Source organism: Tachyglossus aculeatus, chromosome X4 (assembly GCF_015852505.1).
Source record: "Tachyglossus aculeatus isolate mTacAcu1 chromosome X4, mTacAcu1.pri, whole genome shotgun sequence".
NCBI lineage: Eukaryota > Metazoa > Chordata > Mammalia > Monotremata > Tachyglossidae > Tachyglossus > Tachyglossus aculeatus.
This window is the reverse complement of record NC_052098.1, coordinates 59557085-59845442: the sequence shown is the minus strand read 5'-3', so window position 1 is coordinate 59845442 and position 288358 is coordinate 59557085. Positions and strand designations below refer to the sequence as shown.

The window sequence follows — 288358 nt, the reverse complement described above, 5'->3', positions numbered from 1 at the left end:
CTCTCTCTCTCTCTCCCTTTCCTGTCTTCCTTTGCCCAGTAATTTTGGACTTGTCTCTTTGCCCCTGTAAAAGCTCAATTCACTAACACGGTCAAGGTAGTCTGAGGATTTACCACACAATCCGCTCTTAAAAACTGCATCTAAGTTGAAATGTTGTGTCAGAACCAATTTTCTCTTAGGAACAATATTATAAACAGGGAATTGGTCCCTGAACCAAGAATAAATACATTTTTTTTACCAAAATTATCCATAACTGTGCATTCAAATCGAGATAAGAAATAGCGCTACATTATCACCTTTATATTGAATCAGAGAGGTTCCACTATAGGATGTCTCACTTTTACTTCATCTGGAGCGAAACGGAAGGTAGCAGGAAGCGAATGCGACTTTACGGATGGAAATCCTGTTGGGTGCCTTCTCCACGACTGATCATTTTCGAGGTGGCTTTACGAAGTGACTATTCCCTTTCTCAGGCGTACTAAGTTTCAGAGTCAACACTGCTAATGAAAAAGGGGTGGACGTGGGGCAGGAGTCAAGGGGTGGGGGACTCTCTCCGCAGCCAGGAGAAGTCAGAGACGTGTGTCCCACATTTCCTGGGAGAGTTGTTTGCAGCCAGGAAGGAGGGGAAAAGGAGAGGTCCATTTCTCTCTGGAGGGTCTCTCCATGGGGCTGGGGAGGGTACAAAGATGCCCCACAGGAGGGAGAAGTTTACACTGAGGACTGGGTAGGGATTGTCCCTATTTGTTGACAAATTGTCATAACAATAATATTAATTATGGCATTTGTTCAGCGCTTCATTCATTCAATCGCATTTATTGAGCCCTTACTGTGTGCAGAGCACTGTACTAAGCGCTTGGGAAGTACAAGTTGGCGACATATATAGACGGTGCCTACCCAACAGCGGGCTCACAGTCTGGAAGACTATGTGCCAAGCACCGTTCTAAGCGCTGGGGTAGATACAAGGTAATCAGGTCGTCCCACGTGGGGCTCACAGTCTTAATCCCCATTTTCCAGATGAGGGAACTGAGGCACAGAGAAGTGAAGTGACTTGCCCAAGGTCACACAGCAGACAAGTGGCAGAGCCGGGATTAGAACCCACATCCTCTGACTCCCACAGCCGTGCTCCTTCCTCAAAAACCTCCAATGGCTACCGATCAATCTGCGCATCAGGCAGAAACTCCTCACCCTGGGCTTCAAGGCTGTCCATCACCTTGCCCCCTCCTACCTCACCTCCCTTCTCTCCTTCTACAGCCCAGCCCACACCCTCCGCTCCTCTGCCGCTAATCTCCTCACCGTGCCTTGTTCTCGCCTGTCCCGCCGTCGACCCCCGGCCCACGTCATCCCCAGGCCTGGAATGCCCTCCCTCTGCCCACCCGCCAAGCTAGCTCTCTTCCTCCCTTCAAGGCCCTACTGAGAGCTCACCTCCTCCAGGAGGCCTTCCCAGACTGAGCCCCCTCCTTCCTCTCCTCCTCGTCCCCCTCTCCTTCCACCCATCTTACCTCCTTCCCTTCCCCACAGCACCTGTATATATGTATATATGTTTGTACATATTTATTACTCTATTTATTTATTTTACTTATACATATCTATTCTATTTATTTTATTTTGTTAATATGTTTGGTTTTGTTCTCTGTCTCCCCCTTCTAGACTGTGAGACCACTGTTGGGTAGGGACTGTCTCTATATGTTGCCAACTTGTACTTCCCAAGCGCTTAGTACAGTGCTCTGCACACAGTAAGCGCTCAATGAATACGATTGATTGATTGATTGATTGACTAAGCTACGCTGTACTTTCCAAGCGCTTAGTACAGTGCTGTGCACACATTAAGCGCTCAATAAATACGATTGAATGAATGACTCCTGGAAGCAATTGTGACCCATCTCATATGCCCTCTGGGCTGCGTTCAGATTGCTCACCTCTTCATACATTCATTCATTCATTCATTCATTCATTCATTCAATCGTATTTATTGAGCACTTACTGTGTGCAGAACACTGTACTAAGCACTTGGGAAGTACAAGTTTGCCACATATAGAGACGGTCCCTACCCAACAGTGGGCTCATAGTCTAGAAGGGGGAGACAGAGAACAAAACAAAACATATTAGCAAAATAAAATAAATAGAATAAATATGTACAAATAAAATAAATAAATAAATAGAGTAATAAATACATACAAACATATATACATATATACAGGTGCTATGGGGAGGGGAAGGAGGAAAGGCGGGGGGATGGAGAGGGGGAGGAGGGGGAGAGGAAGGAGGGGGCTCAGTCTGGGAAGGCCTCCTGGAGGAGGTGCGCTCTCAGTAGGGCCTTGAAGCGAGGAAGAGAGCTCTTCCCTCCCTGCCTCCCACCGTTTCTGCTTTTGCTATGGAAAAAGTCCTGGGAGACAGAGAACCTGCTACCTTGAGAAGGGAGATACAGCGGGGGCCGTATCCCACGTCCAAAACCAGAGGGGACCGCATCACTGGCACCGGGGGCTCAAAAGACGGAATTTCCCACCAATCAGATTATGGTGAACACTCAAAAAGCAGATTTTTCTCATCGATCAGCTCCTGCCTGGGAAAGCCAATCGGAAGATGGGCCAGGAGGTGGGGTGGGGGGAGATCCTAAACCAATGTTTTAATTGGCACCGTCCTAACGACAAAGGTTTCCTGAAAAACCTTTCATTTGTCGTGGGAGTTGTAGAATAGCAAACCACAAATTTTTCGTGTACCCAAATCGATGTCTCTATCCTCTCTGGCGACTCTGCCTGGAGTTCGTTCACTCATTCATTCATTCCTTCAATCGTACTTATTGAGCACTTACTGCGTGCAGAGCACGTACTAAGCACTTGGAAAGTACAATTTGGCAACAAATTTCCTCCCACCCAGTTCCCCCAGACTCTCCCCGACCACTCTCCCTGTCATCTTCGCAGTTCTCTGTTTCCTCCTCCTCCCACCAGAGCTCTTCAATTTGTTTCCTCATTTTCCTGTGGTCCCCAAGCACCCCTTATCCCCCCCAATACATTCACCCCTGGAGCTAATGCAATAAAGAAGGCTACTGTTGCAAGGCAGAACTAGAGTGTGAATTTAGAAAGTAAGTATCATTCATCTTCACTCAAAACGTATTAAGTGGAGGACTATCTTTGAAAAAAAATTGGTGAATGGAACTATCTTTACCGATGTAATTTCTGTTTGTTCTGTTCAATAATAATGTATTAATCTGTGAATTCTCTTTCAGAGACCGCACAACTACTCCAGGAGGCCTTCCCTGACTAAGCCCCCCTTTCCTCTTCTCCCACTCCCCTCTGCGTCACCCTGACTTGCTCCCTCTTTTCTTACCAGCTATGAGCCCCACAGCACTTATGTACATAACTGTAATATTTGTATATATTTGTCTGTCTCACCACCCCCTGCCATAAGACCATGAGTTCACTGGGAGCGGGGAATGTGTCTGTTTATTGTTGTAGTGTACTCTCCCAAGCGCTCAGTACAGTGCTGCGCTCAAAGTAAGCGCTCAGTATATACAACCGAATGAACGAATGAATGAGACCCTCGTCAGTTAGTCAATGGCACCTTCCAATCGAACCAACCTAAGATTGCCGATAATAGGATTGGGATTTGGGATTGCTTGGCACTCTGGAATCCGCTAATCTCATCATTACTTAGCTCAGAGCAAGGTGCATGAACAGGCTTAATAAATTTCACTTCTAAGTTTGGGGGCAATGCAGTAAAGCTCAAAATTAGACCAAGAAATGCCAACTTTTAACCCTACCTTTAACTTAACATCTTAAAGTAAACGTGAATTTCAGAATTATCCAGTGAGCACTGTTTTTTTGATGCTGGGTGGCAATTTACCCCTAGAACCAGAATCGATCAATCAGTGGTATTTATTCTGTGCTTACTATGTGCAGAACACTGTTCAAAATGCTTGGGAGAGTACACCGCAGGAGAAATTAACATTCCCTGCCCATAATTCATTCATTTATTCATTCAATCATATTTATTGAGCGCTTACTGTGTGCAAAGCACTGTACTAAGAGCTTGGAAAGCTTGGAAAGCGCTTGGGACTAGCAGCGTGGCTTAGCGGAAAGAGCACGGGCTTGGGCGTCAGAGGTCGTGGGTTCCAATCCCGGCTCCGCCACTCGTCAGCTGTGTGACTTTGGGCAAGTCACTTAACTTCTCTGTGCCTCAGTTACCTCATCTGCAAACTGGGGATTAAAACTGTGAGCCCCACGTGGTACAACCTGATTACCTTGTATCTATCCCGGCGTTTAGAGCAGTGCTTGACACATAGCAAGTGCTTAACAAATACTATTATTATTATTATTACAGTACAGCAATAAAGAGAGACAATCCCTGCCCACAACAGGTTTACAGTCTAGAGGGGCGGAGACGGACATCCAAACAAGTGAACAGGCATCAATATAAATAAATAAAATTATAGATCTATACACATATACATAAGTGCTGTGGGGCCGGGAGAAGGGGAGCGAGTCGAGGTGACGCAGAAGCGAGGGGGAGCTGAGGAAAAGGGGGCTTAGTCTGGGAAGGCCTCTTGGAGGAGGTGAGCCTTCGGGAGGGCTTTGAAGGGGGGGAAGAGTGATTGTTTGGCAGATTTGAGAAGGGAAGGCATTCCAGGTCAGAGGTAGGATGTGGACCAGGGGCAAGACAGGTGAGACTGAGGCACAGTGAGAAGGTTGGCCCCAGAGGAGCGGAGTGTGCGGGCTGGGACGTAGAGAGAGAGAAGGGAGGTGAGGTAAGAAGGGGCAAGGTGATGGAAAGCTTACAGTCTAGGGGGGAGACAGACATTAATATGAATAAGTAATTTATAATAATTTAAAGCTATGTACATAAGTACCCTGGGGTTGGGGGGTGGGGAGACTATCATATGTCCAAACCAGAATAACAACTTTTCTCTCTAGCAGCTCTGATAGGGTTTCAGGAAATACTTCCCCCTTCAATCTGAATGCTGTTTTTAGTCAATGGTTTAGGCAAGCAAGAGATTTGCCTTGGAAACATTGAGAAAGGTTTCATGTTACCAGCAAATGACACTGTGGGCAAGTTCAACTGCAGAATCAGCCACATGAAGTGACTAAACAATCCCAGCTGCAGGCAGACACACCAGCCCCAGTTGACCTGAGCGTGGTTACATTTCCAGGTTGGATGGCGAAGCGAATGCATCGGTGCTGCCTGGAAGACGCTTTCTCGGCTATTCTGTCCTATTTAGGCACCGGGAGTTTTTTGGTTTGTTCGGTTCACTGGGACAAAAATCCCCTTTTTAATATTTTCATGTTTTTATTTCGCCAGTACCAAACTTTTGGACTAGGATTCACCACTGTCCAACGTACAGCTAGTGAGTGGTTTGGTTTAGGTACTGGGAAAATCCGGCTCACAAAATGCTAAATCGTATTAGTCTTTCCTATTTTCACAGCTAAGAAAACGGGAGGGATGAAATTCTATGGGCTATAGTCCACCTTATCAGATGCACTTCTTTTATCGAAAAGAAGAGAAGATAATTTCAAAGGAAAAGAAACTGCATTTTACATTACAACTCAAAATTAGACACTTTCTCAGCCTCTGCTATTGTAAACTAGACATTATTGGAAATGGCATAGACTCAGACCATTAGAGAATGATTGAGTATGCTGAAGTGGTAACTTACTAAATAGTGCTTAGGCATTGGGAAATTCTGGCTCCTTAATGCTGGCAATAGGCTATCTGACATCACAGGGCATTGGAATAATTAATGAGATACCATTTGAAAACTGTGGTGACTGTCTTCAAATTAGAATACTATATGCCTCCTAGGTATTATTTGTCCAATTAATCTTAAATTCTCTTCTCATTGACTGCTGTGACATTAGCGATGTAAATCGGTGAAATTCAGGGAAAAAGAATTCTACAGCTTTTTGCCCATCAATAAAAAACAGAATTCCCCCACTAAATCTGTTCCATTTCTAACCCTGAATCATTTTTTTTTTTTAATTTTGCAAGGCAAAGAACTTGGCTTCTTTTTGTTCTGTTAGAATGGCCAGACTATTAGCCTCAAGCCCTAATTTGGGATTTCGTTTTTTAAACCCGACCTTGTCACTGGGGCCTGAGGACCCCCCTAAAACCCTGGGGTTTCATCTCTCCTTGCAGATTCAGAGGTATACCACCCCCCTCACCCCAGAACTCCAAAAAGAAGTGGAGCCTTGCTTCACCTTCTCCCAAATTCTCAGATCCAGTGGAGAATCACTGTGGAGGCCACTGGCCACAGGCACAGCCAATGTTCCCATAAACCCTTCCAGGCACTTATTTCAGGCATTTAGAGAAGCTGTCAAAAGAGCAGGAATAATTTCTAGGCAATCCTACAAAAGTTTCAAAGATAATTTAGTTAGCCTAGCTTCCTCTCCGAAGAGATTCTGCCTGTCACGGCCACTCAATTTATCTACTAGTCGGCTGTTTGCTCAACGTGGTTAGATATCTTGAGCCAGATTTGGTCTGTGTCAATTAATTCCTGAAATTAGGCATTTTAAGCCACTTTCTGACTCCGAGGATACTATTTAGCCCATGGAAACAGTTATTTATTAAATGGCCCCTGGTCTAAAAAAGTTAAAGCAATTTCAGAAGTGAGAAGCAGCGTGGACTAGTGGAAATCAATCAATGGTATTTACTGAGTGCTGACTATGTGCAGAGTACTGTACTAAGCACTTGGGAGAGTACAATACAAACAGAAGTAGCAGAGATCTGCTGTGTGACCTTGGGCAAGTCACTTCACTTCTCTGGGCCTCAGTTACCTCATCTGTAAAATGGGCCCATGAAGGACAGGGACTGTGTCCAACCTGATTAACTTGTATCTGCCCCAGCGCTTAGAGCAGTGCTCGGCATATAGGAAGCGTTTAACAGGTACCGTAATTATCATTATTATTATTATCGTCCCCTGCCCATAATGAGTTTACAGTCTGGAGGGGGAGACAGGCATGGATATGGATAAATACGTAATTTACGATTTAATTTAAAGATATGTACAGGGGGAAGAGCACGGGCCTGGGAGTAAGAGGACCTGGGTTCTAACGCCAGCTCTGCCAATTGCTTGCTCTGTGACCTTGGGCAAGTCATTTAACATCTCTGTGCCTCAGTTGCCTTATCTGTGAAATGGGGATTAAATCTTCCACCCTCTGACTTAGACTGCGAGCCCCACGTAGGAGAGGGACGGTGTCCAACCTGATAAATTTGTATCTACCCCAGTGCTTACAGCAGAAAGCGCTTAACAAATACCATTTTTTTTAAAAAAAAAAAAACAGTGCTTAAATTCCTGGGCAATAACCAATGCTTTGGGAGAGCCTGGTTCCTTGCGTATAAATCACAAAAAATGAACTCAGAATTTTCAGTTCATCAGAAATGCTGACAAGCGGGACTTTTTTTTTTAGAAAGTTATATAGCAAGCACCCGATACTGTAGATAGATAACTCAGGTGACAAAAGTTCTGAATAGCATCCACTTTATTGCCTAGCTGCAGAAGAACTGAGAGAGCAAAGAATGGAGAGGGAGGAGGAACTGGTAGATGAATCCATCTGGCAGTATATCCAAATCTGTGGTATAATAAGCCGCATTATATCAGGCTTTCCCTGTACAGTACTTTAATTAATGGCAAAGCAGCAGACTAAGGGCTCAGGGACTATGAGTTCCGAAACCCTAATTTACTGTTTCAGCTTAGGGGGTCCCTCAGCTTTCTCGCATGTAAAATCAGGAAAACCGTATCAACCAGCTTCGCAGATGTGTTTACGGATAAAGACTGAACAGCCCCTAAGAGTGAACGAAATACTGTTCAAATGATGAATACCGCAAATAATAACAACGATACGAAGCGCAATGCCACCATTTGCTCTGAATAGGAAGCTCCTCTCTTGTTCACCTCTCTCTCAGTCACCCATGCTCTCTCGTTCTTCAGGCCATTTGCGTTGAGAGATATTTCCCCAAAGACTAATATGTTTATGAGTTCTTTTCTGTCCTGAATCCAAGTGTCTCCTTCATATTTTCCAGTAACATCCTGTCCAGCTGCTGCCTCATCCATTATCACCCAAATAGAGTGGAGATCGGATTCTGCATCTGGGCAGACATCCTTACATGGCCTAAAGCGTACGGTGAAAACCCCAAATTCACAAAGATTAGTTGAAATGGCACGCGGGAGCGGACAGTTGTCTGAAAAAAAATGACAGATTTTTAAGTTGCGAGAGCTTCAAAATCTTAAAGAGAAAGGCAATTTAGAGAAAAAGCAGTATACACAGAGCACTTGAATGGTATCAGATAATGAGGATTCAAATGGTAGGATTGAAGGAGCGAGTATATTCTACCCAGAATTTCAATAATTTTCAGGTATTTATTTTTAAAATTACATTGCCTATACAGAATGGTTTTCCAGTTGAGGAACTCAAAGTCATAAAAACCGTCACCACTCTTCTCTCCTTCCTTCCCAGCTCACCAAAAGATTTAATTACCACTTGGGGAAGTTGAAACCATGAATTTAGCCTACAGACCCTGCCCTAAAAGTACAGTTTCCTTTCAGCACCATTAGTTTCCTGCTTCTCCGGAGAGAGACGAGGAGAAGCTGACTCTCCGGAGACAGCATAAATGAATTCAGGAAGAGAAAGAGTAGTTTAATAGGATCTAGATAGCTCTTAATCACGGGAAATCTCGATGTGCATGTCAGCAGAGATGCAGAAAGAGAGGAAAAAAAAGGCATCGGACCTCATGGGACCTTCAGCCTCTCCTCCTGTTCCTGATTTGGAGGAAACGGCTGTGGGAGGGAGAGTCGGGGGGTTTGTAAAGACAGCATTTGTCCTGCCGTGCTCTTGAGGGGAGAATGAGGGAGAGAGAGAAGGAGGAAAATAGTAATAATAATAATGATAATATACCGTCTTCTAGACCGTGAGCCCGTTGTTGGGTAGGGACTGTCTCTGTTGCCGAACTGTACTTTCCAAGTGCTTAGTACAGTGCTCTGCCCACAGTAAGCGCTCAATAGATATGATTGAATGAATAATAATAATAATAGCATTTGTTAAGCTCTTACTATATGCCAAGCACTGTACTAAACTCTGAGGTAGATTCAAGAACCCACATGGGACTCACAGTTTAGGGAGGTATCAAACAGGTATTGAATCCCTATTTGCAGGTGAGAGAACAGAGGCAGAGAGAAGCAAAGTGACTTGTCCAAGGTCACACAGCAGGTAAGCGGCGGAGCTGGGATTAGAACCCGGGTCCTCTGATTCCCAAGCCCAGGCTCTTTCCACTAGGCCACAGTAACTCCTTAAAACGGTCAAGGATTTATTTTGTTGCTGCTAGAGAGTTTGAGAATTCATTCATTCACTGAGCGCCTACTTGGTGCAGAGCACTGTACTAAGCGCTCGGGGGAGTACAACATCACAATCAACAGACGCGTTCCCTCCCCACAACGAGCTTACAGTTTAGAGAATTAACTTACAGATACCTGGTTTCTTCCTCACCGCTGCCTTCACCTGACTCATCAGCTCTCGGTCCCGGTGCACACGGGAGCCAACTGGCATGACGGTTGAACTCACCCCCCGCCCCAGCATTTTCCTGCCCAGTGCTAATCCCACCCATGGCCCCCGTTAAGGCGTCCAGTATGGGGGCTGCAAGGGGGAGACAGCGGAGGACAGACAGGCGAGTGGCGTGTGCGGTTGGGAGGCTTTGTTGTTCAGGGAGAAGTGGAGCGGCCATCTTGTCTCCTCGACCCCTTTGTGACATAAAGGAGCAGGGTGGGCCTGCTACTTCCTATCCAACTTCTTGCACATTTCTTTTTTGTGAGGGCAAAGCTAATGGAATCACCGTCATGGGGCAGAGTCTACAAGCGGGCCTACGCCTGAGAGCCGTATTTCAGTCTGAGAGGAGTCATCCCCAGCTCAGGAGTCAGAGGTTCCCCATCCCTGCCATTGACTATAGTATTATAATATAATTGATACAGTCCTCTGTAGACCATCAGTTCGTCCTTTAGACTGTAAGCTCATTTTTTATGGTATTTGTTAAGCACTTAGTATATGCCAGGCCCCGGGGGTAGATACAAGGTAACCAGATCGGACACGGTCCGAGTCCCACATGGCATTCACGGTCTTAATTCCCCTTTAACAGATGCAGTGACTGAGGCACAGGGAAGTGAAGTGACTTGCCCAAAGTCACACAGCAGACAATAATAATAATAATGATGGCATTTATTAAGCGCTTACTATGTGCAAAGCACTGTTCCAAGCGCTGAAGCGGCATAGCCGGGATTAGAACCCAGGTCCTTTGCTCTATCCACTAGGCCATGCTGCATCCTGTGGGCAGGGAACATGTCAACAACCCTGTTGTTTTGTAATAATAATGATGGTATTTGTTAAGCGCTTACTATGTGCGAAGCACTGTTCTAAGCACGGGAGGTTACAAGGTGATCAGGTTGTCCCCCGGGGGGCTCACAGTTTTAATCCCCATTTTACAGATGAGGGAACTGAGGCACAGAGAAGAGAAGTGACTTGCCCAAAGTCACACAGCTGACAGTTGGCGGAGCCGGGATTTGAACCCATGACCTCTGACTCCAAAGCCCGGGCTCTTTCCATTGAGCCACGCTGCTTCTCCCCTTTTGTACTCTCCCTGCGCTCCCCCTCACAGTAAATGCTCAATAAATACCATGATGCTCAGGGACAATGTCAGAGCAGTCCATTTGGGACAGAGAATCCCAAGTACAAATATTGACGTGATTAGCAAATGGAAGTTTCTCAGAGACACAATCAGGCTACCATGAAAACAGGGATTTGGTGAGGTGGGGAGGAGCGGTTGTCACCTTTCCTCCAAACAAATCACTTCCTTTCAAAGCAAAAACAAGTGTGTACTTTGATGAAACATTTCATTCATTCATTCAATCATATTCATTGAGTGCTTACTGCATGCAAGGCACTGTACTAAGCGCTGGGGAGAGTACAATATAGCAATAAACAAACACTGCCCACAACGAGCTCCTGATAGGAGGAGGAGATGAAATCACTTGGTTTCAGTATTCATTCATTCAATCGTATTTATTGAGCACTTACTGTGTGCAGAGCACTGTACTAAGCGCTTGGGAAGCACAAGTTGGCAACATATAGAGACGGTCCTGAGGAAAATCAATCAATCAATCATATTTATTGAGCGCTTACTATGTGCAGAGCACCGTACTAAGCGCTTGGGAAGCACAAATTGGCAACATATAGAGACAAGTCTGGAGCTTTGTGGGGATTTCTCCACTTTCTTCTCCCCAAGAACTTTCGTTACTTAAAACAATTTGGTTTTTTTTCTTTTGTTAAAAAAAAAGAGCTTCATTGAGAAGCAGGGTGGTCTAGTGGAAAGAACACCAGACTTGAAGTCAGGAGAGCTGGATTCTGGTCCTGAATCCTACGCTTGCCTACCGTGTGGGCAAGTTACTCCTTTGGGCAAGTCACTTGGCTTTTCTGTTCTCCAGTTTCCTCACCTGTGAAATGGGGATTCAATAGCTGTTCTCCCTCCTCCTTTGACTGTGAGCCCCATATGCGACAGGGATTGTATCCGACCCGATGATCTTGTATGGAGCCCGGCGCTTAGTACGGTGCTTGGCACAGAGAATGCGCTTCACAAATACCACTATTATTATTACTCTACCAAGCTCATTACCAAACCACCAAGACAGGTTTGAGGGAAATGATTTCGAGGCTAAAAATTTCTCGTCGCCAGCGAAACGAGAAACGCGTTGACAGTAACTTGCCGTCCCTCACGACCGGGAGAAAACGGAAGCCAACAAAAATCTGACACAAGACAAACAGCTCAAACTAAGAAACATGGTGGGATGCCAAAGCTGAAGAGACCCAGGGCAACTCTGAGCACCACCGAATGAAGGACTTTTATTCATTCAATCGCATTTATTGAGCACTTACTGTGTGCAGAGCACTGTACTAAGCGCTTGGAAAGTACAATTCAGCAACAGAGACAATCCCCTGCCCAAAAATGGGCTCGCGGTCTAGAAGTGGGGAGACAGATATCGAAACAAGTAAACAGGCATCAGTAGAAGAATATGGAACACATCATAAATTTCCAGCCGGAACCACCTTCATCACAGAGAGTGAGGGGATCATCATCATCATCAATCGTATTTATTGAGCGCTTACTATGTGTAGAGAACTGTACTAAGCGCTTGGGAAGTATACAGATGGCAAGAACACTAAAAGAAAACTCCTCAATATGCCTTTCACCATCACAGAGGAAACCCTTGCAGAAACAGAAAACTGGCCAAAATACTGAGCCTTTTTGCCCTGGCTTTTGACAAAGTCACCTTTTGCAAGTCAAAGCCAAGGCAAATGGAAAAGCACTTTCATTCAATCGTATTTATTGGGTGCTTTCTGTGTACAGAGCACCGTAATAGGTGCTTGGAAAATACAATGCAGCAACAGAGACAATCCCTGCCCACAACAGGCTCACAGTCTAGAAGGGGGGGAGACAGTCTGAAGGCATTGCTTGGGTGAAAAGCTCAGGCAGAAGTCGAGTCAAGAAACTGTGAAAAGTCACCACTCCCTGACGCATCTAGGTTCCCAGAGAAGCAGCGTGACTCAGTGGTAAAAGCGTCGGCTTGGGAGTCGGAGGTCATGGGTTCTAATCCCGGCTCCGCCACTTATCAGCTGTGTGACTTTGGGCAAGTCACTTTAACTTCCCTGTGCCTCAGTTACATCATCTGGAAAATGGGGATTAAGACTGTGAGCCCCATGTGGGACAACCTGTTTACCTTGTATCTCCCCCAGTGCTTAGAACAGTGCTCGGCACACAGTAAGCGCTTAACAAATACCACAATTATCATCATCAATCGTATTTATTGAGCGCTTACTATGTGCAGAGCACTGCACTAAGCGCTTGGGAAGTACAAATTGGCAACCTATAGAGACAGTCCCTACCCAACAGTGGGCTCACAGTCTAAAAGGGGGAGACAGAGAACAAAACCAAACATACTAACAAAATAAAATAAATAGAATAGATATGTACAAATAAAATAAATAAATAAATAAATAAATAGAGTAAAAAATATGTACAAACATATATACATATATACAGGTGCTGTGGGGAAGGGAAGGAGGTAAGATGGGGGGATGGAGAGGGGGACGAGGGGGAGAGGAAGGAAGGGGCTCAGTCTGGGAAGGCCTCCTGGAGCTTTTATTATTATTATTATTGTTATTATTATTATTATTATTATTATTATTATTTCCCCCAGGAATGGAGAGCGGTGTCTCTATACTGTGTTCACCGACCTCAAGAAAAGCAGTTGATGTCATCAACAGGCCAGATTTCTGGAAACTGAGGAATTCACCAAGACTGTCTAGGGACTCTAGACAGTCCCTTCTAGACTGTAATATCACTGTGGGTAGGGATGTGTCAGTTTATTGTTGTACTGCGCTCTCCCAAGATTTTAATAGCGTGCTCCACACACAATAAGCGCTTAGTAAATTCATTCATTCATTCAATCGTATTTATTGAGCGCTTACCGTGTGCAGAGCACTGTAGTAAGTGCTTGGGAAGTACAAATTGGCAACGTATAGAGACGGTCCCTACCCGACAATGGGCTCACAGTCTAGAAGAGGGAGAGAGACAACAAAACAAGTAGACAGGTGTCAATACCACCAGAAATGTCTGCTTTGTGACCTTGGGCAAGCCCCTTCACTGTTCTGTAAACAATAAACAATAAACAGGCACATTCCCTGCTCACAGCTCACTTACAGTCTAGCGGGGGAGAGAGACAGAAATATAAATGAATAATAATAAAAATTGTGGTATTTGTTAAGCGCTTACTATGTGGCTGATACTATGGTAATGGTGCAGCGTGGCTCAGTGGAAAGAGCACAGGCTTTGGAGTCAGAGGTCAAATTTATTGAGCGCTTACTGTGTGCAGAGCACTGTGCCTAAGCCCTGGGAAAGTACCATCCAGCGCTTAGAACAGTGCTTTGCACATAGTAAGCGCTTAATAAATGCCATCATTATTATTATATGTATATATATATCCTGTATATATGTATATATGTTTGTACATATTTATTACTCTATTTATTTTACTTGTACATATCTATTCTATTTATTTTATTTTGTTAGTATGTTTGGTTTTGTTCTCTGTCTCCCCCTTTTAGACTGTGAGCCCACTGTTGGGTAGGGACTGTCTCTATATGTTGCCAACTGTACTTCCCAAGCGCTTAGTACAGTGCTCCGCACAGAGTAAGCGCTCAATAAATACGATTGATTGATTGATTGATTGATTCTGTACCTCTGTTCCCTCATCTGTAAAATGGGGATGAAGACTGTGAGCCCCATATGGGACAGGGACTGCTTGAATGAATGAATGAATGAATGAATGAATGAATGACACACTGGTAAGCAGAGTCAGAGAAGAGAGCCTGGCTAACCCTTTCCCCATCACCATCAGAGTGAAGCGGAGGAAAACCTGAGAAGCAGTGTGGCCTAGTGGATAGAGCAGGAGCCTGGGACTCGGAAGGACTTGGATTTTAATCCCGGCTCTGCCTCTTATCCGTTCTGTGACCTCAGGCAAGACACTTCACTCCTCTGTGCCTCAGTTCCCTCATCTGTAAAATGGGGATTAGCACTGTGAGCCCCATTTCTAGACTGTGAGCCTGCTGTTGGGTAGGGACCGTCTCTATATGTTGCCAACTTGTACTTCCCAAGCGCTTAGTACAGTGCTCTGCACACAGTAAGCGCTCTGTAAATACGATTGAATGAATGAATGAATGAACAGGGACTGTGTCCAACCTGATTAGCTTGTATCTACCTCAGCACTTTATACAGTGCCTGGCACAAAGTACGTGCTTAACAAATGCGATTTAAAAAAAAGAGTTTAGACCTGAAAAGCTGCTTTACTCTATAATAATAATAATAATAATGGCATTAATTAAGCGCTTACTATGTGCAAGGCACTGTTCTAAGCGCTGGGGAGGTTACAAGGTGATCAGGTTGTCTCATAGGGGGCTCACAGTCTTCATCCCCATTTTACAGATGAGGGAACTGAGGCACAGAGAAGTCAAGTGACTTGCCCAAAGCCACACAGCTGACAATGACAATGACTCTGCTCACTTCTTAGTTCCTCACATCACCGCCACATTTTGTATGGCTATCGCTTACCCCCCACTTACCCCTAGGGCAACAAGGTAATGATAATTGCGGTATTTGTTAAGCGCTGACTATGTGCCAGGCACCGTACTAAGCACTGGGGTGGATACAGGCAAATCGGGTTGGACACAGTCCCCGTCCCACGTGGGGCTCACAGTCTCAACCCCCATTTGACGGATGAGGTAACTGAGGCCCAGAGAAGTAAAGTGACTTGCGCAAGGTCACGCAACAGACGTGTGGCAGAGCGGGGATTAGAACCCATGAACTTCTCACCCCCGGGCCCCTTCTCTCCGGCCACTTAAACATTTCCCTGACAGCTATGTGTGCTTTTAACCCTCTCCCACCTCCTTCCATTTCCCCACCCCTCACCTCACCTGGCAAGCCAGAATGCCAAAGGGTAGCAGGAGTCTCTCACACTGTATTAAAAGCCCACTAAAAGAGAGCAATGCTCTCCACGCGCTTCCTGGCCTACGCAGTATACAAGAGTCCTCAAACGTTTCCTCCCTGCCTGTCGTTCATCTTACACCCTTCGGCTAAATCAGAATTCTGAATGCACGATCATAGGTATTGAGCCAGAAAAAGCCTACTATTTCATCTAGCATCCATCCCCCTTGGGTCTTAGAGAAGCAATTAAAGCAAAACTATCTCCTCGTTTCACAGTTGAGACTCACAGACATTTTGCTATTTGATTTCCCCCTATAATAATGACTGCCATATTTGTTAAGCGCTTAGTACGCGCCGAGCACTGGGATGGATACAAGATAACCAGGTCGGACACAGTTCTGGTGTCGCGTGGGGCTTACAGTCTGAGCGCGGAGGGAGAACAGGCATTTTAACATTCATTTTACAGAGGAGGAAACTGGGGCACCAAGACGTCGAGTGACTTGCCCAAGGTCACACAGCAGGCAAGTGACAGCAGTGGGGCCTAATGGAAAGAGCACGGCCTGGGAGTGAGAGGACCCGGGTTCTAATCCCGGCTGCATCGCTTGCCCGCTGTGTCTTGGGCAAGTCACTGAATGTCTCCGTGCCTCAGTTTCCTCAACTGCATAGTGGAGATTCAATACCTGTTCTTCCTCCTGCTTAGACCGTGAGCCCCATGCGGGACAGGGACTGTGTCCATCCTGACTGATTTGTATCAACCCCACTGCTTAGAAGAGTGTTTGACACATACTAAGCGCTTAACAAACACCATGAGAGAAAAAAAAGTGGCAGAGCTAGCTTCAGAACCCAGGCCTGTGCTCTTTCCACTAGGCCACTGGGCTTCCCTAATAAAAGGCGTAAACTTCTCCCTAAATCAAATGAGCACACATAGAGATATCCTTCAGGTTTTAAGATAATGCTACTGGTGGTGAGATTTTCGTTGTTGTTGTTCATGAGTGCAGATGTGGCTGAAAAGACCCTTCCCCAACGTAGCCCTTAAAAGGCTGGGCAAGGGAAAATCTGCATCGTACGAAATGGAGAGGAAATGATAGATCGTGTTAATGGTATTTAATAATAGGTTAAAACAAACTGACACTTGCAAAGGTTTGGGGGGAACTGAAAATCATGAATTTCCTTCCTCTCTACCTTTAGCATCTATCTCTGTTCTCTGTCTTATTCTATTCCCTCCCCCTACCCTCCATTACCCCCTGGGGATATGTCAATTTTCATTTCTCCTGTTCTAATCTCCTTTCAGCTGCTTGGGGCTTCCTGGGGGAATGGTCTGGGCTTCTTTTCTCAGCACTCCAATCCCTCTCCCCTCAGTAGCTCTAGGCCTTAGGTCCCCACTGTTGGGTAGGGACTGTCTCTATATGTTGCCAATTTGTACTTCCCAAGCGCTAAGTACAGTGCTCTGCACATAGTAAGCGCTCAATAAATACGATTGATGATGATGATGATCTTTCTCAGTCACTCCGTGTTCCCCTCTCAGCTCTGTTTATGCTGTTTTGGATTCTGTTTTGAGGCCACACACCGAAAGTTTTCCTTCTTCCCTTTTCTGATCTTCTCCACTGTGCCCATATGCTCGGTGAGCGAACCTCACTGCTATGACTGAATAAGGTATTTGTAACTTTATGGTAGCAATCTTAATTCTGTTATAATTATTATTTGCTAACCAGTAAATAGTGCCAAGCTCCCCTCTCAGAGTCGTACCTGGAGAGCTTCCAGTCTTCTACCAGTCTCGGTTACGGGAGGGAGAGGCAAGCAGAGGCCTACCCATTCCATTATTAGCTTGGCCGGTGGAAGGCAATCTGCTACAAATCAAAACTCACCCGTGCCGGGCAGCAGCGGCCTGGGAGAGAGTCGAGGGTGGAGACTCAAGTTTACTACGCGGAAGAAGGCGATGGTAAACCAATTCCGTATTTTTACCAAGAAAACCGTATGGATGCACTACCAGAACGATTGCAGATGGAGAGCGGGCCCTTCTGGGAGAGACGTGTCCGTGGGGTCGCTATGGGTCAGAGACGACTCGACGGCATAAGACAAGACAACCAGTAAATAAGCACGGGGCCAAATACCACCCCTCTTCCTTCCCCCAGGTCTTCTGGCCCTGAAAAGATGGCCATGGGAAAGGTGCCAGAATTTTGAGTTCCAGCACCTTTCCCAGGATAAATCGGGCACTGATGCTAACTGGAGGTGGAGCGGTAGAAGAAACCGAGGACGGGTAAGAAGGGAGCAGGTGGCATTGGTAAATGTGGATGTGATCAGCTTTAATTTTCCAGGCTAACTAGACTCTTTGCAGGTCTAGCCATTTTTGCCAGCTGTTTGCTAGGCTGAATGAACATTTATTAAGCCATTTTTTTCCCCAATTGGGACGCTGCCTTAACTCTTACGAGGTAGCGGGCCTCCGTTCGGAAATTTCCTGCTTCAGCGCCCTAAATGGTCCTCTGGTGACCTGAGCGAATTCTCGTTGCATTCTAGCTTTCTTATAGCCAGCGGATCCTCCCAGACCGAACGGGACCGGGACTTAAATGTGGCTCTTTTCCAGAAGGTTCGCTCTCAGATGAGAGCGAAAGACAAGACGTAAACAGAAGAAGGTGAGGTCTACATCTGTTGGGGGCGGCTGGAATATAAGACTTGTGGAGGATGCTTGGGGGCTAGGCAGAAGCAGCGTGGCTCAGTGGAAAGAGCACGGGCTTTGGAGTCAGAGGTCATGGGTTCAAATCCCGGCTCCGCCAACTGTCAGCTGTGTGACTTTGGGCAAGTCACTTCACTTCTCTGTGCCTCAGTTACCTCATCTGTAAAATGGGGATTAAAACTGTAAGGCCCCCGTGGGACAACCTAATCAACTTGTAACCTCCCCAGCACTTAGAACAGTGCTTTGCACATAGTAAGCGCTTAACAAATACCATTATTATTATTATTCTGTCACAGTAGCTATACTGGGATGCTAGGGCAGGGGAGTGTGGCTCTTTGGGGTTCATCCATTCATTCATTCAAACGTATTTATTGAGGGCTTACTGTGTGCAGAGGACTGTACTAAGCGCTTGGAAAGTACAAGTCGAGACAATCCCTGCCCACAACGGGCTCACAGTCTAGAAAGGGGGAGACTGGCATCAAAACAAGTAAACAGGCATCAATAGCATCAATATAAATAAATAGAAATATAGATATATGCACATCATTAATATAAATAAATAGAATTATAAATATGTACAAGTGCTGTCGGGGGGACAGAGGTAGAGCAAAGGGAGCGAGTCGGGGCGATGGGGAGGGGAGGAGGAGCAGAGGAAAATTGGGGCTTAGTCTGGGAAGGCCTCCTGGAGGAGGTGAGCTTTCAGTAGGGCTTTGAAGGGGGGGAAGTGTGATTGTTTGGCAGATTTGAGGAGGGAGGGCATTCCGGGCCTGAGGTAGGACTTGGGCCAGGGGTTGATGGCGGGACAGGTGAGAACGAGGCACAGTGAGAAGGAGTTCTTTTGCAGGGTACGTTGTCAACAGAGGGCTTTTTTCGGCAACAACGTTTAGGCAACCTGTACTTAGAGAACATTTCCTTCCTGTTGTGAGCACTCTCTGAATGACTAAGAGGCAGAACATGCTTTCAAGAAGGCAGGGTGGATCCCAAGCAATGATTTATCCCATGAGAAGCGACACATCCACCCAGCTGCCTTTGGCTTTTTAGTGTCTGACCTGGATGGTTCTTACCCCACCGACCACAACTCCGGTGAGATTCTTCAACAGACCTGCACATTTCCCCTTTTAATCAAAAAAAAAAAAGCTCTGTTCTTGTGGACCATTCCGGGGGCCACCCAGTGTTGCACCATGGCCTGCAAATTTTTGAAAATATGGGAGAGACTTCTACAGCTCCAGTCTCTGCTGGGTGGGGTAGATTCATCACGCAGAGAAGCAGTGTGGCTCAGTGGAAAGAGCCCGGGCTTTGGAGTCAGAGGTCATGGGTTCAAATCCCGGCTCCGCCAATTGTCAGCTGTGTGACTTTGGGCAACTCACTTAACTTCTCTGTGCCTCAGTTACCTCATCTGTAAAATGGGGTTGCCCCCGTGGGACAACCTGATCACCTTGTAACCTCCCCAGTGCTTTGCACATAGTAAGCGCTTAATAAATGCCATTATTATTATTATTATTATTATTATTATTATTATTTTGTCACTCACAGGCCTTGAGCTCATTGCCCTAGGTTAGGGCACTAATTACAACATTTTAAATTCATGATAAAATGGTTATTTATTGTAAAAATGTTGTACTTTTCTATGAACTTCCTGTAAAATGTAGAAAACCCAACGTCTGTCCTTCTTTTCATCAAGAGTCGATGATGTCGTAGGAGATGGATGAAAATGATTGTGTCACAGCATTGATCTTTCTCTACTGCTTTTCTCGTCGGTAAGATTTCTACGTTGCGCTTCACTCAGCCACTTTCTTCCAACAGGCACTTTTTTAAAAAAGCTCACTTTGTCTCAGATACGCAACTACACTGACGCTGAGGTGAGCCCACTTCTGGGCCACTATGTCCGTGTTGCGCTTGTTGCAGTTTGAGAGACCCAAAGTCTTTGGAAGGCACGGTGTAGGTAAAGCAAACACAAATGGCACAAATGGTAATCGACTGGTTCTCTCAAACACGGCGCTCCAAATGGTGGCGAAACACAAAACCACTTAAACGCACGTGCCCCACTCCTCCACGAGCGTCTAACCGATTGTGTCGTTGTAAGGCTGCGGGAGACAACACTGGCTACACAACCTGTGAGAGAAACATCCACGCTGTCTGACCATCCTCTTGTGGCCAATATAATAGAACGGGCTCTTGACTTACAATCATACTCCGACAGCACGATCTTCAAATCGCATGACCAGTGTTCGAGGATGCCGTATACAACACGGCAGACGGTCCTGGCTTTGCTAAGAGAAAACACCAAGATGGGGTCTAAGAAAGTGATATCAAGGCCAAGCCACCCCTGGAGATCGTGCAAAGTCAGCACTGAGCATGGATTAATGACAGAAACTCCCCTAAGAAAAAAGAGGCCTACAGTACACCAAGCAGCTGATACAAGTCCCACTCTGCCAGATGAAGGAAAAGCGGCAGATGGCGAAAACCGCGGAACTTCAGGCAGCAGCTGACCGCAAATGGAGCGCGACTTTTCTTGAAAATCTCTGTACAGTCTATGGATCGAACTCCAGAGATATGAATCTCTTCCTTAACCCTGATGAGTCCAAACTGCTGATCAATCGTGCTGCTGTCCTGGATAGATGGGCTGAGCACTTCAACCAAGTTCTCAGTTGCCCATTAACGGACTTGGATACTGCCTCCACATGGAACAGAAACTCCTTACCATTGGCTTTAAAGCAGTCGATCAGTTCCCCTCTCCTGCTTTCCCGATCGCCTACGATCCAGCCCGCCCGCTTCGCTCCTTTAATTCAACCTACTCACTGTTCCTGGAACTCGACTATCGCACTGACGACCCCTCGCCCACATCCTCCCTCTGGCCTGGAACTTCCTCCCCCTTCATATACGGAAGACCACCACCTCTCCCCACCTTCTAGAGCTTATAGTCTAGAGGGGCCAGTGGCCCTGGACAGGTGCCATTGCGGTCCGATCTGTCACTCGGCTCCTCAGTCCTTTGAGGACAAATGCGTTGCTTTAGCAAAGGAGCGACGTGTTAGAAGAAAAGCGGTTTCAAGCGCCGCAGAACAACCAGTGCCCACTATCACGCGAACTGTCTGTGGTTGGCCATGGGCCGCTCACCTCGGCCGCCACACACACCTCAGAATAGGCTGGAAGTAACAAGACTGAGGTTCACCCTATTATTCCCGACAAGATTTAGAGACAGACTATGTGTGGATTAAAATGTAGCAAGGAGTCAAAGATGATCCTTAGATTGCAAACCTGAAGATCAGAGAAGATACTGCGGTACTGTTGACTTGTGATGGGAAAGTTAGGAAGACAAAGTGGGGTTAGGAAGGGAAACAAGGATTTTTTTCTTTCCTCTTCCTCCTCTCCCCCATTCTGCTTTCCCATTTCCCCCGTCCTTTTTCCCTTTCTCCATCTCCTCTTTCTATTCTCCCTGGTTCTTTCACTCTTTTCCCTTTTCCCTACCCCTCCTTTCTCCGTCTCTCTTTCCCTTCTTTCTCCATCTCTCTTTCTCCACCTCTAGAATCCATCTTTGTGGCCTCACCCTCAGCCCTCCTAAAGTGACCGGATTTTTGTTCACTTAAAAGTGGTAGAAAGATGAAGCCATTGAGTTCAAAAGAGAGACAGCATGGCCTAGTGGATAGAACACGGGTTTGGGAGTCAGAAGGACCTGGGTTCTAGCCCCGGCTCTGCCACGTGTATGTTGTCAATCAGTCGATCGCATTTATCGAACGCTTCCTGTGTGCAGAGCACTGTACTAAGCGCTTGGGGGAGTATAATATAGCAATATAACAGACACAATCCCTGCCCACACGATCTTACAGTCTCTAAGGGGAGACAGACATCAATATACATGACTAAATTACAGGTATGTACGTAAGTGCTGTGGGGCTGGGATGGAGGGTGAATAAAGGGAGCAGGTCAGGGCGAAGCAGAAGAGGGTTGAAGAAAAGGAAAAGAGGCTTTAGTCAGGGAAGGCCTCCTGGAGGAGATGTGCCTTTAATAAGCTTTGAAGGGGGGGAGAGTAATTGTCTGTAATTCATTCATTCAATCGTATTCATTGAGTGCATACTGTGTGCAGAGCATTGTACTAAGTGCTTGGAAAGTACACTACAGTAATAGAGACAATCCCTGCCCACAACGAGCTCAGAGTCTAGAGGGTGGAGACAGACATCAATACAAGTAACAGGCATCAATATAAATAAATAAAATTACAGATATATACATAAGTACTGTGGCGCGGGAACAGCAAAGGGAGCAAGTGACACGGACACGGTGGTGGATGTGAGATAACAGACACATCAGATATGAGGAGGGAGGGAGTTCCAGGCCAGAGGCAGGATGGGGCGGGGGGGAGATCGGCGGCGAGATAGACGAGATTGAGGTTCAATAGATGGGGTTCTGGGACCTTGGGCAAGTCTCTTAACTTCTTTGTGCCTCATTTACCTCATCTGTAAAATGGGGATTAAGACCGTGAGCGCCACATGGGACACGGACTGTGTCCAACCTGATCGGCTTGTATCTACCCCAGTCCTCAGTACAGTGCCTGGCACGTAGGAAATAATAAATGCCGTAAAAAAAATTTGTTTTTAAATCCAATCGTCCCCCTTGAGTTTGACGCTGTAATTTTAGAGCTTTAGCTTTCCTTCTTCAAAGGAGATTTACCTGGACCTGCTCAATAGAGAGCCTAGCAGCATAACTGTGAGGCTTACATGAACAGCATCGGCAAAGTGTGGGAGATCCAGATTGGAAATATCTGCCCGACACCCATAAGCCTATAAATTTTATCTCACACGGGGTTGAGGATTGCCTGAATCACCAACAACCTCAGGTAATTTGACAACCTGTGCCGCACACTATAGGATCAATTCACTTCAGAGGAGCTGATTGTTTTTCCTCTTTTGTTTAAATAAGGCCCCGTTTCCAAAGATATGAGTAAAGTGTACTGTTCATTTGATTAAAATATATGAATACTATTAGTGAGTCATAACAAAACATTCAGCTAGAACCAAATTTAAAAGCATTCAAGATCAAAGCGTTGTCAGATTTCTTTTTAAAATTTATTAGGGACTTTTGAAAAGCAAAATATTATTGCTGCCACCCCTGAAGTTCTACAAATAATGACAGTATTTAAGCGCTTACTAGGTGCCAAGCACTGTACTAAGCACCCCTGTGCCCTTCTCAGGCTTGCACCTGGAAGTTTCCAGTCCTCTACCAGTCTCGGCTACGGGAGGGAGAGTCAAGCAGAGGCCAACCCATTCCATTCCTAGCTTGGGCAGTGGCTAGCGAGTGGAAGGCCATCTGCTACAAGTCAAAACTCACCTGTGCAGGGCAGCAGCGGCACGGGAGACTCAAGTTTACAGTGCAGAAGAAGGCAGTGGTAAACCACTTCCATATTTTTACCAAGAAAACTCTATAGATACCCTACTAGAACGATTGCAGATGGAGGTGGGGCGTTCTGGAAGAGATCTGTCCATGGAGTCACTATGGGTTGGAGACAACTCGACGGCATAAGATAACACAAGACAAGACAGCCCCGGTCCCACGTGGCTCACAGTTTCCGTAGGAGGGAGGACAGGTATTGAATTTCCATTTCACAGATGAGAAAACTGAGGCACAGTGAAGTTAAGGTCACACCACAGATACCCGGCAGAGCCAGGATTAGAACCCAGGTCCTCCGACTCCCAGGCCGAGGCTCTTTCCACTAGGCCTCTTTCTAGTCCCTCAGAAAGCATTTGGGACACTCTTTTGGGAGGAAAATTGGTCCCCCATTCATGATACTGTTACAGCAGCTCATAGAGAAAGCTCCTTTTAAAGGCAAAAACTGTCATTTGCCAACCTACTGGGAATCTGGATATTTCAAAGGATAGAATCTGCATTCACCCTCTAGACTGTAAGCTCGTTATGGGCAGGGAAGGTGTCTGCCAACTCTGTTGTACTCTCCCAAGCACGCAATACAGTGCTCTGCATATAGAAATATCATTGATTGATTGATCGATTGAGATTGGTTCACCACACAGGTTAGGTGAATACCTGAGTGAAACTACAATCTAAGTCAGGTACTGGATCACCATGGAATCACTAATTGGTTGGCATGGGAAGCTGGCTCGCAGAGCCACTGATTAATTAGCACAGGTGTCTAAAATGAGGAGCCATAGATGCAGTGTTCATTCCCCATACCCCAAAAGACAAGGACACTGGAACAAGTTAACAGGCCGGAGGGGTGGCCTCCTTCCAGATACCATATACCTCCAAGTCCTGCAGGAGAAAAGCGTTAGCTGAAGGGCCGATAAAAGGGCTTCTTATTCCTTCCCATCTTCTGCTGCCGCTAAAGCCCCACCACTGCAGGAGCAGAATTGAGAGTAAAAGGTCACTGGGTGATGAGAGAGAAGGAAGGAGAAAGCAAGAGGGGGAGAAACTGAGGCATAAAAAAGACAGAAAAAGAGGTGAATGGAGAAGGCAAAGGATCGGTGGAGGAGAGGATGGGAATAGAAAACGGTGCAAAGCAGTTTAAGAACAGAAAAAAAAGGATTGTAGGATTATAGAAACAGGGAAAAGAGAAAAACCTAGGATGGGCAAAAAGAAGAATCGAAAGGGGAAGTGTGGCACCAGAAGGGAACAAGGACGGACAGAATAGTGGTTAAGAAGGAGTGCAACATGAGAGAGGAACAGGGAGGTAAGGAGAGAGAGGAGAGAAAGAAAGAAAGAGCAGGGGAGGGAGAGGGAAGAGGAGAAATGCAGGTAAAAACCAATGGTCTGTGGGACATAGAGGAGAGAGGAGGGGGAGGAGGATTACAGGAAGAGAGAAAAAGAAAGGGAATGAGGAGATATAAAGGAAAAGTACAGCCTCTAACCCAGGTGATGATTTGCTATCTAGGCTGATGTTTTTATCAGTCAATCCATAGTATTTATTGGGTGCAGCCCTGTACTAAGAACTTGGCAGAGAACAACAGAGTTAGTAGACATAATCCCTGTCCTTAAGAGGTTTATGATCTAGTGGGGGAGACAGACACTAAAACAATTTACAGATAGGGGAAAGAAGGAAAAAGGTATATGTAGCTGGGTGTTTAAATAACAGGGTATATACAAGAGTGCTACAGGGGTGGTGATAATTGAGGGGATAAAACCGGGGGAGAGGAGAAATTCATCAGGGAAGGCTTCCCAAGCAGAGGATGACATCTCAGAAGGGGGAGGTCAGGGGATATGAAGATGGGGACATTTCAGGCAGGAAGAAGGGAATGAGCAACAGAAGCAGCGCAGCTCAGTGGAAAGAGCACAGGCTTTGGAGTCAGAGGTGATGGGTTCAAATCCTGGCTCCGCCACCTGTCAGCTGGGTGACTTTGGGCAAGTCACTTCACTTCTCTGGGCCTCAGTTACCTCATCTGTCAAATGGAGATGAAGACTGTGAGCCCCCCGTGGGACAACCTGATCACCTTGTAACCTCCCCAGCACTTAGAACAATGCTTTCCACATAGTAAGCACTTAATGAATGCCATCATCATTATTATTATTATTATTAAGAGTCAGAAACAGGGGACCTGAGAATGAGGCCCAGTGAGTAGGTTAGTTTGAGAGGAATGAAGAGTGAGAGCTAGGGCATGTGGAGAGAAGATAATGGATAAGTGAGAAGGAGAGGATTGGCTGAGTGTCTTAAAATCAGTGATAGCTGTAACCTGGAATGCACCGGTACAAGACTCCAGTAAAACAAAAATGAGTGATGTAGCAGCTGGTATGGTTTCGCCGGGATTGCATAAGACTTCACAAACCCGAGAGGGGAATTCAAAGTCCAGGTGGAGATCCTGCAGAAGCCCTGCATGGCTCCAGAACGGGGGCCAGGGTGGTTCGGAGTGGCAACGGACTAAATACCTGGGGAGAGGGGGAGATGCCACCGTGCTGGAGATGTGCCTCGTGAGCCTTTCCAACTTGTGGGGAGAGTCCTACACCTCCAGGAAACCCTGCTGGGAAGGAGCTTGGAGGTAATGGTACTAGCAGTGTATCTGTTAAGCGCTTATTGAGTCAAACACTGTTCTAACCGATGGGGTAGATACAAGTTAATGATGATAATAATAATTATTATGGTATTTTTAAGCGCTTACCTCGTGCCAGGCACTGTCCTAAGCACCGGGGGAGATACAAGCTAATGGGGTCGGACACAGTGGGACAGGGACTGCGTCCAACCCGATTAGCTTGCATCTACCGCGGCGCTTAGTACAGTGCTTAGCATATAGTAAGCACTTAAGAAATACCATAATAAATAAATAAAAATGATAGCGACCGCAGAGTGAAATACAACCTGGAGGACGGAGAGATGGTGGTAGGGAGATCAGCGAACAGGCTGAGTCTGTAGTCAAGCAGGGCTATAACAAGGGTCCGGGCGGGTATTATGGCTGTCCGGATAGAGGGGAAGGGGTGGATCCCGGGAGTGTTGTGGAGGAAAAAACTGACAGAATGTAGCGATTGACTGAATATGAGAGTTGAAAGAGGGGGAGGAGTCAAGGATAATACCAAAGTTTCAGGGCTTTAGAGATGTCACTGTGATGGAAGAGAGATGAAGAAGAGGATTTGGGAGAGAAGATGAGGATTTCAGTCTTAGATTGAGCTTGAGAATGATGGGGGTGGGAACAGTCACTTAGAGATGTCCTGGAGGCAGGAGGAAACGTGAGATTGTTCTATAATGTTCCACGAGGAACTCTCTTCGATCACTTTGGGCCTTTCTTTAAGAACCATGGAAGACTTTGGCAGAAATTTACAAATATCCAGTTATCAGTTGAAGTCACAAAAATCCATTAATAATATTAGGTTTGCCCCTCTCTTTTGTTTACATTTATTTTAATCTCTAAAGTTTCTTGTTTCCAATAGGTCACCAGCTCATTTTCTCTAAAAGTATCCCGAGGGAATTCTACAAAATAACGAAGAACTTCCATTAGAGACCTTTATTGGATCATTTTCACATGCCATATGGGTACAGTTTCTAGGGCCACGTCTGCAGAGCCAAACCAAATTAAGGTTGTCAGTGAGACATCCCTATTAGACCTGCCTTCTACCAGCTTCTTTCCCTCTGACTGAATTCCCTGAGGAGTAAAGAATTCCAAAGAGGCTGATGAGATTACACAACTTGCCAGTACCTTAATATATAAGACAGCCGAAGGGAAACAGACCTATGACGGTGGAAAGATGATTCAGTTACCTCCTATTTCAATAATTATATTTCTGTTACTTCAATCCAGAGTATTAAGGGGTTTCACGATTTAAAAGGAGAACATGAGGTGTAGGTAATATGGAGGGGATCCTGCGTGGGGTCGCAACGGATCATTGTTTGGAGAGCGTCTATTTATACTCCGTGGCCCCTGGACCATGGCAAACGAACAGGGGGGAAAGAGGGAAAATTATGGTTTCTTCTTTATTACATTGAAGGTAATTCATTCTTGGGGTGGGGTGGCAAGTCTCACGGGAAATTCTGAGAATTCACTTATAAAACTTGTTTATCCTGACTTGGCTTTGCTGGAGCAGGGCAGTGCTGATTATTCGCAGGCCACAAGAACGACCTGCCTTTGGGAATGAAAGGGAGTGTGTCGGTGTGTTGGCCTGATTGGAAAATTCAAAGATGGAAACTTTTCCAGAATGCCCATGCTCGCCCGGGAGATTTAGATGTTTTTGTGCTGTACGGCATTTCTGTACATTGGTGTAGCTCCGTGCAAAGAACTTGGAAATATTCAGTGATGAGTGGCATTGTGAAACGAAGGAGAACATAAAGCAGGGAGGGATGCCACGGCAGATCTCGATACAAACTGCTCTTTGTCAAATAAAGTATAAAGGAACCATGCCATCTGTAATTTCCAAACCTTCGATTTTGATTGGCATCTTTTCGTATAGGTGATACAGCAAACGAAAAGGCACTTTTCAAGGAAAAACTCCATCATCAAAAATATCTACATTTTTGAACTGGTCTCACTTGGGCCGGCAGGCTAGAGTAACTGTTAGTGAAACATTTCATCTAGACAGTGAGCCCACTGTGGGCAGAGATTGTCTCTGTTGCTGAACTGTACTTTCCAAGTGCTTAGTACAGTGCTCTGCACACAGTAAGTGCTCAATAAATACAATTGAATACATGAATTTTATGGGTTCCGTTCGTAGATATCTGAGAATGCTAAAGCTGCATGTCTATGAGCCATTTCCTCAATCAATGGTATTTACTGAGCACTTACTGCGTGCGGAGCACTGTACTAAGCGCTTGGGAGAGTATAATGCAACAGAGTTGGTAGACACGTTCTCTGCCCACAGGGAGCTTACAGTCTAGAGAGGGAGATAGACATCAAACGTTCGTAGATATCTGAGAATGCTAAAGCTGCATGTGTATGAGCCATTTTCTCAATCAATGGTATTTACGGAGCACTTACTGCGTGAGGAGCACTGTACTAAGCGCTTGGGAGAGTATAATGCAACCGAGTTGGTAGACACATTCTCTACCCACAGGGAGCTTACAGTCTAGAGAGGGAGATAGACATCAAACGTTCGTAGATATCTGAGAATGCTAAAGCTGCATGTTTATGAGCCATTTCCTCAATCAGTCAATCAATGGTATTTATTGAGCACTTACTGCGTGCGGAGCACTGTACTAAGCGCTTGGGAGAGTATAATGCAACAGAGTTGGTAGACACATTCTCTGCCCACAGGGAGCTTACAGTCTAGAGAGGGAGATAGACATCAAATGTTCGTAGATATCTGAGAATGCTAAAGCTGCATGTTTATGAGCCATTTCCTCAATCAGTCAATCAATGGTATTTATTGAGCACTTACTGCGTGCGGAGCACTGTACTAAGCGCTTGGGAGAGTATAATGCAACAGAGTTGGTAGACACATTCTCTGCCCACAGGGAGCTTACAGTCTAGAGAGGGAGATAGACATCAAATGTTCGTAGATATCTGAGAATGCTAAAGCTGCATGTTTATGAGCCATTTCCTCAATCAATCAATCAATGGCATTTATTGAGCACTTACTGCGTGCGGAGCACCGTACTAAGCGCTTGGGAGAGTTTAATGTAACCGAGTTGGTAGACATGTTCTCTGCCCACAGGGAGCTTACAGTCTAGAGGGGGAGACAGACATCAAAATAAATTATGGATATGTACCTAAGTGTTGTGGGGCTGAGGGAGGGGTAAATACCAAGTGCCCCCAAAATCCAGATCCAAATGCATATTCTCACATGGCATAGGAGAGAGAGCACAGGCCTGGGAGTTAGAAAGTCATGGGTTCTAATCCAGGCTCTGCCACTTGCCTGGGCAAATCACTTAACTTCTCTGTGCCTCTGTTACTGCATCTGTAAAATGGGGATCAAGACTGTGAGCCCCATGTGGGACAGGCACTATATCCAACCCAATTTGCTTGTATGCCCCCCCAGCTCTTACTACAGTGCCTGGCACACAGTAAGCACTTAAATACTGTAATTATTTCTCTAGACTGTGAGCTCGCTGTGGGCAGGGATTGTCTCTCTTCATTGATGTATTGCACTTTCCCAAGTGCTTTGTGTAGTGGTCTGCGCACAGTAAGCGCCCAATAAATATGATTATTGAATGAATGAATATATGTTGGCTACCTTGTATCTACCCCAGCGCTTAGAACAGTGCTTGGCACATAGTAAGCACTTGACAAATACCAACATTATTTGTTATTATACACTTGACAAATACCAACATTATTATTATCATTATTATTATTATTATTATTATTATTATTATTATGAGCAGCAGAAGCAGAAGAGAGAAGCAGCATGGCCTAGTGGCAACAGCAGGGGTTTAGGAGTCAGAGGAAAGTGGGTTCTATTCTCGACTCTGGCACTGGTCTGCTGTGTGACCTTGGGCAAGTCACTTCACTCCTCTGGGCCTCAGTTACCTCATCTGGAAAATGGGGATTAAGACTGTGAGCCCCATGTGGGACAAACTGATTATCTTGTATCTAGCGCTTAGGGCAGGGCTTGGCACATAGTAAGCGCTTAACAAATACCATCATCGTTATTATTAAATGTCATATTTTGCTTTTTTAATTACACTTTAAAGCATAAAGAAATGATTGACATGAATGTTATAAGCAAACTTAAATTGAGTACAATAATGTAGAATAAAAGCTCTCATCCCCCTCTCCATCCCCCATCTCACCTCCTTCCCTTCCCCACAGCACCTATATATATGTATATATGTTTGTACATATTTATTACTCTATTTATTTATTTTACTTGTACATATCTATTCTATTTATTTTATTTTGTTAGTATGTTTGGTTTTGTTCTCTGTCTCCCCCTTTTAGACTGTGAGCCCACTGCTGGGTAGGGACTGTCTCTATATGTTACCAACTTGTACTTCCCAAGCGCTTAGTACAGTGCTCTGCACACAGTAAGTGCTCAATAAATACGATTGATTGATATTAAGCATAGTAAGCACTTAATAAATACCATTATTATTATTATTATTGTAACCCAGAGAACCTTAAAGCATTTTTTTCTCCCCCCGCCAATCATTCTTGTCGTCCCCCCACACCGAGTCAATCAACTAGGTAATCCAGCTTCTGCAATATATTTATTGATATATTTATTTAGAGTTGGTGTGCTTTATAAAGATGTCCATCTGACACTGAATCACTGTATCAAGCCAAGGGCAGAATCATAAGAGGGACAGTGTCATTAATTCCAGGACAGAGCTATGCGTCACATCATCTCCAACCATCTAAAAAGAATCGGTCTATCAGGAACTGTCGGCATCAGCTGAGAGATGGAAGGCACCTTTAATCTGAATCATAAATCGCCCTAGACAGTTCCAAAAGATCAGAGGAAAGGAGAAACACGTGATTGACTGAGGTTTTAGGATCGTACATCATCAATTACTCCTTTTCATGTCACTAATTTAGGAATGCCCATTCATTCGATCGTATTTATTGAGCGCTTACTGTGTGCAGAGCACTGTACTATGTGGTTGGGAGAGTACAATACAACAATAAACAGACACATTCCCTGCCCACAATGGGCTGACCGTCTAGAGGACGAGACAGACATTAACATTAAAAAAAATTACAGAAACGTACATAAGTGCTGTGGGTTCTGAGAGGGGAGGAACAGAGGGAGTAAGTCGGGGTGACGCAGAAGGGAGATGGAGAAGAGGAAAGGGGTGGCTCAGTCAGGGATGACCTCCTGGAGGAGATGTGCCTTCAATAATAATAATAATAATAATAATAATAATAATGGCATTTGTTAAGCGCTTACTATGTGCAAAGCACTGTTCTAAGCGCTGGGGGGATATAACATGATCAGGTTGCCCCACATGGGGCTCACAGTCAATACATATTTATTACTCTATTTATTTATTTATTTATTTTACTTGTACATATCTATCCTATTTATTTTATTTTGTTAGTATGTTTGGTTTTGTTCTCTGTCTCCCCCTTTTAGACTGTGAGCCCACTGTTGGGTAGGGACTGTCTCTATATGTTGCCAATTTGTACTTCCCAAGCGCTTAGTACAGTGCTCTGCACATAGTAAGCGCTCAATAAATGCGATTGATGATGATGATGATGATGATGATCCCCATTTACAGATAAGGCTTTGAAGGGGCACCTGAGAGGATCATTTCTGAAACAATGGCAAACCCCTGCCCTGGGATGCATATGGTGAAAACAACTTTTTCCGCTTTCTGGGCCAAAGGGAATCATAGGTGTTCTTTTACAAATGTTTTCATATGCTAACTGGGGTCGGGATCATTTAGATTTTATTGTTCTTTAAATGAGGATTGAAAGAGAATTAGCTAACACGTAGAACATTTTCCATTCAGGATTTGGCCCTTCATAATTGTTTTGCAAAAAGATCATCGATCCTCTTAAAATGTTACAGCGAGTGGGTTAGCATGGAACATTATCCTCCCGGTTCCCCAACGTTGCTAAAAATCCTTTTCAACAGCTGTCTTCTCCCCATAGCCAAGTCCCTGTTCTAAATTGTTGAGCATGGATTTTCCATTGCGGCTTTTGCCCATCTGTGAAGGCAGAAGCTGCTCTATATTTAATTAAGTGGCTATTTGCTGGTCTTTGTGTTAAGAAAAACACTAAGAAACTAAAGCAATCACAATGACTGTGTTGGCAAGGGAAAAACCATCACTCGATTAAAAAAACCCCAAATCCCCGTGTTGTTGAAGAGTCTAAGCGTTCACAGCTTTGTTTCCAATAATAATTATAATAATAATGATGGCAATTGTTAAGCGCTTACTATGTGCAGAGCACTGTTCTAAGCGCTGGGGAGGATACAAGGTGATCAGGTTGTCCCAAGTGGGGCTCACAGTCTTAATCCCTATTTTACAGATGAGGGAACTGAGGCACAAAGTGACTTACCCAAAGTCACACAGCTGACAAGTGGCGGAGGTGGGATGACCTCTGACTCCAAAGCCCGGGCTCTTTCCACAGAGCCACGCTGCTTCTACCAAATGCCACTGATTGCTATTCAGTCTGTGCCCTCCGCCTCTCCCCGCACCCCACCCTCCGACACACACAGAAGCCACCCTGTACATTTTCCTCCGCAATATCTCCAGGATCAGCCCCACTTCCACCACCCTCTTCCATGGCCTCCTTGCCTGCAGCCTTTCCCCTCTCTGGTCCAGATTTCGTTCTGCTGCCCGGAATGTTCTTCTCAAGTACTGCCCACGTCTCCTCACATCTTTCCCTTTTAAATGGAGACCCCTGACCATTGGTGCTGGGGGCAATCAGCTCTCTTCCTCCTTAGCCATTCTTTTTTCCCCCACTCACCTACTCAATGAGACTCATTCTCTTCCCTCCCATCACTCATCACCATCCCTTGCTTGGGACCTCCTTCCCCTCCTTCATATCTGGCACACCACTATTTTTCCCCATCTTCAAGGCCCTCCTGAAGTTGCATCTCTTCCGGGAGGCCTTTTCCAATTTCTCAAAACCACCTTGTACCTCTCCAACCCTCTGCCCCCTACCAACTGCCGCTTCAGCAATCCCACACCCCCTAATCACGTCTGTTCCCAAAGCATTGACGTATATATCTAACTTACCCTACCTATTATTAAAGCATTGACTAGTGTGCATTTCCTTTTCCTTTCCTCCTCCAATCTGTAATTTGTTTTAGTTCTTGTCGCCCTTACTAGATTGCAAACTCCATGAGAGCAGGGATTACATCTGATTCTGTTGTATTCTCCCAAGCACTTACAAGTGTGATGCGCCGTAGCAGGTACTCACATTACTGATTTGAACCTCATAACACACCACCTTCTTAGACTAGATAAAATAGGATGCTCCTAATGAAAGGCATCTAGGCAATTTATAAAGTTAAATTGAAATCCATTTGTTTGGACCACATTGCCCAGGGTTTTTGGCTGTGAGAGTGTGATCTAATCCCAGCCCTGCCACTTGTCTGCTGTGTGACCTTGGATGAGTCACTTCACTTCTCTGTGCCTCAGTTACCTCTTCTGGAAAATGGGGATTAAGACTGGGAGCCCTACTTGGGACATGGATTGGGTCCAACCAGATTATCTCATATCTACCCCAATGCTTAGTACAGTGCCCGGCACACAGTAAGTGCTTAACAAACACCACAAATATTATTATTATCATTTTTAATAACAATTTTATTGCCTGCTCCCAAATCCTTAGTACAGTGTCAACCATTCCTAATTGGTCTTTCCTGACTAGTTAATATCAATCAATAAATAAGTCATTTATTGAGCACTTACTGCGTGCAGAACACTGTATTAAGTGCTTGGGAGAGTCTGATACAACAGAGTTAGTAAATATGTTCCCTGCCCACAAGATGTTTATAGTCTAGATGTATAACTCTAGATTAATACAACGCTGATTAATGCTATAAAAGGATACTGTTCTTGGAAGACTGTACACACACACACACACACAATACACAAAAGAGAAGCAGCATGGCTCAGCGGAAAAGAGCACAGGCTTTGGAGTCAGAGGTCATGAGTTCAAATTCCAGCTCCGCCAATTGTCAGCTGTGTGACTTTGGGTAAGTCACTTAACTTCTCTGTGCCTCAGTTACCTCATCTGTAAAATGGGGATTAAGACTGTGAGCCGCCCATGGGACAACCTGATCACCTTGTAACCTCCCCAGCGCTTAGAACAGTGCACATAGTAAGCGCGTACAGAGTTATTTTACTTTGGTGGCTTATGCTGCTCAGAGCTGGCTTTGGATTGGGGATTTGGGATGAAGCTGAGCCTAATTCGGATAAAGATTTTTAGGGTCTTCCCTGATTTCTAAACGCCCAACAGTTTAAAAAAAATATTAGAGTTAAATCCCAGATCTCTCCCAAATTACATATTTCAAATTTTATTCTGATTTTTTTTTTCACTACCCAAATGCCCACGGTCGGTTTAAGCTGATTGTAGTGCTTTTGTGGAACGAATTTTGTTGTTCTGGATTGATCTTGGATCCAGTGGGACCCTAAGTAAGCTAAATAAGACCGCCTTAGCATTGCTCTGAGGGCCACCGGCATTGCTACGGACATAGTCAGCGTTCATTTAGCCATTTCATTTCAATTCTTCAAATGCCAGAAAAGTTATATTATCTAAGAAACGCTGGAACTTTCAGCTGTCGTACGTGATTTGAAAAATAAAGGCTAGAATAACAACCCCGATTTTATTTTTTTTTCTTTTTGGAAATTCAAGTCCTCACTGTGCCTCGATCTTGCCTGTCCCACTGTCGACCCCTGGCCCACGTCCTACCTCTGGCCCGGAATGCCCTCCCTCCTCAAATCCACTAAAAGATCACTATTCCCCTCTTCAAAGCCCTACTGAAGGCTCACCACCTCCAAGAGGCCTTCCCAGACTAAGCCCCCTTTTTCCTCAGCTCCCCATCCGCACCATCTCAACTCACTCCTTTTGCTCTTCCCCCATCTCCCCACCCCACAGCACTTATGTATTTATGTATATATGTATAATTCTATTTATTAATATTGATCCTGTATATATGTATATATGTTTGTACATATTTATTACTCTATTTATTTATTCTACTTGTACATATCTATTCTATTTATTTTATTTTGTTAGTATGTTTGGTTTTGTCTCCCCCTTTTAGACTGTGAGCCCACTGTTGGGTAGGGACTGTCTCTATATGTTGCCAATTTGTACTTCCCAAGCGCTTAGTACAGTGCTCTGCACATAGTAAGCGCTCAATAAATACGATTGATGATGATGATGCCTGCATACTTGTTTTGATGTGTACGTATCTATAATTTTATTTATTTATATTGATTCCTGTTTACTTGTTTTGATGTCTGTCTTCCCCCTCTAGACTGTAAGCCCTGTGTGGGCAGGGATTGTCTCTATTGCTGAATTATACTTTCCAAGCGCTTAGTACAGTGCTCTGCACACAGTAAGCACTCGATAAACACGATTGAATGAATGAATGAATGAATAAATGCCATCATCATCATCATTATTATTATTGTATCTCTCCTTTTAAACCATGGGTCCTAAAATGATCAGAAATCCTGGAACTTTCCTTGCAGGAAATTGTTCTTATTTAGCATTTTATAGTCACGAAGAGCTTTACAAACAATCAACAGTTAATGCAATATTTTAATTAGCTAAAATTCAACAACCCTGACCCGGCTGCCTTTCGGGAGGCAGTCTGAACTGCCCCTCCCTTTCCTGCCAAGCTAGTTTTTCTGGGGCAGCTACTTTAGAGTTTGATGCAATTTATTGTGAGGAGTATGAAAAAGAAATGGATGCTAAATGGGAGGCTTTTGCCCCCAATTGGGCTGTTATCCCCAGCACTGTAAAATTTATTTGTAAATAGCATGCTAGACTGCGGTTGCTGCCTGAGCTCTCTCTGGGTAGGGATTGCACCAACCATCTCTGTTGTATTTTTTTTTCATAATGGTATTTGTTAAGCGCTTACTATACGCCAGACACCGTACTAAGCGCTGGGGTAGATACGAGTTAATCAGTCCATGCCCCACATGGGGCTCCCAATCTTAATCCTCATTTTACAGTTGAGGTAACTAAGGCCCAGAGAAGTGAAGTGACTTGTCCAAGGTCATACAGCAGACAAGTGGCGGTGCCGGAATTAGAACCCAGATCCTTCTGGCTTTCAGGACCGTGGTCTATCCCCTAGGCCACGCTGCTTCTCTGTTGCATTGTAACTTAGGTTGTGAGCCCGTCACACAAGGGACTGTGAGCCCACTGTTGGGTAGGGACCGTCTCTATAGGTTGCCAACTTGTACTTCCCAAGCGCTTAGTACAGTGCTCTGCACACAGTAAGCGCTCAATAAATACGATTGAATGAATGAACAGAGACCATGTTTAATTTCCATCTGCATATGATAATAATAATAATAGTGATGGCATTTATTAAGCGCTTACTATGTGCAAAGCACTGTTCTAAGCACTGGGGGGGGGGGGTACAAGGTAATCAGGTTGTCCCACGGCGGGCTCACAGGCTTCATCCCCATTTTACAGATGAGGGAACTGAGACCCGGAGAAGTGAAGTGACTTGCCCGAAGTCACACAGCTGACAACTGGCGGAGCCGGGATTTGAACCCATGACCTGGCTCTTTCCACTGAGCCACGCTCCTTCTCCTGCGTATTCTTTCCCTGTGTTTAGTACAGGCTCTGTGCACAGGTAAGCGCTTAATGAATACTACTACTATTAGTACTTTCCCAAGCGTTTAGTACAGTGCTCTGAACAGAGTGAGCGCTCAATAAATACCGCTGATTGATTGATTAGAAAAAGTAAGCAGGGACTAGGGGCCCACTCACCTTCCCTTAATGAGAGGATTCTAATCCCGGCTCCGCCACTTGTCTGCTTTGTGACCTTGGCCAAGTCACTTCACTTCTCTGGGCCTCACTTACCTCATCTGGAAAATGGGGATTAAGATTGTGAGCCCCAGGTGGGACAGGGACTTTGTCCAACCCGATTTGCTTGTATCCACCCCAGCGATTAGTACAGTGCCTGGCACATAGTAAGTGCTTAACAAATATCATTATTATTATTATTATTATTATTACCGTCCCCACCAACCTGGATGCCTCCTTCTCACCCATTGTTGCTACCCCAAAGGAGAGGGCGCCTAGGTCATCATCAATCGTATTTATTGAGCGCTTACTGTGTGCAGAGCACTGTACTAAGCGCTTGGGAAGTACAAGCTGGCAACACATAGAGACAGTCCCTACCCAACAGTGGGCTCACAGTCTAAAAGAGGGAAAATTCTCTGCCAACCCCACAGCATTTCTAAAACAAAGCTTACAATATGAGTGCTGGTACCACCGAATGTCAGCAATACCTTGATTTGATAGGGCACCTTTATTCCCAAAGTGATTTTTTTCATGGTATTTCTTAGGCGCTTACTATGTGCCGAGCATGGTACTAAGCACCAAGATAGATACAGTTTAATCAGATGGGGCACCATCCCTATCCCACACAGGACTCGCGGTCTCCATCCCCACTTGGTGAGGTAACTAGGCACAGAGAAGTGAAGTGGCTTGCCCAAGGTCACACAGCAGACAAGTGGCAGAGCCGGGATTCGAACCCAGGCCCTTCTGACTCCCAGGCCCAAGCTATATCCACTAGGCCATGCGACTTCTATTTCTTATTTTACATTACTGAATTCTTTTTTGCCCTCAGACCATGCCCGTGAGGTGAGAAGCAGCGTGGCTCAGTGGAGAAGAGCCCGGGCTTTGGAGTCAGAGCTCATGGGTTCAAATCCCGGCTCCGCCAAATGTCAGCTGTGTGACTTTGGGCAAGTCACTCCACTTCTCTAGGCCTCAGTTCCCTCATCTGGAAAATGGGGATGAAGACTGTGAGCCCCATGTGGGCCAACCTGATCACCTTGTAACCTCCCCAGCGCTTAGAACGGTGCTTTGCACATAGTAAGTGCTTAATAAATGCCATCATCATCATTATTATTATTATTAAGAAAAGGCAGGTATCATTGTCCCCTTTCTGAGGATGAGCAAACTGAGTCTATCGACAGGTTAAGTCACAGAGCGAATGACAGAGGGCCTTCCGACTTCGAGATCCTCCCTCAGCAGAGGCGCCAGGGCCGCAGGAGCCCGACTGGCCGCCCGCTTTCACCTGAACAGGGGATGATTTCACCACACTGAGCGAGGCAAAGCCAGGAGAACTCTCGGGGGACATTAGTTTTAGTAGTGGGCTGAGTCTGGCTTCCCCTTGGCTGCCGGGACGATGGGATGGAGAAAGGGGGAAGATGCTCCACAGGTTATCCAGGCCCAACTCCAGCCTTTCTGGAGAGGAGAGGACTTTCTCTGAGGGCCTTGGCTCGTAGGGTGCAGCCCCGAGTCCCCTCAACGACCGACCCTTCCCTAGAGCGCTCTTGGACTCCAACACAATTTTGCCCTCCTCGGATCGATACCGGGGCCATTTTCTGGGCCACAGTAAATGAGCATCGAATTCAGCCACCCCGTACTTAGGGCCACTCAGGGAACACACGGCAGGAGGAATTCCATCCACGATCCAATCGAGAATTCTGCGTAGGCCCCAGCGGCCCCGGCTGAACCAAACTCCCGGACCAGACGGGATCAAAGGCGGAACGTAATTAGTACCACCAAACGGGAAAGGCTACAACAGAAAATACTGAAGCCAAGATGGGCAAGGTGGTATTTACCACCACTGAGGTTTAAGAGCATCGAGGTCAAGCCGAGGGTCTGACTAACGGAAGTAACGTGCCAGGTGGCAGAGAGCTTTTTTTGGGGGGGCGAGGGGGGGAATACTGAGAAACAGGGTTTAGATTAAAGTAACCTAAGGATTAAGTGAATAGCCAAATGAACCCGCTCTAGCTCCCTTTTTACCCCAGGACTAGCAGGGTAGAGTGAAGTAAATTTACCACATGAAGATCCTTCTGGCTGGATTTCAAGAAGAACAGGCAAGAACATGCGGCACAATTCGCAGCCAGCTTCCAATTCAGACACTTCCCTTGGCACGGATCTCGGGAGAGCTCCGCTCCACCCGCCGGGGGGTGGATCTTTACCTTGATTGGCCGAGAAACCAGTGCCCTACTGGTATAGAGCGAGGTGCCCTGGGGATTAGCTGGTAGGAGAGGTAGAGTGGCCCACTTGCTAGACCTGTGACCCGCGAACGCGTGTTCTCTGGTGCCCAATTTCAGGGCTCAGGGCCAGAAGGGGGGCCAGCTGCAGACTCCCATGGGCTCAGGAGTCGGTCCCTGGGGTACAACCAGGCGGACGGGTCTGGGGTTGAGGCCCCAACTGTGTTCCATACCCTCTCTGCGCCCAGCTTCAGGGGCAGGGGCTGAGGCAGAGGTTAGGCTCCTCAACCGGCATTCTGGCTCCCTCCACCTCCTGCCCATCTGTTTCCCCCGACCCATCCGTCCACTTTCACTGCCTCTTTCCTTTGCCACCTGCCACTACCCAGGCCGGTGCCCTGGTAGCCAACTTGATGAGAGCTCCGAATCGAGCCCCATCTTGAATATTCCAAGAGGCAGCCCTCTTGGAAGTGCTCTGCCGCCCCAGCCATGCCCTGAGGTGAGCGCCCTTATCCAAGCTCTTTCCACCACATCAGGTATCCTCTCTGTTATTAATAGTAGATGCTCATATCAATCATTGTTCATTTCAATGCGTCTAATTCCTGGAGTGCATTAAAATGTTGTGAGCCCCCCCGCCCCATGGGACAACCTGATCACTTTGTAGCTTCCCCAGTGCTTAGAACAGTGCTTTGCACATAGTAAGCACTTAATAACTGCCATTATTATTACTATTATATTTAATGGAGTTACAGTAATACTCAGTTCTTCCATACAACAGATGTATTAAACTTCTGAACAACAGAAAATTCCCATTTTTTCCTATTAATTCTTCTCCACCTTCCCCTATTTTCAAGTGTGTCCCTAGCAGATGGAAACGTGGAAGCAGCTGATGAACGGCGCTAAAAAAAAATTATCCTGGTTGTCCCATAACTCACCACTACCTGCTTTGGCCATGGATATATGATTCTGAAAACTCATTTCTACCCCAACTCACCACACCACTGTATCTACTGTACATATATACGTGACACGTTTATGACCAAAACCATACACACACTCAACCCCACACGTAAACCTATAGCAGGCACATACATGTAGAGATCTCACACTTACAAACAAGAAAACCAAAACTTACCCCAAGCCAGATATCAAACGGGCGTAGAAGAGGATATGCAAAGAGACACAGCCCCAAACGCACAGAGGGTGGGACAGAGAGAAGCAGAGGAACGCAAAGTTAGGACAAAGACCGTGACAAGCTAAAACCCTGGGAGAAACAAAAAAAATAAAGCAGAAATGGAGAAAGAGTGAGAAACAGAATGTTAAAACCAGGTTAAAACCATAGATTTTTCAGCTAGTTTCTCAAATAAAATGGGATAGCACCACCTCTTGGTTTCCTGTAATGGACAGGGGAGAAGAGGAGTTTGCACCACTGAAATTCCCCATATCTTATACGTAGATGGTATCGGTCAGTCAGTCAATGATATTTATTGAGCTCTTTGTGCGGAGCCTCGTGCTAAGCACTTGGGATGTAATTCTAGCAAGCAACTTACTCTCTGGATGCAATGGAGAATCTTAAGGAGGACAAGGAAAGGTTTTCCCCTATGCTGGTAGGCCCGATTGCTCATTTGTTTCATTCGGTTCGTTCAATCGCGTTTATCGAGCGCTTTCCGTGTGCAGGGCACTGTACCAAGCGCCTAGCACTGTTATCAGTCGTCATTAGAAAAATCAGTCACAGATATTATGATCCGATGGTGCCGGCACTCTTCCAAGTGCTCTGCACACAGTAAGTGCTGAAAATGACTGTTTGAGTCCTAAAATTATTATCTTCCTGAATGTTTTGCCTCATTACTTGGTATACTTGGTATCTAACTATTCTGCATCGTTCTTTCCTCCTTTTGATCTGGGTCTACCCAGGCAAAGTGGATTAAGGAGAAGAAGCAATTATCCGGATAATTCGGGTAAAAAGCTGGATTGAGAAAAAAGGACCTTTTTTGGTCTGAAATATTTGCAAGGGCTGACTATATAGACCAGCTTTCCTAACCAACTTGTACTTCCCAAGCGCTTAATACAGTGCTCTGCACACAGTAAGCGCTCAATAAATATGACTGATTGATTGATTGATAACTGCTTAGTTCTCCATTTCACTATGACTATGGAGAAAGCCAAACTAATGTGGAATTCAAATCTCTTGCCCGCTGAATCAATCAACCAGTGGTATTTCTTGAGTGTTTATTGGGTGCAGAGCTGTACTAAGTGCTTGGGAGAACAACAGAGTTGGTAAACACATTCCCTGCCCACAAGAAGCTTACAGTCTAGAGGGAGAAACAGACATTGAAATTAATTACGGATACTCTTACTCTCTGGAATTTATTTTAACATCTGTCTCTCCCACTAGTCTGTAAGTTACTTGCGGTTAGGGATCATGTCTACCAACTCTATCAATAGGGGAGAAGTCGTATTTATTGAGTACTTACTGTGTACTGATCATTCATTCAGTCGTATTTACTGAACGCTAACCCTGTGTGGAGCACTGTACTAAGAGTTTGGGAGAGTACAATACAACAATGAACAGACACGCTCCCTGCCCAGAATGAGCTTACAGTCTAGAGGATGCGCTTACACTGTACTAAGCGCTTGGGAGAGTGCAATATAACAACATTACATATGCCCTGCCCACTAGATTACAGTCCAGAGGGGGTGACACATTAATATAAATAAATAAATTACAGATATATACATAAGTGCTGTGAGATTGGGGGTGGGTGGATGGATGAATAAAGCGAGGAAGTCAGGGCGATGCAGAAGGAAGTGGAAGAAAAGGAAAAGGGGGTTAATCAGGGAAGGCCTCTTGGAGGAGAAGTGCCTTCAACAAGGCTTTGACAGGAGACAGAGAAATTGTCTGTTGGATATGAAGAGGGAAGGCATTCAAGGCCAAAGGCAGGACATGGGGCGGCAGTGAGATAGAAGAGATCAAGATAGAGTGAGTGAGTTAACATGAGAGGAGCCAAGTGTGCGGGCTGGGTTGTAGTAGAACAGTAGCAAGGAGAGGTAAGAGGGGGGAAGGTGATCGGCTGAGTGCTTAAAAGCTGATGATACGGAGTTTCCATTTGATGGGGAGGTGGATGGGCAACCACTGGAGGTCCTTGAAGAGTGGGGAAAAATGGACTGAAGATTTTTATAGAAAAACGATCCGGGCGGCAGAGTGAAGTACGGACTGGAGTGGGGAGGGACAGCAGACAGGGAGGTCAGCAAGGAGGCTGATACAGTGATCAAGCCAGAATAGGATAAGTGCTTGGATTAATGTGGTAGCAGTTTGGATGGAGAGGAAAGGGTGGATTTTAGTGATGTGAAGGTTGAGCCGACAGGATTTAGTGATAGATTGAATATGTGGGTTGAATGAGAGAAAGGAGTCGAGGAAAATGCCAAGACTATGGGCTTGCGAGACGGGGAGGGTGGTGGTCCATCTACAGTGATGGGAAAGTCGGGGGAAGGACAGGGTTTGTTTGGGTGGGAAGATAAGGAGTTCTGTTTTGGATGTGTTAAGCTTCAGGTGACGGAGGACATCCAAGCACGGATGTCTTGAAGGCAGGAGGGGATGCGAAACTGGAGAAAAGAGCCCAGGGCTAGAAATGTAGATTTAGGAATCACGTGCCTAGAGGTGGCAGTTGAAGCCATGTAAGTGAATGAGTTCTCCAAGGGAGTGGGGTAGATGGAAAACAGAAGGGGACTTAGAACTTGAAGGACACCCACGGTTAGGGGGTGGGAGGCAGAGGGGGGGCCCGCAAAACAGACTGAGAAGGAGCGGCCAGAGAGATGGGAGAACCAGGAGAGGACAGTTTCAATGAAGCCGAGGTTGGATAATGTTTCCAGGAGAAGGGGGCGGCTGACAGTGTCAAAGGCAGCTGAGACGTCAAGGAGAATTAGGATAGCGTAGAGGCTATTGGAATTGACAAGAAGGAGATCATTTGTGATCTTTGAGAAGGTGGTTTCTGTGGAACTAAAGGGACGGAAGCCAGATTGAAGGGGGTCAAGGAGAGAATTAGAGGCGAGGAACTTGAGACAGAGGGTGAGGACAACTTGCTCAAGGAGTTTGGAAAGGAATGGTAGGAGGGAGGTGGGGCAATAACTGGAGGGAGCTTTGGGGTCAAGGGAGAGGTTTTTAGGATGGGGAGACATGTGCACATTGGAAAGCAGTGGGGAAGAAGTCATTGGAGAGTGATCAGTTGAAGATGGCGGTTAGGGAGGGAAGAAGGGAGGGGGAAGTGTTTTGATAAGGTGCAAATCAGTGGGGTTGGACGTGCAGCTGGAGGAGGTGGATTTTGAAAGAAGGTAGGAGATCTCCTCTTGAGTTGCTGCTGGGAAAGATGGGAGAGTTGAAGAAGGGGCAGGAGGAGGGAGGGACTGGAGAGGTGCAGGGTACGTTTTGCATGGTATGCTCCCAAGTGCTTAGTACAGTGCTCTAAATGATTTATTGGTTGATTAATATGTACATAGGTGCTGTGGGTGGGGTGAATATCAAGTGCTTAGAGGGGACAGATCCAAACGTATAGGTGACACAGAAGAGAGAGGGAATAGGTAAAATGAGGGCTTAGTTGGGGAAGGCCTCTTAGAAAATGATTTCAAAAACTGTCACCTTATTTATTGTTTACTCATTCCCTTTCCATTCCCTGCTGCCCTCACCGTGTATATGAGAAGTTTAAAAACAAGTGTGCATTGCCCACAAATACCAGAGAAATATTAAACATCCAAGAGTGAAAGTAAATATATCCATATGTGTGTGTGTGTGTATTCCCTGTACACCCATGATGTCTCACTTTATGCTGGGTTGGGGAAAAGGCCTGCCCAAAGACCAATGCCACCCCATCCCATCCCTTCCCTTCCCATCCGAATACCTTTGGGAATCCCAGGAAAGGCAGGTTTTAAGGATCCACAAAACAAGGAAGGGGCAGGGATGGTCATGGCAGGACAAGCATAAAAAAAAAAAAAGAAGAAACCCCTCAAAGAATCAATCAATCAATCAATCAATCGTATTTATTGAGCGCTTACTGTGTGCAGAGCACTGTACTAAGCGCTTTGAAGTTCAAGTTGGCAACATATAAAGAAGATTAAATTATGGGTGCGCAGATGGCCTGGATGGCAAGAGGCCCTAAGGAAACCACCAGACCGGAGTTGGGTGCAAGTTCAGTGCTTAGAACAGTACTTCAGTTCTTAGAACAGTGCTTCGCACATAGTAAGCGCATAACAAACACTATTATTATTATTATTATTATTATTATTATTATTATTATTATTATTCAAGGCAAAGGGAAGGGATGGCATGGTGGATCCAGGAGGGAGGAAGGTCTTGCGGGTGGGAAAGGGGGTGAGGAGAGGGTGGAGTGAATAAAGAAAACTGAATCGATGAAAAGAGGATGTGGGCAATAGCAGGACTTGGTATTACCTTTTCTAATATATTTCAAATACGGTTTTTATTATTTAATTTCAAAGTTTAAAAGCCCCATGAAAATGCTCACAGTCCCGTTTTTAAGGCCCTGTTCCTTAAAATCATCAAACACATTGTTGCCCTAGGGCAGGGTCAGAAAGGAGGGAAAAGTAGAGCCTGAGCCAGAGAGAAAGAAAGAGAGAGCCAGACAGCTAGAAGCAGAAAGAAGCAGAAAAAGATGGATACGGAACACACACGCGCGCACATAAACACACACTTATTCCCTCAAGGGAGGTACTCAATGGGATTATGGCAGTGGCTGAGGTAGATGGCCCTGACCTCGGGGCAGGCAAGAGTAGAGACCAGTGGCGGCAGAGAAAGCCCGGCAGCAGTTGAAGGGTTGTCACCTGGAAATGACATAGCCTTCTCAGCTCCTTTCCTGCCACCGCCACGATCTCTGCCGACTGGCTTCCGCCATCGTTTCTTCTGGGTCCATCAACCGCTCCCTGGAGGAGATGACATCGGTCGGCAGGGAAGATGGCGGCGAGGAGGGAAGACTGCAATGCGGCCTCAGCTTTCCCTCAAAGGCTGCTACCGCCGCTCTCTGCTCCTGATTCCTAGATGCTACAGGGACAAGGGCTCTCTCTGCTGCAAACCCCCAAAGAATCACCACCATCCCAGCCAAATGGAGTTCCTTCCGGCTGTAATTTGGGAGTCAGGACGGTGGCCAAAATTTCATGACCAAACTGCCTAACTAATGTGGGACATCTGATCGCTTTCCTCCTGCCAGCAATTAGATCTCCTGATGCTCGCGGGAGACATTCTGTTGCTGGGCAGACCTCATATCTAGCTGTTTCTGTGGGCCGACCAGGGGAACCTTTATATTTTGAGATCTTGAAATGCCTCAGCCTCCACTATCAATCAATCAATCAATCGTATTTATTGAGCGCTTACTATGTGCAGAGCACTGTACTAAGCGCTTGGGAAGTACAAATTGGCAACACATAGAGACAGTCCCTACCCAACAGTGGGCTCACAGTCTAAAAGGGGGAGACAGAGAACAGAACCAAACATACCAACAAAATAAGATAAATAGGATAGAAATGTACAAGTAAAATAAATAAATAAATAAATAAATAGAGTAATAAATATGTACAACCATATATACATATATACAGGTGCTGTGGGGAAGGGAAGGAGGTAAGATGGGGGGAAGGAGAGGGGGACGCGGGGGGAGAGGAAGGAAGGGGCTCAGTCTGGGAAGGCCTCCTGGAGGAGGTGAGCTCTCAGCAGGGCCTTGAAGGGAGGAAGAGAGCTAGCTCGGCGGAGGGGCAGAGGGAGGCCATTCCAGGCCCGATGGATGACGTGGGCCGGGGGTCGACGGCAGGACAGGCGAGAACGAGGTACAGTGAGGAGATTAGCGGCGGAGGAGCGGAGGTTCTGCCATCACTAACATGATGGCAGAACATATAAGTCTAATCATGAAAAAATGGTTTAATTCAGAACCGTGTAGCTACTTGTGTCCTTTTAATTAATTCATTCATTAATTCATATTGAGTGCCTACTGTGCGCAGAGCACTGTACAAAGCGCTTGGGTGAGTACAGTATAACAATAAACGGATACATTCCCTGCCCACGATGAGTTTACAATCTAGAAGGATACAATCTATCCTTCTAGACTGTGAGCCCGTTGTTGCGTAGGGACCGTCTCTATATGTTGCCAACTTGTACTTAGTACAGTGCTCTGCACACAGTAAGTGCTCAATAAGTGCCCTTTTAGACTGTGAGCCCACTGTTGGGTAGGGACTGTCTCTATATGTTGCCAATTTGTACTTCCCAAGCGCTTAGTACAGTGCTCTGCACACAGTAAGTGCTCAATAAATACGATTGATGATGTTGATGATGATGAATAAATACGATTGAATGAATGAATGAATAGAAGGGGAGACAGACAATTAGTATAAATAAATAAATTACGGGTATGTACATAAGTGCTGTGGTGCTATCTTCTTGACAGATGAACATGATAACCTCTAATTTTGTTGTACTGTACTCTCCCAAGTGCTTAGTACAGTGTTCTGCACATAGTAAGCGCTCAAGAAATACCACTGATTGTTTGATTAATAACTAAACAAAGTCCCGTGTAAGGAAAGCCATTCTTAGCTAGCTAAAGAATTCAAGAAATTACCTGCAATACCGAAGTAAAGCATGCACTGCAAGACTCAGCTGGCTTTTTTTTAGATACTCTGCCTAAAACTATTAAGCAACGTAGAGAACATCGCTACAATGCATGACTTCCAGGATCCGTCTGTAATCATGCGCCCTTTCCCTCTCCATTCAAACTGCTACCACACTAATACAATCACTCATCCTATCCCACCTGGATTACTGCATCAACCTCCTTGTTGACCTCCTAGCTTCCTGTCTCTCCCCACTCCAACCCACACTTCACTCAGCCGCCCGGATCGTTTTCCTATAAAAACATTCAGGACGTATTTCCCCACTCCTCAAAAAACTCCAGTGGTTGTCCACCCACCTCCGCATCAAACAAAAACTCCTCGCCATTGGCTTTAAAGCAATCACCTTGCCCCAATTACGTACATTTCTGTAATTTATTTGTTTATATTAATGTCTGTCTCCCTCATCTAGACTATAAGCTCACTGCGGACAGGGACGGCGTCTATTTATTGTTGTAGTGTACTCTCCCAATCCCTTAGTACGGTGCTCGGCACACAATAGGTGCTCAGTAAATACGATTAACTGCATGAATGAGGTCCAGGCTGTGCTTTGGCATATTAGAACTGTGACCTAAATCAACCTGGGGAAGAATGAGGCCAATAATTTGTGATTTGTAACAGTTATGCATCTCAGTTGCGACATACACACTGTTGTAGTTTTCAGAGGCCCTCCTTTACCGGTAGTTTCTTTTGTCCTTGCTGAATTTCAAGAGCTCTTTTCACTGACATTCCGCCTAAATGGCTGAAAATTAACCTCTTTACGATGCTGTAAAATAGAAGCAATAGATCATCGCTCTAAGATATTTTCAGCTGCGGAGAATACCAGCAACATATAATTTTAAGGTACTATTAAGGAAGTGAGGCAATGAGGACAGGATGCAGGATGTGGGCCATTTAAAATACCTTTGTCTTTCTTTCCCGAGGCCTGACAAAGTACTCTCATCTTGGGTCCGGTAGCTATCACTGAAACCTCAGCAGCAGGAGAAGAGCAGAGCAAAATCCACCAAACCCTTCTGGAAGCCACAGGGCTAGGCGCTTGGGGAATATACAGAACACTTCGGAGTCAGGGTTTCTGAACTCAAGGTGCTTGCGATCTCCATTCTTGCTCTCTTACCTATCTCCAAACATGATTGAACATAATCTCATAGAGTTAAAATATTGAGGGTTTTTTTATCCCATCTGGGGTGTAGATTTTTGAAAAATTCCAAGATTCAGAATTAATTCTTCAAATGCTGCTAAAGTATTTGAATCGGAGAGTGGATTCAGTCTCCAGGACAGTTCAGATGCTGATCCGGGGGGTGGGGATGAGAGGAAAACAAAAATTGGATTGCTTAAACAAATCAATTGGAACTACCTTCCTCCCTTGCCTCAGTGCCTTTAGTAAGTTTAAATGTGGCATTTATGGCCCTAACCATAACTACAAGTCTGCTGAAAATGGGTGATTTTTAGCAACTGGATAAACAATAAAAAAGAAACCCACTTCTGAAATTTGGACCAACTAAAGATTTTATGGAAGAATGTCAAAAGACTAATAATAATAATAATAATGGTACTTGCTAAGCGCTTACTATGTGCTGTCCTAAGCGCTGGGGTAGATACAAGGTAATCAGGTTGTCCCACATGGGGCTCACAGTCCTCATCCCCATTTTACAGATGAGGTAACTGAGGCACAGAGAAGTGAAGTGACTTGCCCAAAGTCACACAGCTGACAAGTAAAAGGTATATCTCTTTTTCTGCATTTAATAGTTATGAGTGTTAAAATGGTTTTTGAAAGGAGATTGAGGGAATCCTATATCATGATAGCCATTAGCCTCAGACCCACCCATGGGTGTTCCCTCACGGGTTTCTCTCGCCACAGTTTGAATGTCCACCCTTAATATCCTGTGAACTACTTTGGGCACCAGTATATGGTTTTGAAATACCACTGTCTTTCTTTCATGGCTGTTCATCAACCCTCCACCACTCATTCCAAATCATTCGCCCCATTTACCACCCCAGGGCCTCTCTTCCTTGCATGGTGTTTTGTGCCATTGAGAGCCCATCACAGCGCTCTGCATTTTTCTCACGAATTTACCGGCCTGAATAGGGACTAAGCGAAAAGTGACTAGCTAAAATCACGCGGGGGATAGGGAAAGAGTGGCTGGAAAAGCATATGGGATTCTTGGATCGTTTAGCAGGTGAAGAGAGGTGGCATTATGGTGTGAATGAGTCTGTGGCAAGAGCCATAAAGAAGAGGAAAGATACCCCAGAGTGACCGAAGCCACAGATCTCTTTTTGTGCCGTCTGCACTTGCATGGGTGAAAACAAAGTGAGAAGAAGGGAAGTTGAACCAAGAGAGAAGAGAGATCGAGAAGTGATGTGGCTAGAAAGCCAAGATAATAGCGTGGGGGTTGGCATAATGAGAGGCAAGAAAGAGGTCTGAGGGTGGGAGAGGAAGCCACGAACAGGCAGGATGAGCTTGGGAGGGAAGACGTCTAAGCAGAGAGAAAACAGACGTTGGTGGAGACCGTGAAAGAAAGCCCAGCAAAGAGGGGCAAGAATGAGGAGTTGGGAAGTAGTGTGGCCTACTGGAAAGAACACGTACCTGGGAATCAGAGGACCTGTGTTCTAATCCTGGATCTGCCATTTGTCTGCCGGGTGGCCTCGGGCAAGTCACTTAACTTCCCTGTGCCTCAGCTGCCTCATCTGTAAAATGGGGATTAAGACTGTAAACCCCATGTAGGACGTGGACCGTGTCCGACCTGATTGATTTGTAACTACCCCAGTACTTAGTACGGGGGGTATGTAAGCACTTAACAAATACCTTTTAAAAAAAATGGGCTAAAAGAAAACCAGAAAGAGCTAAAGATAGAAAGCAGAGCCAGGAGGGCAAGAACAAATCGGAATAATAATAATAATTGTGGTCATTATTAAGCCCTTACTATACTTACTCTGGGACAAGCACTGTACTAAACACTGGGGTAGATACCTGCCAATCAGGTCAGACACAATCTTGTCCCACAAGGGGCTCACAGTCTAAGTAAGAGAGAAAACAGGTATTGGACCCCCATTTTAAAGGTGAGGAAACTGAAGCACAAAGAAGTTAAGTGACTTGTCCAGGGTCACATGGCCTAGACTGGGGGCTCATTGTGGGCAGGGATTGTCTCTCTTTATTGCTGTATTGTACTTTCCAAGTGCTTAGTACAGTGCTCTGCACAGAGTAAACGCTCAATAAATATGATTGAGTGAAAGTGGCAGATCCAGGATTAGAACCCACGCCCTCAGACACCCAGGCCTGTGACAGGGACTGTGTTCAACCTGATTGCCTTGTATCTACCCTGGTGCTTAGAACAGTGCTTGGCACATAGTAAGTGCTTAGCAAATACCATTATTATTATTATTATTATCATCATATAGATAGCAAAGAAGCTGAATGGCCTGGAGCAGGGTAGGAAATGAAAGGACACATAAAAGCTCAAAAGCCAGACAGACAGAAGGGGAGAGAGAGAGAGAGAGAATACACCTGGGAAACAGAGTGTAATTAGTTTATTCAACATCAAGAAATCAGTGCTTGGCACATAGTAAGGGCTTAACAAATACCATTATTATTATTATTATTATTATTATTATTAATAAAAGTGAAACAATCTCTGAAAGGCAGAGGGGCTAGCATGGACAGATTTAGGATACCCCTAAATTTTATTTTGATTTCAGCTGTGTGATTCATATTTAACAAAAACCTGAAGTCAGGTAGAGATGATTGGCATAGATATAGTTTCCTTCTCAGCACTCAATAGTTCCTTATTAAGGATAACAGCAAAAGCCGATTTCCCTAAGCCAAAGTAACTACTTTTTCATTTTCATGTACACAGGTTAACACAAAATTTAAATTTGTCAAAACTCACAAGAAAAAGGTCTCTAAAGCTACTCCAGTGGAAGAAGCAGCATGACTTAGCAGATAGAGCATGGGCTTGGGAATCAGAGGTCGGGGGTTCCAATGCCGGCTCTGCCACTTGTCTGCTGTGTGATCTGGGGCAAGTCACTTAACTTCTCTGTGCCTCAGTTACCTCATCTGTAAAATAGGGATTAAGACTGTGAGCCCCACGTGGGACAACCTGATTACCTTGTATCTCACCCAGCGTTTAGAACAGTGCTTGGCACATAGTAAGCGCTTAAATACCATCATCATTATCATCATCATTATTAGTCTCTACAATTGTCATTACTGTTTGCTAGTCTTTAAAAGGTAACAAATACCTGCACACTTTTGAGCATCTTCAGATTTCCTCTTAGCTAAAAATACATTCACCTTCACTGAACAGTTAAAATACATTCTCAGAATGCAAGCAACAAAAGATGACTTCCTTTTCTTTTGAGCAATTTCTAAATTGGTTCTTCCAGGTCACTTTTTATCACTCTCTGCAAATCAGTAGGGGCTGCCAATGAGTAAAAGTTTTAATAAACATTTCATTGTTATTCACTGCAACCTGGCAGAGTCACTGTACAATGTGACTTTTAGGCTAAGATTATTTTTTTTTGTAACCACTCTGAAAGGCTGCATTTTTCTCAGAACCTAAATGCCTGCGGTTTGCCACGGGACCCTTTTATTCTGCCTGGAAAAGATGGCTTCTCTAGCCTAAGTGAAAATTCCCTGGCTATTTGCCCTTTTTTCTCTCTTCAAAATGGCCTAGGAACTGGAAAAGTTCATTTTCACCTAGCTTGCAGAGTTTAGACACAGGCCTGATGAAGTTAAATATAATTATTTCATACCTCCTGCCTCTTGAATGTCGGAATCCTAGTTCCCATGACTTGCTTCTACCTTCATTACCTGCAACCTGCCCACTTCGCCAGGTGTAGAACTAAAACTTTCTGCACTGGTTCCCATGGCTCTTCAAAGCACTTCGAAGTAAGAGACATCCCTAAATTGCCTTCCGGGTTTATGAGGGCCTCCTGGCACCCAGGGAGAACCCAGGAGAAAGAGACTATTCCTTCTAGATGAAGTCTGGAGACAGGAACTGGCAATTATAACAATAATTAACATCTACATAGCAAATAGTCATCATTTATTAGTTCATCCGCACACCAGCCCTGTGAAGTAGGTCAGCATTTACATCCCTATTTCACAGGTGAGGAAATACAGGCGTTGAAGATGCAGGGACTTGCCTGAAAACAGGCGGCAAGTCAGTGGAGGAGGAAGATGGACATCAGTCAATCAATTGTATTTATTGAATCCTTACTGTAATAATCACTGTGGGATGAGAAGCAGCGTGGCTTAGTGGAAAGAGCACGGCTTTGGGAGTCATTAGGATCTGGGTTCTAATCCCAGCTCTGCCACCTGTCTGCTTTGTGACCTTGGGCAAGCCGCTTAATAATAATAATAAAAATGATGATGGCGCTTATTAAGCGCTTACTACATGCAAAGCACTGTTCTAAGCATCAGGGAGGTTACAAGGTGAACAGGTTGTCCCACGGGGGGCTCACAGTCTTAATCCCCATTTTACAGATGAGGGAACTGAAGCCCAGAGAAGTTAAGTGACTTGCCCAAAGTCACACAGCTGACAATTGGCGGAGTCGAGATTTGAACCCATGACCTCTGACTCCAAAGTCCATGCTCTTTCCACTGAGCCACGCTGCTTCTCTACTCTTTGCCTCGGTTACCTCATCTGTAAAACGACTGTGAGCCCCTCGTGGGACAACCTGATTACCTTGTATCTACCCCAGCGCTTAGAACAGGGCTTGGTGCATAGTAAGCGCTTAATAAATACCATAATTATTATTATTGTTGTTTGTTAAGCACCTACTATGTGCCAAGCACTGCGGTAGTCAAGTTCTACTTGGGGCTCACAGTCTAAATAGGGAGGAGAACAGAAATCGAATCCCCATTTGGCAGATGAGTAAACTGAGGCACAGAGAAGTTAAGTGATCTGGCCAGAGTCACAGAGCGGGCATCAGAACCCAGATCCTCTGACTCCCAAGGCCATGTTCTTTCCATTAGGCCACACTGCTTCTCGCTGTTCCTAAGCACTTGAGAGGGTATAATACGACAGAGTTGGTAGAAACAGCCCCTGCCCACTGGGAGCTTACAGTCTAGGGGAGGGGGAGAGACAGCCATTAAAATAAATTATGGTTATGTATGTAACCGGATCCTTCCTTTACACCTGAAAATGACAGAAGAGTAACAATGAAGACATTTGGCTTTTATGAGAGCAAGAGTACAATTATTTATTTATTTGTCTTGTACATATCTATTCTATTTATTTTATTTTGTTAGTATGTTTGGTTTTGTTCGCTGTCTCCCCCTTCTAGACTGTGAGCCCGCTGTTGGGTAGGGACTGGCTCTATGTGTTGCCGACTTGTACTTCCCAAGCGCTTAGTACAGTGCTCTGCACACAGTAAGCGCTCAATAAATACAATTGATTGATTGATTACAATTTGGGCCAGGCGGTCTTTAAAACGCCCAACGGGGCTGATTTCCATTTTGCTGCCGATGTCATCACTGACTGTTAGATTATCTTGTTCTTATCGAACTCCATTTACAATATTTGAATCTGGGTCCTCCTGCAGCAGTGGACTCCACTGAGCAATGTTCTCTGAAGAAATACTTGCTTTCATGTCAGTTAAATTTTCTCTCATTGATTTCAGCCAGTGATCCCTGGCTTTATTAGGGCGGAAATACCAAAAAAAATGAGCTGATCCATTTTTACTGCACAAGACTGAGCTAAATTTTCAATCTCTCTAACGAGACCCTTCTACCTTTCCTAACGTCAAGATTATCCAGTTGTCCTTCAGTTCAAAGATGAAATCAGTGGCAGTGTCTTTGACAAGGAACCTTCTACAGCACTTGCACATGTAGTCTGTGAAAATGGAGCAGTACATCTTTTCTGGTCAGATACCAGTGGTTAAGTCGAGAGAGCTCCTTTTTTTAGGGTATTTGTTAAGCGTTTACTATGCGCCAGGCACTATACTAAGCGCTGGGGTGGGTACAAGCAAATTGGGTTGGGCACAGTCCCTGGCCCACACGGGGCTCACAGTCTCCACCCCCATTTTAAAGATGAGGTAACTGAGGCCCAGAGAAGTGAAGCAACTTGTCCAAGGTCACACAGCAGACAAGTGGCGGAGCCAGGATTAGAACCCACGGCCCGAGTCCCAGGCCCGTGTTCTATCCACTAAGCCACGCTGCTTCCGTCCTTGTGGACGGGTGGCAACTCTACCACCTCTGTCGTACTGTACTCTCCCAAACGCCTCCTACAGTGCTCCGCACCCGGTAAGCGTTCAAAAAGTACGACTGATGGATCGAAAGCCAAGTCGTGCTTGTCTCTGCAGTTGGATCTTCCCCTTCTACTAGGGTCCCCGCTGCTGCCACTCAGCTGTGCTCAGGCCCAGATTCCAAAAGGAAAAAAGACACCGCAGATGAGGATAGGACCGGTAGGAGACTTGAACACTGGCAACAGGCAGTGGGCAGAAAGCAGGGGCCTAGGAATTATTCTTGGCAGTATCCTCAACTCCTCTCCCTCATTCAACCCACATATTCAATCTGTCACCAAACCCTGCCGGTTCCACCTTCACAACATCGTTAACATCCACCCTTTCCTCTCCATCCAAACCGCTACCACGTTCATACGATCAACTCATCCTCTCCCGCCTCCTTGCTGACCTCTCAACCTCCTGTCTCTCCCCGCTCCTGTCCATACTCCGCTCGGCTGGCCAGGTTATTTTTCTACAAAACCATTCGGTCCGTGTTTCTCTAGACTATACGTTCGTTACGGGCGGGGAACGGGGCTGCTAATTCTGTTGTAATGTACTCTCCCGAGCGCTCAGTACGGCACCACTTAGTGAAGACCACTGATTGATTGATTGATTGACTGATCAAGAACCTCCAGTGGTTGCCCATCCACCTCCACATCAAACAGAAACTCAATTACCTTGCCCCCTCTTACCTTACCTGGTCGAATTCCACGCCCTTCGCTCCTCTAATGCCAACCCGTGTTGCCTGTGTTCTCCTTAAACCTTTTTCATTCATTCATTGTCATACTTACTGAGCGCTGAGTGCAGAGCACTGTAGTGAGCGCTTGGGAGACTACAATACTACAATAAACAGATACATTCTCTGCCCACAGAGAGCTTCACCCCACCCTCAATCCCACAGTACTTATGTACATATCTGTCTCCTCTAGACTGTAAGCTCTTTGTGGGCAGGGAATATGTCTACCAACTCTATTGTCCTCCCCCAAGAGCTTAGTGCGGTGCAGAAGCTCACAACAGGTGTTCAGTAAGTACTACATTTTTTAAAAAATCACATGAATGCGTCACGGGTCTCAGCTAGCATAGCATATTATGTGACCATTCCCCAGCCTCCAATGAGAGGAGGAAGGTCAACAAGAATTAGATGACGAGGAAGGCTATTTATGGAGTAAATGAACGACATAAAATCACATGCCGCAGCTCACAGGCTTTCAATTGAGAAATTGACATCAATAACGCAAGACAATCAGAGCCAGAGAGTAATTTGAACACTAACTAATTAGCCTGCTCCTTAATCCAGCAGGCAAAGCCTGTAAGAGGTGACCCATCCCAGAACCAGTCCCGACTTCTTTATGCCGGAGTGGATCATCGCATAGCTCGCTGTGGGCAGGGAAGGTGTCTGTTTGTTATTATACTGTACTCTCCCAAGCTCTTAGTACAGTGCTCTGCACACAGCATGCCCTCAATAGAGACGACTGACTGCCTAGAAGATCTTTCCCTGCCTTTTCCCAGAGGGAATGTTAGTTCTTGATTTACACGGGAAGACACCCACTTGCAGTTCCATTCAAAAAGAGCAATGGGTGATATTTTCCTCAGTCGACTACCAGCTGGGATCTTCCCTTAAGCCAAGGAGTTTAGCGCAAAACAAATCAGTTACACAGGTCTTCAGACAAATGTTACAATTCAGAATTAAGTGATAAAATGACCTCAAGAACCTCGGAAATAGGTCCTTTCTGAAAGGCCTTTGCTGAATCCAATTGTATTGCTCACTCCAGGGCTCCTTTAATGGCAGGGATTGTTTTTTATCACATCTCTATCAAGTTAGAGCCCTTCTTCTGAGCCTCTGACCTGGAAATGGCAGTCATTTGGCTCAATGCCCCTCTGGTAAACATACCCTTCCCGTCTCTTGATGTTGTCTAGGTGAATTGAAGATTTAGGTACCTGGTAAGGGCCTTCTCCCTTCAACGGGTTCTTTCACCCTTTGCTACAATTGACTTTCCCCCTACTTAGTAGACTACCCCTTCCTTGGGTGCACCAGAAGCTGGCGGAGGCTTCCCTGAGACGAGGAGGTATGAGCTAGAGTTGCTAGTCCAGTTCAGGACTTACCCAATGGAGATAATTGATAATTTCCTCAGTGACTGAGGGGGAAAAAATTCTTTTTAAGAAGACTGATGTATGTGGAGTTGCTAACCCGATGTTTCGCCTTTTAGAGATGCTCTACCTCCCTACCTACCCTCGATTACTTTTTCCGGGTTAAGCCGTTAGAAAAGCTTCCGCAGTTGGCCAAGTAGTCCGTTTTCCTGCTACTGAACTTGGTGAATAACGTCCATCAGTTCCTTTCATGGGTTTATTAAGCTTTGAAATAATGGAACGAGGCATACTTCAATCCACTTCTTCGCCACTTTTAGGAGGGAACTAGCTCCCTGACCTCCGGGACGGGACCGGTTTAAGGCCCTGCTGCGTCCTGAGCAGAGGAAGCCAGGGAGTGCTTCCCTAATTGCCCCCAAACCTCCACCCTAGGCCAAATTTTGCCTCCTTCCCAAAGGAGATGGAGGAAGCGGGAGAAGCTTGCTGTTGGATGATGATGATGATGCAGTCTTCCATTGTAAACGATTGACTGAAGGGCTGAGACCCTGTGGGAAGGATTTGATTGCAGTGATAAGGGTTTGCACAGCTTCACTTGTAGCCTCTCAGCCCCGCCAGTCATGTGCTCAGCACACAGTAAGTGCTCAATAAATACAATTGAATGTTCCCTTTTTTATTCATTCATTCATTCAATCGTATTTATTGAGCGCTTACTGTGTGCAGAGCACTGTACTAAGCGCTTGGGAAGTGCAAGTTGGCAACATATAGAGACGGTCCCTACCCAACAGCGGGCTCACAGTCTAGAAGGGGGAGACAGAGAACGAAACAAAACACGTTAGCAAAATAAAATAAGTAGAATAAATACGTACAAGTAAAATAATTAGAGTAATAAATACGTACAAACATATATACATATATCCAGGTGCTGTGGGGAAGGGAAGGAGGTAAGGCCGGGGGGATGGAGGGGGGAGAGGAAGGAGGGGGCTCAGTCTGTAATTTGTTTATGCTAATGCATAAAATTTGTTTATGGTATTTGATGAGCGCTGTGTGTCCAATATTGTGCTAAGCGCTGGGCTAGAGACGAGTAAAGCACGTGAGACACAGTCCCTGTCCGATATGGGGCTCACAGGCCAAGTAGGAGGGAGAACAGGAATTGAATCCCCATTTTACAGATGAGGCAACCGGGGCACTGAGAAGTTAAATGACTTGCCCAGGGCCACACAACAGGCAATTGGGAGAGCTGGGATTAGAACCCAGGTCTTCTGAGTCCCAGGCCCACGCTCTTTCCACGCGCTTCTCCTGCTCCTTCTGGGGCAATGGAAAAGTGGGTGGGGAGACGTGGAGCACAATGTGGAGTGCCCCCAGGAATCCACAATCTTCTGACTCGGCTTTACAGAAGCCACCGAAATTCTAATCCCGGCCTCTGCCACTTGTCTGCTGGGTGACCTTGGGCAAGTCACTTAACGTCTCTGGGCCGCAGTTACTTCTCTGAAAAATGGGGTTAAGACTGTGAGCCCTATGCGGGACAGGGACCGTGTCCGACCCCTGTGCTTAGTACAGTGCCTGGCACATAGTAAGCACTTAACAAATACCATTAAAAAAACCCAAAAACTTCATGCTTCCTTTAGCTGGGACCAACCCTGAACTAGACAACACCCACTTCTTGCTCTGTCATTCCCAAATTGTGGTAGAACAATGTGCCATTCCACCAAATTCGACGCTTAATAATAATGATGGTATTGATTAAGCGCTTACTATGTGCAAAGCACTGTTCTAAGCGCTGGATAATGATGGCATTTATTAAGCGCTTACTATGTGCAAAGCACTGTTCTAAGCGCTGGATAATGATGGCATTTATTAAGTGCTTACTATGTGCAAAGCACTGTTCTAAGCGCTGGGGAGGTTACAGGGTGATCAGGTTGTCCCACGGGGGCGGGGGGGGGGGGGCTCACAGTCTTAATCCCCATTTTACAGATGAGGTAACTGAGGCCCAGAGAAGTGAAGTGACTTGTTCAAAGTCACGCAGCTGACAATTGGCTGAGCCGGGACTTGAACCCATGACCTCTGACTCCAAAGCCCGGGCTCTTCCCACTGAGCCACGCTTGATGGTAAAAACCAAACGCACACATCAAAAAACCTCAACTAAACATCCAACCTCCCTGTCCTATTTGTCTCTTTCCCATTTCTCAGTCTTTTCAAGAGCTAGCTATAAAAGATCCCGGCTCAGAAAGACACTGGAGCTGAGGAGCAGTGTGGTCTAGTGGGTAGAGCAGGGGCCCGGGAGTTAGAAGGATGTGGGTGCTAATCCTGGCTCCATCACTCGTCTGCTGTGTGACCCTGGGTAAGTCACTTCACTTCTCTGTGCTTCAGTTACCTCATCTGTAAAATAAGGATTCAGACTGGGAGCCCCGGGTGGAAACTGGACTGTGGCCAACATGATCAGCTTGTATCTGCCCCAACACTTAGCACAGTGTCGAACACCTCCACATCAAACAAAAACTCCTCACTGTTGGCTTGAAAGCCCTCAATCACCTCACTACTCTCCTACTACAACCCTCCCTCCTAGGCACTTAGTACAGTGCTCCGCACACAGTAAGCGCGCAATAAATACGATTGAATGAATGCGTCGGAAAGATACTTGCCCTCCTCCAGGAAGCCTTCCTTGACTAAGCCCTCCTCTCTGTTTCATTCATTCAGTCAGTTGAGCAGTTACTGTGTGCAGAGCACTGTACTAAGCACTTAGGAGAGTAGAACAGTGCTTTGCACTTAATAAATGCCATTATTATTATTATTATTATTATTACAATGCAACACCAAACACATTCCCTGTCCACAACTAGCTTACGGTCTAGAGCGGGGAGACAGACGTCAATACAAATAAATAAAATTACATATATGTACATAAGTGCTGTGGGGCTGGGAGAGGGGAAGGGCAAAGGGAGCAAGTTCATTCATTCAACTGTATTTATTGAGCGTTTACTATGTGCAAAGCACTCTATTAAGCGCTTAACACTATACTAACCAAGTATTTTCTCACTCCCTTCTGCATCACCCTGACTTGCTCCCTTTATTCATCCTCCCACCCATTCTCACGGCACATATAATAATAATGGCATTTATTAAGCGCTTACTATGTGCAAAGCACTGTTCTAAGCGTATATATCTGTATTTTTTTTTATATTAACGTCTGTCTCCCCCTCTAGACTGTGAGCTCTTTGCAGGCAGGGAATGTGTATGTTTCCTGTTGGACTGTACTCTCCCAAGCAATTAGTAGCGTGGCTCCGTGGAAAGAGCCCGGGCTTTGGAGTCGGCGGTCATCATCATCATCATCATCATCAATCGTATTTATTGAGCACTTACTGTGTGCAGAGCACTGTACTAAGCGCTTGGGAAGTACAAGTTGGCAACATATAGAGACAGTCCCTACCCAACAGTGGGCTCACAGTCTAAAAGGGGGAGACAGAGAACAAAACCAAACATACTACCAAAATAAAATAAATAGAAGAGATATGTACAAGTAAAATAAATAGAGTAATAAATATGTACAAACATATATATGTATAAACAGGTGCTGTGGGGAAGGGAAGGAGGTAAGATGGGGGGGATGGAGAGGGGGACGAGGGGGAGAGGAAGGAAGGGGCTCAGTCTGGGAAGGCCTCATGGGTTCAAATCCCGGCTCCGCCAACTGTCAGCCGTGTGACTTTGGGCAAGTCACCTAACTTCTCTGTGCCTCAGTTACCTCATCTGTAAAATGGGGATTAAAACTAGGAGGCCCCCCCGTGGGACAACCTGATCACCTTGCAACCTCCCCAGCGCTCAGAACAGTGCTTTGCTCATAGTAAGTGCATAACAAATACCATCATCAGTAGTAGTAGTACAGCGCTTTGCACGCAGTAAGCACTCAATAAATACGGTTGAATGAATGAATATAGTAAGTGCTGAACAAATACCATTAAAATAAATTAAAAAATGCTGGATCTGCGATCCTATGGACAGCTGTTTGATTTAAACCGTGACGAAACTTTTCCTGTCACTCTGGCTTCTAAGCACTAATTGCTCCACAGTGATTTAGTAGGTTGCATACTCTGTAAATATATGTGGGGCAGGGCTTTAGGTACAGTATTTAATCACCCTGTGGGCTGCACCAAAGGGAGAATTACCAAATCTTCTTCAGGGACTGCCAAGAAAAAAACAGAACCGGCTCTGACGATCCAACAGTCGATAGTATTTCGTGAGCATCTACCCTGTGCCAAACACTGCACTAAGCAATTGGGAGAGGGCAGCAGCAGAATACACAATCCCCGTCCTCGAAGGGCTTATAATATAGCTGGGAAGACAGACATAAATAATTTACATATAGGAGGAAGGTGCGCTCAAATAGCGTAGTAGTAAAATGAAACAAAAAATAGCAAATAACGCTCTTCGTACTCAATCGATAGTATTTATTGAGTGCCTATTGTGTGCAGAGCACTGCGGTACACGCTCGGGAGTGTACAGTGGAATTGCTTGACATGATCCCTGCTTTTGGAAGCTTACAATTTAGGGGGGAAACTGACACTACAATAAATCACAGAGTCAGTCAGCCAGTCAGTCAATCGTATTTATTGAGCGCTTACTGCGTCAGAGCATCATCAATCGTATTTATTGAGCGCTTACTATGTGCAGAGCACTGTACTGAGCGCTTGGGAAGTACAAATTGGCAACATATAGAGACAGTCCCTACCCAACAGTGGGCTCACAGTCTAAAAGGGGGAGACAGAGAACAAAACCAAACATACCAACAAAATAAAATAAATAGAATAGATATGTACAAATAAATTAAATAAATAAATAGAGTAAAAAAAACATATGTACAAACATATATACATATAGACAGGTGCTGTGGGGAAGGGAGGGAGGTAAGATGGGGGGATGGAGAGGGGGACGAGGGGGAGCACTGTACTAAGCGGTTGGAACGGTACAGCGTAACAATATAATGGACACATTCCCTGCCTGCAATGCACTTACAGTCTAGAGGAAGGATGTAATTGCGGAGGAAGCGATAGAATATAAAGATTATATAAATTTATATGTGCATATAAATATAAATATTTATATTTATATAAGTATATATAAATTTAAATATAAATATAAATTTATATGTTTATATATATATATAAATATAAAGTGCGATGAGCCAGATACTAAGCACCGGGGTAGCTGCAACATAAAAAAAATAAGCCACAGCCCCTGTCCCATATGGGGCTCACATTCTAAGCAGGATGGAGAACAGGTACTGAATCCCCATTTTCCAGATGAGGGAACTGAGGCACGGAGAAGTTAAGTGACTTGCCCGAGGTCACGCAGAAGCCAGAATTAGAACTCAGGCCCTCTGTCACCCAGGCCTGTGCTCTTTCCCCTGGGTCATGCTGCTTCTCAAAGACATGTACTTAAGGTGCTACAGGGATGGGGAATAAGTGGGAGGGAAAGAGCTGATTGAGTGTCGGAAAACTTTGAAGGAGTTTCTGCTTGGTGTGGAGAGAAAGGGGCGGCCTGAGTAGGTTTTGGGGAAGTGTGACTAGTAATTGTGAACCCACTGTTGGGTAGGGACTGTATATGTTGCCAACTTGTACTTCCCAAGCGCTTAGTACAGTGCTCTGCACACAGTAAGCGCTCAATAAATACGATTGATGATGATGATAATTGTGGTATTCCTTAAGCACTTACTTGGTGCCAAACACCGTACTAATCGCCGGAGGTTGATACAACTAATCCAGTCAGACCATTCCCGTTCCACATGGAGTTCACAGTCTAGGGGGGAGGGGAACCCCCCCTCCATTTTACAGATGAGGAAACTGAGGCACAAAGAAGTTAAGCGACATGCCCGGCTAAGTGGCGGAGCTAGGATTAGAACCCAAGTCCCCTGATTCCCAGGTCCAGGCTCTTTCCACTAAGCCCCACTATTTCCCATGCTGAAAAATAGGTATAATAATAATACTGACGGTATTCGTTAAGCGCTTACTATCATCATCATCATCATCAATCGTATTTATTGAGTGCTTACTATGTGCAGAGCACTGTACTAAGCGCTTGGGAAGTACAAATTGGCACTGTTCTAAGCGCTGGGGTAGATACAAGGTAATCAGGTTGTCCCACGTGGGGCTCACAGTCTTAACCCCCATTTTACAGATGAGGTAACTGAGGCACAGAGAAGTTAACTGGCTTGCCCAAGGTCACACAGTTGTAACCGCTATTGTTCATTCATTCATTCAATCGTATTTATTCATTCATTCATTCATTCAATCGTATTTATTGAGCGCTTACTGTTTGCAGAGCACTGTACTAAGCGCTTGGGAAGTACAAGTGGGCAACATATAGAGACGGTCCCTACCCAACAGTGGGCTCACAGTCTAGAAGGGGGAGACAGAGAACAAAACAAAACATATTAACAAAATAAAATAAATAGAATAAACATTTATTGAGCGCTTACTGTGTGCACAGCACTGTACTAAGTGCTTGGGAAGTACAAGTTGGCAACCTAGAGAGACGGCCCCTACCCAACAGTGGGCTCACAGTCTAGAAGGGGGAGACAGAGAACAAAACAAAACATATTAACAAAATAAAATAAATAGAATAAACATTTATTGAGCGCTTACTGTGTGCACAGCACTGTACTAAGCGCTTGGGAAGTACAAGTTGGCAACATAGAGGGATGGTCCCTACCCAACAGTGGGCTCACAGTCTAGAAGGGGGAGACAGAGAACAAAATAAAACATATTAACAAAATAAAATAAATAGAATAAATATGTACAAATAAAATAAATAAATACATAAGAGTAATAAATACGTACAAACATATATACGTATATACAGGTGCTGTGGGGAGGAGGAGGAGAGGAAGGAGGGGGCTCAGTCTGGGAAGGCCTCCTAGAAGATGTGGGTTTTGATCCCAGCTTCGCCACTTGTCTGCTGTGCGACCCTGGGCAAGTCACTTCACTTCTCTGGGCCTCAGTTATCGTACACAGATATCAGAACCCACAGATATTGCTAAAACTCAGTCAGTGGTATTTATTGAGCACTTACTGTGTGCAGAGCATCATCATCAATCGTACTAAGCACTGTACTAAGCGCTTGGGAGAGCACAACAAAATGGGTAGACACGTTCCCCTTGCATTTTTTAAAATTGTATTTATTGAGCACTTACTGTGTGCAAAGCACTGGACTAAGCAGTTAAAAAAACTGCAATGGCAAACAGGCAGGAACAAATGGGATTTCAGTGACTGAGCTACATCCTATTCATTCAATCGTATTTATTGAGAGCTTACTATGTGGCGAGCACTGTACTAAATGCTTGGGAGAATATAAAGTAACAAGCACACCAACATACCCCTCCCCATCCCACCAGCTCCTCTTATCTTCCTTCCCCTTCACCCACTCCTCCTCCCCATCACTAACCCTAGAGAAGCAGCGTGGCTCAGTGGAAAGAGCACGGACTTTGGAGTCGGAGGTCATGGGTTCAAATCCCAGCCCTGCCAATTGTCAGCTGTGCGACTCTGGGCAAGTCACTTCACTTCTCTGGGCCTGTTCCCTCATCTGTAAAAATGGGGATTAAGACTGTGAGCGCCCCCCCCCCCCGTGAGACAAGCTTGTAACCTCCCCAGCGCTTAGAACAGTGCTTGGCACATAGTAAGCGCTTAATAAATGCCATTATTATTATTCCCAAATCCCGGCCCCCTGTTCTGGCAGGGAGGAAACGACTCCATGCAGAAGCAGCGTGGCTTGGTCCGGGCCTAGGGGGCAGAAGGTCCTGGGTTCTGTTATCGACAAGTCGGGGACAAAATAATAAGAGAACCGGCCGCAGGGTTCTCCATGGGATGGGAAAAATGGGAAAATGGGAAGAATGACTCGGAGACGTGAGTTCAGATAGAGCAGTAGGGGTAGGAAAGCTGACCGCTCGCCCGCTCACCTCCCGAGAGATAGAAGGGACGAACAGCCCGGATTCCTGCCACCTCCCTTCCTCCCTTCAAGGCCCTACTGAGAGCTCACCTCCTCCAGGAAGCCTTCCCAGACTGAGCCCCTTCCTTCCTCTCCCCCTCATCTTCCCTCCTTCCCTTCCCCACAGCACCTGGATATATGTTTGTACATATTTATCACTCTATTTTACTTGTACATATCTATTCTATCGATTTTATTTTGTTAGTACGTTTGGTTGTGTTCTCTGTCTCCCCCTTTTATCATCATCATCATCAATCGTATTTATTGAGCGCTTACTATGTGCAGAGCACTGTACTAAGCGCTTGGGAAGTACAAATTGGCAACATCTAGAGACAGTCCCTACCCAACAGCGGGCTCACAGTCTAAAAGGGGGGAGACAGAGAACCAGACCAAACATACTAACAAAATAAAATCAATAGAATAGATATGGACAAGTAAAATAAATAAATAAATAAATAGAGTAATAAATATGAACAAACATATATACATATATACAGGTGTATATATATATATATATATATTTTAGACTGTGAGCCCACTGTTGGGTAGGGACTGTCTCTAGATGTTGCCAACTTGGACTTCCCAAGCGCTTAGTCCAGTGCTCTGCACGCAGTAAGCGCTCAATAAATACGATTGATTGATTGATTGATTCTTCCCTTTTCTTTGGTTCCCCATCGGAGCTACACTAAGGATTCCCACGCTTGCGGGAAACTTTGGCACCCTGTTAACAGGAGATGTGGGCAGGAGACCTCGCCCGCACAAGATGGGGTCGTCTCAGACAGGGCGTAGCCCCTTTGCTCAGTGTCAGTCCTCCTCCATTTACAGAATCTTTAATTCTTCTAATTAATTCCCCTTTTAGACTGTGAGCCCACTGTTGTGTAGGGACTGTCTCTATATGTTGCCAATTTGTACTTCCCAAGCGCTTAGTACAGTGCTCGTCCCCCTCTCCATCCCCCCCATCTTACCTCCTTCCCTTCCCCACAGCACCTGTATATATGTATATATGTCTGTACATATTTATTACTCTATTTATTTATTTTTTTTATTTGTACATATCTATTCTATTTATTTTATTTTGTTAGTATGTTTGGTTTTGTTCTCTGCCTCCCCCTTTTAGACTGTGAGCCCACTGTTGGGTAGGGACTGTCTCTATATGTTGCCAATTTGTACTTCCCAAGCGCTTAGTACAGTGCTCTGCACATAGTAAGCGCTCAATAAATACGATTGATGATGATGATGATAGTAAGCGCTCAATAAATACGATTGATTGATTGATTCCTCCTCCATTTACAGGATCTTTAATTCCTCACACATCCCCTCGTTGAGCCTTGCGTACAATGGAGTCGGTTATGCTAAGCCTTTAGGGAAAATGCAGTCTACGCCGAAGCGGCCAGGGTGGAAAACAGTTCTAATCCCAGCTCCGCCAATCAATCAATCAATCAATCAATCGTATTTATTGAGCGCTTACTGTGTGCAGAGCACTGTACTAAGCGCTTGGGAAGTCCAAGTTGGCAACATCTAGAGACAGTCCCTACCCAACAGCGGGCTCACAGTCTAGAAGGGGGAGACAGACTACAAAACAAAACATATTAACAAAATAAAATAAATAGAATAAATATGTACAAGTAAAATAAATAGAGTAATAAATATGTACAAACATATATACATATATACAGGTGCTGTGGGGAAGGGAAGGAGGTAAGATGAGGGGGATGGAGAGGGGGAGCCAAGTGTCTGCTGTGTGACCTTGGGCCAGTCACTTCACTTCTCTGGGCCTCAGTGACCTCACCTGGAAAATGGGAATTAAGACCGTGAGCCCCACGTGGGGCAGGGACTGTGTCCAACCTGATCACCTTGTATCTACCCCAGCCCTTCGAACAGTGCTTGGCACACAATAAGTGCTTAACAAGTACCATAATAATAATAATGGCATTTGTTAAGTGCTTACTATGTGCCAAGCATTGTTCTAAGGCCGGGGAGGATATAAGGTGATCAGGTTGTCCCTCATGGGGCTCACAGTCTTAATCCCCATTTTACAGGTGAGGTAACTGAGGCACAGAGAAGTAAAGGCCCTACTGAGAGCTCACCTCCTCCAGGAGGCCTTCCCAGACTGAGCCCCCTCCTTCCTCTCCCCCTCGTCCCCCTCTCCATCCCCCTCGTCTTACCTCCTTCCCTTCCCCACAGCACCTGTATATATGTATATATGTTTGTACATATTTATTACTCTATTTATTTTACTTGTACATATCTATTCTATTTATTTTATTTTGTTAATATGTTTGGTTTTGTCTTCTGTCTCCCCCTTCTAGACTGTGAGCCCACTGTTGGGTAGGGACTGTCCTTATATGTTAACTTGTATTTCCCAAGCACTTAGTGCAGTGCTCTGCACACAGTAAGCGCTCAATAAATACGATTGATTGATTGATGAAGGGACTTGCCCAATGTCACACAGCTGACAAGCGGCAGAGCCGGGATTTGAACCCATGACCTCTGACTCCCAAGCCCGTGCCCTTTCCACTGAGCCACGCTGCTTCTCATAATTATTACCCTCTAGACTGGGAACTTGTTGTGGGCAGGAATTGTCACTGTTTATCGTTGCGTTGGTCTTTCCCAAGCGCATAGTACAGTGCTCTGCACACAGTAAGCGTTCAATAAATACGATTGAATGAATGCCTGTCTCTCCCCTTCTAGACTGCGAGCCTGTTGTTGGGTAGGGGCTGTTTCTATATGTTGCCGACTTGTACTTTCCAAACGCTTGGTACAGTGCTCTGCACACAGTAAGCGCTCAATAAATATTATTGAATGCATAAATGAATGAATGAACGAATGAATGAATAATAATGATGGTATAATAATAATAATGATGCTTACCTCCTTCCCTTCCCCACAGCACCTGTGTATATGTATATTTGTATTCATATATGTATTCATATATGTATATTTGTATTCATTACTCTATTTATTTATTTTACTTGTACATATCTATTCTATTTATTTTATTAATATGTTTGGTTTTGTTGTCTGTCTCCCCCTTCTAGACTGTGAGCCCGCTGTTGGGTAGGGACCGTCTCTCTATGTTGCCAACTTGTACTTCCCAAGTGCTTCGTACAGTGCTCTTCACACAGTAAGCACTCAATAAATACAATTGATTGATTGATTAAGCGCTTACTATGTGCCAAGCACTGTGCTAAGCGCTGGAGGCGATACAAGGTCATCAGGCAGTCTCCATCCCCATTTTCCAGATGAGGCAACTGAGGCCCATTGAAGCGAAGTGTCTTGCCCAAAGTCACCCAGCTGACAAGGGGTGGAGGCAGGATTCGAACCCACGACCTCGGCCTCCCAAGCCCGGGCTCTTGCCACTAAGCCACGCTGCTTCTCCCTTCAAGGCCCTTCCTCCTTTCAAGGCCGTACTGAGAGCTCACCACCTCCAGGAGGCCTTCCCAGACTGAGCCCCTTCCTTCCTCTCCCCCTCGTCCCCCTCTCCAACCCCCCATCTTACCTCCTTCCCTTCCCCACAGCACTTGTATATGTTTGTATATATTTATTACTCTATTTATTTATTTATTTATTTTACTTGTACATATCTGTTCTAATTATTTTATTTTGTTAGTATGTTTGGTTTTGTTCTCCGTCTCCCCCTTCTAGACTGTGAGCCCACTGTTGGGTAGGGACTGTCTCTATATTTTGCCAACTTGTACTTCCCAAGCACTTAGTACAGTGCTCTGCACACAGTAAGCGCTCAATAAATACGATTGATTGATTAAGTGCTTAGTATGTGCCAAGCACTGTGCTAAGCGCTGGGGGCGATACAAGGTCATCAGGCCTGTATATATGTTTGTACATATTTATTACTCTATTTATTTATTTATTTTACTTGTACTTATCTATTCTATTTATTTTATTTTGTTAGTATGTTTGGTTTTGTTCTCTGTCTCCCCCTTCTAGACTGTGAGCCCACTGTTGGGTAGGGACCGTCTCTCTATGTTGCCAACTTGTACTTCCCAAGCGCTTAGTACAGTGCTCTGCACACAGTAGGCGCTCAGTAAATATGATTGATTGATTGATTAAGCGCTTACTATGTGCCAAGCACTGTGCTAAGCGCTGGGGGCGATACAAGGTCATCAGGCAGTCTCCATCCCCATTTTCCAGATGAGGCAACTGAGGCCCATCATCATCATCATCAATCGTATTTATTGAGCGCCTACTGTGTGCAGAGCACTGTACTAAGCGCTTGGGAGGTCCAAGTTGGGAACATATAGAGACAGTCCCTACCCAACAGTGGGCTCACAGTCTAAAAGACTAGAGAAGCAGCGTGGCTCAGTGGGAAAAGCCCGGGCTTTGGAGTCAGAGGTCATGGGTTCAAATCCCGGCTCCACCACTTGTCAGCTGTGTGACTTTGGGCAAGTCACTTCACTTCTCTGGGCCTCAGTCCCCTCATCTGTAAAATGGGGATGAATCAATCAATCATATTTATTGAGCGCTTACTGTGTGCAGAGCACTGTACTAAGCGCTTGGGAAGTACAAGCTGGCAACATCTAGAGACAGTCCCTACCCAACAGTGGGCTCACAGTCTAGAAGGGGGAGACAGAGAACAAAACCAAACATACTAACAAAATAAAATAAATAGAATAGATATGTACAAGTAAAATAAATAGAGTAATAAATATGTACAAACATATATACATATATACAGGTGCTGTGGGGATGGGAAGACTGGGAGCCCCACGTGGGGCAACCGGATCACCTTGTAAATTCCCCAGCGCTTAGAACAGTGCTCTGCACATAGTAAGCGCTTAATAAATGCCATTAAAAAAAGGGGGGGGAGACAGAGAACAAAACCAAACTAACAAAATAAAATCAATAGAATAGATATGTACAAGTAAAATAAATAGAGTAATAAATATGTAGAAACATATATACAGAGAAGCGAAGTGTCTTGCCCAAAGTCACCCAGCTGACAAGGGGCGGGATTCGAACCCGCGACCTCGGCCTCCCAAGCCCGCGCTCTTGCCGCTAAGCCACGCTGCTTCTCCGGAACGAAAAAACGCGTCTTGGAATGGCCCTTCTGGGACGCCGTAGTCGGGTACCGCTCAACTGGAAGGGGCGGGGCCGAGAGGTGGCGCTGCTTTTCCAGAACGAACGCGTCTTGGAATGGCCCTTCTGGGACGCCGTAGTCGGGCACCGCCAAACCGGAAGGGGCGGGGCCGAGCGGCGGAAGCGACGCCACCGGCCCAGGCGACCAACGGTCCGTTCCGCAGACCGTCTCCGAGCGGCCGTTGCCATGTTCCGCATCGAAGGGCTCGGGCCGAAGCTGGACCCTGAGGAGATGAAGCGGAAGATGCGCGAGGACGTGCTGGCCTCCGTCCGAAACTTCCTTCTCTACGTAGCCTTGCTGCGAGTCAGTAAGTGAACGGGGGGGGGGGGAGGGGAAGGGCGTCGCGCGCCACCAGCCTGGGGGCGGGGGGGGGGTCACGTGCCGGGAGGGGGTCACGTGTCGGGAGGGGCCGGTAGGCGCGCGCCCCTCCCCCCCTCAGGCACGGGCGAGGCCGAGGTCATGGGTTCGAATCCCGCTTCCGCCCCTCGGCAGCCGCGTGACCTTGGGCAAGTCACTTCTCTGCGCCTCAGCTCCCTCTGGAAAATGGCATTTGCTGAGCGCTTACCACGTGCCAAGCGCTGAGGGGGGATCCGAGGTGATCAGGTTTTCATCATCATCAATCGTATTTATTGAGCGCCTACTATGTGCAGAGCACCGTACTAAGCGCTTGGGAAGTACAAGTTGGCAACATATAGAGACAGTCCCTACCCAACAGCGGGCTCACAGTCTAAAAGGGGGAGACAGAGAACAAAACCAAACATACAAAATAAAATAAATAGAATAGATATGTACAAGTAAAATAAATAAATAAATAGAGTAATAAATATGTACAAACGTATATACATATATACAGGTTGTCCCCCGGGGCGCTCCCAGGCTCCATCCCCACTTTCCAGATGAGGGAACTGAGGCCCAGAGAAGTCAAGTGACTGGCCCAAGGTCACCCAGCCGATAAATGGCGGGCGGTGCCCCGCGTGGGACAATCTGGTAATAATAATAATAATAATAGTATTTGTTCTTTAGACTGTGAACCCACTGTTGGGTAGGGACCGTCCCTATATGTTGCCAACTTGTCCTTCCCAAGCGCTTAGTACAGTGCTCTGCACACAGTAAGCGCTCAATAAATACGATTGATTGATTGATTAGACTGTGAACCCACTGTTGGGTAGGGACCGTCCCTATATGTTGCTAACTTGTACTTCCCAAGCGCTTAGTACAGTGCTCTGCACACTGTAAGCGCTCAATAAATACGATTGATTGATTGATTAGACTGTGAACCCACTGTTGGGTAGGGACCGTCTCTATATGTTGCCAACTTATACTTCCCAAGTGCTTAGTCCAGTGCTTTGCACACAGTAAGCGCTCAATAAATACGATTGATTGATTGATTAGACTGTGAACCCACTGTTGGGTAGGGGCTGTCCCTATATGTTGCCAACTTGTACTTCCCAAGCGCTTAGTCCAGTGCTCTGCACACAGTAAGTGCTCAATAAATACGATTGATTGATTAGACTGTGAACCCACTGTTGGGTAGGGACTGTCCCTATATGTTGCCAACTTGTACTTCCCAAGCGCTTAGTCCAGTGCTCTGCACACAGTAAGCGCTCAATAAATACAATTGATTGATTGTTAAGCGCTTACTATGTGCAGAGCACTGTTCTAAGTGCTGGCGGGGGCGGATACAAGGTGACCAAGTTGTCCCACGGGGGGCCCACAGTCTTAAGCCCCATTTTGCAGATGAGGGAACTGAGGCTCGGAGAAGTGAAGTGACTTGCCCAAGGTCACCCAGCAGACAGGTGGCGGAGCCGGGATTCGAACCCATGACCTCGGACTCCAAAGCCCGGGCTCTTTCCACTGAGCCACGCTGCTTCTCCCCCAACGCTTAGAACAGTGCTCTGCACATGGTAAGTGCTTAGTAAATGCCATTATTACTATAGTAATTAGTATTATTATTATTTTCTGGGCCTCAGTTCCCTCATCGGGAAAATGGGGATCGAGACTGTGAGCCCCACGTGGGCCAGGGACTGCGTCCAACCTCATTGCCTTGTATCAACCCCAGCGCTTAGAACAGTGCTTGGCCCACAGTATAAAGGCTTAACAAATCATAATAATAATTACAATGGTGGCGTTTACTATGTGCGAAGCGTTGTTCTAAGCGCTGGGGAGGATACAAGGTGATCACGTTGTCCCACGTGGGGCTCACACCATTATTCATTATTATATTATGATTCCAGCCGCCCACCCCCATCTGGGGTGTCCAGCCTAATATCATGTATTTGCCCCAGCGCTTAAAACAATAATAATAATAATGACATTTATTAAGCACTTACTATGTGCCAAAGCACTGTTCTAAGCGCTGGGGAGGTTACAAGGTGATCAGGTTGTCCCACGGGGGGCTCACAGTCTTAATCCCCATTTTCCAGATGAGGGAACTGAGGCCCAGAGAAGTGAAGTGAGTTGCCCAAAGTCACACAGCTGACGTGAGCCCGTGGTTGGGGTAGGGATCGTCTCTATATGTTGCCAACTTGTACTTCCCAAGCGCTTAGTACAATGCTCTGCACACAGTAAGCGCTCAGTAAACACGACTGAACGAATGGGGCGGAGCCGGGATTTGAACCCATGACCTCCGACTCCAAAGCTCCTGCTCTTTCCACTGAGCCACGCTGCTTCTCTGGCACATAGTAGGCGCTTAACAAATAATATCATCAATTGTATTTATTGAGCGCTTACTGTGTGCAGAGCACTGTACTAAGCGCTTGGGAAGTACAAGTTGGCAACATATAGGGACAGTCCCTACCCAACAGTGGGCTCACAGTCTAAAAATATCATCATTATTAAGTTAATAATGTCCCACATGGAGCTCACGTTCTTAATCCCCATTTTACAGATGAGGGAACTGAGGCACAGAGAACCAAAATGATTTGTCCAAGGCGCTTGGAGAGTACAGTACAACAGAGTTGGGAGATACGTTCCCGGTCCTCTGAGGGGGGACAGACATTAGTATAAATATATAGCTTTTAAGGAGTGGTATTGAGCACGTACTATGTGCAGAACACTGCACCGAGTGCTTAGGAGAGTACAATTTGCGGACACTTGCCCTGCCCATATCAAGCTTACAGTCTATAAGCAATATCAGCCCTTATTGGGGGGTTTACTGTATGTGCAGGCGTTTGGAGAACATACGGAAATACAAGTCGCAATACCTGCCCTCGCAGACCTTCCTACCCAGTGGGGAAAAAACAGGCAGTAGTTTTGGTAGTATGATAAATATGGCATTTTACTATATAACAGGGACTAGACAGAAGCAATTTTGAAAACATTCCCAATGGTGCTAAAATACCAGATAAATGGAAAGTGTCGGTCTCTTTCAGCTCCCTACATCTTAAAGAAGTTGGACAGTATATGAAGATGCAAGAGGAAGGCAGCACTGCCATTGAGAAACCATGGAATGAAGAATCTGATCACAGTTTTTACTCGTGTGTAATAACGAGCGGGCCCACAAAGACAGTAGAAACTTCCCGAAATAGCAAACAATACTTGCTTAAAAGTTTGGCTTTCCAAAAAGTGAAAACAGCTGAAGTCTTGACACTTAAAATTATGTAATGCTTCCCTGTTTGTGTCGTACAGTCAACTCTCATATTGGTATGCCTGTGATAATGTATCAGATTTGGTTGGAAGCCCGTTCTCAGCGCGACGGTATCGCTTTTTGTGGTAAAGCTACCTCTGCTTAAATGGATCTCCTGTTTCTCCAAAATGTGTACTGTGAAGAGACTGTTGAGTTTTAGGATTTGTTTTATCAGGGCTTCTTGCAATAGACATTACATTATCGATACAAATGTGGTTAAGTCTTTTTAATAAATTTCTCTGCTCCCCTCTTTTGAGTCCCCGGGGAAATGGTGTGGTAGTTTTCCACTTTATATTTGGGTACCTGTTCAGATGGGCAGTTTTCTCATAGAAATGAAGGTGGTTTGCGCTTTTTTTTTTCCCAGCGACGATTACCATATTTTTCACCTCAAATCCCATTTTGTGACTATTGGAACCATGTAAATCAAACTGCATTGGAGTGCTCCCCGCCAGTGGACATTTTTTCTGCCAAATGCCACACGGTTCAGGGGGTGGGTGTTTTGTATTTTTTATTTTTTAAATCGTAGTAGTATTTAGCCCTTTGTGCAGAGCAAGTCTTTTAAACTTCGGGCAAAGTTAGACACAGGTGATAAATGCGAAGCAATAGGCATGTGAAAGGAATGCATTTACATATTGAACTGTATGATTTGTATTGTGCTGTATAATAGGATCTTGGAAAAATCAGCAGCGGAGACGTTGACAACTGGTTCAGGAAACCACTTCTCCCACATTTTCACTAGGGCCTCCGTCACACCTATTGATGCATCTAATGGCAGTGAGCGTAATTGTCTGAAGTATTAGTCCCATGGGGCATAATGACCTTTTAAATTCAGTCTCGAGGGGCATGGGGGCTTTCTATGCAAACTGTCATGGTTACTCTTTGGCTTGGTTGTGGGGCAGGAACAGAGAATCGATCAAAAAATTAGAACCAATTAGGAAAATTAGCAGTAGAACCAAACCAGGTGGCAAGCGTACGCTAAAGGGAAATTCAGGCCATCAGCCCAAGATGAAAGGATTTCATCCCTAGTTAGTCGACTTGACCAGCTCTGCTGTTTGATTTGTAAAGACAGACCACCTTGAAGCAGTACTTGTGGAAAGCTGACATTTTACTGAGTGTGGTGAAGCATTGTAGGTAGTGTAAGTGGTTTGCGTGGTGTCGCTTGGGCTCCCTCTTTTACGGGCAAGATCGATTTATCGCTGAAGTGACTGCATCAGAGGTCTTGGGTGTCCGTGTTAACCGTTTTGCAGGATTCCTCCTAGACCCGCCCTCTCTGCTGACAGCAATTGAGAGAGTCCAGACCCACATTCCTGTTCCTCAGGGAGCATACAGGCTGAAGGGGGAGGCAAAAATCATAAATATGGGAAGGAGGATGTAACCAGAAGTAGCTGACACATATCCAGGTGAAATAGTAAACCAGTCGTATTTACTGGGCACTTACTGTGGGCAGAGTTCTGTACTAAGCACTTGGGAGAGTACACTATAAAAATAAACAGACACGTTCCCTGCCCACAACGAGGTTACAGTCTAGAGGGGGAGAAAACATTAATGAAAACCCCCAATATATAAATATGCACACGTGTTAGTGTTAAGGAGGCTGTTGGGTTGATGTGAGCACTCTGCACACAGTAAGCACTCAATACGGTTGAATGAATGTGAAGTTTTCAGGGGAAGCTTCTGAAAGAGGTGGGATTTGGCACAGTTGGAGAAGTAGCCTAATGGATAGAGCACAGGCCTTTGTCGTTTGCCAGGTGACTTTGGGCAAGTCACTTATCTGTGACAGTTACTTTATCCGTAGAATGAGGATTAATACTGTGAGCCCCATGTACGACATGGACTGTGTCCTACTTGACTAGCTTGTATCTACCCCAGCGTTTAGTACAGTGCCTGGCACATAGTAAATGTACCATTTAAAAAAAATGAATGGGGCTCTTGCCTGGAGGATTTGGGGTGGGAGGGAGTTTCAGGTTGGGGGAATGGAAGTAGGAGAGTCAATAACGAGGAACAGAATAGGAATGAGAAGTAGGGGGTAGAGCCGAGCAATCAATTGCGCTTATTGAGTGCTTTCTTGTGCAGAGCACTGTACTGAGTGTCTGGGAGAGTGCCAAATAGCCATCCCTTCTTCAAGAGCTCACAATCTAGGTGGGAGATAAGACATTAAAATAAATTACAGGCAGGGAGCGACCAAGTATAAAGATAAGTGCTGAGGGGTGGGGTAGTGGGTTGCTCAGGGCTTGCCCATCAGCTATGTAAGATAAAGCTCACGGGCACAGAACGTGTCCATTGACCGTTACATTGGCATATTGTACTCTCTCAAGCACTTAGTACAGTGCTCTGCACACAGCGCTCAGTACATTCATTCAGTCATTTATTGAGTGCAGTACTGTGTACTAAGCACTTGGAAAGTACAGTTCAGCTATAGAGACAATCCCTGCCCACACTTGAGTCTAGAAGGTAAATACGATTGAATGATGAAAAGGGTTACTGGAGAGCCTTAACGCCAATCAATCATATTTATTGAGTGCTTACTATGTGCAGAGCACTGTACTAAGCCACTAGATCATCCTCAGTGATGACATCAAATAGGTAAGTACAGAATCACATCTGCTACTATTTTTCTGTGATCACAGACTCTTTGCACATGGTAAGCCCTTAACAAATACCATCATTATTATTATTATTATTACCTGTTTGCTGTTGGCCACAGGGGAGTTGGGTGAGAAGGTGAGAAATCATCTCTCCAACTTCTGTACAGAATTACTCAAATGCATGTCCAGCATAAACCTTAAACCTTGCCCCCTCTTAATTATTGGTGTCTGAGCAATGTCCACGCAATTGGCAAGGGCCCAGAAGAGATGCGCTGCTGTGTTTTTATGGGCAGAGAGCATGAGAGATTCTCAAAGACATCCTCCACTATTAGCATTGTTTTTGAGAAGCAGCACGGGCTGGCGGATGGAGCGTGGGCCAGGGAAGTCCGAAGGACCAGGATGCTAATCCTAGCTCCGGCACCTGTCTGCTGTGTGACCTTGGGGAAGTCACTTAACTTCTCTGGACTGCTGTTACCTCGTCCGTAAAATGGGAGTTAAGACCGTGAGCCCTATGTGAGACGGACCGTATTCAATCTGATTATCTTGTATCCACCCCACGTAGTAAGCATTTAACAAATACCATAAAAAAACCCCAGTATAATTCTAGTAATATGGATAAAGGCTTAGAAGGGGGTTGGTTCTTGAACCTGACAGGCAATTACTAGTGAAGAAGCCGCAGAAGAGGTTATGATCACAACTCTGGAAGATTATATAAACGAGTAAGAAATTACAATCAGTGAATTAAAAGTAAATTTAGAGCTCAAAATGAGCAAGAATCCATTAAAGGAGATGGAAATGAAGTGCTTTTTATTGGAAGGAACTCAGCCTGGGAATACGCACTGCTCTTCACTTTACATGAATTCCTTATCCACAAATTCACCATTGCCTGTTTCCATTCTATCTAAAATGCACAGAAAGAATTTGCAGATACACAAACATGTAAACATAGCATGTCTAATAATGTGGAAGGTAATCAAGAAAATTGCAATAATGATCAAAGTTTTAATAATTTTATATAAGCAGCATGGTGTAGGGGATAGAGCACTTCTCTTGACTTCATCTCTATAGTAATAGTCTATAGACTATTACTCTATTTATTATTACTCTATTATTACTCTATTTTACTTGTACATATCTATTCTATTTATTTTATTTTGTTAGTATGTTTGGTTTTGTTCTGTCTCCCCCTTTTAGACTGTGAGCCCACTGTTGGGTAGGGACTGTCTCTATATGTTGCCAACTTGTACTTCCCAAGCGCTTAGTACAGTGCTCTGCACACAGTAAGTGCTCAATAAATATGATTGATTGATTGAGTCATCTGGAAAATGGGGATTAAGACTGTGAGCCCCATGTGAGATGACCTGACTACCTACCCAGTGCTTAGAACAGGGCTTGGCACATAGTAAGCGCTTAACAAACACCGTAACGATTATTATATATGTATATATACATTCACACCCTTACCTAAACATACACTCAAGATGGACGTTTTGAGTATGGAACAGAAGCAGCAGAGGCAGGAGAAGGAAACAATAATAATAATAATAATAATAATTATGGTATTTGTTAAGCGCTTACTATGTGCCAAGCACTGTCCTAAGCTCTGGGGTAGATACAAGGTATTCAGGTTGTACTATGTGGGGCTCACAGTCTTAATCCCCATTTTACGGATGAGGTAACGGGCACAGAGAAGTGAAGTGACTTGCCCAAGGTCGCACAGCAGACAATAATAATAATGGTGTTTCTTAAGCGCTTACTATGTGCGACACACTGTTCTAAGCACTGGGGGGGATACAAGGTGATCAGGTTGTCCCACGTGGGGCTCACAGTCTTAATCCCCAGTTTACAGATGAGGGAACTGAGGCTCAGAGAAGTGGAGTGACTTGCCCAAAGTCACACAGCTGACAAGTGGTGGAGCCGGGATTAGAACCCACAACCTCTGACTCCCAAGCCTGTGCTCTTTCCACTAGGCCATGTGGTGTGGCCACGGTCTTGGGTTGCCTGTTGCAATGCCTGAAATCAGTCAATCAATCAATCAGTGGTGTTTATTGAGCGCTTACTGTGTGCGGTGCACTGTATTAATCGCCAGGGAATGTACACTACAACAGAGTTGGAAGACTTGAAAGACTTCGTTGAGATGGCAACCAAGACCAGCTATCATTTCTTTACCTTTATTGGGTTCGGGAGGGGTTAGGATAAATTAATGAGAGGTCTATAATAGATTACTCAGTGGAACTGAGGTGTAGAGGGAAAAATTAGGCATGAGAAGATGTAGATTTGGGAATCGCCTGCATAGTTGAAGTTGATGCAGTTGAGACCAGCTATCATTTCTTTACCTTTATTGGGTTCGGTAGGGGTTAGGATAAATTAATGAGAGGTCTATAATAGATTACTCAGTGGAACTGAGGTGTAGAGGGAAAAATTAGGCATGAGAAGATGTAGATTTGGGAATCGCCTGCATAGTTGAAGTTGACGCAGTTGAAGCCGTGGGAGCGAAGGAGTTCTCCAAGGGAATGAGTGTAGATGGGGAATAGAAGGGGACCCAGACCTGAACCTTGAGGGACCCCCAAAGTTAGGGGGTGGGAGGCAGAGGAGCAGCCCACCAAGGAGACTGAAAATGAACGGCCAGAGAGGTGAGGCGAACCAGGAGAGGACAGTCAGTGAAGCCACAGTCCGACACGCACGCCTCACTCCCACCGTACCGCGATCTCGTCGATCCCACCGCCGACCCCTTTCGGCATGGCCTAGTGGAGGGGATTTGGATTCTAATCCCGTCTGTGCCACTTGTCTACCGTGTGGAGTTGGGCAAGTCACTTTGCTTCTCGGTGCCTCAGTTCCCACATCTGTAAATGTGGGCAGGGAATTTCGCTGTTTATTGCTTTATTGTACTTTCCCAAGTGCTTAGTACAAGAAGCGCTCAATAAATATGATTGAATGAATGAAGACTGTGAGCCCCATTTGGGCAGGGACTGTATCCAACCCAATTTGCTTGCATCCCCCCCCCCCCGCCCCCCGCCAGTGATTAGTCCAGTGCCTGACATAGTGTTTAACAAATACCATAACTATTATTACTATTATTATTATTGCCCACATCCTCCTCCTGGCCTGGAATTCCCTCTTCACATCCCAAAAACCACCCCTTCTCCACCTTCACACCCCTATTAAAATCACATCTCTTTCATTTCCCCTATTCACCCTCTCTTCGGCATTACCTACGCATATTTGGGTGTGAACCCCTTTAGCACTTTGATATTCACCCCACCTTCAGCTCCACAGCACTTGTGTATATTTTCATACTCTCTTTCACTTCCCCTATCTGTAACTTTTTAAATGTCTGTCTGCTCCTCTAGACTGTAAGCTCCTTGCGGGCAGGGATCATGTCTACCAATTTTATTATATTGTATTCTCCCAAGTACAGTGCTCTGCACCCAATAAGCGTTTAATAAATACCACTGATTGATTACACAAAGTCCTCCACAGCACTGCCCATCTCCCTCCACATCAAGGAAAGGCTTCTTACCTTTGGCTCTCTCCACTTCAGTAATAATGATGGTATTTGTTCAGCGCTTATTATTATTACTACTACAACGTGTCAGTAGTATCTCCCTAGAGCACTTCCAGAAAGGATTCGGAACCCCAGAACTCATGTTTTAAGTGGAGAAAAGAAGAAAATCCTTTAAATAATCAAGCCACTAGATGTCAGTAAAATGATAAAATATCTACTTTTTTGATTACAGACAGGAAAATGTAATGGTACGAAGAGGCTCGAGTTTTATATGCATGAAAATGTGCTTGCTGTTTACACCCTTTGTGATTCTTCTGCTTAAGAAAGCAGCTGTGTAACACTCTGAAAATGGAAAAAAACGAGAAATTGCCTTGGAAAGAAAAGACACTTCGATTAGAAGCGTTAGCTGAGTACAGGCCGTCCTTGACTTTACCATGTTCACATTTTGACAAACGGCCTTTCAGATGTTTAGAGATTAACACCCTGTTTTGACTCTTAAACCGTGGTTATGGTATCTATTAAAGGCTGTGTGTCGAGCACTGTGCTAAGCGCTACCATAGCTGCAAGAGAGAGAGCGCTAAGGTAGCCTCCAAGTTGAATCACAGTGCACATACCCATTAGCTAGTCTCCCCCAAATAATGGTAATTATGGTATTTGTTAAGCGCTTACTATGTGCAAGGCAATGCCGGATGATGCATTCAAAGCCATTCGGGAAGGTAACCAAGTCTCCACACCCACTGTCTCCATTTCCTCTCCTCCAATTCCCTCCTTGATCCCAACAATCCGGATTCCACCTCCTCCACGCCATGGAACCTTCCTGCCAAATCCAGCCGACCTCTGCTCAATCCTTCTAGACTTCTCAGCTGCCTTCGACACTGGGAACCACCCCCTTCTTCTGCAACCTCTATTTAGCTTCGGGAAGCACTCGAGAAAACCTGATGGATCGATTGACTTTCGTCTAGTGTAACATACACATTTGCTAAAGAAAGAACTATACTACAAACTCTACTGGCTCAAAATCCGAAAAAAAAAAATGTTCTCTGGAAAGCAGCCACAGTCGTTCTCCTTCTAATGCTCCTTTTTTCATTACTTTTTGGTTTTTTGGTAGTAGTATTATTGAATTTTATGCTGGCATTTCTGTCACTTTGAGATCAAACTTCCAAGTTTACCTTATCTTAAATACCTCTTTTCTTTTTCCTATTTGAATTATTTTTATTGTCTTGAATATATTGTCTTGAATGATATTTATTGAGCATTTACTCTGTGCAGAACCTGGTAATAAACACTTGGGGGACTGTAATACAACAGAATTAAACACGTTCCCTGCCCGCAAGGAGCTAAATCGGCTCATTTGAACATCGGTAAGAACAGACCCTTGTACCTTACCAGGAGGTGCCGTTTTGCTGAATAGGATGTGAAAGGTAAAGTTGAAGTGTCCGCATTGTACGCTTTAAAAACAGCTAATATAAAATATTTTATTATTGGGGCATAGTTATAGCTAATTACGTAACTTTGTTGTGTGTTTTATCACTGTTTTGAAATGTATTCATATTATTTTGGTGATTTTCTATGGAACTTAAATTTATATTAATGACATACATTACTTCCCATGGGAAACTATAGTTCATTAAAGCCTATTTCAATGACCTATTTCAATAACACAGACAATGACCGATCCCTAGTATGTTAGCAGAAGGCACTTTTTTGCTGAAAGGGAGGTAAAAGATACTATTTTGAAAATTAAGAATTTATATATGCACATATGAAAACACTTAATTCAAAGTCTTTCATTAGCAGTGCATATTTACATTGCTATGTGGTCATATAACTGTATTGCATTTTATCACGGTTTCAAAATATATTTATATATTTTGGTAATTTTTCTTTTAGATCTTAGCTGTGTATTAATGCACTACATTATTTCCCATAGGAAACTATATTTCATTTTGAGCTCTTCTGTTTAATGCTCAATTTTCCGGGAACAAATAAAAAGGGCTAAACTAGTATTCAGCAGTATGTATGTCCAGAATTTGTAAGTCACCTTTCACCCTGGAATGGAACATAAGCACATTTTTGAAACTGACGGAAAAAAACCAACGGTTGACAGCATTGTATGTATTGTATCCAGGTGTATTGAAAGCTCGCCTCCTCCAGGAGGCCTTTCCAGACTTATTTATTATTCTATTTGTTTTATTAATGATGTGTATATATATCTATAATTCAATTTATTTATATTGATGCTATTGAGGCCTGCCTACTTGTTTTGTTTTGTTGTCTGTCTAGCCGCTTCTAGACTGTGAGATCGTTGTTGGGTAGGGATTGCCTCTATCTGTTGCTGAATTGTACTTTCCAAGCGCTTAGTACGGTGCTCTGCACGCAGTAAGAGCTCAATAAATACGACTGACTGACTGACTGACTGAATGGATCCAGTGTTGAGTATTCTTAATATTTATAGAGCCCAAATAAACCTTGCAAACCTAACCTAACCCTTGCGGAAAGCAAAGGTTTTAGTACCCATATGCTTACTGTCCAGGCATTCCAGCCACCACACAGTAGTTATGTCCTTGAAAACATAAGCGTAATCAAGAAATCGTGTTGCGATTTCTCATTTCAGTGGTAAAAGGTTAGGGGAGACGCAGTTCGAAAGCAATTGAAATAGTGCCCAACTTGTCACACGAGGTGAAATTCAAGAAGGTTGTGGAAAGCAAAGCTTATTTCAAGCCGTCTGCTTTGTCTTATACTTTCTCCGACACTTTCCTGTAGTTCGTGAGCCCTGAATTGGGAACTAATTTGCAAATTAGTTCAGTTTCCAGTAAGCCATGGTAACAGTGTTGCAATGGGTTCTCTGTGCCTTGCTAATGAGCCGATTAAGAGTGTTGCTGGTAACGGCAGAATATAAACATCTGGTTATAACCAACTCATAGACACCTTATGGCCTACACTCTCCTAGTCTTCCGTTGCTTTCTATCCAAATGATATTCTAAAACACGTTCTGACAGGAATGCCTGTACTGATATATTTTCTTACTTTTCGTCGGTACCTCTTTAAGTCAAATATCCATGCAGGTTGTTGCATATCAGTGTGTTGCAAACCTCTTTTTTTTCCCCAATCATTGTACTATTACACTTTTGTGCTATAACTGTTCATATTTATTATTCTATTTCTTTTATTAATGATGTGCATATATCTATAATTCTATTTTCATTCATTCATTCAATCGTATTTATTGAGCGCTTACTGTGTGCAGAGCACTGTACTAAGCGCTTGGGAAGTGCCATATATAGAGACGGTCCCTACTCAACAGTGGGCTCACAGTCTAGAAGGGGGAGACAGACAACAAAACAAAACATATCAACAAAATAAAATAAATAGGATAGTAAATATGTACAAGTAAAATAGAGTAATAAATCAATGCTATTGATGCCCATCTACTTGTTTTGTTTTGTTGTCTGTCTTCCCCCCCTTATAGACTGTGAGACTGTTGTTGGGTAGGGATTGTCTCTGTTGCCAAATTGTATTTTCCAAGCGCTTAGTACAGTGCTCTACACACAATAAGCGCTCAATAAATACGATCGATTGATTGAATGAATGAATTTCTTTTATTGTTTGCCATTTTTGCTGTTCTGAGTCCTTTTAATTGTTGATCTTTCCTGGTGAATCAATCCTCCTTCGTTACCTCCCACTCACCGATTTAGCTGGTCCCAGGGGCCAGGGACTGTCTGAATCAATGTGTTTTTTTCCTAGTGCTTAGGGCAGTGCTCCGCACACTGTAAATACTTAATGAATCCAATCGATGATGACTTTGGACTCTCTCATCAAAAAGGATGGGCGAGCCTTGGTTCTGAGATTCCAGGGCAGAAAACCTGCTCAAAGGAACTCATTTCTAGCGCGCTCATCCCTGTCAGTCGTGTTTCTTCCCACCGGTGCATGGAGGGCAACGAGCACGCCGCCAAGTAAATGCAACAGTTTTTAGATGCTGGCTCCATTTACAGCCCAACAGAATGCTGCAGCATTGTGCCGCTGCTGTGCCACAGCTCCTCGAAAGTCCCTGCGGTCTTTTGCCTTCCATATTAATGGAAGGCAAACCTTCCATTTCCATATTTCCCCCTTTTAGACTGTGAGCCCACTGTTGGGTAGGGACTGTCTCTATATGTTGCCAATTTGTACTTCCCAAGCGCTTAGTACAGTGCTCTGCACATAGTAAGCGCTCAATAAATACGATTGATGATGATGATGATGATATTAGCCAGCTATTTTCCGGGTTTCTGACGGCCCTGTTCACCTCAGGCCACATTCTAGGCGATTCTTTTGGCAGAAATCTTCATCACTGATGGTAGAGCCCTAGCAGACGGACTCTTACTCGTCAAGACCGGACTAGAACCCGGGCCTCCCGATTTCCAGGAGAAGCGGCATGGCCTAGGGGATAGAGCACGGGCCTGGGAATCAGAAGGTCATGGGTTCTAATCCCGGCTCTGCCACTTGTCTGCTGTGTGACCTTAGTTACTTCACTTCTCTGTGCCTCGGTTCCCTCATCTGTAAAATGGGGATTAAGACTGTGAGCCCTATGTGGGACGGGGACTGTGTCCAACCCCATTACCTTGTATCTACCCCAGCGCCGGGCACAAAGTAAGCGCTTAACAAATACCACGATTGTTATTATTATTATTCCAGAGCCATGTTCTTTGGACCAACTTCGGGGCTAATGCTTATCCCTGGCCAAGGTCCATTACCACCCAGACTCATTTGAAAGTTTTGGATGCCCGGCTGGCTTGGTCGCCATGGTTACTGCCTCCCAGAGCTCTGACCAATTCTCACTTCATTGCGTTTGCTCTTTTTCTGGGTCCTCGAACTGCTGTTCTACAGTTCTTCTGTGGGGGCTATTACACTGACTAATAATAATAATAATAATTTCCTTACTTTTCTTCTCTTTAGTCAACTACCCATGCAGGTTGCAGGGAGTTTATATTGAGTTGCAGATCTCAACTCAGTGATAATAACTGTGGTATTTGTGAAGCACTTACTTTGTGTCACACACTGTGCAAAGCACATATGAACCTATCCTTATACTCTGCCACTTCCCCTATAAGTAATGGTTTTTAATGTCTGTCTTCCCCGTCTTTTTTTTAATGGTATTTGCTATGTGTTTACGAGGTATTAAGCGCTAGGTTAGATATAAAATAGTCAAATGGACAGAGTCCCTGTCCCACATAAGGCTCACAGTCTTAATCCCTATTTTTTAGATGAGATAACTGAGAAGTGAAGTGACTTGCCCCAGGTCATACAGCAGACAAGTGCCAGAGGCAGAATTAGAACCCACGTCCTTCTGACTCGCAGGCCTGTGTTCTTTCCATTAGGTCACGCCATTCCTCTAGATTGCAAAAAGTTCCTTGTGGACAGGGACCATGTCCACCAACTCCTTTGTTTTGGACTCTCCCAAGGGCTTAGAACATTGCTCTGCATACAGTAAGTGCTCAATAAATACTGCTAAATCACTGATGTAGTTGCAAGATAATCAGGTCAGACACAGGGAAAGCAGTTCGGAAAACAGAGGATAAGGGCACAGCTCCAAGGATAAAGGTGCAAAAATCTGGTAATAATAATCATTACGGAATTTGTTAAGTGCTTACTATGTGCCAAGCACTGTTCTAAGCGCTGGGGTAAATATAAGGTAATCGGCTCTCCATCACTTCGCCCCCTCCTACCTCACCTCCTTCCTCTCCTTCTCCAGCCCAGTCCGCACCCTCCGCTCCTGTGCCGCCGCTAACCTCCTCATTGGGCCTCGTTCTCGCCCGTCCCGCCGTCGACCCCCGGCCCACGTCCTTCCCCTGGCCTGGAATCCACACATCCACACTGTGAGCCCACTGTTGGGTAGGGACTGTCTCTATATGTTGCCAATTTGTACTTCCCAAGCGCTTAGTACAGTGCTCTGCATATAGTAAGCGCTCAATAAATACGATTGATGATGATGATGATCCGCCAAGCTAGCTCTCTTCCTCCCTTCAAAGCCCTACTGAGAGCTCACCTCCTCCAGGAGGCCTTCCCAGACTGAGCCCCCTTTTCCCTCTCCTCCTCCCCATCCCGGCGCCACCCTACCTCCTTCCCCTCCCCACAGCACTTGTATATAATTGTACAGGTTTATTACTCTATTTATTTTACTTGTACATATTTACTATTCTATTTATTTTGTTAACGATGCGCATATAGCCGTAATTCTATTTGTTCTGACGATTTTGACACCTCTCTACATGTTTTGTTTTGTTGTCTGTCTCCCCCTTCTAGACTGTGAGCCCGTTGTTGGGTAGGGACCGTCTCTATATGTTGCCGACTTGTACTTCCCAAGCGCTTAGTACAGTGCTCTGCACGCAGTAAGCGCTCAATAAATACGATTGAATGAATAATCAGGTTGTCCCAGGTGGGGCTCACGGTCTCAATCCCCATTTTACGGATGAGGTAACCGAGGCACAGAGAAGTTAAGTGACTTGCCCAAGGTCGCAATTCTCAGCATTCTAAAACCTAAAAAGAACATCTTCCTAATATAGTCTACTTTCTTGACAAAATGAAGGCAGTCTAAAACCTTACATATAAATTAACTTATTAGGGGAAGGGGACCCCAGTTCATATAATCCAGTTGAATCACCCTTGTGATGTCGGATTCAAGGGCAGGAATGACGACTAATATGTCTTCTGAATATTCCCTCGGCCATAGCTCAATAATAATTGTAGTATTCATTATGTGCTTACTCTCTGCCAGGCCTTGGAGTAGATATAACATAAGCAGATCAAACAAGTGTTTAATCTCCGTTTTACAGATGAAGAAACTGAGGCACAGGGCAGGTAAATGACTTGCCCAAGGTTACACAGCAGACAAGTGGCAGAGCTGGGATTAGACCCCAGGCCCTCTGATTCCCAGGTCTGTGCTCTTTCCACTGGGCCACACTGCTTCTCTATTAAATACTGCATAAATACTATTGATATTGCTAATGATAATGATGCCTTTAACTGTGGGCAGGAGGCAAGAGGGTGCAATCTCACAGCAAAAATACTCTGCTGACTTAGCAATCTTCGGTTTTTCGGCCCTTATGCTGATTTCTGAGGAAAAAGTATTAGTTGCAAATCTCCATATTATTAGCTATCTGATCGATGAGATCTTGCTCTTAAAACACAATCTCCTGTTAGGTTTTTCCAGTGAAGACCCAGCCCTAGAGTCATCAATGTAGGGCATCAGATTCCACCAATTCCATCTCAGCACTCCCAATTAAGTATAAATAAAACAAGGAATTCAAAAGAACAAGGAAATTCACTCAGTACAGTGCTCTGCACATAGTAAGTGCTCAAAAAATACGATTGAATGAATATTCCACCTTCAGAGAGTAGAGAGACATATATTGCCTAGTGGAAAGAGTGCTGGGAGTCAACAGTCCTGGGTTCTAATCCCGGCTCTGCCAGTTTTTTGGTGTGTGACCTCGGGCAAGTCATGTCAGTTCTCCGTGCCTCAGTTTCCTCAACTGTAAATTGGGGATTCAGTACCTGTTCTCCCTCCTACTTAGACTGGGAGCCCCATGTGGGACAGGGAAGCTGCCCTACCTAACCTGTATGTACCCCAGCGCTTAGAACAGTACCTGACCCATAGTAAGTGCTTAACAAATACCATAATAATAAAAATCCACATCTTTGTGTTTCCCTACTTTTGTGGTGTTCCCAGTATTAATCTTACTCCACGATAGTTTGGGGCCTGTTCGATATAGTGTTCCCGGTGCTATTTTTATGTAAAATGATATTCATTTTATTGCCAATTTCATTTTTTTTTCTGGGAAAAAGCCTGGCATTAAATGTGTCAAGTTCTTAAAAGTTCCAGGGGACATTAGAAAAGGAACAATTTTTTTCCCAATGGCGTGGCTAAAACGTATTTCTCTTACTTTTGATACTGCAGGAGTTATTCGTGGGCAAGGTATTTTTGGCTCGATTAAAAAGTAATTCTAGTAAGAAAGAAGTACTTCTGTTTTTCCACCTGTGGTGACAGAAGGTGCTTCGTGAGCGATGTAAATCAATCAATCGTATTTATTGAGCGCTTACTGCGTGCAGAGCACTGTACTAAGCGCTTGGAAAGTACAAGTTGGCAACATATACAGTCCCTACCCAACAGTGGGCTCACAGTCTAAAAGATGTAAATGCATATTATAGAATTGCTGGGATTTTTTTTTAATAGCACTGTTACATCTCTATTGCACATTATAGAATTTCTAGCACGGTGACATTTTCATCTGTTTGCATTTCACTCACATGGGCCCATCTGCTACTAATTGGCGAATTACAGCTCTGCTGCCATGAGACCCTCTTGCCAAAGCGCTTAGTACAGTACAGTAAGCGCTCAGCACGATTAATAATAATAATACTAGATGATGCCGGGCTGCTTTTTTTTCTGGTCGTGATTTTCCCAGTAAATAGCAGGGCCAAGCAATCCATCTCAAATCCCTTTCCCCCCCAACTCACGACTTCCTGGTGTGTTCCATACGTGATCCCAGCATTCCCAGGCCCGGGAATCATGTGATCCAATCGAAACCATAGAGCGTCCCAGGCAGCAGCTCTCCTTTCTTTTGCAGATTTCTCCATGGTCGACACTCTTGTGCAGGAAAGCTGCAAGAGGGGCATTTCACCCCAGGGTGCCAGTGTCTGAAGCAGCAGAAGCAGGAGCTGCAGCATTCCCAGGTAAGAGGGCCGAGCTGGGGAATGTTGCTGGGGGGAAAAGTTAGGCTAAAAAACATCCCTCTGAGGTTCATTCGGGTCAGGAGAGTGATGGAGCCTGGAGAAATGTAGCTGCTTTTGCACAGTGGAAAGAGTTGCCGGGCACAGAACCGTCTGCAGATTTGCTCGGTGGAAAAAGAACTGGCTGGTCAGATGCATTGGATAAACTGGGCTCTGGAAAGCATTCCCGGGAATGCTGCTGCTCCTCTCCGGGATTTGGACCCTGGAGCTGGTTTGGAGCTCTGGGCTTGAGCTGTGCAATGCACTTATTTCGGTCACACTAAGGCAGGTGGAAAACTAGCCACTCAGTCATATTTGTTGAGCTTCTACTCTGTGCAAAGCACTGCACTAACACCAATCAATCAATGGTATTTATTGAGCTTTTACTGTGTGCAGAGCACTGTGCTAAGCGCTTGGGAAGTACAAGTTGGCACCACCAGGGAAAGAGCTAAAACTTTACCCGGGCAAATCGGGTCATGGAAGACTCCTCTTGCTCCCTGGAACTTTTGCAGCTTTTCAACAGAGGAGTTGCGGGGATTTTGACAAGACTGATTATATTAGTAGATTAAGGGAAAGGGAGATTATTACCGAAGGTTAACTTTTAACCACGCGTTTGTGGAATAGAATTAAAACAAGCAAACAAAAAAAGAAACCACTTGCTAGTACCTTGGATATTAGCTTGAGTTTTGACAAACAAGCAGTCGCTTGGGCCGCCTGTGGATTGTTTTTCTGAGAGCAAAGCATGTATCATTTTCAGATTTTTTTCTTTAGACGGATTTCCCGAGGCTTTAATCGTTTGATTCATTCAATCGTATTTATTGAGCGCTTACTGTGTGGAGAGCACTGTACTGAGCGCTTGGGAAGTACAAGTTGGCAACATATAGCTGCACCTGTCTGTACTTTTTCTTTAAAAATGTTGTTTCGTGTCACGATTTGCTGTGTTGTAGAGAATTTTTCTTTGAGTTGCATTTTCAAAGCCCCGGATCTCAAGTTATTTATGTTCCTTATAAAATTCCTAGGCCAATGGCAGGATTGCACAGGTCTATGATAAAGAGAGTTTTCTTCTTCAAATGCAACCGTTCCCAAAAGCTATCTGAAATACGATTTAAAATGGGCTGGCCCATTGGTATGGGAGAATGTTTGCAGTGTCCTTTTCATTAAAGAGTGCATTTTGCTTCCCCAAATGGTGCAGTATAAACAATCAGGTTGTACATGTTTATTGCTCTGTTTTATTAATGATGTGCATATAGCTATAATTCTATTTATATTGACGGTTTTGACACCTGTCTACATGTTTTGCTGTCTGTCTCCCCCTTCTAGACTGTGAGCCCGTTGTTGGGTAGGAATTGTCTTTATATGTTGCTGACTTGTACTTCCCAAGCGCTTAGTACAGTGCTCAGCACACAGTAAGCGCGCAATAAATACGATTGAATGAATGCCAAATCTTATCCATCTTGATCGAAGCCCCAGTTTATTCTCAAGAGGCTTATGCTTTAAGATCTAGTCTAGAATGTCTCGTTTCCTCAGATTTAGATTTTACATTGATCAGAAGCAGTCATTATGACCCGAGAGGGATGTCATGAAGATGGTTTCCTCCATCATCATCATCATAAATCGTATTTATTGAGCGCTTACTGTGTGCAGAGCACTGTACTAAGCGCTTGGGAAGTACAAGTTGGCAACATATAGAGACAGTCCCTACCCAACAGTGGGCTCACAGTTAAAAGGGGGAAACAGAGAACAAAACCAAACATACTAACAAAATAAAATAAATAGAATAGATATGTACAAGAAAAATAAATAGAGTAATAAATATGTACAAACATATATACATATATACCCCTCACCACACGCCCCAGTGCAAATCTGCTGGGAGGAAAATCCCCTTTAGCTGTGTAGATGCCTGACTTTAGAGGCCAATTCTGGATTAGCGTTTTGTGGTAGACAGTGTTGTAGGTATAAAAGAAGTGAATTCATTCAATTGTATTTATTGAGCCCTTACTGTGTGCAGGGCACTGTACTGAGCGCTTGGAAAGCACAATTCGGCAACAAATAGAGACAATCCCTGCCCAACAACGGGCTCACAGTCCAGAATGAGAAGAAGGTGGCTATATTGGGAGTGGGAGAAAGGCAGCCTAGTGCAAGAGACAATAAATGGAAAGGACAAAAAGATTATTTTGTTGTGATCCAACCCTGCAAAATAACAAGGAACCAGAGGTCTGGGGCATGAAAAAAATCATTTTAAAGCAAATTGACAGTAAAGCTGCAGGCAGCTGCCAGGAGGTAATGAGTCCTAGTAGAAAGAAAACAGGCAGGAGAGCCAGAAGACCCAAATTCTAATCCAGCCCTGCCACTGGCTTGCCCGATGCCTGTTTCCTCAGGTGTCAAATGGGGATGTGATACATGCCTCTCTCTAATAATAACTGTGGTATTTGTTAAATACTTACCGTGTGCCAGGCATTGTACTAAACACTGGGGTGGATACAAGCAAGTCGGGTTGGACACCGTCCCACGTCGGGCTCACGTTCTCCATCCCCATTTTACAGTTGAGGTAACTGAGGCCCAGTGAAGAGACTTGCCCAAGGTCACACAGCAGACAAGTGGCAGAGCCGGGATTAGAACCCACAACTTTCTGGCTCCCAAGCCCGTGCTCTATCCATTACGCCACGCTGCTTCCCTCTGTTTGATAATGAACGCTGTGTGTACAAGAGCTGGGTCTGCTCTATCTCGTGCTACCCCAGTGCTCAGCACGACACTTTGGCACCTAGTAGGCACTTAATAAATGTCATTATTAATAATGTCCTTCAATGATACTGTCATCAGATATGTAGATACTAGAGCACTTTAAGGTTGGAAAGGATTGGGGAAATTTTTCCAGATTAATAGATGTTTTTTGAACCTCTCAAGGTTTCTTCCAGTTCTATGAGTGTATGAAGAGACTGCTTTGAGGATGGAAAACCTAAGGCAAGATTTGGAATTGAAATTCTTTTTCCCTTCCTTGCGTACGTGGTTGAAATGAAGGTGAACTCAGAAATCAGGGCTCTGTTTTCAGATGGTCTCATTTCTTGGCGTAGGAAGAACCGAGACAAGTGCCACTTGTGTGAGAAGGAACATTCCTGCTGTAATCACCCAAAACTAGGACAGCATCAACATCCTGAAGCAGTGCTATTTGTTGATCAGACCAAATTAAACTCATCCACCCCCAGATTAAATCACCCGTCTACCGACTGATCTAATTACTAGGTACCAGAGCAATCTAGGGTTTTAGTCAGTATTATATATGCACCTGGACTTTATTCACCAGAGAAAAATGTACCTGTTTCAAGTTAATGTGCCACTTGAGGATTATTTAGCCTTTGAATGTACAAAATGTGTTTAGAGACATTTGGGTTTTGCCTCACCATGTCTCAGTGCCGAAGAGCTGTAGATAGGGTGGCCTTTTGTCCATTTTTATACAAGCCAGTCTTGTTTTCAGCTGGTCTGCCCACTGTCTGGTACCGGGTGTGCGGGCTTGGGGAGGGGGCATCGGCAAAAAGGGGTCCAATCAATCAATCATATTTATTGAGCACTTACTGTGTGCAGAGCACTGTACTAAGCGCTTGGGAAGTACAAGTTGGCAACATATAGAGACAGTCCCTACCCAACAGTGGGCTCACAGTCTAGAAGGGGGAGACAGAGAACAAAACCAAACATATTAACAAAATAAAATAAATAGAATAGATATGTACAAGTAAAATAAATAGAGTAATAAATATGTACAAGCATATATATGTATATACAGGTGCTGTAGGGAAGGGAAGGAGGTAAGACGGGGGGATGGAGAGGGGGAGAGGAAGGAAGGGGCTCAGTCTGGGAAGGCCTCCTGGAGGAGGTGAGCTCTCAGGAGGGCCTTGAAGGGAGGAAGAGAGCTAGCTTGGTGGATGGGCAGAGTGAGGGCATTCCAGGCCCGGGGGAGGACGTGGGCCGGGGGTCGATGGCGGGACAGGCGAGAACGAGGTACGGTGAGGAGATTAGCGGCGGCAGAGGAGCGGAGGGTGCGGGCTGGGCTGGAGAAGGAGAGAAGGGAGGTGAGGTAGGAGGGGGCGAGGTGATGGACAGCCTTGAAGCCCAGGGTGAGGAGTTTCTGCCTGATGCGCAGATTGATTGGTAACCACTGGAGATTTTTGAGGAGGGGAGTAACATGCCCAGAGCGTTTCTGGACAAAGACAATCTGGGCAGCAGCATGAAGTATGGATTGAAGTGGGGAGAGACACAAGGACGGGAGATCAGAGAGAAGGCTGATGCAGTAGTCCAGATGGGATATAGGATGAGAGCTTGAACGAGCAGGGTAGCGGTTTGGATGGAGAGGAAAGGGCGGATCTTGGCAATGTTGCGGAGCTGAGACCGGCAGGTTTTGGTGACGGCTTGGATGTGAGGGGTGAACGAGAGAGCGGAGTCGAGGATGACACCAAGGTTGCGGGCTTGTGAGACGGGAAGGATGGTAGTGCCGTCCACAGTGATGGGAAAGTCAGGGAGAGGGCAGGGTTTGGGAGGGAAGACAAGGAGTTCAGTCTTGGACATGCTGAGTTTTAGGTGGCGGGCAGACATCCAGGTGGAGATGTCCTGAAGGCAGGAGAAGATGCGAGCCTGGAGGGAGGGGGAAAGAGCAGGGGCAGAGATGTAGATCTGGGTGTCATCAGCGTAGAGATCATAGTTGAAGCCGTGGGAGCAAATGAGGTCACCAAGGGAGTGAGTGTAGATTGAGAACAGAAGGGAACCAAGCACTGAACCTTGGGGAACTCCCACAGTAAGGGGATGGGAGGGGGAGGCGGAGCCTGCAAAAGAGACTGAGAATGAACGACCGGAGAGATGAGGAGAACCAGGAGAGGACGGAGTCTGTGAAGCCAAGGTCGGATAGCGTGTTGAGGAGAAGGGGGTGGTCCACAGTGTCGAAGGCAGCCGAGAGGTCGAGGAGGATTAGGATAGAGTAGGAGCCGTTGGATTTGGCAAGCAGGAGGTCATTGGTGACCTTTGAGAGGGCAGTTTCCGTGGAATGTAGGAGACGGAAGCCAAACTGGAGGGGGTCGAGGAGAGAGTTGGTGTTGAGGAAGTTGAGGCAGCGTGTGTAGACAACTCGTTCAAGGAGTTTGGAAAGGAATGGTAGGAGGAATATGGGGAGATAACTAGAAGGTGAGGTGGGGTCAAGAGAGGGTTCTTTTAGGATGGGAGAGACATGGGCATGTTTGAAGGCAGAGGGGAAGGAACCAGTGGAGAGTGAGCGGTTGAAGATGAAAATTGAGGAGGGGAGAAGGGATGGAGCGAGAGATTTCATGAGATGAGAAGGAATGGGGTCAGAAGCACAGGTGGCTGGAGTAGCACTTGAGGGAGGAGAGCTCCTCTGAGGATACTGCTGGGAAGGATGGGAGAGTAGCAGAGAGTGTTGAGAGCCGGGGGGTTGGAAAAGGTGGGGGGGGGTGACTTTGGGGAGGTCGGACCTATTGGATTTAATTTTGTTAATGAAGTAGGAGGCCAGATCGTTGGGGGTGAGGGAAGGAGGAGGGAGAGGAACCGGGGGGCCTGAGAAGGGAGTTGAATGTACGGAAGAGCTGTCGGGGATGATGGGCATGGGTGTCAATAAGGGAGGAGAAATAGTTTTGTCTGGCAGAGGAGAGGGCTGAGTTAAGGCAGGAAAGGATAAACTTGAAGTGAACGAGGTTGGCATGGTGTTTAGACTTTCGCCAGCAGCGTTTGGCAGCTCGAGCATAAGAGCGAAGGAGGCGGACAGTGGCAGTGATCCAGGGCTGGGGGTTAGTGATACGAGAGCCAGTGGTCCAGTATTCTTGAGTGCCGTCTGTGGCCACCCTACTTATAGAAACCCTTGCAACCTTTTGGCTTTTCAGACTGGAGTCTAGACTGCAAGCTAGAGCATAGAGTTTACTTTGCGTGCCCCCAAATGGAGGACCCAGCATTGTCTGGGATTAGCAGAGACAGTCTTAGGGTTCAGGATTATCCCAGACCCCCAGTTGTGAAAGTATCAGCAGATAGCTCTGAAAAGGAAATGGACCTAGCTCTTCCCTCTGCTGTAATCACAAGCCCTCGGTGGGGATTGGCTTTTTTTTTTTGGCGGCCTCCTGTCACGGATGGTAGTTATAGAGGGAACAGCCAGAGTCCACCCTAGAAAGTAGGAAGAGGAAGTGGTGTGGAGACAGGTGAGACAAATCACCCAATTGTGCTCCTTGTTGTCAGATGTGTTTAAAGGTTTCCTGGTGGGAAGGAAATTGAGTGCGGTTGTAGCGGACTGGCACTAACCTGATTCTTTTCAACTCATTCAAACTCTTCTGGGCAGGGGTTATCTAAATTTAGAGAAGTAGCATGGCCTAGTGGAAAGAGGCTGGGCCTGGGAATCAGAGCACCCGAGTCCCCTGTGTGCTGCTGTGTGACCTTAACTTTTCTGTACCTCAGTTTCCCCATCTGTAAAATGGGGATTAAATCCAACTTCCTCCTACCTAGACGGTGAGCCCCATGCGGGACAGGGACTTGTGTCCAAACTGATAACCTCGTTTCCACCCCAGCGCTCAGAACAGTCCTTAGCACATAAGGCTTCACAACTGCCATTATTATTAGTCTCAGTTCAGTTGTCCCAGTGACTGATCGATCAGTCAATCAGTGGTACTTACTGAGCGCTTACTACCTGCAGAGCACTGTACCAAGCACTTGGGAGAGTATAATACAACAGAATCAGCAGACCTGTTCCCCGCCCATGATGGTTTGATATTCATCGCTGTGTTAGATCGGCTCATAGGTGATTTGGGGATTATCTTGAGAATGTGTATTCTGGAGATGGTTGTCTCCATTACCGTGGCGTTGACTGGCTGTGCTTAGGTGTTTCTCTTCAGGTGATCTTCATCATCAGTAGTATTTATTGAGCGCTTACTGTGTGCAGAGCACTGTACTAAGCGCTTCAGGGACTGAGATGCCGCATCTCCTTTCCTTGAATGGCCGAGGTCCCTCCTGGAACATGCTGGAACAGTCACCAGCTGGCTGGATCCTGATACGCTGCACCAGGTGGGAAAAATGTATTTTGGAGGCAGTGAGGAGACAGTGTTGGGGGAAGCAGCATGGCATAATGGATAGAGCATGGCCCTGGGAATCAGAAGGTCACGGGTTCTAATCCAGACTCCACCACCTGTCTGCTTTGTGACCTTGGGCAAGTCGCTTCACTTCTCCGTACCTCAGTTACCTCAGCTGTAAAATGGGGATTGAGACTGTGGGCCCCAAGTGAGACAGAAACTGTGTCCAACCCGATTTGCTTGTACCCACCCCAGTGCTTAGAACAGTGCCTGGCACATAGTAAGCGCTTAACAAATACCATTATTATTATTATTATTGTTGTTATTATTCACGTACTCAGTTTTGCCATAACCATTTTTTCACTATGTGTTTTGGCAAAAACTCTGTTAGGGAATGTTCTTCCAACAGCCTGAGCTTTTTGGATAAAATTTAGTGTCAGAAACTGGTGAGTAGGAGTATGGCCGCGAACGTGAGTGATTACCCAGCGCTTAGAACAGTGCGTGGCACATAGTAAATGCTTAAGTAAAAGCTTAAATGCTTAAGCGCTTAGTACGGTGCTCAATAAATACGATTGATTGATTAACAAATGCTGTCATTATTATTACCATAAGTGCTTAACACATACCATCATCATATGCCTGAATGAACTTTCTTGGGGCTTTTCTTCAGTGGGGCTCAAGTCTTTTCCTGTCCACCCTCCATAACTTTTTTATAGTATTTGTTAAGCGCTTACTGTGTTCCGTTCATTCAGTTGTATTTATTGAGCGCTTACTGTGTGCAAAGCACTGTACTAAGCGCTTGGGAGAGTACACTATAACAATACACAGACACATTCCCTGCCCACAATGAGATTACAGTCTAGAGACACTCCACTAAGCTCTGGGGTAGATACAAACTACACGCTGGTCCCCGTCTCAGGTGGGGCTCACAGTCTTAAACCCCATTTTACAGATGAGGTAACCAAGGCACAGAGAAGTGAAATGACCAGCCCAAGGTCAGACAGCAGACATACGGTGGAGCTGTTCTTAGAAGCCAGCTCCTCTGACTTTCAGGCCCGTGTGTTTTCCACTAGGCCTCGCTGCTTCTTTCCCTCCATATTTCTTTATCATCTTGTAGTTGCAGGAAAAGTGAAAACTCAAAAATATTTTATGTTCTTAAGCAGAGAGATTAATCCTCTCCTGCTTCTCTTATCTCTCTGGCCGTTCATTCTCAGTCTCCTCCTCCCCCTCCCATCTCCTAACTGCAGGGGTTCCTCAAGAATCAGTTTTTGGTCCCCTTCTGTTCTTCATCTGTACTCACTCCCCTGGTGAACTCATTCGCTCCCACGGCTTCAACTATCATCTCTACGCGGATGATACCCAAGTCTACATCTCCTCCTCTGTTCTCTCTCCCTCCTCCCAGGCTTGCATCTCCTGCCTTCAGCACATCTTCACCTGGATGTCCTCCCGCCACCTACACTCAACATGTCCAAGAGTGAGCTCCTTATCTTCCCTCCAAAACCCCGTCCTCTCTCTGACTTTCCTGTCACTGTGGACGGCACAGCCATCCTTCTCGTCTCACAAGCCGGCATTGGTGTCATCCTTGACTCTGCTCTCTCATTCACCCCACATGTCCAATCCGTCACCAAAGCCTGCCGGTCTCACCTTCACAGCATCGCCAAGATCCGCCCTTTCCTCTCCATCCAAACCGCTACCTTGTTAGTACAGTCACTCATCGTATCCCGATTGGATTACTGCATCAGCATCCTTTCCAATCTCCCAACCTCCTGTTTCTCCCCACTTCAGTCTATACTTCACTCTGCTGCCTGGATTGTCTTTCTACAGAAACGTCCTGGGCATGTCACCCTCCTCCTCAAAAATCTCCAGTGGTTGCCCGTCAACCTTCGTATCAAGCAAAAACTCCTCACTATTGGCTTCAAGGCTGTCCATCCCCTCGCCCCCTCCTACCTCACCTCCCTTCTCTCCTTCTCCAGCCCAGCCCGCACACTCTGCTCCTCTGACGCTAACCTCCTCACTGTGCCTCGTTCTCGTCTGTCCCGCCGTTGACCCCTGGCCCACGTCCTACCTCTGGCCTGGAATGCCCTTCCTCCTCACGTCTGCCAAACTAGCGCACTTCCCCCCTTCAAAGCCCTGCCGAAAGCTCACTTCCTCCAGGAGGCCTTCCCAGACTGAGCCCCCCTTTTCCCCTGCTCCTCTTCCCCTCCCCATTGCCCTGAATCCCTCCCTCTGCTCTACCTCCCTCCCTGCTCCACAGAACTTGTGTATATTTATACATATTTTTCTATTTATTTTATTAATGATGTGTCTATAGCTATAATTCTATTTATATTGATGGCTGTCCACTTGTTTTGTTGTCTCTCTTCCTCCTTCTAGACTGAGTCTGTTGTTGGGTAGGGATTGTCTCTATTTGTTCCCGAATTGTACTTTCCAAGTACTTAGTACAGTGCTCTGCACACAAGCACTCAATAAACATGATTGACTGACTGACTGACTGAATGAATGAAAAGTGTGATCATTAAGATGAGTGGTTTAGATGTGCTTCAGTGCTCAGCCCGGTAATTTTAGCCGTTACATACATGAGTCAGTCCTGGCTCTCCCCCGGAGCTCTGTCACCTCTTCTCCAACCAACCCCTCAACCATGAATCCTAGAAGGCAGTGGAAGGAAATGCAAGATGAAAACCTGAATTCAAGTTGATGAAATCTAGTTCAGGTGATCAGGTGAAAAAAATATCTATTTTGCTTCTGGTTATCTCTCTCATCTGTCCAGTCAAGGATGAATCTGCTGTTTCCCAAATGTATCTGGAAAGACCATCTTTTAATTGCATTGTGTTTAGCAAATTGCACCTTGAGTTGTTAGACCTCAGAGAACATGATCCTCCTTTAAGATATCTGAAAATGTTTGAACTGTTTTGCAGAGGATTTACTTAGCGTATGAAAGCTTAAAGCATGAAAATAGACGCTTTGCGTCAGAAGGACTCTAGCGAAATTGTTTCCTAAAGGGTATAAATTCACCCGATGCAAACTATAACTTTTAAAGCTGAAAAAAAGCAGCTTAGTAGAGTGCTCTGCACACAGAGGCTGTCATTTATTGAGTGCCTACATGTGATCTGTCAATCATTTGAGTGCTTACATGTGAAGCAATCAGTCATTGAGTGCTTACTGTGTGCAGAGCACTGTACTAAGCGCTTGGGAGAGTACAATATAACAATATTGAGAGAACAGCATGGCCTAGTGGAAAGAGCATGGGCCCTGGAGTCAGAGGATCTGGGTACTAATCCTGGCGCTCCCAGTAATTGCTCTGCCCGTTGCTTGCTGTGTGACGTTGGGCAAGTCACTTAACTTCTCTGTGCCTCAGTTTCCTCAGCTCTAAATTGGGGATTCAGTACATGTTCTCCCTCCTACTTAGGACTGTGAGCCCCACACGGGACAAGGACTGTGTCCGACCTGATGGACCTGTACCTCTTAGAACAGTGTTTGACACATAGTAAGTGCTTAACAGGTACCATAAAACAGTAAAACAGCGTTGGTAGCCACGTTTCATGATAACAACGAGCTTATAGTCTAGAGGGGGAGACAGACATTAATGAAAATGAATAAATTACGGATATGTACACAAGTGCTGTGGGGCTGAGGGAAGAGTGACTAAAGGGAGCAAGTGCAAGGGTGATCTAGAAATTCATTCATTCAATTATATTTAATAACAATAATAGTGATGGCATTTATTAAGCGCTTACTATGTGCAAAACACTGTTATAAGCGCTGGGGAGGTTACAAGGTGATCAGGTTGTCCCACGTGGGGCTCACAGTCTTAATCCCCATTTTACAGATGAGGTCACTGAGGCTCAGAGAAGTTAAGTGACTTAACCAAAGTCACACAGCTGACAAGTGGCGGAGTTGGGATTTGAACCCATGACCTCGGACTCCAAAGCCCGTGCTGTTTCCACTGAGCCATGCTGCTTTGTAATAATGGCATTTGTTAAGCACTTACTACGTGCGAAGCACTGTTCTAAGCACTGAAGGGATACAAAAAGTGATCAGGTTGTCCCACGTGGGACTCACAGTCTTAATCCCCATTTTACAGATGAGGGACCTGAGGCTCAGAGAAGTTCAGTGACTTGCCCAAGGTGTCACGGCAGACATGTGGTGGAGTCAGGATTAGAACCCACGACCTCTGACTCCCAAACCCGGGCTCTTTCCACTGAGCCACGTTGCTTCTGTTGAGTGCTTACTGTGTGCAGAGTGCTTGGGAAGTACAAGTCGGCAACATGGAGAGATGGTCCCTACCCAACAAATAAACACCCAGCACCAACAACAATGCTAACTCTATAATCCTGAAATTTACATGCCGCTGATTTAAGCGGTTGAATTAACTTAAATCAAAAGGAGGATTAAGACTTGATATTTTTTGGCCAATTTCTGACTTCTATTAGCCTTCTGTTTTACTCCGTCACCGGCACTGCCACCAAACCTGACAAGTGAAACTTCTTAAGCCCCTTCACGCACCTTGCTCTGAGCTAAGCAATTAGGAGACCAGCCGACTCCAGACAGAGAGTGGAGCAATCCCGACTCATTATTGGCAAGCTTAAATTGGTTCGAATGGAAAGTGCCATTGAACTAGCTGATGAGAATCTCCCACATTACAGATGGAGAGTTCTGAAAGATGACCACCGTGTCCTCTTGAAGTGATGAAGCCTCTTTCGCCAGAGCTCACTGGCGCTTAAAGCAGGCTCGTCAAAGCCGGCCTGTGGATGGGCCATTTAAGCGGTCGTACAGCCCCGCACGGGCCGCGCTTAAAGCTGAAAATGACTAAGGCGTTCTCTGAAAGGTAATTCGCAAATTAATACGTTATTATTAAAGAGAACAAAAGGAAATTACATCATTAAAGGTAGCACTCGTTGCTATATTCTTGCAGCTACGAGCCCCCCTGTTTAGGAGAGTGGTCTGAGGTTGGGAGTGAGAAAAAGGCCGGAAAGGGAGAGCGAGGCATTGAGATGAGAGATTCATGGACGGGGGGACTGAGAGAGAGGATCCTCAGAGAAGAGACGGAAAAGAGAAGCAGAGGAATGAGTTTCACTCACACACCCGAGGAAGCATGTGCCAAGCGCTTAGTACAGTGCTCTAAGCGCTTAATAAATACAATTGAATGAATGAATGCAAATACACACACACACACGCACAGAGATAATAATCTCCGATACATTGTCAGCCTTTTATTATTATTATTATTGTTATTGGCACTTGCTAAGTGCTTACTTTGTGTCTGGATGTGGACATCTCCATCTGGATGTCCGCCCGCCACCTAAAGCTCAACATGTCGAAGACTGAGCTCCTTGTCTTCCCTCCCAAACCTTGTCCTCTTCCTGACTTTCCCATCTCTGTTGACGGCACTACCATCCTTCCCGTCTCACAAGCCCGCAACCTTGGTGTCATCCTCGACTCCGCTCTCTCATTCACCCCTCACATCCAAGCCGTCACCAAAACCTGCCGGTCTCAGCTCCGCAACATTGCCAAGATCCGCCCTTTCCTCTCCATCCCAACCGCTACCCTGCTCATTCAAGCTCTCATCCTATCCCGTCTGGACTACTGCACCAGCCTTCTCTCTGATCTCCCATCCTCGTGTCTCTCTCCACTTCAATCCATACTTCATGCTGCTGCCCGGATTATCTTTGTCCAGAAACGCTCTAGACATATTACTCCCCTCCTCAAAAACCTCCAATGGCTACCGATCAATCTGCGCATCAGGCAGAAACTCCTCACCCTGGGCTTCAAGGCTGTCCATCCCCTCGCCCCCTCCTACCTCACCTCCCTTCTCTCCTTCTCCAGCCCAGCCCGCACCCTCCGCTCCGCCACCACTAATCTCCTCACTGTACCTCGCTCTCGCCTGTCCCGCCATCGACCCCCGGCCCACGTCATCCCCCGGGCCTGGAATGCCCTCCCTCTGCCCATCCGCCAAGCTAGCTCTCTTCCTCCCTTCAAGGCCCTGCTGAGAGCTCACCTCCTCCAGGAGGCCTTCCCAGACTGAGCCCCTTCTTTCCTCTCCCCCTCGTCCCCCTCTCCATCCCCCCGTCTTACCTCCTTCCCTTCCCCACAGCACCTGTATATATGTATATATGGTTGTACATATTTATTACTCTATTTATTTATTTATTTATTTATTTATTTATTTATTTTACTTGTACATTTCTATCCTACTTATTTTATTTTGTTGGTATGTTTGGTTCTGTTCTCTGTCTCCCCCTTTTAGACTGTGAGCCCACTGTTGGGTAGGGACTGTCTCTATGTGATGCCAATTTGTACTTCCCAAGCGCTTAGTACAGTGCTCTGCACATAGTAAGCGCTCAATAAATACGATTGATTGATTGATTGGAACTGGACTAAGCACTGGAGTAGATACAAGCTAATCAAGTTGGACGCAGCCCATGCCCCACGTGGGGCTCCCAGTCTTAATCCCCATTTGACAGATGAGGTAACTGAGACACAGAGAAGGCTCACACAGCAGCCAAGTGGAGGAGTCGAACCCAGGTCCTTCTGAGTCCCGGGCCTGCTCTTTCCCGCTCTGGCTCCTCTAATCGGGTCTCGGTGGCTCGTGGCTCTCCTACCACCTGGCTCCTTACTTTTGCCTGTCACTGATGTTTCTGGGGCCAGTGGCTCTAGCAGTTCCCAAAGGGGGGTTACTCTGACTAGCCTGCTGCACTTCTGGCCCCCCAGCTGAGCCAGGTTTGGAGGAGCGGATGCTCAGGGGTAGGAATCCCACCGCCCCGCCCCACTTTGCACCCCCAAGTCAGGCTACTGCAGGCAGGCACAGCCTGCGTATGCGTTAGGGTATTTTTAGTATGTTGAGCTAGAGTTCTAAGGTGCTGTTCAAATAGTTCAGTGCAGGTGTAGACACCCATCTCTGCAGGAACCTGAGCCTGAAACCCCAGCCAATTGGTCACGCACCACGTGCCTGGCCCGTGTAACTGCCCTCCACCATCACAGATGAAAAAAGACGGGGCCAGTGAAGGGAATTTAGAATCGTTGGGTTGCCAACTGGTCTTGCTGCCCTGTGTGTCTATGTGATCATGACCTGGTCTCTCTCTGTGTGCTATAATAATAATAATTTTGGTATTTGTTAAGCGCTTACTATGTGCTGAGCACTGCTCTAAGCGCTGGGGAGGATACAAGGTGATCAGGTTGTCCCACGTGGGGCTGACAGTCTTCATCTCCATTTTACAGATGAAGTCACTGACGCACAGAGAAGTGAAGTGACTTGCCCAAAGTCACACAGCTGACAAGCAGCAGAGCTGGGATTTGAACCCGTGACCTCCGACTCCCAAGCCCGGGCTCTTTCCACTGAGCCGTGCTGCTTCTCTATAATGTGTTTAGTACAGCAGTTTCCAATTCACTCATTCATTCGCATTTATTGAGCACTTAACTGTGTGCAGAGCACTGTACTAAGCACTTGGAAAGTCCAATTTGGCAACAGAGACAATCCCTACCCAACAACGGGCAATTCATAGCTAATGGGTTGAGGAATGTTTCAGAGCATTTAGCATGTCGGTTTTTGTGAAAGATTTCTCTCCGCCCTTGAGAGTCTGAAGTTCTCTCCCTGTTTTTCTGCCTGTATTAGCGCTTAATCCAGTAATTAGCTTAATTACTGATGCAAAGCAGTGCGATGAACTCTTCAGTAATGAGGGCGACCCGTCATCTGGTTTTATACTGGACGGTCTGACTGAGGTGCAAGCTCATCGTGGGCGGGGAATGTGTCTGTATATTGTACTCTCCCAGGGGCTTAGTACAGTGCTTTTGCACACAGTAAACACTCTTAATGTGACTGAATGAATTAATGAAGGGGATGGCCCATCCCATGTCTGGCTCTAATTCGGTACTGGACACTTTCCTAGCCGATTTTTTAATTGGCTTTTGCTGCCGAGTTCTGCAGCTCAGACGCTGGGTCAGACTTGACCCTGACCTGGGAAGGGAACGCAAAGGCTCTGGAGCAAGTGGGGAGTTCAAGGATCCCCTGGAGAAATGCTTGAAGTTCATGCAAGAGCGGCCTATTTTTTAAAAATGGTATTTGTTCAGCACTTACTATGTGCCAGGCACTGTACTAAGCCCGTATATATGTTTGTACATATTTATTACTCTATTTTACTTGTACATATTTATTCTATTTTATTTTGTTAATATGTTTTGTTTTGTTGTGTGCCTCCCCCTTCTAGACTGTGAGCCTGCTGTTGGGTAGGGACCGTCTCTATATGTTGCCAACTTGTACTTCCCAAGCGTTTAGTACAGTGCTCTGCACACCCCGTAAGCGCTCAATAAATACGATTGAATGAATACTAAGCGCTGCAGTAGATACAAGCTAATCAGGTTGGACTCAGTCCCTGTCCCACATGGGGCTCACAGTCTTAATCCCCATTTTACAGATGAGGTAGCTGAGGCACAGAGAATTGAACTGATTTGCCCAAGGTCACACAGCAGCCAAGTGGCAGAGCCCCGGGATAAGAAGCCAGGTTCTTCTGATTCCCAGGTTCTTTCCACTAGGCCGCTCTGCTTCTCATGGTTCACTGTGTGGCCTATTTTTGCAAAATGCTCAGAGGAAAGAGCACGGGTTTGGAAGTCAGAGGACATGGGTTCTAATTCCGGCTCCGCCACTTGTCTGCTGTGTGACCTTTAACTTTTCTGTGCGTCAGTTACCTCATCTGTAAAATGGGGGTTAAGATTGTGAGCCCCACGTGGGGCAACCTGATTACCTTGTATATACCCCAGTGCTTGAACAGTGCTGGGCACATAGTAAGTGCTTAACAAATACCATAATTATTATTATTATTATGTCATCGTGTTATGCCGAATGCCCTAACATGTGACCTGTGCGTGTCTCCTTGTCCAATATACAGGAGGGCTGTCAGTGGCCACAAACAGGGAGATGAGCGAATGAGTGGAATCAGATGATAATTCCAGGAGCTGCGATTTGGCTGTCGGTTTCGCTTCCTTTTAAGCAGCTTTAACCAGAACTGCAAATAAGTAGCTAAATTGCCTGATTTGAATTCAATCTCCTTTCCTCTTCCTGTGCCCTGGCAGGAGGAGCACAGATAATTCACCAACTGGATCATTCTGACCTAAATAAGTAAGAGTGCATATGGGTTTAGGCCTCATATTTTAATCATCCCTTTAATGGTAAAACCCAAAAAGATCTGACCCCTTTGTGCCTACTTTTCTTAGAACTCCTTCAAAAAGGCACCGGATCCCTTTCTTTCTCTCTTTTCCTCCTCTCTCTCTCTCTCTCTGTGTCTCTCTCTGTGTCTGTCTTGCTCTCGAAAAGCAAGCTAGGGCTGATATAGCCTGTGATATCAGGCCTGATTCATTTAGGGAACAAAACCACACAGATAGAAAATAATGAGTTTTTAAAGATAGACCTGCTTCTCCCCAAAGAAATACGAGGGGAAAAGTAGCCATCTGATGAGGGAATTTGTCTGGAAAGGATAAGCGATAGATGGCTTGTTTTATCTCCTTTCCCTGGGCCTGCAATGTCCAAAAGACAAATAGGATCTGCACATTCCATTTTAAATGCCTCAGGGATCTAGGTCACCTTTGGTGTTTGCCCCCTCTCCAAAGGCACATTACAAGGTGCAAATCAGAGAGTTATCAAATCATTCATTCAGTCGTATGTATTGAAGACTTACTGGGTGCAGAGCGCTTGGGAAGTACAATTCAGCAACAAATCCACCTGTCGATACCGCTTGTACTTAATTCCTAAATGATTCACCACCCCGGAAGAGGGTTATGGAATCCACGCGATGACAGCCCTGCCCTTTCAGCCAAGATGTATTTCTCATCTGAGAAATGGGAAGACCGCAGGGGTGCAACACATTACAAAGTGTTTGTGCAATCTGCTCCCACATTAGTCAGCCCTAAGCAGATCCGGCCCCCGAACCCAGCCAGATCGCTCCGCTTTCCAGAGTGGGAGGTTTGAATAGAGTTGGCTCTCCCTGGGTCTTTGTCAGCTTCTCCTGCTGGTGTCAGGAAGTGGGTGGGTTTAAAGTAACTTTCCTCCTGTGTGTAGTCCTGCAGAGTTCCAGCTTTCTGCTTTTAAAATGTGCTTTTGCTATTTTCTGCGTTTTCGGATTGAGCTATTTGAATTACGCTTCAGACCTGGCGACAGCCAATTCTGTCACCACTCTGGTTTTGTTTTTTTTTAATCTGAACTGTGATGAGAGTCCCTAGAGAGGAGGTGGGCTAGCAAAACGAAGGGAGTATCCCAACCACACCCAAGCAGGAGCAGTCATTTTAGGTGGATGTTGAATAGGAAGCCTACAAAATGACACAATCTGAGTGTCAAGGGGCCCTGTTTGAACTGAGTGCAAGCAGGCACTTAATAAATACTATTGATTGTCATTAATTGAGAGACTGAATGAGCGGACTCAAAGGTCGGTAATGATAAATCATTCTTTAAGAAATTTCTTCACAGTATTTGCCCCCTTCTTTATCCAGCTCTTCTCTGTTAGTTTGCTTCAGATTCGCAGTTGACAGATCCGTGATTCTATGACGCCGCTAATGATTTTCTTACCAGTACATTAACCTTCAGCCCTTCCACATTAATTCAATGTTCTTGGAAATGTCTGGAACTAAAGTGATGGCTGTTGACCCAATCTATTGCCATATGCAACCCTGCCTCTTTGCTGTGTGGACTGCCCAGTATCAAACAATCAGTGGTATTTATTAAGTGCTTACTATATAAAGAGCACCGTACTAAGTGCTTGGGAGAGTAGCATCGTTCACATTCTCTCTCCTGCATGTCAGAGTTGTTTTGTACTGCTGTCGTTTCTCAACAATTAATGGCCATGACATGTTGAGTGCACGGCATTAGACTGGGAGCCAGAAGAGTTGAATTAAAATGACTAGAATTCTAGTCATCGTCAGTGGTATTTATTGAGTGCTAGTTGTGTGCAGAACCCTGTACCAAGTCATCGTAGATGGTCTGATACGTAGCCTAATGGTGGGCGGAACTGAGGGGAGGGAGACAGAGGGAAATAGGGCAAAGGAGGGCAGAGATACGGGGGAAGAAAGGAGAAGGAGGAGACGGAAGAGAGATGGGGTGGGGTGAATGGAGAGGGAAAGGAGGAGGAAGGGGCAGAAGAGACCTGTCAGAGTCACGTTTATCTTTCGTCACCAAGAGCAGTGGCAGCTGTAACAACCTGACCCAAGACCTTTTTCCCCTATTGCTTCCACCGGCCAGTGGAGGTTGGAAGGGCGGGAGGAGGAGGGTGGACGGCCATGGCACAACCCCAGGCCAAACCGGTCCATCAGTTGATCAGTCAGTCAATCGGTGGTGTTTTTTGAGCCCTTGCCATGTGCAAGGCAATGTACTTAGTGCTTGGGAGAGTACAGCCAGTTGAGCTGAAGGCACTGCCGGGGTTGCCGCCACCATACGCACAGAAGCAGCAACAGTCATGGCTCCCGTCACAGCTCCACATACCCGAGGGCTATGTATGAAAGGGAAACTGAGGTCTAGCCATGCCAGAAACTCCCATCGTGCCTGGCCCCAGGATGAGCCAGTAGGGCGGTGGCTGCCACTGAAAAAAGAAGGGAGGCTGAGCAGATTTAGCCTCCTCATCCACCCTGCTGCCGTGGCTGTGAGCCAGCGGAGTCCCCCCCTGCCATTTCAGCTGAAGATGGGACTCTCAAGGGTCCAATCTTAGGCTTTGGGGAGCTCTCCTGCCCTATTTGGAACACCTAGTCACATTTATCTGGATTCAAGTCTTAGATCCTCCCAGAGTTACTCCGTAATTAATCCCGGATCCGTCACCCAGGTCCCCGAAGCAGTAGGGTCGGGAGAGGAGAGAAGACTACAACGGCCTCCTCGGATCATACCGGGTTTGGTAACACTTTCTCTCTGAGGCAGTACGGTGGGGCTTTCTTCCCCGCCACCTCTTTGCTGCTACTGCCCCTTCCAGCAGTGAGACGTGAGCCAGGGAGTGGGATTTGAGTTAGTTCTGCAGGTAACTTGGCCCCCAGCCTGGTGCTACTAGCCACTCTGTGAATTGAGAACTGCTCGTTCATCTCTAGATCACGGTCTCCAGCCAGGGGCCGTCAGTAGACAAGGTGGGCGAAGCAATCTGTGTCCCAGAAAGAAACTGCTGTCTAAAGATAAGCTTTATTAGTCCGACTTCCATGTTCAATGAAGCTGAGTGCTCTAAACAAGATGAACAAGAAGAAGAGAATCCTTGCGCACCTTTTGAAAGAAACGTAAGAAAAATCAAGCAACATTTCTTTAGATATGTCTGTGATCCATTCTTTCCATCGATTGATAGCGAGTCACTCTGTGCAAAGCCCCTCAGTTGAAGAGGCAGAGTCCAACTTTCCCTGGAAGCAGGGTTATCTGGCAGATAGAGTGCAGGGCTTAGACCTAAGATTTAGATTATAATTCTACTTCCCCCATTGAATTGCAAAGGTACCAGGAATGAGATAATGCCTGAACTCCTTTGGCAAACAGGTGCTTTCTGAGTACATGGATTTGTTATTTCCCAGCTAACACATCACTTCCTTATATTAAGTTCATTCATTCATTCAATCTTATTTATTCAGCGCTTACTGCGTGCAAAGCACTGTACTGAGCACTTGGGAGAGTACAATATAATAACAGACAAATTCCTGCCCACAACGATTATGTGACTTGGGTTTTGCCTGGTTCATCATACCTTCATCCCTAGACCCTTTTAGAGATGCAGCTTGGCTCAGTGGAAAGATCCCGGGCTTGGGAGTCATGGGTTCTAATCCCGCCTCCGCCACTTGTCAGCTGTGTGACCTTGGGCAAGTCGCTTACCTTCTCTGTGCCTCAGTTACCTCATCTGTAAAATGGGGATTAAGACTGTGAGCCCCACGTGGGACAACCTAATTACCCTGTATCCCCCCAGCGCTTAGAACAGTGCTTTGCACGTAATAAGTGCTTAGCAAATGCCATCATTCTTATTTCCAAAGTCTGAGGGGCTTTGAATCGACCCTACAATCTAAATAAAAGATGGGTGTGAAAATATTATTTGCATTCCCAGGGCATCTGTTTGCTTTACTGACAGGGGTTTGTTGTCATTTTAGTTCCTGCTGCAGCACCAAAACCCCTCAGAGCACAAACTGGAGTCTTCCCACGCCCCGACAGCCCGTATGCTGTCAGTCGAATTCTGATTGCGGCATGTTTATTGCCAGTGGGGAGGCAGGAGGCAGAAGGGATTTAAGATCTAGGCTGAGCTGGTGTGCAGGACTCGTGGGTTGAAAAGGAATCTGTTTTCCTTTTACCGATAAAGTATATGTGATGGAGAGCAAGAAAATAAGTGCGGGAACCCCACGATGTTGATTTCACAAGTAGCTTTCTCATCACAATACCTCTTAGTGCCCTGCTCTTGGTACAGCTTTGATGGAGGGCCGAACATCATAATTCCTGTAATACATTTCCTGACTGACATTAGCTTTGTCTTCAGCCGCAGAGTTAGCATTAAACTCCCAAGGTTTACCAGATGCCCATTTTAAATTGAGCTGAAAAGTCCATTAGATGTTTCTGTAATTTACTGGTGGAATTATTATTTTTTCACCACTATTGTGGCATCATGATGATAAATGTAAAAGATAGCAATAAGACTACACGTAGCAATTCATATTCATATTTCCAGTCTTTAATAGGCATCATTATTAGTTATTCTGCCAAATTAGTTGCATTATTATTCTCATTTACAAGACAGTGCTTCACACATAGTAAGCTCTTAACAAAGACTATCATTGTTATCATTATTAAGAATGAAGAAACAAGGTGGTTTAAGGGGCAGTCACTCTTCGGTGTGTCCAGCTCCAGCTTCCTCCCACCCCCACATCCACTCACTCATTCTTCTTGGCCATCTCCCAAGAGGAGATCTCCTGTCTGCTTTCAATATTCATTCAATCATATTTATTGAGCACTTACTGTGTGCAGAGCACTGTACTAAGCGCTTGGGAAGTACAAGTTGGCAACATATAGAGACGGTCCCTACCCAACAGTGGGCTCACAGTCTAGAAGGTGGGCACACAGTCTAGAAGTCTAGAATATCTATCCCCTCTACCCGTGTCTCCAATTCCTTCTTGTCTCATCTCCTAAAAATATTTGCTCCCATTCTTCTTCCCTGCCCGGCCACCATCTTCAACCACTGATTTTCTGATGGGTCCTTGCCCGGTGCCTTCAAAGGTGCCCACGTCTCTCCTATCCTGAAAAAAACCTTCCCTGGATCGCACTGCACGGTCCAGCTATCAGCCCCACCCCCCTGCTTCCTTGTCTGCACCTCTGCACACGGTAAACGCTCAATAAATACGATTGAATGAATGAATGACCCAAAGCAACACCATGGATGCATCTCTCCCCCCTGCTTCCATTCCTGCCCAAATCCTCAAAATGATTGTATACATCCACTGGCTCCACCTCCTCTCCTCCAACTCCCTTCTTTGACCCTCTACAGTCGGATTTCCTCCCCATTCTCTCTCCCCTGAGACCACCAGGGTCACCAATGGCCTCCTTCTTGCCAAATCCGATGGACTCTTCCATCCTGACCCTCCTTGACCTCTCAGCTGTTTTAGATATTGTGGACCCTCTCAAAACACTTCTCTACACTGTGAGCTTGCTGTAGCCAGGGAATGTGTCTACCAACTCTGTTTTGTGCTGCACATAGTAAGTGCTCAATAAATACAATCAATTGATTCTCTAAACACTGTCTGACCTTCGTTTTACCGACACAGTTCCCTCCTGGTTCTCCTCTTACCTCTCAGGCCGATTCTTTTCAGTGTCTTTCATCGGCTCATCCTCTGCATCTTGTCCTCATCCTCTGCACCTCGTCCCCTAACTGTAGGTGTCCCGCAAATATCTGTTCCAGATCCTCTTGACTTTACACTCACCCCCTTGGGGAGCTCACCTGCCCTCATGGATAGACCTACGGCGTCTATACAGATAACTTCTAAGTCCACCTCACTAGCCTTGACCTCCTTTGTCCTCTGCAATCCTGCATTTCCTCTTATCTCGGGACATCTTAGTGGATGTCCCACTGGCACGTAAAGCCCAATATAATCAAAACTGAACTCCTCATCTTCCCTCCCGAATCCTCTCCCCGACCTATCTTTCTCATCACAGTCTGAAACCCCCAACCTTGGCATCACCCTTGACTCCTCCCTCTTGTCGGTTTGTCTTCCACAACATTTCCGGATCCTGCCCTTTCCACTCCATCCAAGTAGCTACCCTGCGGGTCCAGGCATTTCTACCTCGTATACTACTATAATATACTACGACTAATAATAACAATAATGTTGGTGTTTGTTAAGCGCTTACTATGTGCCAAGCACTGTTCTAAGTGTTGGAGGGGATACAAGGTATTCAAGGTTGTCCCACGTGGGGCTCACAGTCTTAATTCCCGTTTTATAGATGAGGGAACTGAGGCTCAGAGAAGTTAAGTGAGTTATCCAAAGTCACACAGCTGACAAGTGGCGGGGCCGGAATTAGAACCCATGACCTCTGAGTCCCAAGCCCGTGCTCGTTACTACTACTATACTTCATATACTACTTATTCTCTCCCACTCCCTTCTGTGTTGCTCCCTTTATCCATCCCCCGTCCCAGCCCCACAGCACTTATGTACATATTATTATTATATCTGTAATTTATTTATAGTAATGTCTGTCTCCCTCTTGACTGTAGGCTGGTTGTGGGCTGGGAATATGTCTTTTATATTGTTATATTTTACTCTCCCAAGTGCTTAGTACAGTGCTCTGCAAACAGTAAGCGCTCAATAAATACGGTTGACTGACTATATGTTCCTGGCTTGACAAATGCATCGTCACCTCCCCCTTCTCCAGTTCATACTTCACTGTGCTGCCCAAATCATATTTCTAAAACATCGTGCTACGTAAATGCCTTCCCACTCCTGAAGAACCTCCAGTGGCTACCTACCTCACCGTCTCAAACGGAAATTCCCGACCGTTGGCTTTAAGGCGTTTAATCAGCTCTCCCCCGCCTACTTATCCCTTCTCTCTTCCCACTACACCCCAGCTCGCCCTCTTTGTTCCTCTCAAGTTAACCTACTTACTGGGCCTCATGCTCACATCCTCCTTCCTGCCTGAAAGACCCTCCCTTTTCATATCCACTACTCCACAGCTTTTCCCATCTTCAAAACCCTTCTGAAATCACATCTCCTCCAAGATGCCTTCCCCTTTATTAATTTCTGAATTTCCCCACTTTTTATGCCCCCAACCGCCACTTCAGTACCACCTAAGCACTTAAGTCCTCACAATCACCCTTAGTGCTTATTTTACATCCTCTTTTCCCGAAACACTGGCTCACGTACATATTCCCTTTTCCTTCTTCCTTCTGTCTGGCTGTCTCCCAGGCTGAATTGTACGGTCCTTAAGGTCAGGGATCCTGTCTACTAATTTCATCTTACTCTCCTGAGTGCACAGCACAGTGCTCTGTGCACAGTAAATACTAATGTTTGGGGTACTGAATGCGCACATCAAGTACAGGGCCATGAGCCTTCAACTTGCAGGAAGAAAGGGGTGCTAAGGGAATCTCTCTGGGTTGTACTGTGAAACCCCAAGGAACTTTGGTGGGAAGGGAGTAGGAGGTGAGAAAGTGAAGTCTCCCTTGCCACTGTGGGACTCCTTCAAGTTGTGTAGCATCCTAGAGGACCTGTTCCACTCCTGCTTCATGACCCTAACTTCCCTGTGCCTCAGTTCCCTCGTCTGCAGAGTGGAGATTCAATACCTGTTTTCCCTCCTCCTTACTCTGGGAGCCCCATGTGGGGCCTGATTATCCCGTATTTACCCCAGCGCTTAGTACAGTGCTTGGCATATGCATTCATTCAGCAGCATTTATTGAGCGCTTATTGCGTGCACAGCACTGTACTAAGTGCTTGGGAGAGTACATTGTAACAATAGAACACATTCCCTGCCCACAAGGAGCGTACAGTCTAGAGGGGGATGTTAGGATAAATTACGGATATGTACATGAGTGCTGTGGGGCTGGGCTGGGGGTGGGGGGAATGAATAAAGGGAGCTAGTCAGGGTGACATAGAAGGGAGTGGGAGAAGAAGAAAGGAGGCCTTCGGGAAGGTCTCTTGGAGGAGATGTGACTTCAATGAGGCTTTGAAGGTGGGGAGAGTCATTGTCTGTTGGATATGAGGAAGGAGGGCATTGCGGGCCGGGGACAAGACGTCGGCGAGATAGACGAGATTAAGGTACAGTGCGAAGGTTAGCGTTAGAGGAGTGAAGTATGACTGTAGTGGAGAGAGACAGGAAGCTGGGAGGTCAGCAAGGAGGCTGATACAGTCATCAAGGCGGGAGAGGATAAGTGATTGGATTAACGTGAAATAGCAGTTTGGATGGAGAGGAAAGGGCGGATTTTGGCGGTGTCATGATGGTGGAACCGACAGGAATTACTGATGGATCGAATATATGGGTTGAATGGGAAAGAGGAGTCAAGGATAGTATATAGTGAGCACTTAACAAATGTTATTATAATAATAATAATAATGATGGCATTTATTAAGCGCTTACTATGTGCAAAGCACTGGTCTAAGTGCTGGGGAAATTACAAGGTGATCAGGTTGTCTCACAGGGGGCTCACGGTCTTATTCCCCATTTTACAGATGAGGTAACTGAGGCACAGAGAAGTTAAGTGACTTGCCCAAAGTCACACAGCTGACAATTGGCGGAGCCGGGATTTGAACCCATGATCTCTGACTCCAAAGCCCGGGCTCTTTCCACTGAGCCACGCTGCTTCTCCAATATTATGATTATTATTATTATTGTCCTTGTGTTTGGTGCCTCCCATACTCCAGCCACTGGTGATGGTCGGTGGGGGGAGATAGGAGAGGCTTCATCCGTGACTTGCCACTGTTTAGAAAAAAAGACCCATTGCCTGTGGGCTTGTGACTTTGTCAGCGCCCCTTGGTTGCCCAGGGAGACAAAAGCAGAGCAAGAATTGGGAGTTGCAGCCTTGGAGCCCTGAGTCTGCTGCTTGATAGTAATAATAATTATGGTACTTGTTAAGTGCTCACTATGTCTCAAGCCCTGTTCTAAATGCTGGGGCGGATCCAAGATAATCAGGTCAGACCCAGCCCCGTCCCACACGGGGCTCCTTAGAATATAAGCCCCATGTGGGACAGGGACAAGGCCCGCATCTGAGCCGTTTGTCTCATATCTATCCCAGTTCTTAGCTTGTAATCAATCGTTCGTATTTGTACCAAACACTTGGGAGAGTACAATATAACTGAGTTGGCAAGCACTTTCCCTGTCCACAGTGAGCTTACAGGCTAAAGGGCGGGAGGGGACCGATAATATGAACAAATTACAGATACGTATGTAATTTCTGTGGAGCTGAGGAAGTGGTGATTAAAGGGTGCAAATCCAAGGGCAAGGGTGACCTAGAAGGAAGTGGGAGAGGAGGAAAGGAAGGCCTAGTCGGGGACCGCATTTTGGAGGAGGTGTGACTTCAGTAAGGCTTTGAGAGAGCGATTGTCTGTTGGATATGAAGGGAGAGGGAGTTCCTGGCCAGAGCTGGGACATGGGCGAGAGGTCGACGGCGAGGAAGATGATATCCGGGTGCAGTGAGTAGGTTGGCATTAGGGACATGAAGTGTGTGGGCTGAGTGGGAGAAGGAAAGCAGTGTGGTAAAGTAAGAGGGGGCAAGGTGATCGTTTTAAGTCCGATGGTAAGGAGTTTCTGTTTGTGGGAGATGGATGGGCAACCACTGGAGGTTCTTGAGGAGTGGGGAAACGTGGACTGAACATTTTTTTAGAAAAATGATCCAGGCAGCAGAATGGAATGTGGGCTGGAGTGGGTAGAGACAGGAGGCAGGGAAGTCAGCAAGGAAGCTGATGCAGTAATCACGGCAGGATAGGATAACTGCTTGGATTGATGTTGTAGCAGTTTGCATGGAGAGGAAAGGGTGGATTTGGGCGATGTGAATGTTGAACTGACGGGACTTGGTGACAGACTGAATACGTGGGTTGTATGAGAGAGTTAAGTTGAGGATAACGGTCTTGTGAGACAGGTAGTGCTGGTAGTGACAGGAAAGTCAGGGGCAGTACAGAGTTTGGGTGGGAAGATGAGTACTGTTTTGGACATGTTAAATTTGAGGTGTCGGCGGGCCATCCAAGTAAGATGGCCTGAAAGCAGGAGGAAACGCAAGACTGCAGAGAAGGAGAGAGATCAGAGTTGGAGAAGTAGATTTGGGAATCATCTGCATTAGAGATGGGAGTTGAAGCCATGGGTGAATGAGTTCTCCAAGGGAGTGGGTGTAAGTGAAGAATAGACGAGAACCCAAAACTGAACTTTGAGGGACCCCCACCGTTAGTGGATGGGAGGTGAGTGGCTGGTGAGTGGAGAATGAGGGTAATTTTTACACTAGGGGACGCTTAGAGGGAATGGATTTTGAGAGAGGGCAAGAGATCTCCTCTAGAGATACTGCTGGGAAAGATGGGAGAGGTCAAGAAGGGGCAGAAGGAGGAAGGACAGGAGAGATTTTAGGGAGATCATTGCCAGTTTTCTCAATAAACTACGTGGCCAGTTCAGGAGCAAGAGATGGGGGGTGGGGAGACAGGGGGTTTGAGGAGGGAGTTAAGCATCTGGGACAACTGTTGAGGACAGTGGGTATGAGAGTCAATAAGGATGGAGCGATAATTTCGCCGGGCAGAGGGAAAGCACCCAGGGTTGCTGGATCTGGAAATCTGGACTTCCGCCCGCAGAGCTTTGCGGCTCATGCACGGAAGCGAAGGAAGTGCACTGTGGACGTGAGAAGCAGCGTGCCTCAGTGGAAGGAGCCTGGGCTTGGGACTTAAAGGTCGTGGGTTCTAATCCTGGCTCTGCTACTTATCACCTTTGTGACTTTGGGCAAGTCACATAACTTCTCTGTGCCTCAGTTACCTCATCTGTAAAATGGGAATTAAGACTGTGAGCCCCACGTGGGACAACCTGATTACCTTGTATATGCATACCCCAGCGCTTAGAACAGTGCGTGGCACGTAGTAAGCGCTTAACAAATACCATCATCATCAGCCAGGGCTGTGGGTCAGTGGTGCGAGATTGTAAAGGGACAGGGAGAGAGTGAGTCGAGTTCAGTAGAGAGCGTGGTGTCGAGGGTGTCAATTTGGTTGTCAAGGGAAGGTAGTTTGGATATAGAGATTAAATAGGGCATGATGAATTGAGAGAATTGGATGGGGTCAAAAGATTGGAGGTCTTTGGGAGAGGAATCGGACGGAACTGTGGGATGGGGCGTGTGGCGATTGGTCGGATAGAGAGATTTCAGAGTTGATGAGGGTAGAGGTCGTACAGTGACTAGAGCTGATGAGATTGTATTAATCCCTTAACAGATGTCATCCTTAATTAATATTACTATTGGAGGATGGAAAGAGAGAGAAAAGCTTCCTAGAACACATGGGCCACAGATGAGTGTGATTCAAAGAAGGCAGTTTACAATTTGACTGCGACATCAGTACTCATTTGATATACAGCTTTACTCCTTGGAGAGCTGCAGGGCAACCAGGGATTTCTCTGTCTTGGTAGCACTTTTTTTCTGAAAGTTTTTCCCTTCCCTTTTTCCAGAGGAGCCTTTGAGCGGCAGAACTGAATTGGAAAGCAGTACTTGTCATCTGGGGACATCATGTTGTGGATCTCGGTGCCACAAACACATCGGGTAGCGGTAGTACTGGTCTTGGCGAGGGTTTGAGGGGTAGCTAAGTGTATCCAGAGCTTATTGCATTTTCAGAGTTCCTTAAGAGGAGGAGGGAGAGGGGTGACATGAAGGAGGCAGAATGAAGATGGGAAATGGAAGATGAGGAGAGATGGGAAGCAGAAGGGCAAGTAGGGCAGAGGGAAAAGAGGAGAGAGTGAAAGATTGAGGAATGGCCAGGGAGAGGAGGAGAAGGGAAGTGGGGAAAAGATTGTGGAACCCCCAAAATTCCAGGAATTCTCACCAATTCCATGAAAATCACAGGCTTCAGCTAGCTATATAAGCACATGTGAAGAAAGCCAATTAACCAAAACATAGTTATCTGAGTGACTAATTATCTGAAGGCCGATTTGAATAGGAAGGAAAAAAAGCCTGGATGAGAAGACAAAAATTGGATCAACACTTAGCCAAGATAACGAAACCCAAATGTGTTCAGATATTCAAACTTAAGTTCATCTGAAGGAGCCTCTGACCTAATTAATTCAGCTCACACAACTTCTAGTAGATTTACTTTGGTGCAGTAAATGGTTGATTGCTTGAGTATGTTACTGGGGAAGGGAATGGCCAGGGATTCAAGGAAGTTGCGTGTTTAAACAGTGGGGCGGTGGGGAAATTGCCACTTTTCTTCCAATTCGTTGGGTAAGGTTCCATGGAGCAGAGGAGTGTGGGGGTTTCCACGCACTTGAGAAGCAGCGTGGCTCAGTGGAAAGAGCCCGGGCTTTGGAGTCGGAGGTCATGGGTTCAAATCCCGGCTCTGCCAACTGTCAGCTCTGTGACTTTGGGCAAGTCACTTAGCTTCTCTGTGCCTCAGTTACCTCATAAATGGGGACAACCTGATCACCTTGTAACCTCCCCAGTGCTTAGAACAGTGCTTTGCACCTAGTAAGCGCTTAATAAATGGCATTATTATTATTATCATCATTGTTATTGTTAAGTGCTCAATAAATACCCTTGATTGATAGGAGTTGCTTGAATAGCGGGAATTGGCGTGAAGCTTGAAGGCAGACATAGGAGTTGTGGATGAATCGAAGTGGTAATTGTTACATACTTACTAGGTTCCAGGCACTGTACTAAGTGCTGGGGTAGACACAAGGTTGGATCCAGTCCACGTCCCACATGGGGCTCACAGTCTTAATCCCCATTTTACAGATGAGGGAACTGAGGCCCAGAGAAATGGAGCAACTTGCCCAAGGTCACACAGCAGACCAGTGACAGAGCTGAGACTAGAACCCAGGTCCTGGACTCCTGGGCCCACGCTCTTTCCACTAGGCCGTGCCGCTTCCCGTCAACTGGAAGGGAGGAAGCAGAGAAGACAGGGAGTCCGCAGAAGCCGTAGAAGGGGACGATCTTGGTCCTGATCCAGATTACAACCACTGTAACGCCCGATGGAGGGGTGGTTTCTCCATTTTTGTAGAGTTGACATGCTGAGATTCAAGATGTAACAGTCCAAACCCGGCTGTGATAACCAAGGCTACCAGGGGAAGGCTGTACGGTTCTTTGTGGCCCCCAAACCAGCAAACTGGCCCAACCCAGCCCAGGTTGAGTCAGAGGAACATGGGTCCCTGGACCCAATCAGGCCTGGAAGGGAAGAGAGATGCAGTGGGCGTTTTGGGTGTGTTGTTTGTGTAGTTTTTGCCGTGGATTCTGGAATGGGAGTGTTCAAAGATGGCCAGCTTCATTTTTGTCCTCGCCCGTGGAATGGCGGGCTCATTAAAACCCCTGCAGGACCTTAGGACCAAGTTGGTTAGGGAGTGACAAGATTTTTCAATATTATTGGCCCTGGGAGGGATGGGTCACGGAACAGCCCTTTAGTGGTGACCAGAGCAGAGTAGCTCTTTAAACAAGCAAAAAAAGCAACCCTCAAACCTGTCATTTCCTAACCTAGGGACTGGCGCTTCTGCGTATCAGTTTTGTTGAAGATTGACATTTATTCATTCATTCATTCATTCACTTGTATTTATTGAGCGCTTACTGTGTGCAGAGCACTGGACTAAGCGCTTGGGAAGTACAAGTTGGCAACATATAGACATGGTCCCTACCCAACAACGGGCTCACAGTCTAGAAGGGAGCGTCTATTTATTTATTATCTATTTATTTATTGAGCATCTACTGTAAGTTCTGGAATTGTTTATTTAGATTTGCTGGGCTCCCGTCCCCTGGAGATGCGCAAGCACTGATTAGGCCCTTGGGAGAGTTTCTGCACTCAGATTTCCTAGGGAACAAAAACTCTTCTAAAAGGGAAGGGCCTTGGCCAGTCCAACCACTGAACCAACTGGACTCGGGCTTCTTTTCCCCCCAAGAAAGGAGCTTTTCAGGGTTACAATCCCCACATACAAATTCCCAAGAACTTGGTATGACCAGAGCGAATCTGGTGGTCTAAATGTCCCGTTTGGTTCAGGTTGATGCAGTCACTGTTTCGGCTTCATTCATTCGTATTTATTTAGCGCTTACTGTGTGCAGAGCACTGTACTAAGCGCTTGGGAAGTACAAGTTGGCAACATATAGAGATGGTCCCTACCCAAGAGTGGGCTCACAGTCTAGAAGGGGGAGATACAAGCACAAGACCAGTCACGTCGTGCTACTTTATGCTAGCAGGAAAGAGCCGTGGCTATCATGCTAAAAACTCGTACGTGGTCCTGACCTGATTATCTTGTGTCTTCCCAGGCATCCAAATAGTGCCACTTAGGGGACTCGCACAGCCACGGATGCAATCTGACTGCCAACAATGTCGTCTTTGAATCAAAGAACAATTCTGTAGGAGAGTTGGAGAGCAGAGGTCGCGCTGCTGATAGAATAAGGCCCCTATCCCCTCCCCATCCTTACCCAACCTCACTCCTGCGCCTCTCCCTCCGACCCCGCCACCAAGGATATGGAGTTGTATGGGATCCTCAGATGTGTCATTCAATGCTTGACAAGTTTTCAAAACAGCCCATAAGTGCTTATTACTGTCGTACTCAATGATAATGACTGAGAACTTTGCATTTACAGGCACAGACAAGAACACTTGGAATTCATGCAACACCTGTCTCGACTGAGCTTCTGAATATTTTTACAGATGTGAGCTCATTGCTTCCCAGCCTTTCTGTGGCTTAGGTAGGTGACAAGTATTATTATTTTCATCCACCGGAGAGGAAAACCGTGGCCTTGGGGCATTTCGAAGTCTGTATTGAAGCCAACCTCGTTCACTTCAAGTTTATCCTTGTTGCCTTTATCTTTTATCCTATGTTGCCAACTTGTACTTCCCAAGCACTTAGTACAGTGCTCTGCACACAGTAAGCACTCAATAAATGCGATTGAATGAATGAATCCTTTCCTGCCTTAACTCTGCCCTCTCCTCTGCCAGACAAAACTATTTCTCCTCCCTTATTGACACCCATGCCCATCATCCCCGTCAGCTCTTCCATACATTTAACTCCCTTCTCAGGCCCCCTGTTCCTCCCCCTCCTCCTTCCCTCACCCCCCAACAATCTGGCCTCCTACTTCATTAGTAAAATTATCTCCATCCGGTCTGAGCTCCCCAAAGTCACTCCTCCCCCTTCTCCAACCCCCCGGCTCTCAACCCTCTCCGCTACTCTCCCATCCTTCCCAGCAGTATCCTCAGATGAGATCTCCTCCCTCCTCTCAAGTGCTACTCCGGCCACCTGTGCTTCTGACCCCATTCCCTCTCATCTTATGAAATCTCTCACCCCGTCCCTCCTCCCCTCCTTAACTTCCATCTTCAACCGCTCACTTTCCACTGGTTCCTTCCCCTTTGCCTTCAAACATGCCCACGTCTCCCCCATCCTAAAAAAACCCTCTTTTGACCCCACCTCCCCTTCTAGTTATCGCCGTATCTCCCTCCTACCATTCCTTTTCAAACTCCTTCAACGAGTCGTCTACACCCACTGCCTCAAATTCCTCAGTGCCAACTCTCTCCTTGGCCCCCTCCAATCTGGCTTCCGTCCCCTACATTCCACGGAAACTGCCCTCTCAAAGGTCACCAATGACCTCCTGCTTGCCAAAACCAACGGCTCCTACTCTATCCTAATCCTCCTCGACCTCTCAGCTGCCTTCGACACTGTGGACCACCCCCTTCTCCTCAACACGCTATCCAACCTTGGCTTCATAGACTCTGTCCTCTCCTGGTTCTCCTCTTATCTCTCCGGCTGTGCATTCTCAGTCTCTTCTGCAGGCTCCTCCTCCCCCTCCCATCCCCTTACTGTAGGGGTTCCTCAAGGGTCAGTTCTTGGTCCCCTTCTGTTCTCTGTCTACACTCACTCCCTTGGTGACCTCATTCGCTCCCACGGCTTCAACTATCTCTACACTGATGACACCCAAATCTGCATCTCTGCTACTGCTCTCTCTCCGTCCCTTCAGTCTCGTGTCTCCTCCTGCCTTCAAGACATCTCCATCTGGATGTCTGCCTGCCATCTAAAACTCAATATGTCCAAGACTGAACTCCTTATCTTCCCTCCCAAACCCTGCCCTCTCCCTGACTTTCCCATCACTGTTGACGGCACTACCATCCTTCCCGTCTCACAAGCCCGCAACCTTGGTGTCATCCTCGACTCCACTCTCTCATTTACCCCTCACATCCAGTCCATCACCAAAACCTGCTGGTTCACCTCCGCAACATTGCCAAGATCCGCCCTTTCCTCTCCATCCAAACCGCTACCCTGCTCGTTCAATCTCTCATCCCATCCCGACTGGATTACTGCACCAGCCTCCTCTCTGATCTCCCAATCTCCTGTCTCTCCCCACTTCAATCTATACTTCAAGCCACTGCCCGGATCATCTTTGTGCAGAAACGCTCTGGGCATGTTACTCCCCTCCTCAAAAATCTCCAGTGGCTACCAGTCAACCTACACATTGGGCAAAAACTCCTCACTCTTGGCTTCAAGGCTGTCCATCACCTCACCCCCTCCTACCTCACCTCCCTTCTCTCCTTCTCCAGCCCAGCCCACACCCTCCGCTCCTCTGCCGCCACTATCCTCCTCACCGTGCCTCGTTCTCGCCTGTCCCGCCGTCGACCCCCGGCCCACGTCCTCCCCCTGGCCTGGAATGCCCTCCCTCCGCACATCCGCCAAGCTAGCTCTCTTCCTCCCTTCAAAGCCCTACTGAGAGCTCACGTCCTCCAGGAGGCCTTCCCAGACTGAGCCCCCTCCTTCCTCTCCCCCTCCCCATCCCCCCCCGCCCTACCTCCTTCCCCTCGCCACAGCACCTGTATATATGTTTGTACAGATTTATTACTCTATTTCACTTGTACATATTTACTATTCTATTTATTTTATTTTGTTAATATGTTTTGTTTTGTTGTCTGTCTCCCCCTTCTAGACTGTGAGCCCGCTGTTGGGTAGGAACCGTCTCTATATGTTGCCAACTTGTACTTCCCAACCGCTTAGTACAGTGCTCTGCACACAGTAAGCGCTCAATAAATGCGAATGAATGAATTAATGACTCACTTGGTGCAGTTCACAGTACTAAGTGCTCAAGGTTAGTAGAATTCAAGTCTCCTGAATTCTGGATATCATTGCCTCTAAAGGTTTTAGGATACAGAGCAGTTCAGCCTAATAGTATTTAGTAAATGCCTACTATGTGCTAAGCACCGGGCTAGATACAAGTTATATCAGACGCAGTCCCTGCCCCAGAAAAAGCTCTCCCCCTCGTACTATACCTCGCTAATTTCCTACTATAACCCAGCACGATTACTTCACTCCTCCAACTCCTTTCTCGTCCATCTCACTGCCCACGTCCTCACTTTGACCCGGAACTCCTTCCTCCTCTATATCTCAAAGACCACCACTCTCCCCACCTTCAAAGCCTTATTACAATCCCAAATCCTCCAAGAGGCTTTCCCTGACTGAGCCCTCCTTTCCCCTACTCCCTGTCCCTTCTGCATCGCCTGCTCACTTGGATTTGTAGCCTTTAAGCATTTGATGTTCACCCCACCTTCAGCCTCGCAAGACTTATGGACATATCCCTAATTTACGTTAATGTCCATTTCCCCCTTTTCTCTGTACGCTCCAGGTGGGCAGGGAATGTGTCTACCACCTCCTTATCCCTTATGGGGATAAGGGGATCCTTATCCTACGGGTAACTAGTAGTGATGAGTTACAGTTTAGCATGGTTTGCCTTGAGACCTCCAAGTTGATAATAACAGTGACGATAATAATAATGATTGTGGTATATATTAAGCCAAGTGATGGGTAGATACAATTCATCAATTGTATTTATTGAGCACTTACTGTGTGCAGAGCACCGTACTAAGCGCTTGGGAGAGTATAGTACAACAATAAACAGACACGTTCCCAGTCCACAATGAGCTTACAGTCTAGGTGAGGGGAGACAGACTTTAATATAAATAAATGAATTACACATGTGTACATAAGTGCTGTGGGGCTGGGAGGAGGGAGAACAGAGGAAACTAGTCAGGGTGATGCAGAAGGGAGTGGGAGAAGAGGAAAGGCGGGGGGCTGCTTAATCAGGGAAGGCATCTTGGAGGAGATGTGCCTTCAATAAGGCTATGAAGGGGAAAAGAGTAATTGTTCATTCAATCGTATTGAGCACTTACTATGTGCAGAGCACTGTACTAAGCTCTTGGAAAGTACAGTTCGGCAACAATCCCTGCCTAACAACGGGCTCACAGTCTAGAAAGGGGGAGACAGACAACAAAACAAGTAGACAGGCATCAATAGCATCAATATAAATAGAGTTATAGGTAGATACACATCAATAATAAAATAAATAGAATAATAAATATGTACATATATACACAAGTGCTGTGGAGTGGGGAGCGGGGGTAGAACAGAGAGAGGGCATCTGGGCGATGGGGAGGGGAGGAGGAGCAGAGGAAAAGGGGGGTTCAGTCTGGGAAGGCCACCTGGAGGAGGTGATAGGCCAGAGGCAGGGTGTGGGCGAGGTGTCCACCGCGAGATAGGTGAGATCGAGGCATAGTGAGAAGTTTAGCATTAGAGGAGCAAAGTGTGCAGGTTGGGTTATAGTAAGAGAGTTGTGAGGTGAGGTAGGAGGGGGCCAGGTGACTGAGTGCTTTAAAGCCAATGGTGAGGAGTTTTTGTTTGGTGCAGTGGTGGATGGGCAACCACTGGAGTTTTTTGAGGAGCAGGGTGACACGTCCTGAGCGTTTTTGAAGAAAAATGATCCGGGTACCAGAGTGAAGTATGGATGGAAGTCGGGGGAGACAGGAGACTGGGGAGGTCAGCAAGGAGGGTGATGCAGTAATCCAGGCGGGATTGTATTAACATGGTAGCAGCTGAGATAGGGAAGAAAGGATGGATTTTAGTGATGTTGTGAAGGTGGAACCAACGGGATTTAGTGATGGATTGAATATCTGGGTTGGATGAGAGAGAAAAGTCAAGGATAACACCAAGGTTGCGGGCTTGCGAGACGGGAAGGAGGGTGGTGCCATTTACCGTGAGGGGAGACCGGGTTTGGGAGGGAAGATAAGGAGTTGTGTTTTGGGCATGTTAGGCTTGAGGTTCATTCATCTCATTCAGTCATATTTATTGAGCGCTTACTGTGTGCAGAGCACTGTACTAAGCACTTGGGAAGTACAAGTTGGCACCATATAGAGATGGTCCCTACCCAACAGCGGGCTCACAGTCTAGAAGGGGGAGACAGACAACAAAACCAAACATATTAACAAAATAAAATAAATAGAATAAACATGTACAAGTAAAATAAATAAATAAATAGAGTAATAAATACATACAAACATATATACAGGTTCTGTGGGGAGGGGAAGGAGGTAAGGCGGGGGAGATGGGGAGAGGAAGGAGGGGGCTCAGTCTGGGTGATGGGAGGACATCCAAGAAGAGATGTCTTGAAGGCAGGAGGAAATGTGAGACTGCAGAGAGGGAGAGAGATCAGGGCTGGAGATGTAGATTCTCCATCTACACCCACTCCCTTGGTGAACTCATTCGCTTCCGTGGCTTCAGCTATTACCTCTGTGAGGAAGACACCCAAATCTACATCTGTAAATTATCACGGATTGATCACCAGGCACTGTACTAAGTGCCGGAGTAGATTTAAGATCATCAGGTTGGCTCAGTCCGTGTCCACATGAGACTCACAGCTTTAATCCCCGTTTTACAGGTGAGGTAACTGAGGAGCAGAGAAGTTAAGTGACTTGCCCAAGACCACACAGCTAAGTGGCAGAGCTGGGATTGCAGCCCTGATCCTCTGACTCCCATGCCCGCGGTCTTTCTCCTAGGCCCCGCTGCTTCTTTGGGGGAGGGAGGAAGAGGAGAGGTTTGAGGTAGGGGGGGATTTTCCCGAATCAGTGGGTGACACAGGACCCTGCCACCCTCAGCACTCCCCCTTCCCCATCGCTGAGGCACCATCTGGGAAAAATAAAGGCGCACAGGAGGGGGAGGATTGTGAAAGTTGCTTTTGCCGTGGCATTGCGGCAGCCCAGCTGGGCTGTGACAGTTAAAAAAAAAAAAAAGGTTGTGTGTGCAGGGGCACTGCTTTGCAATGGCGTGGCCTTGGTTATTAATAATAATAATAATGGCATTTATTAAGCAGTTACTATGTGCAAAGCACCATTCTAAGTTGGCATCTGTTGTGTTCATGGCACTGTCTTGGGCATCTGGGGCTTACAGAGGAGGACCTGCTGTGATGAGCGAGCCGACTCTGCTTCTTCTTATATAGAATTAGAAGTTCAATTTTTCCAAGAAGTCCCTGCTCAGAAGATTTTCCCATATTCATTCATTCAATCGTATTTACTGAGCGCTTACTGTGTGCAGAGCACTGTACTAAGTGCTTGGGAAGTACAAGTTGGCCACATATAGAGACGGTCCCTATCCAACAGCGGGCTCACGGTCTAGAAATGATACGTTCATATGATACGTTCATGTTTTCCATTTCCCTCCTGAGTGGTTAGAAACATATTCCTTGGAAAATGGTCTGAGGTGGCATTGTGACGCCAGCTGTCCTTGAGGATGCCACTGCTGGTGGCAGGATTTTAAAATAAAAGGTTATAGAGAGGGGGCAGGAGACAGAAAGGCTAGGGAAGAGAAGGATGGAGAGTTTCATTCAGCACCGGGACAATACAGCATTAACAAGCATTGTGGGGATGGGGAGATGCGGGTAGGGGGGGAGAGAGAGTGTGTGTGTGTGTGTACACGCGTGCGTATTTACCACATGTCAATCGCCTAATATATACCAATTATTTAAAGCAGAGGATAGCAGCACAACCAGCAGCAGGGAAGGATTAAGCGCCCATCTGGCCCATTCCATTCCTATTTCTCCTCTCCCCCCTTTCCCTTCTCTATCCCCCCTTCCCCATTTCTCTCCTTCCCTTCTCCCTGTTGTTCTTTTATTTTGATTTTACTTCTTCCCTTTCCTGCCTCACTTCCTTCCCTCTTCTCTCGCACCCCCTACTTTCTAGTCTTACCCCCACCCCAGTTTTGCCTAAAATGACCAGAAATCTAGTCATCTTAATGTGCATGCACACATGTATATGAACGTATGTATATATGCGTAGCCTTCTGCTGCTGGTCGGGGCATGCTTGGAAGCAGCGTGGCTTAGCGGAAAGAGCACGGGCTTGGGAGTGAGAGGTCGTGGGTTCTAATCCCAGCTCTGCCACTTGTCAGCTGTGTGACTTTGGGCAAGTCGCTTAACTTTCCTGGGCCTCAGTTACCGCATCTGTAAAATGGGAATTTAGACTGGGAGGCCCATGCGGAACAAACTGATTACCTTGGCACATAGTAAGCGCTTAACCAATAACATTATTATTATTATTATACTGCTGCACCCCTTCCCTTTCTGCCATCTCCTATGGCAGCTTTTCTGTCCTGCCCCTGCCCCCCCAGGTGCTCTCTTTGTATCGAGCCATTCTGTTCAGGAGCAGTACGGTGGTTCTTTTTGTCACTTTTAATTCTTACTTTAGCGGCCTCCATGACAACCACGGTCCCCCCCGCCCTGCCACTTTCCCTTGCTGGGTTGCAGCCCCGCTTCTCTGTCTCGGCCAAAAGCATCGGGAGAGGCTCAGGGACTCAACGGGGCTGAGTGGACAGGGCAGACACCTCCTCTTAAGCTGCCACCGTCCCTCTCATTCATTCATTCAGTGGTATTTCTTGAGCGCTTACTGCGTGCAAAGCACTGTACTCCCCACCATCCAGCCCCTGAGTATGGCCCCATGGCTTTGGCGTGGGGAAGCGGGGCTGCAGACCGGTGAAGGGAAAACAGCGGCAGTAAGGGAAAGAGTGGCAGCAGCTTTTAAGGTGAGAGAAAAAACCAAACCAAAGTACCAAAACAAAATACAAAACAAAATACCGTCTTTTACGGAAAAACTGCTGGGAATAGGTCGAGGTGGGGTGAGGAAGGAGGGGACAGGGAGAGAACTGAATTACCGGCAACGATCGAATGTAACATCAGGGGCGGTGCCCACGTATACCTATTACTCTTTATTATTATTAAGTGCCGTCGAGTCGTTTCCTGTTGATAGCGACTCCGTGGATATACTTTCTCCAGAAAGTCCTGTCCTCTGCCATAATCCGCAACCTTTCTAATGGTTCTTCCATTGTCGTTGTTATGGTCTCTATCCTTCTAGCTACCGCTCTTCCTCTTCCCTGGATTTTTCCTAGCATTAGTGTCTTCTGCAGAGAATTAGTCCTCCTGGTTATGTGAACTATTACTCTAGGTAATAATTTATAATAAATTTACAATTTAATGTAAATTGTTTATTGGTAATATTGTCTGTCTCCCCCTCTTGACTCTAAGCTCATTATGGGCGGGGAACGTATCTGCTAATTCTCTTGTACTCTCCCGAGTGCTTAGAACAGTGCTGTGCACATAGTGAGCACGCAACAAATACCATCGATTGATCTAGGGTAAGTCAGCAGACAGTATAGGGCATAACCCCGGGTTTTGCAAACTATGGGTGCTTGTCACTGGGAGTCCATCTAAGTGTATGTAGGGGTGTGTGTGGAGATAGGCCTATATATGTGCTTCGGTGTACACACTGATAAATCTTTCCATAGACACATATTTAAGATGACCCAAATTCTAGTCATCTGGTCACTTTAGCCCGGAATGGGATGGGGCTTAAAAGGTGTCTGGGGGACGGGCATGGTGAGGGAGCTGGAAGAGAAGGGTAGCCAAGAGAGAAGAAGAAAAGAAGGGAGACCACACACGTGCCAACAATAATAAATGTAAAACACTCCAGAAAAAGTGAGGCAAGTTGAAATTGAGTCAGAAGTCAAAACAATAAGGGAACCTGATGTAAGTATGTTGGGGAATTCTTAGAACATGCAGCTGATGCTGGCAGCTACTCCTGTCGATGAAAACTAGAGTTGTTTAGCAGCTGGAAAATTAGCATTTTTATTGATATGTCATGGTTGGATATGCTCAGTGGGTGGGAAGACCACTTTTCATTAAATGCAGCATAACTGGAGCGACCTCAGTTTCGAGTTTCTCTTTGGTTTGAAAAATGCACTTTAAAGCAATCCCAGTAGAGCACTGGAGTAAGGGAAAGGTCTACTGACCGAGCCGCTTCTCTTTGCCTGTCTTGGCCAGAGGACAGTGCTTATGTGGTTAGCTGAATGATGATAGCCACCGGGGGAATAGACTGAGTTTTACAAGCCCACGCAACTGTTTTGAAACAGGAAAACTCTCTCTACCCACAGTTATTGAGCAGCACCGAGTGCCCTTGAACTTCCAGCCGCTTTCGTTTGGACTTTTATAAAGAGAAACGGTCCACGATGGGGCAGTCTAATGGATGAAGAGAATTGAACTCCGGTGTTGAGGCAGTTGACATTTAGTTTGTGCTGGTTATTGCCCTGTGGGAAACCCAGGTTGAACTCCCAGTTCCCAACTTTAATTTCCCAGCCCAATGGGGCCTTTTGCCATGGAGGCAAGAGGAGATAGGGTTGTGTTTTTTTGTTTTTTTTTTTTAAGATAGCAAGCCCCAGGGAGTTCAGTCGTGGTGATGATGGATGGTGCAAATGGAAAAATGTCAGGGACAGATTGGCAGAAAATGAGAGCTGAAGGAAGAGTAATAATATTAAGTTTGATTCTCTCCCTTCAGGCTGGGAGCACACATTCCCCAGGAGTGGAGGGGGTGAAGAGCTTTCTCTCTTCCCCTCCTGAATTCTTTCCTTACCCCAACTTAAGCCCAGAGAGGGGAAGAAGCTCCAAGACTTATGCGCTAACTTTAGTGAGTCCCAGAGGATGCCGTCTCTAGCGTCCTCGTTTTCAGAATTGGAGGTGATGTATGGGGAGGTGGAACAAACAGCACATTATCTCCCTCCCTGGGCAAATCCCCAGATCCTTCCCGCCATGGGACGTTTTCTTTTCGAATCACACTCGCCAGGGCCGTGAGTTGCATAAATCCCTTTTCTGCCTCTTCTGGAAGGGTGGAATTTCCTCCCGGCCTCCACAGCCTAACAGGGTGGTCACTGTGAGTTCGCAGGGCGGGGATATCGATCAGTGTCAGTCGGGTTCGTTGAGTGCATACTGGGTGCAGAGCACTGCACTAAGCACTTGGGAAAGTCGAGTGCATCAGAGTTGGTAGACACGTTCCCTGCCCACAGAGAGCTTATGGTCTAGAGAATGCCACCAACTGAACACCTTTTGGCCTCTATTGGACTCCAATTCCATCCAAACCCGTATGAATCGTGCCAGGATGGGTTTGGCCTGGGGCTTCCCAGAGAATTTGCTCTGGAGGTAGCCAGTCGCTGGGGTTCCAGACCTGTCTCAGATCCATTTCAGGCGCTGAGGACTCCAGTACAACTAGCTCAGTTTCATGTATCATCCTGGGTCTTACTGCAGATAGCTTTTGACTGCTGTTTTACTACACTCCTGTGCCTCCCTGCTAGTGGATCCTAAGAATGCCCCAGTAGATTGCTCCACCTTCACCCCCAGAAGACTTGGAAAACCTTTGGGGATCACCTAACCTGTTCTGTACCCTGCCGGGCTAGTGGTTCTGGAGGAAATGCCTAATGCTCAACCCCTCCCTACAATAGTAAATCTTTCTGAGCTAGCAGTTTTACGACACACAGAGTACTCAGACGGACATTTTATATATAAAGCTAGTAACCTATATTGACTTGGTAAATCCAGCCACCGATGTAGACCCTTAAGCAATAATTAGTCTTTGGTATAAAGATTTCCAAGAGCAACAGTTTCATTTCCCCCACTGTTGCACTTGTTCTAACTTAAGCCTGATCTCTGTAGTAGTATGATGCTTGCCTAAATCCATTCCCCTGTGGTCACGCCCTCCCCAGGTCTTTCCTCGGCCTCAGCGCTTAGTACAGTGCCTGGCACATAATAGGCGCGTAACAAATGCCATTAAAAAAAATAACAAAAACCCAAAACTCCTTTCAGTTCTGGACATCCAAACATCCCTGGCAGTTAATCCTGCTAGCCCCTAGCCTCCTGGTGAAAAAAGCCCCTTGCATTTTCTGTCTCTGGGGTTTTTACAGCCTTTCTAGTTCCTGTTTCTCGACCCAGTTGACTGTGCTCCAGTTAATGTCACCAGGTAAGTGATTGACATGTTCTATAAATAGCTTTCCCTGTGAGTGGGGTCTTGAGGGAGCGAGCAGTTCCCTTGTTCTAGAGACTTCTATGGGCCTAGAGACCCAGCCCCACAGCACTTCTGTAAAAATCCGTAATATATTTTTGTTACTCTCTCCCCCTGTAGACCATAAGCCCGTTGTGGGCAGGGAACATTCCTACCGACTCTATTGTGTTGTACTCTCCCAAGCGCTTATACAGTGCTCTGCACACAATAAACGCTCAATAAATCCCACTGATGGAGCGATTGACTTCCACCTATGTATCTGAGGGGCCCACTTTAGCCGGCCACCGTGGAGTCTTGCCCTGGTGTTCTTCCCCTTCTTTCAGATGGCAAGTCCTCCCACACCTACACACCCCTCTCACTTCCTGAGTCAAGGGAGCAGCCATGGAGCAAGGACGGTCGAGGGATTGGGCCTGAGGGCCGTGGATATCACTGTCCACTAGTTCGGATTCCAATCAGGCCTTCCAGGCCAGGACAGAGCCCCGGTGACCAGACTACATTACGCGATGTCCCGAGGCAAGACATCTCTGGCAAGTGAGAGAACAGAATGCGCCCACCCACGTGTAGTGAGATCACACATAAAATTGGCTGAGAATAGTCGGGTTGTTGAAACGCCCGTAGGGATTCACATGGACGTTTTTTTTTTTTAACACCACACACATTTCCTTCTGCCTTTTATAGATAACGGGTGTGAGGCAGTGGCCTAGCAGGGAACAGACCCAAATCTTCTAACTTCCAGTAATAATAATCGTGGTATCTGTTAAGCACTTACTACGTGCCAAGCACCGTACTAAAACGTCGGGGTAGGTATTGTTTTATATTGTACTCTCCCAAGTGCGTAGTACAGTTCTCTGCACACAATAAGAGCCCAATAAATGCAATCGACAGGCTGACTGCACCCGATAATCAGGTCGGCCGCAGTCCCTTCCCCACGTGAGACTCATAGTCTAAGGTGGAGGGAGAACGGACGAGGCGACTGAGGAACGGAGAAGTGAAATGACCTGCTCGTGGGGCAGGCAAGTGATAGAGCCGGAATTAGAACCCAGGCCCGGGGCGCTCTCCGCCAGGCGAGGCTGCTGCCCGGTGTCCATCCCGTTAGGTCTTCTAGCCTCCCGGCGCAGTGACGTCTCGCTTGGCAAGCGTTGCCCGATCTCACCTGGCCGTTCTCTCTCACTCCGTGCTTAACCTTGGTGTCTGTGTTCCCTGTTTCCCAGGTAACTATGGAGATCAGTGGCCTCCCACTGGAACTGTGGCGCCTGATCTTAGCCTACTTATGTCTTCCTGACCTGGGCCGCTGCAGCCTAGTGTGCCGGGCCTGGTACGAGCTCATCCTCAGCCTAGATAACACGAGGTGGCGGCAACTGTGCTTGGGCTGTATTGAGTGTCGACATCCCAACTGGCCCAACCGGCCAGATGTGGAGCCCCAGTCCTGGAGAGAAGCCTTCAAGCAGCACTACGTGGCCTCCAAGACGTGGACCAAAAACGCTCAGGACGTAGAGTCCGCCAACTGTTTGTACTTATTCAGGAGGAAAAAGGACCGGCGGGTTCTCTGGGTTGGGCCTGGCTGTGAGTTTGATAGCCTCCGTAGCGCCTTGGCTTCGGCCGGCATTTACGATAGGATTAAGCTGCTCCCGGGAGTGTACGAAGAGCAGAGCGAAATCATCCTGAAGGTGCCCGTGGATATCGTGGGCCACGGAAAGCTTGGCGACGTGGCCCTGCTGGTTTGCATTGATCAGCACTGCCCGACCACTCGGCTGTGCAATCTCGTCTTCATGCCAGCGTGGTTCACCCCCGTCGTGTATAAGGTGGGTGTGGATTCTCCGGGAGAAAGGCGAGCCCCGCTTACCGTCTCCGGAACTGCCCCGGTTAGCAGCCGGGTCTCCCTGTCTTTGGGGCTAGGCTGTCCTTTGTCTGGACTCTTCCTACCCCATCGTCCTGCTGCTGCCCCTCTCCTTGCTACACTGCTCGGCGGCTGCCTTGATCCGGAGAACAAAGAGGCAGTGATGTTCCAGTCTGTCTGTCGGAGCATATCCTCTAGACTGTGAGCTGGTTGCGGTCAGGGAATGTGTCTGGTGTATTGTTATATTGTACTCTCCCAAGCGCTTAGAACAGTGCTCTTCACACAGTAAGCGCTCAGTGAATGCGATTGACTGACCGACCCTTGGGAAGGGTGGAGTAGAGAGGAAGCAAACTCGTGGCTGTTATAGTATTCGTAGTATCATGATATTCCTGGCTCATCCTCCCCAGCCTCCCTTCCCAGAGCCGATCCTACCGCTTCTCTGGCTCCAAATGCAAATAAGCGAGGTGGCTGGTCATAAAGGAGTCGGTCAGTTGTATTTATTGAGCGCTTACTGTGTGTAGCACACTGTATTAAGCTCTTGGGAGAGTACGGTACAGCAATATCACAGACACAGTCCCTGCCCACAACGAGCTTACAGTCTAGAGGGGGGACAGGCATGAATATAAATAAAATTACAGATGTGTACGTAAGTGCCGTGGGGCTGGGAGGAGGGGGGTGAATAAAGGGAGCAAGTTAAGGCAACGCAGAAGGGAGTGGGAGAGGAGGAAAGGAGGGCTTAGTGAGGGAAGGCCTCTTGGAGGAGATGCGCCTTCAGTAAGGCTTCGAAGCAGGGAGAGTGTTTTGTCGGATAAGAAGAGGGAGGGTGTTCCAAGCCAGTGGCAGGATGTGGGCAAGCAATAGGCGATGAGGTAGAAGAGATTTGGGTACAGTGAGTAGGTTTGCCTTAGGGGAACGAAGTGTGAGGGTTGGGTAGCAAGGTGAGATAGGAGGGGGCAAGGTGACTGAGTGCTCTATAGCCGACGGTAAGGAGTTTCTGTCTGATGCTGAGGTTAATGGGCAACTACTGAAGGTTCTTGAGGAGTGGGGAAACGGCCCGAACTAAAGGAGGGCTACGAGAATGCAAATGGATCATGGGGCTGGGGAGGGGGAACGGGCTGACCGTGAATAAAGGAGAACTATGGGAAACAAAATTGGTTTTGTTGGAGGCTGTAGCAGTCTTTCTGTGGGTGGACCTGCCAAAGGTGGGGCACATCTTACAGTGGTGCTTTGCACATAGTAAGCGTTTAATAAATGCCATCATTATTATTATTATTACATCTTGAGGAGGAAGAAATATTTAGTAGAAAGTATAGTGTCTCACACGCATGGGGCATCAGTGATGCTTGAGCCATGTGGACAAAACCAATGTGAGGAGAGCCACATTTCACTGAGCCTCTTCCATGTCCCCTGGTATTAGCACACGCTCCTGATGAATGAAGAGCTGTGGGTGGTCATGGTACTACTACTACTACTAATAATAATGGCATTTACTAAGCGCTTACTGTGTGCAAAGCACTGTTCTAAGCGCTGGGGAGGTTACAAGGTGATCAGGTTGTCCCACGGGGGGCTCACAGTCTTAATCCCCATTTTCCAGATGAGGGAACTGAGGCACAGAGAAGTGAAGTGCCTTGCCCAAAGTCACACAGCTGATAATTGGCGGAGCCAGGATTTGAACCCATGACCTCTGACTCCAAAGCCCGGACTCTTGCCACTGAGCCACGCTGCTTCTAATGGTGTGTGTTGCGCTGGACCATTCAGGAGGAATGCTTAATTTTTCTACTTGAACCAGTCCTTCTGTCCTCAGCGGCAGTCAGGAGTGCCAAACCCTGTTCATTAGTCTGCTAGCAAGCCACCTGATTTGGTAAGCCCCTTCACAAATCAGCTGGCAGCGTGGCCCAGTAGGTAGAGTAGACGCCTGGAAGACAGAAAGACCTGGATCCTAATCCCAACTCCACCACTCGTCTGCTGTGTGACCTGGGGCAAGTCACTTTAATTCCCTGTGCCTCAGTCACCCCATCTGTATAATGGGAATTAAGATGGTGAGCCCCGGACATGGATTGTGTCCAAGCTGACTAGCTTGCGTATTACCCCGGAGCATAGTACGGTGTCTGGCACAGAGTAAGCGCTTAAGCACCATTAAAATAATGGGATGAGAATCACCTGCCGCAGACGTAAGCTAAATTTTCACTGAGAGTGGTAGATGAGGTTGGGAAAGTTTTAACTCGTAGGAATGAGGCGGGCACTGGTGAGTTCACTACCTTTTTCTTGATGGAAATAGACCTCCCCAAGATCGAATGAGAGAAAAGTTCATGTATTGATGGGATCAGTCTGCTTTATCAGTTTAAACACCGGTAACATCATTTGTATTACAGAACAGTCAGTTCTTCCTTACCCTTCATTTTCACTGTGCGTTTTGGATAAAATATGCTGCTGGAGAATTAGGGAACATTCTTCTGACCATGCCTGTCTGGAGAGAGCATGGTGAGATGTCAGAAGAAATAGTTGTGTGCATGCACGCCACTCGAGGCGGGCGTACAACACAAGTTTTCCATAAAAGCAGTAATAATGGTATTTGCTAAGCGCTTACTCTGTGTCAAGCACTGTTCTAAGTGCTGGGATAGACACAAGATCATTAGGTTTGGACACGGTCCCTGTTTATCTTCAGGCTCACAGTCTAAATTGGAGGGAGAACAGGGAGTGAATTCCCATTTTACAGGTGAGGAAACTGAGGTCCAGAGAAGGTAAGTGACTTGCCCAAGGTCATACGGCAGGCTAGTGGCAGAGTCGGGATTAGAACCCAAGGCCTCTGACTCCCAGACTGGTGGTATTTCCACTAGGCCATGCTGCTTCAGCATGGGGAGTTCTTCAATAATGTCACTGCAACAGTGTTATAGGAAAAGCAGCGGCAGAGAAGCAGCGTGGCCCAGTGGAAAGAGCTTGGGCTTGGGAGTCAGGTCATGGGTTCAAATCCCGCCTCCGCCGCTTGTCAGCTGTGTGACTTTGGGCAAGTCACTTCACTTCTCTGGGCCTCAGTTCCCTCATCTGTAAAATGGGGATTAAGATTGGGACAACCCGATCACCTTGTATCCTCCCCAGGGCTTAGAACAGTGCTTTGCACATAGTAAGCGCTTAGCAAATACCAAAATTATTATTATTATTATTATTATTATTAAAACTGTTCAATTGCCCTAAAAAAAAACCCCATCTGCTTAGCCTGTAAGGTCATAGAAACCTGTTATCAATACTTGTACTTGTTTATTGAGTGAGTTTGTATCAAATTTTCTTTGTCCCAAAGTTAACATCTGGTTCTTAGAACTGAGCCTCTGTATGTCGTCGGTTTATTTAGTAGAAGGTTGAAATTTACGACTTTCCCTCTGTGATCAGTAGGGTTTTAATTGCCACCATCCTGCCAGCTGTGAACACTAGGTATATTCGCAGCTTCCGATGTACTGATTTATTCCAGCCGTATTTGCACCGTGGGACTCACAGTCTAAGTAAGGGAGAACGGGGATTTCCTCCCCATTTTACAGATGAGGAAAGTGAAGCACAGAGCAGTTAGGTGACTTGCCTGAGGTCACCCAACAGGCAAAGGTCAGAGCTGGGATTAGAACCCAGGAATAATAATAATCCATTTTTTATGTGTGAGAATCATAAACAGGGGAGTAACCAATTGATAGTCGGTATTTTTTTGAGGAGAATTATCTAGACCAGGCAGAGGTGCCAAAATTGGAAGAGAGTTGGTACTTGGGAGCTATCAAGGTAGTTACTAGCAACTGAGGAGTGTATGGCTTGTTGTGGGGAGGGAACGTGTCTACCTACTCTGTTTTATTGTACTCTTCCAAGCGCTTAGTACAGTGCTCTGCAACCCAGTAGGAACTCAGTAAATACCAGCGATGATGATGATGATGCCTTGCTCTCTTCTCAGAGGGAAGCATCCTTTTCAAAGGAAAGATGGGAAAAGCAAGGCTCTCCGATTGCCTTAACTTTACACTTTCCTAATTTTCCCCCTTTTCTTTTCCAGACATCATCAGGCCACGTCCAGTTCGATAACTGCAACTTCGAGAACGGACAGCTACAGATTCATGCCCCGGGGACCTGCCAGGTTAAATTTTGCACCTTTAATCAAGCCTGCATCAGTTTCCACAGAGTGGCCCTGGGTGTCCTTGAAAACTGCGAGTTCGTTGGGAGCGAAGTTGCCTCGGTGACAGTTGAGGGGCATCCGTCCACCGACAGGAACTGGGCCTGTAAGCACCTGATGGGACTGGCCAAGTCCCGCTCTGTGTTGTTCGATACACAAGGCTCGGCGTTTTGTGACACCTCAGGCAGGGAAGTCCTGGCACTCCCACCCACTGGAAACCTGAGGACCTGTGAGATTGTCATCGGGGAAGGCCAAAGCGGTTTCCTTCCGACTTCAAAATCCCCGGAGCCGTGTGAGAAGGCCAGGGAGGAGGAGCAAAGCGAGGCCATTGGGAACCTCGAGGATGGGGAAAGGGGGACCTCAGACCGCAGCGACGACGAACTGAGCGCTAGCAGTGAGAATGAGGACGATGACCAGACAGTGTGTGAGGTGTCCTCCTACCAAGCTCACGGTCTGAGTTACATGCTGGCCAAGTCCCTCCTGTATCGGCCGCAAACCAACGGGCTGCTTGCCCTCCAGAGTGACCTGCAGTTGAAAACTCTGCAGCAGGAATTGCAGAGGGATAAGGAAGCCCAGTCCCTTGCCAGTTCCCTGCAAGGATGCCTCATCCAGAAGTGCCTTTTCAGGGACGGGAAGGGGGGAGTCTTCGTCTGCTCCCAGGGCCAAGCCAAGATAGAAGCAAGCATCTTCAGGGACTTGACCTATGCAGTCCGGTGCATACAGAATAGCAAGGTGCTGTGAGAGGCGGATAAAATGCAAATCCTCAACGGAAGTTGAATCACTTAGGCTGATGCAGAAGAGTTTTCTGAGCCTAGTCTCATTGTTCGTCTACCTTTCCGGATGCATTGCTAATATCCCGGAGAGTCAGAGATGTAGGAGGTACCGCCCGAGGGTAGTCGGCGTCTCCTGTCGATCAGTAGTGTCGGTTGAGCTCCCGTTGGGTTCGGAGCGCCGAACGGAGCTCTTGAGAGAGTACAAGAGAATTAGTAGGGGCCACTCCTGCTCTCAAGGAGCAGGAGTGTGACTGTATTGCTAGGCTTGTTAATGTCCTTTCTTTTTCACTGGCATTAGCTCTGCTTGCCTCCCTTTTTGTCCACTAGGTTTCACACTCATCATCTACCCCTCCGTTCTACTCTCTCTGGCTCACAACAGGCCCTTTTTCTGTCGGCTCTGAAGAACGTGCCAGGAAGTAGTATAGACCGGTCCTGGAAATAACTGGCCACGGGTATCCGATAATATCCACAGTGTCACGGTGTCCATCCCCCATCTCCATGTAGACCGTTCGGGGAGCCAGAAAAGTGCATTTCTGATGCTCTAAGCAAGGCCTCCTGCCCTGCCTCTGGAGCTGCCCCAGGGGCAAGCTTAGGACAGAAGGTTTTCAACCCGTTCTAGGTCTGCTCTGCTCCAAGACTGACCTTGGGAGATCTGACCCTTCCTCCCGGTTCCCCCCTTCCCTTCTAAGGTGGTGTCAGCTTGGACTCCAATCAGTTCTTGGAGCAGAGTTGAGCAGACTGCAGCTTCTGGAGTTACTCCGGATCAGAGCAGGTTGGAGCCCCCCAGGACAGTCTCAGAGGAGCCTTAAAAAAAAAAATCCTGCCAGTTTAGGTTGCAGAACCCAGATTGAGCGAGCACAGGGCTTTTCTGGCCCTCCTCAGGCCTGGGCTTTCCCATTTTGTCTCCGCTTGCTCGTCTCTCCTTGCTCAGTTTTAGCTTTAAAAAAGAGTTGTGCAGCGGGCAGATTGGGTCCTGGATTGGTCTTTGGCCTCCTCTTTCCTCCTTTTCTCTGTTTTCTTCCCCCCCGCCACCCCTTTTCACCGTCTACATTAACCTCTCTCTCTTGTGCCTCCCCCCCTTCTTCTCTCCCCTTTCCCCATTCCCCTTTGTGGAATCTATGAGGTGGTAATCTATTGGATCTAATAAGCGCTTACTACAGTGCTCTGCACCCAGTAAGCGCTCAATAAATACGATTGAATGAACGGAGCAGCCACTTTCATGCCGGCTGCAGTAAAGAGGATTTGTGAATGAATGGCTCAGACGGCTGGATGGATGGACTCTCATGGTGTAACCCACTCCATTCCAGTGTACGGGTCTCTTATCCGATCCCCTCTCCCGAGGGAGCGGTACTGATCTCGACCAGTATCTCCGTTTCACCCCTTACACAGCCAATCAGGACAGCCCCCTACATTGGATCTGGGCTCCCACCTCCAGCTATCGGGCCGTTAGCAACTCACGGTTAATTCACGGACAATTGAATTTTCCAGTGATTTTGCGGTATTACCATTTGCCTCTCCGAGTTCAGAATTGGATCTCGATGGTAATTGTTAATTCTCATCACCCTAACATCGATCGGTTCATTTTCAACAGATAAATGTCCTAGGGCCATTTTATCTCTCTCGTCGTCTTGCCTTCCAACAAGAATAGCCTCAAAGCTACATAGGAAAAGAAGCTCGCTACGTGAGTTGGTAACCTTTGACAAGGCTTATGCAACAGTACAGTGAAATTTGCTTCACTTCCCGACAGAGCATATTGGACACGCTGTTCCGTTCTGTCAAACGGTAAGGCCCACTCCACCCCTCACCCTGCCCTCTCTTTGACTTCTTGAGAGCTCTCCAAGGCTTCCTTACCTCCTCCCCTTTCCCCCTCCCTCCGGACCATTTTCTCTCCGTGCCCATGCAGTTGGCTTGGGCTCTCCGTCCCATCCTTGCCTCACACTGGTATCCAGCCTCTGTGGCTTTCTTTTTTAACTTCTACGCTGCCACTCCCTGCCCCTTCCCTGCTCACAACCCCTGCCTCCCGAGGCTGCCCAAGCTGTAGGGATGGGGTGGACCAGATTGGGGAGGAGATTGCCTTTTCCCCGTGCTATCCCTATCTGTTTTTTTGTCCCTACAGAGACAAAGTGGGGGGAAAAAAAGGCACGGGGGTGGGGGTGGAGGGCAGGTTTGAGAGTGTGGGAAGGGGGACAGGAAGTCATAAGGAGCCTTCAAAGAACTGTGGGAAGGGGAACAAGACTTATCATAATAGCAGGCGGGCATGGACTGCTGACGTGGACCGCCAAGCCCAAGGTTCTTTGTCGGGAAGTGAAGTTCACCATGCTGTCATTGGAACCTTGCCCAGATCAAAAAAGAAAACTGTCTTTAACCATTGGTCAGACTGTAGTTTCCCCAAGATTGGTTCTTTGAGTCAGGCTTGAGTCAAGTTTGATCAGCACCTTGAAAACTTCAGTGTCTGAGTGATAAGCCTCAAGGAGAGTGGCGTGAAATAGAGTATTGGCCATGCAGCACAAGGCTGCTATTCAAGTGACTGGCTCAGTTATGCAGGGGGATTAATATTAAGGAGGAGTCGTTTGCCATTCATTTATATAGCAGCTCTTCTCAGGTGCAATTACATCTGCATTTTTATCACTGTGGCCCTCATCCATTTGTCCCAAGCCATTAATTCACAAATCTTCTTTCCTTTAGTGGAAAGAATAAAAAAAAAAAAAAAAACCCCTCAAGATGGGAGAAAACAAGACATTAGCTTGCTGTTAAGAATTTTCAGCTTATTGCACTTAGTTCTGGCAGTGAGCACGCATTATCCCAGAATGACATAAGCAAATGAAGCATCTTACAGCATGGGTGTGACACTTAAGGATCAACTTTCCCACCTCAGACCCTTCTTTTCTCCACTTGCTACCAGAAAGTCCCTGGTTTCAGGCCTATAGGAGCATCTTTTACCTTATCCTAGCAACTGAAGGGAAACAGGATGAATGTGGCTCAGTGGAAAGAGCATGGGCTTTGGAGTCCGAGGTCATGGGTTTGAATCCCGGCTCCTCCACATGTCTCCTGTGTGACCTTGGGCAAGTCACTTAACTTCTCTGAGCCTCAGTGACCTCATCTGTAAAATGAGGATTAAGACTGTGAGCCCCATGTGGGACAACCTGATCACCTTGTATCTCCCCCAGCGCTTAGAACAGTGCTTTGCAGATAGTAAGCGCTTAACAAATACCATCATTATTATTATGTACTTGGCCAGATAAGAAAACAGGCCTTGGAGCACATATCAGACAGACCACAAGACGTACCTTTATTGTTTCAAGTATTTGTATGTTTGGTGCTTGAGTGGCTCCGATTCACAGACACTTAAAGAGCATTCTGTGAGTAGCAGAAGAGACCAATATCATCAGGGTTTTTAATTGATGTCCAATTTTCTTGCTGGCTATTTTTCTTCGCATTTTCCCTCCTTTTTCTCTTTGGCCCCCTAAATCTGCTTGGCTCCTCAGATATATATATATGAGGAAGATGGAGATATATATATATCTCCATCTTCCTCATATATTCCCTTGATCTCTATATGGGTTGTGTGTGAAATGATTTATGCGACTAGAATAGTTGTAGCTGTTTGCCTAGAGATACAGTAAAAGCTTATAAAATGTGAATGAAGAAATGACCACAGTTGCTTCATTTCATAAGCTGACTTGCCATAGTTTGTGTAACATGATGTGGGTTGAAGAAAGAACTCAGGTCTTTTCTAGTCTGGAAGCCTTTTCTCAGCAGGCGAATCTTCTGGGGTTTAAACCAGTGCCATTAATTCAATCATAGAGACATTTTAAACAAGGGCTGAGTAAGCCCATTTTAAAAAGAAATGAATATGATAGACTGTTGTTGTTGTTGTTTTAATGAAAATCCTTCTTACAGACTTAAAGGAACTTAAATCTGAGTTTTCTCAAGTGGGACTTTAAGTTCTTCACTCCTCTGTATCTCAGTCACATCTTGCCTCAGTCCTCAGAGAAGGCACTTAAAGGGCCAGGTGAAATATAGAAAAAGATTGAAAGGGGACTCTGAGAAAATGTGAGATGCCATTGAGTTCCTTGGTAGAAAAAAATGGAAAGCCCCTGACTTGTTGAAATGTCATTTTTCTGCCAGTTGATGGTGGATTTGATAGACCCTTCTGCAGCCGTTGAAGGCTGTTACTGGTTCCCTACTTGGGAGGTTATCCGGGGTCGTAGCACGATAATGGCCGACAGCCCACTCTCTCCTTTTTTTCCTCTTCCCTGGAGCAGCCCAGCCATTAATCAGTACAGTACTTCATTCTCCTCCTCCTCCCCTTCATCATCATCATCACTCATCATAATAATCACTTATCACTTAGGGTGGCCTATGAAATCTCAAGCTCTCCCCCTTCGTTGCCAGAATGACAGAGCAAGAGAAGGAGAGTAATTTGCCAAAGAGTTCCAAAAGCTCTTGATGTAATCCATTTCCCATGTGAGCTGTTGAGCTGCTTTACCCAGAACTGGAGTTAGTATCAAGCGCCCTTCATTGGCTCTTCTAGATCATGCCGGTATCTAGCATTAGCGAGAAGTAATTCCTGTTCAGGTTCTACTTCACTAGCTTGATTTTAATTGCGAACAAATGGAATAAGGATTAGGCTATGTCACAGTGCAGCTCCAAGGACATATTCTCCCCCCCCAGGAGCATTGTGTAATGGATGGATTCTTTGAAGTTTTCTATAAACTCTGGCTCCCTTTTGCCTTATCGATAAGTTGCAGACCCTGCTACGCTTAGGTCAGGTACCTCGTCTCTGATTCAGCCGTGATTCCTCTTTGGAGGCTGTCCTGCCACTCTGTCTGGGGCCGAAGGCTTTAGATCAGTCAGAATCCCTGATGGGTTTACAAGATACTTGGGCATGCTCTCCAGCCGCTAAACATTTTGGGTTGAAGTCACCCCGGAGGTCTGTCTCAATGCCATAAATAACTGCATTTTGAACAGAAATTCCTCCTTGTGCTCAGAATCAGAAAAGGAGGTAGCAGGAACTTGCCAGAGGGGCCTGAAGGAGTAGAAAATGTCAATCTGCACATTTGAGTATTTGTGGATCATTTGTGTGATGCCTCTTTGAAACAGACTTATATTTTTGTTTTCACATGGAGTTTCCGCCTTCCAAACTGCTCTGACACTCTTCCAGTGGTCTCAGGAAGGGCTGACATGATTGCTCGCCTGTAGGGATCCCAGGTGCGTATAACACATTCTCCCTTCTCCGTGCTCTTTTCTCCCTAGGCCCAAATCTGGGAGAAGGGGAGAATCTGAGTTGGGGGGAGAATCTGAACCCTGTATACTGCCAAAACCAAGTAGAAATTGGAAACAGATAGACTCCTGAGCCCTTTGGGGCTATTAAATTGTGTTCCCTTAGAACATGGTTTCATCTAATTAAATAAACTGAGCTGAAGAACAGTGACCAGGTGCTTCAGTGACTCGCTCCGGGGCTTTGTCTTTAGAAAGGACCTGGGTCAGGGCCGGCTCAAGACATTTTGGGCACCCAAGCGAGAAGCAGCATGGCCTAACGGAAAGAGCACAGGCCTGGGGGTCAGAGGACCTGGGTTCTAATTCTGGCTCACGTGGCTTAATGGAAAGAGCACGGGCTTGGGACTCAGAGGTCGTGGGTTCTAATCCTGGCTCCGCCAACTGTCAGCTGTGTGACTTTGGGCAAGTCGCTTAACTTCTCTGGGCCTCAGTTCCCTCATCTGTAAAATGGGGGTTAAGACGGTGAGCCCCACGTGGGACAACCTGATCACCTTGTATCTATCCCAGCATTTAGAACAGTGCTCGGCACATAGTAAGCGCTTAACAAATACCATCATTATCATTGGCATGCCGTGGGACTTTGGGCAGGCCATTTCTCTGTGCCCCAGTTTCCTCGACTGTGAAATGGGAATTCAGTTCTCCTCCCTCCTACTTAGACTGTGAGCCCCAGGTGGGACAAGGGCTGATCGTGTCCAACCTGGTTATCGCGTATCTACCCCAGCGCTTAGAACAGTGCCTGACATATAGTAAGCCCTTAACCAATGCCGTAATAATTAGTAGTGATAATAATCACAGTAACAGTGTGTGAGGCAGTTGAATCACAAGGGGAGAAGCAGAAGTTAGAAAGAGAACAGAAGGGCCTCTAGCCAAGCAGCATCGTGGACAGTGGCCTGCTTTGCCTCTGTGGTAAATCTGGCCCTGATCTCCCTATCCAGGTCACTGACCGTAGGCCTGCCCCTCTCCTCTCTGTGTTGCCTCCTAAGGGGGCCATAATCCTTACCTTGTTTCGTCTTCACTGCAATGCTGCGAGTACAACCAAAACGACACAGGCGGTGTTTTGCGTGATTGAAGAAAGGAGCTGCAGAGTGATAAATTCAAGTCTTTTATTCTGGCCAGAGACAGCAAGGCTGACTCATGGGGGAAAGAATGGATTGGCTTCAGCCAGGATGGTGAGGGAGTGAGAGCAGTGCAGTCCTCAAGATGGCTTCACCCTTTCGGCTGTCCAGCCGTTTGGGCAGGGTAAAGATAACCCGATACCGATGATTCTGCTATCGCCCTGGCCGCCCCTGGCTCCACCCCCGTCTAACATTCTGCGTGGCTTAAAAAGCCGCATTAAGAGGGAGCAGAGCAGCTGGGAAAACTGACCACTAAACGCTGACCGCTAGACCGCAGGAACAAAGACTCTGACCAGGAAAATCATGGGGAAGACGCCTCCGCGTCTTTCTAGGGTAAATCCTTGGCTTCACTTTAACAATCTGTGTTCTGGTAAGTGTACCCCATCTGCCCTGTGCTTGGCCAGCGAGTTTTGAATGTGAATAAAGGTTGTTTCTAGAGCTGTGCTTATAAAATGCCCCTCCCTCTGGCCGCTGACCACCCGGGGAATGATTTTCTCTTTGAAGCAGGCATATGTCTGAGGCAAATGGACAAAGGAAGGAGGGAGGGGGGTCGACGGAGGTTGCTCTCCTCCCTGTGATTCCCAAGGGTGTCCTTGAGACCCTGAATCTGAGACAGATGGGAGAGTCAGGCTATTAGAAGGTACCGCCTCCCCCTAACCATGAGGATGGATGAGAGAGAGCAACCATGGGGTTTCACCAAATATCCAAAGTGGAGTCCTGCCCTTCCTCCGTACCCTCCTGCATCCTCTTCCCATCCCCTCCTCCCCATAGCTAACGGTTGCTATTTGAGCCAGAATTTGGAGCTGGAAGGACCACTGCTTAACGAAAGAGTTGTCAGTGTCAGGTTTTAAACTCTAGAAACTAACTTTGCCCAACTTCTTCACAACTCCCTGCCGTTCCCGTGGGATTGCTTGCGTTCTCCTACTCCCTTCTGCATTGCCCTTGCACTTAGATTTGCATCCTTCATTCACCCTACCCTCTGGCCCCCAGTACTTACGTACACATCCATAATTTATTTATATTAATGTCTTTTCATCCGCCCTCCTCCCTCCCAAAGACTGTAAGCTTCTTGTGGGCAGGGAACATGTCTGCCAACTCTGTTATATTGTACTGTCCCAAGCACTTAGTACAGTGTACTCTGCACACAGTAAGCGCTCAATAATTACAATTGATTGAGACTACTCTTTATACTCTACCTCCAAAACCCCTCCCTCTCCTTCAGAACAGAGCTGAGTTTTTGCACAAAGCCAAAGTCAGTTCCTTACATAATTGGCATAATTGAAGTGAAAAGTGCTACTCATCAGTTTTAAGCCGGTTTAAGCCACTTTCTTCGGCTCCAACTCAGGATCTCCTTGCCAGGCTAGAATGGATGGCTACCAGGGGGAAGCAGGAGACTGCATTTTTTTTTTCCTGAGTCTATACCCTAGGAATTCACAGATAGCACGAGTATACAATTGTAACTTTCTTCCTCTTTACTCAGTTGCTCTGTCATTCCCTAATTCATCGGCATGATGGTAATAGCTGTGTCCTGGGCTGACTTGTGGATAGATTTTGCACCACCTTGTAACCTCCCCAGCGCTTAGAACAGTGCTTTGCACATAGCACTTAATAAATGCCATTAGTATTATTATTATTATTTAACCTCAGCACCAAGGCAATGGTAAATGACTGTGGAGAAAGGGAAGAAGACATCTTGCTGCTTCGTTCATCATTTAATTAAAGGCTTGAATGAATCACCTTTGCAATGAGCTAGTGAAGGAAATGTAATTTAATTTTCTCCTGATAGATGTTGTTTATTAAAGCAAGAATATGCAAAAGCAATTTGTAGATTATTTCCTGGCACTAATCAGACATGGTTTAACAGTTTACTTGACTGGAAAGAATTAGATACCATAACAGCGTGGAGATTTAGCTGCTTTTTTGCTTAAATACACTAATGCAGTCATCGAGTAATGCCCATCTTCAAGTTATTGGCTTACAAAGTGAATTATTTTGTCTATCAAAGCTGTCTTGTTCTCACACCAAACGAGGTTTTCTGGGGGGGGTTTCCACGTCCTTCTTGGGCTCCATTTGCTTCAATTGCGACTGAATAAAGGGAAACTGGACGTTGGTTCTTGTCGAGTAAGCAAAATTTAGTTGCATGTCGAATTTGGCCCACCAAGCGATTTAATCCAGATTTGGACTGGCTCTGAGCCAGCTGCTTTTTTCCACCCTCTTCCCCCTCTCCATGCACACATGCACACACACACACTGTCCCCAGACCTGCTGCCATTTTCAATTTGTGGCCCAAGGGTCAAAATAATTGTCCCCCCTTGATTTAGCATCCAATAAAATATGGCTTAGTAGTAAAAAAGAATTTGCCACTTATCCAGAGCAACGCTCCAATCCGGGAGCAATTCAGGAAGTCTCTCGAAACAACCTTGCGCAGCAGAAAAACTGGAGTACAGGGGGCATATTGAGTGGGAAAAGCATCCCCCAGGGTCAAAGGCCAGTTCTCTTCCTCCAGTGCATTTAAATAGTAGAACATTCCCAAATGGCCTTCGACAGCTCAAAATTGCCTGGTGAAACAAGGCCAGGATGACTATGCTTCCTCCACAGATGAATTTAAGTGGAGAAGCAGCATGGCCTAGTGGAAAGAGCCCAGCTTGGGAGTCAGAAGACCTGGGTTCTAACCCCAGCTCTGACACTTGCCTGCTGTGTGACCTTGGGCAAGTCACTCAACTGCTCTGGGACTGTAAAATGGGGATAAAATTCCTGTTCTCCCTCCTACTTAGATGGTGAACCTCCTGTAGGTCAGGGACTGTGTCCAGTCCACATCTGTTGTTTCTCCCCCAGTGCTTAGTGCAGTGCTTAGTGCACATAGTGAGCTTTTAAGAAATACAACAGTTATTAGAGAAGCTGCGTGGCTCAGTGGAAAGAGCACGGGCTCAGGAGTCAGAGGTCATGAGTTCTAATCCCGGCTCCGCCACTTATCAGCTGTGCGACTTTGGGCAAGTCACTTGACTTCTCTGTGTCTCAGTTACCTCATCTGTAAAATGGGGATTAAGATTGTGAGCCCCACCTGGGACAACCTGATCACCTTGTATCCCCCCAGAGCTTAGAACAGCGCTTTGCACATAGTAAGCGCTTAACAAATGCCATCATCACTATTATTATTCTTTATTATTATTAATACTAATCTTGGTGCCGTTCAGACTGGTGGATTGACACTGCAGTTATAACTGATCAAAACCAGAACGGAATCAAATGTCTCATTAGCATGCGTACGTCTAATTGTTGGAGATTCAATATTATTTCATTTTCTTGAGAAGGCTTATACTCTGTAGGATGGTATGACTCCCTTGCTGCATTTTTCTAGCTTATTGACTTGCTAATTCTCTTTTAATTTGGGCATCACATTTTGGGGAGATAGCAGATACAATTCAGGAAGGAATTTGCAAATAACTATTAAGATCCCAAGAACATCCTAGCAAGAGCTGAGTTTCAACTCTTGGGAACATTTCTTAAATACAGCAAAGACATTTAGCTGAACGGTGGTCTTGTAGCCCAGGGCTGCTTCTCAGAGGAAGTGAGCCAGCAACCGCCATAAAGAAAATGAGAGAGAGAAGATTGAACAGGGCGAAAACTACCAGTTAAGTTTTGTAATGTCCTAGTGTGAGATTAAATATGTCACTCAAAAATGAGAAGAAACGGTTAGTAATTTGGTCATTGTGACAAGTTTAGAATGGTTTCCCTTCCTCCAGGGAATTATTGTGCACATTAGGGGACATAGGGTAATTGAAAAATAATGAGTGATTTTTCTATTGAATCTTCTGAGAACAGTGAATGCACCCTGCTGAAAACAGGCCCTTCCTTGTTCTGCAATTTTAACCCCTTCCAGTGGTTTTTTAATCAAGAAAAATCGCAGGCCAAAGTGGGAGGCCTGCAAATCCTGGAGGAAAGTCAATGAACAGTTCTTCCATGATGTGGGCTCGGTGCACAGACACAACTGAGAAGTACCGGGAATTCTTTACTCGGAAAGAGTAAAGGGTGCCACCCAATCGTGGACCACAGTCCTGAGAAGTACCGGGAATTCTTTACTTGGAAAGAGTAAAGGGTGCCACCAAATCCTGGGCCACAGTCGAGGCTTCCTAATTCATTCCAGGAGCGATTGTAGCAACGGCCGAACCCGGCTTTTCCAGAACGGGGAGAAGTAGTGGGAAGTGGTCTCAGGACAACTCATCGTGTTCCTAGCACTCCACGTCAGATGTTTTTCTCTAAATTGAAATGGACTAAAGAGCCCAAAAGGTTGATTCAACTTTCCTCCCCAAATTGTCAGGGAGTTGGAAGGCAATCAGTAAGGTGAGTACCTTCCCAAGGAACAGAACGGATTACGGGTTTGGACACTAAACCCACGAGAGGCACAGGAAAACAGATGCAATTCCTGCCAACTTACTTGTTTTTGGTGTTCTGAAACTGGGAAATAAAGAATGTTTTCTCCTTCCTGTGTAGATTATCATGCTAAAGAATGACATTTGCCACTGCAAAGCGTCAGGAATATTTTTGCGTCTGGAGGCAGGAGGCTTGATTGCAGACAACAACATTTACTCTAACTCTGAGGCTGGCGTGGATATACGGAAAGGAGCCAACCCCCTAATACTGGTAGCTATCCCTTTGAAAATTCAACTTCCTCTTCAAGATATTCCTTCTTTTGGTCTTTTCTGCCCAAAAGCGTGGTAGAAATTCAGTGACATTTCCAGAAAGGTTGTTTGAAAGTTATTTCTGTAGCATGCCTTGAGGACTCCCGCACACCCTCCTTTTTTTTTGTATTTCTCTCATTTCATCTTTTCCTTCTTTCTCCCCTGCCTGTCTTGTACTTCCTTTTTTGTTTGTTTGTTTATCCTGTTACCTTATTTCTGTTCTCCTTTTTCGCTCCTTTTTGTTGCCTCCTGCTTATTTTGTCCCCGTGGGTTGGTGGCTTGAGAGCTGTTAGGGAGCCACGTGGCAAGAGAGGTGATGGGGCTACTCTGGTGGGAGAAGGCTAAACAGAAAAATAGCCATGAGGGGCTGGATTATAAAAAAAAAGTGTGGGACAAAGTATGTCTCATACTGATTTCATATGGGACACAAAGGAAAAATGGCCCCAAACTGGAATGTCCCACAAAATATGGTGTGGTCACTCATGTCTCTCCCTCTCCCACTTGTTTAAATGTGATTCCAAAAAAGATACAGTCCCGAGAGTAGTGTATTCTTGTTCTATTTAGCTATGACGCGGATTCAAAGAGCGGTAAATGGAGCCTTAATTTATCCCGTGTTCTAACAGATAAAAGGGAAAGGGGTGAAAAGGGGGTAAAACAGTGGGCCGGATTTTCTGGTTGTGTGGAAACGTAGCTATCTGTCAGACACTTCCTAGAGAATTTCCCAGAGAAAGAATCTGGCCTGCTCCTTGAAAATTTTGTAAGAACCCTTTTAGAGGACTCTGGTGAATCTCAAGAACAATGAAAATGAAAATGATGAAGGTGAAATGATGGGAAAAACGGGTCACCATCGTTTTAGAGTAAATCCTTGGCTTCATTTAACAGTCCATATTATGGGAAGTGTACTCCACCTGCCTGCACTTGGATAGCCAGCTTTTAATACGAAATACGTTTTCTGATGGGATTTGTTTATAAAACTCCTCTGTCGCTGAAGAAAGAACAGGTACCGTAATCTCCTCCGAGCAGGGAGAAATGCAGCTCGGGTAGCCCAGGGTGGTATCTTAAATTGAGATTATTCAAGAGCAGATGGAATGGAGATGCAGTACTGTCCACTGCAGTGGTAATAATGAACAGTATTAAAATCATGCTTATCTCTGAGGACTTCAGACAGCATTAGTTTTCACAACCTCCCTATGCAGCCAGAAGGAGCCGGGAATAGAATCCCTGTTTTACAGGAAGGAAAATTTATCAGGCAAGGATTTATCTAGTTAGGAGTAGGAATGTGTCTTTATTGTATTGTCCTCTCCCAAGTGCTTAGTACAGTGCTCTGCACACAGTAAGCGCTCAATAAATACGGTTGAATGAATGAAGAGTTGCTAGACACGTTCCCGCCCCACAGCGAACTAGGAAATCGATCTTAAGGAATTTTGGAAGGAAGCATATGTCTCGATCACATTTTCTAAAGGCAACGGAGACTGAAAGCTTGCACTCGAGGCCTGAGATTTCACCATGCTCTACCCCGACTCCACTCTCTGCTCTCCAAATCTCCCCACCACCCCAAACCACCCATTCTCAGCAATGCAACCCATCAGTTCACTCCTTTCCAAGCCATCTCTACCCCTCACACCATTCCCTTTCCTTGTTCCCCACCCCATTTCCTCAGCCAGATGTAGCCTGTGGAATCTCTACTGTATCGTGGATAAACTCCCCTTTGGCTTTGACCTCTTCCTAACCCAGCCACCCCTCCTCCTTGCCATCCCTGAGACCCGGCCCACCCCTGACGGTATCGTCTCCCCTCCGCCCTCTCCCGAGAGGGCCTCACTGGGGAAGAGGGAGGAGTCGGCCTGCACCTCACCCCTCTCCCCCCGCACCGGTGCAGCTTTCGCACCATCCCGCCCCTCCATCCTCTCTCTTCCTTTGAAACCCATGTCAACTGCCCCGATCGCCCACCCCAATTACTAGTGGTAGACATCTACTCTTCCCCTGAATGCACTTCCAGTTTTCTGAGTAGTATTTTCAACACCATTCTCACCTTCCTTTTGTCCTTCTTTCTCATGGATCCTCAGGGAATTGGACCTCCATGTGGACGTTCCTGATGATCCCCCCAAAACTGCCCACTTCCACTCATTCCTCAACTCTGCCTATCTCCTGCTCCACCGAAATGACCCACTCACCGACTTGGAAAATCGCTGGATCTCATCATCCTTAGTTATTGTACCATTTCTTACCTCACCAACCCCTGAAATTCTACTCTCTGATTACAACTGCTGTGCCTGTCTTCTCTCAAAACTGTTCTTTCCCCCCACTGAGACTTACAATCTTAGAAGCAAACAGTAAGTGCCTAAACAAATACGATTATCATTAGGACATTATGCTCCACTTGAACTCCCTACCCAATCGTCACCTCTCTTGATGCACAAATCCGTGTCCTAAACACTACCCTGTCTATCATATTTAACTCCCTCACCCGCCTTCCTTCCGTCAATCTTATACCACCAAGACCCGGCCCTAAATCAACTTCAAAGTCTGCTTACTCTACTCCTGTGCTTATACTATGGAGCACTGATGGTGGAAATCCAGGCACCGGGCCAGCTTCGGCCACTGCAAATTCATTCTCACTTGCTACGACTGGGCCCTTTCTCATGTTCAACAACCAACTTTGCAAGCATGTAACTTCCTCCCGAAACCCCCAAAGCATTCACCTCTCTACCCTCTCTTGTTCGTTGGCGAAATTGAAACCATCAGGAGTGATCTTTCCAGAGTTTACCCCCTCGCTTGGCTAGCTCCATCCAAAGCCCGTATCCCCTCACGGTCCTGTCCAGGGATCTCAAATGGACCGTATACACTGCCGCCACGTCCTCTCCAGCTCCCTTCATGACCTGGTTTTCTCCCTTCACTAAGACCACTCTTTCTGAGGCCACCAATAATCCCCTTCTTGCCAAATCTGACAGTCTCCTCTCTCCCAAACCTCCTCAACCTCTCAGCTGCCGTAGACGCTGTCGACTCCCCCTTCCCGGAAACACTATCTTACCTTGATTGTTCTGAAATAGCTTTTTCCCACATCCTCTTTCCTCTCTGGCTGATCAATCAATCAATTGTATTTATTGAGCGCTTACTGTGTACAGAGCACTGTACCAAGCACTTGGAAGAGTACTGTATAACAATTGGTGAACACGTTCCCGACCCACAAGGAGTTTACAGTCTAGAGAGGGAGATGGACGTTAAAATAAATTATGGATAGGTACGTGATTTTTGTGGGGCTGAGGATGGGATGAATATAAGTGCATAAAGGGGATACAAATCAAGTGCTTAGGTGACACTGTAGGGAGAGGGAGAAGGGAAAGGGAAGGCCTTTTGGAGGAAATGTGATTTTAATATGGCTTTAAAGGTGGGGAGAGTGGCGGTTTGTCAGAATTGAAAGGGGCAGGGAGCAAAATGGCTGAGATAGAGGTACAGCAAATAGGTTGGAGTTGTAGCTATACGTGTGGACTGGGTTGTAGTGAGGTACGGTAGGATGGGGAGAACCGATTGAATATTTTAAAACTGGAGTTTCTGTTTGATGCCGAGGTGTGTGGGTAACCGTCTTAAGGAATGGGGAGATGTGGACTGAATATTTTCGTTTTTTTAGAAAAATGATCTGGGCCGCAGAGTGAAGTATGGACTGAAGAGGGGAGAAACGGAAAGTAGAAGTCTGTGAGGAGGCTGCTGCAGTACCAGCGCTTAGAACAGTGCTTTGCACATAGTAAGCGCTTAACAAATGCCATCATCATCATCATCAGTAGTCAAGCTAGGATATGCAAAGTGCTTGGATCAGTGTAATAGCAGTTTGAATGGAGAGGAAAGGGCGAATTTTAGCAGTGTTGTGAAGATAGAACCAATGGGACTTGGCGACATTCATTCATTCATTGTCGTATTTATTGAGCGCTTACTGTGTGCAGAGCACTGTACTAAGCACTTGGGAAGTACAATCTAACGTGAGGGGTGCATGAGAGATAGAGGAAAAGGTCAAGGTTATGTGCTTGTGAGATTGGGAGGGCAGTGGTGTTGTCTACAGTGAAGGGAAAGTGATGGGAGAGGGCGGGGTTTGGGTGGGAAGATGAGGAGTTCTGTTTCAAATATGTTCATTTTGAGATGTCGGCAGGACATCCAAATAGAGATGGTTATTCTCAGTCTCACTGGCTCTTCCTCTGCATCCCACAACCTAACTGTGAGTGTCCCTCAAGATTATCTCTTTCTCTTCTCACTCTTTAGGGGAGCTCAGCCACCCCCATGACTTTTACTACCACCTCTAGACAAATGACTCCCAAATGTACTCTGCTGCCCCGACCTCGCTCCTTCTCTGCAATTTCACATTTCTTCTTGCCTCCAGGATGCCTCTAACATGGGTGTCCTAAACCGAGCTTTTCATCTTCCCTCCCAAATCTCGTCCTCCACATTAGGCTTCCCATCGCAGTTGATAATAATAACGATGGCATTTATTAAGCGCTTACTATGTGCAAAGCCGTGTTCTAAGCACTGGGGAAGTTACAAGGTGATCAGATTGTCCCACGTGGGGCTCACAGTCTTAATCTCCAGTTTACAGATGAGGGAACTGAGGCACAGGGAAGTGAAGTGACTTGCCCAAAGTCACACAGCTGACAAGTGGCGGAGCTGGGGTTTGAACCCATGACCTCCGACTCCAAAGCCCGGGCTCTTTCCACTGAGCCACGCTGCTGATCTGATAACACCACCCTCCTCCCGTCTCTCAAGCACGCAACCCCGCGTTTTCTCCGACTCCTTCCTCTCCTCTCCCGTATTCCTTTAGTCTATGTTTACATCCCGTTGGTTCTTCCTCCACAGGGTTTCCCAGATCCACCCTTCTCCATTCAGGCAGCCACCAGGCAGATCTTGGCACTTGTCGTGTCTTGCTCGCGTACTGCGTCAGCCTCCTGGCTGAAATCCCTGCCTCCGGTCCAAAGTTCACTCTGCTGCCCAGATCATTTTTCTAAAGCCTCGTTCTATGCCCGTCTCCCCCCTTCTCAAACACCTCCACTTGTTGCCCATTTCTCCTTACATGAAGTAGAAACTCCTCACCATAGATTTTAAGACACCCAGTCGGTTCTCTCCCTCCTACTTATCTACTTTTAGACTGTGAGCCCACTGTTGGGTAGGGGCTGTCTGTATATGTTGCCAATTTGTACTTCCCAAGCGCTTAGTACAGTGCTCTGCACATAGTAAGCGCTCAATAAATACGATTGATGGTGATGATGATCTACTCTCTTCTTCCACTACTCCCCGGCTCACATTCTTTGTTCCCTGAAGCTAGCCTTCTTAATGTCCCTCATTTTCCTCTCTCCTGCTAGCAACCTCTTGCTCATGGCTTTTTTCCCAATCCATCATATTTATTGAGCACTTATAATATGCACTTATTATATGCAGAGCAGTGTACTAAGCGCTTGGGAGAGTACAGTATAGCAGAGTTGGTAGAAACATTCCCTGCCTGACGAGCTTACAGTCTAGAGGGGGAGACAGACATTCATAGAAGTAAATTTTGGATATAGTAATAATAACAGTTTTGGTATTAAGCGCTTACGATGTGCCAAGCACTGTTCTAAGCGCTGGGGGAGATACAGGGTAATCAGGTTGTCCCTCATGGGACTCACAGTCTTAATCCCCATTTTCCAGATGAGATAACTGAAGCACAGAGAAGTGAAGTGACTTGCCCAAAGTCACACAGCTGATAAGTGGCGGAGCCGGGATTAGAACCCATGACCTCTGACTCCCAAGCCCGCGCCCTTTCCACTGAGCCATGCTGCTTTATGTACGTAAATTACCAATATATACAGTCCCCCTGGCTGGAACTCCCACCCATTTCAAATCTGACAGATCACAGCTCTCCCCACCTTCAAAACCCTTCTGAAATTGCATTTCTTCCCCCATTAATTTTCTTACTCCCCAAGTTATATCACCCCAACTGCCACTTCAATACCTCTCTCATCGCCTAAGCGCTTAAGTTCCCACGACCCCCTGCAGCACTTATGTACATATTTTATATGCTCTTCTACTTCCTATTTGGAATTTATTTTCGTGTCCATTTCCCCCGCTATAGGTCAGGGATCATCTCCACTAATTCTGTCATACTCTCCCAAGGAGTTGGTAATGGGTGGCACACCGAAAGTGCTCCATAAATGCTACTGATTGACTGATTTGCAATGGAAGCAAGATACAAAGAGCTCAAAGAGCTTACAATCAAACGGGAGAGCTAGAACGACAGAAATTATTGACCTTCTTGGTGACCCCCAATGCGGCATTCATGTAATCGAACCCTGCGTTTTATGAATACTGCCATGAAAGGCTGAGTTTATCTCATGCTTGCCTCACCTCTTCACTCACTGAGGCTCTTCTCAAAATCACTTTCAACCCATTTCTAGTGCCTTCAGTGCTGCGGGGTAATGACTGCTGCAGGGACTTTAGGGCAAACTTCTGGTTTGGCCTCCTCTCTTCCCATTGATAGACTAAGAGATGAGTAGAGAGGAGGGTTTAAAACCCTAGTATTTCTGGGACTCCTAATCGCAAAGATAAAGCGGGCCCACTTGGAGTCTTCCAAGCTCTAGACTATGTGGTGGATTTGCATGTATGTCCCAGAAGACTGTGGATGGGCCTGTTACCATGAAAAAGGCTTTGGGTCACTGGGGCAGCCACCCTATCTATCCAGTGGTTGTTAATCGATCATTTTTATGAAGCACTTTCTGTTGGCGGAGCACTGAACTAAGCGCTTGGGAGAGTACAATATAACAGACGCATTCCGTGCCCACAAAGAGCTTACAGTCTAGAGGGTTGTTGCACTCCTGTCACTTGGAAAATTAGTCTGGAATTCAAATCTGCAATTATCCGTGCGCTCCGAATCAATCCATCAATGGTATTCATCCAGCACTTACTGCGTGCAGAGCACTGTAGTAAGTGCTGGGGAAAGTACAACAGAGTTGGTAAAGGTGATCCCTGCCCATAAGGAGCGACAGATATTAAAATAAATTACAGATAGGGGAAATAGAATATAAAGGGATTTATATAAGTATTGTGGAGCTGGGGGAGTATCATATGCTACCTCTATCATTAGCATTTGAGTGCTTACATTTTACAGAGCACTGTATTAGGTGCTTGAGAATAGAAAAGATATAAATTGAAGAGAGTTTCTGCCTACAAGGAGCAATCTTTTTGCAATCTGGGGAAAGGGGGGAGGAAAGGGTGATTAAACATTAGAAATGAACGTACCAGAGTAGCATCTTGATGTTTCTGTCCCTTGTCCTTTACGCTTTTCCTCCCCCTTCCTTGGTTTAGTACCATGAAAATCCCGACATTTGAAAGTTCAAGAAGGTCATGCGCCACCACTCCACGCTCTACATCACGACTCATTATTTTGTGGATCAGTTACAACATGGACAAAACATCTCTTACACTGTTCAGCCTCAACTTTTAATGATTGTCCTTATTAGTGGTTACCTCCGGCCATGTAGCTAGCCAGAGCACCCAAAACATGGGTTCCTGGAAGATGCACTGACTCTATGTGAATGCATATATGTGTGTGTGTATATATATATATATGGTTGGAGAGGAAAGAGAGGAAAAAAATCTTTTCAGCCTTATAGATGTAGTCAAACAATCCTTTTATCATTCCTTTGTCTCCTGGAGATGAGTAAGAAACTTAAAGCTGAAGAATGCATGTCTTTATGTCACACTTTTGACCAACATGCCCACGTAATCCCTTTCCTTAAATAACGCCTCCCTTGACTCCATGGCACTGCCTCCCATTCCTCAAACTAGTCATCTCTCTCCTTGAACCCTTGTATTCAGTCAGTTCCCAAATCCTGTTAATTTTTTTTGTCCCTAACATCTCCAGAATCTACCCCTTCCCATATCCCGTCTGATCTCCCAGCCTCCTGTCTCTCCCCTCTCCGGTCCATCCTTCACTCTGCTGCCTGGATTATTTTTCTGAAATATCATTCTGTGCATGTCTCCTCACTCTTCAGATACCTCCAGAGGTTGCCCATCCATCTCCATAGCGAACAGAAATTTGTCACCATTGGCTTTGAGGCACTCAATCAACTTTCCCCGCCACCCATCTTTACTCCTCTCTCATTACAATTCAGCCTGCAGGTTTCGCTCCGCTAATAGGTATCGAATCCCCATTTTACAGATGAGGAAACAGGCACAGAGAAATTGCGTCTTGCCCAAGGTCACACAGCAGGAAAGTGGCGGACCTTAGGATTAGAACCCAGGTCCTCTGGCTCCCAGGCCTTTCCACTAGGCCATGCTGCTGGTTAGCCAACAGTCCAGCACTCTCCCCATCTTCAGTGACTAAAATCTCATCTCCAGGGAGCCTTCCCTGACTTATCCCTCCTCCCTCCCTCTGCGTCACCTACGCACTTGGATCTGTACCCTCTAAGCACTTTGATACTCATCTCACCCCCACAGCATTTCCAGACATAACCTTATACTCTGTTGCTTCTCTCATAAGTTATTTTTAATGCCTTTAATGTCTGTCTCCCCCCCGCCCCCAGATTGTAAACTCTATTGTAATCTCCCAAACACTTTAGCACAATTGCTGTGCACATAGTAAGTGCTCGATAGATACCACTGACTGATGGGCTGAAAGCTGCAAGTCTGTCATTCATTCATTCAATCGTATTTATTGAGCGCGTACTGTGTGCCGAGCACTGTACTAAGCGCTTGGAAAGTACAGTTGGGCAACAAATAGAGACAATTTCTTTTCCTTCACTTAGCTTTCCCATCCTTCCTTTCTCTGAAACCACAGACAAGGCGTTTTCTGTAGCTCCACACTCTTTTCCCACTCCCATATTCAGTCTGTCGCCGAATCCTGTCGGGTTTTCCTCCTCAGCATTTCCAGACTGGCCTCTTCCTTCCATCCAAATGACCATCAGGCGGCCAAACACTTGTATCCCGGCTTGACTACTGCATTAGCCTCCTCGCATGTCTCCCGGCCTCTAGTTTCTCCCCTCTCCAATGGATATTTTACTCTGCTGCCCAGATGGTTTTTCTAAAACATCATTCTGCACGTGTCTCCCCGCTACTTAAAAACCTTCAGTGGTTACCCATCCTCTGTATACCAAACGGAGCCATCTGACCAGTAGCTTTAAGGCACTCACTTAATCAACTGTCTCTCCCCCACTTAACCATCATTCTCTTCTCCCACTACGCCCCCGCTAATAATAATAACAATAATTGTGGTATTTCTTAAGCACTTACTGTGTGCCAGGCACTGTAGTAATTGCTGGGTTGGACACAGTCCCTGTCCCATATGGGGCTCGCAGTCTCCATCCCCATTTTACAGCTGAGGTAACTGAGGCACAAAGAAGTGAAGTGACTTGCCCGAGGTCACACAGCAGGCCAGTGGTGGAGCCGGGATTAGAACCCACGACCCTCTGATTCCCAGGCCCGTGTTCTATCCACTATGCCATGCTGCTTCTCAGCTAGCCTCTTTGGTTCCTCTCATTCATTCAGTTGTGTTTGTTGAGCACTTACTGAGGGCAAAGCACTGTACTGAGTGCCTGGGATAGTACAATATAATCTACTCAACGGTTTCTCTTTTTTCTCTCCTCTCCCGCCGCCGACCCCGGCTCGCGGCCTTCCTGCCTGTGGCTCCCACCCTTTTTACGTTCCCCAGACGACAACTCTCCCCATTTCCACGGCTCTTCTGAAATCACGTCACCTCCAGGAGGCCTTCCCCGATCCATCTCTCATCTCCCTCAGTTTTACGTCCCCAATTATCACCCCAGCACTTTGCAACGACCATCGATGGTATTTATTGAGCACTCACTGTGTGCATAGCACTGTACTAACCATGCACTTACATATTAATAGTCACCTGTAGCGCTTTTCTACATACCCTATTAAGCATTCACTCGCCTACATATCCACTTTCCTTCCTCCTTCTATAATAATAATGATGATGGTATTTGTTAAGCACTTACTATGTGCCAAGCACTGTTTTAAGCGCTGGGGTAGATACAAGGTAATCAGGTTGTCCCACATGGGGCTCTCAGTCCCCATTTTAAGATGGGGTGACTGAAGCACAGACAAGTGAAGTGACTGGCCCGAAGTCACACAGCTGCCAAGCGGCGGAGCCAGGATTAGAACCCATGACCTCTGACTCCCAAGCCCGGGCTCTTTCCTATCTGTATCCTATTTTAGTGCCAGTCTTCCGCCCTAGATTGTAAGCTCTTCGATGTCAGGGATCGGGTCTGCTAATGCCATTGCGCTCCGTACACAATAGACATACTTAACTCACTGCCTTGCTAAATTAATCCAGTTCTGTTCGAGTTTCAAGATGGCCCAGGACCCCAAGGAGTAACCCAGGGTCCTTCATTACGCTCCTTTATGGCACCTAAATATGGAGTCGTTCCACCTCCCCCCAACACCCTCCTCTTCGTGGAACTGGTGCCGTGAAGCAGCGTGGCTCAGTGGAAAAAGCCCAGGCTTTGGAGTCAGAAGTCATGGGTTCAAATCCCGGCTCCGCCAGTTGTCAGCTGTGTGACTTTGGGCAAGTCACTTCACTTCTCTGTGCCTCAGTTACCTCATCTGTAAAACGGGGATTAAGACTGTGAGCCCCCTGTGGGACAACCTGATCACCTTGTAACCTCCCCGGCGCTTAGGGCAGTGCTTTGCACGTAGTAAGCGCTTAATGAAAGCCATCATTATCATGGAGGAGGCGAGTGTTGTCCAGTTGACACTGCTATTTAGTAAAGCTGCAGCAGGGTAAGTGCGGCGTGTCGTGATGCGAGGCATCTTAAGTCGGGCCTGATTGGGCCGATATTTGTCTTTTAGTATTTTCTGCAATCTCTTTTTAATCCAACTGCCGACCTTTCATTCTTTGCCTCCTCTCTTTCACTGGCCTGACTGATATTTCTTCTGTTTTCTCTCGAATTCTTTTCACACATGTATACATAACCCCTCAGTGCAATAAGATACACAGTGGCCTTCGTTCCGGCATCGTCGTCCTTGGCAATGGAAAAGGCATCATCCGTAGCAATCAGATCTTTGGAAATAAAGAAGCTGGAATTTATATTCTGTATCACGGAAATCCCATTGTGAGGTACGTTATTCGGCAACGATCTCGCGCTCGACTCTCTCTTCTGCGCGGGTATTAATCGCCTTCCGGATTTGAAGTCAGTGACCGGCAGGCCCTTAGCGGTGTCCACTGTCGACACCCGAACCCTAGCTAAGGGGGGCAAAATACAAAGCATTCTTCTCGTCTCACCCAAACTTTAACTGTTGGCTCTGGGGCAGTGGGGTTGGGAAAGAAGATGTAGGAAGGTCAGAGGAAGTGAGTGCAAGACTCCACTTTGGCAGCTGTACCTGTCCCCCGCTGATTCAAAATGGTTGTGTGAGTAGGGGTATAGAGGAGGGAAGGGTGGTCTCCACCCGGTAGGACCACAGACCAGAAGGGAGTTTGAAGAAGCCTCAGAAGGTTTGTGGGCCTGACTGGTTCTTCGTTTGGGACACCGGGCAATTGAAATTCCGATTTTTGGGTGGCGTGGAGTAGAGAGATCTGTTTGTACACTGTGTCCTGTCTACCTGAAACCTTTTATTCACTATCCTAGATCAAGGAAAACCCTTTCGAGTGGTATCAGAACCCTCCTGGGTTCCTTCGGATTAACAGGCAATTCAAGTCGTCTTCCCTAGATCCTGAAGTCCAGTTTTTCTTTTGGGGTTTTTTTAAAATAGTGTTTGTTAGCACTTACTATGTGTCAAGCACTGTCCTAAGCATGGGGGTAGATACAAGTGAATTAGGTTGGACACGGTTCCTATCCTGCATGGGGCTCACAGTCTAAATAATAGTTATTATTATTATATGTGACACGCTATTTACTGAGTACCTACTGTTTTCAGAGCACTGTGCTTTAGGGAAGGTAAAGGTAAAATATAATCTCTGCCCTTGAACAGTTTACAGTTTAGTGAAGGGGGTGAGCACTAAAATATTATAGGTAAGAGGAAGAAGGAAAAGGGGACATAAACACGATGTCCGGAAGTGCTAGAAGAAGTTATGTACTCAAGTGCTTATTTGCTGAATAAAGAGTACAGAATAATAAGCACAAGCGCTTAGAACAGTGTTCGGCACATAGTAAGCGCTTAAAAAAATACCATCATTATTATTGAGTGAAGTGGAAGAGAGAAGCATGAAGGTGCAGAAATGGTTCGCTCAATGGATTTACTATTAGTGACTTAAGACTGCTCTGAATATAGATTTGGCTAGGATTGCTCTTCCCTGGGTAGGATTTAGTAATAATAGTAATTATTATTATTATGGTATTTATTAGGCACTTGCTATGTTCTAAGCACTGGGATAGACACGACGCAATCGGGTTGTCCCACGTGGGGCTCACAGTCTTAATCCCCATTTTACAGATGGAGTAGCTGAGGCCCAGAGAAGTTAAGTGACTTGCCCAAGGTCACACAGCAGGTAAGGGGAGGAGCTGAGATTAAAACCCAGGCCCTCCGACTTGGAGGCTTAGTGGAAAGAGCAAAGGCTTGGGAGTCAGAGGTCGTGGGTTCTAATCCTGGCCCTGCCACTCGTCAGCTGTGTGACTTTGGGCAAGTCACTTCACTTCTCTGGGCCTGTTACCGCATCTATAAAATGGGGATTAAGATTGTGAGCCCCACGTGGGACAACCTGATTACCTTGTATCTACCCCTATGCTTAGAAGAGTGCTTGGCACATAATAAGCGCTTAGCAAATACCAACATTATTATTATTATTATATTGTCCTCTCCCAAGCGCTTAGTACAGTGCTCTGCACGCAGTAAACGCTCGACAAATATGACTGACCTACTGAATCCTGGGCCCGAGCTCTTTCCGATAGGCCACACTCCTTCCCATTAGTGCTCTCTGGGGCTGAGCCAGTGGGAGGGTACAGGGACAGGAAGACTGGGTAACCCTAAAAGTCATTTATACGTCTTCCTCCTCCTCCCCAAGAAACATCTCTGGAGGGGTCTCTAAAATTTGCAGAATGTGCCCGCCGCAGTGGGAATCAGAAGCATTCGGAGCCACGGTCCTGAGCAGAACAGAGTGTGGATGGATGTGACACGCAATTTCCCCTAAATGCGATGTGTTTCAGCTGCATTAGAGGAGCCCCCCCGCCCCCGCAAACTCCGATAGGTGCTTCAGCTGCACTTCTGGAAATGCTGCTGTGGAGTTGGGTTTTTTCCACACGTCAGCTCGTGCGTCATTGTCCCTAATTGCCCAGTTAAGAAGAACTCTGAAAATTTAGTTTTGATTAATCCCCCACCCCCACGCACCCAGGGGGACAGTATGTCCAGACGCGTAAGATGCCCTACTCTGAGTAGGCATCTTCCTTTTCAGTGATACGAGAGTATCTTATAACCCACTCCGAAGCTCGATCCCCGGGGTTTTCGGCATTTAGAGCTGCATGGGCAGGCAGGGAGCGTTGTATGCATTATCCCTTTCGGGTTTCAGCAGATGAAACGTGAAGCCCTGGATCTCGGAGATCATCTTGACGGTAGTATATTACTGTGCCACTGTCAACAAGGCCCTTGTGATGTTGGAAAAAATGATTACGAATGTCGGTCGTCTTCTTGAAGGCTCTTCTTGCAGATTGGGACGAGAAAGCTGCCTCGGGGATTTTAGCTCAGTTCAGCTTCCCGCAGTCTATAGGAGATGTCCATTTCGGTTATGAGAAGCTTTTCTTCGATGATTCCCAGTTTGGGTATTTGTTTGTTTTGTTTCTATGGCATTTGTTAAACACTTGCTGTGTGCCAGGCATGATGCTGAGCTCTGGGGTAGATACAAGTTAGGCAGACAAGTTGTGATTTTCCCAAGGTCACACAGGAGACACGTGGCAGAGCCGGGATTCGAACCCAGGTCCTTCTGACTCCCGAGCCCGTGCTCCGTCTAATAGGCCATGCTGCTTCTCTTATTTCAGACATATTCAATATGATTCAGTGGCAGTTACCTCCCCCAGCCATACTTACGAAAGGAATTAACAAGCCAGAGCGATAAAACAAAAACCAACCAACAACCCACATGTCTCCCCACTTAAAAGGACTTTCTTGTTGAGCAGAAAAGGCCCAGCTGAAAAGATGGTGCTTTGTACCCTGTTCTGGAGGCCAAGACATTCTGACTCTGATGGATCAGGAAAGCTATAGGGTTCCAAGTTGTGTTTGAGGCTGGTGACTCAAAACCGTAGCTTTTTCTTTGTTTTTGTGATGTGAAGTGTGGAAGGGCGAAACGGTCTCAAGAGCCTCCAGGGAGGTTGTGGGGTGAAAACTTTTGTTCAGTTACCCAACCTTTCATTATCTGAACTGGCCTTGGTTCTAATCGGTTTGAATAATTGGCTTTCTACAGTACTTGCTCTAGATTCCCAAACAAAGATGCAAGGAAAGTTGGGTAACGGAGCAAAATTGGATCCAGCAATCTTAGTCAGGCCCCGTTTTCATCAGTTCTCAGCACTCTATTTTTAATTATCTCAAGGAGGCTTAGGTCAGTGCAGATGACCATTGTTCAGATAATTATCTTCCCACTATGTGTAAGAAGCCAGCAGGCGACCTTTGGTTTATCTCAGTTGTCATGAGCATGGCTAGAATAAAGGATTATTTCAGTCAGAAGGGCACGTATTCTCATCCCGGCTCCGCCGCTTGTCTGCTGTGTGACCTTGTGCAATTCACTTCACTTCTCTGGACCTCAGTTACCTCATCTGGAAAAGGGGATTGAGACTGAGCCCCATGTGGGACAGGGACTGCGTCCAACACGGTTTGCTTGTATCCATCCCAGCGCTTAGTGTGGTGCCTGGCACATAGTAAGCGCTTAACAAATACCGCAATTCGTATTATTATTATTATTTTCCAGAAAGGTCACATAGAAAGCTATTCACGCAGTCTTGGGGCTCAGCCACTTCCAGAAAGCAACCCCCTTTCCCCCCCTTGCAACTCCTGGATTCTTCAAAAGTGTCTGCAATAATGAATGCAGTGAATGCAACTGTACAGTGCTCTGCACACAGTAAGCGCTCGATGAATACGATTGAATGAATGAACTGTTAGATTCGAAAACCGCAACCTTTCTTTCTAACAAGGAATTTCCCCACAAGTCTGCACATTCCCGTAACACTGTCACCAGTGTGCCCCAAGCCTAGCATATGGCTTTTTTGAGAGCATTTGGCTTGGTATTCCTTTTTGATCTGGGGTGAAGCATCCATGCCAAAGGAATTGCATGGTTAGGGGATGGATCGGTCAATTGTATTTATTCAGTGCTTACTATGTGCAGTACAACAAAATTAGCAGACACGTCCCCTGTCCATAATGAGATTACAGTCTAGAGAGGGGAGACAGACATTAAGGTGAATAATTAAGTAATTTATAATATAAAATTTAAAGATATGTACATGAGTGCCGTGGGGTTGGGGGATGGATAGAGTTTAGTTAAGGGGATTTTAACATACTATTCATTCATTCATTCAATCATATTTATTCATTCATTTCATTCATTCGTATTTATTGAGCACTAACTGGGTGCAGAGCACTGCACTAAGCACTTGGGAAGTACAAGTCGGCAACATACAGTGACGGTCTCTACCCAACAGCGGGCTCACAATCTAGAAGGGGGAGACAGACAACAAAACAAAACATGTAGACAGGTGTTAAAACCGTCAGAATAAATAGAATTATAGCTATATGCACATCATTAATTAGAGTAGTAAATATGTACAATAAAAAAGTGTAATAAATCTGTACAAATATATACAAGTGCTGTGGGGAGGGGAAGGAGGTAGGGCAGAGGAGGGGATGGGGAGGAGGAGAGGAACAAGGGGGCTCAGTCTGGGAAGGCCTCCTGGAGGAGGTGAGCTCTCAGTAGGGCTTGGAAGGGAGGAAAAGAGCTAGTTTGGCGGATGTGTGGAGGGAGGGCATTCCGGGCCAGGGGAAGGACGTGGGCCGGGGGTTGACGGCGGGACAGGGGAGAACGAGGCACGGTGAGGAGGATAGTGGCGGCAGAGGAGCGGAGGGTGCGGGCCGGGCTGGAGAAGGAGGGAAGGGAGGTGAGGTAGGAGGGGGTGAGGTGATGGACAGCCTTGAAGCCAAGACTGAGGAGTTTTTGCTTGATTTGTAGGTTGACAGGCAGCCACTGGAGTTTTTTGAGGAGGGGAGTGACATGCCCCGAGCGTTTCTGCACAAAGATGATCCAGGCAGCAGAGTGAAGTATAGACTGAAGCGGGGAGAGACAGGAGGATGGGAGATCAGAGAGGAGGCTGATGTAGTAATCCAGTCAGGATAGGATGAGAGATACTAGCATAGGAGAGTACTTATTTGTGAAGGTCAGTTTATTTTAATAGAATTTCACCTCTTCTGCAGGACTCCTCTTTCAGGGTTGCTGAGGGGTTGTAGATTACAGAACCTTTCCCTGAGGTGGGCATAATAATAATAATAATTTTGGGATCTGTTAAGCGCTTACTATGCAAAGTACTGTTCTAAGCGCTGGGGAGGATACAAGGTGATCAGGTTGCCCCATGTGGGGCTCACAATCTTAATCCCATTTGACAGATGGGGTCACTGAGGCCCAGAGAAGTGACTTGCCCAAAGTCACACAGCTGACAATTGGCAGAGCTGGGATTTGAACCCATGACCTCTGACACCTAAGCCCATGCTCTTTCCACTGAGCCACGCTGCTTCTCTCATGGCATGGCTCCCCAGAAACAACAAAGTCAACATGACATTAGTGGTTCCTTGTAACTTTCTGGTTTAGAAAAGAGCGTGTTTGCATTGAATAGATATTTTGTGTGTAAACTTTTCTGAAAAAATCAAAACTTATTCCCCAACTGGATGAATGAGTTTGGCATATCTGTTTGGCCTATCTACAAGGTGAACCTAGGCACAAAATTTCCATTCGTGATAACCATACTTCTAGGAATAGGAGCAAGTCACAAAACAGGCCTGTCACATGCTATAGTAGATTTTCAGCAGCTAAGGCAAGAAAAGCCAATTGTTTAATGATTTTTTTCTTATTGCATCTGTATAAAATAAAATATGATATTGGTGATTTCAGGTGGCAACCAATGCTTTTATCTATGACCCTTTCATTAAGGTAGACTCTAGACTGTAAGCTCATTGTGGGCAGGGAACGTGTCTGCTAACTTTCTATTTTACTCTCCCAATTGCTTAGTACGGCGCTCTGCACGTTGTAAATGCTCAATAAATACCTTGATGGATTGATTAAGATACGAATAGGGGACAACTGAATATCGAATTGACCTGGCGACTCTTGTGCTTTTTGTCTGTGTCCATTTCGGGTTTTAGGCATGGGGTAGTAGAGGTAGTATTTATTTCCTGTGCGGGAGATTCTGATAGCTAACCAATTTCCTTGCTGCGTTAATAGAATGAATCATAATCATTTGTCTGGGAATTGGCTTGAATGAGGAGAACCAACAGCTCCTTTGTTGTTTTTTCGGTACAAAGCCCGTAATGGAGCGAGCCCAGCAGCTGGGAGAGAATGTTTATGTAGCCCTGTTCCAGCCCACCATAAGCACCAGGTGATTTAAGATCTGGGGAATAAAAGGGCCAAAATCCCTGCTGAATTGTGAGTGGATGTACTGCATATCGATAACCCAGATAATTATGGCTGTCTAGCACAAATAATTATAGCGTAGAGGCTTTTGGCCTTCATGCGAATGAATTGTTGCTTTTGGTTTGGGAAGGAAGGCGGAAACAGCACAGGCCCGGGAGTCAGAAGGACCTGGGTTCTAATCCTGGCTCGGCCACTTGTCTGCTGCGTGACCTTGGGCGAGTCGCTTCACTTCTCTGGGCCTCAGTTACCTCACAGGTGCAGTGGGGATTAAGCCTGTCAGCCCCTCATGGGATATGGACAGCTGGCATCTTCCCCAGTGCCTGCCACATAGTAAGGGCTTAACAAATGCCATGAAAGAAAAATGAGTTCCTTTTCCCTTTCTTGTCTTTGCTGTAGAAGTTGCAGAGACTACCCCTTCTGTAGAGAGATGCATCTTGTGGAATCAAGAAAAGAATGGGAAATGAGAAGAGGCAGAGGAAGGTGGGGAGGGAGAGAGGATAAAGAATTTGAAGTTTAACATTGTGGATTGCTTAGCCTCTTTTTAGACCTTTAACTTTCGTCCCGCTCCTCTGGGGTGCTATCGTAAGGCGCTCCTAGGACTTTTCACATTTTAGTGTACTTTCCCACATTGGTAATCAGAGATCAGAGTGCTTTGCACACAGTAAGGGCTCAGTAAATACGATTAATAATCAGAGGCAGCAAGAGCCCTTGCATCTCTAGAGCAGCTTTCCAGCATGGATTGCAAACAGATGTTCAAGAATAGTGTCCTTTCTCACTCTCCTTTGGGTGGAGGAATAATGTCATCCCCACTTACCCTCCGAGACTGGAAGTAAATTGCCCAGGCTTCTAAGGTTTAACTCCTGGATTTAGACCACATCTCTGGAAGGTTTGGATAATTTCATTTAATTTACCTCCAGCATGCCGCCATGCAGAACATCATCCTGCTCTGGCGATCTCTAGGTTCACATCAAATTGGTGGTGGCCCCGAAGAGTCTCCCAAGAGCGAGGAGTTGCAGTTAGAAAGAAAAATAGAGTGGCTAGTCAATAAAGATCCCCTCAGGGTTGCACCTGGAGAGTTTCCAGTCCTCTACCAGCCTCAACTGCAGGAGGGAGAGTCAAGCAGAGGCCTATCCATTCCAGTCCTAGCTTGGGCAGCGGCTAGCGAGTGGGAGCTGAGGGAGAATAAAACATTATTGCCATCTTCCATGCACGGTTTAAGACCATTAAACAGGGTTCTTGCATTGGCTGAACACATTGACTGGGACGAGGTAGATCTTTTGCCATCCGCACACCACAGTTTTCTCTTTCCCCTTTTGAAATCTGGGTCTTTGATAGAAGCACATTTGTTGAGAACTGGAGGAGGGACTGGTGGAATGAGTTTACGGTGCAGGCGGCGCGGGCCAGAGAGGGAGTCTCTGCTTGAATCAGATGCTACAGAACTCTCAGGAACCATATTTTTCCCATTTTATTGAACTTTGGCAAAAAGGTGCTCTTTTTGGTCTAATATGTAATATAATGTAGGAGCTAATTCCTTTCCATTGGTTTTAAGGCATTCAATCAGCTTTCTGTGTCTTACATTACCTCTCTGATCTACTACAGTCCAGTCCACATTCCTTTGCTGCCAATCTGCTCATGATTCCACAATTACTGGGCATCTCTCCACCGACCCCTTACCCATATCTGCCATGTTGTCATGATTATGTTGCCAACTTGCACCTCCCAAGCGCTTAGTACAGTGCTCGGCACAGAGTAAGCGCTCAATAAATACGATTGAATGAATGAATGACTGCTACAAGTCAAAACACCCCTGTGGCAGCAGTAGCGGCCCGGAAGAGAGTCGAGGGTGGAAAATCGAGTTTAGTGTGCGGAAGGAGGCAATGGTCAACCACTTCCAGATTTTGACCAAGAAAACTCTACGGAGACACTTCCAGAACGATTGCAGATGGAGGTGGGACATGCTGGGAGAGACGTGTCCATGGCGTCACTGTGGGTCGGAGACGACTCGACAGCGTAAGGTAGCCACTAAAGGGGGCAAATTCAAAAACCATTTTGATTTGATGTTTAGCTCTTAGTGGTCTTAAGCCGAGGCTTCTGAAGAAGCCTTTTGGCTATTGGGATGAAGCCCTGGTCATCATTCAGTCAATCCATTGGGATTGAGTGTTTCCTTTGTGCAGAGCGCTGTACTAAGCACTTGGGAGAGTAGGGTACAGTGGTTGTTAGACATGTTCCCTGCCCACGGCGAGCTTACAGTCTTGTCACGGGAAGGCTGCTTGATGTGTGTGCTGAATGCTTTCTCCTTGGAGCTATCCAGCCATTTCGAAAACCCATTCTTTGCCCAAAGGAGGTAATTTGTGGGAAGCTGCCTCATTATTTACCCCTTAACTTCCAAGTTCTGGTCACTCTTATTTCCGTGCACATCTAGTTCCAGTAGATTAGAACCAGGGAGCAGTGTGGTCTAATGGATAGAGCACGGGCCTTGGAGTTAGGAGGACCTGGGTTCTAATCCTGCCACTGCCACTATTTTTTATGGTGTTAAACGCTTACTATGTGCCAAGTACTGTACATATAAGCTAATCAGGTTGGACGCAGTCCCTGTCCCACACAGGGCTAACAGTCTTAACTCCCATTTTACAGATGAGGCAACTGAGGCACAGAAAAGTTAAGCGACTGACCCGAGCTCACACAACAAACAAATGATGGAGCCGGGATTAGAACCCCGGCCTAGCCACCAGGCCGCTTGTCTGCTGTGTGATCTTGGGCAAGTCGCTTAACCTCTCTGGGCCTTAGTTACCTCATATGTAAAATGGGGATTAAGACTGTGAGCCCCACGTGGGACGTGGACTTTGTCCAACTTGATTCACTTGTGCTTACCCCAGTGCTTAGTACAGTGCCTGGCACATAGTAAGCGCCTAAACACCATGGGAAAAAAATGAGCACTTGGAGGAAGGCTGCTAAATGAAAGAAAGGAGAATCAGCCAACGCTCCTGGCACTTAGTTTGCATTAGAGTTTGGGGAGAGTGCGTGTGTATGTGCATATTCATTCCTCCATTCAGTCATATTTATTGAGCACTTACTGTGTGCAGAGCACTGTACTAAGTGCTTGGAAAGTACAATTCGGCGACAAAAAGAGACAATCCCTACCCAACAGCGGGCTCACAGTCTAGAAGCGGGGGGAGACAGACAACAAAACAAGTAGACAGGTATCAATCGAATTATAAATATGTACACGTCATTAAAATAAATAGAATAATAAATATGTACACAAGTGCTGTGGGGCGGCGAGGGGGGTGATGAGGGGAGGAGGAGCAGAGGAAAAGGGGGGCTCAGTCTGGGAAAGCCTCCTGGAGGAGGTGAGCTCTCAGTAGGGCTTTGAAGGGGGGAAGAGAGCTAGTTTGGCAGATGTGAGGAGGGAGGATATTCCAGGCCAGAGGTAGGACGTGGGCCACGTGTCAAAGATAGTGCAGCTTTTCACTGGCTAAAGCATTTGATTCGTAAAAATAAATAAGGCTTTGCCTTTAAAACCCATACTGGGTTAGATCAGTGGTTCATCCGACCCAGATTTTTGCACCTGGCAGTGGCAACAGGATGCTCAGTGAAACTGGTTTCCCTCCTTGACATCCCTCCTAATAGTTAGGGAGGTACCACATATCAACCAATCAATCAATTGTATTTATTGAGCGCTTACTGTGTGCAGAGCACTGTACTAAGCGCCTGGGAAGTACAAGTTGGCAACATATAGAGACAGTCCCTACCCAACAGTGGGCTCGCAGCCTAACTTTCCAAGAAGCAGCATGGTGGACTGGGAGTCAGAAGGTCATGGGTTCCAGTCCCGGCTCTGCCACGTTGCCTGCTGCGTGACCTTGGGCAAGTCACTTCTCTGCGCCTCAGTGACCTCATCTGTAAAATGGGGATTGAGACTGTGAGCCCCATGTGGGCCAGGGACTGCATCCAAACCGATTTGTTTGTGTCCCCCCCATCCCCAGCGCTCAGTACAGTCCCTAGCACGTAGTAAGCATTTAACAAATACCCTTATTGTTATTATTATTATTAGTCTTTGTTCCTCAATTTCATCATCTATAAAATGGGGCTTTGATAGCTGTTCTCCTTCCTACTTAGACTGTGAGCCCATGTGGGACAGGTACTGTGTCGGACCTGAATAATTTATTTGTGCCCTTTCAGTCATATTTATTGAGAGCTTACTGCGTGCAGCGTGCTGTACTGAGCACTTGGGAGAGTACAATATACAGAGTTAGTAGACATATTCCCTGCCCGCAATGAATTTACCCTAGTACTTAAAACAGTGATTGACGAATCGTAAGCGCTTAACAAGTACCCCAATTATTATTATGGTCATTATTCCCCTTCTTAATCCAATTTGCGTTACTCATCCATGAATTTATCCAAACTCTTCTTGAACCAACTGATGGGTACCCTTTGCCTCCAAAGAATACCGGTATGTTTTCCCAACATGAAATTACTGTAACTCTCACCACATTCTCCTGTGGCAAGGGGTGAGGATGCTTTATCATTGTTTTACAGTCGGAGACTGTATTGCACTGAAGAAAAAAAAGAACAGATGTTAAGCTTGTTAAGATGTGCAACCTGCTGGATTTTGAGCCCTTGATTTGTCACTTTGGTTGAGATAACGTGTAGTAGTAGTAGTAGTAATACCAGTAGTAGTATCTCTGAGGTCAGGAATTGTGTATACAGACTGGGACTCCTTCCTGCTTCTTATCCCCCACTCTGCCCACTTTCAAAACCCTCCTAAAATCACATCTCTTTCGAATAAAATAATGGTATTTGTTAAGCGCTTAACTGGGCCAGGCACTGTATTAAGCGCTGGGGCGGATACAAGCAGATCGTGTTGGACTCAGCCCCTGTTCCAAGTGGGGCTCACAGTCTCAATCCCCATTTGCCAGATGAGGGAACTGAGGCCCAGAGAAGTGAAGTGACCTGCCCAAGGTCACACAGCAGACAAGCGGCGGAGCCGGGATTAGAACCCACGACCTTCCTACTCCCAGGCCCGGGCTCGATGCACAAAGCCGTGCTGCTTCAAGAGGTCTTCCCTGTCGAAATCCTGATTTCTCCTATCCTTTCGTTTCGTTCACTGACGTACCTGTAATTACTTTTAGACGGTGAGCCCATTGTTGGGTAGGGACTGTCTCTGTATGTTGCCAATTTGTACTTCCCAAGCGCTTAGTACAGTGCTCTGCACATAGTAAGCGCTCAATAAATACGATTGATGATGATGATGATAATTATACTCTATATCCCGTATCCGTAGTGTATTTTGATGTTTGTGTCCCCCTATACGCTGTAAGCTCCATGTGGGCAAGGATCATGTCTACAGAAGCAGCATGGCTTAGTGGCTAGAGCCCGGGCTTGGGACTCAGAAGGTCATGGGTTCAAATCCCGGCTCCGCCACTTGTCCGCTGTGTGACCTTGGGCTAGTCACTTCACTTCTCTGGCCCTCAGTTCCCTCATCTGGAAAATGGGGGACGAGACTGCGAGCCCCGCCTGGGATAATCATTATGATGCTGGTATTTGTGAAGCACTTACTATGTGCCAAGCACTGTTCTAAGCGCTGAATAATAATAATGATGGCATTTGTTAAGCGCTTCCTATGTGCCAAGCCCTGGGGTAGATACAAGTTAATCAGGCTGTCCCACGGGGGGCTCACAATCTTCATCCCCATTTTTCAGGTGAGGTAACTGAGGCCCAGAGAAGTGAAGTGACTTGCCCAAAGTCACACAGCTGACAAGTGGCGGAGCCGAGATTAGAACCCGCGACCTCTGACTCCCAAGCCCGGGCTCTTAGGGACTGTGTTTAACCGGATTTGCTTGTATCCACACCAGTGCTTAGTACAGTGCCTGGTATATAGTAAGCGTTTAACAAATACCGTAATTATTATTATTGTATTAGACTTTCCTGAGTGCTTAGTACAGTGCTTTGCGCACGCTAAGCACTTAATGAATATCATTGCTTGATTGATGTTGTACTCTCCCAAGCACTTAGTACAGTGCTCTGCACACAGTATAATTGATATCGTACTCTCCCAAGCGCTTAATACAATGCTCTGCATGCAGTAAGCATTAAATATATATAATTGATTGAAAATGGCATTTATTAAGTGTTTATTATGTGCAGAACGTTGTAATGAGCACTGGGAAAGAGTACAGAGGTGGGAATTTGACGTTGTCCCTGTCCCATAAGGGGCTCAGAGTCGAAAAATAAAAAGGAGGAAAAGGATCTGATGAACGGCGGAACAACGAAGGCACTAAAACAATATAAAAGACAAAGTTGAATACGCCAAATAAAAGCAAAATTGAGTAGGGGTTAGAGGAGCAAAACTGCCGGCTCCTCCCGGCTCAAGAGTCCTCTGTCACAACAGGAGCTGCAGTAACTGCCACGGCCTTCAGTGGTATTTATTGAGCGCTTACTGTGTGCGGAGCACTGTACTGAGCGCTTGGGAGAGTGTGATACAACAGGATTAGCTGATACGTTCCCTGCTCATAACGAGCTTACAGCCTTCCTGAAGGGTTGTGGAGGTGATGCCAGACTGCGGCTGGTTTTCTCGAGACTGGACTAGCCGGAATCAATCAATCAATGGTGTTTATTGAGCAATTATTAGGTGCAGAGCACTGTACTAAGTGCTCGGGAGAGTACAATACGACAGAGTTGGCAGATAAGTTCCCTGCCCACAATGAGGAAAGGAGGAAAGTAAAGTAAAGGAGGAAGGCGGCCACCTGCCCGTTCACCTCCCGAGAGAGGTACGAGTGACAATTGGGTAGGGACCGTCCCTATACGTTGCCGACTTGTACTTCTCAAGCGCTTAGTACAGTGCTCTTCACACCGTAAGCGCTCAATAAATACGAATGAATGAATGAATGAGCTTACAGTCTAGAAGGGGAGACAGACATTCACATAAATAGATAATTTGCACTATCTAATTTCGCGCTTAGAACAGTGCTCTGCACATAGTAAGTGCTTAACGAATGCCATCATCATCATTATTATTATTATTATTATTATTATGTACATAAGTGATGTGGGGTAGAAAGGTGAGACATTCATTCATTCCTATTTGAGGAGGACTTACTCTGTGCAAAGCACTGTACTAAGCGCTTGGGAGAATACAAAATAACAACAGACACATTCCTGCACGTAATGAGCTCACAGTCTAAAGGGGGAGATATATATATATGATATATATAGACGTAATAATAATTATGGCACTTGTTAAGCACTTGCTATGTGCCAAACAGCTGAGATAGATACAAGTTAATATCAGGTTGGCTACAGTCCCTGGCCCACATGGGGCTCGCACTCTTCATCCCCGTTTTCCAGATGAGGTAACTGAGGCCCAGTGAAGTGACTTGCCCAAGGTCACACAGCAGACACGTGGCAGAGCCGGGGTGAGAACCCAGCTCCTTCCGACTCCGAGGCCCGTGATCTGCTCGGTAAGCCGCGTTGTCGACGCAGGAGGGCGAGGGAGCCAGGGGAAAGAGGACGTATCGGGGAAGGCGATATTGGATATTGGAGGCGACGACGTGACCGTAATGATGCTTCGAAGGTGGGGAGAGTGGTGGTCTGGGCCGTATGCGAGGGGAGGGAATTTCAGGCTGGGGGGAGGACATGGGAAAGGGGGCGGAGGTGAGCTAGGTGAGATGGGGCAGAATGAGTAAACCGGTGCCAGAGGAGAGGAGTGTGTGGGCTGGACTCTAGTTACTGCCCGTTCTGGAAACGTCATTCAACCTTCACTGCCCCTGTCCTCTCCCGATTCTCCTCCTATCTCTCTGACTGCTCATTCTCAGTCTCTTTCACCTCCCGCCCCCTTACCGTGGCGATCCCTCAAGGCTCAGTTCTGGGTCCCCTTCTATCATCCATCTACGCCCACTCCTTCGAAGAACTCATTTGCTCCCATGGCTTCAACTCCCATCTTTACGCAGGTTCTTCCCAAATCTACATCTCCAGCCCTGATCTCTCCCTCTCTGCAGTCTCGCATTTCCTCCTTCCCTCAGGAAACCTCTATTTGGATGCCCCGCCGTCACCTCAGGCTTAACACGTCCAACCCAGAACTCCTCGTCTACCCACCCGATCCCCATCCTTCCCCCGTCTTTCTCATCACTGTAGACAATACCACTATCCTCCCTGTCTCACAAGCCCGTAATGCTGGCTTTAACCTTAACTCATCTCTCTCATTCCACCCACATATTCAGTGTGTCGCTAAATCCTGTCAGTTCAACCTTCACAACGTTGCTAAAATCCGCCCTTTCCTCTCCAAACTGCCACCACGTTAATGCAAGCACTTATCCTCTCCCGCCTTGATTGCCGCATCAGTCCTCTTGGTGACCTCCCTGTCTTCTCGCTCTCCCCAATCCAGTCCGCGCTTCACTCTGCTGCCTAGATCGTTTTTTCTACAAAAAACGTCAGTCCGTGTTTCCCTGCTCCTCAAGACTCCCCACCCCTCTAGACTGTAAACTCATTTTGGGCAGGGAACGTATCCACTAATTCCATTGTATTGTACTTTCCCACGCGCTTAGTATGGTGCTGGGCATTTAATAAGTGGTCAGGAAATACCATTAATTGATCAAGAACGTCCAGTGGTTGCCCGTTCACCTCCATATCAACCAAACTCATTACCATCGGCTCTAAAGCACTCAATCACCTTGCCACCTCCTACCTTATCTCTCTGCTTTCCTCCTACCACCAAGCCTGCACACTTTTTTTGCTCCTCTAATGCCAGCCAACTCACTGTACCTCGATCACATCTATTGCACCACCAGCCTTTCGCCCACGTCCTGCCTCCGGCTTGGAACGCCCTCCATCTTCACATCCAGCAGAAGGTCACTCTTCCCGCCTTGGGAGCCTTATTAAAAGCACATCTCCGCGAGGCCTTCCCCAATTAAGCCCCCATTTCCCCTTCTCCCACTCCCGTCTGCATCACCCTTGCACTTGGATTTGCCCCCTTTATTCCCTCTTCCCTCAGCCCCACGGCACTTAGGTACACATCTGTAATTTACTTATTTCTGTTAATGTCCGTCTCCCCCTCTAGACTGTAGGCTCATTGTGGGCAGGGACCGTGTCTGCCAACTCTATTATATTGTACTCTCCCAAACGCTTAGTACGGTGCTCTGCACATAGAATAAGCTCAGTATATACGATTGATAGAGATCGAGCGAGCTGATTGAGCCTTGCAGTTCTTGAAGCGCTTAGTACAGTGCTCTGCACACAGTAAGCGCTCAATAAATATGATCGGATGAATCGTCCCCCAAGTTGTAGTTGCAGATGGAGGACTTGGAATTCTGTGTGTGGGGGGGGGGGGTGGTTGCTTGCCCCATTTGGGAGACCTAGCTCTTGCCATATTCGCCATCAATCAATCAATCGTATTTATTGAGCGCTTACTGTGTGCAGATCACTGTACTAAGCGCTTGGGAAGTCCAAGAGACGGTCCCTACCCAACAGTGGGCTCATGGGTAGCGTGGCCCTTCGTGATTTATAAACACTGAATCCACCCAAAAACAAAGGAAATTAGCATTTTGGTTTCCACTGTGCTAAAATGATTCTTTTTCTCTTGATTTGTTTTTCCTCTTGTACTCCCCGTATTACGTATTGTCACCATACCCTATTACTTCACATTCAGGAAAGATAAGTTATAGGCATAGCATATGAAAACGTCAGAAAAAGCCGTATGCAGCTGCTGCCTCTTCTCGGAGACAAGGAGTTGATTTCAATCTTCCGAGACAATCGCGGGTAGTTTGTCTTTGCCGTTTGCCTAATAACATTTAGAGTCTAATCGGTTATTTTCATTTCCTTCTTTTGTAGTGGAAACCACATTTTTCAAGGACTCGCTGCTGGCATAGCAGTAAATGAGAATGGAAGAGGACAGATCATAGGTATGGAAATGGAAGTACCTCCTCCTGATGGGTGCTTGGCTGCTTTGTTGAAATATTGCCGTATTACCAGTGGAAAGTAATCCTATTTAAAGAAGCAGATGGGGTCCATAGATAAACTGCCCAACTGGTAGTCTGGAACAGTGCATCGTAATAATCACGCTGAGAAGCAGCGTGGCTCAGTGGAAAGAGCCCGGGCTCGGGAGTCAGAGGTCGCGGGTTCTAATCCCGGCTCCGCTGCTTGTCGGCTGTGTGACTTTGGGCAAGGCACTTCACTTCTCTGGGCCTCACTTACCTCATCTGTAAAACGGGGATGAAGACTGTGAGCCCCATATGGGACAAGTTCATTACCTTGTATCTCCCCCAGCACTTAGAACAGTGCTCGACACATAGTAAGCGCTTAAAAAATACCGTCGTTAATCATTAATTAATCCCAGCTCCTTCCCTGAACGGCTTGCGTGGACCTGGGACGCGACCCTACCTCTCTGATCCTCAGGTTCCCCGTGGGTATAATGGGACAAGAATTCTAGCCAGTTGAGTTTCAGAAAAACACTTAGTAGTAATAATTACAAAGCATCTTTCTGAAACTCGACTGGCTAGAATTCATGTAATAGTAATAACAGTAAATAGTAATAACAAATTACATTATTATTACGCTCTGACAGTGGGCAAAGCACTGTACTCAACACTGGGGCAATGACACAAAGATGCCTTAAGGGGCTGACCGTCTAAGTCAGATGAACAGTACGAATGTCATCCTGTGAATGGTGAAAATAAATTCAAATTCAACACACCACAATATCACCAGTAAACTCTGTCAGTTAAGCAGTACTTGAAAAGAACAGTCATCGGGGAGCCGTGCGATTTGGCATTCATTCCATCATATTTATTGGGCGCTTACTGTGTGCAAAGCACTGTACGGAGCGCTTGGGAGAGTACAATAGAATGATAAATGAGAGAACTGAAGGCTCTGAACCACTTGGGTCCCAGCTTCTTTAAGGTTGCTTTCTGCTTTTTCATTGCCGTCTAACATTCAGCTCAATTCTTCCCCTCTGTCTCAGAATAGGAATTGACCACACTGTTTTTTTCTTTCTCTTGACAAGATGGGGATGGTGATTCCCGAGAATGCAGAGATAGTTGGGTCCCCCCAAACAGGGCCTGCTTTGGCAGGGAATCCTTCACAAATGGTGAGAACTGCCAGCCAGCCCAGAACGGCGAAGGCCCATTTCGCGTCGGAAATAATGAGCCCCAAACTTGCCTAATTAGCATCAGCTCCCCTTAGGAAAACAGCAGTCTTCGTATATCTGCTTATTTTTCTAAGGTAAGATGCACATGGGGCTCATTATTTCCAACGCGAAATGGGCCTTTGCCGTTCTTGGCGGGCTGGCGGTTCTCACCATTTGTTGACAGAAAGTTTGCCGATTCCTATAGATGGAGAATCCAGAGAAACTAAAATAGGCTGGGATGAAGCCCGGGCTAATTAATTAGGCAGCCAGCAGTAAAGTAAGTTACTTGGTCCTTACAAACAACAACCACTTTGAACTCATTGTTCTGGGAAGGGCTTTTCACCTCATTTGTTTTCCCCCGCCCTGCTTCCAGCTCTCAGCTAGAATAATGACTAAAGCAAAGAACTTTCCAGTTTTGCGCTCAGCTCTCCGTCAGTCCTTGGACGACGGGACGATTAATCATCATCATCATCATCAATCGTATTTATTGAGCGCTTACTGTGTGCAGAGCACTGTACTAAGCGCTTGGGAAGTACAAATTGGCAACATATAGATTAATGCGCTCAGAGGCATCTTGGCCGAATCCAGGCACCCCTCAAGTGTGAACTTTTCCAGTGGGCATTGGAGAATCGGCTCTATAATAATAATTAGGGTATTTGTTAAGCGTCTACTACGTGCCGGGCGCTGGACTCCGTGCTGGGGTGGATGCAAGCAAATAAGGTTGGACACAGTCCCTGCCCCACGTCGGGCTCACGGTCTCGATCTCCATTTTCCAGGTGAGGGAACTGAGGCCCAGAGAAGTGAAGTGACTTGCCTAAGGTCACGCAGCAGACATGTGGCGGAGCCAGGATTGGAACCCATGACCTTCTCACTCCCAGGCCCGAGTTCTTTCCACTGGGCCGTGCTGCTTCTCTATGACCCGACCTGATCGGTTCCGGTTTAAGTCGATTTCTCCAGGCCTGGGGGGCCGCGAGGCTCATCCATTCAGTCGTATTTATTGAGTGCTTACTGTGTGCAGAGCATTCATTCATTCAATCGTATTTATTGAGCGCTTACTGTGTGCAGAGCACTGTACTAGGCGCTTGGGAAGTACAAGTTGGCAACATATAGAGACGGTCCCTACCCAACTCCCGGTCTAGAAGGGGGAGAGCTCTAGAAGAGCACTGTACTAGGCGCTTGAGAGAGTACAATACAGCAGTAAACAGACACATTCCCTGCCCATGACGAGCTTACAGTCTTGAGTTGAGACTTTCCCAGCCCTAGCTGATGCCTTAGAAGATGGGCGGTGCTTACTAGATTGTAAACTCCTTGAGGAGAGGGACAATTCAACTGTATGGTATCGTACTCTCCCAAGTGTTCAAGCCAGTTCTGTGCACCCATAAACCACTCAATCAATCGTATTTATTGAGCGCTTACTGTGTGCAGAGCACTGTACTAAGCGCGTGGGAAGTACAAGTTGGCAACATATAGAGACGGTCCCTACCCAACAGTGGGCACTCAATCATTCAGTCTTATTTATTGAGCACATACCTGGTGCAGGGCACTGTGCTAAACGCTTGGGAGAGTACCAGCGTGGCTCGGTGGAAAGAGCACGGGCTCTGGAGGCAGGGGTCAAGGGTCTGAATCCCGGCTCTGCCAGTTGTCAGCTGTGTGACTTTGGGCAAGTCACTTCACTTCTCTGTGCCTCAGTTCCCTCATCTGTAAAATGAGGGTCAAGACCGTGAGCCCCCCCCGTGGGACAACCTGATCCCCAGCGCTTAGAACAGTGCTTTGCACCTAGTAAGTGCTTAATAAATGCCATTATTATTATTATAACAGACCCATTCTGCCCACAGCGAGTTTACAGTCTAGACGGGGAGACAGACGCGAAAAATAAATAAATCACGGATATGTACGTAATCAGGATTGTTGGGGCGCGGGGCGGGGTGGGTGGTAGGTAAAGGGAGCAAGTCAGGGCGATGCAGAAGGGAGTGGGAGAAGAGGAAATGAGGGCTTAGTCTGGGAAGGCCTCTTGGAGGAGATGTCAATAAATACTACTGGTTGATGGACTCCCAAGCAGCTAAGAATGCGGTTCGTCGCACCCAGGCCCGGCACCCGGGACTCACAGAGAATCGAATGAACATAAGGACGCCAGCGGAGAAGTCAGGATGAGGGAAACGGGAACAGGAGGCCGAGAATGGCAGGTGAGGGGGGCACGAGTGGCAGAGCTGGGATTAGAACTCAGGTCCTCTGACTCCCGGGCGCGTGCTCTTCTGCAAACCCAGTGTTTAAGCCTGCCACAAAAGAGCATTATGACACTGTTAGCCAAGAAAATAATTTGCGGCCTGATAGGTGGAAATTGCTTTGCTCGTCGCTCTCATTTGTTTGGAGGTGTTGGAGTAGTGTTGTCCCGCTGTTGGGTAGGGACTGTCTCTATATGTTGCCGATTTGTACTTCCCAAGCGCTTAGTACAGTGCTCCGCACATAGTAAGCGCTCAATAAATACGATTGATGATGATGATGATGGTCACTGCTGGCTTTTTCAATGAGCTGAAATAGCTTTAGCAGGCCTGTGCTCCGTTAGCCGGCCCGTTGCACGTTTTCTGTTGCTCAAGAAGAACCCAGAAATCAGGTAATGTGGTTCATCTTCCTTTGGCATTCCTGACGTTAAAAGATTTAGAGGGGAAGGAGTCAAAACAAGATTGCCAGGGAAGGGTTTGAAAAATGTCTAGATTTTTGTCCGTGGACATCAATCAATTGCTGGTATTTGTACTTCCCAAGCGCTTAGTACAGTGCTCTGCCCACAGTAAGCGCTCAATAAATACGATTGATTGATTGATTGGTATTTATTCAGTCAGTCATATTTATTGAGCGCTTACCATGTACAGAGCACTGTATGAAGCGCTTGGGATAGTACAATACAGCAATAAACAGACATGTTCCCTGCCCACGAGTGCTTGCACTCTACTATCAATCAATCATATTTATTGAGCGCTTACTGTGTGCAGAGCACTGTACTAAGCGCTTGGGAAGTACAAGTTGGCAACATATAGTACAAATTGGCTACTAGGTTCTTGAAAAGCCGCGTGGCTCAGTGGAAAGAGCGTGGGCTTTGGAGTCCGAGGTCATGGGCTTTGGAGTCCGAGGTCATGGGTTCAAATCCCGGCTCCACCACTTGTCTGCTGTGTGACTTTGGGCAAGTCACTTCACTTCTCTGTGCCTCAGTTACCTCATCTGGAAAATGGGGATGAAGACTGTGAGCCCCCCCCCCCCCCACCGTGGGACAACCTGATCACCTTGTAACCTCCCCAGCGCTTAGAACAGTGCTTTGCACATAGTAAATGCTTAATAAACGCCATCATTATTATTATTATTATTATTATTATTATTATTATTGAAACTAGACTGTGGTCTCTAGACTGCGGTCTCGACTGCAAGCTCACTGTGGGTAGGGAATATGTCTACTGACTCTGTATGGTATACTCTCCCAAGCACTTAGTTTAGTGCTCTGCACACAGTAAGCGCTCAATAAATACAACTGATCGATTGATTGAAAGAATATGATCTCTGCCCTCAAGGAGCTAGCCAGGGAGACAGAAAAATAAATTACAAGTGGGGTAAGCAGCCAAGTTTCTCTTGTATTGTAGTCTCCCAAGCACTTAGGACTGTGCTTTGCATATAGTAAGCACTCAGTAAATACCATTGATTGATTGATTTGAAGAATGTACATCAGTACTGGTGGAGTGGGATGGAAAGCGCTCTCATTTCTCCCAACTCTTTTCTCCTTCCCTTCCTAATCCTTAGGGCTAATTCTTGTTCTGCCTGTAGATTTCCCATTCTCTCAAGTATCACTTCTTTTATTTATTTATCCAGCCCTTTTTTTCCTTCCATTCGGTTAACACCGCCTTGTCAACTTAGCCTTCTTCCTCCCACATTTACATTATTAAGCTTCGTTTTAGTATACTTAGCCGTGCCTTGTTTTGTGTAGTCTATTTTTCCCGGTCACCTGTTTTAGACAACTTCATTTCCAGAGCGGTAATCTTGCTTCCGGGCTTGTCTTCCACTCTACCATCCGCTTCCTTAAAGGGAGTGAGCCCTGAGCCTGAATTGTGGCCTTTTTGGTTTTTGATTGATTTCTGAAGGTTATTGATAGTAGACCTTCATTGCTTTTTGTATTCGATTTACTACCTGTTTATTTTTCTCTGCCAACTGAGAACTCTTCAGAGAGATTGTTTTAACTTTGTCTCATCGTCCTTGTATTTTGTTCTGCCCCGTCTTTCTTTCGATTTGCCGTCGGCATCACTTTGCTTCCATTCGGCTTCTGTTCCGGCCCCCTTCCCAACCCTTCACTGATCTTATCCTAGCCGAGACTTAGGACCTCTTTCAGTCCTCTTCAAAATCCTTTCCAAGCTAGGCATCTGAGGCCTGTTTTTCTTTCTCCTTTAGAGCCTTTTTTGGAAGCTGCTTCTCTCCATCCCTCTGGCCTTGTCCTAGGCTGATTAGACTGTGAGCCGCCCGTGTCTTATTCCCACCTGTGTGTTCTTCCTAGTGCTTAGTACAGTGTTCTGCGTGTAGTAAGCGCTTAGTAGATGCTATTATTACTACCATCCCAAGTACCGCCAAGCAGTGCCACAGAACTGGGGGCAGGGGTAGAAAAGCAATAAGATTACCAGCTGCCTTCCAAGTTTTAATCTCAAGATTCCCCGTGATAGCACCAATGCGTAAGGAAACTGGAAGTGGCATTTTGGGAGATCCGAGGACCTGTGTGATTTCTCCCACTCCCTCGTGGCAGATGAGACCGTGAGCCCACTGTTGGGTAGGGACCGTCTCTATATGTTGCCAACTTGTACTTCCCAAGCGCTTAGTACAGTGCTCTGCACACAGTAAGCGCTCAATAAATACGATTGATGATGATGATGAGAGTATTGGGGGGTGTCCAGTATGACAGTGCAAGTCCTCAGATCCCCTGCAGTGGCAGGAAGCAGGATGGCCCAGTAGGAAGCATTGTGGCGTCACCCGAGGACCTGGGTTCTAATCCCGGCTCTGCCAATTGCCTGCTGTGTGACCTTAACTTCTCTATGCCTCAGTTTCCTCATCAGGAAAACGGGGATTCAATACCCGTCCTCCCTCCTACTTAGAGCCAGAATTAGAACCCGGGTCCTTCCTGACTCCCAGCAGTGTCCACCAGAACTACACGGCTTCTCTTGCCTTCCCCTTCTAGCTTCCTGTAAATCCAGGCACCACTTCCAAACTGCGGGACTTGACGGCCGGAGCTGAGGCGGAGGGGAGGCAGGGCGTTGAAAAAAAAAATCTCAAACACGAAGGGTCCGGCGCCCTATCGCTTAGCATGGTAGTTGGCGCGTTATAAGCACTTCACAAATACCGCTCTTATTCCCGGACAGGGAACAGACCCTCTGAAAACCAAACTGCCCCACACAAAACCAGGCGAACGGCCACCTTAGTCGTATGGTTTTGATGTAACAAAATGGCTCTCTTCCGTACGTACCAGGTGAGTGGGGGAAGCAGGGCTGATGCTAGCATTTTGGCGGCGCCAAGGGGGTTTCAGGGGGTCTCTGGGGCTTGACCCCCTGAAACCGCCCCCTCCCCAGTCAAACCCGGAAGGCTTCAGTTCCGTGGTCCAGCAGCAGCATCTCAGTTCAGTTTGGGGAGGGAGAGGTTTCCGGAGAGTAAACTCCTGTTGGGCTGAGGAGTTCTACCCTTTATAGTCCCGCCAGCCAGAGGCCACAAAATGCAGCTAATAATAATAAAGATAATAATCGTGGTCCTTACTATGCGCCAAGCACCGTTCTGAACGCTGGGGTAGATCTAACTTAGGACCCAGTCCCTGTTCCAAGTAGGGCTCACGCTCCTAATCCTCGTTTTGCAGATGAGGTAACTGAGGCCTAGAGAAGTGAAGTGACTTGCCCGAGGACACACAGCAGGCATGTGGCGGAGCCGGGATTCGAACCCATGACCTCCTGGCTCCCAGGCCACTAAGTCACGCTGCTTCTCCATTAACACTGGACAGTTAGGGAAGGGAGGTAAGTAAGGGCTGCCATTAGGACTCTTCAAATTGGCTCTTGGAGGATGGAAGCGGGGAAGATCCCGATCCACTGAAATGGCAGTAGAGTAACGACAGCCAGTCGGCTCAAATTTTCTGCTCGAGCTCTAATTCTCCGTGATGGCTTTTGAAAGGACGGCTCCACGCCGAGAGCAAAATTGCCTTCCAACAGTCTTAGTGTGTCTGAAGCCATCCCATCCATTCGAACCCTGCCTATTTTTGTAAAGTCTGTTGAACAGAAGCAGGATGAACCTTATACACCACATATACAGATGTATACATGTGATGTTTTTTTTAAAAAAGCATTTAACCACGTTGACCACCTTTTTGCAGTTAGCCCTTTGGAGAGTTTGGTTGTTTAATGATCGTTCCAGCAATGCCCGTCACGTCGTACGGATCGGGTTTGGCAGATATTAATAATAGTAGTAGCCGTGGGAGTAGCGGCACATACTGAGTGCCCACTTGGTGCAGTCCATTGTAACAATTGCATGGGAAGATCAGACTAATAATAATAATAATAATAGTACTCATTAAGTGCTAACTATATTGTACATATTTATTACTCTATTTATTTATTTATTTTACTTGTACATTTCTATCCTATTTATTTTATTTTGTTGGTATGTTTGGTTCTGTTCTCTGTCTCCCCCTTTTAGACTGTGAGCCCACTGTTGGGTAGGGACTGTCTCTATGTGTTGCCAATTTGTACTTCCCAAGCGCTTAGTACAGTGCTCTGCACCTAGTAAGCGCTCAGTAAATACGATTGATTGATTGATTGATTCATTATATGCCAAGCACTGTTCTAAGCACTGGGGTAGATTCAAGTTAAGCAAGTTGGACACAGTCTCTGTCCCACGTGGGGCTCACAGTCTTAATCCCCATTTTTCAGATGAGGTAACTGAGACCCAGAGAAGCGAAGTGACTTGCCCAAGGTCACACAGCAGACACGTGGCCGAGTCGGGATGAGAACCCAGGTCCCAGGCCCGGGCTCTATCTACTAAGCCACGCTGCTTCTCGTGACGGGCTTCCTGCCCACAAGGAGCTGATGCGCTAATAGGGGAGATAAACATAAAAATATTTCCAAGTAGAGAGGTCAAACATTGAAGGTGTCGTAGCAAAGGATGCAGAGGAGGGTGTAAATAATTTCTTAGGTGCTAGAATGAGCTGGAGGGACGGTATGGCCCAGGGTGCCAAGAAATCGATCAGGGAAAGCTTGTTGGAGGAGGTGGGATTTTGGGAGGGCTTTGAATTTGGGGAAAGCTGGGGTCTGTCTGATGCGGGGAGGGAGGGACTTTCAAGCCAGGGGAACAGCATATATTATAAATTATTTACTTATATTAATGCCTGTCTCCCCCTCTAGATTGTCAGCTCATTGTGGGCAGGGACCACATCTGCCACCTCTGTTGCACTGTACCCTCCCGAGCCCTTAGTGCAGTGCTGAGCACATAGTAAGTGCTCAATAAATACCGATGGTGAGGATGTGGATGGAGGCGAGAGAGTGGAGAGCATGGTATAGCTAAAACGGTGGCTTGCGGGGGAGCAAAGGCGGTGAATTGGGAAATAGCTGAAGACGTGGTGCAGGAAAAAGTGGCAAGATTTGGCAGGGATTGAATGGGAAATCAGGTATGAACAAGTGAACTGGTGGTGACCTTGGTAACCTGGGAGCGCACGTGAAGTTTGGGGGTGACCACCCTTGGCTCTGATTTCATAGGATCAAGGGGAACTACGGAGCCTATGTGTTTGACCCCAGGGGATGATGGCGTGGCTTTTGGTGCAGGGTGGACAGATGTAGCTTGGCGCTCGAAAGGTGGAGCCAAGGTGGCACCTCTCTCTTTTGCCCTGTGCCAGCATGAAGAGGAGGAGGATGTTCTTCTGGTCCTGCTTTCCTGGCCCTCGCTGGGCACCAGGGCTGGGCATGAGCGTTTCTTCTCACCCTGGCCCCAAAACTCTTTGAGAAGGAACCATCCACCCACCTCACCCCACCTCTCAATCTGTTCCATCTCCCCTCCTCCACCCCCTGCCTTCTTCCTCCTCTGTTTTCCGGCTCTGTTCCCCCAAATCCCCCAAGCCCCCCTGTCCTCCAACACCCTGTTCCCATGGTCGCCCCAACCCTCAAAATAAAAAGGGTTGTTTTGTCTTGGGGTGGGGGGGATTTGTTAAGCACTTACTATGTGCCAAGCACTGGGGTAGATACAAGCTAATCAGGTTGGACGTAGTCAGTGTCCTACATGGGGCTCACAGTCTTAATCCCCATTTTACAGGTAAAAAGTTCACACTCCTTGAGGTGACTTCAAGTCCGGGATACTCAAAGGAAGCTGGGTTTAGTGGTTTCCTTATTAAGGTTTGGTACGGACTTAACTTCCTCCTTCCACTCTTTCCGTTTGGTAAAGATTTTGATCCCAAGGATTAGGCAGTAATGCCATGTGGTTTATGTGATCCTCGGGGTTAATTATGACCCTAATGTAATGGGCCTTCCTCAATCAATCAATCAATCAATCGTATTTATTGAGCGCTTACTGTGTGCAGAGCACTGTACTAACCACCGATCCTTGTGGGTCTGCTACTTCTCAGACTTTTTTAGAACAAAAAAATGGTATTTGGTAAACGCTTATTGTGTGCCAGGCACTGTACTAAGCGTTGGAATAGATGCAGAGTAATCAGGTTGGTCGCAGTCCATGTCCAACGTGAGGCTCGCAGTCAATCCCCATTTTACAGATGAGATAACTGAGGCAAAGGATCACACGGCAGACAAGTGGCGGCACCCAGGTCAAAATCAGGGGGATTTAAAACATGCAGGAATCAGGGAGATTTTGCAAGAGGGCTACAGATACCAAACCTCACATCCCCCTCCCCACAGTCTACAGTCCCTGGCTTCAAACCTTCCCTTCCAGGGGGGGATGCAAAGGATAATAATAGTAATAAATATGGTATTTGTTAAGCGCTTACTATGTGTCAAACACTGTTCTAAGCACTGGAGTAGATACTAGTTAATCAGGTTGTCCCACGTGGGGCTCACAGTCTCAATCCCCATTTTACAGATGAGGTAACTGAGGCACAGAGAAGTTAAGTGACTTGCCCAAGGTCACGCAACAGACAAGTGGTGGAGCCGGGATTAGAACCCACATCCTCCGACTCCCAAGCCCGTGCTCTTTCCACTAAGCCACGCGGCAAAAGATGTTTCCAGCCCCCTCTCCTCGAGATGAACCCTGAACCGTTTTGGTGGTTGATTTTCTTTGGAGTGAGTAATAATAATAACAATAATAATAATAATTAAGGGGCAGGGTAGCCACTAGAGTATTCCGTGGAAAGAGGGCCGGAAAACGTTCGAAAGTCCTGCTAAAAGTGACTCTTCAGAGTCTCAAGAGCAGAAGACTTTTTTTTTTGTCATTTCACTGCTTCCTAACACCTCCTCCAGAAGTTGGGCGGTGGCAGAACTCAAAGCAGTCCATTTTCCTTCGTGTAACAAGCCCTCTGACAAAGGGCTTGATGGGGGAGCAGTTTAAAATGACTAAAGTAGTAGTTTTTGAGTTATCTATGGATTTCATTTATCTGTGTTGCCCTGTATCTTAGAAAATTATGCTTTTATAAGAGTCAGTTTTATTACCGTTATGACTCTTGCAGTTGTTTCCCCTATAAATCATATATTGCTCTCAGGAAAGCTATTTAGGGAAAATTGTTGTAATGATATTAAGGACAATTTAAATATTGCATTGAATATGCTACTGCCCTCGTCTTGGATTTACAGACAAAGGTCTGGAAGTGCATTTAATTATACTAATTGAATCATCTGGGTCCTTCCATAGGACAAGATTATAAATGCTCTCTCATTCTCATAAAAACAAATTTAAACCCAAAGGATTGTACTCAAATTTGCACCATTGTTTTTTCCTGGGATTTAGCTCAATAAACCTGACTTTCCACAAGCCCTGTAAAAAACAGAGAGAGTGAAAAGGACTCATTAAAGCGGAAAAGTCAGTAATGAGGTAGACTACATAGGGATTTTTTTTTTCTCAGTAGACATATGCCTTTTTTAGCAGCGGTAATCAGTTTCTACTAAATCCATATTCTCTTATTCTCATTTTCCTTTATTATGTGAATTTGAACTTTGGATGTAGGAGAGATTGATGCTGTTCATTATTCATTGAGTTCTTTCTAAGGATTATCACTTACCCAGTCTTGTTGCTTGCTTGTTTTTGGATTGGGGGCCACCCGCCCCCCACCCAAAAATGTGACACCTTCCCTGTTTTCTTTCAGTGCATCCACAGTTTAAAGAGAGGGCCACCTGAATGTAGTTTTTTTGTTTGTTTCTTATACTTAATGTAGAATTCCAAAAGGAAGGCTGCGTAGAACACATCCCCAATTTTATTTTAGCATGCTTTGCTTTTGTGCTAAGCTTGTATGAGCTTTTGTTTCTGAGGTAATTGCAATGACCCTTCTTACTAGCTAGCCATTGCAGTGGGTTCCAACTCCCCGCCATCGCCACTGACCCAGTGAATAAAAATGGTTGAATATCCATTCATTCGATCATATTTATTGAGCGCTTACTATGTGCACAGCACTGTACAGTGCTGAGCCTCGAATTAAATACGTGGGTGCTAAGGGTGTCTGATGGGCGGAAGGGAAACGAGGCTGTTGTGAATTCTTCAGGGAACTTCTTAGTTGATGCCACGATTTACCACCGACTGTGGGAAGAGATATTTTCTTCTTCTCCCTTTCCCTTCTTCATCACCCTGATTTGTTCCCTTCGTTCCCAGTCCCAGCCCCACAGAACTTATGTACATTCAAGCGCTTAGTACAGTGCTCTGCACACAGTAAGCGCTCAATAAATACGATTGATGATGATATCTGTAATTTGTTTATATTAATATCTGTCTCGCCCTCTAGCCTGTATACTCTTTGTGGGGAGGGAACGTTTCTGTTATATTGCTATATTGTACTCTCCCGAGCGCTTAGTTCAGTGCACTCAATAAATGTGATCGGCTGACTGATGGTATTTGGTACTCTTTTGGGGGTCATTACATGTCAAGTTAATGAAAAGAGCTGTTTAGAACTGGGTTTCTCTCACCAGCCCACTCTATCCACCCCAGAGCTTTTTACAAGTGTATGATACGCAGCAAGTAACAAATACCACAGTTATTATAATAATGAGGGTTTGTGAGCATTTTTCTCACTGGTACTTGTTCGTCATCATTTATTGTGCCTGAGAATTGTACACTCGAGTTGATTTCAGGAAAAAAAATACTTCAATTAACAAACAAATACTTCCATTGGAGCAAAAAGTTCTAGTTTCTTTTTTTATGGTATTTGTTAAGCACTTAATTTGTGCCAGGCACTGTACTAAGCACTGGGGTAGATGATGCAAGCCGATCCGGTTGGAGACCGTCCATGTCCCACGTGGGGCTCACAGTCTCAATCCCCATTTTACAGATGAGGTAAGTGAAGCACAGAGAAGTGAAGTGACTTACCCAAGGTCACACAGCAGCCAAGTGGAGGAGCTGGATTAGAAGCCATACTCCCAGGTCTGTGCTGCTTCTCTAGCGTCATCCCTCAGAACAGCCTGGTGAGATCAAAAGGGGAAGGTATTGGCTTCATTTTGCGTTTGGGCAAGTGTCGCGTAGAGAAATGAAACAATTGGCCTTGGAAACCTCAGGGGAAATTGGTAATGAGCAAGTTGGAGAGATGAGTTCCTAATTCCAAAGGTTAATTCTTAAATCATAACTCCTAGTGCAAATCCCTCTTCCCCCTATTCCTTCCGTCACAAAACAGTGCTACTTTGGAATATTTTAAAGGGCCAGTGAAAGGAGAATGATGCCTTGAAATCTCAGCACAGTGACCCCTGAAATATAGAGGACCAGGCGAGCGGCTGTGGATCTCTTAGTGAGCCTGGGAGCCAGAGGGGGATGAGTTCTAATCCCGGCTTCGCCACTTGTCTCCTGTATGACCTTGGACAAGTCCCTTCCCTTCCCTGTGCCTCAGTTCCCTCAGTGGCACAGAGACCGGGTCCATGTGGATTATCTTGTGTCTAGCCGAGTGCAGTGCGTAGCACGTAGTAAGCACTTAAATACCATTTAAAAAAAAAAAAGTATCACCACTACTGCAAAAATAACTCAAGCGCATTTCCTGCTGGGGGTAGGACGGACCTTCCCCCTCTTATCCATTGGTGTCTAAGCAATGCTCATCCCAGATGAGAAAGGCCCAGAAAAACTGGTCGACTGTATCTCCGTGGACAAAGTGCACAAGAGATTCACAGCCCATTATACCATCTCCCTGTCAGCCGCGGCATCTTCAAACTGAAAGGCATCGCTATTTATTTATTTTATTTGTACATATCTATTCTATTTATTTTATTTTGTTAGTATGTTTGGTTTTGTTCTCTGTCTCCCCCTTTTAGACTGTGAGCCCACTGTTGGGTAGGGACTGTCTCTATATGTTGCCAATTTGTACTTCCCAAGCGCTTAGTACAGTGCTCTGCACATAGTAAGCGCTCAATAAATACGATTGATGATGATGATGATGATCGCTATATGGGATTTGTAAAATCCCGGAAATTACCATTCGGCCATATGGAAGTGTTGCAAATATTCAGTGGAGCTCAGTTCTCGTTCTGTCTTTGAGTTAATAATAATAATAATAATAATAATAATAATAATAATGGCATTTATTAAGCGCTTACTATGTGCAAAGCACTGTTCTAAGCACTGGGGAGGTTACAAGGTGATCGGGTTGTCCCACGGGGGGCTCACAGTCTTAATCCCCATTTTACAGATGAGGTCACTGAGGCATAGAGAAGTGAAGTGCCTTGCCCAAAGTCACACAGCTGACAAGTGGCGGAGCCGGGATTTGAACCCATGACCTTTGACTCCGAAGCCCGGGCTCTTTCCACCGAGCCACACTGCTCCTCCAAAAGCAGTCTCATCTGAAATAATAGAAGATGTGCAGTGAGTTGTTTTAGAATGGTGTCTGGCACATAATAATAATAATAATAATAATAATAATGGCATTTGTTAAGCGCTTACTATGTGCAAAGCACTGGTCTAAGCGCTGGGGAAGATACAAGGTGATCAGGTTGTCCCACGTGGGGCTCACAGTCTTAATCCCCATTGTACAGATGAGGTAACTGAGGCCCAGAGAAGTGAAGTGACTTGCCCAGAGTCACACAGCTGACAGTTGGTGGAGCCGGAATTTGAACCCGTGACCTCTGACTCCCAAGCCTGGGCTCTTTCCACTGAGCCACACTGCTTCTCTAAGGAGTTTGGCATACACACGCGTGTGTATAAACACAAATCACTGCCCCGTTCTTTGCAGTGCTGCATCCACAATTGCTCCACGGACAGCAGGAGAAGAGCCGCGTGGCTTAATGGAAAGAGCCCGGGCTTGGGAGTCAGAGGTCGTGGGTTCTAATCCTGCCTCTGCCACTTGTCAGCAGTGTGACTTTGGGCAAGTCACTTCCTTTCTCTGTGCCTCAGTTACCTCATCTGGAAAATGGGGATTAAGCCTGTGAGCCCCACGTGGGACGACCTGACAGCCTTGTATTATCCTCCCCCAGCGCTTAGAACAGTGCTTGGCACATACCGTCGTTATTATTATTAGAGAAGCAGCGTGGCTTAGTGGAAAGAGCATGGGCTTGGGAGTCAGAGGTCATGGGTTCGGATCCCGTCTCTGCCACTTGTCAGCTGGGTGACTTTTGCCAAGTCACTTCTCTGTGCCTCAGTTACCTCATCTGTAAAACGGGGACTAAGACTGTGAGCCCCATGTGGGACCACCTGATAACCTTGTATCCCCCCCCAGCGCTTAGAACAGTGCTTGGCACGTAGTAAGCGCTTAACAGATACCATCATTATTATTAACAGTACTACTACTAATAATAATTTTCCAGCCTTTCTATGGAGCCTGCTTCTAAAGGCCACTTGGTCAGGTTTGTACGATTAAATTACATATTTATTACATATTGTACATATTTACATGTGTACATATGTACATTGTACATATTTATTACTCTATTTATTTATTTATTTATTTTACTTGTACATTTCTATCCTATTTATTTTATTTTGTTGGTATGTTTGGTTTTGTTCTCTGTCTCCCCCTTTTAGACTGTGAGCCCACTGTTGGGTAGGGACTGTCTCTGTGTGTTGCCAATTTGTACTTCCCAAGTGCTTAGTACAGTGCTCTGCACATAGTAAGCGCTCAATAAATACGATTGATTGATTGATTGAATAAATACGATTGATGATGATGATGATGATGATGATGATGATGTTTGTCTTCCTTCATTCTCTTGCTGCCCCTTGGAACATATTTTGAGGGCTCATTCTATAGTGACGAATCGTTCTGTGCCCCCAGGCGGGATTTCTCCAGTGGCCTTTGGATTTTGTGCAGTCAGCGCTGCGGACCATGAACGTAATCGACTCCTTTGTACTCCTCCTGTAGAAAACGTCATCCGGGAGAATCAGTGGGGCGGTGCGGACATCCGTCGAGGAGCTGACCCCGTTCTCAGAAGTAACCTCATTTGCTGTGGCTACTCGGACGGAGTGGTTGTGGGAGAGCAAGGGAAAGGACTGATTGAAGGAAATACTATATATGGTAAGAAATGTTTTAAAGAGTGAAATCACCATCATCACCAGCAGCAGCATTTATTGAGCACTCACGGGGAGCAGAGCGCTGTCCTGGGCACTTGGCAATGCCCCCCACCCCCTAACTGTGGGGGTCTCTCAAGGGTCAGTTCTGGGCCCCCTTCTAGGCTCCATCTCCATCCACTCCCTCGGAGAACTCATTCGCTCCTATGGCTTCAACTACCACCTCTGTGCGGATGATCCCCAAATCTCCATCTCCAGCCCCGATCGCTCTCCCTCTCTGCAGTCTCGCATTTTCTCCTGCCTTCAAGACATCCCTACTTGGGTGTCCCGCTGACACCACAAACGTAACATGTCTGAAAGAGAACTCCTGATTTTCTCCCCCAAACCCTGTCCTCCCCCTGACTTTCCCATCACTGTAGACAGTCCCACCGTCCTTCCTGCCTCACAAGTCCGTAACCTTGGCATCATCCTTGACCCCTCTCTCTCATTCCACCCACGTACTCAATCCATCACTAAATCCTGTCGGTTTCACCTTCACAACATGGCTAAAATCCGCCCTTTCCTCTCCGTCCAAACTGCTACCACGTTAATCCAAACATTTACCCCGTTGCATCTTGATTACCGAATAAGCCTCTTTGCTGACCTCCCAGCCTCCGGTCTCTCCCCACCCCAGTCCATACTGTACTCTGCTGTCTGGAGCATCTTTCCACAAAAGCGTTCAGTCCGTGTTTCCCCATTCCTCAGGAGCCTCCAGTGGTTACCCACCCACCTCCGCATGAAACGGAAATTCCTCATCGTGGCTTTAAAGCGCTCCATCACCTCGCCCCCTCCTACCTCACTTCGTTATTCTTCTACTACAACCCAGCCCGCACACTTCACTCCTGAAATGCCAACCGACTCACTGTACCTCGATCTCATCTATTTCGCTTCCGATCTCTCGCCTCCACTCTGCCCCCGACCTGGAATTCCCTCCCTTTTCATATCTGACAGACAATTATTCTCCCAACCTCACTGAAGGATCAAGAGACCTTCCCTAAGTCCTCGTTTTCTCTTTTCCCACTCCCTTCTGTGTTGCCCTGACTTGCTCCCTCTTGCTTTACTTTTATGCTGCTGATCCTTTTTTTACTGACTTCGTAAGATTTGTTTTATCGAAGCAATTATGTGGCTACTTGCCCCTATCATGAATTATGTAAGATTTTTTATAGGTTTCTCTCTATGTGTACAGCGATTATGTACATATCGGAAATTTATTTATTCATATTAATGTCTGTCTTCCCCTCTAGAATGTAGACTCACTGGGGGCAGGGAATGTGTCTGTTGTTGTATCGTACTCTCCCAAGCGTTTAGTACAATGCCTTGCACAGAGTAAGTGCTCGATAAATACAATTGATTGAACGACACCTGCATTCGTGGAATGGACAACCGAATGGGGATGACAGACAGACATAAATAAATTGCCCAATAAATACAACAGGTAAAAGTTTAAGCGTACAGACACATGATAAGAACAAAAGTAAATAGGCAATGAAAGAACAGGTGATCTCACAATTACAATGGTAGCTGATTTCGGTGGTATGTTCAGGAAATTAGGGGTTAAAGAAGATGCTTTATCGGGGGACTTTGAAGCTGGAGAGGGATGTGGTTTGTGGATTTGAGTGGAAAGGGACTCATGCAAGGGGAATGTCATCAATCAGTGTTACTTATTGAGTGCTTACTATGTGCAGAGCACTGTACTAAGTGCTTGGGAAAGTACAATATAACAGATTTAACAGACTTGTTCCGTGCCGATAATGAGCTTACATGAGCAACTGGTTAGAGATGGGAGAGTCACAAGCAGGGTATAGTCGGAAGGTTAGTTTGGGAGTCTTTAGTGTCTTTTTGTTTTATTGTACTTTCCCAGCCGCTCAGTACAGTGCAAGTGTTCAGTAAATATGATTGAATGAATGGATGAATTTTAATGAAGGAATACATACAATGCCCCACTGATTCTCACATTCCTGCAATCCACTCGTTCACAAAGAAACAGGATGCAGGCAACCCTTGGACTTATTCATTCATTCAATCGTATTTATTGAGCGCTTACTGTGTGCAGAGCCCCGTACTAAGCGCTTGGGAAGTACAAGTTGGCAACATATAGAGACGGTCCCTACCCAACAACGGGCTCTAAGCGCTTGGGAAGTACAAGCTGGAAACATACAGAGACGGTCCCTACCCAACAACGGGCTCGCAGCAAAATCGGTTCTTGTGAAATGTCATAGGTAGAAACATGGTAAGTCAAAACCAATTTTCTCATAGGACCAATGTTATAAATGGGCGATTGGGTCCTGAACCAGGGTTGGATGTCTTATTTTTATAGAAATTACCCAGAATCGTGTCCTCGATCATTTAACGGTAGGTAATGTAGCTATATTTCACGCATTTATATTCAGGCAGCGGTGGTCCACATTAGGGTTGCCAACTTTTACCTCATCAGAAGAGAAAATGAATGTACTGCACTTGGCCGTCAAGTACCATTGCCACCCACCCCTTTTCCCACTCCGTTCCCTCCACCTTCTTCCAACTTTCTTCCCCTCCCCTGCCCCTCATCATGGCATTTAAAACTGTTTCCCCATCTCTCCATTACTCTGGTGCACCCCCCCAGCCACAACTGCTCACATCTCCTTCAGGAGGCCTTCTCCGATTCATTTCTCACCTCCCTACCTTATCCCCCTACTCCAGTTCCATTTCAGCGCTTCACCTAAGCATTTTGGGTGCCCCTTTCCCCCGAGTAGCACTCGCGTACGTATCATTACACTCTATTGCTTCCTCCCACCCACAACTTATTTTAATCTCTGTCTCAGCTGTTAGGTTGTAAGCTCCTTGTGGGCAGCGATCGTATCTACTAAACTTATTGCACTGTGCTCTCCCAAGTTTCTAATACAGTGCTCTGCACGCAGTAAGCACTCAGTAAATACCCCTGATGGATTGACTGGTTGATAAAGTCAAAAATAATGGGTTGTAAATCTGAAACAGCATTTGAAACATGGAAAATGAAGGTACTCTTTGGTGCAACTCAAGCATCTTAAACCAAGGACTGTCTGTACACGTTGTCCTGATTTTCAGATCAGTAAACTTAATTACAAAAGAATTAAATCTACCATCATATAACCAATCAGTGGTATTTATTGAGTGCTTACTGCGTGCGGTGCACTGTACTAAGTGCTTGGGAAGCGCTCAATAAATACGATTGAATGAATGGGAAAGTACAATATAATAGAGTTGGTAGGCACATTCCCTGCCCACAACGAACTTCTACTATAGAGGGGGAGACAGACATCGATGTGAATAAATAAATTATGAATATGTACATAAGTGTTGTGGGGCTGAGGGAGGGGTGAATAAAGGGTGCAAATTGAGAAGACAAGCAGAAATGTGGAACCTGCTGTGGTTCTCTTTATGTATTAATTCTGTGCCCATTGCCCTTTTTTTTTTCCTCTGAAGTATCTAGACTGTGAGCCCGTTGTTGGGTAGGGACCGTCCCCATACGTTGCCGACTTTTACTTCCCAAGCGCTTAGTACAGTGCTCTGCACACCGTAAGCGCTCAATAAATACGATTGAATGAATGAATTTGCATAACTACAAACCTACTGACCGATAGGTCAGCAAGAAGCAGCCATGTCCCTATTCCCTACTCTCCACCCAAGCCCTCGACCGTTATTATTATTCAGCGCTTAACTATTACTATGTAAGCACTTGATATGCTCGGCGTGTCACAAACCGCTAATTAGTGTTTCTAACTACAATTTCTGCAAGGCAGGTTCACTGCTGCTTCTCATCACAAATGAATGAACTGGAAAGGTTAAGTGACTTCCTGAAGGTTACACTGGCATCACATGCGGCATCAAAGTCAAAGCTAGCAAGGTTGATTCCCCGGGCCTTTGGGAAGATCATTCTGCAGTCACCGAGTTAAAAATAAGAGCCCTTTCTCTCGGACCTATGGGAAGATAATTCTGCAGTCACAAAGTTAAAAATAAGAACCTTATCTCTCGGTTCTGAGAGAGAATTCGCATTGCACCCAGGGCCTTTGAGTCTGACCCCTCGGGACTAAAATTAAGTAAAGAGAGAGCTTTGCATTTGTTCTGAGGGTCAGCTCAATCGTATTTATTGAGCGCTTACTGTGTGCCGACCACTGTACTGAGTGTTCAGGAGAATACAGTACAACCGAGGGGGAGACAGACATTAATATAAATAAAGAAATAAATTACGGATATGTACATAAGGGCTGTGGGGCTGAGGGAGGGGTGAATAACAGGTGCAAATCAGGTGATGCAGAAGGGAGTGGGAAAAGAGGAAATGAGGGCTTAGGGAAGGCGTCTTGGGGGAGATTTGCCCTCAGTAAGGCTTTGAAGGTGGGGAGAGTGATTTTCAAATAGTAATAGTAATGTAGTATTTGTTAAGTGCTTACTACATGCAAGGCACTGTACTAAGTGCTGAGTTGTCCCATATGGGGCTCACAGTCTAAGTAGGAGGGAGAACAGGCAAGACCTAGTGGATAGATCACGGGCCTGGGAATCAGAAGGTCCCAATCCCGGCTCCGCCATTTGTCTGCTGTGTGACCTTGGACAAGTCGCTCCACTTCTCTGGGCCTCAGTTACCTCATCTGTAAAATGGGGATTGAGACCGTAAGCCCCACACGGGACAGGGACTGCGTCTAACCTGATTTGCTTGTATCCACCCCCCAGCCCTCAGTAAAGTGCCTGGCACGTAGTAAGTGCTTAACAAATCCCGTCATCATCATTATTATTATTATTAGGAGAAGAGTGAGAATAAGCAGGAGGGAGAGAGCTGATCGAGTACCTTCAACTCAACAGTCAGAAGTTTCTGCTTGACGCAGAGAGGAATGGGCAACTGATGGAGGATTTTGAGGAGTGGGGAGACGTGTTCAAAAGGATGTTTTAAGAAAACGATCTGGGCAGCAGAATGGAATTTGGGCTGGAGACAGGGAGGAGGCATGTGAGGGGGCACAGAGCCTCACAGAGAGGACCCCATTGCATTTTACCCCGAGGTAGGATACTGAGGGAAGCCAGAGAGGCCTGAAATGACAGCTGGAGAAACTGCAACTGAGAGTAGAGAAAAGAGTCTCCCAGGGTGACAAGATTTTAATCAGAATTCTTCGAGCCTCCGTGGAATTGCCCCAACTTGGACTCCTAGGAATCACCTCCCATCACAACTCCCAGACCCACCGTGACACGTTCCTTGAGGACGATGCTTGTGAATGTCAACACCCTACAGTGGTTTGGGGTACCCGCTCCCTAAATCCCAGGCATTTTACACACACCTCCCCCCCCCCCCCCCCCCACCCCAGCTTCTTTGGGTTGGCACATAAGGATAATCCTGTAGGCAATGGGCTTTGAGCTCACTGAAAAAAGACACTTTTGCCTGAAATTCATAGGTTTGGTGTGTCAGTGCAGGGATATGTTTGTGGAAATCCAAAAAATCCAGGCAGTAGAGGAATGAGGATAACTGTGAACATGGCCGATTAGTATTCACAAGCTCGCCTCACTGCTGAAAATTAGGTGCTGCCCTGTTTCAGGTTACCATGACAGTGGATTTTACAAGAGAATGTTTCCACTGAGATAATCTGGAACTACCCCAGGTTGGGGAGGGACAAGCCAATCATTAACGCGATTAACCGATGACGTCTGTCGGATACCGGTGTGGCTTCTACCACTGGGGTGGTTGAGTTTTCCGCTCTGTCTCTCGGAGACAGTTTTAATAAGCCGTTACCCGCAGGTGATTGATTTTCTAGCACAAAGCCCAGAAAATCCTGATTTTTGAACACAGGACAGCCGGAGGCATCTCTCACCCGGTTAGTCATCATCATCATCATCATCAATCGTATTTATTGAGCGCTTACTGTGTGCAGAGCACTGTACTAAGCGCTTGGGAAGTACAAATTGGCAACATATAGAGACAGTCCCTACCCAACAGTGGGCTCACAGTCTAAATGGGGGAGACAAAACCAAACATACTAACAAGATAAAATAAATAGAATAGATATGTACAAGTAAAATAAATAGAGTAATAAATATGTCCAAACATATATACATATATCCAGGTGCTGTGGGGAAGGGAAGGAGGTAAGATGGGGGGGATGGAGAGGGGGACGAGGGGGAGAGGAAGGAAGGGGCTCAGGGAAGGAGGTAAGATGGGGAGGATGGAGAGGGGGACGAGGGGGAGAGGAAGGAAGGGGCTCAGTCTGGGAAGGCCTCCTGGAGGAGGTGAGCTCTCAGCAGGGTCTTTGAAGGGAGGAAGAGAGCGAGCTTGGCGGATGGGCAGAGGGAGGGCATTTCGGGCCCGGGGGTCGCAGTCTAGAAGGGGGAGACAGAGAACAAAACCAAACATATGAACAAAATAAAATAAATAGAATAGATATGTACAAGTAAAATAGAGTAATAAAATAAATATAATAATAAATATGTACATTATACACAAGTGCTGCAAAGAGGAGAGGAGGAGCAGAGGAAAATGGGGGGGGGGCAGTATGGGAGGCCTACTGGAGGAGGTGAGCTTTCAGTGATTTGCAAAAAGGTTATTCAGATAGCTTTCCATACTCAATGATAATAATAATAATAAGCGGTAGGGAGAGTTTAGTCCTAGGATCCGGGTTTAGTCACGGAAAAGGTGACGGCAGAGAGGTACAGAATGGGCCGAGTCCATCGAGCTTTGGCGAACAAAAGCAAAATTTGGGGCAACCTGGTAACCTAGAGGCGTCGACGCTGGGCTCCGTTGGGCGGCTGAATTGAAAGTTGGCAATATGGAGTGAAGCTTGCTGATCTAGCTGTTCGGCTGATGCATAGACCACATCCCTCTGCCCAACCTGAAAAGGGAGTAAAGAGATCTGTGTGAGCGTGGCTCAGTGGAAAGAGCCCGGGCTTTGGAGTCAGAGGTCATGGGTTCAAATCCCTGCTCCGCCACTTGTCAGCTGTGTGACTTGGGGCAAGTCACTTCTCTGTGCCTCAGTTACCTCATCTGGAAAATAGGGATTAAGTCTGTGAGCCCCACGTGGGGCAACTTGATTACCTTGTATCTACCCCAGCGCTTAGAACGGTGCTTTGCATATAGTAAGTGCTTAATAAATGCCATTATTATTATTATTATATGTGGCAACTGTCTACAGAGAGTCTCTTCCAGTTCACTCCTGGCTCTGCCACTTGCTTGCTGTGTGACCTTGGGCAAGTCATTTCACTTCTCTGTGCCTCAGTTACCTCTTCTGTAAAATGGGGATTGAGGCTGTGAGCCCCACGGGGGACAGGGACTGTGTCCAACCCCATTTGCTTTTAGACTGTGAGCCCACCGTTGGGTAGGGACTGTCTCTATATGTTGCCAACTTGTACTTCCCAAGCGCTTAGTACAGTGCTCTGCACACAGTAAGCGCTCAATAAATACGATTGATGATGATGATGATGAGATTTGCTCGTATCCACCCTAGCGCTTACCATTATTGTTGTTGTTGTTGTTATTGCTATTATTATTATTACTCCACCTGGGAAGAGCAGGATCTCTGATTTGGACCACAGGCTATTATTATTATTATTATATAATTGTGGTATTTGTTAAGGGCTTACTATGTGCCAGGCACTATACTAAGCGCTGGGGTGGATACAAGCCAACTGGGTTGGACACAGCCCCTGCCCAACATGGGGCTCACAGTCTCAATCCCCATTTTACAGATGAGGGAACTGAGGCCCAGAGAAGTGAAGCGACTTGCCCAAGGTCGCACAGCAGGCAAATGGTGGATCCGGGATTAGAACCCATGACCACCTGATTCCCAGGCCCGGGCTGTAGCCACTGCGCCACGCCCTTAATGTGCGATTTATTTCTTCCAATGCTATAACCAGCCACGTCCCAGCCTCAACCCTTCCCCTTCCTTCCTCTCCCCCTCGTCCCCCTCTCCATCCCCCCATCTTACCTCCTTCCCTTCCCCACTGCACCTGTATATATGTATATATGTTTGTACATATTTTTTACTCTATTTTATTTGTACATATCTATTCTATTTATTTTATTTTGTTAGTATGTTTGGTTTTGTTCTCTGTCTCCCCCTTTTAGACTGTGAGCCCACTGTTGGGTAGGGACTGTCTCTATATGTTGCCAATTTGTACTTCCCAAGCGCTTAGTACAGTGCTGTGCACATAGTAAGCGCTCAATAAATACGATTGAGGATGATGATAAGGGATCGGAGGCTGAAGATTTAGTCCTAGAAAAAGTAGGTGCAGAAAAATGTCCTCCACGACGAAGGGCAGACCCGTGGGGAGGCAACCAGGACCTTGGGCGTTTGCGGGGGGGGGGCCCATTTACGGCACAGTGGAATCCAGAGGCATTTGGGGAGAACCAGTCTTGCATTTCTGCTTTCAGGGTTTATTTTGGCATCCGTTAACTCTGTGATGGGCGACATCCCCAATCTGGAGCCTTGTTCCCCTCGCAATTCATCGACCTTCCCCTCCCGTCCACCACGCTCCATGCGGTCCCAGCACCTCAGCCCACCAACTCTGGCTTCCCTGCAGGATTTGCCGGGGCAAATCCCGTGAATCGGTGAACTTAAACCTAAACATGGAAAATTCCTCTGCCGCCCCCGCGCCAATTGTGTTCTGTCCGACGCAGGTAACAAGGGCTGCGGGGTGTGGCTAATGTCCTCCAGCCTGCCCCACATCACGAGCAACCAGATCGGCCACAACAGCATCTACGGGGTCGCCGTGTTCTGCCGCAAGGACGACGCCGACGACTACCCCCTAAACCAGGGGGGCAACCAGAACTTCAACGACGAGGGAGAAGCCGCTGGCTGGGAGAACGACTTAGACGGCGAAGATGAGCGTTTCTCGTCCCGCAGGTCCATCAGCGTGGCACTCGTTGAGTCCAACAGCATTAATCACAATGGAGGTGAGCGAGACCCCCCTGCTGCTCAGATGGTGGGCCCGGGAGTTAGAAGATCATAATCATATTGGTATTTGTTAAGCCCTTACTATGTGCTAAGCGCTGGGGGGGGGGATACAAGGTACTCAAGGTTGTCCCACGTGGGGCTCACAGCCTTAATCCCCATTTTACAGATGGGGGAACTGAGGTCCGGAGAAGAATAATAATAATAATTTTGGTATTTCTTAAGCACTTACTATGTGCAAATCAATCCTATTTATTGAGCGCTTACTGTGTGCAGAGCACTGTACTAAGCGCTTGGGAAGTCCAAGTTGGCAGATGTGGGAACCGAGGCCCAGGGAAGCGAAGTGACTTGCCCACACAGCTGACAAATGGCGGAGCCGGGATTAGAACCCGGGACCTCTGATTCCCAAGCCCGAGCTCTTCCCACTGAGCCACGCTGGTGATCTGCCGCTTGTCTGCTGTGTGATCCGGGGCAAGTCGCTTCCCTTCCCTGGGCCTCAGTTACCTCATTTATAAAACGGGGATTGAGGCTGCGAGCCCCACGTGGGACGGGGACTGTGTCCAACCCCATCTTACCTCCTTCCCTTCCCCACAGCAACTGTATATACGTTTGTACATATTTATTACTCTATTTAGTTATTTATTTTACTTGTACATATCTATTCTATTTATTTTATTTTGTTAGTATGTTTGGTTTTGTTCTCTGTCTCCCCCTTTTAGACTGTGAGCCCACTGTTGGGTAGGGACTGTCTCTAGATGTTGCCAATTTGTACTTCCCAAGCGCTTAGTACAGTGCTCTGCACATAGTAAGCGCTCAATAAATACGATTGATGATGACGATGAACCCGCTATGCTTGTGTCCACCTCAGTGCTTAGTACAGTGCTTGGCAAATAGTAAGTGCTCAATCAGTCAATCGTATTTATTGAGCGCTCACTGTGTGCAGAGCACTGTACTAAGCGCTTAACAAATGCCACAGTCGTCATCATCATCAAGCGCCAGGCACCGTACTAACCTTGGGTATTCTCATCTGTGGACCAGGCCTAGATCTGGAGCCGAACGAAGAGTGACCAGCGTAGGAGGGAAATCATGAATTTGCTCGACTCCTGGCTTGGGCCCGAACTCGGGTTCAGTGGCCCCAAACGAGTTTCAGTGGCCACAAACGAGGGTCCGGATCAATCGGCAGACCCGTTCCCTGAAGCCGTTCCCTCAAGACAACTGTCAGGGGGAAAGATCTAGATTGCAACAGTCCGCCGTGAGCTTGGAAAGGCAGGGAATTTCCAGGACGGCGTTTGGGAGGTTGAGACTAAAAAGAGGTTCGGAATAATATTAACGGGCTCGGCTTCGTCTTCGATCTGTTCTTGGGACCACGGTGAAATGGGAATCACGCTGGGCTCTTTGGGATGTCGGTGCCCCGTTGCAGCCATCCGTCTGTCACTGAGGCATATGCCAGCCTGGAGATCTGGGTGGCTTATCTGAATACAAGATAATTCATTCAATCGTACGTATTGAGCACTTACTGTGTGCAGAGCGCCGTACTGAGCGCTTGATCGGGGTGAACATAATCCAGCGCCCACGTGGGACTCACAGTCGTAATCCCCATGTTACAGATGAAGTAACTGAGGCCCAGAGAAGACAAGCGACTTGCCCAAGGCAGTGGCGGGGCCGGGATTAAAACCCACGTCCTCCGGCTCCCGAGCCCGTCGTCTTTCCACTGAGCCACGCTGCTTCTCTACTCTCCTTGGTGACTAGAACTGGGCTGTGATAATCCCCCAGTCCATGTGGTCAACTGGTTTAAGGATTAAGGACAGATACCACGACGGTGCAATTAGTTCAATCAATCAATCAATCAATCGTATTTATTGAGCGCTTACTGTGGGCAGAGCACTGTGCTAAGCGCTTGGGAAGTCCAAGCTGGCAACATGTAGAGACGGTCCCTACCCAACAGCGGGCTCACAGTCTAGAAGATAATAATGGTGGCATTTGTTAAGCGCTTACTATGTTCAGAGCACTGTTCTAAGCGCTGGCGGGGGGGGATACAAGGTGATCAAGTTGTCCCACGTGGGGCTCACAGTCTTAATCCCCATTTTACAGATGAGGGAACTGAGGCTCAGAGAAGTTAAGTGACTTGCCCAAGGTCACACAGCAGACATGTGGCGGAGCGGGATTCGAACCCATGACCTCGGCGGACTCCAAAGCCCGTGCTCTTTCCACTGAGCCACACTGCTTCTCTAATTAGTTGTGTCTGAGGCCTTCAGGACTTGACAGTAAGATCCTCAAACCATACTGGATCATCTCCCTCAAGCATCGCTCGGTCATTCATTCATTCAGTCAGTTGTATTTATTGAGCGCTTACTATGTGCAGAGCACTGTACTAAGCGCTTGGAAAGTACAATTCCAAGAGAAGCAGTGTGGCTCAGTGGAAACAGCCCGGGCTTTGGAGTCAGAGTTCATGGGTTCAAATCCCGGCTCCGCCAATTGTCAGCTGTGCGACTTTGGGCAAGTCACTCAACTTCTCTGGGCCTCAGTTACCTCATCTGTATATATGTATATATGTTTGTACATATTTATTACTCTATTTTACTTGTACATATCTATTCTATTTATTTTATTTTGTAAGTATGTTTGGTTTTGTTCTCTGTCTCCCCCTTTTAGACTGTGAGCCCACTGTTGGGTAGGGACTGCTTCTATATGTTGCCAACTTGTACTTCCCAAGCGCTTAGTACAGTGCCCTGCACACAGTAAGCGCTCAATAAATACGATTGATTGATTGATCTGTAAAATGGCGATGAAGACTGTGAGCCCCCCGCGGGACAACCCAATCACCTTGTAATCTCCCCAGCGCTTAGAACAGTGCTTTGCACATAGTGAGCCCACTGTTGGGTAGGGACCGTCTCTATATGTTGCCAACTTGTACTTCCCAAGCGCTTAGTACACAGTAAGCGCTCAATAAATACGATTGATGATGATGATAGTAAGCGCTTCATAAATGCCATCATCATTATTATTATTATTATTATTACAATTCGGCAACAGATACCGGTCCACGGCCCTCCTCTCCTCAAAACCCTCCCCGTATCCCTCCACATCAAATCAAAACTCCCGATGATCAGTCTCCGCCATCTGGTCTGTGAGCCCACTGTTGGGTAGGGACCGTCTCTGGGACTTCCCAAGCGCTTAGTACAGTGCTCTGCACACCGTAAGCGCTCAATAAATACGATTGATTGATTGATTGATTGATTGGTCCCAGCTTCCCTATCTCGTCCGTTCTTCTGCTACGGCTCTTCGCCTCTCCCGAGCCAACCTTCTAACTGTACCTCAGGCCCGTTGCTCACCCTTCATCATCAATCGGATTTATTGAGCGCTTACTCTGTGCAGAGCACTGTACTAAGCGCTTGGGAAGTACAAATTGGCAACATACAGAGACAGTCCCTACCCAACAGTGGGCTCACAGTCTAAAAGATGTAAATGCATATTATAGAATTGCTGGGAATTTCCCACCCACCCTTCCCACCCATCAGCCAGACCCCAGTTCTTTCCACATCCTAAAATCCCACCTCCTCCAACAATCCTTTCCCAGTTAATCTTCCAGCTCCCTGAGACATCAAATTCCATCATCTAACTCTAGCACTGAAGAGCCTACTTCGGCCCATCCCTGGCATTTATGTATTCACGTCTGTGCAGTTTACTTGGCGCGGCCTGGGCTTTGGGGTCACAGGATGTGGGTTCTAATTCTGACTCCTCCACTTGTCGGCTGGGTGACCTTGAGCAAGTCACTTCACTGGGCTTTAGTTACCTCATCTGTAAAATGAAGATTAAGGCTGTGAGCCCCATGTGGGAGAGGAACCGTGTAGAACCTGATTATCTTGTATCTGTCCCAGAGCTTAGTATGGTGCTTGGCACATGGTAAGCACTTAACAAATGCTATTATCATTATTGTTATTATAATATAATATGATATTATTATATTATATTATATCATATTATATTGCATTATATTGCATTATATTAATTATACTATATTGTATTATATTAAATTATATTATATTATTATATTATATTATATTATGTTATGTTGTATTGTATTAATTATATTATATTATATTATATTATGTTATGTTATATTATGTTATGTTGTATTGTATTAATTATATTATATTATATTATATTATATTATGTTATGTTATATTATGTTATGTTGTATTGTATTATATTATATTATATTATGTTGTATTATATTATATTATATTATATTTATTATATTATGTTATATTATATTGTATTTAATAATAATGGAATTTATTAAGTGCTTGCTATGTGCAAAGCACTGTTCTAAGCACTGGGGAGGTTACAAGGTGATCAGGTTGTCCCACAGGGGGCTCACAAGTCTTCATCCCCATTTTACAGATGAGGTAACTGAGACCCAGAGAAGTGGAGTGACTTGCCCAAAGTCACACAGCTGACAATTGGTGGAGCCGGGGTTCGAACCCATGACCTCTGACTCCAAAGCCCGGGCTCTTTCCACTGAGCCACGCTGCTTCCCTAATATAATATATATTTGTTACATATTGTTATATATTTATAACAATGATATAATATATTATTGTTATATTATAATATTATTATAATAATATTATAATACACTGTTGGGTAGGGACTGTCTCTATATGTTGCCAACTTGTATTTCCCAAGCGTTTAGTACAGTGCTCTGCACACAGTAAGTGCTCAATAAATACGACTGATTGATTGGTTGATTGATTATTATTATTATTATTATTTTGACCAGTCTAATATTTTTTATGTTTGTCCCCGTTAGAGTGGAATAATGATGATGGTATTTTTTGAGCACTTTACTAAGCACTGGGGTGGATACAAGCAAATCGAGCTGGACACAAGTCCCTGTCCCATGTGGGGCTCACAGTCTCAATCCCCATTTGACAGATGAGATCACTGAGGCCCAGAGAGTGACTTGCCCAAGGTGATGATGATGATGATGGTGGTATTTGTTAAGCGCTCACTACGTGCCAAGCACTGTACTAAGCACTGGCGTAGCTACAAGGCAATGAGGCTGTCCCATGGGGGGCTCACAGTCTTAATCCCCATTTTACAGATGAGGTAACTGAGGCACAGAGAAGTTAAGTGACTTACCCGAGGTCACACAGCAGACAGGTGGCGGGCCCGGGCTTGGAACCCATGACCTTCGTGACCAGGGAATGTGTCACTTTATTGTTCTCTACTTCCCAGGCACCTACTCCAAGTACCGTGGCTCAGTGGAAAGAGCCCGGGCTTTGGAGTCAGAGGTCATGGGTTCAAATCCCGGCTCCTCCACTAGTCAGCTGTGTGACTTTGGTCAAGTATATGTATATGTATATGTATATGTATATGTATATGTATATATGTTTGTACATATTTATTACTCTATTTATTTTACTTGTACGTATCTATTCTATTTTATTTTGTTCTCTGTCTCCCCCTTTTAGACTGTGAGCCCACTGTTGGGTAGGGACTGTCTCTATATGTTGCCAATTTGTACTTCCCAAGCGCTTAGTACAGTGCTCTGCGCATAGTAAGCGCTCAATAAATACGATTGATGATGATGATGATTTTGTAGTATGTTTGGTTTTGTCTCCCCCTTTTCGACTGTGAGCCCACTGTTGGGTAGGGGCTGTCTCTGTATGTTGCCAATTTGTACTTCCCAAGCGCTTAGTACAGTGCTCTGCACATAGTAAGCGCTCTATAAATACGATTGATGATGATGATGATTTTGTAGTATGTTTGGTTTTGTCTCCCCCTTTTCGACTGTGAGCCCACTGTTGGGTAGGGGCTGTCTCTATATGTTGCCAATTTGTACTTCCCAAGCGCTTAGTCCAGTGCTCTGCACACAGTAAGCGCCCAATAAATACGATTGATGATGATGATGATGATGAAGTCACTTCTCCGTGCCTCATCTGGAAAACGGGGGCGAAGACTGTGAGCCCCCCGTGGGACAACCTGATCGCTCTGTAACCTCCCCAGCGCTTGGCACCGAGTAAGCGCTTCATAAATGCCCCCCAAAAGCCAACGCCTCACGTCTTTTCGATCTACCGATCCGTGGTATTTCCCGAGCGCTTACCGGGTGCGGAGCACAGCACTAAGCGCTGTTCCTCTCCGGGTTTGAGGGACGACCGCCCCGACGGTTCCTTCTCATTTTTGTCCCCTTTCAGCGGCCGGCCTGTACATCAAAAGCAGCGAGGCCCTGAATATCATCGCCAACTTCATCCACGCCAACCACGACAGTGGAGTGGCGGTGGCCCAGAGCCCCCAGCTCACCCGGATCGCCAACAACAGCATCTCCTGCAACAGCCTGGGCGGCGTCCTGGTGGAGGCCGAGTGCCGGGTGGAGCTTCGAGGGAATGGGATCTACGACAACCGCAGCCACGGCGTTGCCTCGAAGGGAGATGGGATCATCGTCGAGAACGACATCATCGGGAACGGGGGCTGCGGGCTCCGGCTACTCCAGGCGGCGGACATGAAGGTGGGTGTCCCTTCCGTGGAGTCGTTCGCTTCCCTCGCCAGGGCGGGCGGAGGAACCGGCGGCGAAGCAGGAGGGAAACGCCGGAATGTGCCCGTGTGCGTCTTCACGGTATTCCGGCTGTAAAGCCTGAAGCCTAGAAAAAAAACGCAAATCCGAGGGAGAAGACAGGAGCGATTCGGCTTATCCCGCCGCATTGTCGTAAGGGAAAGGACAGTCAGGGCGGAGAGCGGCTTGGTTTGAGACCCTCCAAGGATCCCCCTTTTAGACTGTGAGCCCACTGTTGGGTAGGGACTGTCTCTATGTGTTGCCAATTTGTACTTCCCAAGCGCTTAGTACAGTGCTCTGCACATAGGAAGCGCTCAATAAATACGATTGATTGATTGATTGATTGATTGATCTACCCTGGGGGGTACGTCATTAGGGTTTTCAAAAACCCGCCCGCCATCAGACTGTCTCTGCAAATGTTGCCGATTTGTACTTGCCAAGCGCTTAGTACGGTGCTCTGCACATAGTAAGCGCTCAATAAATACGATTGATGATGATGATGATGCAAATGCACCCGTTTTTAAAACGACTCTCAAGTCAAAGACAAAGGAGAAACCAGCAGGATGATGATTCAACTGTAAAGACCGAGATGAGCTCAGATGTGATGTTTACGATGATGCAGGTGGTGGCTTTTTTTTTTTTTTTTTTTTTAGCCCTGACAACGTGTAAAATTCTTAGACTAACGTTCTAGCTTTCTGAATCGGTCAGAGTACTCAAGCCCTTAGTGCAGTGCGCAGCACGTGATCGACGGCCAATAAATGCTATTGATCGACTGACTGATCGGACAGGAACCCAAAGGATGTAAATCTGAGAAAGAGATTTTCCTGAAGAGAAAATCAAAACAGCTCTCCTCTTTCCCCTAGGTCCGGTTTGATCCAAGGTGTATTCATTCCATCCCTTTTGGGGATATCTTGTGTCCGTCGGTGGCGGCCGTTTGCCTTGTGAGCAACCGCGTGCCGGAATCATCTAGAGCTGAGTTTCGATAGTGGCCAAGTTCATTCATTCATTCAATTGTATTTATTGAGCGCTTACTGTGTGCCGAGCACTGTACTAAGCGCTTGGGAAGTACAAGTCGGTAACATATAGAGACGGTCCCTACCCAACAACGGGCTCACAGTCTCGAAGGGGGAGGTGGGGCAAGTCTACTGTTACTTGGAAAAGAATGGACATTATCCACATTGGCCGGAAAGCTATATGGCTCATTAGCCAACTTACAGTAGGAGGATCTTCTCTTAAAAATTTTTTTTTTTTGCTGCAAATCAGCCTGGAAGGAGCAAAAGGATTTGATTGAGGTCCTGCAAAATTGTTCCCTTGCAACCCCGCCCCCAAATTGACGGCCTTCACTCAGGCTGCTGGGGGAGTTTCATGTTTCTTCTAGTCTTCCCATTATTCCTTAGAAAATGAAACATGTTCATTTTGGTTTTCCTAAAAAATATATTTGGAATCCTGGGTGCCCGCTCCCTGGGGGCAATGGGAGGTGATGGCCCCTACGGCTATTTGAGTTGAACTCCCAGACTTATTCATCCCAGGTCCCTGCCGCGAGGCCTGAGAGTTTCCGTTCAGGATTGAAAAGACCCCAAATGGTGGCTTCCTGACCTATTCGTTCTTTAGACTGTAAGCTCATTGTGGACAGGGAATGTGTCTGCTATGCTGTTATATTGTACTCTCCCAAGCGCTTAGTACAGTGCTCAGCACATGGTGAGCGCTCAATAAGTACGATTGACTGAGTATTATTAGTTCTCTTTAAAGTCTTCTTCTCCCCCCAAATCCCAGCCCCTTTCTGGCCCCCTCAGTTCAAGATGAAAAGCTGGCCTAGCTACTGGGAATGGAATTATTTTGTTGCACTGATACTCGATAACTAAGTCTGCAGAGGAGTAAAACTAATGCAACTGTGGAGGAAAAAGGCAAAAACCACCGGTTTTCCGACGGCTCTGACCAGCCAGGGATTTGCTGCGGTGCTTTTTGTTGCGTCGAAGAACCAAAAGAAGTAGATTGAAATTGTGAAAAACAGGAGACTCTCATCCTACGGGGAAGATTCCATCTTATCAGTAGTGTTTCTTGAGTGCCAAGTGGGTGCAATGGATGTACTAAGCGCTTGGGAAGTACAAAACAAGCAGGTGACCATTCCCTGCCCACAAGGAGTTGACCGTCTATGGGGAGAGGCTGGCATAAAAGTCTTTTCTTACGTGTCTCCTAATTGACGCAGGAGTCTGCCAGATTAACAGTTGCTGCCTATGGGTCGTTGGTAGTCTGGAACTCAGACCCACCCCCGGCTGACGAGCTGCCTGGATTTGAAGGAGGAAAAAAGGCTAGAAAAGCCTGGAATACTGTCAGGCACAAATGCCGATTTTATTTTTATTATTTTAAAGGTTAAGTGCTTACCGTGTGTCAAACAGTGTTCTAAGGGCTGGGGTAGATACAAGTGAATTAGGTCAGACAGAGTAAAGTAGGAGGGAGAACAGGTATCCCCATTTTACAGTTGTGGAAACTGAGGCCCCGAGAAGTGACTTGCCCAAGGTCATAAGCAAGCAATTGGCAGAACTGGGGTTAGAACCCAGGTCCTTCTGACTTCTGGGCCTGTGCTCTCTCCACAGTGGGTCCTTTGGGCAGACTTTGAGGACAACTAAAGTTAGGGGGCTCCGAAAACATTAACTTTGTAGTCCCCACTAATATTAACGTGGTGTTAAGGGCCAGGTTTGACTTGGGCAGATTTGGACCAAGAGAGGAATAGTCTACTGAGTAAAATAAAACAAAACAAAAAGCCCTTTGAAAGCATTGTCTGGTCCAGGGCGTATTTGGCCTCTATCCCCAAATCCCCTTCCCCTGGGGACGTTAAACAGGGGTATTAAGTTGCAACCTAAGCACTTCGGCAGGGTCCTTTCCGATCAGAAAGGCGTGTTTTGCGCTTATCTGCTAAGGTTTTGTAAGGATTCACTATTGAAATCATGTATTTTGGTTTCTGCAGCAACCGGAGCCCAGTAGGAACAGGACTTGGGACTGGAGAAAGGGAAAGTCTCGTTACTTCATTCCCTTTCTTTAGGTTTCGTGAATAACTAAACAGCCGCTTTTTTCTTCCCTGTGGTACGATCATTCGGTTCCTACTATGGTCGTCTACAGTAGGCGAACACTTGTTACAATAAAGTTGTTAACCCAACAGCTCCTTTTCCTGACGTTATAAAATGGTGTTTGCCGTTATGGCCAAGTGCCGTGCTAAGAACCGGGGTAGATCAAAGATAATCGGATGGGATACAGTCCCTGTCCCACAGGCAACAAAAAGTCGGGAGAACAGGTGTTTTAGCCCCATTTTACAGATGAGGAAACTAAGGCAGAGAAGTTAAGTGACTTGGCTGAACTGGGAATAGAAACCTGGTCTCCTGGCTCACCAGTCCCATGCTCTTTCCACTAGGCCACACTGCCTCCCCTCTTGTCGTAGTAGGATTTAATAAATGTTCACTGTGTGCAGAGGACTGTGCTGAACCCTAGGAAAAATTTCAAATCTTTTTTTTTCCTATGGTATTTGTTGAGTGCTCACTGTGTGCAGAGCACTGTACTAAGCACTTGGGAGAGTACCATACAACAGAGTTGGTTGACACGTTCCCTGCCCACAACGAGCTTACGGTCTAGATCTTTTAAAGTTTTGGGCGATTTGAGAAAAAAAATTGGAGCTTTGGTGGTTTGAAAACAAGCATTTTCCCGTTATTGCTAGTTTCAGAAAACTCTCTTCATCCGGGAGTTGTCTGTAACCATTCTGATGTCCACCCACAAAAACCCAGAGACGGCCGCCAGAAAACCTGCAGTCCTCTAAAGGCAGGATCTGGCTGGCAAAGAAAGGAGAGGAAAAGTTCTTCATTGTAAATATTTACTTACAATGGAAGCATATAAATATAAACCCATTTAATAACAGTATAGCCTGAAAAGCCAGGGATTCTGTGTGCTCTGCCTGAGTCCTTATAATTGGTAAAACTTATCCTGAAGTCAGACGACCACATCGGCTTATCGGAGTACTTTATACTCTCGAGTTCTGGTATACAGATTTTGTCTAGGTGCCCTCGAACTCCGCTTCAAGCAAGCCCGACAGAATAAAAACCCATTTTCCTAGATGACTGTGCACAAAGGAAAAGAGAAGAACCTGTTTCAGGTAGTAATGTTCTTAGAACCGTAGTTGTTTTGTGAAATATTGGAGCACGGTTGGTAAAACCTTCGCTGAACTTCTGTTGTTTTCTAACAATTAGCCATGATCCCTGTCCCTTGAGGGGGAAGGGAGGGGGCTCACAATCTCAAAGCATCCCGCCATCCTGTTTATATGTCTTGGGTGCACTAGGAAAAAGCTGGGAAGAGGACGGAAGCAAAAGCTCTGCCCCGCTCCGGTAACACTACCCAGACGCCTTGACTTTGGAAATGGCAAAGCCCCTTGACTCGCTGATCTCTATGAGAGGGGGAAAAGTTGGATGACCTTTTTTTCCTCCGGGCTTGTCTTTCAGGTCACCAAGAACCGGATCCAGTCCTTTCGGGATTACGGCATTGTCATGCTTGGCCAGACCAAAGGCCTGGTTCAGGAAAACCTGATCTTTCAAGGGAAGTCCAAAAAAACCATTTTGCAGCAAGTGTCAAATCTAGAAGGCTGTGTTGTTCAAAACAACAAACTCCTGGCCTTCAAGAAAAAGTAAGCCTCCCGTCACCCTGCTAGAAAGTAAAGCATCGTCCCATTAGCCACGAGCCTACTATAGTATGGGGGACACTGCTTTCAGTTAATCAGAATCCAGGAGGCTCTCCAAAACCACTAGTTTTCAGCCAGGCTCAAATATTGCCAGTGTCAGATGTAAATTACCAGGCTCACCTTACCTATCAAAATACAGTTCTCCTCCATAGAAGTCCTCACTCGAAGGGCGCTCGGGCTAATGACGAAGGAGCCCGATTTTCTGTTTAGCTAGAATTGATTTTGTAGTTTAAAACCCCTAGATGGTTGACTCTGAATGGAAAAGAAAAGATACTGCCACTGGAATAGAAGAAATGGGGTTAGCTAGCCCATGGGAAAAGCAGCCATGATCACTCACGCCTGGCGATTTGACGGTACACGGACTGAAAAGAAATACCTAAAATTTGTCCCTACTGAAGGCATAGGATGGGGTGACACAATGGTTAGAGCTGTTATTATTTGAGCTATGGCTGCCGTTGAAAAAATGGATAATGTTTTGACCTTTTCTCCCACCTGAGACTCTCCAAAACGTTTGCTGGCGTTATCTCGTTTGTGCCTCACAATCTGCCCCGTGGTAGAGCTGAGGCAGTTGTCAAATCCAGCTATCGCTGGGTCCAGGGCCTTGACCAGCTGCGGGTTCCAGATGTGATTGAGGCGTCAGTCATTATAAAGACTTTGTCCACTTTAGATGGGCAGAAACCCCCAATTCCTCACACCTGTGTTGGCAGCCAGCCAGCAGGTGTAAATAGCTGGGGCTTGAACCGGTGATTCTGAGGGAGAAAGCTCAGAATCCCGTTCTCCCAACCCGGAAAACCACGAATTACCTAAAAAGTGTGCATTTCCATTTTTGTTGCTGTTTTTAAAGTGAGTTGAAGGGAAAAGCTAGCTATATGGGATCTGAAGTCAGGATTTTTTTTTTAATGGTACTAAGGGCTGACTATATACCAAGTACTGTACTAAGCGCTAGGGTAGAGACAAGCTAATCAGGTTGAACACAGTCCCTGTCCCACATGGGACTCACACTCTTCATCCCCATTTTGCAGATGAGGTAAATAATAATTACGGTACTTGTTAAGCGCTTACTATGTGCCAAGCACTGTTCTAAGTGCTGGAGTTAGATGCAAGGTAATCAGGCTGTCCCACGTGGGGCTCACCGTCTTTATCCCCATTTTACAGAGGAGGTGGCTGAGGCACAGAGGAGTTACGTGGCTTGCCCAAGGTCACACAGCAGACAAGCGGCGGAGCCGGGATTCGAACCCACGACCTCTGACCCCCAAGCCCGGCTCTTAGCTCCACTAAGCTCCCCTGCTTCCTGCGTTTATAGTAGACCGCCGCTGTCTTCGTTCTCGCGATCTCCCTAAGGTATTCCTGGGATGACTTTTGATCCTTGCAGGTCGGGCGTCCCCTGGAAGCTGGAAAACCCACCTGCGCGACCTCACATCGAAGGGCCCTCAAGAGGTGTCTCCACCGCCCAGAACGGTCAGAAGGTGGCTGCCATGACAACCAGGATAGCAGCCAGGATGGACGGCAGTTGCCGCAATAACCGTAGCATCTTCTGCACTATCCTTTGACTGCCGGTGGATTGGTCCCCCTGTAAATCTCCACAGCACCGGGCCGTCTGAGACCCTCACGTGGCCGTGTGGCCCGACGGCGACTCCGGGCCCGTCCGTCCTCACAACGGCGGCGGGGCACGTCTGCTCACCGTCTGTAGTTCCCAAGACCTTCTCAGCCTTGGGTAGAAACTACATATCTTGCTCTGAAACTTGGTGGAGAAGAATCTGATGGGAGCTCTTCAGAGGACCTCGGGAGTGGAGACCGTCGGGATTATTGCCTTTCTTTCCCCCCCTCTCAACTACTGCCAGCTCCTTCGGTGAGGGAACGGTGCCTACTGAGAAGCAGGTCATCGATGGTATTTATTGAGCGCTTAGTGGGTGCAGAGCACCGTACTAAGTGCTTGGGGTGGTACAGTTGAGTAAGAGAAGATACGGAGTTGTTCCTCTCCCCTCTGATGATAGCTGTGGTATTGTTAAGCGCTTACTACGCGCTGAGCGGAAGGGTAGATACAGTATAAGCAGATTGGACACAGGCCCTGTCCCACATGAAGCCCACAATCTAAGGGAAAGGGAGAACAGGCATTGACAGATCATCATCATCAATCGTATTTATTGAGCGCTTACTGCGTGCAGAGCACTGTACTAGGCGCTTGGGAAGTACAAATTGGCAACATATAGAGACAGTCCCTACCCAACGGTGGGCTCACAGTCTAAAACGATGAGGAATGATGACAGATGAGGAAACTGCAGCATTGAGAGGTTGTGACACTTGCCCAAGGCCTCACAGCAGGCCAGCGGCAGAGCTGTGATTAGAACCCAGCTCCTCTGACTCCCAGGCTATTGCTGCTTCCCTCTACAACGAGACGTTTACCCCTCCAGCCCCCTGAGTGGTCAAAGAGCTGTCTGAAAGAATTCCTCGCATTACCGGCTTCCTCTTCTGGAAGCCAGGGTGGTACGCGGCATCGAGGAACACGAGGAAGTGTATTGAAATATGGTAGTATTCGTCGGCGACAGAGCTAAAAGGGCGGTAGAAAGGATGTGTGGTTTTTCCGAGTGATGTCAGGCCCCGTAAGAGGCCAAGTGCCCGGACAAAACTCAAAAGTCCGTGACGCTTAATCAAAGGCAGCGTGGCCCATTGGAAAGAGCGTGGGCCTGGGAGTTGGAGGGCCTGGGTTCCAATCCCGGCTTGGCCACTTGTTTGCTGTGTGATCTTGGGCAAGTTACTTGGGTGCTTCCTCATCTGCAAAATGGGGATGAAATACCTGTTCTTCCTCTTGGACTGCGAGCCCGATGAGGGACGGGGACTGTGCCCGACCTGATTCTCTTGCATCCGCCCCAGGGCTTGGCACATAGTAAGCACTTCACGGATACCACAGTTAGTAGCGGTCGTAGGGGTTCCGGGAAGGGGGAGAGACCGAGAAGAAATCGTTGCGTGAGGGACGTTGGGCCCTAAAACCCAGCCACCAAGACTTGGTGGGGGTAGGGAAGAGGCAGGGCAGAATATGTAGGATTTCAATCGATGAAATTCCGTTTTCTGTCACTGCAGAGTTAGTCGGGAGGTTTCTGACCTTCAGCGTCGGGCATGCCGCGGCCTCCGCCTGGGCATTCACCATTCGGGCCGGAGCAGGGGCGGCCAGCTTAGAACGGTCATCGGCACAGAGGAAAGATACGAGTTCCCGTACACCCACCCACACGTACCCCTGCCCGAGCACGCGTTTCCCGTTGACTTACAAACTTGTAATGAATCTCCATATCCGACCTGTAAAATGGGTCCCATTAGGGTGTAGCATTTGGTTTCCTACTTGTATATTGATTTGTTCGAATGGCTAGATCGCTCTGGGTCCAAGGAAGCAGATATGGCACCTTAGAGCACCCCTGTAATAATAATAATAATAATAATGATGGCATTTATTAAGTGTTTACTATGTGCAAAGCACTGTTCTAAGCGCCGGGGAGGTTACAAGGTGATCAGGTTGGCCCACGGGGGTGCTCACAGTCTTAATTCCCATTTCACAGATGAGGTAACTGAGGCCCAGAGAAGTTAGGTAACCTGCCCCAAATCACCCCAGCTGACAAGTGGCGGAGCTGGGATTTGGTTGTCCCACGCGGGGCTCACAGTCTTAATTCCCATTTTACAGATGAGGGAACTGAGGCCCAGAGAAGTTAGGTAGCCTGCCCAAAGTCACCCAGCTGACAAGTGGCGGAGCCGGGATTTGAACCCATGACCTCTGACTCCAAAGCCCACGCTCTTTCCACTGAGCCACGCTGCTTCTCTGTAGCTCATCGTGGGCAGGGAACGTCACTGGTTATTGTTGTACTTTGCCCAGCGCTTAGCACAGTGCTCTGCACACAGTAAGCGCTCAGTAAGTACGGTTGAATTGAATAGAAGGGCCGAAACGAAATTATGTGTGATACGGGAGTTGAGCCTTCGTGCAGATCAGCACTACTCAACAAAGTTGTCTCCTTGTAAGCCCTCCATCTGTTTTCTAGGACGGTTCCGCATGGGATATACAGCTTCCATTTAAACTACTGTTCAAAACGTGTCTTTTTTTTTTTTTTAAAGAAAAACATTGGTTTTAGGTGAACGGATTTGTAAGGAAAAGCCGAATTATCAAAATAAAGTGATATATTTTAAACATTATTTCTCCTAGCTTTTTTTTTTTTCCTCGATCCGGTGCAGACGTCCCAGCCGTCGAGCTGATAGAAAGAGGCACAATTTTGCTTTTCCGTTTCACCCCTAGGTTCCCTCAGTAGGATGCAGAAGAGGGCTCAGTCAGTCGGGCGTATTTATTGAGCACTTACTGTGTGCGGAGCACTAAACTAAGCGCTTGGGAGAGTACAATATAATACAACAAACACGTTCCCTGACTACAGTTTGTTGCCAAATTGTACTTCGCAAGCGCTTAGTGCGGTGCTCTGCACACAGTAAGCGCTCAATAAATACGATTGACTAAATGAATGAATACAACGAGCTTACAGTCTAGAGAGATCCTGTGGAAAAGAGGCTTAGGAGAGGGATTCTGCGGAAAAGAGCCCAGAGGATCTCCTAATGGGTAGGCCTGTTTTGGCACAGATTTACCCTCCCAGTTCACCCAATCTAGCTTCGCTTAGGTGGATCTGTGATCGTTGAACATGCTTACGTATCCCGTACCCCCCCAAAAACCCTCCCTTGACCCCATGTTTCCCTCCAGTTATCGCCTCATCTCTCTTCCACCACTCCAAACTCCTTGAGCGAGTTGTCTATACCCGCTGTCTCCACTTCCTCTTCTCTAATTCCTTGATCCCCTCCGATCTGGCTTCCGCTCCCCTTCCCTCCGCAGAAACGGCCCGCTCCGAGGTAAGCAGTGACCACCTTCTCACCAGATTTGAGAGCTTCTACTCCATCCTACTCCATCTACTCCATCCTAACCCTCCTAGACCTCTCACTTGCCTTTGACGCCAATTATGTTGCCAATTTGTACTTCCCAAGCGCTTAGTACAGTGCTCTGCACATAGTAAGCGCTCAATAAATACGATTGATGATGATGATGATGACGCTGTAGCCCACCTTGAAACATTATCCACCTTTGGCTTCACTGACGCCGTCTCTCTTGGTTCTCATCTCTCTGGCTGCTTTTTCTGACGATTTCTCAGTGGCTTTTGCAGGCTCCTCCTCTGCCTCTCACCCTCTGACAGTGGCGGGGGTCCCTCAAGGCTCAGTTCTAGGTCTCCTTCTATTGCTTATCTTCACCCCCCTCTCTTGGAAAATTCAATCGCTCCAGTGGCTTCAACTGCTGCTGTCTCTATGCCGATGATTCCCAAATCTACATCTCTAGCCCCAACCCCGCATTTCCTCCTGCCTTCAAGGCATCTCCTTACCTTCCCACCGGGAACCTTGACTCCTCTCTCATTCAACCCACATATTCAATCTGGCACCAAAACCTGTCGGTTCTATCTTTATAACATTGCTAAAAATCTGCCCTTTCCTCTCCATCTGAACAGTTACCACGTCGATCTAAGCATTTATCCTATCCCGCCACGACTACCGCGTCTGCCTCCTCACTGACTTCCCTGCCTCCTGTCTTTCCCCACTCCAGTCCACTCTGCTACATGGATCTGTTGTCATTCAATCGTATTTACTGAACACTTACTGTGTGCAGAGAACTGCACTAAGCGCTCGGGAAAGCACAGTACAGCAATAGAGAGAGACAATCCCGGCCCACAGCAAGCTCACGGTCTATCTTTTTTCTAAAAAAAAATTCAATCCATGTCTCTCCACTCCTCAAGAACCTCCAATGGTTGCCCATCCACCGCCGCATCAAACGGAAATTCCTTTCCGAAGGCTTTAAAGCACTCAATCAGCTCTCCCCCTCCTACCTTAGCTCACTTGATCTCCAGTACATCCCATCCTGCACTCTTTGCTTCCCTAGCATCTACTTACTCTGTGCTGACCCCTTTCCCACCTCCTCCCCTCCAAAATACGCTAGACCGCCACTTTCCCGACCTTCAAACATCTAAACGCGTGGCTCTGTGACCTTTGGGCATTTGATATTCACCTCACCCTCAACCCCATGGCACTTATGTACTACCTTTAAATTACATATTCTAAATTACATTAATGTCTGTCTCCCCCTCTAGAGTGTAAGCTCACCGGGAGAGGAACGTGCTTAGTACAGTGCTCTGCGCAAAGTAAGTCCTTAATGAATACCAGTGATGATGATGATGATTTGAACCTGATGTGTTACCCATGTTTTGTTTTTGTCAGTCATTCTCCCCCCTTCTAGACTGTGAGCCCTCTGTTGGGTAGGGACCATCTCTATATGTTGCCAACTTGTACTTCCCAAGCGCTTAGTACAGTGCTCTGCACACGGTAAGCGCTCAATAAATATGATTGAATGAATGAAATGAATGACATTTGATCTAACCTGAAACTCTATGATCCACAGTACCTGCATCTGTTGGTCTTGGCTTCCCGCTATGCTGTAATCCCCCGGATGGCTGGGACTGCGTCTAACCTGAAGCTATATAATCCACGCTGCCTCCGGAGCACTAAGTCAAGAATCAAGATGATGATATTGATGTACAGGCCGTTCAGTAACCTCAGTCTACTTAGACGGGGCCTAATTATAGGAAGCTACACACTCCTGAATTGTTTCCGTGGACGAGCACACGCAGTGATGAAGGTAACGGCGGGAAATGTCATGTATGTTATTCCCGAGACAAACCTGCTTATCCAGTTATCAAATGCATTTAAATGACTGCATATACGGATGTCATAATAATAAGTATAGTATTTTTAAGCACTTACTATGTACCAGGCACTGTACTGAGAGCTGGGGTAGATAGGGGAAAATCAGGTCAGACACAGTCCCTGTCCTTCGAGGGGCTCACAGTCTAAGGACGATGGAGAACAAGATGTTGAATCCCCGTTTTGCAGATGAGGAAACTGAGGCACAGCAAAGTGACTTGCCCAGGGTCACACACCAGGCGTGAAGCAGGATTAGAACCCACGTCCTCTGACTCCCAGGCTCCTGCTTTTTCCACTAGATCCCTCCCACAACTTCCCAAGGCAGGAGGCACTTCTTCCATAAAAAAGGTAGCAGGGGAAGAGTGCTGCTAATGTTAAATCCTGGTCATTCCGCCACAATGTTCCACACAACACCTCTTTCGTGCTCTCGGTCTCTCTCCAGATCTCCCAGCGCTTAGAACAGTGCTGTGCACATAGTAAGCGCTTAACAAATGCCATTATTATTATTCGCTTAATAAATGCCATCATTATTATTATTATCTCCCCCACACCTTTCTAATCCCACCCTGGTACTATGACATCTCCAGGTGGACCTCAGAAGATACACATCTAAATTCTATTAGATTGCATTATTGTATTGCATTAGGCGAGAATAGTACTTTTGTATTATTTGTAGATAGCAACTTTTCCTCCAGCTTTAATATCCCTTTATCAAATCCAAATGAAAAGGCTCCCAGAACTACATATGAAAGAAAAGCAATGCTATTACAGGGTCAGACCAATGGTCCATCCAATCATAATAATAATGACGGTATTTGTTTAGCGCTTACTATGTGCTAAGCACTGGGGTAATAATAATAGTAATGGTATTTGTTAAGCACTATGTGCAAAACACTGTTCTAAGCACTGGGGAGGTTACAAGGTGATCAGGTTGGCCCATGGGGGTGGGGGGGCCTCACAGTTTTAATCCCCACTTTACAGATGAGGTAACTGAGGCACAGAGAAGTTCAGTGACTTTCCCAGTCACACAGCTGACAGTTGGCAGAGCAGGGATTTGAACCCATGACCTCTGACTCCAAAGCCCGTGCTCTTTCCAAAGCCGTGGAGAAGCCACCTTGCTTCTCCAAGATGGTAGGTAAATATAGGGTAGATACAAGGTAATCAGGTTGTCCCACGTGGGGCTCACATTCTTGAGCCCCATTTTACAGATGAGGTAACTCAGGCACAGAGAGGTTAAATGACTTGCCCCAAATCACACAGCTGATAAGTGGCAGAGATCCAGTGCCGTCTCCGATAATGGCAGCAGGATGCTCGGAGAAATGAGGTGACACTCGTTCTTGTCATCCTTCTTAGTGGTTTCCTTAAGATGTCCATCTAATTCCTAACTTTCCCTCTCGTGGACTCGTTGGCGACCTCTCATCCATGAGCTTGCCCCATCTCCTCTTGAAATGACTAGTAATTTCTGCCTGAACAGGTTCCCGAGGATTTGAATTCTCTATGTGTACCCTTTGCTGTGTGAAGACAAGTTTCCTTTGGTTGGGTTTGAGCCTATCACCTTCAAGTTTATATGGGTGTCCCCTTATCCTGGAGCTGTGGGATTTGGTGAAAAACAATTGTGGGTTTGCCCTGTCCATACTCTTCGGGATTTTATAAGTCATGTCCCCTCTCAGCTTGGGTTTTCATCACCTCAGTCTTCTGATTCTCTGGGGACCAAATTCCCTTAAATGTTTACCGAAGTCAGAGATAATTGTCCTGATTCAAGGAAGTCAAACTGTAGATTGGCCTTTCTGTTTTTATTTTCAATGACCGCTTAGAGATAGTTAAGGCGATCTTTAAGAATAAGGCTTGTTGAACTTCCCAAACCCCACCATTTGATTTCCTAGTCACTGGCATCTCTTCACCACGGCATCATTTCTTGGGGAATAGGAATTAGTTTTTTGTTTTCTGTTTCTTTGCTTCAAAGAAGATCGACTACAACAAGAAATCTGTAATGGGCATTTGCTCTCTTGGGCTCTAACTTCTACGGCAATAAAAGTCATTGAACCAAAAGCCCTGCTTCTCTCCGGGCTCTTTCGCCATGATCTCTGCCAAATTTGGGTTTCCTAAATTGGCAGCGATCTGTTAAGCAGTCAGGAACTTTCCTGTCAAGCTACCCTTTTTTTCATCGAATGAAACCAAATGATCTTTCAAACACAGTTTGATATGTCTTCTGAAGTCCCGGGGCTTGTTTAGAAACTAAACTCTCCACAGATTGGGGATGGGGAAAGGGATAAGGCAAAATGCTATTTGCTAAAGGTCTCTTGGCATTCAGTACATTAGCAGATTCTGCCCTATTCTCCTCATTCAAAGCAATCCTTTTCAGATTCCTGGAAAAAAAAATGGATTTTGGTTGTCACCGTAAAGCAGCAAGTAGAGCCCTGGCCCCACTTTGTGTTTCAGATCATCTCTGCTTTAGTCCTTCCAATAGGCCTTAAATCGGGTGGTTTCCCACGGGTTTTCAGATTATTGCTTCAGCGGGAGCTAAGGAACAGTCTCTGTATACCTATGCTGCCCTAATCCCCACCTAGCACATGTACATAGCTTTATACTTTGCTACTTCCCCCGTCTGTAATTTATTTTAATGTATGTCTCCCCAGCTAGACTCTTAACTCCTAAAGGGCAGGGATTATGTCTGCCAACTCTATTGTACTGTACTCTCCCAAGAGTTTAGCACAGTGCTTTGCCCAAAATAAGTACACAGATAAACACCCTTGATGGATATATACAATCAGAGAGGGGGTATTTTCAGCTTCACGGATCTCCCTTTAAACAAACTATTCACTGGGGGGGAAAAAACTACAGCATAAAGGTCATTTTACATGCAAACTTCATTAGCTGTCCTGGTGAACAGGAGCTTAGACATCTTCTTCCATCCTGGTTGGTTTGGTGATAAGTTAATACCCGCTTTCAACCAAAATATCCGGGAAAGGGTTGGTAATGGAAAAAGGTTTTTTTACTGTCCTCGAAATTGATTCTTTTCCTAAATTATCACGAGCTTTGATTTGTGGAAAGTCGAGTGTGCTTGAACATGTTTTCTCTTCTCTGCTGGCTAATAAAGGGCTGTTTTGTTTTCATGAAGGGAACTGGCACCATCCTCTGCAGAAAATAACTAAGAGATGACCGAACGGTGAAAGCCTCTGCCCAGCATTGTGAGTGGGTGGCTGGGGGAGTGGGGAGGGTGAGAATGCGCCCTATCTCTAAAAACCAAACACAATTACAGGCTGTCCCACTTCCCCAAACCCTACCCGATTAACGTACCTCGATTTCGGGTGGAAACCAAACCTCGATTCCCCATTAGATTTCTCACATTAGCCTTCCCAGGCACTTTTAGTCAAGTGTGTAACCCCGACAAAAACTTCAGCAATAACTCTGTTCGACCCTTGATCCCCGCAGAGTTAATTAGTGGCCTTCGCACAGGAAGTTCGGTGTTTGTATCAGTTTTAATGATCGCGCGATTCTTCTTCCCCAGGGTGCGCGCTACGAAACACTAGGATGGATGCACTGAGGGGTTGTGTTAGAAGCGACACAAAACATCATGAACAAATGGAGATTTTGTATACCCTGCAGGTCCTTGTATACCAGAACCCTAAGGAAAGGGGTAGGGGGGCTTACCGCTCGTAACCGCAATCCATCCATCAATAGCATTTATTGAATGCCCGTCTGCAGAGCACTGTAGAGTCCTTGGGAGAGAACAAGATAGACCTAAATGAATGATCCCTGCCACAAGTTTACAATCTAGCACCTAAATAAATTACAGATAGGAGGAAGTAATCGAATATATAAAATCAATAGAGTGCTCCGGGGATTGTGAGTACTGACGTGCTTAGGAGGAAGGGCGAACGTTGGCAGTCGGGGAATATAAGAAGGGAGAGATCAGAGATTAATTGGGGAAGGTCTCTTGGAGGAGATGGGATTTCAGGATAGTTCTGAAGCTGGGGAGAGCTGTGGACAGGTGGATTTTAAAGAGGGAATTCCAGGCAGGGGGAGAGCGGAAGATGTCATTCAATCGTATTTTTTATTGAGCGCTTACAGTGTGTAGAGCACTGTGCTAAGCGCTTGGGAACGGGATAGTATATCGTATATTACAGTATGGTATAGTATGGTATAGAGAAGCAGTGTGGTTCAGTGGCAAGAGCTCGGGCTTTGGAGTCAGAGGTCAGGTGTTCAAATCCCGACTCCACCACTTGTCAGCTGTGTGACCTTGGGCAGTCACTTCACTTCTCTCGGCCTCAGTTCCATCTGTAAAATGGGGATGAAGACTGTGAGCCCCGCGGGGGGCAACCTGATCACCTTGTAACCCCCCAGTGCTTTGAACAGTGCTTTGCACATAGTAAGCGCTTAATAAATGCCATTATTATTATTATTATTATTAGCATGAGAGGAATGAAGTGTTCATCCTGCAGTGTAGTGGCAGGGGGGCACTGGGCAAGGAGAGAGTGGATGGAATATTTTGAAGGCAGTGGTCAGAAGCCTCTGATCAATGCAGAGAAATGAACCACCACCGGGGATTTTTTTTGAGGAGTGGGGAGATGTGGACTGAGCGGTTTTGTAGAAAAATGACCTGGGCAGCAGTGAAGTGTGGATTGGAGAGGGGTTTGTTTGGAGGCAAGGAAAGTCAGTGAGATGCTTAAAGCAAGTCAAACCTGGCTACATGTAGGGCTAGTAGTGATAGCATTTAAGCGCTTTCTTTGTTCAGAGCACTGTACTAAGCACTGAGAAAAAATACTCAGTTGAGAGTTTGCCCTCTCTGGGCTCATGATCTAAAAATAGAGTGGTGAGGTTTGGTGACAGACACAGTAAAGATGAAATGTGAATACAAAACCACCTAAAAATACAAAGTCCAACTAGTCCAGCGGTAGGTGGACTACCGCTACAGTCCAACTGTAGGGACCTTCTAAAACGTGTTGAGGTTGCATGCTGCCACTTCTTAACCCCCTATCTGTAATTTATTTTAATGTCTGTCTCCCCCTCTAGCCCTCTATGTCTCCTGTGGGCAGGGAACATGTTTACCAACTCTGTTGTATTATACTCTCCCAAGCGCTTAGACTGTGAGCCCACTGTTGGGTAGGGACCGTCTCTATATGTTGCCAACTTGTACTTCCCAAGCGCTTAGTACAGTGCTCTGCACACAGTAAGCGCTCAATAAATACGATTGATTGATTGACAGTGCTTTGCACTTGGATCTGTGACCTTGCGGCATCCCTCCACCCCACGACACATATGTACACATCTATAAATTATTACAGATCATCTATTTTTATATTGTCTCCCCCTCCCTCTAGACTGTAAGCTTCTTGTGGGCAGGGAACGTGGCCACCAACTCTGTTATATTGTATTCTCCCAAGCGCCCAATACAGTACTTGGCACACAGTAAGCTCGGACTGCGTCCAAACTGATTAACGTCTATTTATCTCAGTGCTTGGAGCAGTGCTTGGCCCATAATTGCCAAGAACTACCGGAATTACTATTAGTACGCATTCAAAAAATAAAAAATGCACACAGTAAGTGCTCAAAAAATACCACTGACGGATTGATTGAGACTCCATGATCATCTCACATCCAAGGTTCACTAACCTGTGTTCCAATATCAGGAATTCTGCTGTAGAAATTCAGTTTGCAGTACCAGTTGCGTTCCATATGACAATGATGTCATTCTCCTCCTGTCAACTCTTCTCTTGACTCCCAACTCCTCCAGGGCCTGGACTAAAGCCTTCTCTGGAACCCCTCAACTCAGTCGAGAATAATAGGATGACGCTTTTACCAACGCAGCAGCAACAAAAGTGGCCCATGAAGGCTTTCTTCCCAAGCCTGGACCTCTTCTCTCCAAGCCTGGGGTGTTTTGTTGTCCTGATTCCAAACCTTTCATCTACTCAGTTTTGCCACTGAAGGCTAAGAAAGAAAGTAAGTGAATCTGGTGCTCTGTCCTACCCACCCAGTATAAACAGTACATGTCCTATACAAAGGGGCTAATAGTCACTTGAAAAGCTTACAACCCCTCACTAAAATGGCACTATCGAGAGGATCCTACCCCAAATAACACCCCTTTAGTACTTGGGTGATTCCATTCCCAATGGAAACTTGCGCTTGGCTGTAATTTTCCTGCAGAACCCGCACAGGTGTTATGGTTCGATGATTTCCTTAACATTAGGCTGTGCGTCATGTCCATCAGAGCATTTTAATGTGACATCAAACATTCACGGAATGTTCTTTTCCCCTTTCGGGAGGATTTAAGAGTCATCGCTGATGGAAAAAAAAAAACTTTTCCCCCCAAGCCAAAATCTGGATGTCTGTATTTTAGGATGCACAGTCACAGACCGCATTTGTTCAGAAGCTTAGTTCCAGAAAATAAAAAAAAACCAAAAAAACATTTATAGATGTACATGCTGTGAGATTTTCACATCTGCATCTCTCTGCTGGAGGGGACAAGATGTCTGCTACTAATCCCAAACTAAAGCGGGCAGATGAGAATTCAAGATAAACCAGTCAGTGTGAAAAGATGAATTTCTGTAAAGCCTCTACTTAGCAGTGCCTGGTGATTCCACAAGTGACTTGGATAACCTATTTTCTTTCTCTCTCCACCTCAATATCCCCCAGGAGATCCTGCTTTACACAGCGAGATGAATACCGCGTGAAGAAGAAATGGTTCGTAAGCTACAGAGAGAACAAAACAAGGGAAACGAAAGTCAGAATCGGAGCATTATTTAATTTGTTTTCCTGGTCAACAGATCAGTTCTCACCAGGATTAAAACGCTGGTTTCTAGCCAAATAAACTGAATGGCACGAATTCAGTTCCTCTGCTGAGCAGTTTTACAAGTGGCGGCAGGAAGTTGGGGGTCTTGCGTGGGTCTCTGTCCCGAGATGACACGACCCTTTCTTGAAAACTCCGGATGGCAAGTTTTCAGAACATCTTCTTGCGCTTCCGTTGGCTGTTGGCAGGTTGGTAGATCGGGAGGGGAAGTGTTAAAATTCCAATTTTGTGATCCTCTTCTTCACCTCCCATAGGCACCCGCCTTTTGGAGATCTTTAATCGCATGGCTTTGGCGAGCTCCAGGACTCTGAGCGAAAGAAAATGAAAAGCCACCATCAGCATCGCATTTCGGGATACGCTCGCCTGAATCCCGCACGGGGCCACGAGGTAGGAGAGACAGACCTGTGACCCCAAGCATGGAGCTGGGGAGGAGAATGGTCCTCAGGAGCTTACAGCCACAGCCCCGCAGTAAACATGCTTCTTCCAAATGCAGCGAGAAGCAGCATGGCCTAGCGGAGAGACCGGCCTGGGAGTCAGAAGGACCTGAGTTCTAATCCCAACTCCATCACTTGTCTGCTGTGGGACCTTGGGCAAGCCACTTCTCTGTGCCCCAGTTAACCCATCTGCCAAATGGGGATGAAGACTGTGAGCCCCACGTGGGACACGGACCGTGCCCAGCCCATCCCCAGCGCTTAGTTCAGTGCCTGGCACATAGTAAGCACTTAAATACCATTTCAAAGACAAACCAATCAATCAAAAACCCCGAGGTCGGTGTTGGTTCGGCTCATTTCCCAAATTGGCGAGGTCTAGACCGGCTTATTGGCCAGGAGTCTCCAGTACCCACCCCTTGGGTGAGCAAGTACCTGCTACAGTGAAGGCTAGGGAGGGAGACCCTATCCAAAGTGCTTGATTTATGCCGCTGATCCTGAAAGCTGGGGAGACGTTTAAACCTCAGCGTCAGTCAATTATATTTCCACCTTGAGCCCAGTTTTAACAATTGGAATCGTGCAACCTCCCAGAGCCTCCTGCCAGACGAATTGTGCCACGTGTGGGAGGCTCTTTGGACCGAAACAAGGCCCAATTAGCCATGAGTGGATCCACACGGGAGAGGAGCCCTTATGTACGTATCTGAAAATTACGTTATAAATTCTTTATTTATATTAATGTCTGTCTCCCCCTCTAGACCGTAAGCTCTCTAGGGGCAGGGAACGTGTCTGCCAACTCTGTTGTATCACACTATCCAAAGCGCTCTGCACCAAGTGCTCAATATATACCATCGATGACAACCAATAACAACACACAAGGCCGACAGGAAACACTTGAGGCATTTACTCACTTTTGGTTACCTAGAACAAATCTCAAAATGGACTTTTGCACTTCTATGAAGGGTCATTTTAATCCCCCTTTCAGGAAGACCTGCGACATACCCTCCGTCGGTCAATCACTCAATTGCATTTACTGAGTGCTTATTAATCAATCAATCAATCGTATTCATTGAGCGCTTACTGTGTGCAGAGTAAGCGCTTGGGAAATACAAGTTGGCAACATATAGAGACGGTCCCTATCCAACAGTGTGCTCACAGTCTAGAAGGGGGAGACAGAGAACAAAACCAAACATATTAACAAAATAAAATCAATGGAATAGATATGTACAAGTAAAATAAATAGAGTAATAAATATGTACAAACATATATACAGGTGCTGTGGGGAAGGGAAGGGGGTAAGACGGTATTAAGTGCAGAGCACCATAATAAGCGCTTGGGAGAGTTCAACACGACATAATAATAATAACAACCACCTACTGCAGGTTAAGCGCTTACTATGTGCCAAGCAAGCACCGGGATAGATACAAGGTTGTCCCACGTGAGGGCTCACAGTCCTAATCCCCATTTTACATATGAGGTAACTGAGGCACAGAATAGTTACCTGACTTGCCCATAGTCACACAGCCGAAGAGGGGCAGAGCTGGGATTGGAACCCATGACCTCTGACTCCCGAGCCCGGGCTCTCGCCACTAAGCCACGCTGCCCTGTTCCTTGCCCGTAATGAACTTACAGTGCCCGGAGTTTCATTTATCCATCAACGGCTGTGCCCCTTCGCCTTGGATTTGCTGATCAAGGGCAACGGCCTATTCTGGGCACCAACTGCTTTGGACTTGTCTGGGGGTCGGTTTGTATTTCTTCCGGCCCAAGAACAGTCAGATGCAACTTGAAATGGCCTAAGTTACTACCAGAAAAGTGATTTATTTCCTTAACGTTGGTGAGGTGCCAGCTACTGGTAAGTCGGCTTTCTAGTTGGCCTGGCGGCGGTTCCCCAGTGATGATGATGGTATTTGTGTCAAGCACTGTGCTAAGCGCTGGGGCAGATGCAGGTTGATCAGGTTGGACACAGTCCATGTCCCACGTGGGGCTCACCGTCTTAATTCTCATTTTACAGAGGAGGTAACCGAGGCCTAGAGAAGTGAAGTGACTTGTCCAAGGTCACGCAGCAGACAAGCGGCAGAGCCGGAATTAGAACCCAGATCCTTCTGGCTCCCAGACCTACTTGTACATATCTATTCTATTTGTTTGATTTTGTTAATATGTTTGGTTTTATTCTCTGTCTCCCCCTTCTAGACTGTGAGCCCACTGTTGGGTAGGGACCGTCTCTATATGTTGCCAACTTGGACTTCCCAAGCACTTAGTACAGTGCTCTGCACACAGTAAGCGCTAAATAAATACGATTGATTGATTGATAGACCATGCTGCTTCCCTGAACGCAACAGAAGCATGGACTGCTTGAATGGCACTAGATTTGGCTCTACCACAGAGTAGCCGCGCCTGTGGGGGCACACAAAAACGTTAATGACTGAAACCTGTACCGCTCTGGTGGAACGGGGCTCCTTGTCATAACCGTTTTAGCGTCAACTGGGAATCGGGCTAAATCTGCTGGCTTTGCTTCAGGTGGCGGCAAATCCTTGATGGTGGGAGGGTGTTTTACTGGGAGCCTCTTGAAAGGCAGGGAGGCCGCCCACGCTCACCCCGATAACTGTATAAGATGCCACACGACCGTTCGTAGAAAGCCTAAGACGACATTTTGGCCCTGGGAGGTGGTCACCTTTGCCACGCTACTATTTATCTTGACGCTTTCCTGCCCCGACAGGCCCCAGGTCCCACCCATCTTGTGCCCCTCTTCATTCTCACTCCCCTTCCCATTCCCTTTTGCTCTGTCAGACTTCCATCCCTACCAGGCCTACGGGTAAGAGCACGGGCCTGGGAATCGGAGGACCTGGGTTCTAATCCCAGCTCAGCCACCTGTCTGCTGCGTGACCTCGGGAAAGTCATTTCCCTTCCTCTGAGCCTTAGTTTCCTCTTCTGGAAAATGGGGACTGAATCTTACTGCCTCCTACTTAGACTATGAGCCCCAAGTGGGGCAGGGACTGTCCAACCTTATCAACCGGGATCTACCCCAGCATTTAGAACAGGGCTTGGCACGTAGCGTTTAACAAACACCATAGTCGTTGTTATTACTGTTATTATCACTGCTGCCGGGGAATGGGCTGGGTATCAGAAGGCCTCCTGCCAGAACGGCAGCCATGTCAACCTGCCACCCGCCACTGATCGGAGAAATCCTTCCCCACCCTGAGGTGGAGAGCTTTGGGGATCGGCAAGGAAAGCAACCCCCCTCAATGTCGCGCACGGGGGATGGCTGTCTCGAGGAGGCCTGCTTCAAACATCACCTACGAGATGCCTCGGACGGCGGTCACACCGGTAGGGTTGGCGAGACCGGGGTCAGGTTGCCATCCCAAAGGCCCCTGCATTAATCTGGTCACGTCAGAGAGAAGAGGGATGGATCCAAGGACAGAGTGACCCCATCCCAACCAACAGGCCGGAGATCCAAACTAGGGCAAGAAAATTGACCCAAGTGTAGCAATGGCCCAAGCCGGTGGGCAGAGGTTACCGGTTCCTGAAGCCAACTCTAGGGTGGGACAAGGGATCGATGGCTACACCTCCAGACAGATACTGAGCATGCTAGTTATCCCACGCAGATAAAGTTCAGAAGAGAGCTTTATACTAAAAAATTCCCGGGCAGGAGTCCTGCCTCAAGCAAACATGGCCATATATCATACACCCCGGAGGGTAAGCCTCAACATTTCTCCCTATTGACGATTGGCAGCTGAAAATCTCGGCAACTTCTCCCCTTCCTCTGCCTCCAGAGATGGAGGGAGCGGAAATGAAAGCTGGCCACTTTTCTCTCTCAGTGGCTGGATCTGCGACGAAGCCGGGTTTCATTTTTCGAAGGAATTTTCTAGGAGGAAAAAAAGCCCTTTTTTGGCTCAAATTGGTATTGGGCCTCCCCTTAGGTTAACTTCAGCAAGGACTGCTCCAAGCAGACACCATCTATCTTGCCAGAAAATCTGCTGCCCTAGAAGACAAGCAGGCTGGCAGTGGGATGAAGACTGTAAACTCACTGTGGGCAGGGAACCGGTCTACCAAGTCTGGTTATATTGAACTTTCCCAAGCACTTAACACAGTGCTCCACACATAGTAAGCACTCAATAAATACCATTGATGAATTGATTGATTGGTGAAGGGAGCAAAACTCCCAGGTAGCAACTGTCAACCAGTGAACCTGCACTGAAACTCAAAAGAAACACCTACCCATACAATCTCAACCTAAATGTGGAATTAGAGAAGCAGCGTGGCTTTGGAGTCAGAGGTCATGGGTTCAAATCCCGGCTCCGCCAATTGTCAGCTGTGTGACTTTGGGCAAGTCACTTAGCTTCTCTGGGCCTCAGTTCCCTCATCTCTAAAATGGGGATTAAGATTGTGAGCCCCCCGTGGGACAACCTGATCATCTTGTATCCCCCCAGTGCTTAGAACAGTGCTTTGCACATAGTAAGCGCTTAACAAATACCATCATTATTATTATTATTAATTGAGGCAAAATTTTCAGTAAGGCTGTAAAAAAAAAAAAAGATTCTGCAAAATATTTTCCAAGTGACATTAGTTTGTTTCTATACAGACTTGGCAGGTGACATCCAGTTCTCCTCCCCACAACTTTTCCCCCAAATTATGATTAACGGTACAGAGGCAGGCAGACTTCTGATCTCTCCCAGGGCATTCATGTGCACATATTTATACGTAAAATCAAAAATCGCCCAAGAGAACATAGCATCCATCTCTCGTTCAATTAATTTGACAGGGCCCAAATCCTAAAATGGAAGGGAAGCAGACTTCAGACTCAAAGAGGGACGCATTTATCAGCAAGGAACAAAAGGTTCTGTTTCGTGTCAGCTGAAAGAAAATGTGCTGCTATTCCTGAACAATAACCATCTTGGGCTCTCTTCTTGTGGAAAACCCTAACAGTCTGCTCCGTGGGAGCAAAGATTCAGGCAAGCTCACTAAAAACTATGAAGGGGATGATGTTGGATTTTATTTCTACACCTGCTTCCTCTAAAGCCCACATCTTCGAAACAGGGAAAGCTTATCAAATCATCACCCAAATCTCGCTAATTCCCGTTCATTACTAAATTGGAAGAAAAATGTCAGTTCCAACTTAGTGGGGAAAACAAAACAAACCAGAAACAACCACCACCAAAAAACCCCCTTCCTCTCAACTCCAGACTTTCTTCCCCTTGCCTGACGAATCAAATGTGTCTTCAAAGAGGAAAGGCCAATTTCCCCCACTAAGTGCCGAGGTCACCAAGTCTTGTTATACTGAACTCTCCAGGCACTTAGTACAGTGCTCTGCACATAGTAAGCACTCAAATACCATTGATGGATCGATTGACTGGTGAAGGGAGCAAACTCCCAAGTAGCAACTGTCAACCAGGCAAAATTCAGAGTCAACCAGTGAACCAACAAGTATAATTCTGGGATAATGTATGAAATATAGCTTGCGTGATGGAAACCAAGGAATCAATACCATACTTCTACCTCATAGAAAACCAAGAGAGGGAAGAAGTTGCAGTGGGACTCCTCTATCTGTAGTGCTCTGCACACAGTAAGCGCTCAATAAATACGACTGAATGAATGAATGCAGTGCCGGCCTACAATTCTAATAAAAGGCAGTCAACTTATGTATAATGGTTTTGGCGGTTCTTGAGAAACAGTCAGCTTGAGTAAATGGCCAATTAGGGGACAATTTCCACAAGCTTGAGTCCGCTGTAAAAGGAAAGACGGTTTAAACTCCTTAACTTCTGATACAGAACTACACAACAGGCAATTACCCATTATTCTCACCTTTTTTCACTGAGTTTCATGTCCCTCTGTAGCACCGTCAGATCTGTCTGGAAGTCACTTATGTGCAATGCCAATGCTATTACGTAAGCCATTATTTTAGCCTTCATTGAAGCCGAAATTAAGTTCTGTACTCTGAAATGTTAGGAGAAAGTTACACCAAGTATGAGGTGAATAAAAATATGAAATTCAAGTGAAGCTAAACTAAAAGCACAAGCCCCCTTTCCTCCCTGACTGATTCTTTCATATCATGGTTTAAAGAACAGCCAGAAGACAATCAATCACCATTCTTATAACACAGGGCATTTTCTTTTTTTAAAGAGTCACACTAAAGCTGTGAACCTCTCAGCGGTCTTTTAAACAGGGAAGCAGAAACGGCATCTCAGATTTGTGACTGTTCGTTAATTAGGTCTAGCAAGATGGCTGTATCGTCTGTTCATTACTTCCCACTTGTCAGTCCCTTTGCAGCAATGTGTTCAGGAGGCTAAGGAATGCATTTATTTTTTAAAAAGGCACGTTCCTTCCCAAGGGAAGAATGCCTCTTCTAAATGCTGTAAAGAAATTTGGGGGTGAACCTGATCGATCGTCTACATTTTCAGAGGAAAATCCATCCACCTCTTTTCTACGTAACCTGCCCCCAAAATTTCTGAAATGAAAAATCAATGTTCAAGGGCCTCAGCAGCTACAAAGCCAACTAAGGATACCATCAATAGTCTCTGAAACCAAGATTTAAAAGCAGAACGGACACACAGAGATAGCCTACGGAATTAGTTTTCACACAATCAAGAGGTTGGTTTCGGAACGGAAGTACAGACAATAGAGGGTCTTTCAACTTAAAAAAAAAATACTACTACCTCTATGTATGTCAAATTCTGCTTTTTTCCACTGCATGCGAAATGGTAATCCCAAATACTGTTACCTGCCATTGTTATATGTTAAGGCGGTGAAGTTTTTCAGGAGTTTCGAATTAATGATGTGAGGAATGCCTTGTCCCACTGCACCTAGGACAGAAAAGAAAAACTACAGTCAGACCGCCTTAGCGAACCACTCCTCGCGTTTAAACAAAGATGCAGAAACACGTAAGAGGGGGAAGTCAGGAGGACCTGGGTTCTAATCCCGGCTCCGCCATTTCTCTGCTGTGCGATCCTGGGCAAGTCATTTCACTTCTCTGAGCCTCAGCTGCCTCATCTGTAAAATGGGGAGTAAGACTGTGAGCCCCACGTGGGACAGAGACTGTGTCCAACCCGATTACCTGGTATCTACTCTAGCACTTAGAACAGTGCCTGGCACATAGTAAATGCTTAACAAATACCATTACTCAATCATATTTATTGAGCTTACTGCGCACTGTACTAAGAGCTTGGGAAGTACAATTTAGCAACCAACAGAGACAATCCCTGCCCACAGCAGGCTCACAGTCTAGGAGGGGCGAGACGGACATCAAAACAAGTAAACAGGCATCAGTAGCATGGTTATAAATAAACAGAATTATTAAAAAAGCCAACCCACAATCAGTGACGTTTTTAAAATGAAACGGCTTTGAGGCAGCTTGGCATAAAACACTAACCAACTTGCAAGGGAATCTGGGTCAGGGTTGAGGTAAAAGGGTTCTTCTGGTTGACATACGGAGGGAGAAATGGACGTAATACCAAAGACTGAAATAGTTTTCATTCGATTTGCCCTTGCCAGAGCTCTAGTTTATTACTGCTTTAAAAGTCAGAGATGAAAACAAACAACAAAAACAGTGAAGAAGAATTCTCTCGGGAAGAGAGTAAAGGAAGGAAAGGAAAAACAAAGAACAGGCTACAAATCCATTTCTCACATTTAGTAAATACAATATTCTAGACTAAGGCAGTAAAAGATTTTCAACACCCCCTTCGGTTCAGGGTCTGACTCTCTACCAGCCCCATCTAAGAGCCATTAGACAATGACAAAAGTACAATATTAACTGGAGATCACTACTTCCCAATTACACCCCCACAAGGAAGCCGGGTATGCTAAAGTTGCTTAAATCGGGAAATTGGTCTTTGCGCACCAACTGCTCAAAGGTTTCATTTTGCTTGAGGTTAACAGGCCCTGTTCTAGATGGAGCTGGAAGAAAGTTACTTTTAGAAACAGCTCCCATTTAATATCCCATTACTTCAGAAGCAAACCTCAGTGTTTTACTTGTAGCATGGTAAGGCCAGAGTACGGTCGTAGCAATCTTGGAAAATGTCACCTTTTGCAAACCACTGAGTCGATGGGAAATTAGGGTAGCCCCTCTCAAGAGCTCAAGTTTGTCACGTTCATTGATTACAAATATTTACTAACAATAACTGTGGTATTTAAGCTCTTACTACGTGCTGGGGTAGACAAATGGGGCTCAAAGTCTAAGTAGGAGAGGACAGTACTGAATCTCCATTTTGCAGGTGAGGGAACCGAGGCACAGAGCAGTGACTTGCCCAAGGTCACACGGCAGGTATGTGGCAGAGCCAGGATCAAGGCCTGTGCTCTTTCCACCGGGCCACGCGGCTTCTCGAATATAGCATTTAAATGCACGTAGGAGTGGAGAGCTTGGGCGCCTTCTCTCCCTCTATCCCTATGCCCCATATAACCCCTTCGGCCAGTCTTCACCAAGATTCCCTTTCTCCGGAACAGTCCCCATCAACCTCCTGATGTTACTGCTGGGATCACAGTGCCACGGGAAATGCACCCGCCCAATCTACTTTCCCGACCTGTAGCCCAGGGGTGCGACGGGGAAAATCAACAAATCTGATCTACTGCCTCTACAGCTAGAGTCACCGGCTCCGGGGCAGGAATCAGCAAGTGTTTCAAGGCCAAATGTCCACTGAATTACCAGAAAAATGAGCATTTAGACTGCCCTTCCTCAGTACCTTTGCTTTTTTCAGTCATTCGTTCATTCAATCATATTAACTGAGTGCATACTGTGCAGAGCACTGTGCTTGGAAAGTACAATTTGGTAAAAAAATAAAGACAATCCCTACCCAACAATGGGCTCACGGTCTAGGAGGGGGAGACAGACAACAAAGCAAGTAGACAGGCATCAATAGCATTTTTTCCTTCCGTGGTTCAATAATTTTAATTGGATTAAAGAAGAAACTACAGCACATTAAAGCTTTAAGGCACCTGCTCTTAAAAAAAAAAAAAAGAAGAAAAATAGCAGGCTCCTTATTTCCCTCTTCTACATCTCCTTCCAAAATTTAACTCCCACTGAGCTTAATTTAAATTGGGCCTGTCAAAATGGAGTGAATCACTGGGTCTCCTGGAGTTTTATTAAGATAGAAACTGCCTTCTGGAACCACTATGAGAGATTTTACTGTACTGAGGGATTCTTATGTCCCAAATAATCCATAGCAAAGTGAGTTTTCTTCCACCATAGAGTTCACAGGGCAATAAATCAAAATATCCAGAGATGCTAAATAAACATGGAAGCCAAACCCTCATCACCCAGAGACCAGGCTCCTCCTCTTGTAACATACAATAAAGTTCATCTTTTCAACTTAGTCGTCCCTTCCAAGCATTCCAGGGGAATGCTTTCATTTTAATTGAGCCTAAGTGCAATTAGATGGACTCTATTGCACATCTCTTACAAATCAGAGACTCCATGTTTCCTTAGGTAAAGAAATCTAGATACCTCTGACCAGGCAGTGACAGTTAAAATGTATTTTTTTGTGATAAAGCTATCCGTGGGGAATCATTTGTACACGGGCCATCAGTTACCAACTTTGTTTCTCCTTATAAAGATGCCAAAGGTTAACTCTGGGGCTTGGTGGGGGGGAGTACGGAGGGAGACGTGGTAAATAAAGGAAGCAAATCAAGGCGACGCTGAAGGGAGTGGAAGAAAAGGAAAGGAGGGCTTAGTCAAGGTAGACCTCTTGGAGATGTGCCTTCAATAAGGTTCTGACGGGGGGAGAGTAACTGTCTGTGACTCTAATGGTTGCCTACCCATCTCCACGTTAAGCAGAAACTCCTAACCACTGGAACTGAATCAGGGCAATCGGCTCTCTCCCTTTCACTCACGGTCTCTCCTCTCCAACTAAAACCCAGCCACACTTTGCTCCTCTAATACCAACCCACTCGCCGTCCCTCACTCTCTCACCTCACCTGCCATCGACAGCTTTGCTCATTCCCTCTCTCCTACCTGGCGCTCCCTCTCCCGGACGGGAGACCGCTACTTGGATGGGAGATCGCCTGGGAATACCAGGTGCTTTAGGCCGGCGCTCAGAACAGTGCTTGGCGCTTAACAAATACCATCATCATTTCCAACAAACCAGCGCTCTCCCCATCTTCCAAGCCCTACTGAAATCCTACCTCCTCCAAGAAGCCTTCCCCAGCTAAATTCTCATCCCTCCATTCTATTTTTACCCCCACCTTATGTACTTGGGTACATAATCTTATTCTCGGTTGCTTCCCTTACCTATAATTTATTTTAGTGCCTCTCCCTCTCTCCCTTTAAGACTGTAAACCCCTTGGGATCATGCCTACCGACTACTGTATTGTCCTCTCCCAAGCACTCAGTACAGCGCTCTGCACAAAGTAAGCGCTCAATAAATACACTGACTGATTTTAAGTCGGCCTCGATAGTCCCCAGTTCTTTCAATCCTTCCAATGACTTCAAAGTACAGGGCTCTGCACACAGTAAGCGCTCAATCAATATTACTGAATGAATGACTCTGCCATCAAAGCTCTCCTGCCGTATGCCCCCACCCCAACTCATCACAAAAATCACACATTTTGTGAAGGTTCGGATAGAATTTGATTTGATTTGGTCTTTTAAGTAAACGGTACGCAATAATATTCCTAATGTAGCTAACTTGCTAGTTTTTTTTTACGGTTACACACTTCAAAGTGTATTTTAAAATGAAGAATTTCCATTTCATCTTTTCTGGGAAACCTGGCACTCTTTTCATTAAAGAGGTGAAAAAACTAAGACACGTGAAAACAGCTAGGAGAGAAATTTCCACCCATGGCTTACTTTTCCGCTTTATCACCCTCTGGAAGCCAAATCTGATGAGAGTGTTCAGATACCAAAGACATCGGGCCTTGTGGTCACGGACCTCTTCGTTGGAAGGTAATGACTTCAGCGCTTCTATGACAAAGGAGCAATGACTAAAATGGAAAGGGAAAAGAGAGTCAGCCTTTATGACAGAGTCACGTGAAGAACTGTGTAATTACAGCGTACGAGAAAGCTACATCTAATAGATCAGTAGAGGGTTTCCGGCCAGGTCTCGCAATACCCCAGATTTCTTGCACTGCTGACAAAAATAATGATATTTTCTAAACATTTACTATGTGCCAAATGCGACATGATCAGATTGGACACGGGCCCTGTCCCACAAGGAGTTCTCAGTCTGCAAAGGAAGGAAAACAGTTATTTTAGTCCCATTTTTCAGGCGAGGAAACTAAGGCAGAGAGGATGAGCAACTTGTCCAGGGACCCGGCAGCTGGAGCCAGGACTAGAACCTGGGTTTCCTACCAACCCCATGTTCTTTCCATGAGGCCACGATGCCGCTTTAAACTCCAGGAGACTTATCTGTTCTCACTTTTTTTATATTTTACTGTCCCCAGGCAGAGAACGCCTAGTCTACCAGGAAGACTGTGAGTCTTAGTGTTCAGAAGTCTGGCTTGCAGTACCAGCTGACCTTCCAGGTGACTAGGCAGGTCACCTAACCACCAAGTATCTCCGCTTCCTCTCCTAGTAAATGGGGATAATATTTGAGCCTCCCTCCCTCACAAGGATACGGTAAGGATGAAATAAATGATATGAAAGTGCTGGAGGAAATACAGTGTCACGCGAGACAGTAATTCAAAATGGTGACACCCCCTCTTACCGTAAGGATACTGTGCGGATGAAATAAATGATATAAAGTGCTTTAGGAAATAAAGTGCCATACAAAATAACAAAAACACCCCTACCATAGGAGGACACTATGGTCTAAATGGACAAAAAAGAAAGTGGGGGGGCACAGGGGAATGACAGGGGTGAACTGACAATCGTAAGTCAGCATTAAGCACTAAAGAACTTGTTTCCTAATTTTGTTGTACTCTCCCAAGTGCTTAGTACAGTATTCTGCACATAGTAAGAGCTCAATAGACACCACTGATTGATCAATTGCCATTTCAACCAAGTTATTTCTTTTTTAATAGAGACATTCCCAGAACAAAGGTACATCCACTAGGAAGTGGCAAAACTTCTCAAGACTTGCTTGGATGACTTCAGGCCTCTCTGGTTTTATGCTGTTTGCTCTCGACACTACCTTCTCCAGCTAAGTACACTCAGTCCCGTGTTTGACTACTGCTTTGACCTCACCATTCATTCATTCAATCATATTTATTGAGTGCTGTGTGCGGAGTACTGTCTTAAGCACTTGGGAGAGTACAACAATAAACAGACACATTCCCTGTCCACATGGCGCTTACGGTCTACGGGGGAGATAGACATTAATATCAATGGCAGATATGTACATATGTGCTGTGGGGCTGGAAGCGGGGATGAATAAAGGGAGCAAGTCAGAGTGACGCAGGAGGGAGTGGGAGAAAAGGAAAGGAGGGCTTAGTCAGGGAAGGCCTCTTGGAGGAGATGTGACTTCAATTAGACTTTGAAGGGAGTGGGAGAGTAGTTGTCTGTCGGAGATGAGGAGGGATGGTGTTCCACGCCGGAGGCAGGACGTGGGTGCGATGGATGAGATCAAGGGACAGTGAGAAGGTCAGCAACAGCGGAGTGAAGTGTGTGGGCTGGGATGTAGTAAGAGTAGCGAGGTGAGGTAGGAAAGGGGCAAGGTGACTGAGTGCTTTAAAGCCAAGAGAAAGGAGCTTTTGTTTGATGTAGAGGTGGGGAAATATGGCCTGAATGTTCTTGTAGAAAAATGATCCAGACAGCAGAGTGAAGTACAGACTGGAATGGGGAGAGACAGGAGGCTGGGAGGTCAGCAAGGAGGCTGATACGGTAATCGAGGCGGCATAGGATATGAGATTGGATTAACGTAGCAGCAGTTTGGATGGAGAGGAAAGGGCAGATTTTAGAGATGTCGTGAAGGTGGAACTGACAAGATTTAATGCTGGATTGAATATGTGGGTTGAAGGAGAGAGAGGAGTCTAGGATGATGGGATGGGAAAGTGATGGGAAAGTCGGGGGAGGGCGGGGTTTGGGTGGGAAGATAAGAAGTTCCGTTTTAGAGATATTAAGCTTGAGGTGATGGGAGGACATCCAAGTAGAGACGTCTTGAAGGCAGGAAGGAATCTGAGACTGGAGAGAGGAACAGAGATCAGAGCTGGAGGGGTACACTGGGGTGTCATCTGCATAGAGGTGGCACCTGAAGATATGGGAGGGAATGAATTCTCCAAGGGAGCGGGTGTAGATGGAGAATAGCAGGGGACCCAAAACTGAACCTTGAGGGACCCCCACGTTTAGGGGGTGGGAGGCAGAGGAGGAGCCCGTGAAAGAGACTGAGAATGAGCGGCCAGAGAGACAGGAGGAGAACCAGGAGAGGATGGCGTTCCAGGCCAGAGGCAGGACGTGAGTTACAGTGAGAAGGTCAGCAATAGCGGAGCGAGTGTGTGAGCTGGGATGTAGTAAGAGTAGCGAGGTTGAAGCTGAGTTTGGATAATGTTTCCAATAGAAGGGGATGGTTGACAGCGTCGGAGGCAGCTGAGAGGTCGAGGAGGATTAGGATGGAGTAGAGGCCGCTGGATCTGGAAAGGAGGAGATGGCCGATGACCTTTGAGAGGGCGGTTTCTGAGGAGTGAGGGGGACAGAAGCCAGATGGGAGGGGGTCAAGGAGAGAACTGGAGAAGAACTTGAGACAGCGGGAGCAGACAACTCGCTCAAGGAGTTTGGAGAGGAATGGTAGGAGGGAGCCGTGGGGTCAAGGTCAAGTCCGGAAGTTTCTTACCTATTCGTTTGGACCATTTTCAATATTTCTTCCGATGTAATATTCTTAAAAGCTTCAGAAGGAATCTGAAGGGCTTCATATTCCGCAGAGGAAATCACTGAAGTAATGTCAAGAAATAGACCAAGGAAATTCAGGCCACAGGACTGTGTTCTCCCCGTAATCTACAACACATACGGTCTCATTCACGATTTCCGTGGGTGGTGTCGGTGTAGAGTTGTCTGTGAGATGGGGAATGTACCAAATGGTCCTGAGATCTTTTCCAAATACCAGGGAGTCTCAGCTGAAAGCAGGCATAAGGTGGTTTTCTCACAGAGAACGGGGGAGGGAGTAGAAGTAGTTTGCTCTTCCCTCTCCGTCTCCCGGAAGAAACCGCGAACCCTAGGAACGGGCTCAACTTTTTGTTTCGTATGGTGATATAACAACAACAATGGTATTTGTTAGGAGCGTACTACGTGCTAAGCACTACTCAGCACTGTGATAGATTCAAGATAATCAGGTCTCACAGGGGGCTCACAGTCTAAGTAGGAGGGAGAACAGGAACTGAATCCTCATTTTACAGAGGCCCAGAGTAGTTAAGTGACCTGCCCAACGTCACACAGCAGGTAAGCCGTGGGGCCGGGATTAGAACCCAGATCCTCTGAATCCCTGGCCTGGGCTCTTTTAACTAGGCCACGCTGCTGTCATCCAGTAATTGTGTCCTTGTAGAATCTTGCAATGGGATGGGATATGATGGGATTTTCCCTTGAGGCAATGGAAATAGTTTAGGGGGTAGATATCTGAAGATACCACCGTGACTGACATTTTTGGACTCACACTCTTAAAATATTACTATGCCCACCACCAGCAGAACACAGTACGCCTCTACCACTCACCATTATTTTACTGTATTAATTACTATAAAGTTCCAAAACACAAAGATTCATCAAGTACTGTATGGTGGTATAGCCCAGGGGAAGCATTTCTTCCGACACTATTGGCACCAAACGTGGACTGTGTAATTCCCAAGACGGAGTCACGTGCTGCGAAGACTGTTTCCTCATTTTTTCCATCATATTATCCAGCGATGGTCTTTATTGAGCGCTTGCTGTGTACAGAGCACCCAAAGTGCTAGAGAGAGTAGACGCCAACGGAGTTGGTAGACATGTTCCCTCCCCATAACCACCTTACTCGTAACCAGACTGCATAATGAAAACATACATTACAGCAAAACGAACTGTAATTATAGAGTTCTACTTAAACTCAGAATATTGGTGCCGAATTATACTTTCCAAGCGCTTAATACAAAGTAGGCACTCAATGAATATGACTGAATAAATGTAACTGCCTATTTTTTCAGGCTTAATAATCAAGCTTCAAAGTTCTATAAACAATTCCACAAACTTAACCCTTTGCTGCTAAAAATCAGACTATGAGAATTATTCATATAGTTGCCCCTACTATTTAAGTGAGAACAGGATTTTTTTTTCCACGTTTGAAACCAGAGTAGCTTGCTGCCACAAAAAGGATACGGTCTTCAAACTTGTAAATGTCTTCTGGTTTGGCAGCGTCAACATGGCATGGAGGCAGGAAGACAGATTCCTCTTCTAATTTATCTGGAGTTGCCTCACTGACTAAAGCTTTACAGCACGGGAAGAGAACACAAGAAAATTAGATAAGAATGATATGATCCCACGCTACACTTGAATCACAAATTTTAAAGGTGGAGGGGGGTGGGGAAGGGGAGGGGAAGCGAAAACTACTCCACATCCAGATCCACATCATGACCTTCTCTACTGATGGCGTCTCCCATCAAGAATGATGGACGACCACCCTGGCAAACCAAATAATAATGGTATTTACTAAGCGCTTACTAAGGGCAAAGCACTGGGGTAGGCAATCAGATCAAACATGGTTTCTGTCCCGCGTGGGGTTCACAATCTAAGAGGTGGGGACAGAGGGTTTCTTCTGCCCATCTGCCCATGAGGAAACTGACAAAATATAAATTGCATATTCATTTGCCCAACGGGGATGACCTGGGATTGGAACCCAGGTCTCCTGCCTCCCAGTCCAAAAGGATTGGGAATTAGCTTCTGTCTATTACCACTTTTTATCCCAGCTGAAGGCGAGGCAGCATAGCCTTGTGGATAGAGCACAGGTCTGCGAGTCAGGAGGCCTGGGTTCTAATCCCGACTCCATCACTTGTCTGCTGTGTGACCTTGGGCAAGGCACTTCACTTCTCTGGGCCTCAGTTACTTCATTTGTAAAATGAGGATTGAGGCTGTGAGCCCCATGCGGGACAGGGGCTGTGCCCAACCTGATTTGCTTGCATCCACCCCAGCGCTTAATACAGTGCCTGGCACATAGTAAGCACATAAATGCCGTAAGTTTGTTTTCATCATAAATATTTTTCCTGACACAGTGAAAATAGGTTAAATGAAACTAATATCTGATACCACCTCTGGGGACAAGAATTGCACAAAAAAGCCCCAGAACAAAAAAGGCATTCTAGAGGCATTCTAGACCTTTTTTTTTTTTAACATTTTTGTTGCTTACCATCCACACCCCTTGTATCTATGATGTTTTCTACTGCTTTGGCAACAGCTATGTTTAAAGTTTCACTGCCAACTGCATTCATCCTTCTGGCATTCAGAGCTCGCTTCTGTTTGGTAGTACCAAAGGCTTCGATACAAGAATCCACCTACGGGACGAACAAAAACAATTTACTTGGGAGTAGCGGGGAGCACAGCACAGCGTAGTCCGCTCTTGAGGACGCTGAGGTATTCAATTCCACCTCTGCTGTGACTTGCCCGGGGTCACACAGCAGACAAGTGGCAGAGCCGGGATTAGAACCCATGACTTCTGATTCCCGGGCCCGCGCTTTAGCTACTATGCCATGCTGCTTCTCTGTGACAAGAGGTCAGTGACGGGAGAAATGAAAACGAAGCACAGTGACGGGGTTGGCTGGAGAGGAATGAAGACAGCAAGCTGGCGGGTCGGGGGGAGAAGAGAGTGACTAAGTGGGGAAGGAGAGAGCTGATGGAATGCTACTGGATCATCAGCCGTATTTATTGATTTATTTATTGATTGATTGATTGATTGATTGATTTACTGGATGCGAGTCTGGAGTTAAGAAGATCAGTAACCGTACTCCGATCAATTCAGAGCCATCTGATCTTTGTGCTTCAGGACTGTTACAGCAGGAAAAAAAAAGCTATCTACTCTTTCTAGAAGAACATCTGTATTGGTCTCCAAAACAGCAAACTGGGAATGACTTCCTAAAAACAATTCTATAACCATATGCATATAATAAGAATAATAATAGTACTTGTTAAGTGCCAAGCACTGTCCTTAAGCGCCGGGGTAGATACAAGTTAATGAGGTTGAACACAGTCCCTGTCCCATATGGGGCTCACGGTCTTAATCTCCATTTTACAGATGAGGTAACCGAGGCACAGTGAAGTGACTTGCCCACGGTCACATAGTAGACAAGCGGAGGAGCCGGAATTAGAAACCAGGTCCTTCTGATTCCCAGGCCTGTGCTCTATCCATTAGGCCACACTGCTTCTCTGCGGCACATCGAAGCCACGGGTCGTCTAAGGGCACACCCCAATTTAGGCCAAGGGAGAGGGGAGATTAGACAGTTGGAGGGAATACCTACACAACTCCTTCATAACCTCAGTTTGCATTCACAGGTGGAAGCATGCTCGGGAACACGCATCTAACCCGTAAAACCAAACACAATGCTTGCAAGGATTCCCGGGGCATACCAATTGGGAACTTAAGGTCTATGAAATATGTATTGAAAGAACCAAGCAGACCCATTCCCGTTACTGAGTCACCTTATTCCCGACAGGTCACAACTGGAGAAGTGGCATAGTCTAGTGGAAAGAACACAGGCCTGGGAAGTCAGAGGACCTAAGTTCGTTCATTCATTCTGTCGTATTTATTGAGCGCTTACTGTGTGCACAGCACTGTACTAAGCGCTTGGAAAGTACAATTCAGCAATAAAGAAGTCAATCCCTGCCCACACCGGGCTTAGAGCACTGAATTCTAGATTCTAATGCCCACTCCGCCACTTGTCTGCTGGGCGGCCTTGGGAAAATCACTTTATTTCTCTGGGCTTCAGTTTGTAAAATGGGGATTAAGACTGGGAGCCCTACGTGGGACAGGGACTGTGTCCAACCCGATTATCTTGTATCTAACCCAGTGCTTAGTACAGTAACTGGCGCACAATAAGCATTATAATACCATGAAAAACCCCAACAAAATAAAAAGATGTAGCCATGCCAGTTTCTTCATCTACACTTAAGAGTCCCTTTACCCTCTCTCTGCTTCACTAAGTTGAAGTGGGAAGGTGACTGCCGAGTGTGACACTGCCTCAAGAAGTGGAACTTCACAAACTCACGGCATTATCATAATTCTATGGCAAGAGATGCCAGGTTGCAAATGAAATAAAAACGCCCATTTTTGGGGGGGGTAAACAATTGAATTGTTTCTAAAAGACTTGAAATTTCACGAGAACAGGACTTTTATATGCTAGCCATAATACAACGATATCGATTCAGAGCCTAAGAACTTACATTTTATGAACAGTAACCCAATCTATAGACAGGAACAAATTGGTTTAAGACTGAGTGACCTGGAGATCCCATTGGGAGGCCAACTCCTAAACCAGTCTCTCTCCCTCCATCTTATACTGTTTCACTTACTTTTTCTCTGTAAGTTTTGGCCTGATTTTCTGAGGCAGCTTCACTCTCGTTTAAGTCATCTAGAGAAGCGAAACAAACAATAAAAGGCTTAGTACAGAACCATTCAGTACCTCCGCTGAAATGGTCTGCCTGAGTATAACCTGGCATCACATCCCTCATGCCTACGGAAAGAGAGAAAATTCAAGAGTCGAAACCTTCACGATAAAACCGGGTTATGCTCCCGAAAATGTGGCTGTGTCTTGGGTCTCTTTTCCCATTCACTAACATGTCACGATTCCATTCCAAGAGCCTCTAGAAAAACATTACGGTACACGGCACAGGGATTCTATATTAAATACCACTAAACTCTTGTTGAATCTCTGTTCACCTCAAAGCACATCACAATCTAGACATAATTTATTCTATCGAACTCTGAAAAGAAATCCACTCTTTACCCGCCCCCCCCCCCCGCCCCCCGGCTTACCTTCCCCCTCTATTACCAGCTGCTTTGAATCCCCCCACCCCCGGCATGTTTCCTACATGTGCTCCGTGGGTAGTATTTCGGGACCTTTCTTTAACCTTCAAATGAGCACACTGAAAAGTAACTTTGTTAGGCAACTCTAAAGAAATAGGACCTACCTGAAAACATTGGCTGCATGTTAAACAGTTCGGCGTCAAAAATTTCCATTTTCCCAGAATCCTTGTTCAAGACACCAATGAAGTAGCTACAGGGATGAAATGAGACGCACAGTATGTTTTACATCTTTTCTGTTCCTAACTGGTACTTCTGCCTATGAGAGGGAAAAATATTGTCCATCGATATTGAGGTGACCCTCTGAAAAGTCATTACAACCACTGCCCTCGTAGTGCGAAGGGATTCTGCCTGGCCGGTCCAGTGTGTTGATCTGAAGTGAGACTGGGAAGCACATCATCTCTCAGGAGGGTTTTAAGTGGCTTGCAGCTTTTGGATCCTAAAGGGACAGCACGTGGGTGGCACGTTCTCAGAAACATTCGGAAAAAAGACTAATGTTTGGTCCATCTTGCGGAAGTTTCCACTGAGTTAACAATACGAATAATAATGAAATCCGTTAAGTGCTTATTATGTGCCTAGCACTGTTTTCAGCGCCGGGGAAGGTACGAGATCATCAGGTCAAACAGGCTGCCTCCCACGTGGGGCTCAGCCGGAGGGTGAACGGGCATTTCATCCCGCTTTTCCAGATGAGGAAACCACAGAGAAGTTAAGAGACTTGCCTAACGTCAGCACAGCAAGCGGCGGAGTCGAGATCGGAACTCAGGGCTTCTGACACACTAGGCCCTGCTGCTTCTTCCTAAGTCGAAAACGGACTCTAGCTGACAAGATGATAAAAGAGACTTGGGAGCAGGACTGGAGTGGGGAAAGACTGGGGAAATGGGGAAAAGAGCAGGTGACGGGCACCCCAGCCTTGCATTTCTGGCTCTGCTTCCCAGGCAACCATGGGGCCAGGGAGTGGACTACGAATATACGGCAAACTGGATCTCTCCCACCCCATCCACGGGTTTTGTCCTCTGGCAACCGTAACTAACCCAACGATAAAAAAAACTCCGAACTGTGGTACCTGCCAAGTGCTCCCTCCGTGCCAAGCGCTGGGGTAGAAACACGATCACCAGGTCGGACACAGTCCCGGTCCCACAGTCTAAGTAGGAGGGAGAACGGGCACTAAACCCCCATTTTCGGACGTCCCGATCAGTGGCCAGCATCCATCCCGAAAACAACCTGGATATTTACACGAATCCAGCGCCAACAGAACCAATTACCGGTGGCTCCCAATGGCAGCCATCGTGAGCCCGGGGGGCCTCCAGGGGATTCTGAGGTGGTCGAGGGGCCGGCAGCCATCACCTCTACCCGGCCGCTGAGGCCGCTCCGTTCGATCGGATTTATTGAGCGCTCACCAGGTTGTTCCAGGGGAGGGGAAGGAGAAGAATCACCATGGTATCGGTTAAGTTCCTAATATGTGTCAAGTACTGTTCTAAGCACTGGAGCAGATACAGATTGAAGATTGCAGCCGGGGAGTCGAGATGATGGGGAGAGTGCTGGAAGTCATTCATTCATCATCATCATCATCATCAACTGTATTTATTGAGCACTTACTATGTGCAGAGCACTGTACTAAGCACTTGGGAAGTACAAATTGGCAACATATAGAGACAGTCCCTACCCAACAGTGGGCTCACAGTCTAAAAGGGGGAGACAGAGAACAAAACCAAACATACTAACAAAATTAAATAAATAGAATAGATATGTACAAGTAAAATAAATAAATAAATAAATAAATAGAGTAATAAATATGTACAAACATACATACAGGTATATACAGGTACATATATACAGGTATAACGTACCCAACAACGGGCTCTCAGTCTAGAAGGGGGGAGGCAGACAACTAAACAAGTAGACAGGCATCAATAGCATCAAAAGATATAGAATTATAGATATATACACATCATTAATAAAATATACAGAGTAATAAATATGTACACATATACAAGTGCTGTGGGGCAGGGAAGGGGGGGAGTAGGGGCGATGGGGATGGGGGGAGGAGCCGAGAAAAAGGGAGGCTCAGTCTGGGAAGGCTTCCTGGAGGAGGTGAGCTCTCAGTAGGGCTTGGAAAAGGGGAAGAGAGCTAGTTTGGTGGATGTGAGGAGGGAGGGCATTCCAGGCCAGAGGTAGGACGTGGGCCGGGGGTCGACGGCGGGACAGGCAAAAACGAGGCCCAGTGAGGAGGTTAGCGGTGGCAGAGGAGCGGAGTGCGCGGGCTGGGCTGGAGAAGGAGAGAAGGGAGGTGAGGTAGGAGGGGGCGAGGGGATGGAGAGCGCTGAAGCCAACAGTGAGGAGTTTTTGCTTGATTCGAAGGTTGACAGGCAACCACTGGAGATTTTTGAGGAGGGGGGTGAAATTCCCAAAGCGTCTCTGTAGAAAGAAGTGGAAGTAGTGATCAGCAGCAACTGCTTAGCCGCTGTTTCCCACCTGCTTCAGCAGGACGCCGCTCGCGTCGTGCCTTTTAACCAGACGACGAGAGCCGCCTGTTCAGGCAGAGGTAGTGGAGAATGCACATCCTGACCTTCCCTCAGAGAGCAAGCCATTTTCACCAAGCCACCAATGAAGGAGAGAATAGGCTGGAGTCTGAATGACACTCCAGAGTTTACAGTCTAGAAGACTGAGTTCTAAATCCTAATCCCGGCTCCGCCACTTATCAGCTGTGTGACTCTGGGCAAGTCACTTCTCTGTGCCTCAGTTACCTCATCTGGAAAATGGGGATTAAGCCTGTGAGCCCCATGTGGGACAACGTGATTACCTGGTATCAACCCCAGCGCTTAGAAGAATGCTTGGCACATAGTAAGCGCTTAACAAATACCATTATTATTATTATTATCTGCAGTGATCATAAAGTTCTAATGCACGACAGGCGTAGGAGCATTTTCCCACTTCTTTCCCCGATTCTCACTCCAAAGGGAACCAGCTCAGAGATGCTATGGGGCCAAAATTCCCAGCTATGCATAGTTTAATCAATGGGGTACGATTGCACCAAACTGTTCCAGCCATTTTAAGCAGCCATTTAAAAAATTTGCAACTGTTTCGCTCAGTATGCCAACCAACAGTTCCAATCATCAGAATTCCATGACTCTTCTTTTATCTGACTCCTTTATCAAACTCCTAGTAAAACGGATACAAACCCTAACCTCAGAAATCCACCAGGACAGTTTGTCAGGAAAGGCACACTTTTCCCCCACACTTCACAAGCCACTCACCTGCATAAGGAGTTGCATTTCAGAACTCCCGTTCCAAAATTGCTTCCCATGTAGGAAAGTCTGCCGGTTTCAGCCACCTGAAAATTTGGAGGGGAAAAAAAAAATTGTCATCCACTCCAGAACAGTGCCTAAAAGGAATTTAAGTCATCTCATTACTGTTTCACGTTGGCATAATATACTGGGTACTGGACAGATTCTAACTGGAAAAACAATTCAGATGAATTGAACCCTTGAACTTTCAGGTGGCGTCCAACCTACTGAAGGATCCCTTCCTTCCTCCAACTTCAAGACTGAGGAGAGCTGGATTAATTGAGGCATGGAAGAGATCTTCTTTATCTTTATCAGAGAATTAAAGAAATATCCTACTTGCAGCTCAGAACAGTTAATCTGGTACTATAGGAGGCAACATTACCCACTTCTTGAGCTGTTTCTGTCCGTTAAAAATCCAACTCTGATTTATATTAAGCATTCAAGATTACGAACAATTCCCACGGACAGAAGTCTGTGACATGGGGATTTTTCTGATTAAAGCTCCATAAAATGGTTAAGTGTCAGAATCAGAAAAAGGGAATTACGGCCCTATTCCAGTGTTCACACCCAATTTTGAGAGATTAGGCGTATTACTGAACACCCCTGCCTATTTCTCTCTTAAAAGGGATACCAAGGATTCGCTGAAGGGGCTATGTAAATATCCATATAAATGCTAATATACAGCTTCCTGCCTCATTTACTTGATAGAATCGCGGAAGTCACAGAAGTTATTTTTAATGTTTTGGTCACCTGAAGACTCTCAACAGAAAAATAAAATCTAAAATGGCTCAAAATAGCAAGTCTAATAAATACAGAATATGATCACTTATAATCAGTGTTATGTATTCAGCACTTACTATGTGCAGAGCGCTATACTAAGCGCTTGGGAGATTGCAACAGAGTTGGCAGACACGATCCCCGCTCCTTAAGGGAGCTTACAATTATCCACCTTCACTGATGCGTACGCAGAGTCAAAATCAAATTTTATTACAGAGAAACCTCAAAATAACTTGCTATGTTTAGAGATAATCCCATTTGTGAGAAGCAGCGTGGCTTAGTGGAACGAGTACGGGCAGCGGAGTCAGAGGTCGTGGGTTCCAATCCCAGCTCCGCCACTTGGCAACTGTGTGACTTTCGGCAAGTCACTTCACTTCTCTGTGCCTCAGTTACCTCATCTGGAAAATTGGGGATTAAGATTGCGAGCTCCACGTGGGACAATCTGATAATCTTGTATCTACCCCAGTGCTTACAACAGTGCTTGGCACCTAGTAAGCACTTAACAAATACCATCATTATCTATCATTATTACAGACTAACCCCACTGACCAGAGTCCCTCTGACAGCTTCAGGTGAACCAGTAGCTCTGACCCAAAAGCTTCAGCAGGGAGCCGGAGGAAAGCGAGGGAAAAATTGGAAGAGGTTTCCCCTTCCTTCCCCTCACAACTCTCCTGATCTGTCACGGCCTCTGGAGTGGGGCTCTCTGCTCTCCTCCACTGGGGAGCTTCAAAGACTCTCGGATCCAGCCCGCTCCGGTAGCTTGGACGGCCTTCTCCTGTTGGAGAAGACAGTCGGAGCCATGCCTCTTTGTACATATTTATTACTCTATTTATTTATTTTACTTGTACACATCTAATCTATTTTATTTTGTTAGTATGCTTGGTTTTGTTCTCTGTCTCCCCCTTTTAGACTGCGAGCCTACTGTTGGGTCGGGACCGTCTCTATATGTTGCCAACTTGGACTTCCCAAGCGCTTAGTACAGTGCTCTGCACACAGTAAGCGCTCAATAAATATGATTGATTGATTGATTGATTGAAATACAAAACCCTGGGCTCCTCCAAAATGCTACCCACCCAGCAGGGGAGTGGAGACCCGTGGAGCCCTGGGTCTAACCTCTGAAGAACAGAGTGTTTCTAACACTACTCTCCTCTCCCAGGCAAGGTTTCACCCACAAGCACCACAGTTGTGGACACACAAATCAATACACAGGGTAACAAAAAACCTCAGGCTAAGACCCACAACTTGCCCACGCATATATCAATGCAGCCGTGCTTACACACCTAGTATCTCAGATAGGGACCTACAAGGGAACCTCTCAGAAGATCAGATCCACAGGGAACAGGGACCCAGGGGTAAAGGATTCAGAACGCATCAGGCGTCCAGGAAGTTAGCGCACTAGAGTAAAATAAGAAGTGAAAGATACTAGGGAAAGAGCAAAGAAGCCCACCTTATCTAACCCGGATGAAGAAGGTAAACTGAGGCAGCAGAATTTTGTTGCTGGGTCGGATTCCAAGGCACACTACGCTCCCTCACCCCCTCTACTCAATGGCATGCACATAACCCGGCAGATCGCACGCTGCAACTAGGCTGGCAAGAGAGACAACCCGGCAGACCGCAAGTCTGAGCATCGTGTTACAGAGTGACATCTGCTCCAATATCGAGAAACAGGTTGGCCTCTCAATCTGGCAATGAAAGGCAGTTTAATCCTCCAATTAATTAATTTCATCACGAACTGATCTCCAGAATTGTTAGATCGCAATAGCTGTCAAAGGAAATTAGGTCCCTTCTCCAGTTTTACTGAGGCCTGGTGGTTCCCTAGGAAACAAAGGTCTGCCGTATCCATTCAGTACACATTTCCTTCCCTATGCTGTTCTTTTCTTTGCTGAAAAATACAAAAAAAAATACGAAAAAAGGCAGCTAATGCGATTCAAATTAGGTTTCCCCTACCCAACTAATCATGCTGGTCTAATAAAGATCTGGCAGCCTACCCACGGGCAGTATGGCCTAACGGAAAAGCTCGGGAGCGGGAGTCAGGGGATGCAAGGCCTAGTATCAGCCTAACCTGCTGAGAGCTCTTGGGCAAGTCACTTACCCTCTCTCTGTGTCTCAGTTTTCTCCTCTGTAAAATTTGGATAAAATATCTGCCCTCCCTGCCACGGGTTGTGGGACAGTGACTGTCTGTTGTGATTACCCTGTATCAATCCCAATGTCTACCCCCGCCCAGGACTTGACAGCCTAAGGCAAGACCCCAGGGTTTAGCACAGTGCTTTCTAGAGAGTAAGTGCTGAATACCTCGATGGCTATAAAAGAGCCTCCAAAGCAATACGTGCCGAGTTGTAATTTTTCCAAAGTAAAATTCTGCAAATTCCAGACAACGTCTTCAGACCGATTCAAGAGGCTCTAAAACAGCCCAGGCCTTCTTATAAATGGAAATAAAAACGAATCAAAGCTAAATAAAACAAAAATACAGCTCAATTTGAGTTCTGCAATAACCACAGTACCGTTTACACCGCCTAAATTCACCAAATTGTTTAGTGCTCTCTTGCTCGTTGCTACACAGACGTAACCGTGTACGGTTTCATATACATTATTGACTATTTTTGAGATTGCTTAGTAAAGCACAGCATAACCATGGTGGTCCACGATCACCCCCAACCCGCTCGACTTATTTCTGGCGAGCCCTGGCTCTCGGTAGCTCCGTTTTGGTGCGGTCAGGCAGTCTCCAGCTTCCTGACAACTCCAGAAACACAGACCACTTGTCTATCAACCAATTAATGGTCTTTGTTGAGCACTTAGGTGTGCAAGAACACTGTACTAATCACTTGGGAGAGTACTGTATATATAGTATATATATATATATATATATATATATATATCCTTTGACAGAGTATATACAGAGGAAGGTAGAAGAGTGTATACACACTCCTTAGCCCCATATTTAGAAGCAGTTAGTATTTATTTATTTAGAAGTATTTAGAAACTCCACCCCTGAAGTTTATTTGGAGAGAGGAAGAGGCCTGAAAGGTCTACCTTTCTCCACAAGTTCGACCACCCGGACTTAATCCATGCTTGGCAAAATACTGTATATTAATTTTATATTAATTAGGAGAAGGATGAGGAGAGGGCCTAAGGATCCCATTTCACTCTTCTTTCTTTAAATCAAGCAAATAAAAAAATTTAACTAGTCCACAATATTTTTAAACCAGCCTCCCCTCCCCAACCCTGAGATGCTTATTTGGAAGGTTGTAGAACTGTTCGGAAGAAACGGCGCTGTTCCCAATAAGAGAGAATTGTTAAGTACAACAGTTGGGATAAGGACAAAGCTCCTTACCAGGATCCTTCTGTGCTTCTTTCTGGGATTAATGGTGTCATTGTTCTTATATAAGGTAAAATCCACATTTTCGGAATTCTGGAGTTTCCCATTTGAAAATTGCACTGCAATAAATCCAGTAAAAGAAAAAAGGTAACGGTCAACCGGGAGCATAAGAGAGAAACTGAGGTAGGGGGTGGTGTCCACAATCCTTTCACAAGTGAGATTTTTAAAAATCCTCTGTTCTTGCCAGTCCTCACACAAAATTGGATTAAGCTCATCAAGTAAGTGAAGTAACTGCACGGAAGACGTGGAGTCAAAAGAAAATGACCAAGGGGAAAAAGAGGGTTCCTCTACTACCCAGTCACAGCGCTTCTTAATTATCAGTGGAATTAATGGAGCACTTCCTGTGTGAAGGGCACTGGACTAAGTGCTTATGAGAAGCAGCGTGGCTCAGTGGAAAGAGCCCGGGCTTTGGAGTCAGAGGTCACGGGTTCAAATCCCGGCTCCGCCACTTGTCAGCTGTGTGACTTTGGGCAAGTCACTTAACTTCTCTGGGCCTCAGTTACCTCATCTGGAAAATGGGGATTAAATCTGTGAGCCCCACGTGGGACAACTTGATTACCTTGTATCTACCCCAGTGCTTACAACAGTGCTTTGCACATAGCAAGCGCTTAATAAATACCATTATTATTATTACTATTATGAGTACGTGATAGAATTGGAAGACAATCCCTGTGCACAAATTGCTCACAGACTAGAGGGGGAGAAAGATGCTGAAATAAATTATAGATGAACACGTACACACAAGCGTTGTGGCGGAGTGAAAATCAAAGTGCTTAACGGCACGGAGCCGCGTGCGGAGGTGAAGCGGAAAGGAGGGCTCTGAAAGTGTGGATGGAGAATGGTTGGGAACGAGGGGGGAGTGGGTTCAAGGCCAGAGGGAGACTGCAGGTGAGGGGTCGGGAGCGAGATCGAGGAACATCATCAATCGTATTTATTGAGCACTTACTATGTGCAGAGCACTGTACTAAGCGCTTGGGAAGTACAAATTGGCAACATATAGAGACAGTCCCTACCCAACAGTGGGCTCACAGTCTAAAAGTGAACAGTGAGTAGGTGGGCATTTGGAGAGCGGACTCGGTCGTGGTAGGAAATCAGAGAGGTTAAGTAGGAGGAGGCGAGCTGACTGAGCGCCTTAAAAGCCGGTGGTAAGGATTTATAATCTGTGTCTGACCTGATTATCGTTTATCTGGCTCGGTAAATGCTTACTACCGGTCCAGTCTTCCTGCAGCTCCATTAGGGGAAGCGGGGCCACCTCCACATTCATTCAGTTGTATTTATTGAGCGCTTACTGCGTGCAGAACACTGTACTAAGCGCTTGGGAAAGTACAACGCGGCAATAGGGAGAGACAATCCCTGCCCACAATGAGCTCACATGCCGCCAAGCCCGGGGGGGGCCTAGGAGAGAAGAGCAGAGCCCGCTGAAAGTCGACAGGGCTGATTAAGCACGGGTAGGTGGGGAACTCAATCAGTGGTACTTATTGAGCGCTTATTGTGTGCTTGTGGTGAGCCTGGAACCTACCTACCAACTCCGCTATATTGTACTCTGCAGGCGGCAAGTGCTCGTTAAATACCATGGATTGACTGCAGAACACTGTACTGAGCGCTTGGGAGAGTACAGCAGCGTGGCTTAGTGGAAAGAGCCCGGGCTTGGGAGTCCGAGGTCGTGAGTTCTAATCCTGGCTCCGCCGCTTGTCAGCTGTGTGACTTTGGGTCACTTAACTTCTCTGTGCCTCAGTTACCTCATCTGTAAAATGGATACTAAGACTGTGAGCCCCACGTGGGACAACCTGATAACCCTGTATCGATCCCGGTGCTTAGAACAGTGCTTGGCACAGAATAGGCACTTAAATACCACCATCATAATTATTATTATTACAGAGTTTGTAGGCATCAAACCCCAAACGCACGGGCCCGAGAGTCAGAGGGTCATGGGTTCTAATCCCATGCTGTGTGGCCTTGGCAGCATGGTTTAGCGGAAAGAGCCCAGGCTTGGGAGTCAGAGGTCATGGGTTCAAATCCCGGCTCCGCCATTTGTCAGCTGTGTGACTTTGGGCAAGTCGCTTAACTTCTCTGGGCCTCAGTTACCTCACCTGCAAAATGGGGATTAAGACCGTGAGCCCCACGTAGGACGACCTGATAACCTTTTATCTCCCCCAGAGTTTAGAATAGTGCTCGGCACATAGTAAGCGCTTAACAAATAGCATCACTTCTTCATCTCTTTCACTTCTCTGTGCCTCAGTTACCTCATCTGTAAAATGGGGATTGAGACTATGAGCCCCACATGCGAGAGGGACTGTGTCCAACCCAATTTCCTTGTATCCACCCCAATGCTTATTACAGTGCCTGGCACAGAGTAAGTGTTTAATACAGTGCTTGGCACATTCATTCGTGGATTCAATTGCATTCATTGAGCCCTGTGTGCAGAGCACTGTACTAAGCGCTTGGGAAAGTGCAATACAACGATAAACAGTGACATAAGGTGGCCCATTCATTCATTCAATCGTATTTATTGAGCACTGTGTGCAGAGCACTGTACTAAGCGCTTGGGAAAGTGCAATACATAGATACACAGTGACATAAGGCAGCCCATTCATTCATTCAATCGTATTTATTGAGCACTGTGTGCAGAGCACTGTACTAAGCGCTTGTTTAGTAAGGGCGTAACAAATACCACGATTATTATTATTTGTATCCCCACTGTCTATGGCGCCACAAGGTAAAAACTCAGGAAATTGGGAATGTGTATGTGTGAGGGGGGAGGCACATGGAAGAGGGCAGAAGGCCGGCAGGAAGGACCCCCTTTTTATAATAATAATAATAATGGTATTTGTTAAGCGTTTGCTATGTGCTGAGCACTGTTCTTCTAAGCGCTGGGGGAGATACAAGGCAATCAGGTTGTCCCAGGTGGGGCTCACAGTCTCTCTCCCCATTTTCCAGACGAGGTCACTGAGGCACAGAGAAGTGAAGTGACTTGCCCAATGTCACAGAGCTGAACTGTACTTCCCAAGCGCTTGGTACAGTGCTCTGCACACAGTAAGCGCTCAATAAAGACGACTGAATGGATGATGATGACGGTATTTGCTAAGCGCTTACTATGTGCCAAGCACTGTTCTAAGCGCTGGGGTGGGAGGGGGATACAAGGGCGAGAAGCAGCATGGCTCAGTGGAAAGAACACGGGCTTGGGAGTCAGAGGTCATGGGTTCTAATCCCGGCTCTGCCACTTGTCTGCTGTGGGACTTTGGTGAAGTCACTTCACTTCTCTGTGCCTCAGTTCCCTCATCTGTAAAATGGGGATTAAGCCTGTGAGCCCCTTGTGGGACAACCTAGTCACCTTGTATCCCCCCAGCGCTTAGAACAGTGCTTCGCACACAGTAAGCGCTTAACAAATACCACCACTACTGTCATCTGTGGGGCTTTGGGCAAGTCACTTCACTTCTCTGGGCCTCAGTTCCCTCATCTGTAAAATGGGGATTAAGACTGTGAGCCCCTCGTGGGACAACCTAATCACCTTGTATCCCCCCAGCGCTTAGAACAGTGCTCCGCACACAGTAGGCGCTTAACAAATACCACCATTATTGTCATCTGTGGGACTCCGGGCAAGTCACTTCACTTCTCTGGGCCTCATCTGTAAAATGGGGATGAAGCCTGTGAGCCCCACGTGGGCCAACCTGATCGCCTTGTATCCCCCCAGCGCTCAGAACAGTGCTCCGCACACAGTAAGCGCTTAACAAATACCACCATTATTGTCATCTGTGGGGCTTTGGGCAAGTCACTTCACTTCTCTGGGCCTCAGTTCCCTCATCTGTAAAATGGGGATTAAGACTGTGAGCCCCTCGTGGGACAACCTAGTCACCTTGTATCCCCCCAGCGCTTAGAACAGTGCTCCGCACACAGTAAGCGCTTAACAAATACCACCATTATTGTCATCTATGGGACTCCGGGCAAGTCACTTCACTTCTCTGGGCCTCATCTGTAAAATGGGGATGAAGCCTGTGAGCCCCACGTGGGACAACCTGATCGCCTTGTATCCCCCCAGCGCTTAGAACAGTGTTCCGCACACAGTAGGCGCTTAACAAATACCACCATTATTGTCATCTGTGGGACTTTGGGCACGTCACTTCACTTCTCTGGGCCTCAGTTCCCTCATCTGTAAAATGGGGGTGAAGCCTGTGAGCCCCACGTGGGACAACCTGATCACCTTGTATCCCCCCAGCGCTTTGCACACAGTAAGCGCTTAACAAATACCACCATTATTGTTATTACCGTCATCTGTGTGACCTTGGGTGAGTCACTTGACTTCTCCGGGCCTCAGTTCCCTCATCTGCAAAATGGGGATGAAGCCTGTGAGCCCCACGTGGGACAACCTGGTCGCCTTGTATCCCCCCCCCAGCGCTTAGAACAGTGCTTCGCACATAGTAAGCGCTTAACAAATACCATTATTATTATTATTATTATCAAATGTGGGACTTTGGGCAAGTCACTTCCCTATGCCTCAGTTCCCTCATCTGTAACATGAGGCCTAAGACTGTGAGCTCCCCACCTGATCACCTTGTATCCCCCCCCAGCGCGTAGAACAGTGCTTCGCACATAGTAAGCGCTTAACAAATGCCATTATTATTATTATTATTATTATCACAAGGTGATCAGGTTGTCCCACGGGGGGGCTCGCAGTCCTAACCCCCACTTTCCAGGTGAGGGAACCGAGGCCCACAGACGCGAAGGGCCTTGCCTCAAGCCACCCAGCTGCCAAGGGGCGGCGGCGGGATTCGAACCCACGACCTCGGCCTCCCAAGCCCGGGCTCTTGGCTCTGAGCCCCGCTCAGGGCGGGAAAGGAGGAGGGCAGAAGAGCAGGGAGGAGAAACACTCACTGAGCACCGTGTCCGGTCCCTCTCGGGGCTGGCCGCGATATTGCCACACGGCCCTGGCCGCCATGACTGGCTCGCCTGAGGCCACCACGCGCTCTGCGGCTGCGCCACCGGAAGGGGCGGGGCTTCGGACCGGAAGTCGAGGCGGGCGCCATCTTGGTCCCGCCGCTCCCGCCTCGCCTGAGGCCACCACGCGCTCTGCGGCTGCGCCACCGGAAGGGGCGGGGATCCGGACCGGAAGTCGAGGCGGGCGCCATCTTGGCCCCGCCTCTCCCGCTCGCACTTCCGTCTGCTTCTTGTCAGGAGTGAGGCGCCTGCCCAGTTTCCCCTCATCAATCAATCGTACTTATTATTATTATTATTAATAATAATGACGGCATTTATTAAGCGCTTACTATGTGCAAAGCACCGTTCTAAGCGCTGGGGAGGTTACAAGGTAATCAGATTGTCCCGCGGGGGGCTCACAGGCTTCATCCCCATTTTCCAGATGAGGGAACTGAGGCCCAGAGAAGTGCAGTGACTTGCCCCAAGTCACACAGCTGACAAGTGGCGGAGCCGGGATTTATTGAGCGCTTACTGGGTGCAGAGCACTGTACTGAGCGCTTGGGAAGGACAAGTTGGCAACATATAGAGACGGTCATCATCATCATCAATCGTATTTATTGAGCGCTTACTGTGTGCAGAGCACTGTACTGAGCGCTGGGGAAGGACAAGTTGGCAACATATAGAGACGGTCTCTACCCAACAGTGGGCTCACAGTCTAAATAGTAGTGATGGTTTTTGTTCATTCATCCAATCGTATTTATTGAGCGCTTACTGTGTGCAGAGCACTGTAGTAAGCGCTTAGGGAGTACAAGCGTGGCTCAGTGGAAAGAGCCCGGGCTTTGGAGGCCGAGGTCATGGGTTCAAATCCCGGCCCTGCCACTTGTCAGTCAATCAATCAATCGTATTTATTGAGCGCTTACTGTGTGCAGAGCACTGTACTAAGCGCTTGGGAAGTACAAGTTGGCAACATATAGAGACGGTCCCTACCCAACAGTGGGCTCGCAGTCTAAAACTGTGTCAGCTGGGTGACTTTGGGCAAGCCACTTGACGACTCTGGGCCTCAGTTCCCTCATCTGGAAAATGGGGATTAAGACTATGAGCCCCACGTGGGGACAATTTGATCACCTTGTAACCTCCCCAGCGCTTAGAACAGTGCTTTGCACATAGTAAGTGCTTAATAAATGCCATTATTATTATTATTATTATCACCTTGTAACCTCCCCAGCGCTTACAACAGTGCTTTGCACATAGTAAGCACTTAATAAATGCCATTTTTTTTTATTTACAAGTTGGCAACATATAGAGACGGCCCCTACCCACCAACGGGCTCACAGTCTAGAAGGGGGAGACAGACAACAAAACAACACATGTGGACAGGTGTCAAGCCATCAGAATAAATGGAAATAAAGCTAGATAATAATAATAATAATGGCATTTGTTAAGCGCTTACTATGTGCAAAGCACTGTTCTAAGCACAGGGGAGGATACAAGGTAAGCGGGTTGTCCCACATGGGGCTCACAGTCTTCATCCCCATTTTACAGATGAGGTAGCTGAGGCCCAGAGAAGTTAAGCGACTTGCCCAAGGTCACACAGCAGACATGTGGCAGAGTCAGGATTCGAACCCATGACCTCTGCCTCCAAAGCCCGGGCTCTTTCCACTGAGCCACGAATGCACATCATTGGCAAAATAAATAGAATAGTAAATATGTACAAGGAAAATAGAGTAATAAATCTGTACAGACATATATACAGGTGCTGTGGGGAGGGGAAGGAGGTGGGGGAGGGGGAGGAGGGGGAGAGGAAGGAGGGGGCTCAGTCTGGGAAGGCCTCCTGGAGGAGGTGAGCTCTCAGTAGGGCTTTGAAGGGAGGAAGAGAGCTAGCTTGGCAGATGTGGGGAGGGAGGGCATTCCAGGCCAAGGGGAGGACGTGGGCCGGGGGTTGACGGCGGGACAGGCGAGAACGAGGCCCAGTGAGGAGGTTAGCGGCGGAGGAGCGGAGGGTGCGGGCTGGGCTGGAGAAGGAGAGAAGGGAGATGAGGTCGGAGGGGGCGAGGGGATGGACAGCCTTGAAGCCGAGAGTGAGGAGTTTTTGCTTGATGCGTAGGTAGCTAAGCGCTTACTATGTGCTAAGCACTGCTCTAAGTGCTGGGGGGGACAACGTGATCAGGTTGTCCCACGTGGGGCTCACAGTCTTTAATCCCCATTTGACAGGTGAGGGAACTGAGGCCCAGAGAAGTGAAGTGACTCGCCCAAGGTCACACAACAGACAAGTGGCGGAGGCAGGATTAGAACCCACGTTCTCTGACTCCCAAGCCCGGGCTCTTTCCACTAAGCCACAGTGCTTCTCTATTTCCCCTCATAATAGTAATAATAATAATGATGATGGTTTTTGTTAAGCGCTTACGATGTGCCAAGCACTGTTCTAAGCGCTGGTGATGATACAAGGGAATCAGGTTGTCCCACGTGGGGCTCACAGTCTTCATCCGATGTTACAGATGAGGTAACTGAGGCCCAGAGAAGTCAAGTGGCCCCCTCCTCCCCCTCCCCACAGCACCTGTATATATGCTTGTACGTATTTATTACTCTATTTTATTTGTACATGTTCTATTTATTTTATTTTGTTAATATGTTTTGTTCCCTGCCTCCCCCTTCTAGACTGTGAGCCCACTGTTGGGTAGGGACCGGCTCTATATGTTGCCAACTTGCACTTCCCAAGCGCTTAGTACAGTGCTCTGCACACAGTAAGCGCTCAATACAAACGATTGAATGAATGAATGAGACTAGCCCAAAGTCACACAGCTGACAAGTGGCGGAGCCGGAATTAGAGCCCTCATCATTCTCCTCCTTTATTCATTCATCTGATCGTATTTATTGAGCGCGTACTGTGAGCAGAGCACTGTGCTAAGCGCTTGGAAAGGGCAATTCGGCAACAAAGGGAGACAATCCCTACCCAACAACGGGCTCCCCCTCAACCCAGCCCCTAATTCAGCGGTGACTTGGCTAACTGATCTGCCGTGGCTACAATAGAGAAAATGAAGTAGCCCCTGACCCAACCTCAGTTAGCTACATGGATAAGAAGGCTAGTTTTCCAAAGGGAAAATCCCAAATGTTGAAATTCATTCATTCATTCGATCGTATTTATTGAGCGCTCACTGTGTGCAGAGCTCTTTCCTAAGCACTTGGGAAAGTACAATACAGCAATGAAGAGGGACAATCCCTGCCCACAACGAGCTCATAGTCTAGTCAGGGGGGGAGACAGACATTGATGCAAGTAAACCCACATTAATATACATGAATAAAGTGACAGATATATACGAGAAGAGGGGGGAAGAGCAAAGGGAGCAAGTCAAGGTGACGCAGAAGGGAGTGGGAGATGAGGAAAAGTGAGGCTTAGTGTGGGAAGGCTTCTTGGAGGAGTTGGACCTTGAGCGGGGCTTTGAAGGGGGGAGATTGACTGTCGGATGTGAGGAGGGAGGGTATTCCAGGCCAGAGGGAGGATGTGGCAGGACGGGTGAGATGGAGGAGCGAAGTGTGTAGAAGGTTAAATAATAATAATAATGGTATTTATTAAGCGCTTACTATGTGCAAAGCACTGTTATAAGCGCTGGCATTTGTTAAGCGCTTACTATGTGCAAAGCACTGTTCGGGATACAATGTGATCGAGTTGTCCCACGTGGGGCTCACAGTCTTGATCCCCATTTTTACAGGTGAGGTAACTGAGGCTCAGAGAAGTGAAGTGACTCGCCCAAGGTCACACAGCAGACTTGCGGCGGAGCCGGGATTCGAACCCACGACCTCTGACTCCAAAGCCCGGGCTCTTTCCACTGAGCCCCGCTGCTTCTCTAGGTGCCAAGCACCTTACTAAGTGTAGGTATAGCTAGAAGACAATCTACAGGGTGGGGAGTTGGAGAGGAATGGGAGAGGAGGGAAAGACTTCCATCCCCACCTGTGGCCTTGGGCAAGTCACTTAACTTGGGTTTTTTTTTAATGGTATTTGTTAAGCGCTCACTACGTGCCAGGCACAGGACTGGGGTAGATGCAAGATAATCAGGTTGGACACGGTCCGTGTCCCACACGGGGCTCACGGTCTTAATCCCCGTGATACAGCTGAAGGAGCTGAGGCCCAGAGTAGTGAAGTGATTTGCCCGAGGTCACGCAGCAGACAGGTATCAGAGCCAGGATTAGAACCCGGGTCCTTCTGACTCTTAGGCCCGTGCTCTGTCCATTAGACTGCGCTGCTTCCCTCTGCATTTCAGATGTAGCTTGAAGAGAGAGGGATATGCAGATCATTCTAGCCGGATTTCAGGAACAGGAGGCAGGTGTGCCACACCATTCCCAGCTCCGCCAAAACTGGAAAAATTCTGGAGGGTGTGGAGGAATGAAAAGAGGGGTAGCTTTCTGCCCTATTGGCTGAAAGCTAGTCCTCTCTCAGAATATTCCAAATAGGCCGGGCTGGCCTGAACCACCTTATAACCTAAAAGCTAAAAAAGAAGCGTTGGAACCTAGCAGGAGCGAGGAAAAATACAAAGCAGCCATTGCGGTGGCCGCCGCCGCCACCTTCATCACGGCCGTTGCGGCCCAGAGCGGGAAGCCGTGGTCCACGCTCTGTTTTCTGCACACAGTAAGCGCTCAATAAATACGATTGATTGATTGATTGATTGATTGGAGGCACGGACTGAGGTTTCAGCTGCAGGAGTGATAGAAACTTCAACTCTTACCTACCCTTGCCTCTTGAGACAACTAAAGGAAAAGCCACAGGTCTCCCTACAGGGGCTGCTCTGCACGCGGTAAGCGCTCAGTAAGTACGACTGAATGAATTAGCCCGAGTTCCTCTAAATTTTAGCTTTATAAGCTGTAATTACTAGCTAAAGTGTTCCCTGATCGTTCAGTTAAACCGAACTCTTTAACAGTGAATACGTGAGAATTGGGAGCCATTTAGTAGGGTTTAGTGGGTTGCAATTACAATAGACCTCTTTTCCTGTAATTCACAAACTATGGGGATTGGCTGAAGAAAAGTTTAGGCGCGTAACCATATAGCAATTTAATGAACATTGCACTCCATTAGGTTCAATAAACATGCGGTCAGACTTCTGAGAGTTTCTGCATTCGGTTCGCTGCATTCCTTTGTTGACTGCTGTGTTGGGAACCTCTGAGTTTAATAAAAAAAGTAATTATATTAAAAAGAACTTGGGTTAGCGGGAAGAAAAGCTTGCTGAATGGGGTCTAGACTGTGGGCAGGGAACGTGTCTGCCAACTCTGTTATACTGTACTCTCCGCATTGTCTCTCCACCTCTCCGTCTCCTTTACCGCATCTGCAAACTGGGGATGTAATACCTGTCCTCCCTTGTACTTAAACTGAGACCTGACGATCCTGTTTCCACCCCAGTGTCTAGTACAGTGCTTGGCACATCGTACGTGCTTAACAAATACCACCACTACTGTTATTGTTATTTTGCTCCTGGCAGCGTCATGCCGTCGAATTGTTTCCGACCCATAGCGACGCCACGGACGCATCTCTCCCAGAACGCTCCGCTTTCTATCTGCAGTCGCTCTGGTAGTGGATCCGTTGAGTTTTCTTGGGAAAAATCCGGAAGTGGCTGACCGTTGCCGCCTTCCGCGCAGTAAACTCGAGTCTCCGCCGCTGCTGCCCAGCACGGGTGAGTTTTGACTTGAAACAGATCGCCTTCCGCTCGCCAGCCACTGCCCAAGCTAGGGATGGAACGGGTAGGCCTCTGCTCGACTCTCCCTCCCGTAGCCGAGACTGGTAGAGGACTGGAAACTCTCCAGGTGCGACCCTGAGAGGGTTCTGGCAGTGTAGTACATAAGAATCAATCAATCAATCAATCGATCATATTTATTGAGCGCTTACTATGTGCAGAGCACTGTACTAAGCGCTTGGGAAGTACAAATTGGCAACACATAGAGACAGTCCCTACCCAACAGTGGGCTCACAGTCTAAAAAGGGGGAGATAGAGAACAGAACCAAACATAGCAACAAAATAAAATAAATAGGATAGAAATGTACAAGTAAAATAAATAAATAGAGTAATAAATATGTACAACCATATATACATATATACAGAAAGAGAATCTCACGATGGCATTCACTTCCATTTGCTGGTGAAGCCATTTGGTTGTCTGCAGGGTTTCTCTGGTTCAGTCTGCTACGTTCCCTTGGCCTTCTACGGACATATCTACGGACGTATCAAGCGCTTTGTACAGTGCTCTGCACATAGTAAGCGCTCAATAAATACGATGGATGATATTGCCTTTCTATCATTCTGGACTCACTCTCCAAAGCAGTTCGTAATCACCTGTATTTCTCCTCGGCTGCTTGGGCATAGTGATCCCTGCCAACCAATCTTGAATGATTGTTCCAGGATTCTTGACGATGTTGGGTTTTCTGCTCCTTTGGGAAATTTCCTACTGCGGTCTAACTCCAGTATCTAGGTTCTTTCCTGCCTCTTTGGGAGTAGCTGTGTAAAGTAAATTAAACAGGACTGGATGCGCTTCTTATTTCTCCTGTTCAAGGGGATGTTATTCATTCGATCGTATTTATTGAGCGCTTACTGTGTGCAGAGCACCGTACTACGCGCTTGATAGTACAGTGGCTAATATCCCCACCTGTCACGTGGGAGACTGGTGGTCGATTCCCCAACGGGGGGATATATCCTTTTTGAGAAGCAGGGTGGCTTAGTGGATAGAGCATGGGCGTGGGAATCAGAAGGACATGGGTTCTAATCCCAGCTTCACCTCTTGTCTGCGGTGCGACCTCAAGGAAGTCACTTAACTTCTCTGGGCCTCAGTTCCCTCATCTGTAAAATGGGGATGAAGACTGTGAGCCCCATGTGGGACACGGACTGTGTCCAACCTGACTAGTCTGCGTCCCCCCCCAGCACTAGGCACAGTGCCCGGCACATAGTAAAAGCCTAACAAATACCATTTAAAAAAAGCGCTGTTCATTCATTCATTCAATTGTATTTATTGAGTTTGCAGAGCACTGTACTAAGCGCTTGGGAAATACAAGCTGGCAACATATAGAGACGGTCCCTACCCAACAGCGGGCTCACAGTCTAGAAGGGGGGACACAGACAACAAAACAAAACATATTAACAAAATAAAATAAATAGAATAAATATGTACAAATAAAATAGAGTAATAAATATGTACAAACATATATACATATATACAGGTGCTGTGGGGAGGGGGAGGAGGGGGAGAGGAAGGAGGAGGTGAACCTGGGTCTGGGAAGGCCTCCTGGAGGAGGTAAGCTCTCAGTAGGGCTTTGAAGGGAGGAAGAGAGCTAGTTTGGCGGATGTGCGGAGGGAGGGCATTCCGGGCCAGGGGGAGGACGTGGGCCGGGGGTCGACGGCGGGACAGGCGAGAACGAGGCACGGTGAGGAGGATAGTGGCGGCAGAGGAGCGGAGGGTGCGGGCCGGGCTGGAGAAGGAGGGAAGGGAGGTGAGATAGGAGGGGGCGAGGTGATGGACAGCCTTGAAGCCCAGGGTGAGGAGTTTTTGCCTGATGCGTAGGTTGATTGGTAGCCACTAGAGATTTTTGAGGAGGGGAGTAACATGCCCAGAGTGTTTCTGCACAAAGACAATCCGGGCAGCGGCATGAAGTATGGATTGAAATGGGGAGAGACAGGAGGATGGGAGATCAGAGAGGAGGCTGATGCAGTAATCCAGTCGGGATAGGATGAGCGATTGAACGAGCAGGGTAGCGGTTTGGATGGAGAGGAAAGAGCAGATCTTGGCAATGTTGCGGAGGTGAGACCGGCAGGTTTTGGTGACGGCTTGGATGTGAGGGGTGAACGAGAGAGCGGAGTCGAGGATGACACCAAGGTTGCGGGCTTGTGAGACGGGAAGGATGGTAGTGCCGTCAACAGAGATGGGAAAGTCAGGGAGAGGGCAGGGTTTGGGAGGGAAGATAAGGAGTTCAGTCTTGGACATGTTGAGTTTTAGATGGCGGGCAGACATCCAGATGGAGATGTCCTGAAGGCAGGAGGAGATGCGAGCCTGGAGGGAGGGGGAGAGAGCAGGGGCAGAGATGGAGATTGGGGTGTCATCAGCGTAGAGATGATAGTGGAAGCCGTGGGAGCGAATGAGTTCACCAAGGGAGTGAGTGTAGATAGATAGACCAAACCTGCAAGATTCTTTCCTCGTCTGCTGTAGCAGTAGGCCTAGCCTTGGATCTCTTCAGCTCTGGCATCCAAATGGAGGGAGGGGATAGAGAAGCAGCATGGCTCAGTGGAAAGAGCACGGGCTTTGGAGTCAGAGGTCATGGGTTCAAATCCCTGCTCCGCCACTCATCAGCTGTGTGACTTTGGGCAAGTCACTTAACTTCTCTGGGCCTCAGTTACCTCACCTGTAAAATGGGGATGAAGACTGTGAGCCCCCCATGGGATAACCTGATCACCTTGTAACCTCCCCAGCGCTTAGAACAGTGCTTTGCACATAGTAAGCACTTAGTAAATGCCATTATTATTATTATTATTTCAGAAGGATTCTGAGGGGGAAAGAATTTCAGGCAGGAATTAGACATGAACCAGGGGTCGGAGGTGGGAGAGCTGAGAAAGAGTTTCTGTGAGAGGGTGAGTTTGGGAAGAACAAAGAATGAGAGCTGGGATGTAAAGGGAGAAGAAAGTGAATAGGTAAGAGGGAATGCCCTAAATAATTGCGGTATTTGTTAAGTGCTTATTATGTGCCAAGCACTGTACTAAGTGCTGGGGTAGAGGCAAGATCATCAAGTTCCTCGTGGGATGCCCAGTCTAAGTAGGAAGGAGGACAGGTATCGAATCCCCATTATTCAGAAGAGGGAACCGAGGCACAGAGAAGCTAAGTGACTTGCCCAAGGTCACACAGCAGCAGAACCGGGATGACAGTCGGAGCCATGCCTCTTTGTACATAGTTATTACTCTATTTATTTATTTTACTTGTACATATCTAATCTATTTATTTTATTTTGTTAGTATGTTTGGTTTTGTTCCCTGTCTCCCCCTTTTAGACTGTGAGCCCACTGCCGGGTAGGGACTGTCTCTATATGTTCCCAACTTGTACTTCCCAAGCACTGAGTACAGTGCTCTGCACACAGTAAGCGCTCAATAAATACGATTGATGATGATGATGATGATGATGTCTTTTGATGTATCTACCCCAGCGCTTAGAACAGTGCTCGGCACATAGTAAGCGCTTAACGAATGCCACCGTTATTATTATTATTATTCTGCAAAGGGGAGGAGGGCTGGGAGGATGGGTTTTTAAACAGCTTGCAGCAGTGCATAAATTTCTTTTCAGATGTAGTGTCTGCTAGTGTTTGCAAAGAGGATGAGGCCCCGTAAAGAAAACACTGGATCGACAGCTCTTTATGATTAATCGAACAGCTGCTGACGGACTCTGGTGGTAAATACCTGATTGAACCTGCCCTCCGTCAGGTGCTAATCGGGGCAAAAAGTTCAATGGGGACATTCGGGAGGGTTTAAAGCGCCCGCCCCCAGCCATTTGTAGCTATCAATCGATCAAACAGTGGAACTTACTGAGCGCTTACTTCGTGTACTAAACACCTGGGAGAGTACACTACAACAGAATTCAGCAGACGCTTTCCCTGCCCGTGATGATCTCATTATAGTCTAGAGGGAGAGACAGACATTCATATAAATAAATAATCTATGATATCTAATAATAATGATAATAATGTTGGTATTTGTTAAGCGCTTACTATGTGCCAAGCACTGTTCTAAGCACTGGGGTAGATACAAGGTCATCAAGTTGTTCCACGTGGGGCTCACAGTCTTCATCCCCAATATCTAATTTAGATATTATTAAATATTATTATTAGATATTATAATTATAATATTAGATATTATTATTATTTAGATGACTTAGATATTCTAAGTGCTACGGGGTTGGGAGTGGGGAGAAGAGCAAATGCCCAAAGGTCACAGATCCAAGCGCTGAGGTGACGCAGGAGGGAGAGCGAGACAGGGAAAAGAGGGCGTAATTGGGGAAGGCCTCTCAGAGGAGGTGTCCCAATGGGAGTGGGTTCCCACTGCCACAGCTCCGAGCAGGATCATCATCATCAATCGTATTTATTGAGCGCTTACTATGTGCAGAGCACTGTACTAAGCGCTTGGGAAGTACAAATTGGCAACATAGCGATCGGGGCGAGCCAGGAAGCCCCCAAGCCCCTACGCTACATGCCTTAAGAGCGTGGTCACGGAGAATTTCCCTCCTGTTGAGTCCCCGCGTACCAACCCAGGCCCAGGCCTGAGACTCAGAGAATCTGTCCCCTAATCCCGGCTCTGACACTTGTCTGTTGTGTGACCCTGGGCAAGTCACTTAACTTTTCTGGGCCTCAGTCCCTTCAACTGTAAAATGGGGATTCAAATACCATTAATCCTCTTTTCTCCATTAGCGTTCCTTCCATCTCCTTGAGGGACGGGACCGTTTGTAATTTTCTCCAGGGCTCAGTTGAAAGTTCTACATTCAGTGAATGCTCAAAAATACTGTTGAATGAACGGAAGAGCCGATCGAAAGCTATAAATGGGCAGTGGACAAGCATTCTCTTACCGTAATTTTCACTTATTTATTTAGCGTCCTATAACCTTTCCTCTAAATAGCGCAAGGAGCTAATTTTGGCTGCTTGGCTTTACTTAGGAGCTATTCTGAAGGGACAGCTGAAAATATACCTTTAAATCACAGGCGTAGTGTATATCAAACAGTGGTTTCCTTTTTCACATAAATGGATTGGAAAGACTTTCAGAGTTAGTACTGAGCGCCGAGTGTGAGTAATTTCAGTTCATTTACTTCCGTTCCCCTAAATCATTTTTGAGGAATGTATGGCTAAAGTTGGAAAGGACGCACAACTGAAATAGCCCTCAATGTATCTTTTCGACTACATTTCTCCAGCCCTCGATTTTTCTCAGCTCGCCCAACAAGGATCGCAAACCTCGTGACCTACCTTCTTCGTAAGGAGCCACGGGAATTAATAAGCTCATATGCGTCAAGGGCTTTGGGACTGAGAGAAAGCGATAGTTTTTATGGTCATGCAGGTTTTTACTCGTAACAGATTCCCTGTTGGAAAATGTTGCTGGTAAAACTGCCAATGCAAATGTGTCAGGGCAGGAACACGTGACTTTCACTATTGTTTCACAGCGTTTTATTAGGTTGTAATAGTGTAATCTGTCCTGGACACCGAACGGTACATAAACCTTTTTGGGGGGCGTCGGGGGAATCTGGGGTTTGACCATACAAAATGGAAAAGTAAATATTTTATCATGAAGGAAGAATTTCAGGTCGAGTATTCTGGCATTTTGCCATCTGGCTTTTGACCCTGGGGCATAATTTACAGACAAGTGTGCCTCTGCCTTCCTTTCAGGCAGAAGACATCCACTTGCCTTTGGCCAGTGATTTAGGATGCATTCTTGCCCGAAGCAAGTGCTAATCCGCCCAGGCTAGTGAACAGCCGGTGGGGTCTCGTTAGCTGGAAAGGGATAGATTTTAGAGCAAGTGTGCAAATACTCAAAATGCTTTCTGTATTTTCACAGCGCCAAAGGACTTTGATATGCAAGCACAAACAAAAGAAGAGATGGGAATAGTTTTCTCTTGCCTTGCCCTAAGAAAGAGGACAGCGAACAACAAAGGCCAAGTGATTTCAGAGCCGGTGTTGGGTTAGGATTGCTGAGAGGACTGCACAGAGGAATCCAAAAATGATCTAAAATTATTATTAATTCGGGGAACTTCTATTCTCCACCTGTCCCCCCCCTCCCTTGGAGAACTCATTCGCTCCCATGGCTTCAACTGCCACCTCAACGCGGATGATTCCCCAATCTCCATCCCCAGCCCCGCTCTCTCTCTCTCATTCGTTCACTCATTCAGACCTTGCTGATCTCATTTTTTGAACCCACTCTGTCCAGGGCTCTGTACGAAGCACTTGGGAGAGTCCGATGAAAACAGAATCGGCAGACACGTTCCCTGCCCAAAATGAGTTTACAATCGAGAGGACGAGTTTAGAGTCTACAGGCAAGCACTTATTTCCCGCCCTGACTACTGCGTCAGCCTCCCTGCTGACCTCCCCCCCCCTCCTGTCTCTCCCCTCTCCAGTCCACACTTCACTAGGCTGCCCAGAAGCGCTTAGTACAGTGCTCTGCACACAGTAAGCGCTCAGTCAAGACGTCGAACGAATGAAAAACCGTTCAGTCCGTATCTCCCCACCCCTCGAAAACGTCAAGTGGTTGTCCCACACCCGCCTCAGCGTCAAACAGAAACTCCTTACCGTCGGCTTTAAAACCATCAACTCTCTCCTTCTTGCCTAACCGCGTGGATCTCCTACTACACCCCAACGTGCACACTCCGTTCCTCTTACACCAACCTCTTGTCCACATCCTCCCCCCTCCATATCCGACAGCTCTTAGAACAGCGCCTGGCACGTAGTAAGTGCTTAATGAATACCATAAAAAAAAAAAAAGACAGTCCACCACTCTCCTCACCTTCAAAACACCCCCCAAAAAATCACATCTCTCAGAGGCCTCCCCGGAGGAAGCCTTTCATTTCCCCATCTGCCCCTTCCTCTGCATTGACTATATACTTCGCTTGTACCCCTTAAGCACTTTCATACTCACCGCAGCCGCACGGTACTCTTGTAAATATTCTTACGCTCTAGTAATCCCCCTATCCTTAATCTATTCTATAATGTCTTTCTCCCTCTGTAGACGCTAAGCTCCTTGTGGGCAGGGGTCGCGCCTGCCAATTCCGTTGTACTTTCCCAAGCGCTTAGTACAGTGCCCCGCCCACGGTAAGCGCTCGATAAATACCGCTGCTCGATTGACTTATCGAAAGAAACCAACAGAAGGGCAGATGGCAAGGTGCTTGTGGTACTCAATTCTACTCTTCTAAATCCAAAGTCAGCTATAAACCGTTTTTATCCGCTCCGCAAAGCTTCCTTCAGATAGTCTTACTTGGAGGGGGGCTTCACGTACTTTTAAAACCCCTGAAAAACGCCGACCACAAAAGGAAGTTGAATCAAGTTGAACGGCTATTTAATCTACTCCATTCCTCAAACCGAGCTGGTTTGGGCCGAATCCCCCCACCCCGAGAGAGGTTGGGGGAGGCGTAAACAGAACCGGCTAAATCTCCCTGGGCTCCTTAGACTCTGGATGCCAAGGAGGGTCAATCTCCAGGGGGGACAGGCCGCTCGGAGCCCATCGCCAGAGTTTAGCCCAAACTGGATAGGCCTCCCCTTACTTCACTGGCTCCAGGCGGTGACTTGAGCTTTTATAGAAGAACCAAACTGTTCACGAAGGACTCCTTACATAGATCTAAAGTTGTCCCTGGGAGGAACGGTCACCAAGAATCTTCAAACTGCAGATCTACCCTTCCGTCGAACACCAACGCTTTGAAAAATGAAGAGGAACCCAAATAACGGAGAACCTCACGTCAGGCACTGAGCAACAAGACAGGGGCGGTGTCTGCTAGCGTACAGTTACCGACAGAAAGGCACGCAGGCCTTCGACTGAATGAGCGGTCTGTGAATGTTGAACTCTGCGTTTTTTTATAACTCCGAAGGGATGTAAAGGAAAGGTTCACCACCCCGCCCCACCGACCACTTCATTTCAATAGCTCTGAAGCAGCTCCCACAGCGAGAGGTGCAGAGAGTCTAGGATTAAGACAGAAAAGCCTAAGAAATTGCAGTTCTTGAAAATGATCTGGCGTTTTCCCTCTTTAGATAAACTGTCTGCTGCTCATTTTTGGCTTGCCGGCACTGTACCGCTGATTTCGAGTGTACCGAAGCACACTTAAAAGGAGACTCACAATCCTGTTCCCTCTTTGGCTGTCTCAGCAAGAGAAGACTCCACGTTTTGGAAGGGAAAAAGTGACAAATTGTATCAATCAGGAAAAACTACGACTAGGCGTTGGGCAAATAGCAAAGCGAAGGGTTCTTGAAGGCTGAAGGTTCTTCAGTTTGAACCTTGAAAATTGAAATTTGAAAATTGAAGGTTCTTCAATTTGAATATTTTTCATGGGGGGGGGGAAGTTTCCCTTATTCTGGATTTCTTCTAATGAGTCTCGTTGACTCATTTACGCTTAGAACGTAAGCTCCTTGAAGGCAGTGGAGACGCCTAGATTTTTAACTCGGGCTGTCCCCCCCGCTGGGGCTTAATAAATAGCTGTCAAAGATAATGAAGGCGATGCATTGGACGGTAAGGTTCGTCGTTAGAAAGGCAAGCTGGCATTTCCAGATTCAGTCAGGAGGTTGTTTTTTTAATTATTTGTTTGGGATAGTCCCGGGGGGCCGTTAATAGCTTCTTGCGACACAAAGTGTTTCACATTCATTAAAGAATTGGCTCCCCAGACCTAACCCTCCTTCTCTTTTCTTCCATTCATCTCCTCCAAGGAACAAAATGAAGGTTTCCTGCCAAACACCGCGATCGGGTACAGACGGGCGACCCGCCACCGGAGAGGGACCACGGAGCTCTTGATCTTTCGGCATTTTAATAACAAATGTCTTTGGGAAAACGGTTTGAAGGAACTCGGCTTAATTCGAGTCAAAAATCTCCCCACCTTAGCAGAAAATTCAGTTGGAAATGGTTAATGAGAACACCGGTTAAGAGGAGACTCGAATTTTAAGGAAGGGATTAGGAGGGTCGATGGAGACACACAATTTCTAGAAAAGGTTTATTGTAATGTGTAACTACTACTTGCCGCATGGCAGAGTGGCTAGAGCACGGGCCTGGGAATCAGAAGGTCATGGGTTCTAATCCCACTTCTCTGCTGGGTGACCTTGGGCAAGTCACTTCACTTCTCTGGGCCTCATCTTTAAAAGGGGGATTAAGATTGTGAGCTGGACGGGGACTGTGTCCAACCCGATTTGCTTGTATCTACAAGCTTGTACTTCCCAAGCGCTTAGTACAGTGCTCTGCACACAGTAAGCGCTCAATAAATACGATTGATGATGATGATGATGATAGTAAGTGCGTCACAAGTACCAGAATGATCATTACTCCCGTGGAGCGGCGAATTTAAACTACTACTTCCCGAACCACAACTTTTACCTTTAAAATGGCACAGTGGCAAGATCCCGGCCTTGGAAGTCAGAGGTCGTGGGTTCTAATCCCGACTCCGCCCCTTGTCAGCTGTGTGACTTTGGGCAAGTCGCTTGGCTTCTCCGGGCCTCAGTTGTCTCATCTGTAAAATGGGGATTAAGACTGTGAGCTCCACGTGGGCTGATCACCTTTTATCTCCCCCAGTGCTTAGAACAGTGCTTGGCACATAGTAAGTGCTTAGCAAATACCATCATTATTCTATATTTGTTTTTAAAAAAGCCTCTAAGGTAGCAATCCGACATCTCTCCTTCCCCCCCGACTACTGGTTGGTAGGTTTGTTATTTTTTAACTGCAAAGAGGTGTTCTTCACATTCATATGTTGCCAACTTGTACTTCCCAAGCGCTTAGTACAGTGCTCTGCACACAGTAAGCGCTCAATAAATACGATTGATGATGATGATGATTCGATAGTTAAGCAGCATGGTGTAGTGGAAAGAGCCCCGGCCTGGGAGTTGGAAGGTCGTGGGTTCTAATCCCGCCCCTGCCACTTGTCTGCTGTGGGACCTTGGGCAAGTCCCTTCAGTTTTCTGTGCCTCAGTGACCTCATCTGGAAAATGGGGATTGAGACTGTGAGCCCCACGTGGGACAGGGATTGGGTCCAACCCGATTTGCTTGGATCCACCCCAGCGCTTAGTACAGTGCCTGGCACATTGCGCCTAACAAATACCACAATTATTATTGCAATTAGTATTAAGGCGAAGAAGTTCGAGGCCGGCGGGGAGGAAGGGCCACAAAAAACCCAAAGCGCAACTGCGGAACTTTTAACTGGTTGCCAACTTGTACAATCAATCAATCAATCAATCGTATTTATTGAGCGCTTACTGTGTGCAGAGCACTGTACTAAGCGCTTGGGAAGTCCAAGTTGGCAACATATAGAGACAGTCCCTACCCAACAGTGGGCTCACAGTCTAGAAGGGGGAGACAGAGAACAAAACCAAACATACTAACAAAATAAATAGAATAGACATGTACAAGTAAAATAAATACATAAATAGAGGAATAAATATGTACAAACATATATACATATATACAGGTGCTGTGGGGAAGGGAAGGAGGTAAGATGGGTAAGTACGGTGCTCCGCACACAGTAAGTGCTCAATAAATAATAATAATAATGGCATTTATTAAGCGCTTACTATGTGCAAAGCACTGTTCTAAGCGCTGGGGAGGTTACAAGGTGATCAGATTGTCCCATGGCAGGCTCACAGTCTTCATCCCATTTTACAGATGAGGGAACTGCGGCCCAGAGAAGTGAAGCGACTTGCCCAAAGTCACACAGCTGACAATTGGCAGAGCCGGGATTTGAACCCATGACCTCTGACTCCAAAGCCCCTGCTCTTGCCACTGAGTCACGCTGCTTCTCAAATACGATTGAATGAATGAATGTCTCTATATGTTGCCAACTTGTACTTCCCAAGCGCTTAGTCCAGTGCTGTGCACACAGTAAGCGCTCAATAAATACGATTGATTGACCTTTTAGACTGTGAGCCCACTGTTGGGTAGGGACCGTCTCTATATGTTGCCAACTTGTACTTCCCAAGCGCTTAGTCCAGTGCTCTGCACACAGTAAGCGCTCAATAAATACGATTGATTGCTCTTTTAGACTGTGAGCCCATTTTTGGGTAGGGACCGTCTCTATATGTTGCCAACTTGTCCTTCCCAAGCGCTTAGTCCAGTGCTCTGCACACAGTAAGCGCTCAATAAATACGATTGATTGATTGATTGATTGATTGATTAATCCTCCTGTTGATGGGGTAACTGTGCCAGACACCTGTCTACATGTTTTGTTTTGTTGTCTGTGTCCCCCTTCTAGACTGTGAGCCCATTTTTGGGTAGAGACCGTCCCTATATGTTGCCAACTTGTACTTCCCAAGCGCTTAGTACAGTGCTCTGCACACAGTAAGCGCTCAATGAATACGATTGAATGAATGAATGATTGAATGAATGAACTGGTCACTAGATGGGAAAAGCGAAGGGATTCGTCGCTCGGCGGCGCTTTCCCTCCCTTAGTCTCGGACGATTGGAGGAGGGGCGGGCGAAGCGCCGCCATCTCGGAAGGTGATTGGTCGAGGGCGGAACGTCCCCGGAGGTGATTGGTCGAGGGCGGAACGTCCCTGGAGGAGGGGCGGGCTAAGCGCCGCCATCCCGGAAGATGATTGGTCGAGGGCGGAACGTCCCTGGTGGAGGGGCGGGCGAAGCGCCGCCATTCCGAAAGATGATTGGTCGAGGGTGGAACGCCCCCGGAGGCGGGAGCGCGTTTCGATTGGTCGCGGCGCACGGTCCCTCGCCGGCAGCCAATCGGAAGGCGGATCGTTATAAAGACACCGCGGGGCTTGTCATAAAGCCTCCAGGGCGCCCGCCGATTGGCCGAGCCGACTCCGGCATTGTTAGGGAGTAAACAGCGGGCGCCTGGCGGGCCCGCCGATTGGTCGGCGCCGGAGTCGCCCGCGGGCCGCGTTGGGGATCCGGTCGGGTCCCCTCCCCGAGCGGCGGCGGGGAGAGGGACGGCCGGACCGTCATTTCCTGGGCGGGATGGACGGGCGGGGCGCGGCGGCGGCGGCGGCGGCCGGAGGACCCCAGCGCAGAGCCGGCGGAGCGGGGCCGGCTCCCCGTCCTCCATTGCCGCCGTTCTGAGACGAAGGGGCCGGGGCCGGGCGCCAGCCTCCCGGGGCAGGTGAGAGGCGAAGGCGGTCGCTCTCTGTCTGTCTGTGTGTCTGTGGAGAGAGAGAGAGAGAAGGAAGAAAGGAAAGAAAGAGAGAGAGAGAGAGAGAGAGACCCGCCCGTCGGCCTGCATTTTCACAAGCCATTGTTAGGGGCAATGCGGCGATCTGCTCTTCCGCCGGGAGGGGGCGGCAGGAGGAGCGAGCGGGGACGGAGTGCGCATGCGCAGCGGACGCCCGGCAGGCCGGAAAATCAATCAATCATCCATCATCATCATCATGGTGGCATTGATTAAGCGCTTACTATGTGCAAAGCACTGCTCTAAGCGCTGGGGAGGTTACCGAGTGATCCGGTTGCCCCTCGGAGGGCTCGCAGTCTTCACCCCCGTTTTCCAGAGGAGGTCACTGAGGTCCAGAGAAGAAGAAGAATGATGATAATGATGGAGTCTTCATCCCCATTTTCCAGAGGAGGTCACTGAGGCCCAGAGAATAATAATAATAATGATGGCATTGATTAAGCACTTAAGCAGGTTGTCCCTCGGAGGGCTCACAGTCTTCACCCCCATTTTCCAGAGGAGGTCACTGAGGCCCAGGGAATAATAATAATAATGATGGCATTGATTAAGCGCTTAAGCAGGTTGTCCCTCGGAGGGCTCACAGTCTTCACCCCCATTTTCCAGAGGAGGTCACTGAGGCCCAGAGAATAATAATAATAATGATGGAGTCTTCATCCCCATTTTCCAGAGGAGGTCACTGAGGCCCAGAGAGGAGTAATAATAATGATGGCATTTATTAAGTGCTTACTATGTGCAAAGCACTGCTCTAAGCGCTGGGGAGGGTGCCGAGTGATCAGGTTGTCCCTCGGAGGGCTCACATGTCTTCACCCCCATTTTACAGAGGAGGTCACTGAGGCCCAGAGAATAATAATAATGATGATGGCATTGATTAAGTGCTTACTATGTGCAAAGCACTGCTCTAAGCGCTGGGGAGGGTCCCGAGTGATCAGGTTGCCCCTCGGAGGGCTCCCAGTCTTCACCCCCGTTTTCCAGAGGAGGTCACTGAGGCCCAGAGAATAATAATAATAATAATGATGGAGTCTTCATCCCCATTTTCCAGAGGAGGCCACTGAGGCCCAGAGAAGAATAATTTATGATAATGATGGCATTGATTAAGCACTTAAGCAGGTTGCCCCTCGGAGGGCTCACAGTCTTCACCCCCATTTTCCAGAGGAGGTCACTGAGGCCCAGAGAATAATAATAATAATAATGATGGCGTTTATTAAGCGCTTACTACGTGCAAAGCACTGCTCTAAGCGCCGGGGAGGTTACCGAGTGATCCGGTTGCCCCTCGGAGGGCTCACAGTCTTCACCTCCATTTTCCAGAGGAGGTCACTGAGGCCCAGAGAAGAATAATAATAATAATGATGGAGTCTTCATCCCCATTTTCTAGAGGAGGTCACTGAGGCCCAGAGAAGAAGAAGAATAATAATGATGGAGTCTTCACCCCCATTTTCCAGAGGAGGTCACTGAGGCCCAGAGAAGAAGAATAATAATGATGATGGCATTTCTTAAGCGCTTACTACGTGCAAAGCACTGCTCTAAGCGCTGGGGAGGTTACCGAGTGATCCAGTTGCCCCTCGGAGGGCTCGCAGTCTTCACCCCCATTTTCCAGAGGAGGTCACTGAGGCCCAGAGAATAATAATAATAATAATAATAATAATAATGGAGTCTTCATCCCCATTTTCCAGAGGAGGCCACTGAGGCCCAGAGAAGAATAATTTATGATAATGATGGCATTGATTAAGCACTTAAGCAGGTTGTCCCTCGGAGGGCTCACAGTCTTCACCCCCATTTTCCAGAGGAGGTCACTGAGGCCCAGGGAATAATAATAATAATAATAACGATGGAGTCTTCATCCCCATTTTCCAGAGGAGGTCACTGAGGCCCAGAGAGTAATAATAATAATAATAATAATGATGGCATTTATTAAGTGCTTACTATGTGCAAAGCACTGCTCTAAGCGCTGGGGAGGGTGCCGAGTGATCAGGTTGTCCCTCGGAGGGCTCACAGTCTTCACCCCCATTTTACAGAGGAGGTCATTGAGGCCCAGAGAATAATAATAATGATGATGATGGCATTGATTAAGCGCTTACTATGTGCAAAGCACTGCTCTAAGCGCTGGGGAGGTTACCGAGTGATCCGGTTGCCCCTCGGAGGGCTCGCACTTCACCCCCATTTTCCAGAGGAGCTCACTGAGGCCCAGAGAAGAAGAATAATAATGATGATGGCATTTCTTAAGTGCTTACTATGTGCAAAGCACTGCTCTAAGCGCTGGGGAGGTTACCGAGTGATCCGGTTGCCCCTCGGAGGGCTCGCAGTCTTCACCCCCATTTTCCAGAGGAGGTCACTGAGGCCCAGAGAATAATAATAATAATGATGATGGCATTTATTAAGCACTTACTATGTGCAAAGCACTGTTCTAAGCACTGGGGAGGTTACCGAGTGATCAGGTTGCCCCTCGGAGGGCTCACAGTCTTCATCCCCATTTTACAGAGGAGGTCACTGAGGCACAGAGAATAATAATAATGATGATGATGGCATTGATTAAGCGCTTACTATGTGCAAAGCACCGTTCTAAGCGCTGGGGAGGTTGCAAAGTGATCACGTTGCCCCTTGGAGGGCTCACAGTCCTTAATCCCCATTTTCCAGAGGAGGTAACTGAGGCCCAGAGAATAATAATAATAATAATAATGATGGCATTTATTAAGCACTTACTGTGTGCAAAGCACCGCTCTAAGCACTGGGAAGGTTACCGAGTGATCAGGTTGCCCCTCGGAGGGCTCACAGTCTTCATCCCCATTTTCCAGAGGAGGTCACTGAGGCCCAGAGAAGAATAATAATAATGATGATGGCATTTGTTAAGTGCTGACTATGTGCAAAGCACTGTTCTAAGCACTGGGGAGGTTACCAAATGATCAGGTTGCCCCTCGGAGGGCTCACATTCTTCATCCCCATTTTCCAGAGGAGGTCACTGAGGCCCAGAGAAGTGAAGTGACTTGCCCAAACTCACCCAGCTGACAATGGGCGGAGCCGGGATTCGAACCCGTGACCTCCGCCTCCAGAGCCCGGGCTCTTTCCACTGAGCCACGCTGCAGCAACCGTATTTATTGAGCACTTACTGTGTGCAGGGCACTGTACTAAGCGCTTGGGAAGTCCAAGCTGGCAACACATAGAGACAGTCCCTACCCACTCATTCATTCAATCAATCAATCGTATTTATTGAGCGCTCACTGTGTGCAGAGCACTGTACTAAGCGCTTGGGAAGTACAAGTTGGCAACATATAGAGACATTCATTCATTCAATCGTATTTATTGAGCGCTTACTGTGTGCGGAGCACTGTACTTACCCACCTTACCTCCTTCCCTTCCCCTTATATATGTATATATGTTTGTATATATTTATTACTCTACCCATATTTATTACTGTGGGCTCACAGTCTAGAAGGGGGGCGTGCAGGACCCTCGCTCCTCTCCCCTTTGGAAGAAGCGGTGGTGGGAGAAGCCAGGTGATGAGGGCCGGAAAAAGACTGGGGAGTAATGGACGGTTAGTCGTCCTCCTCCGAGCCGTCAGGGAGAACACGACGAAGGGATTTGTTAAGCGCTCACCGTGTGCCCAGCACTGTGCGAAGCGCTGGGGTGGAGCCAAGCTGATCAGGTTGGCCCACGTGGGGCCCACGGGCTCCGTCCCCATTTTCCAGAGGAGGGAACCCAGCAGAAGTCAAGTGACTTGCCCAAAGCCCCACGGCCGAGAAGTTGGCGGAGCCGGGTTTCGAACCCACGACCTCCGACTCCCAAGCCCGGGCTCCTTCCCGTTAAGCCCCGCCGCTTCTCTGACCCGAAAGAGAAAAATCCATTTTTTTTTTTTAAATAGCATTCAGTCGTATTTATTGAGCGCTGACCGTGAGCAGAGCGCTGTACTACGAGAAGTTGGCGGAGCCGGGTTTCGAACCCACGACCTCCGACTCCCAAGCCCGGGCTCCTTCCCGTTAAGCCCCGCCGCTTCTCTGACCCGAAAGAGAAAAATCCATTTAAAAAAAAAAAAAAAGCATTCAGTCGTATTTTTTGAGCGCTGACCGTGAGCAGAGCACTGTACTAAGCGCTTGGAAAGTCCAATTCGGCAACAGGTAGAGACGGTCCCTTCCCAACAGCGGGCTAGAAGTGGGGAGGGGACAGACAACGAAACAGAACAAGCAGCAATATCAGTAAATAGAATTATAGCTACACGCACGTCATTAATAACATAAATAGAATAATAAATATGGCACATATAGGCACAAGGGCCGTGGGGAGGGGCAGAGGAAGAGGGGGGCTCAATCTGGGAAGGCTTCCTGGAGGAGGCGGGCTTTCTTCAGGGGATCTAGGAGGGCCGAACTGGGAATCGGAGTTGCTTCAGAAAGAGGCGTTTAGCAGCGTTTTTACCCTTTTTAGGGCTAGTTGGTACCGTAAAGTGCCGATTGCACGAACAGCCGATTGGCAACCGTAAGAACGATCGGATCTGATGCGCTTGACTCCACGTATGCGGCATGTAGGCATATCGGAGGGGTCGCTTGAAAAATAACTTGCTAAAGGAAAGCAAGATGGTAAAAAAAAAAAACCAAAAAAAACCCAAAGGGGAAGGAAATGGTGAGTTCCCCGGGATCAGCATCGCTTTTCTCGGTAGTCGGCACAAATCCTCCAAAATCATCCGGTGCTTTCGGGTGACCAATTTGCAGGACATCCGTTGCGTTTGTGCGACTCTAGTGCTCGGAGGAAAAGTAAGATGATTTTTTTTCAATTTTTTCCGCGGACACAGGCCGTAAACCGTGGAGTTGGCTGAAGAGGAGTTGGTGTATTCCATCCTGGCCGCAAAACTCCTTGAAATCTTTTTCTTGGGTTTGGGTTTCCCCAGCGTGATTCAAATCGCAGATTCTCCAGACGTTTGCTGTAATTTGACTGTAGCTTTCGACTCTGCGTTACATTTCTCATGTACTCAGACATTACTTTCGCCTACAAAGGGATCTGGCGACGCTCTCCCCTTTCTACTTTGGCTCTTCAGTACAGATAGTGCCAGAAAAGTTGACTGGTGTTAGGGTAGCATTAAAGTGGAATGTAATATCACACGGGACCTTTTGTCTAAGTATAAACGCCGAAAGACAGCTGTCTCAATGGCACTGCTGCCCGTTGACGGGTGTTTTCCTTCTCCGATTTTAGGTACTCGAAGCTTTTTCCCTTGGCTTTAGTAGACTATACCTTGATCAGGTTTCTAGGTGGCCGCTCAGAGAAGAGAAATTCTGGAATGGTTCAATAATCGATCTCATAGCGCATTTTGTTAGGGAGCCTTAGTTTTAGCGAGGCGATATGGAGTTCGTGTCCTAGGTTAATGATTTTGCTTGATTGATAGAAATTCAGTTCGGCGTTTGCATTATACGTGATACCTTAAAAGAATCAACTGAAAGGCATCTATAGCCGGATGGTTTTAGTAGAGGTTATTTTACTCGGCGACTTCAATACGACGCGATCGAAAGTTTCGTTACGGCCGATGGAGTTTGATTTTTTTTTTTTTTTTTTAAACCAGTTCAGTCAGTGCTCTTGAGGTAATGGCCCACTGCAAAACCATCTATTTTGTCGAAACGCCTAGGCCACATTATCCAGTCCCGTGTTGAGACTGTAGTTGTCATGGCATTTATTAAGTGCTCACTGCGTGCTAAGCACTGGGGCGATTAAGAGATTGTCGGAGGTGACCCGGCTCCGTAAATGGGGAAGGCAGGTGTTCCCGACGAGTGGAACAAGAAGTTTGAAGTGAACCGAACCGAGGGGGCAGAGGATTCCCCAAGGGAAAGGGGTGGTTCAGGGGTTCTCAGTTCATTGTTTCTACTGCTTTCTTCTCTCCGTCTCCCTTTGACAGCGTGAGGCTTCAAAAAAACTGGACTCCTTGTACATCACTCTTTCATGGGAAGTTGATTCTGGCCAAACCCTCCCAAGATACTGTACAGGCATCCCCCAGGTTACAACTACCCCGGTGATACCACCAATCTCTTGTTCGATGCCTTATCCCATGCATTCGCCCGACCGGCCCCGATGTCCCGGCCGAGCGCTCCAGGTAAGTAAATCCCTCCCCGCCACCCTTCCCCCCCCCACCCCCCGTTTTAGCGGAAGGACCGAAAGAAGTCGCCGAGCTGGGGAGGCGACTTCACTGAGACATGGGGGAAGCGGATGGCGACGAGTTCGTCGTAGCTCGTTCAGAGGAGTCGTCGTCCCGCCCGGACCGTGTCCGACGCGTCGCTCAAGATGCCGGGCCAGATGAAGGGCTAGCGCCGGTTCGCCCCTCCGCCAGCTCGAAATCTGGGGATTATAAAGTCAGCTTTCAAAGGAGCGGGGTGAACTTGGAAAACGGGATGGAAGAAGACCCTAATGGAGGGGGGGGGGGGGTTCAAAAGCTTTGGTCGGGCCGGACGGTGCCGCTTCAAGAAGAAAAGAAGGCTGACGTTCAGTAGCCGCTGGCAAAATCTTCACCAGAGCTGAACGCTCACAGTCAGGAGAACCAAGCTTCCACTGCTGCAGCCTCTTGCAAAGGACTCCTCGTACTGCAACTTCTTTATTTCTGGAAAATTGTGATGTTATGTTTTGAATTGTGTGAATAAAGATGAAGGACCAGTTGAGCGACCCTTATCTTTACGGTATACGGCACACAAAGGGATTTCGTAGCACTTTCCCGGAGGTCCTTGAATCGGTCTCCCCACAGTGAGGCTGCATTTTCAAGGTCGTAACCTGGTTGTAGCATGGGGATGCCTGTTTGCATAGCTAAAAAAACCTAAACTTGAGGAAACCTATCAGCCTCTGAGTATACCAGGTTTCAATCAAAATGTACTGTCGGATGTCATAACTCATCAGGGGAAAAATTTGTCTTACTACTCTTGAGTTTAAAAAAAAAGCATAGAAAAGTGACTCTCTCTCTCTCTCTCTCTCCCTCCCTCCCTCCCTCTCCCTCCCCTCTCTTTCTTTCTTTCTTTTAAAAATCCTCAGTACTGGAAGGAGCACAATCAATACTGATATCTAGTGGACTCTTTCTATTTATAGAAGTGCGGTTCTCCACAGTTAAGCTTCTGAAATGGCTTTTGGATTAAAAACCAAGGAGGTAAGTACTGTTTCAAAGAGGTGCCCTTTTGGTGCAGGGTGTGGAATATATGGAAGTAGGCAAAATGGAAGAAGTCCAAATCGAGATGGAACCGAATTAAAAATTAAGTTCTCCCAACTGGATTTAACTGCCAGGGAGTGCTTAACACTGAGCTTTCAGAGGTATTTCATTTTTCTTCGGGCGATGGGGTGTTCTTTCGTTCGCAATTACGCTACTGTCGCTATCCTCTGGAGACTGCTGGGCCCTGAGGCTTTTGCGAGTTGGGGAGATAAACAAGAATGGGTGAAAACACTCTGCAGAGTTAAATGCTTTTTGGATGGTGCCTGCCACGTATATGGACAGGTTGGGAGCATCCCCTGGGGCCGGTTGACAAATCGCAACAGCGTGTCAGTCGGCGAAACAGGAGGTCTAAAAAAAAAACCCGGAGCGGGGATAGAACTTGTGATCCTGACGTACGTACAGACCCGAACACGAATCTCACGAGGCTGGTGTCGTACAGTTGGATCGGATGATTTAAAGCTGAAACGGGTGGGGGGTAAAGTCAGAGATGTCGTGAAAGGCTCTCTGCCGTGTCTCCGGCGGTTGTCAGTCGAGGGGTCCCCGGGCTCAGGCGTGTCCTATTCGGAATTTACTTCCTAATAATGGAACTGCCGGCCCTCACGCCCTGGGTGCTTCAAGACAATCACAGCAACCTCCAGCGCGTTTTTTCCTTCCAGTAATTTACAAGATTACAGTGATGCGAGATGACTGTAGAAAAAGATCGATATAAAAGTAGAAATGCGGTAGCTTTTACGGGCTTCAGAAGACTCTGGGCCGGTGAAGCCGAACGAAACTTGCTCTAGGAATGCCTCCAAAGGGGGAGGCCGTGTGGCTCAGTGGAAAGAGCGCAGGAGTCGGGGAAGCGTGGGTTTGAGCCCCAGCTCTACCACCGGCCTGCGGGGTGATGTCGGGTGATGTCGGGCAAGTCACTGAATCCCTCGGCAGCCGTTTCCTCACCTGTAAGAAACGGAGATCTGATAACCCTGCATCTCCCCCAGCACCTTGCCCGTAGCAAGCACTTAGTAAATGCCATGCCATAGAAAGCCCAAGGGTGTATACGGAGCCAACTCGCTCCTGAAAATTTCTCTGGATGTTTTCGGGTTTGTTCCTTCACTTCCTGCTCTGCCACACCCCAACCTTGTTTCACAGCAACTCAAGAAATAACCACTTTCTGGCTAGGTTTTGATTGCCAAACAAACATACCTGGTAGCTTCCTCTTGCCTGTTAGTTGGGCAGGTGTGTGTGTGTGTGTGTGTGTTTGTGTGTATGGCTGGAGGCAGTAAGTGTAGCTGTGGAGTCATTTGTCTCGTTCACACAGATAAATAACATCACCCTTGGTACTAAATCCACAACTGTACTGGACTGTATGGTTTTTCATGTTGTGTATCTACGTGTTTGGGCCCCTTGGTTTGCTTTGTTCTTAGCTAAAAATGGAAATTAGTGCAAATACAGAGTTGTTAAATCCGTCCGATCTCTTTTGGATTGATCAGACACTTCAGTTTGGAACTAAGGCCGTGGACTTTTTAAATAAAGATATTGAAATTGACTTCTGTCTAGCAACAGATGAGCCGTAAGACTTATTGTATGAAGCGTGCAGCCTCAAGGGCTGTTTCTGCCGAGCATCTCTGACCGTAGATGTGCGTTCTGGTCTCCAGAAATCTTGCTTTTCCGTGTCGCTGCACCTCCAGTCAGCTGTTGCTCGTTCTTTTTCTCGTGGGCGGCACGTGCCCCTCTCCGAAGTTCCTGGTCGCTTGCGATTGCTTCCCGCCCAGGGAGTTGGTTTAATCAGACCTGTTGAAGTATGGATTTCCGAGCCCGCTTCTAACCAGTGCCGAAGGAAAAACAGTGCTGCCCCAGAGATCAGCCTTGTAATTACTTGCTAGTCATTATTATCTTTTGCCAATTTGCCGTTTGGCCTGCCTGCTAAATGCCCAGACCAGAGACTGTTCAATGCCCTAGATATTGCAGCATTCCGGTACTTTGGGACTTTCTTTATGCCATTTAGTCTCGCCACTGCTTGTGAAATTGGTCAACTCATCTCCTCACCTTATTTTTCCTCCCTTTTGCGTCGCCTCTGCACTTGAGTTTGTACTGAGAAGCGGCATGGCGTAGCGGATAGAGCACAGGCCCGGGAGTCAGAAGGTCACTCGTCTGCCGTGTGACCTTGGGCTGGTCACTTTCCTTCGCCGGGCCTCAGTTACGTCATCTGGAAAATAGGGATGGAGACTGTGAAGCCCCACGTGGGACGGGGACTGTGTCCAACCCGATTTGCTTGGGTCCACCCCAGCGCCTAGTACAGTGCCTGGCACATAGCGCTTAACAAATACCATTACTATTATTACCCTCTAAGCACGCTGATACCCCAGTTCACGGCATTTTTGTTCATGTGCTTACACTCTGTTCAATCGTATTTACTGAGCGCTTACTGTGTGCGGAGCACTGTACTAAGCGCTTGACACTCTTGCTACCCGTATCTGAGTCTGTTTCCCCCACAGGATTTTGAGCTCCTTGAGGTCAGGGGTCCTAACTATCAGCTCTGTTGGCACTCTCCCCAGCACTTAGTTCAGCGCTCTGCACGCAGTAAGCGTTCATCATCATCATCATCATCAATCGTATTTATTGAGCGCTTACTATGTGCAGAGCACTGTACTAAGCGCTTGGGAAGTACAAATTGGCAACATATGGAGACAGTCCCTACCCAACAGTGGGCTCACAGTCTAAAAGGGGGAAGTAAATTGATTGACTAGTCAGTGCTTTTAGGCTGTGGAAGTCCCTTGGACATTTTTTCCGTGAATTGAAACATCCCAAGAGAGTGCACTGCAGAGGTAATAGAACTTTATTACAAGAGAAGGAATGTGCTTTTTTGCTCCCGTAACCAGAGCGGTTAAATGGAAATTGTACCACACTTGCCCTCGGCGTTATGGGGGAGTGTTGGCTAAAGGACTGACTCTTTCGGTAAGTCGCGTGCCCGAAAATAAGTCGAAAGTTGTTGCCTTATGCCGTCGAGTCGTCTCCGAGCCGTAGCGACGCCCTAGACGCATCTCTCCCGGAACGCCGCGCTTCCACCTGCGGTCGTTCCGGTAGCGTATCCAGAGAGTTTTCTTGGTAAAAAAAATCCGGAAGCGGTTTACCATTGCCTCCTTCTGCACAGTAAACGAGTCTCTGCCCGGCACGGGTGAGTTTTGATCTGTAGCGGATTTCCTTCCACTCGTTAGCCACTGCCCAAGCTAAGAATGGGATGGATATGCCTCTTCTTGACTCTCCCTCCTGGAGCTGAGACTGGTAGAGTATTGGAAACTCTCCAGGTGCGACCCTGAGAGGAAGTTGAAACTACCTCTAGTTAATCGAATTGTGCGCTTACTGTGCGCAGGACACTATACTAGACGCTTGGGGGTGTACAGTATGACAGAGGTGGTAATATTTCCCGCCCACAGCGCGCTTACAAGTCCTTTTATCTGGAGGCTCAAACAGGAATAGGTATGGCAATGATAAATTGGACAGCCTTAAGTTCTCAGGTTTTGCCTTATTCGGGACAAGCTAAGGCCTCCAGACCTTGTCTGCTTGATCTTGATGATGTCAAAGGAAAAACGAATCTTGAAATTTTGTAGTTGTAATTTGGTCACCAGTTTTAACCCTAGTTCACCGATTGGTTCAACCGGTGGTATTTTATCGAGCGCTTACAGTGTGCAGAACACTGTACTAAGCTCTTGGGAGAGTACAGTACCGCAGAGTTGGTAGACACGTTCCCTGCCCGCAAAGAACTTACAGTCCAGAGGGGATTGGATGATTGGATTTTTTTTTTTTAATGGTATTCAAGTGCATACTGTGTGCAAGGCACTGCTAAGCACTAGGCTAGATGCAAGGTAATCAGGTTGGATGCAGTCCGTGTCCCTCGTGGTGCTCACCGCCTTAATCCTCATTTTATAGATAAGGCTCCACCAGCTGTCAGCTGTGTGACCTTGGGCAAGTCACTTCTCTGGGCCTCAGTTCCCTCATCTGTAAAACGGGGATGAAGACTGGGAGCCCCACGTGGGCCAACCTGATCATCTTGTATCCTCCCCAGCGCTTAGAACGGTGCTTTGCGCATAGTAAAGCGCTTAACAGATGCCATCGTTATTATTATAATTATAAGGGAACTGAGGCACAGAGAAGTGATTCGGGCTGCCAGGCCCATGCTCTATCCACTAGGCCGTGCTGCTTCTCTGGGGTGATTTTCGTTTCTCGTCATTCAGTTATTTAAAAAGAAACCCAACACGACCTATTGAATACGTTGTGGTAATTTTCTGAGACAGCGCATCTTTTTATGTCCGTACGATTATTCTGCCTTCTCTGTTCAAGCAGCCCGCCGTAGCTAATGCTTCTTTACATTACCTATCCTCTCACACCCGCAGAGGCGGGTCGATTCATTTCTTCCGAGGGGGGAGAGTTCCCTCGTCTCCTTCCAGTTTGGGAGGTGCTTTCTCTGCCTTTAGTGTCCTCACCCATGCGAAAGGGAGGTCTGCCCTTTTGCAGCGGGGCTCAGCGGAGAGAGCCCGGGCTTTGGAGTCAGAGGTCATGGGTTCAAATCCCGGCTCCGCCACTTGCCAGCCGTGTGACTTCGGGCAAGTCACTTCACTTCTCTGTGCCTCAGTTACCTCATCTGGAAAATGGAGATTAAGACCGTGAGCCCCACGTGGGCGAACCTGATCACCTTGTAACCTCCCCAGTGCTTCGAACAGTGCTTTGCACATAGTAAGCGCTTAATAAATGCCACCATTATTATTATTACTATTTATTATTATTACTAATCGTTCATTCAGTCGTATTTACTTAGCGCTTACTGTGTGCAGAGCACTGTACTAAGCGCTTGGGAAGTGCAAGTCGGCAATTGTGCCGTTATGGCTGATCAGCTCCTCTCAGGACCAGCCCAGAACAAGACTTCTTATCCAAACCTTGTTGTCTGTTGATGTCTGAACTTCATTCCTGGCCGTCATCATCAGTGGGATCTATTGAGCGCTTACTGTGTGCAGAGGAGTTGGGAGAGTGCAATACAGCAGAGTTGATAGGCGGGTCCCCTGCCCACAACAAGCTTACGGTCTAGTGGAGGAGACGGACGTTAATGTGATCGATTTCCTCTAGGGCCAGGGCTCTGCCGGGGACCCAAAATTCAAGTCAGAATGCTTGAATCAGGACTTGCCCTCGACCTTGCCAGCGCTTAGAACAGTGCTCGGCACATAGCACTTAACAAACACCATAATTATTATTATTATTATTATTATTAGACCTGAAGCAAGAGCCCCACCAGCAAAGTTTCATCACCCAGCCCTGGGATAAAGGGCAGATGCAAACAGATTAGCCTGGGCCAAATTCAGCCCTTAGTGCTGGGGGCTGCCCATCCTAAGCTAACCCGGAAACCAGCCCCGAATACTTATCCCCTCCATCCTTGGGGTTGGTGGGCTGTGTTGGAAATGGTCAGAATTTGAGGAGCTTTTCTAAATAAAGCAGAAAAGCAACCGCTAGCTAGAGAAAACCCGGTCCACAGCCACCCCTTAACGCACTTGAGCAAGAACCCGGTATCATCAGCGGAAAATGGTAAAATAAGAATGGATGGACTCGTTGTTCTTTGGGTTTTATTCCGTCTTTGTACAACTCTGATACTCTGAGCAAGTCCTGGGACTATTCCAACTTTCCCGTCCATCCTCTGAAGAAGATGAGCAGTGATGGTGTCCGTTTGCCCTGGACTGGTGATGCCTAGGCTGAGTTGGTAGCATTGAAGAGTCAGTGAAAGTAGATCATGAAGTAAGTCCCTTAAGGCTCTGCATGTGGTAAGCACTCATTAAATACCCTTACTATAAGGAAAATAAACGACTGTTGGAAAAAAAAGATTATGCAAACTTCCTACGTTTTCCAGTTAGCTCTGTAAAAAGTAGTAAAAAATTGACGTATCTAGCAGATTTGATTTCTGTCACCAATGCAGGTAGGTACAAATTGAGACAGATTCAATGCTGTTGGGGTAATAGTTAATGAAAATTGCTGTTGAGAGGAAACTTCATTTGGGGGACTTGCCTGTACACGTCTGCGGATGACGTTAGTGTCATCAAGACCCGGTGGCAGGAGTATCACCCCCATGAGATTGGCACCCTCTCGGTGCCATTAGCGTTTTGCACTTCCCCTTTGCCCCCTTTCTCGGCCTCAAACCGTTAGGCAACCCCACGCGTAGCCCAGGGGCTGAGGTGTGAGGGTGGCAGCGGTAAACGGTGGGCACCTGCAGGGGAGACAACTATGGTGTGGCTGCCAGGGCAGACCAGGTTGGAGTGACGTACTGGCCGGGCGGGTGGGAGGGAGGCGGGAAGGGAATGGGAAGATCCTGTCCTGAAGCTCAGTGAGGACGGGAAAAGCGGTGGTGGAAGAGGAGACGACCGCGTGGCAGGAAAGGTGAGTCTCTTCCCTCTTTTCCATCCTCCGCCCCCCCTTTTTTTTCTTCCCCCTTTCTCATCCTACTCCTTCCTTGTCTTCCCTGTTCCCCCATTTCCTCCTTTCCATTCCCCATTTCTCCCATTTTGCCCCCTTTCCTCTCTTCTTCCCTCCTTCCTTCATTCTCCCTGCCTCTTTCCCATCTTCCCCTCTGCACTTTTCCTCCTTTCCTCGCTCCCCCCCCACACCCCAGATGAAAAGCCGGCACCCCTGACGACAACTGCTCCTCTTCCGGAATCGTCTCTTTAGAAAAGGAAAGAATGATTTGTTGTTGCAGTGGAGAAGGGGGAGGGAGGAGAGAGAGAGCTGTGCAAAATAGCACAAAGACAAACATTTTTTTAACCACTTGAATTAGGTCGGTTTTTCCCCTGTGCCTTCTACCCATTTCTTCTTCTTGGGAAATAGGCAGAGAGCAGAATCCCAGTTCTCACCGTCTTTTCAAATAAATCTCTCTGCAGTATTGAGGTGTCAATAACCAGTTGTTCCTGGGCTTGCGGACGGAACCGTTTTATCATAATAATAATGATGGCATTTATTACGCGCTAACTACGTGCAAAGCACTGTTCTAAGCGCTGGGGAGGTTACGAGGTGATCAGGTTGTCCCACGTGGGGCTCGCAGTCTTAATCCCCATTTTACAGATGAGGTAACTGAGGCATAGAGAAGTGAAGCGACTTGCACTAAGTCACACAGCTGACCAGTGGCAGAGCCGGGATTTGAACCCATGACTCATGGGTCCATTCTCAAAGAGTAGGGAGTGCAGAGGCTTTATGGAAAGTGAGGGTTGCCGAACTGGGAAGCTTTATGGCTCCCGGAAAGTGCCTTAAAAGACATTTGGGATCACGCATAGTTAGCTTAACCCAGGCCTCCTCCGGGCTCCGGTCTTATGATGCTGTTGTAATATTTTCAGGCAGGCCGTCAAAAATTTTATGGCAATCCTCTCCATTTGGCGAGTGAGGTGTATGGAGAATTATAGTACCTCATATGCTGATAAGCTAGTTACTCATCTAAGATTTATTTATCTCAAAGAGGTAGAGTTTTTTTGGATAACAGGGAATATGCCGAAGTTCCAATTAGAAGGAAGAGATCTGGTGAAAAGGGAAGACGATAATCTTGGCTGGTTTATCACCTCGCTGATTCCTTTGGCTCTCTCATTCTTAAAACCTTTCCCCATTTGGATGTCGTTCTCCCACACTGAGTCCACACTGAACAGTGTAAAGGGAGAAATTGTCAATTTATGTGGTGGTTTATTCCGTGGAGGCAGCTAGCCTGGATCGTTGAAGAGCCAGAGTGTATTTTGGACTCTGATTATCTGGCTGGGCTATGCCAGTGACTCATACTGAACTGAGTAATTGTCGAATCTCCACGTCGTGTTTATAGGTTTGGCCTCAGATACGGTATTCCACCGTGGTTTGGGTAGTAGGAGCATTTATTGAACGCCTATTTGGTGGGCAGTGCACT

General features: G+C 46.7%; 4 protein-coding genes and 2 non-coding genes across 8 annotated transcripts in view; 4 read left to right on the top strand and 2 right to left on the bottom strand.

Annotated features, from left to right (window-relative positions):
• The first annotated feature begins 23353 nt into the window (after positions 1–23353).
• LOC119948582 lies at positions 23354–23490 on the top strand. Its single transcript, XR_005456968.1, has one exon. It is a non-coding gene; the product is annotated as a small nucleolar RNA SNORA7 (small nucleolar RNA).
• Positions 23491–69346: 45856 nt separating this feature from the next.
• TOMM5 (translocase of outer mitochondrial membrane 5) lies at positions 69347–73094 on the top strand. The gene is made up of 2 exons (XM_038769818.1): positions 69347–69526; positions 72591–73094. The coding sequence occupies exons 1-2, from the start codon at positions 69406–69408 to the stop codon at positions 72623–72625; spliced, it is 156 nt and encodes a 51-aa protein (XP_038625746.1). The 5' UTR covers positions 69347–69405; the 3' UTR covers positions 72626–73094.
• Positions 73095–87566: 14472 nt separating this feature from the next.
• FBXO10 (F-box protein 10) lies at positions 87567–212327 on the top strand. The gene is made up of 12 exons (XM_038769919.1): positions 87567–87640; positions 118422–118526; positions 130168–130758; positions 134815–135663; positions 146591–146740; positions 157728–157864; positions 174167–174237; positions 189931–190083; positions 198721–198996; positions 205195–205505; positions 210032–210213; positions 211640–212327. The coding sequence occupies exons 3-12, from the start codon at positions 130174–130176 to the stop codon at positions 211815–211817; spliced, it is 2892 nt and encodes a 963-aa protein (XP_038625847.1). The 5' UTR covers positions 87567–87640; positions 118422–118526; positions 130168–130173; the 3' UTR covers positions 211818–212327.
• An 11421-nt stretch (positions 212328–223748) lies between these two features.
• POLR1E (RNA polymerase I subunit E) lies at positions 223749–255509 on the bottom strand. The gene is made up of 12 exons (XM_038769703.1): positions 255432–255509; positions 250518–250621; positions 246380–246456; positions 243233–243318; positions 242615–242673; positions 240459–240603; positions 239435–239542; positions 237927–238023; positions 235010–235143; positions 230954–231035; positions 230038–230169; positions 223749–224120 (listed from the first exon to the last, which is right to left on the bottom strand). The coding sequence occupies exons 1-12, from the start codon at positions 255493–255495 to the stop codon at positions 223964–223966; spliced, it is 1245 nt and encodes a 414-aa protein (XP_038625631.1). The 5' UTR covers positions 255496–255509; the 3' UTR covers positions 223749–223963.
• Positions 255510–261140: 5631 nt separating this feature from the next.
• On the bottom strand, positions 261141–261278 carry LOC119948596. The gene has a single exon (XR_005456981.1). It is a non-coding gene; the product is annotated as a small nucleolar RNA SNORA7 (small nucleolar RNA).
• Positions 261279–273052: 11774 nt separating this feature from the next.
• ZBTB5 (zinc finger and BTB domain containing 5) overlaps positions 273053–288358 on the top strand; it is a 25368-nt gene continuing 10062 nt past the window's right edge. The window contains exons 1-3 of one of the 3 annotated variants that reach the window (XM_038769891.1): positions 273053–273248; positions 279178–279372; positions 280296–280407. The gene's annotated coding sequence lies outside the window, so the exon portion shown is untranslated. Of the gene's footprint in view, positions 273249–278512; positions 279373–280295; positions 280408–288358 lie in introns of those variants that run through there. The other 2 variants (XM_038769892.1, XM_038769893.1) reach the window with 2 other exon arrangements.

Bases quoted from the DNA above. Each gene is read 5' to 3' on its own strand.
- POLR1E (XM_038769703.1), bottom strand. From the start codon at position 255,495: ATGGCGGCCAGGGCCGTGTGGCAATATCGCGGCCAGCCCCGAGAGGGA. The intron at 242,674-243,232 runs GTAGGTCCTATT...TCGCTTCTCTAG, and splicing joins CATGCAGCCAATGTTTTCAG to ATGACTTAAACGAGAGTGAA. The intron at 239,543-240,458 runs GTAAGCAACAAA...CGTGCTGTAAAG, and splicing joins AGATACAAGGGGTGTGGATG to CTTTAGTCAGTGAGGCAACT.
- FBXO10 (XM_038769919.1), top strand. From the start codon at position 130,174: ATGGAGATCAGTGGCCTCCCACTGGAACTGTGGCGCCTGATCTTAGCC. The intron at 135,664-146,590 runs GTGCTGTGAGAG...CTTCCTGTGTAG, and splicing joins GGTGCATACAGAATAGCAAG to ATTATCATGCTAAAGAATGA. The intron at 198,997-205,194 runs GTGAGCGAGACC...GTCCCCTTTCAG, and splicing joins CAGCATTAATCACAATGGAG to CGGCCGGCCTGTACATCAAA.
- TOMM5 (XM_038769818.1), top strand. From the start codon at position 69,406: ATGTTCCGCATCGAAGGGCTCGGGCCGAAGCTGGACCCTGAGGAGATG. The intron at 69,527-72,590 runs GTAAGTGAACGG...GGTCTCTTTCAG, and splicing joins CGTAGCCTTGCTGCGAGTCA to CTCCCTACATCTTAAAGAAG.